The sequence below is a fragment of the Balearica regulorum genome, chromosome 2, assembly GCF_011004875.1.
Source record: "Balearica regulorum gibbericeps isolate bBalReg1 chromosome 2, bBalReg1.pri, whole genome shotgun sequence".
NCBI classification, from domain to species: Eukaryota; Metazoa; Chordata; class Aves; order Gruiformes; family Gruidae; genus Balearica; species Balearica regulorum.
The window spans coordinates 139,382,632-139,660,631 of record NC_046185.1 but is presented as its reverse complement, the minus strand read 5'-3'; the positions used below and the strand labels follow the sequence as shown (position 1 = coordinate 139,660,631).

At 39.3% G+C, this 278,000-nt stretch overlaps 1 protein-coding gene and 1 long non-coding RNA gene across 3 annotated transcripts; both read left to right on the top strand.

Annotated features, from left to right (window-relative positions):
• The first annotated feature begins 19,390 nt into the window (after positions 1-19,390).
• LOC142600575 (uncharacterized) lies at positions 19,391-21,749 on the top strand. The gene is made up of 4 exons (XR_012834134.1): positions 19,391-19,565; positions 19,691-19,824; positions 19,987-20,200; positions 20,512-21,749. It is a non-coding gene; the product is annotated as an uncharacterized LOC142600575 (long non-coding RNA).
• A 35,537-nt stretch (positions 21,750-57,286) lies between these two features.
• Positions 57,287-205,332, top strand: NXPH1 (neurexophilin 1). 2 transcript variants are annotated; one of them, XM_075746122.1, is made up of 3 exons: positions 57,287-57,546; positions 58,505-58,666; positions 203,381-205,332. In XM_075746122.1, the coding sequence occupies exons 2-3, from the start codon at positions 58,613-58,615 to the stop codon at positions 204,140-204,142; spliced, it is 816 nt and encodes a 271-aa protein (XP_075602237.1). In that variant the 5' UTR covers positions 57,287-57,546; positions 58,505-58,612; the 3' UTR covers positions 204,143-205,332. The 2 variants fall into 2 exon arrangements, with proteins under 2 accessions (XP_075602237.1, XP_075602236.1); XM_075746121.1 differs by having other exon boundaries at positions 57,316-57,799.
• Positions 205,333-278,000: the final 72,668 nt, after the last annotated feature.

Genomic DNA, 278,000 nt, shown 5'->3' with positions numbered 1-278,000 from the left:
AACATTTTTCTTTTGAACCAGGAAAAACAATGCAGAACCAAATATTTGAGTAACGTTGAAGACATTGAGCTATTTAGCCATACCAAACATGAACTACAAAATATTGCCAATAAAAAAAAAAATCAAAATCGTCATCCCTTTGTATGGGTTTTATACCTACCTTTATAAAGCTTTTTTGAGAGCTACAGAAGAATGTGTGCAATCATAAGTATATTTATTGGTATTTTTTGGGAAGATCTGTTTGCATGCCTCCCAAGTACCTGTGCCTTGTGACAGACTTGCGGGGAGGAAGGTGCTACCCACTGCAGAGAAAGGCTGGGTTGAGGACCACTTAGGCATGCTGAACATGCACCAGTTCATCGGACAGGATGGGATGCTGGCTGGTGTCATGGAGAGGGTGCTACCTGTCATCCTGGAGAGGCTGTGATGACAGGGAGGTTTCTGATGAGTGGAAAAAGGCAAATATCACCCCTGTGTTTAAGAAGGGCCGTAAAGGTGATCAGGGAGGTGCAGCCTGCTCGGCCTGGCCTCAGTGTCTATAAAGATTGTGGAGCAAATCCTTCTGGAGTCCATTTCCAGGCACTTGAAGGAAAGGAATGTAATTTGGAACAACGAGTATGGATTTGCCAGGGATAAATCACCCCTGAGCAACTTGATGGCTTTCTGTGATGAAATAACTGGCGCTGTTAGTAACTGAGAGAGAACAATGGATGTTGTATGCCTTTACTTTAGCAAATTTATGTCAAAGTCTGCCATAGCATCCTTACAGCCAAATTAGAGAGATGGACGGATTACAAGGTGGCTAAAAAACTGGCTTAATCACTAGGCTCAAAGAGTCAGTGGTTTAAAGTGCTTTAAGGTTCATGTAGCCACTAGTGTAGCTCTTCTGAGGTGGCTAACATTGTTTAATGTCTTCATTCATTAGTAGCCTGGATGATGGGGTGCAACACCATCAGCAAGTTAATGGCTGCGACCAATTTGGAGGAAATGGCTGATACCCTTGAGGGCAAAGCTGCCATATAGGGGCATCTTGACAGACTGGAGAAAGGGGCTGATGTGCTGCCTAACATGCGTGTGTCTCAGCTAGTAGATGTATATATGTAGACTTACCTCAGGACAGATATTATACAGGAAATGTGTATTATCTATTCTGCAGTATGATTAATTATGATGAAGTGCTTTAAGTGTATGAACATTATTCCTGTTTAATAAACCTATTAGTCAGTGACATGGTTCGAATCTCTGAACACTGCTATGCCTTGCCTGTTACTCAAGATATGAAGCAGAACACCTACCGCATAATGCATCCTAAAATGGCTGTGCTGCACCCAGGTATAGTCAGATTTGATAGACAAGTTTCCAAAGAACAGTAGTATAAATGTCTTTCCACCAACTTCAGTCATGCCAGGATTTTACTTCTAATGGTACAATCATGTCAACTGGGTACAGCGTTTGGAGAAAACAGCACAAATTTAGCTTATATCCTGTTGCTCAAAAGCACAGAACAAATTTTATCATAAGAAATACATATATTTCAGTGTTGTAGAAATGTGTAAGCACTGCTACTTGCTCCCTCTTTCATCACATCCAAGCCAAATTCTTCTATTACATCGCTATGTAAACATGTGAAATGAATGGATGTAAGCATTTCAGGTATATGTTTCTAACTGAAGCCAGAATTTGACCCATGAAGCTAGAATAATCTAACAACAAAATAGTCAAAAGACCTTCAGTGATCCTTAATGTGTCAAGCAAGTGTGGCTGTTTTATGGAGAATCGCAAGGAGGGCAGCAGGTCTTTCTTTTACAAAGCTTATACTCAGGTTCAGTAGGAATTGATTGAAAGAAGTCTTGGTATTTGGCATGGATGGGAGGCAAAATTAGGTGCTCTGTTGTGGCATTACAACCAGCATATCCTTGTAACATGAATTTTGTTTGTTCCAAATAAACTTCTGTGACTGAGGAAGGAAACTTCATAAGACCCTTGTTGCCAAGAAGAAACAATTCTGCTTTGTGCTGAGGAAACAATTGCTTTGTATGGCTAGTTCTCTCCACCTCTACTGAAAAAATGGCTTATTTAATTGCAACATATAAAAGTGTTCCTTTCCGTTTCATAGAATCATAGAATGGTTTGTGTTGGAAGAGACCTTAAAGATCATCTAGTTCCAACCCCCCCGCTGCCATGGGCAGGAACACCCTCCACTAGACCAGGTTGCCCAAAGCCCCATCCAACCTGGCCTTGAACACTTCCAGGGAAGGGGCATCCACAGCTTCTCTGGGCAACCTGTTCCAGTGCCTCATCACCCTCATCATGAAGAATTTCTTCCTAATATCTAACCTAAATCTACTCTCCTTCAGCTTAAGGCCATTACCCCTTGTCCTATCACTATGTGCCCTTGTAAACAGTCGCTCTCCAGCTTTCTTGGAGGCCCCTCTAGGTACTGGAAAGCTGCAATAAGGTGTCCCCAGAGCCTTCTCTTCTCCAGGCTGAGCAACCCCAATGCTCTTCGCCTGTCTTCACAGGAGAGGTGCTCCAGCCCTCTGATCATCTTTGTGGCCCTCCTTTGGACTCACTCCAACAGCTCCATGTCTTTCTTGTACTGGGCACCCCAGAGCTGGGCACAGTACTCCAAGTGGGGTCTCATGAGAGGAGAGTAGAGGGGGAGAATCACCTTCCTTGACCTGCTGGTCACGCTTCTTTTGATGCAGCCCAGGATACAATTGGCTTTCTGGGCTGTGAGTGCACATTGCTGCGTCATGTCGAGCTTCTCATCCACCAGCACTCCCAAGTTCTCCTCAGAGCTTCAGCATCAAATACAGACTACTATTCTGGCCTTGTTTAAACTTCTTATCTTGTGTACTTTTCCAGAAAGAGATCATTCTCTAACCCTATCACTAGAAAGCAATAGTGTATGTGTGAAACAATTATTCAATTTTCTGCATATTTGCTCTTTGAACAAAAGTAGACTGTATTTTGTATTAACACAGACTTACATTATAGTAAACCTTTATCTATAATGACAAATATCTCATCTTAGGTGTTTTCAACTAAGATTTAATCAATTACATCCATTTTTTCCTGTGGTTGGTATTCATTAATGGAGCTCATAATTTCTAAACTCAAGTCTGCTGAAAATAATGAAATTAGATCAATAGAGTTGTGTTTAATGGCTTGTGTTATGCAGCTCATCTGAAAGAGCTCTAAACGTACATTTTCATAAGGTCTGCATTACTCAACTCATTGACCAGAGTGTGGTGATGAGCTAATGCCGTTATTTTTAGTTCCTGCAGGTTTTATCCAAGGCATTTTGGAGATAAAGAGCTAGCAGGAATGACTGAACTGAACGGGGAAGCAGGATGCATTATGAATGACTTTAAAGTTCTGTTTTTCAGGAATGAAAGTTAGTCAGACTTGAGTAATGTTGTAACTGCAATTTCCTCAATGTAACGACTCCAGTTTCTAGCCTTAGGAATATGCCCATTTTTACATTTTCAGGGACTATGTCCATTGGCTAAAGGAGCAAAGAAATGGCACTATTGGATGAGACCTGAATGCGGTCCTGTGTCTAACCATGGCCAGCACTAGGGGAAGATGCAGACAGCTGTAGAGAAGCTAGTTACAGGTCACAGATCTCAGCCTGATCCCCGATGCCTCCGTTTAAGACCGTAGCCAGGAAGTTTTCTTACTTCTACCTGTTTGTTACTCATACTGACCATTATAAACCTGACCTCACTAGTATGTAGACGTGGTTATGATTACTAGGAGGTAGAATTGAAGTGCTTTTAGTGTAACTCTTTTGTTCATTTCCTTTCAAAGAAAAGCAGTATCAGTATTTTGAGTTTCCCTTTGTAAAACTCCTTCTCTCTTTTATTTCTTTCATTCTTCTCTGAATCTCCTGTAATTCTGCAGTGGTCTTGAGACACTGTGTATGATCAGATGCACACCCAATGCAGAGAGAGGGTTATTTCTGTGGCTTATCTAACAGCCTTCTGATATGTTTGGTGATTTTCTCTAGCCCTTTCCTCACACCACCTGCTGATTTGTCTGTTTTTGTGAAAAGAGGTGGACATTGAACTAAAGCTTACCTTTTTTCCCCTTACCATAAAAGTCACTTTTGCCTTTATTGGCTTTATTAACATTGTGCTGTAAGAGTACCCATTCATCTACTTGGGTCAGAATTCCTTAAACATCCCCATCACCTTCTCTGGACTTCATTAATTGTAACTGTGTTTCCAAAAGGTAAAACCCATATAATTTTCAGATTGACTGCAGAGTCATAGAGGAATACCAAGTTTTAGTACAGTGCTTTGGATTTTTATATGCAAGGTACCACACAGAGGAAATGGAAAATGATAAAGTTATAAAAATAATTAGCTGCGCTCCATTTCTGGTTGGAATTTTTTAATTCAGAGGAGATTGTGAATGGTCCAAAGGAAACCTGGTTTCCTAACATTGTCTTTGGTCTTGCTGGCCTTGTGTTTATAAAGGCGTTTGAAATTTCCATGAAGAACCTGGTTGAGTGCCTCTTAATGAACCTTGTTGGCTCAGATCCAAACTGTTTTAAATAATTAGAAAAGTAAATATGGGGCCCCACAGGATATTTTCAAAGACACAAAGGACAGTTAGGTAACCAGCTCCCAGGACAAATCTAAGGCTCTCTGCAATTTAAAAGCCCCATACCTACGTAACTTTACACAAACTGAAAAACGTGGTCCATAGGTACTGGCATATTTCTGCAAACTAAATCTTGAAAAACATCTAATTAAAAAAAAAAAAAAAGAGTGAAGAAAGAGAGCTGCAGCAGTAGATTGTGCCAAGATGTAAGATTCATAATTACAGCACAGGAAATGGCAGCAGATTATGAAAGTCTTTGGCCTGAAATGATGTAGCAAAAATCTCTAAGCAGCTGGTTAAAGAGGCCTGTTAGCAAGTGCCTGAATTTCTCCAGACCTCCTGTGTTATCTTATGATGTCAAGCATTTTCAGCTGATGAGAACAAGGGAGTGTAAGATGGCGACTTTGATTTCCTTTGATAAACAGGAGGAAGTGATAGTAATTGTCAGTTTGTGTTTGTTAAGCTGGTAGTCCATAGCATCAGCCCAGCAAAACCAGTTTCTTTGGATATGTCTAGAAAGCACAGTGGAGCTTACTAGAAATGCCCAGTACTGGCCTGTGCTTGTGTGCAAACTCTGTATAGTGGCACCAAGTTGAGAGATTTTTGGTGATGTCTGACTGTGCTGTCACCCTGAAGGCATGGCCGTGCTTCCAAGCTAATAAAAGTAGACAAGTTAACACAGAGGCAGCATTTTGACAGCATCTTGATGGTGCTCTGGTTCCCTTGCTACTTAGCTATGCTGCTGCCACTGTGTTCACAGTCTTCGGACAGCATGGTGTGAATATGCCCAAAGAGCAGTTAGAATTTATATATTTATCCTCTAATTCATCAGTATGATTGCCAACATGATAGACAAATATTTCATCTTCACCAGAATTGCCTATTTGATTTGATTCAACTTTCTTCTGTTCTGGTCTTATATCGAATCCAAATCAAATTACATGTGTTTGTAATAACCTGCATAATAAGAAACCCATGTATGTTTTAGTGTCATTGAAATCAATGTCTTTCACTTCTAAGGTCCATAAATTCCAATGTGGTGAAACTGCTAAAATATGACAATTAATTAACTCCATTATTGCAGTCAATATACAAACAGCAATTCCCTGCATGAAATCTCAATGTGACTAGATTTTGAAATTATTTCTTTGCAAATTAGACATATTTTTACCTGGTTCTTTCATTACATAAAGGGAACTGAAAAGGAAACGTGGACAAAAATTGTCTGATTTTAGGATATGTTTAATGTAACATTGTAAAAAAAATAATTGAAAGATCAACAAGGCACGAGATGGATGGTCTTGCTTACATGACCAAAATTGTAAAGCTGTTTTTAATGAGCTGACATTTGCCATGGTATCTATGATTTATTAATAATGTTGTTGTAATTGTTAGCAGAAGAACCTCCTTGCTTGAGCACTTAGACATCCTGACAATATATGGTCTCTTCTGTGTAAACATGGTGTAAATAAAATGAAAGGCAATCTCTGTCTCTAAATAATCTTAACAGGCACAACAGAAAAAGGACAGCAGAAAATAAATAGGATTATAGTGAGAGGAAGTGACTTATCTGTGGTCCCATCATACATAAGTGCGGAGGCTGAAAATAAAAGGCAAGTCTCTCAAGCCTCAGTTAGCTGAGTCTCAGTCCAGTGGCTTGTTCGTTAGTCTAATCTGTCTCTCACATACTTCTTGATCCCACCTAACTGCAATATCCACTGATCAAAATTTAACAGATCAATTTTAAAGGGTATTTTTAGTACTTGCGATTGCACAGGAAACCTTCCAAACTCACAAGACTTGCAGTAATAAGGAGGCACTAATACATAGGCTCAAAGAAAACCACGTTTTTCATAGGTCATATAGATATGTGGTGACACTGATTTACTCATGACAGTATCAACCTTCATGTTGAGTATATACTTACTATGAACATGTACTTTGACCACATCCTGTGTGACACAGGGTATTGCTCTGCATGATGGTCATGCTTTTGGCTGACCTCCAAAGTATTGTTAGGTGTGTATTACTACAATTATCTCTGCTTTATTCAAAATGAAGAAGCCATTGAATTTCCCTCTTTTTAATGATAAATAAAGCTGTGGAAACTAGTGTTAGGCTGGACATAGCCCAAGTAGATTTTTAGCTGGGCAGCCAAAGGGACTTGCCTCAAAATTGACCACAAATTCAAGGACTGATGCATCAGTTTGGTGCAGTTGTCTGCCTAAAGATAAATAGGAGTGGAAAATAAAAATAACTAGTGGACAAGGGAAACTGTGCATGTAGTCCTGAGTGGAAGTCCTATGAGAGAAAGGGAAGCTTATTTTGAGCAGACGATTAGGTGGAAATCCAGACTTGAAAATTTATAAGTGGGAAACCCTTCCAATATATATTCAAACCAGCTTCTGAGCAATTTCTGTATGTTCTTTGTATGCATTTGTTATTAAAAAATATGAGGCCATGGAAATAGAATCTAAGTCATGTATTACATTTCTTTTTCAAATGGGAACAAGATGGCTCGGGTATTGACTAACATGTGAAGGTTTTTGTGGTTGAAGCAGATGAAACGGTTTTTAAGTATGGGACCCAAAGGACGTTTTCATAGGAGGATAGGCCAAAAATGATTTGGGGATCTCAGAAGAAATTACTACAATTCCCTACGTCAAATTATGGCATGACTTAAAGCAGATAAGAAAATGAAGAGTCTGGAGGCTTCCATAGACACATTTTTGCTCTGTTCCTTACTGGTGCTTCCTGCGGGTTAGACTGTACGGGGGAGGTGGGGAGTGGGTTTAAAAGATCATAAGAAAAGAACATCAGAAATAAACAGGGTTGGGTGCTGCACCCATCAGAGTGACTGACAGCATCCCTGGGAATTCAGAGTGCTGTGGAAATTGCAGCAGAGGAGGAGATAAGGAGCCTTTCAGAAACTAAATTGCACAAGGACTGGGCTTTTTTCACTCTTAGCATACAGAGTGTGTTACAGCACTTTGTCTTTATAAAGCCGAAGTACCTTAAAAGTTATATTCCATGCATTTTTAATAAAGAAACCAATAAATTTTGCTTGGCTGTTGTGACACAGCAGAATTGTCACTGGCATTACAAAACACTACCTGTGTGATACAGATGTGGTGAAAGAAAGCCTACACATCATTTCACCAGTTAGAATTTGGTATGAGGAAAATAAATGTGTTTCTCAAGTGAATGCCTTGAAAACAAGCATACATATAAACATGAAGGAGGCGTATTACGGACACCATTTCCCTTTTGGAGAAAAACACCACATGTAAAATGTGACTGCCAACTCAGAGGAATTGCTATTTAGCTTCTGCCCACAAATACTGACATATTAATTGAATTTCTCATCAGGAAGTTGTTCCAGTCTCCTCATTCACCTAGTTATAATCCATCTGATGCCGCAGTTGCTATGGTAACAGCTGTTTCAACATTTTAACCTATATAAATATTGCTGGATATAGACTTCTTTGATAACACAGTTAACTTGTGTAACTGTTACTCCTCAGAAGAAAATTACTGTCAATATTAATAATCAGATCAAACAAATTTGCAAGAATTTACTTGCAAGCCAGGGAGAGGCTGGTTGTATAAAGCAAGGCTGACACCTGCCGGCTCTTTCACTCAGACACAAATGTATTTTCTGCATGCAGGACACGTCCGGCTTTATTTAAAATAGTCTTTTTAATTCTCTCTGCATCAGGAGAATTTTGGTTTTCAAGCATCATCCCCTATTTCTTATTTTATCCTTTTTTTCTGCAAGTTGTGAACAATTCGTCTGTAGGGCTTATAGCTCATATTTCAAAACCTAAGCATATCCTTAGTAAAAACACACTCAGAGTTGAGGTTTCCAATTCTAACATCCCAGATTGCTCATTTATAAAGTTTGACATTTAGGACAAATTCAGTGGTGCAAATTGGCTAGTTAGGCATGCTGATGGACTCTCTGATTCGAGGGTGAATAAGGGGGTTTATATTCCTTTTAAAATACCCTTTGTGATTTTTTTTTGAGGCAGAGAATGAATGAATATGTAACAAATAATCTCTTCCAGGCAGAGCCTATCTGAAGCTTATGTCTTATTAAGCATCATGCATATGGTCAGTCCTTAAAAATACCGTAAATAAATCCAGCAATAGGACACGCATAAATCCTGTATGATACCTATTCTCCAGGCACTAGCAAGGGCACAGCAAAATCATGGGGGAACTGCAGGTGCACTGCAGCGCTGGTAATTCCTGAAAGCGTTGTGCCCGTCGGCTCTCAAGGGCAGACGGAAAGTCTCAGTGTCACGGAAAGGATTTCTCCAGTGACAAGTAGTTTGTACGTCTCCTTTGTGGGGGGTATAGCATAAACTCCCTCTGTTTAGTTTGGTAGCTAATGTGAGAGAAAGAGAGCAGATCTTTAACAGCCCTCCCTTCTGCTCCACTTTCCTTTGAAAAGTGTTCTGCTGCTGGCATTATTAACGCTGAAACTCCCTGTACAGCTGTGGACTGCAAGGACCGGCTCTCCTATGGAACCGTGGAAGAGGCACAAAGGTTTCCTTGTGACCACTCGTTCTTTTTGTGTCCCTACAAAAGGCCAGTCACAACGTAGTATGCTGTTAATAGCTGAAGCACAAGATGTGGTAATGTAAATGAAGCCTGAGCAGCTGAAGCTAAGGTTTGGGGGAAACTGGGGCCTAAATGGCTGTGCTTTATCATCTTTCTTATTGAGTCACTGCCACATGACTCTTTTGGCTTAATCCCTTCATAGCATTTTATGCAGAGGCACTCTGTTCAGATGTTTAAACACAAGTTCATTATATGCCACGTATGCTCAGATGTCCTCACATATGAATATGGCTTTGTTATTACTCTGTCCTCGAGTATATATTTATTTCACCTGCCCATGTGAATACCGAGGTATTTTGGCAAAGTGCTTCATTGAGGGGCTGTACCTCTCACCCCTTGAGCTAACATTATGCTCTTCTCATTAGCGGGTATGAAACGGCACCTTTCGGTTTAATAAGGGGTTATTAAGAATCTGCGAAATACCAATGTGGAAGCAAAGAAACTGAGCATCACTGAAGCTGTGCATGCAGTAGAGATGCAAAGAGCTTGGGCTTTTCAAAGAGAGTCGAGTCAGGGGTGGGGGAGCGGAGAAGTGTGTGCATGCCATGAATGTCCCTTCTGTTTGTTAGCTCTGCAGCGGTGTCAGAGAAGCTCCTATCTGTGGCAGGCAGACCTGACAGACAGCATTGTTTTTGCTGGTTTTATTCCTGCCTCATCTTCCATTTGAGGTTCATAGATCCCAGTGTCAGGCTAAAATAGGACTAAGTGGTCTCATGGGCCCTGCTCTTCGAGGGCTCGGGAGTCCAGGATGTGGGTACTAGATGTAATTCACATTTTGCTGGCAGGGACTCTGAGATGAAAGTGAAAGGTGAGATTTTTTTGTTAGGAAGCCACTGTGAAGATTTGAACCTATTTCTAGATACAAAATATGAGGCCATCCATAGAGTTTCTAATTTGTGTACTTTTCTGTGATGGCTTGCCAAGTTGAGGGAACAGTAGTGACAGAGGCTGATGCTATAGAGGCTGTGAAAAAAGAAGGGAAGAAGAAAGTCAGTCTTGTTGGTGCTGTGCAAAAATCCTGATAAGTTCATAATCTGCCATTGCAGAACTGTACCATTTAGGACACCTCACACCATGTTGGTTATTTTCTGGCAAAGAATTTCTGTTCCTTACCTGATACATGCTGCTAGCCTGGATGTCTGTGACTCCCAAAGTGGAAAGCTACTGGACAGAAGCATCTGGGGTGACGAGAACCACAGTAGATTATTATTGTTATAGGAGCGTGAGTGTGTGAGGCATGGTCTTACATCACTTAAAATGTAGATCTCATTGCAAGGAGTCATACACAGTAAGGAATAAATATGGTGGGAGCATTTTCATCACCAGCCAAAGAAAAGGATGCCCCATTTCTCAATTTCTAGTGTAATTTTTTTTCCTAAATCCCTCAGGTGCCCTTGAAAACCCCACCCCTGTCTTCTTTACTCATCCTTATCAGGTACTTCTGCACCTTGATAGGATCCCACTAAGCCATCTCTTCTCCAGGCTGAGCAGCCCCAGCTCTTACAGTGTAAAGCAGGCAGACTGGGAACTCAGGACATCTGAAAGCAGTTCTGGAACTGACATCTTCAGGCAAATCAGAGTGAAATTCTGTGTCCTGTCTCTAGAGTAGAAGCACAGAAGTTTTGACCCAAAGGAAGATGGGTTAAACTACCTTCAAGATACTTTTGTGGTCCTTTAACCTTGGATTGCCCTGTGGTCTGGTGAAAGCTCTAGCGTAAACTGTTCAGCTCAAACTGTGGTTCCTCTGCAGTGCCCTATGGGGATGTGAAATAGGATTGCATGAAATAGAAATGTCATGCCTGAAATAGCTGTAATGCTGTTCTTCTTGTCCCCATTCCAAACTGTAGCATGCTACTTACATAGGACCTTGAGAAAAGATGTTTGGAACAAGGCTTATTGTGTCCTTTCATAGTGCCTCTCCTAAAGAAGTCTTACTCGGTGTGAGGGACTTTTAGGGCCCCTTTAGGCGTCCATATTGCTTTTGCATGGCTAAGAGTGAAGATGAGGGTTTTCAGTTTGATCCCTCTAAGTCTCAGGTATAGGATGCCTGAGACTTGTCCCTAAATTGTAAGCTTTTGAGATTGGGTTTGGATTTTGGGTTGGGTTTGGACTTTATTCCATACTTTGGACCTAGCAGAGAGGAGCCAAATTTTTTCTGGGGATTCCTACCACTCCTGGAAAAATAATTAGGAAACATAATTCAAAACCACAACACCCAACTTTGTATTAGGTCATTTTACTTTTTGGGAGTGGAAAGGGCAGGGGGCCAGCAAATGACTCATTTTCTCTACAGTAACTTCTGGTTGTAAGGACAACTTCCAGAAATGTCATTGCAGTGGCAATGTAAGTCCAGACTTCTGGAAACTTTGCTGTAAGAGCTCTCTGCTCAGAGGCTGCCAGGACAGGCTGGTAATGCTTTCCTCCCCACGCTCCTCATGCCAAGTTGGAGTTGCATCTCGTCATCCTGGTAATTTTGATGCAGGTCATCTTGGCAGCTGCTGAGTTAAAGGAGTGATAAGAGAGTTACATAGTCTTTTAGCTTCTCATTGGGATACTTTTTGGTCTTTTTACCAAATGACCATTCCTTAAGATGGTTTACTTTCAACAGAACAGCACAATACCAAAGGCCTTTAAAACTTTTGTAAAGTGGTACACTTCAGCACCTGGAGTTTGCTTGTATGAGAACTAATTAAAGATCAGTGTACAGGTGGTGAGAAAGTTAGGATTTGTCCTTGACCTGGTGACATGTCTGTTCCCCTTCACTTTTTAACAATAATAGAGCTACCATATTAAATGTTACACTTTCACACAGTTATTTAATATTTGTCAATATTCCCATTGTTATTCAAATCCTATGTCCTATTCATGTATTCATGCAGCGGTTAAAATTGTGATTGCTGGATTATAGCAGCCTTTATCATCATAACTGAATTTTTTACCTTGATTTAACTCAAAAACTTTAATACTCCATTAATGTATGGTATATTGGATATAAGACAGATGATGAGATTTGAATGAGCTCATATCTCTTGATCTTTTCATCTCTATGCATATGCATGGAATAGAAATATGGTCATGATAGCAACATAAGTTGGAAAGATAATGGAGAGTAAAAGAGTATTTGGAACTATTGATTTAAATATCTGGGAAGGAAAAAATATATAAATGAAAGTATCCTTGAAATCCAATGGTGTCTAAAGACAATAAACACTGACAGCAAAAGAGAAATAATTGGTAATACAACAATTTTGGAGTTGAGATTGTGATCTTGCAACAAATAATTTAATTCATTTCCAGTTTAATCAGAAGAAATAATTTTCTTAAGTGACACTGCGGATAGGTCTTGGCTCCCCATCTATGAAGGAATTCTCTGTCTTCTCTGAGGACAGAGGAAAAATTCAAGGGGTAAGTTAGTATCTATGTGAACTAAGACCACTTTGGATTATTGTTTTATTTTTTTTTAGCCTAACAAATCCTGGACAGAATGGGAGAATCGTTAAATACTGGTAAAAATACTCAGTTCTGTGAATCAGAGATGACAAATGCTGTCTCATCTCTCCATGATGATTATGAGCTACACTAAAAATGATCAAACTGTAATTATATTACCTGTCTGAAAAATTGTCAGAATTGTCATATGGAAAAATAAGATTATTTTACACCTTTCCTAGCTAAGATTTTTCACTAGCCTACAACAATTTGGAAGGCCAACTTTACCTGTGTTCTCTCTCCTTTCTCACATTTCATGTTTTAGCTTTTGTACCTTTAACTCTTGCGATGAAATCAAGTGACCTTCCTGCACTTTGACTAAGTCTTCATCTCCAGTGGACAGTGACTAGACTGAGTTTAGTGACTCGATTACTTCTAATCCAAAGCAGCAGTAAGAATACAGCAGTTAGAGAATAAGGTTTTAAAACAAGTCACTTAGTCTCTCCGAAATAATGTTTCGTTCTCCTAAAGGCAGGCAGACCTATCTTCTTCAACCTCACCAGTCAATATCTGATTAAACATACCTACATATTTCTACCTGCCTTTTCCTGGCAAAGAGATATTAACTTCTTATGTGTTCAGAATTGCTTTATCCCCTGCATTCATAGAGGACCATTTGTGGGCTCACTGGCAGGCTGGGACAGTCCTCCTAGGGCTAGAAAACCTCCTGTCACCCAGGTATTTGGCAAGAGGTGCCTTGTCTGCACACTGACTGTCCTGTCCACCTTCCTTGTTGTCCAAACACTGTATTGTTTCAACCCCCCATAATCACAGTGAAAGTGTCTTATGTTTAATGCCCTTATTAAATGCATACGAATCAGGGCAGCATGAAGAGTTTATTGCAGTGGATTGTCCGTTTGGTCAATAGAAGACATTCAGGTAAATCAAAATTTTCTAAAAGGTCAGACTTATCCACCCCTGAAGTTGACTGATTTTTTTTAAAGACATGCCCTGAGAGTTTGGTTTAAAATTCAAGAAGTGAAGATAACTCATTTAATTTGTCCTCTCCCGGTGAGCTGGTGTGTAGTACACTGCTGGTGGACCTACAAGCAATTGCTTCAGTGCGCTTGTTCTGATTTTTTCAGTTTTTTTCTTGGCGATATTAGGATAGTCTTGGTTTCCAGTTTATTCTTTTGTGGTTTTGTATTGAGCTCATGACCAAAGCACGAGAGTGACATGCAGCATGGAGCAGCACGAGGAACAGCTGGTGTATGTTTGTTCTCTCACCCTCTCCTTGGGGGACAAGTGTGCACAGCCGAATGTTTTCCTTTGGAATTATTTTTAATACTGTGCTAATAAGAGTGAAGGGAGGGTAAAAGCAGTGTTCAGAGTACCAGCAGTGAGACTGGTTATGTCCTTATTTTCTTGCTTACCCCAAGCATCGAACAAGCCTCCAGGAAATACCTGTCTACTTCACAGACAGACTTTACTCTTTATGGAGAATATGTTATGGATGTTATCTCTTGGCTACTCTAGGGAGAAAAAATCTGTTGTTCATTTGGGGTTTTTTTAGTAATCTGAAGGAAAGCTCAAGAAATTTGAATTTCTCTGTTTCCAGCTCCATAGATGGCTATTTTTCCAAGGAAAGTGGATGCTCCTAAATACAGAGAAATAGCGCTGCTATTTCAGTGAAGCCAGTGACAATTGGGCTTATCTATGGTACAATCTCTGTGTCTGGAAAAAGACGAAAATTGGACAGGAAGCAGCAGTGAGGATTGTTCTTTTGGAAATGAACTTTGGAGCCATTACGTATTGTCCATGGCATCCTGTTTGGAGCAGTAGAAATGAACCGGAATGAGATTACTGTCATTTTATTCTCAGATATTTCTTTCTGTCAAAGGATATTTTCTAAGCTCAACCTTGTCTTTAATCAGGCAAAATTTGATTCCATTGTCCTTATATTGTATCGCTATGGCAACACAACATGAAATGGCGTTTGGGGCTGGCTATTGCCAACTGCTTCCCTCTTCACATCCAGTGACCAGCCTCCGTTACGGACTCTGCGCTCCCCTGAGTGCAGGGTCCAGTGCCTCCTGTTGCCTCTAGCAATGCTAGCTGAGCTCTGTGAAGGAGTCTGTGATGAGTCAGAATAATACCATGGACATTTTGACATGTTTATACCTCCACAGGTACTGGGGCACATCAGGGCTGTTAGTCTACAGTAGCAGCGTGCAACACAGAGCAAATGATCTGCTGAGAGAAGCTGTGCCGCTGCTGTCATTGCCAGGGACGGGCAGGTTATGCCTACCTGAGCTATAGTCACTGTCTCTGTCTTGCCTTACCCCTCAAGAGTTCGGTTTTCCCAATGTCCCCTCTCGCCAGCGGAGACGTGTGCACTCAATGTGCAGCGCTGAGCCAACACAGCCTGGCCTGATTTTACTTACTCCTTACCGAATATGCTAGTAAATGGATGTTTTCTATTCTAGAAGGGTAATAATGATTCATTCTGGAGTGAAACTTTATCTGTAGCAGAATAATTACAGTGAATTAGCTGGGGGTGCCGTTCCAAGGCAGCAGTTCCCAGGCACTTGCTTTGAAGAATGTACCTCTGCAAATGTGAGAAGGACGATTTCTGACAATCCGCTATTGATTGCAGAAAATTGTTGAGTTCTAGTTTCACCCTCAAACATTTGTGTCTCTGCTGCCTCGTTGTGGAAGATGAAGCTTCACAGAAACCAAACAGTAGGTCTTATTGATACCAACTCTAATTTACCTAACAGCTCGTTTACCCCCTTCTTCTCTGCCTGCCTCCCTCCCTTTCCTTTCCTTGCTGCTGCTGGCAAGCTAATTAGGCTGCTCCCTCAAGAAAAATTCATCCAAGGCCGTAATAGCCGTATCGGATGGAAGCTAGGATAAAACTCTCCACAGCATAGCCTTATAAGTGCCTCTCAGCTTGTCATAATATTTCCCTGCCTGCTTTCTTTTTATTCCTCACTTTGCAGGGAGAATTCTCTCATCCTGTATTCTATGCAAGTATTAAGTAAATTAATTAAAAGAAATTATGATGTGTGTTTCCCAAAATATGCTCTTTTATTTCCTTTTATCCCTCTTATTTTTACATTTTAGGTGCTGAATCTCAAGCTTTGTCCAAAAAATCCACATTGTATATTTCTATATCTTTCCTTTTGTAAATCCTTAACCTTCTGGTAGACTAATATATTAAAATTCTTCAGACATAGAGTAGCAATGTTCATAATCTCCAGTTCATTATCTTAATTAGATCTGTCTTATATTATCCCACAGTTTATTCTCATTACTTTAAAGGTGATCAGCCTTAGAAGGGAATGTGAGCAGAATTTAGTGAATTCTATTGTGGCAACATTTCTCTGATCTGGCTTTGGATCTTTCAGGTGCAATAATGATAATGCTGCTGGTGCAGTTAATTAAAAATTGCATTTGAATGGTATGAATATTCATTTTGGGGAATGAACACAGGATTAACTCAGAGGGGTAAAATGTCTGCAATGGCCCAAGGATGTGAAGTGAACCTGGATCCCCATTAAAACACAAATGAATCATTAAAAATGATGGAAGTTCAAAATCCTCCCACCCTGCAAACTATTAGCAAAGTATTGCCCGGGTTGAGCCTGTCTCCTAAGGTGGCAACAGACGTTAATGTTCATCCCTCAGTAACAAATTATATGGCATATACTTGACGTACAGCTCTGCCCAGGAGTTAATACCCAATGCTAAATCTTCATTAAATAATTAAGAAGAGCTATGGCTTTTTAAAATTCTCAGGCTAAAGTGCTGTATCTGTAAGATCCAGGTTACTTTTAATAGCTTTCTGTGGAAGATTAAAATTGTTTTCCCAGAAAGTGATTGTGACATCCAGGATGCTGTTGGGGAGGATACAGACAAGAAGAACTGCTGACACCTTTGATAATGAAGCTCTCTATACCCAAATTGTCTCTCTGGCAAAACTCAGGACTTTAATATTCTGGGCAAGAATGTTAAAAATGTATCTTTTCTTTGTCTGGTGAATAGCACCACTGAAAATATCAAAGTGGTGTCTTTTTTTTTTCCCCAAAAAATTTAGTTGTTGTCATTTTTTTCTGAACAAAGGAAACATCAAATAATGAACAGCTTTTTTAAAAGCTTATCTGGTACTGCAGGATGCTTAAAAAAATGAGACTACAAACTAGAGATAAAGCCTCTTTGGTGTAGGAACATTATGTGAAGTTTAACAGGCATTTGCCAGAGAATATTTTGCTGGCTGTTAGCTAGTTGCCAAGGGGATTCGCAGGATGCATGTTCTAGAATAAAATGCTCTGTGAATGAACTGGGGTCAGTTAAGGTAATTTGCGTGGTGCTTTTGACTGGAGCATGGGGGTCTGGGCTTGCTGTGCAGTCAGAGATAAGTGCGCTGATGTGTGTCCTCTCCTTCCTCGCCCTGCATGTAAGTCCTTCTGCGAGCACGACAGAGACACTTCTCGTTTCAGGTCTGTACTAGACATCTGCCTGGGAAAGCCCAAATCCACTCATCACTTAGCCCATGCAACATAGAATTTGGCTTTCCTTGCATAAGAGAGAAACAGAAACGTTGTGTCTTAGTGGTCCAAGCTGTATCACTAAATAAAGGAAGGAGGGCTTTTCACAGTGAGAACCCCTTCCTCCTGTCCTCCTAAGTAAGGAGAGATAAAATTAGAAGGATTCTGCTGACTCCCATGTTTTCTTGCCTGTACTGAAAAGGAGATATGGTCAGCCTTTCTCTAAGGTGGACGTAGCAGGAACATGGATAGTCTTTGAGTCAGATTCTTTTTACAGAGGGGATCTCCCAACTGAGCTGCTCCTCTTTGACCCAGTGGGGTAGGAGAAGGGAGTTCTGTCCTTGGCCTTGCAGTTGTTTGCATTCAAGGGGGGAATCTTTTTGCTAGTCCCGTGTGCCTCCTTTGGAATTAAGCTGTAATTTGAAAATAGTATCATAAGAATAAATAAAGGAAAGATCAAACATAACAAAAAGCTATCATCAGTATTTAATCTGATTTTTATTAGTAGCATTATTTTTTGTATATTAGGCTGAAGAAATGTGATAAATAACTCAGGGTCATTGTGTCTGGATACAGCATACATAAAAGCCAAAAATCTCTTTGTTTGACTTATGAGGTGCATTTAATGTTCCTAACCATTGGTGTCTAGTGTCATTGAAGATGCTGTAGGCTATGTGTGCCTGGTAGGTCTGATATGGGGACCACAGTGGATCTACCCCCTCTAGAGCTGCAACTAGTTGATTCACTCTGGATTGTCTTTGACATCTTGGTCCTTAGAGAAACTATCTGGGTTTCAGGACACTCAGCCCTTTCTGAAATCAGATTCCTCAACATCTAAATACTAGCAGAGGGTCACTTAAGAAAATACCACAGCACATTAGTGCAAATGTATGCCACATGCAAACTTCACTGAATGGAGTAACATGAGGGCTTAATTTGGCCTGCTGATTTGACTTGAGAAGGAGATTGTGGCCAGACAGCAGCTGTGGGAGGAAAGAATGAACAAACTCAGACTTTTTGTTCATCTGGTCATGCTTTTCATCCTTGTTTAACTATCTGGCATTTATTGTGCATATGCTTGTGTTGTTCTTTAAAATTTATCCTGCAAGTGAATGCAGATAGTGAGGAACTGCTGTTTCTTTCCTCCCCCATGGTTTCACCCCACTGTGAAGGCCAGGCTTGAGGTGATAGGGTACCTGGCCTTGCATTAGTGCCAGCTGTTTTCCCTGGGCTTTCTTTGGAGGTGTAATCACATTAATTTATTCATGGAATGTCACGGTGCTCAGTTCTGAGGAGGAGCGTGCGCTTGCCTTTTGTACGCTGCTTCTGTTTTGTATATTTTTGTGGAGTCCATGTGTCTACTGTCTGATAGTTAATCCCACTGATAGTGTGATTTAATAAGAGGAAAGAATGATATGGCTGCATCCTGCCCATTATGCCCTTAGGAAGGAGATTTTTATTTGCTGTCAGATGTCACTGATGGAGCATTTGGCTTCCTTTCATCAAGTGACAATTGCAGTTTTAAGAGTACAGTACAGAGTGCCACTTTAAAGCCAAACGTCTCAATTCACAAGTGAGGGAAGGATAAAGTTGTGCAGCTGGAGGATGCTATTTCTTCTCGGCAGCTGTCATTGAAAAGGCATGTGAATGCTCTAGATGTCAGGTGTCATAAATGCTCCATCCAGGGTTTGTCATGTGCCTGGTAATGTCACGTGAAGTGTTGGAAAGAAGTTTCTGTACACATTAAAATTCTTCTGTAGACAAGCTTGCCTGGGAATTTGCTATGCTGGAGTTTCAGGAATTGAGAAATTAATATAAGTGAGATCTGCAGCAAACTCTCCACATTTTACCAGAGTCACAGGGCCTTTTTATGTCACTCAGATCAAAATGTGTGACGGTAGAAAAAATGTCCCTGACAAGTTCTCTGCCCTTGCCCCAACTCCCCAAATCCTTAGATGTACCTACAAGATGACACCTGTACCTTCTAAGGACAGATGCACGTATCCAGTGATGCCCATGAATTCAAATGGGGAAAAAACAGTATTCCAATGTAAGACAAGACTTTACACTAGGCAGATGTTATATTGCACACCCTCTGTATACTCTACTAGCAGTTCTCAAAGTTTTCCTTCTACATCTCTTTCCCTTTTCTCCCCCTTTGCTGGGAGCAGACTTCATCCCTGGGACAGAAGAAAAGAAGAACAGCTGAAACCATGAAGAGTATCCAGGTTTTTCCACTTGATTCCCACTCCTGCCTTCTCCTTGCTTGGAGGACTTCAATGGTTGAGAGAATTGATGTGTGGAGTGGCTGGGAGCCCTGGCTATATGAAGGATCCCTGGTCTCAGGTGTGTGATGGGTACCTTAGGTACCTCAGATTGCCTGTGGAGTGATTCCCAAGTTTGCATAGAGTTTGATGTCCAGAAAGTAGATGGATGCTGAGTTACATTCATTTTACCCTCTCTATTTCTAGATGTATTCAATGTGATCTGTGCTTGACAGCCACTGCACTATCCATGTATAGGAGCACTACAAGTCAGTGAAGAAAAGTATGAACTTAGCAGTTGTTTAGGTCTGATGCCTGGTGACAGCTGGGGCCAGGAGAGGGTGAGGTTTGAATCTTATTTAGTGGTCTGTTTGGCCTTGGACTCTGGTGTTAACGTACAGGTTCTCTGTAATGTCCTATTCCCTTTCAGTTGGCACTGGTTGGCTTTCTGTGCATATGAGTTCTGTCAACTGCTGAAATCAGAGTGTCTTTTCCTATTCCAGCTAGCAGTTGCCAAGGCTATGTGAAACAGAAGTGGATATGCAGAACAACACTTGCATTTGTTGTTATGTCAAGTGAAGATGTAACACAAGGAAGATAGGGATGTTTGCCGATGCAGGGGTCACCAGGCACTGACTGCTGGAATTCTGCTCAGAGGAAGAAGCCAGATGGGAAGAGAAAAGAAATCCCCAGCTGTCAAGTGCCATATCGTTATAGGTGAGTCTAAAGAATAAGAAGTAGCATCTTCTTCCTGTCCATTAGTGCCTCTGCACAAGGAATCCTTTGATGACATGTGCCTATGGTTCATTTAATCAGTTTTTAGACAAAGATTATGAAAAAGTTACATACAATGTGCCTCCCTACACTGAGTTATAGCAGATTTTATGAGGTGAGGAGTATTGGGCCCCACTACACCGGTCTCCTTTCTGTGCTCATGACCATAGGAGATTTAAAGAGTTTAGATCAAGGCCAACAAGGAGAGTGAGCTAGGGAAGTACCAGTAACATCTTACTCATTTTGCATTGCAGGTGGCAAGTCCGTGAATATTGTGGATGACTGGAGTAATTGTCTGCATGGAAGTCTCCTAAGGAAAACTCACTTAGTGCCTCAAGAGGATACAACAGGTTCATGGTGCTGGTATAGCTGCCTTGGTTTAGATCAGAGAGGGATTCAGGACTGTAGCTTTTTACGATAATGAACTTTGTACTCTAGTCAATACAGAAAGCCTAATTTGGATTATCATCAGAAAAGCTCAAGCTATTCAATTTACCTGAGGTGCTACTTGTTGTTGGTTCAGAATTAAATTGATGAAAACGGAGGCTGACTGGACAAAACCCCTTTTGAATTCTATGGCTTCAAAATCCAGTTTAACTGAACTTTACTGAAATTCATCAAAATAAATTGGAAAAAAATATTGGTAACCACAAAAAAGTTATGAAGCAATCACAATGATATGCTTTTAAAATTTTTTTCTTATTGCTTTGGGCATCTTAGATGTTACATTTGTTTATGTAACATTACCTCCATTGATTGCATTTCATTATTTTGAGGAACACTACATATAGTATTTAAAGTGTTTTGGAATCATACAGGCTGAAATTAATTAACATGACTTGATTTCTAGTGACAGCTGCCTTTAAATTGATGTGTTTCCATTAATAGTAGTTGGGTTTTGGGTTTTTTTTTTTTGTTTGAAGTTGATCATCATTTTTCAAGATGTTCAGCTTTGGAGGTAAAGATTTCAGAACTAGGCTTTGGTTGACATTCAATCAGCTTTGGAGTATCTGAGGAGAAAAATGCCTTCTCTATTTTTAAGTTAAGGTGTAGTGGAATAACTAAGAACAATTAATTTATTGTACATAAAGAATCTTAATGTTGTGCATGGTACCTTTAAGTGACAGCCATTGGAACAGGCAGATCTGCAATAGTTATAGCCTTATTCCCTGGGCAAACTGTTTTAAGTTTCTTTGTCAGTTCTTCTCAACTGAAATAATAAATTAGCCTGTAAAGTATTTTTCTAGCAGAATGTATTGGGTTTTGTAGATTTTGAGAAACAGTATCTGCTGACATAGAAGACAATTTTCTTAGTGGTCCAAGAAGAGGTTGCACATAGACACTTATTTTTGATATTTCCAAAGGCTATTCTATACCTTATAAATGTTAATATAGTTGTAATGAATGATAGATAGACCATTTAGATTTGAGCATAAGATTTGTTTCCCAATTTGTGTGAAAAGTAAATAAATACTGTGACTGCTTGACCACATATCTGGTCTTACAATTTTCTGTGATACATTTATATTGTATTTTGAGGAAAATGTGTCTTTTTAGGATGAAAGCATGGTTTGATTTTCATACAAGAGTAACAATGACAGGAAGAAAGTGATACAGAAATGTCAGTTTATAGTGTATAATGAGAACAGTCTACATTTGTATTATTTCCTGCGCTTAAGTTTCATTGCAGTAATTTTCCCAATGAATACATTGCATAGTATGCTATTTCCTCTTCTCATTATCATCTTTGTCATGGAGAGGAGGTTATAGAATCTTAATGATTCAGATATTTAAACCTTTTTGATAGTCTCTGTATTTTGAATGACCTCTCTGTTTCACCTCTTCCCTAAGATTACTGAACTTGGGAATAGGAGTTGCTTTCAAATCAAATTACTCAACAAGGAAAAGAGCAAGGTAGTTCAGATTGCTATTATCACAATTACAGAGATTATAGCAAGGATGAGGGGGAAAAAAAAAAAAAGAAAGAAAAAGCACAGTCAGAATCTTCGCTAGCTTTCCACTACAAAGCAGAGCAGACAATAGTAATTATTGTATGTGAGTCTGATGCAAAGCTCACTGGAAATCACAGATCCCCGCATACCAGTGCTACGAGATTGCTACAGGCTTCAGACAATATCAGATCAGGTAGTGCTGGATTTGGGGTCAAAAATCACAACCCAAAATACTGATAATCACTGGTGCTGTGATCTTTAAAAGTTTTGCAATCTTGAAAAATGTAGAAATGTGCTTGGTTGTGTGCATTTGAAATATTTCTCATAATTTTTGAGACTTCTTTGTATTCAAATGAGAGGAGAACAGATCCTTCTACAATAGGATTCAAGGTGCTGGCCTTGTGATATGGATTGAAATGGGCTGCAGACTGCTTGGGATCCATAGTCCCTAGGAGAAAATTGGTATGTGAAAAGTACTTATTAAAAAACAAACATTTGTGTCAAGATGCAAAGTATGTTGCCACACAGTGTGACCGAATGGACTCTGCCAGCCAAATAACTCTCACCATTTAAAGGCATGACCGAGTAGTCTGTGATGCTTCACAGACATCTGAGATAACCAAGAACATTAAATGATAAAAGCTGAGATTAAGGATTCAGTACTTTCTAGTATCATTAAGACCCTGAATGTGTTCACTGACCGTTCTAAATGGTAAATACACTTCACAGGCATATGCCCTGTACTTTCTATAAAGCTTGTTTTCCTACAGTGGGCAGGGATATTGCATGAAAGACTCATGGAAAGTGCACAAAGAACAAATATAGGCAAAGGATTTATCTGCAAAGAATTTTTAGAGTGTAGGGTTGCTGTATTTACTCACATTCTCCAATCTTCATCTGAATAAATAAAGTGGTGTCGCGGGACATGCTGCAATACTGATAATGAGTTTTATACTCATTCACCCTGAGAAGTTTCAACAGATACAGTTTGCCTATCAAATGGATTTAAAATTGTATTGTCACTGCCTTGCTTTCTGCACTGATTGCTTTTGTATTGCAGCTCCATGCCTCAATAGACATTTTGATTGTCTATATCTGCCACTGTGTTCACATGAGTCTCCCTATAATCTGTAATATGAAACCCTTCATTTTAATACTAAAACCCAACATGTGCTCCTACAATGATTATTAACTTAGGGATATGGCAGCCAAAATGATATTTTGCTTTCTATTCTCTGTTTTTTTCTGTGTATCTTGCATGGTAGGCAACAATCCACTTAGTTCAAGAGCTCAGCTTAGTGAAGGAAGCATTTCAGAAGGGCTGTTGTGGGTACAGCTGCAGACATGTCCATGGGTTTGATTACCGTGCCGCACACAGCTATAATAATAAACCTTGGCTACCCTTGGTTTAGCAATTATCTTAAATTCATAAGATCTGAATCCTAACTTTCAGCACAAAGTATGACTGCAATTTAACAAGTCTTTTAAGCATGTAGTCCATCTTAAACACATTACCTTAAGAATGAATGTTAAATGTTTTGCAGGACTGAGGTTTTAAGACTTGGTCTAATACACTGTAGTCTGATTTTTATCAGAAGTGAATTGACCTCCCTACAATTCTGAATGTTTATTCTTCTTTTTCTTATACTATTTGAAGTTATTTCAAACAGGTTCAGCTCAGTTTCCTAAAGAAAGGAGGCTAATGAAATCATTGCTGGATTAATATGTGTGTTTTACTGTTCCCTTCTCTTATCTCCTTATAACCACTGAATTTCTTGGCCTGTTCCAACCACTCTGAGAGAAAAACAGTAATCTCAAAGGTAAATTTCCAAACACTTCATGAAATACGTAGCTGGGTGGAGACAGAAAGAAATATCTTTCTCTTGCCGCAAGGAAGGGCGGCGGTGTAAGCATAGTCCTGATACCCAAAAAGATACCAGAGAACCCAGCTGTAGGACCCAAATCCATAGGAAATCTATACTGTTACTTTTTTCTGTTGTTTAATTGGGTTCTAGGAATGACCACAGTTTCTTCTGGAAGGTGTTGGGGTGGTGATGGCAGATGTTTTCCGTTTAGAGACTCTTAAGAAAAACAAGACTGTTTGAAGTTATTTCAGTCCAGTATGAAGAAATATATCGGTGGACTGTGCCTATGATATTCTGATTTCTGGAAATAAATACTTTGCCGTGGATGAGAAGTGATAGGGACATGGAATAAAAAGAGGCAAAGGTAAAATTGGTCTAGGAGAGTGAATTCACAGAATGAAGTTCAAGTTTTGTTTCTTGCTGTGTGTTACTTAGTTGTCCTGGTTTCAGCTGAGAGGATTGATTTTCTTCATAGTAGCTAGTGTGTGGGGATACGTTCTTCTCAGTTAAGAATTTCATAATGCTTTGTAAAGGTTAATTATACCTAATATCTTATGCCCCAATTCTGACTTCCAACCTGTCTTCCACTCTGTCAACAAGAAAACTGAAGTACAGGGAGATTAAGTAGATGACTGAAGGCTCTCCTGCAGGTCTCCGGTTATATCTCCAGAGCACAGTGCTCTGAGCAAGCCTGCTTGGATACCAGAAGCACCGTAGTCATTCTAATAAAATGGTCTTTCAAAGATTAAATTACCCTCAGCAAATGACTTGAAACTGTAGCATATATTATAGATATATTCTCAGTCAAGATGAGGACAACAATCGCTGATTCCAGTATTTATACCTTAGGTGGCACCTTGGAATTCTGCCATTTCTTTAAAAGAAGACCAAATTTCACTTTTAATCTGTTAGAATACACTGGTTTATTGTGTTAGCCCCTGGATATAGGCTTTTAAATATGTACAGTATAAGAAACCTAACACAACCCTAACTCTTTCTTTAAAGAATGTCGATATGTAAAAAAAAATACCATATACTGAAATGGAAACATAAACCAGAAACTATATATTTCACATTTTAATTCTTTTTTGGGTGTGCTAGACCACAATAACTTAATACAAATTTTAAAAATCATTAGAGCATATTGTTTATTTGTAGGCAGAAGAAAAAACATTCACATTTCTCTTTGAGGTCATTAGGTCTTCTGATTTCCATATGCTTATGAGCATCTACTGAAACAATAGAGAATGAAGTTTTAACATTGGGCAAACATATTCATGTCCAACAAAGCAAAATTATACACACTAGTCCTGCTTATGGCTTCCTTTAAAGTGGGAGCTTTAAAAATTCCTAACAAGATGAGAAAACAAGAAGGATATCAAAGAATCACTTAGGAGGAAGATTTGCTTTTCCAAATTCACGCAAGGAAATGGCATTTATAATTGTTAATCCTTTAGTTCCCCCCCCCCCCCAAATAAATTCAGTCATCTATTTAACTCGCACTTCAGGATTTGCATTTGAGCTTGATGGCAATAATAATCAAGTGAGATAAATTAAATTAATATCCTTGCAGATACAATTAGTTTAATAACTTTGCCATTTCCATTCCTTTTTTATCTGCATTATTACAAGTTGATAACATACCTCGGAAAACCAATGCCTCAATGAACTTCTCTCTGTGCCCAGCATGGAGAGATTAGGATTTCTAATTTTATTGCTCAGATTGTCATATCTTGCCTTATATAGCACCTTTTATTGCAAAAGGAAGCCAGATGCTTTGATATAAAGAGGAATGACATTTCTCAGAGTTGATATGTTTGTACTTCTGGGGTGGAACAGAGACCTTTTTCACAGCCACCAGCAATATCATACAACCATTAAAACAGAATGCCCAGAGAAACTGGATCGGGATGTAACAGTTTTGCTGGGATCTTTGGGCTTCCAGGACACACCGGACATATGCTCAAATATACTCACATATATTCAGGGGGTTTGATACTTGACACTTATACACCCTCACTGAAAGCGGCTCTGCTTTTATAGCCTGAGTATTTGCGCTTTAGGTGGATGGAATATGGATGGTCTGCAGAGGAGAAATCTGCTTTTTAACCACTGAGCAGGACCATGAAGCTCCTAGTGCAACCATTGCTAACAAACTGCAGCCTCTGTGCATTCTCTGTGCTGGAGTTACTGGATTCGAGTGAGGACAAGTCCCACACTCTTCAAGTTGATCTTCTTTACTAGGTGTCATGAAGAGCTTTTCTGTGATATTTTTTATATTTCTCAGTGCAAACCAAACACCAATTATATACATGTGTATATACAGAAGCACTGCCTTATTTTGGGTTTCTCTGTGGTTTTTTTCCCCTGCATGACTGATTTCTGTCTTTCTCACCCAGTTTCTGCAGGATGCGAGGACTCTGCTAGGATGTCCTTCTCAGCAGAAAGGACAGATCTGTGGGAGTTGTGCAGTAGTAATTGTGTTGGGTCAGCAATCTATTAACACTGCAGTTTAAGCCACCGTGTCCATAATTGTCCTCTGTATGTTTGCAGAAAAGATTAATATATACACATACAAACCTTTCAAGCGCATGTGTGGGCTGGTTAATAGTTTACCAAGTGTTATCAGCTAGCTTAGTCCTCCCACTTATCCTTGCTCCTGCTGCCCAGTGTGCCTGGAGCAATTTTTAGTGGAAGGGTTATTCATTATAAGAATAGCTAGTGCTTTGGTCCTCGGGGCCATTCCAGGTGCACTAGAAGGGAACAAGCCATTTGAGGGAAAGAATTTCAATCCCTCACTCCATCCCAGACTTATACATGACCTTGGTCAAACCTTTTATACCTAGCTTTTCATGTATAGTCAGGTTCAGATCTGAAACCAGGCTGGCTCTGGGAGTGGAGTTGACAAATTTGAGTTAGGTGCCTAATATATGGGAAATTTAAGCCCCTCAGACAGGGATTCCTTTTGTTTATGCCTCCGTGTCAACTCATTAAAACAGATAATTAAATCCTGTTCTTCTTTGAAGGTACGGAGAAAGGACAGGCAGAGCAATAGTGCCCATCTTTTATATAGCGGTTGAGAGGTGAAAGCCTTCCATCAGGGAGCAGAAGACCTGGGTAAACAGATTTTGTAGGTGTTTATAACTTTTGTCTTGATAAAGAATAGCAAAGACCCAAAATAAGTGTGAAAGTAATACTCGTATAGAAAGCTGGACACACTGTGGTTTTCTTGTCATTAATTTCAATAGTTCTTCCTATGAGTACAATGTCACAATTTATTACTTTTGGTGTAAATAGGCTTTTTTTTGTTCAGCAGTAAGGGAGAGGGGGCATACAAAACTTACATACAAAAGCATTACTTTTTATACTAATATGATTCCAGAAACATTTGCCTGTTGCTGTGCTCACGTACACTCTGCTAAAATAGTTTTGGTTTCATCAAAGCCCAGAAGAAGAGCTCTCCTGAGGTAGCTCTGACAGGCTATTTAACTCTGCAGAGCTCTGTGACAGCTGAAAACTAAACACATTCAGCCTTTGCAAAAGAGCTTAAGCATACCAATAATGAAAGAAATAGAAAACAAAGAAGATTCATAGATCTAAAAACAAGTGACACACATTCCACCCTTTAGGATTTTTTTAAAGGATCATTAATATCGTGGTTAAGGTTTCTCAGGACTTCTGGGTCTTTCTCTGCCAGATTCTCTTTCCTCTTTTAGGGTTGTTTTTGGTTTTGTTTTGTTTTTCTACTTTTATTAGAGTGTTGCTTGTAAAAATCCAGTTTTAAATATCTCCTTCTCCTGTCCTTCCTCTGTGTTGCTTTCATTCTCCATCCCTTCTTTAACTTGCTGCTTGAAAGTATGAAGAGTTAATGGCTCAAGCAGTGACTTCCCATTGTTTTGCTGGGGAGAAGCCGTTCAAGGCCCTGAGGGCTCATTTCTTTGTCTCAGGCAGGGTCTCTCTTTTGCATAAATTTATTCCACATTGAAAATAACATTATATAAACAGAGTTCATAAATTAATGAGAATTCATAAGTCTACTGAAAAATATTCTCCAGGCCATCACACAAGACCAAAAATTAGAATATGAAGAGTTTTCAAAACTCTCTGTAAATTGATGATTGACACTAGAATAAACCCCAGGATTCTCTGTTACCGACTCCTTTCAAGATCAAATACCACACCTATTTGCTAAAATAAGTTCTATGAATACATCTTGACTTTGCATGTGTTTCAAAACTTTAAGAAATAAAAATATTTGAGCTTGAGAGGAAAAATAATGTAATAGAATTACATTGGCCACTGAGTTTCTCTTGTCCTAACAGTGTGTGGCTTAGACAAGTTACACTGTTCCCAAAAGGTAATAATTTAATATATATCAGTTGCTTCACAATGTGTGATCATTCAAGGATGCAAGTTCACAAAATGAGGAATGGCTTGATCGGTAGCTCAGATTTTTCCTGGAGAGGTGTAAAGCCATATACTCCTCTCATTTGACCCCGTGTGAACCTATTGATCTATCTATAGCCTTCTGTGAGCCTCAGCGGCCTGAGAACATCAAGTGGGTCAACATGAAATTGATTTTGATTTGGATGACACTCTTTGGTGACTTGGCTACATGAATTTCCCATGTATTTGACATGGCCTAAGAGGAAGGGTGTTGAAACACTGTGGATCATCTAGTGCAAAGTAACTACTTATATGTTGTAACTTGATTGTAGACATGAGCTTTTTGATTTGGAAACAATCACAGACCTCACTGAAATTGCTGGGCATTGACAATCACTGTTTCCTAAGGTAAATGAGAACAGTTAAGCGATAGTAGGTATTAAGCGATAGTAGGTATTAAGCGACAACTGACACAATGGGATTGCTACCATGAACACTGACAGCAGATCCCAGCAGCCCCAAATTTCTGGAAAGCAGTCTCAGAGCCTAAGGATCTAATGAACAGAGCAGAGAATCAGCACCCGTAAGAAAAACAAGCAGAAAGGACCAGAAAAACAGGAGACAGAGAAATATGTGTGGCATGACTGAAGGAGAGCCAAAAGGAAAAAAAAGCAGCTTTTGAGGCAGAATGATTGTTAAAAAGACAGATTTAGGATACTGAAAGAAAGAAAAAAAAAAAAGGACATTCAATTGCTTGTTGCTGCTGTATCAGGGATTTATGCTTCTTCCTGGTAAAGAAAATGGGTTGTACTAGAGCAATCAGAGACTCTCTCATCAATTTATCCCCCTAACGAAACAATTGAGAAAACCCCAAATATCTGGTTAACTACTTGGATAAGATGAATAAGGATATAAAAGAGAGAACAATATTTCCAGCTGTGGAATTTGCTAGACAGGCAGTGAAGTGTGTTGTTCAGCTGAATTTTGCATAAGAAATACATTTATGTTGCATTTCTAATGCAAATTGCCCTTATTTTACATGGATAGAATGAATCCTTGCTGGCTTGATCTTCAGCTTTTCAAATCGATAGAAAGACTCTAATGTATTTTCAATAGACCTTGGAGCAGGCCCTTCCTCCCATGAACTCAAAATGACTTACAATCAATTTATGGCAAGAATCCACTTCAGAAAGCCTGAAAACTACGAATATGCAGTTTCATGGGGAAGCTAGTATCAGTGGCCTAAAAATAGACTCAATTTCAATATACTGATCCAGATGCCTGCCTGTGAAGAATTTACTCCCTGTGCATATGCTATCTAGCTTTTAGTGGTTTGAACAAAAGAGGCAGAAGACTATGTTTAAGGAAGAGATGACAAGTGCCTCTTTTTATCAAATGTTCTCTGCACCAAAATGGAAATACTCAAGGAGTTCATTTTGATGACATGTTATTTCTTCCCCCCCCAGTAACTTGTCAGGCGACTGATAGCAGAATGGTTATAGAGAAAGGATCAGCCACTTACATTCATACAGAAGGGTCTGTAAAGAACCTTTTAATATGGTCTGTTCTAATGGAGTGGATTTTTTTTTAATTTATTTATTTTTTCTGGCTATATCTGTACCTTAGGATTTGGGAGTATTTTGCAGCTCCTGGCTGCCGAGGCACACACCAGAAGTGACCCAGCTCCTTGTTGAACTAAAACTTAGGAGAAATATCTCCTTCCCTTTGTGCCTCAGTGTCCATGCACAAGATTCACATGCACTGGCTAGAAGGGGGAACGCAATTTATGCTGAAAGGTCTGCCAGTCTGAACAATCAGGGGAGGAGGAGAGAAGATGTTTTGCAGAGTTCACGTCCCCAGTAATACAGATATAAATTCATAACACTAAATTGGGGAATAGAGCATATATGCTAAACCCCACAGCATTCCTGGTATTTATAAAGAGGGGAGGACCTGAAAGAGTCAATAAGCAGCGTGACTAATAGAAAAAGATGGACTAGCAAATCCAAAAAGGCACAGAATATTTTGAAGTTCAAAAGTAGGATAAGAAAAGACAATTAGCAAAGGAGATGATATATTGCTCTGGGGAGGCAGATGGAGGAGTAGAGAAAGAACAATGGGCAGTTCAGAGTAGAAAACTACCTGGAGCAGTTTGTGAATAGAAGAGGAGAAAACGGGTGAAGATGAAGGATTAATATTCTGTCTTAGGAGCTGATAATTCACTGTTGTGCATCTGTCTCCTTGTTGCAATGTGAAATAAGGGAGTTTGGGGAGTCCTGATTGGGGTTGAGAGGGGGTCATGGGAGTCTTATGTTACAATGGTGCTTTTCTTTGCTGTATCAGTTAAAGCACGTCATCTCAAATCCATACTATGATGGGACAGCCTGATGGGACAGCAGGAAAATTAGTAGAGATACTGTTTAAAAGGTCCCTGACAGATTTAACTATTCCATATTTAGCATTGTAAGAAAATTGCGATCAATCTCATAACGCTTTGCAACGATCCCAGCTCAGGGATGAACAGGCAAAAGGACAAAAGTCTTGGTGTTAGTCAGACAATAAATCCTAAAGTAGTCATGAGACAGAGCCGTGCTGGGAATCCTAACCCTGCCAAAGCGAACAGCAAAGCTCTGGACAGAGTCACTCCCACCATGACTGTAAGAGAGAGTGATGAATTTCATTGTGAAAGGCCTGCCACAAAGACTTGGCACCACAGGTACTTGACCAGATTCCCTCGCATTAGTCCTCTAGGAGACAACTCAGCCCAGCAAGGGGGATGTCCAGAATGATGATGAGGGAACTGTGGTGGTGCCACACACTCCCTCAGGTACCTGACAGGGCAGCCAGCGAGGAAGCTGTACTCTGGAAGCTGATGCAGAGACCAGTTTATCCCTTGCAAACAATAGGAAAACATTTCTCCCCTATTTTTGTTTTGCTAATATCAACCCAATATTTCTTAAAAGTGTCACCCCAACAAAAATAAAGCCGAAATATACCCAGGCATTTGCATACCACTGCAAAAACTGCCAGCGTCCTGCTGCTATAGACAGGGATTTCATTGAGTCAGTGGAGAACAGACCCAGCACCTGGTGTGAATGCACCTGCTAGCAAGGGCTGCCGAGGATGACTTCCTTCCTTTTTTCTCCTTCTGTCTCTGTTTTTAAAACACTCCCCACCATCTCCACCAACTGTTGATGAAGAATTTTCCCTGTTTACATCCTCATCCCTCCAGAGTGCGGGAGATGCGCACGAGGAGATTGCTCCCAGCCCACAGACGGGGTGCTCCCTGGCATTTGCAAACTCCAGCTGTAGAATTGCAACCTGCAAAGGGTAGAAAATGTTGCACTGAGCTGGCATTTTAGTGGGATTACATCAAAGTGGCCGCTTGGTCTGCGAAAGGAATAAAGATAGCTAGATAAAAAAATAAAACGTTGAGGAAATAACTATGCATTTATACAGAGAGGCTTATTCTGAGTATCCTTTCTTTCATCAGAATACAAGAATTTTAACAGTCCTGTTTCTAAGTCAGCAAGAACATAACTTCTAGAAAATAAATACATTGGAAAAGGAGTTTTCTCTCTATTATTCTTATTTTTACATCCCATTTCATCCCTAAATCTGTTGCTTCTAGGCAGTGAATCCTGGTGTGCGCTGCCCCACAAATGCATGCTTTGATGCTGATAGTTCAGCTCTGGACTCCTCTTTTCTTCCAGACCAGATGTTCTACTTCTCCCTGGTAATGGTTAACATGGCACTACCTCATTACACACCTCTCTCCGGAAATTATGCCAGTGCTACTTCAGCATCAGCCAAGAGCCATGCTGAATCGATGAGACAGCTGGTGCCCTCCCTGGGGATGGAGTGCTTTACCTTTTGGATTCAGGCAGTCACTGTGAGCTGAGATCCAGGATGCCGTGAATGATTTTTTGTAGACAGGTGAGAACAAAAGAGCTTTGAAAACCTAATTCAATAGAATCTGGAGACATGGGGCTCTATTGATTAAAAAAAACCCCAAAAATACACATACACAGCCCAGTTGCATTTTCATCTTAATTGACTTTTGTATGAGACGGTGGAGTGAATTCTGTCAAACAAAAGAGTCCATAGAAATCTTTTCTTTACATACCATTAAGTAAGTAGATTTTTGCATGCACAACAGCTGTGTTGTGTTTGCAAAAATCAAATAATTCCTTTATAAAGCTCACAAACTGTAAATTGATCTCTTTGATCTTGTCCACAACATATGTTAATCCTCAAATATCCAGGGAAGAAAGGGATGAGATAATGCAAACAAAATAAACACCTGGTTAATATAAAACATTTGTAAATTAGAGTTTGAGGCCAACCCATAGTTAGTATATTTACTTTGGGGAAAAAGAAAAAAAAAAAAACTTTAAAAGGAGAGTTTAAACAGGAAGAATTTTTTCTGTTCTGTGAAGTCTCATTAAACTGCAAGTTGGAAAATTCTCCTGAAAATAAATGAGAATAGACTGCACTTGATTTTCTCCCTACAGTGTGTATACCTACTTTCACAGGAGGTACTTGACAAAACCCATCAAGAATAAAGCAGTCACTTTCTACAAACACTATATTACTAAAATAGACTGGAGGATTCTCAAGGTAATCCCTAACCTTACTTACGAGACTTCCTGGCGGATTACCATCATCTAGTTCAGATGATGCAAAGGAGCACTCTACACTGTACTACTTTCCCTTACCTCTGACACTCTATTTAATTTAGGACTGTAAGGTTAGGGACTGGTCTTTGTTACTAATTGAAAGTCTCTCAGACATGTTGGATGCCGCCAGAGACAAGGATTAATAATAGCCATTTACCTTCCAAGGCAGATGATCCTCCAATGTAATAACAAGAGATGTTTCTGATGTCTCCCCCTGCCAGGGCTGCATGGAATAACATCTAACCGTGCTCTGTCTTGGCTAAGTTTGTTGAAATCAATGTTAACACTCAATTTTAAGCACATTCCCTTGTTTCACCTCAAGGGGTTAATTTTTCTCACATGGCAAGTCTCCAGATCTGAAAAACTCAATGAAATAGGAATTAAAATTCAAGGTACCAATGAAAACTAGGCATCTGCCATCCTTTTTGTCAGGAATTGCAATGGCTGCGTGACTGCTGACAGAGATCTCTCTGTGTTTCCTTTTTTTTTTTTTCCCTTTGGTATTCAAACCAAGCACTAGTTTTGCTGAATAGAAGGAAATACAGCTGAGTCACATGTCTTCAAAGTGGCGGCAGGAAAAGACCTGAAAATGCATTAATATGACAGCCATCCTTCACAATAGTTTTTATGCATCTGTAGAGATCCTGCCTGGCAGAGCGCGCTATTTGCTTTGAAGAAAAGCTCCGTGCTCCTTTTTTTCTTCCTGTCTGGATTATCTTTCAACTGCTTTTATTTTGCTTAATCAAAACCAACTTCCTTCTCTCAAAAAATGACGAAGGAAACCAAAATCTCAAGAAATTATGATCTTTATTAATCGCATTCAAAATTTGTCAGTTCCTTGTAAATACACAGGTCATCTGTGTACCCATGGTGCTTTTTATCTCAATCCTCTTCAAAAAAAAAAAAAAAAAAAAAGGCTTAAACTTCACAAGATTCCTGTGAGGCGGGTAAATCTTTTCATAAAAGGATTATTTCACCCTTTACTGAGATACAGGCACCTCCAGGGTGAAACACTGTGGTTGTTTAACTGCCTGTAGCCACACAACAGAAGAAGTGAGGGGACAGGAAATGAAAACCATCCTATCCAATTTAATTTTAAGGAGAAAACAGACAGGCAGAATGTAAGGTTCACAGCTGGGATTTCACCAGAGTAGAGGAAATAATACACCTTAGAGAAAAGTGGCACAGTATCTTTGGTGACTGCAAGTAGCAGACTCTTGTTTTTACACCTTATCTGGAAGACAGAACCCTCTGCAGGTCATTGCTCCTCACATCGTCCCGCAACATCAACCTGAGAATTAGTGTTAGAGGGGAAAATTCAAGCTACCAAATTACAGTTTTCCCTTCCCGAGGAATCTAGATATTCCTTAGAGGTTTGCTGTGCAAATACCGCCTGGACATCGCTGATGAGTTATGACATTATCACAGTGCAAGGTGGCAGGATGCAGCAGATGTTAGAAAGTGCCACTGCAGAAAAACGCCAGAGGAAAGGTTATCTACTGAAAATGTTTATTCCTTTTCCCTAGAGTCCTACAACCTATAGCTGCCTGTTTATCCATAGTTTTCTAGTGACTAGAACTGTTTAGATTTCTTAGGATCATTTGGGTAATTCTTCTCACCTTGGAATGGGCTTTTGCACTCGAGGTACGAGCTGAGGATGGAGGAACGAGAAATTACACTTTACAACCCCGAAGGTGTAAGCAAAAGTAAAAATAGCAATGATGGGAACAAAAATATATAGTTTGGTCATGTTTGATTGAAGTGGAAGAAACTGGAAGGAAGGAAGGAAGGAAGGAAGGAAGGAAGGAAGGAAGGAAGGAAGGAAGGAAGATGAGGACAAAGACTGAAAATTTGCTGCATTCAGGTTGTACTAGTCTTTTTTGGGATTTACTGTAAAGTTGTGGATGCAGAGCAAATACTTGGTGCTTCTTAAGAGAGAAATAACCATGGCTGCGAGCAGAGCCTGCATGACGAGGACGGCTGACTGCTGGCTATGGGGTGGGATGGGGCAGGGGAGCAGAAACAACCAAAGAAATCCTGTCCCTATTACAGCCAGAGGTGTTTGGTTTCAAGAAAATCAGGATTTCACTCAAGATGTATTTTTGTGAGGAGACAGAATATTTTATTCTTATTTGTGTATGTGTATCCTTTTCTTCCTCTGGATGTGCAGGTGGCTTCTTTAGCTTTCAGTGGTGTAGTCCTTCAATAAGTCATTAAGGAAGTGTTTTGAACACATTAAAAGAAAAAAAAAGATGAAACCCATTTATGGAAACTCTGCTTTGTACCTTTTCTTTATGAATAAGTTTGAAAGGAAACCAAGTGTCTTTTTCTGTGAACAATTCAGCAGAAGCCACAACAGTTACGTTCAGAGCCTGAAGGACCTCTTTTTCTGCACACCTTTTCCATAAATTGTGCATTTATTTCTGACTTCCCTGGGTAAGCCCAGGCTATCTGCCCTGCTGTTTACGAGTGGCCTTCATGCTCCCACATCAAGTTACAGCTATTGCCAAGCCTCCCCAGGACGTGAGCTTCTTAGGTTAGGAAATCTGCGGGGCTGCAGGGAACTGTGGCGAAAAGGTGTGTGTTGTATCACCCATGCGGCTTCTACGCGTTCCCAGCGAGAGGAAATTATTTTAAACAGCATAGTCTGCCTTGCTTTGTATGGGCATAAAGCTGTAAAATGTTCTGCAGTTTAAAGAGAACAACAGCACTGAGAACTGTGGAGATTTCAAATAGATATTGATTTCTGAGTTACATAGAGAAGAGCCAGCGTTATTTATTTCCTGATCAAAAGAAGTGGGAACCGAAACACCCATTGAGTGATGAAAATAAAGACTCCTGAGGATGCAGGCTCAAAGACATTGACCAAGTCAGCCTCTGCTCTGAGGAGGAGCACCCAGCTGGCACCCACAGCAGCAGCACCCACTGCAGCACTGTCAGCTTCCCCAGCCCAGGGTCAGTCCTGCAGCAACAGAAAGAGGGGAGGGCTAGATCTGACACCACTTCAGCGAAGCAAGCAGAGCTGGGAGAAGCAATGGCCAACTTGAGTTCCAGTGGTCAGCAGTGAAGGCCTTCACCTTGCCTAAGAAGTGAGAAGCAGATGGAGTTATGCTAGGAGAAGGGGAAGAAAGGAAAAGGTTCTGCTGATCTCTGCACAGGAAGGAACAGAGACATGGCCTTGAAACAGAGATGATACGGTGTTTAAAATGGTGGAGTGTCCAAGATACACAGTTTTCACAGAACTGCCAAGAGATGAAAGCTAAAGATGTGGAAAATGATGTGTGTCATCTGTAATACAATTTCAGTATTATATACTGGAAATTAGTGATGATACAATAGCTATGGAAAGGTCTCCAGCAACTGGCAGTGTAAAAAAATCAACTTAGCTGTCTTTCCTTTTATTTGATAAATGCCAAGGTCTATCATACCATTCTCTAATAGATAGAATACTTGTTTTGAGTCCATGATCTAATGATCAGAGGGAATACTTGAAATCCAGCAGCTGAGACAGTGAGAAAGGAGTCAGTTTGCATGAGAAACCTAAAATGATTTCAATGGAGTTTTGCTGAATAGACCAAGCTGGTGTCTCTTACAGATTAGTCAAGTGATGCCTGGACCCAGTGTGAATCAAATCTTCTCACAATTTCTTTGATGTATAGTCCCATCTCTTTCTCTGCTTGCCTACTATGTGAGCTTCTTTATCCCTACTCTGGTACTTTGTTTGCCTTCTCTTTAGAGAGAGAGAGAGGAAAATGGTCTGAGGACTCATTACTTTATCCCCAAGGCAACATTGGAATGAAGACAAGGGACATCATTGTTGAAAGACAGTAAAATGATGGGATGTAATGAGAAATACACTCAGGGAATGCCAGCTAATGCTCACAGCCCTCTCAAGATAGTTGTAGCACAGAGCATCTTGCATTTGTCACAACCAATCATCCTGAAATCATTATGGTACTTAACAAACGCAGAGTTTATAGCAATGTGTATTTTATTATATGCTTAATGAAGAGTGCAGAAAGAAGTACTGCAAAGGCAAAAGAAATTTCTGATTAAGATCAATAAAAAATTTAGAAAGTTATAATAGAACTGTGGATAACCTGAGATGTCATTTCATATGAGTGTCACTTGAGGTTACTAGGACTCCCTTCCAAAGCAGGTCTTTTGAAGCATATTGACCAAATATTTTCTTATTTAGGAGTTTTATAGGTCACTTGTTGCTACTTAGTTGTTCCTAGGTAATCACACACCTACTCAGGGAAGGTAAACAGGTGCCATCATCAGAAGGTGTAGTATGGGAGGACGCTGTGATGTAGTAGCCTGAACCCAAAGGGAAAAGCCTCAGCAGAGGCACATTCAGTGTATTCAGGACAGAACATCTTACATCTATGTGTGCATATATATATATATACACACACCACGACGTATTTCAGATCTTTTCTGAATTGGAAACACCACGGGAAGCTAAAGGATGAAAAGAAAAGCACAGAGGTTTCGGTTCTGTGAAGGACAGAGAGGGTCTTACCACCCTTTCAGTACAGCACAGAAGTAGCTAGCTGACACAATTAATACATTTTCTATAAGGTGCAAATACTAGTGACATTTCTGTGTTTTCTTCCTATTATTATTCAGAGCCACACCACCCAGCAGCTGCAGCTTCCAGAGTCCAGCTGAGGCTCAGCACTATGAACTAATCTCACTGTACCTTCAGGCATCGTTTTAGCTAGCATCTGTCATTCTTTTAGCTTAGCTAAGACAAAAGACTGTCTTCAGAGTCTGGCTCCTCTGTTTTACGTGGGCAGGGACATGCAGGCAAACTTAGACTCACGAAGAGCTACATGACTAAGTGACAGGATCTGCATGCATTGAAACAGCTGCTGTTCTGGCAGCCCCTCCTGTGGGATGAAAAAGGGGAGGGGGTGGTTTGGGTCAGACTTTGCAGCTCTGTGGTATGAGTAGAGGGAGGCAAGAGAAGAGGGCAATCTGCAGGTCCTAGATGGTCTGGGTATCCTCTCCCCCAGTCAACATTTTGCCTGCTGCCAGTTTGTCTCCTGTGTCCCTTCCCCGCTCACCTGCTCACACAGCTGCTTGCTTGAGTTTACCTACCAGTGCCCCACATTTTTACCGCCGAGCTATCTAGGAGGCAATGCTGCCATTTGCAAAACTTTGCTTATTCCAAAGACATTTCCAGTGTTTTTCTCTTACTACTTGTTACTCTTTTTTACTCTCTTACTTTCTTACTCATACTCTCTTACTGCTTACTATCTTTGCTCTTCTCTTTGACTAGGTTTGAAATGAAGTTAAGGCAGACACCTCAGCAGCAGCCCCTGTAACAAGATTTTACATCTGAGCCCATGCAGTCACCTGCCAGCTCCCTGAGACTTTCTTCAGTACCCTGTCATGCACCTTCTTTCCATGGTTTCACAGAACGACTGACACCAAGCCACCATCTCTCCTCACTATCAGCATCGTTGGAGACACACTGCACACTCACTCGCATCTTTTGCTAAGCCACAAACACCCTCTCGCAGATTGGCTACCAGTAGTGGTGGGTTGAATAACTTGTTCTCCTGGGAATATTGAACAAACTCTCACTCCTTGGTTTCTTGCGTCTCTTTCTCAATGGCTGCTTTTGCAGTGTGCTCTGATGAACAGGTAGCATTTTTATACAGGCATACAGTGGCAGACACTTTCCTAGCACTCGCTAGTTCTTTAAGCAGTTTGGCAGCAACTCCATACACGTGCTAGTCTTTTCATTCACTTTTTGTCCTGTTTCTCCTTGAGTAATGTCACTTTTATACAGTCTTTCGCTAACAGCTCATCTAGCATCAGCTGATACATAGTGGTACAGTATTTCCATCTTCAAGAACCTGTTGCTGTACATAATAGGAATCCTTTCATCACACAGCATTCTCTTTCATCTTTCTCAGTCACTGATTCCAGTCCAGTGACCTTTTCACTTCCATTTACAATGAGCCTGTTTACAATCATAAACCGTTTCTTGCTTTCATCTCACTTGCCTCATCCATTTCCAATCTCTTCCTTTGCAAGGACAAAGTCATGTCACATCTCATCGCTGCATTGTTACCTCTTTATTTGGAACTGGTCCTGTATCTCTTTTTTCTTTTCCTTTCACCCCTACACAGTGGAACCTAGAGTAGGATCGCTGGGAAATTCAGAATTTTGGCACTTCTCCTCCCAGTGGAAGAAAGCACAAAGTTAGGACAAGTGAAGCTCAGCCAGCGTCGTGCTCTCGCTGCAGATTATTGTTGCAGTATTTGATCCAGTGAGATTCTTTCAAATTCTTTTGCAGTGCCCTCTTGAAAATGCAAGTTCAATTTTATATAAGTGCTAAATACAGCTGTGACTTCTTACTTTTCCTTTCAGTCATAAGCTGTATGTCACACATTCTTGTGTGGCAAAAAGGAGGTTTCTGATTGAAGAGTAGCTCAGCATGTTGTTCCTGTAATTAACACAGAAGAAAACTCAAATCTTGGTTCAGAAATGCTTGAATGCCTTCAAACACAGGGATGTTCTGACAGCTGGGTATCCAGTGGGAATTTTGGATAAGAAATAATACAAATGGAGTCATTTTTCTTCAGGCCTTTGCTAATGAGAACAACGGATGAGTGACGCGGGCAGCATATAACTCAGCCAAATGGAACACAGGTTTTTTATTTGTAAGTTTGCTTAGCAGCAGCGGTAAAACTTGGAGGTAACATTACCAGCAGAACCGCACAGTGAATATTAATCTATTAATCTATTATTCCTCTTCTAGAAGAGGCCAAATGCTACATAAATTTGAGTTGCTGCTCCACATCACTGATTTTTGCCGTATGCAGACTGTTTGTCTTGGTATCCATTTATTTTAGTGCCTACTAGGGCATCTCAGTCTATGAGAGTGATGAACGCCCCAAGACAGGAATCTAGAAGTTGGGGACTTCCAGGTACTGGTTTGCTGCACAATAAATGGTGGCGTCTAGACTAGGTGTATGACTACAGTCCTCATCCACTGAAATCTTTGTGTTAAACACTGAATGGGAAATTGGTTTGCCTGGAATTAGAATGGCAAAGGTATCCCTGAAATCTCTGTGCATTATATTGTTCATTTATTTTTAACTGAGTGGCTGAGGTGGGCTTCTCAGCGGAACAGACCGCTGTCCCAGGGAGCTTATAAAAAATCTGCTTGTTTACATCAAGCAGCACGTGAACAATTCCAGCGCTGAAAGCACCTTTGCTGTGTTTGAAAATAACTGCTTCTCCCGGACAGTAAATGTTCCTGGTTCATCTACTTTAAACATGTGGTGGCATTATCTAGATGCCTGTATCTGATCAAGAGCTCTACATTATCCCTTAGCTGGCGACTGTTTAATATTCTTATTGGAGATACAGCAAAAGGCTTTGAAGTTTGACCTTCAAGGTGATTTCACATTGGTATCATCTCACGCTATTTTTTTTTTTCTTTACAAAACAGCTTCTGATTTTGACCATTAAGGAATTTGGACTTTAAGGTTAGGGTTTTAGTGTCTGGATGATGTATCTGGAAGCAAAGTCAGGCAAGGGATTGCCTAGGTATCATCATTTAAGATTCACAATTAATGATTCCAGCAAGTTAGAGGACACAAGAAATAGGCTTCGTTGCCTCTAACTTTAGATGTCTGAAAAATATAATCTAATCTATGTTGGTCCCCCTTCTTCAGCCAATGGAGAAAGTTGACGTCTTCAAAATGAATATGCTCTGACTAAAGTAGGTGCCTAACTGGTGTCAAGAAGCTAAATCAAATGTCAAAGTGCTCTAAAGCTTCATGTCTGAGTTGGGCAAGATGAACTGCCTTCTGGAGTTTCCTGCCCTGGTCCTTTGACTGTGAAGCCTAGACAGCTTGCTAAGTCTACAGGCCAGCTTTTTGATGGTTACGCTTAAGTGTGATGAATCCCTATAGGAAATTACAGCTATGAAAATACTGCCCAAACTAGATCTGTTCTGAATATTTGGCTTTCACTATTTAAGACTGAGGGGTCCGCTGAACAGTCCCTCTGAGAGTAAATGCCCAAAGTGCACAAGGTGGTGGGAAGAATAGGAAGCTGTCATGATTTAACCCCAGCCGGCAACTAAGCCCCACGCAACCACTCATTCACTCCCCACGCAGTGGTATGAGGAGAGAATCAGAAGGGTAAAAGTGAGAAAATTCATGGGTTGAGATAAAGACAGTTTAATAGGTAAAGGAAAAGCCGCACACACAAGCAAAGAAAAGCAAGGAATTCATTCCCCACTTCCCATGGGCAGGCAGGTGTTCAGCCATCTCCAGGAAAGCAGGGCTCCATCACGTGCAATGGTTACTCGGGAAGACAAACCCATCACTCCAAACGTCCCCGTCTTCCTTCTTCTTCCCCCAGCTTTATATGCTGAGCATGACGTCATATGGTATGGGATATCCCTCTGGTCAGTTGGGGTCAGCTGTCCCAGCTGTGTCCCCTCCCAACTCCTTGTGCACCCCCAGCCCACTGGCTGGTGGGGTGGTGTGAGAAGCAGAAGAGGCCTTGGCTCTGTGTAAGCACTGCTCAGCAACAACTAAAACATCCCTGTGTTATCAGCGCTGTTTCAGCACAAATCCAAAACACAGCCCCATACCAGCTACTGTGAAGAAAATTAACTCTATCCCAGCCAAAACCAGCACAGAAGCATTTTGCTGTGTATCACAAGCCCAGAAAAAGCTTTGGAAATTAGATCCATCACAGCATCTGTCGGCATAATGATGTACCAGCTTAGCTGCTTTCAACAAGTACAAACCATGGTTTAACCTTGAGGCTGGAGCTAGTCATAACTTTATGTTGAATAAACTAGAGTTTGTTTTTCTATTGAGGTTAGAGTACGTTCAGGTCCATACATTTTCCAACTTGCAATCCCCTTGCATAATCAAACTTCTCTGCTTCACCTATCATTGTGAGAACGAGTTGTTTAATATTTGTAAATCTCTGTACCTGCTGAATATTAAAACATATGAACACCTCACATGGCTGAGAGTGAAGCACTGTGCATTATATAATTCTGTATTTAAGGTCTGTTAAAGTACTGTCATATCACAGACATAAGTATGCTGAAAAGTCTGTCAGCTGTGGCTGCAGCTACACCCTGAAGGTTACATTTTTCAACAGATTACTTCTGCAGAGGATTCCATGGTTTCCATAGATAGGTAAATAAATAAAACCCAGATGCTACTAATCCAGAGTGTAGATACAATTTTGTTCATAGCACGTTTGCCCAGTCAGCAGAGTTCTAAGAAGAATGCCCAGCCTTCCTTTGGTGAGAAGACACCAGAGACAATCTGGGATATGAAAGATTGCCTTTTGCGCTTACAGAGTGGTCTGTGCAGTGTTGTGAAGAGATGTAAGTATTCTCTACAGAAACTACAGCAGCTGGGTAGAGCAAATAGTGTGAAGACAATTTTGGGTGGGAATCTTTTGTTTTACACCACCTCAGGAAAAGATGATGCAGTTTGTCCACACATGGACTGTCTTGTAGTGAAGACTTCTGCAGAACATTTAAATGTGTGCCTAAAGTGTGCTAATAGTACCGTTGATGCATGGCACTGCTTAAGTGAGCAGAATTAAAGCAGGTGCTTAAAAGCCCTACATTAAACAGGGATCCAAGAACCTTATCGTTTCACAAATAGTTGTACTAAAGAATTACATGTTCTGAGTGAGTCTGCAGAAACAGCCCTGAACTGCCCACCAGCGTTGCCCGCAGGGCCACAACAAACCCCACAGGGACAGTGAGCAACTTTTAGCTAGAAATCTTCAAAACCAGAGTGCTACCATCAGCCTGCCTTCTCAGATAGATAATCACTACTTTTAAAATAAATTATATGATTTTCCCAGCTCTCCGTAAATAGACTGAATAAGTTTTGGTTCTGGGAATCTGAGCTGTGTGTTAGCTGTGTGCATTACTGAAGACTAATCACTGTACGCAAAATTATAACACAATTAAAATTTCAATACAGTAGTAAAATGGTTAGGTAGGTTTGGGGTTTTTTTGTGGGTTTTTTTTTTTTTTTTAAAAAGCTGTTATATTTTCATAGTGCTCTGCTCATGTATTTCTTCTTTTTTTCTTTGCAACAGTGGCTTTTGGGATGAGGCCTGAAGCCTGCTTTAGTGGATCTTCTCTTATACACTTTGCATTAGCAATTTCCTGCTTCACTGCTCCTCCACTATGAGACAAGCTTTAAGATTTAGTGATCGTATAGCAGACTTGAATAACAGCACTTCCATTTCCTTTTACAAAAATTGTCAGCTCTCTTGCCTTCAGAGAGCCTTAGTCACCCAGACGCACCTAAACAAAAATTGCAACAGAGAAGGGAAAAAGTGGCATCAGACTTTTTGACAGTGGCTCTTAGGCATCTGTATTTTTAGGAATATAAGAACAAAGAGGTTGATGCATTTGCATTCAAAGGGGATTTTTTCAGCCACAGTAGTTCAGCAAAAATCACTGGGTTTTTTTGCCCTCATCTCTTGGGTAAGTGTCATTTACTTTTTGCAATGGTATTTTACTAGGGAGGGATGCCGAAGAGTGGTGGTGCCCTTCATGTCTCCTGCTCTGTTTTGGTAATTCACTGAGTTGTGTCTTTTTTGCCTTTTACTTTCGGTTATAAGCATGGGGAAGCTTTTTACAACCCCTGGAGACTTCTAGTTCAACAGATCTCTTCTGAGCCAGGCAGCTGCTGTTGGAGGCCTGTCCTTCTGAGGACTGGACTTGGTGGTTCAAATGGTTTCTTCTAGTCTGTGTTTTGCACCTGTACTACTATAATATAAGGATGGCAGGACAGATGAAAGATCTGTTTAGCCAAAAATCTGCCTCTCACAGTAAATACGGAAGGAAAGTGTATAAGAACAAAGTTCCCCAGGTTCACATAACCAGCAATTTAGACACTGACTGAGCTAGAAGGGTGCAGCTGGGGTATTGTCACTATTTAATAGCACCTGATGGCTTTATCTTCCATAAAGTTGTCTCTTTTTCAGTCCTTTCAGATGTGCAGCCTCCATGTCCTTTGGTCATGAGCTCCAGAATTCACTTACATCTTGACCTTCACTTGCCTTGAAAAATACTACCTTCTCAGTTCACTGGGTGAGCATTTCTTCTTGTATAGAGAGAAGGAGTGCAAAATCATTGCCTGCTTACCTTCTCGACATCATTTTGTTCCTTTGCCATTGGTTTTACTAGCAGAGGAGTCTGGTTTGTTGAGCCTTTCCTTATGTGGAAGCTGTAACACGTTGGTGATTGCTCTTATCTTTCTCTGCAGCCTCCCTACTTCTGTTAAAGCCCTTTAACAGCACATAGAGTGAGCAGACCTGTGCGCAGTCATCGATGGGGACATAATAACCATTTGTGAGCGATGTACTCATGTTTTGTGACCTGTGTGTTCTTTATTTAAAAAAAAAAAAAAAGCTTAAGATCTATTTGTCTATATAATTTCCACTGACTGTTAAGCTGAGAGTTTCACAGAACTTCCCACACACGTCTTTCCTGAGAGGAAATAGCCAGTTTAGACCACATTTTTAAATAAGGGACTACCTTTTAATTTACTGACATTGAACATCACTTTACATTTTATTAGTATTTTACATGCAAGCCACTTTCTAAGTGAGATCCCTTTGCAACTCTTCACTACCATCTTAATTTTTTCCTATCCTGAATAATTCTGTATCATCATGGTGTACAAATCTTGGCACATCACTATGATGTTCCTTCCAGACCATTTGCAAATCTGTTAAGCACCGAATATGCCTGTACAGATCCCAATGAGCCCCATGGCTAAATCCCTCCATTGTGAAAATTTTGAATTCATAGCAGGACCTTCACCTTCCTCCGGGCGAGCTTAGTGTATGTGAAGCCCTTACAGAGAGAATTTGACAAAACTTTTTAAGAAATCCACATACTCCTGCTGCACTGCAGTATCCTTGTTTACATATTAATTGACTCTTCAAAGAAATGTAATAGATTTATGAAGCATGACTTCCCTCCACAAAAGTCATACTGGCCCCTCTGCAACATATGGTTTTTTTTCTGAGTCTATAGATTTTTTTCTTTAATATAGTTGCTGTCAATTTGCCCATGATGGAAAACAGATTTTCTAGGTTCATGTTGACAACTATTTAAAAAAATTGACATCACACTTAACATGTCTGGCCCTGAGGCCAGTGTGTGTTTTAAGTTACGAAATGGAGTTGGCTTTTCAGCAGTTTCATACATGAATTCCTTTAGGACCTCCGAGTGAATGTTATTTAGTCCTGGAACCCAGTTTTTTACAACTTACTTTACAATTTGTTCTTAAATCTTTTCTTCTAATATTTCAGTTTGAGACTGATCATCATACTCTTCCCCTATGTAAAGCACTCAGATGCCTGAGCCTCCCTCAGATCCTCCACCATGAACAGCAGTGGAAAAATTCATTAAACATTTTCAGTCTTATCTTCCATGAGCACTCCTTTTACATCTTGATCATATATCTGCCTGACTAACTAGCTGGCAGGATTCCCACTTCTGAGGTGTTTAAAAAGAGTTTTTATGAAACATTTTTATGCCTTCAGCAAATTGCTCCTAAAAAATATTTTGGGCTTCCTTGTGGTTTTCTTTAAACTTGCCGGCTTTTATGATCTTCTTTTCTTTTCGTCACTTGGATGAAACTTCTTTTTTTTTTCTTTTAATTTTAAGATCTTTCTTCACCCTGTTGTTTACTATAACTAACTGACTCATGATTTTGTTCCTCTTCAAGTTTTTTGATAGTTGTTACTGGCTTACTAAGACCCTCTAACATGACAGCATAAAATAGTTTCCACACCATACAAAATTTTTTACCCTTTTGCCTGTTACATTTATTTTCCTCTTCCTTAGCTTTCTCTTTTTTTTTTTTTTTTTAGGTAGTTCCCTTTTTGGAGTCAAACATCGTTCATGTTAATTCTTTCAACTCTTTTGCTCCTATGGGCACAGTCACTGTGAGTGTAATGTAAGGATAGATTATGTCCCTTTCGCAAGCTGCTTTGAAGCAGGCCACTGCTTGGAGCCGAGTCAATAATGGCTTTTTCTCGTGTGGGCTCTTCAAACCATTATGCTATGAAATCATAAGCGGGCAAAGTCTATTTTGTTTTCTGAGGCAGTTCTGAGGATAGGACACGACAGGCACCTCTGACACCCTTCTGCCCAACAGCAGTCCCAAGGGACCTTTGAGCACCTCTAGGAAGGTTCTTCTGACACTTTTCAACTCCCTGACCTGGCTTTATCACACACATTATACGATCCCATCCTGCCACCCCACTGCAAGGGTCTTGCTTGATTTATCCACCAGTATCTTGCAGCAGAAGGAGGGAATGTCTGAAGTGAATGCAAATTCAGGAGCAGAAATCTTTCCCCAGGTTATTTAGTCCAATGAGGAGAGAGTTGTCATCAAATGTCGCACATTTATTCCTTATGACTCCTTACTAACAAGGAATCTTTGCTTTTTATTCCCCTATCTATGGACCATGAACAAAGAACAGACCCTCTCAGTTATTCCCCAAGAGCACTCTGTTTTCAGGCCCTGTGTTTATCCAAAAAGTCCCAAAGCCTTGGATGCTCCGGCTCCCGGCCTGTTTCAGGATACTTCGAAACCAGGCACTTAGCAGTTTGCTCTGAGCTGTCAGTTCTGGACCTGGGCCTCATGTCATGGACATGAGGAGTACCTGCTGCCTGTGAAAGGACTGGGAAATTACACGTACTCTGGATGTTTGAATGACCTTGGCATGTCATCATGGAGGTGAGGCAGCTATGCCTCCAGGGGTTGCCATGCATATAGTCCTTTCTTAATGAGAATTTATGAGTCCTCTGAGGGACAGAGGGGAGACAGCATCCCTTCAAGCGGCATGGCAGCTAGATACCCCACACAGTGAGAGACTCAGGTGCCTTGCCAGAGCTGTGCAATTGGTGAAGAGGAATGCAATTTGTTTGGATGGAAAGAGAAGTATAACAATACAGAGCATTGGAAAGAGTGTGTGCTTTTTCACAAGTGTTGACTTTCCTTGAGTTTTATTTTAAAAGTTCCCCATAACTGTTTAGATGGATTGATGACTTGGATCTAGTTTGGTTTTGCTTTCCTTCTTATATAGAATTCAGCTATTCCAAAGATTCCAAAAAAATAACCTTTTTACCTTTGCTGTTTTCTCAATCATGCTTTTAATTGTACCTTTCCTCTGACTCTGAGCATGTTACTAGGGGTATTTCAGAGTACGTTTTAGAATCCTAACTGAAAGATTACGTTACATTTTGTCTCTTTTGCTTCTCCCTTTGACATTGACACTGTCATGGTCCACAACTACCATATCCTCTTTGACGTTGTGTAAGAAACTGTCTAGACGCCTTCAGAGGTCTAACACTTTTACATGTGGCTTACAAATCACTGGCCAGTTTTCCATGGCAATGGAAACTGCATTATCTGTGTGCCTGGCAATTGAATCTTTCCATAGTGTATCATCTTCTTTGCGATGTAAGCTAGATTCCTTGTCCGCTAATAACCTTAGTGCAAAAGAATATATAGACATCCTATGATTCAGGGAACCCATTTACTGGAGTCGTTCACTCTTCAGATGGATGCTGCTCTGCCGTAAGACTATTTAGTAGCACAGGTGCTGTTAGCCAGCAGCTGAGACTGCGCTGTGATGCCTCCATGAGTATTGGTAGTATTCTTCTGTCTCCCCAAGTTCCTTCCATTTGTCACATTTACCGGGGCCAGGAGCTCGGTTGCTGTGAGCGCACCCCATCTGCTCAGAGGGCAGATAATGATACAGATGATACCTGTGCATTAAGTGAATCAAGTAGCTTCCGCTCTCCTTCTGGTCTCATTAGATAGTTTGCTCCAAGCTTCTACAAAGGAGATAGTTAATTAAGGGTAATTAATCTACCATTGCAGTGCCCAGCACTCAAATGGAAAACAAACAGCTACCTATTTATCATTCTCTCAAACCGGCTTTGTACTGGATCCAGTTAAACATTGTTAAATCTGTGGGTTTAATTCAAACTAGGAGTTTAAACTACCATGCTCAAGGATTTACTAAATTTTAGTCATCAAGGGCTTAAACTCTGTGTCTGTTTTATCTAAGTACACTCTACCATGCTGGCAATGTTTTAAATTTAGCTGAACTTAAAACCTAATTGAACTATGCAATCCCCACCCTGCCTTAAATATAAATGTAATGCCCCTGTAAGACTAGCTGATCTCTAGGATCCAAATTTACTCAATGTATTTTACTGCAGCTTGAAACTAGTCAGCTCAGAAAAGCAGATTTTATTCTAAACAGTCTGTTGTTATTGCAGAATATATACTGTATATCTGAATGTGGAAATATCCAAAATTGAAAAAACAGTGCATCCAAGTTCTGATGTGTGCATAGATGCCTATTTAGTTAGCATGTGCTTGGCTAAGAAGAGTATCATCATTCATCTTGAGACTGTCCTCCAGATCTGTAAAGACAAAATGAGATCTGCAAGCCTCAATTTACCTGGGGAGCTGGAGTGATCATGGCCACCTTGCTAGATTTAAACACCATTGCTGTTTAAATCAGGCCTCTGTCAGTATCTGATAGTCTCCTTAAATCTATGTGTGGATATAAAACCATGGACACATCTTATGTCCTCAGGAGGAAGATGAATCTTCTGAAAATGTGCTTCTTACAATTATGTTTTATGATCCTATTACCTTATGAGTGGTACACTACATAAGCTCAGCACCTTTGAAAACGGCATAATATATACTATCGACAGATGACATGAAACAACAGATTTGTCAGCACAAGTCTGTAAGGAGTATAGACTGAAAAATAAAAGATGGATCTGTCAGTAGGGTAAGTGGTTGATTCTTCCAGACAAGAATCCCAATTTAAGTCCTGCTATATAACCCTTGACTGGCACTGCATGATTGTCTGAGACATAATTATCCAGGAATTATTTTGATCTTATTAGTCAATTCTGCTTTAGCAATCTGGATGTTATTTTCATACACTTGTCATTTGTGAGTTTCATGGATTTTCAGACTCATGGAAAACGAGCCATGTGATTCCCCTCGATGTGATTTTTTATGTCCTCCAAATGTCTTTGCCATCACTGCAAGTCTTGTATAGCTGAGACTGGCAGTTTCACAATAGGATGTGGGGTGAGCCAGCCTGGGGAACTGGACTGTCCCATCCCACAGTTCATAGTACCAGTCTGAGCGTGAGCTGGTCTGCAGCTATTGCCGGTGTCACTGCCATTGCCGCTGACATCCCCTTGCCTTGTACACTTTTCCTTCTCAAAGATGTGCTTTTCCTGTTCCAAAAGGTTATGCCCTCCAGGATATGTGTCAATGAAATGGATCTATTTTATTTCTGGATTATATATATCTCTTCACTTCCAGCTTTAAGAAGTCCACTCACCTGTTAGTGGAAAGTGCTTACCACCAAGGCACTGTGTATATGTGTGCAAGGTGTTCTTGTAGCAATGTGGAAGGGCTTTGCTCGGGAACCATGATAACATTGCTGTGAGTGTGATGTGATAACATAGCCTCAGACTGCAGCAAGGGAAATCCTAGTAGGCTTAGAAAAACAGTCGTCACAGTGAGAGTGGTCAAGTACTGGAATAGGTGCTGCATGTGGTGATGCCTGTGTCACATGATGCCTGTCAAAAAAAATCAGAGGTTTAAAGCAAAAAGTATATCTTTGGTGCTAAATTACATGGTGTAGACGTGGAGCAATGCTAAAGTACTTTGACACAGCCTGTTGCAAAGCCTCCCTGGGAGTTTGTCTTGATACCGCTTTGGGGCACATCCTTTCAGTAGCACCCAAATACTAGCATCAGGTGTGATGGGTGCAACTCTGTACCCACAAAAGCTCACATTTTGTTGTGGCAGGGGCACAGGGATGGAAAGTTGTTCAACATATAAGATGAAAAGCTCTCTTCCTGCTCTCAGTTTGTTATCTTAACTTTACGGACTACTGCATGGATAATTGGCTGCTTATGCTTGGCGAATGTGAAGTTCAATGTTGGATGTATATTGCAGTATTATGCTAAGCCACAAGGTGGCACTGGAAGATTGTAATAATCCAGTGTAATTAAGCCCCCCCCCCCCCCCCCCCCCATCTTTGACAGAGGCAGCATGATTTTTTACATTAAATGGTGTAAACCATGGGAATTGGTTATTTCTCTTTCTTCTGATTTTTGGCTTCACTTCCCAGCAATTTTTAGTAAAGTTTGCTCAAGAGTAAAATGGAAATGCATCTGCGTGCAGTATAGTTACCTCAACGGCACAACAAAGTACAACAAATCGACGTCCCTTTGTTTTTAAACATGTATTCATTAATACTGGTGATCCTGACAGCTGTCTCTCTTTTTGTGGCCAAGTATTCATACCTCAGCAGCAACTGCATGCAAAAGAAGGAATTTAATTTCCTCTGTAATTTCTTTGATATGTTGCCTGAAGCTTTCTCTTCCCTTGCAAAGTAAAGATGAAAACCTATTTCAGGTTTTCATCAAAGGTGAAAGTTCTTCCAAGGCTTGCCCATTTCTAACAAAGATTTCACAAAATTCTCTTCCAAAATATCACACTTTGTTTTAATATCAAATGTAAGCTTGGGTAAGCAAAAGCAGTTAATTATTTTACTGCTTTTACAGGTGACATTTGACACATTTTCACATTGTTTTACAAAGTATATAGCTCCTCCCCAAATTCTCAAATTTCTTTTTTATCCTCTAAATGCTGAATATATTGAGACTGGTTTGTAGTTGAGTAACGTAACAAGATGCTGCCCATTTGAGTGGGCTGATGTCTGGCTGAAGATTGTCCTTTACACCTATGAATGTCTGAAACACACAAAATAATAATGAAGAAGTCTGAGGGAATTCTGGTTTTACTTTCGCATACAACAACAACAACAAAACTTTAACTAGATGAGAGGCTTAGACAAAACCTGGCTTTAAAAATTCTTGTCATTACAAGAGGTATGCAAACAAAACTTCTCACAAAGGCTCAACTCCACCTCATTTGAAGGAGTCTCAAAACATCGATTTATCTGAAGAGGAACAGAATGGCTGCCCAAATTTAAGGGTCTAAAACACAAAAAGCAGAGCTGTTTCCAAGTTGTTTCCTGATAGCTCATTTTGCCTTGTAGGAAGAATGATATTAAGTTATGTCCTTATGAAAGGTAAAATATCCCCCTCAATCAGGTTCTGCTACTCACTGAGCTCCTAGCAAAATCTGTGCGGTAGGTAGTTTACAAACCCATCACGAAGTAAAAGCAATTTGAAAGGCTGCAGAGCTCCACATATCGCACTGAAGGTTCGCCCAGGAGCCCATTTCTTCTTAGCTACAGCCAGTGGCAACAGTATTTGGCATGAAGAGGCCAGTATCTGAACTCAGCTCTCAGGCTGTTCTAACCGAGATCATTTATCCCTTTATCAGCTGCCTCCTTAGTAGAGAATAAGCTTCCTTTTGGACACCAGCAATTCTAGTCATTCACCACCTGTACTTCCCTTTCTGATGTTAGCAGAGCTCCGAGGCTCTTCATGGCAGCGTGTAAAAGCTGTAGCCTCAGCCCAGCACCCGGGGAACGGGTCAGCATGTAGCAGAAGACCCAGCACCACTGCCTGTTGGCCTTGTTCTGATGTGCTCGGCACAAAACCCAAGGGGTAGGGGGGGTGTGAGGAAGGGGCTGCCTTCAGAGACTTTGGTGTAGCTGCTGAAGTGTGGGGGAGAGGCCGACCGGCGGTGCAGGCTGCCGTCCTGCCCTGCCTGGCTTCTGCTGCAGCCGCTCTGAGGAGAAACAAGTCAATTTTGTCTTCTAGACTGTTGGCCCAGCACTGCTGTCGAGCATACACAACTGATACAGCATGAACGAGAAAAAATGGCAGAGGGGAAGACACTGGGAGATATCCCTTCAGCGACCGTAATGCTGTGTCAGGGAGTTTATTCCTGCTTACAGTACGGTGACTGGAGAACTGTTGACTATGCTGCTTCAGGAGGTGCAGCTACACGGCGTCGTTTTGGCACATGTGATGTAGAGCCAGGATGTCCTACCCTGGCAGGCTTTCGGGGGGCAGTTCTGCCATTCTTCCTCATTCTCCATGGAGTGGCCTTGTGCCCTGAATGCTCAGGGTTTGCGCAGCTTTCAGACCCAAGCCTTGAAGAGCAATGCGCTCCCAAGAGCAGCTGCTTTGACTTGCCCTGGGCTGCGAGCATCCCTCCTTCCTCTGGCTCTGCAGGCAGCCCAAAAAGCCTTTGGGGACTTCCCTGCTTTCTTCCTCGCCATCACACAGAAACAAAAGACAACCGGCCTTGCAGACTCTCTCCCACATCGACTCCTACTTCAAGACAATTTAACTCTCATATTTTAGCATTCTTGTATAAAACTTTCCCAGCTGACATTATATGCATGGTGTTATTTTGCAATTAAAAATCTTACACATACACATAGAGATTTTAATAAAACTTTTGTTATCAAGTTTTATTATTTCAACAAGTGTTGCTGTCAGCTAATAATCCCTAGAGTGGCCATCATGAAGTATTCCAATAATTGGATTTTAATTAAGAAATTCACTTAGTCCTATACTATTTTTGAAATCTAATTATGTCTTCAGGAAACTTACCAAAGTTGTGGTATTTTCTGGACAATGTACAGACTCAGTACAGACTCCTTCCATTACTTACTTGTTTTTCCTTCTTTTCTTTTCTTATGGGCATTATTAAAACTCTTTTATTTCTTGTATTGCCACTGTAGAAAATTGTCAAGATCTAATGGATGAAATAAATGTGGACTGCAAATACAAATGTCTGTTATACACATTATGTTAGAAAAGAAGCTTCCTATGCGAAGACGGTTAGAAAGCTTTTTTTACTTATTATATTCGTGATGTTGAGATTCCCCCCGCCTTGTATTTAAAGGCACTATTAATGAGAAAATTCTGTAGATAAACTTGGCTGTAAATTTTATTCATATAGACAATAATGTATGTCTCACCTCATCTCAAGTATTTTGGGAAAAATCCCGAGTATATATGTGCACACTGAGTGTCACCTGGAATAAGTCTAGTGAAGCCTCTAGGCTTGCTCATGTTTGTATCACAGAAGCGCTGAGCGATCCAGACACTGCTGTTTCTACGTTACCTTTTAAGTCTTCTTTCATGCTGAACGTCACATCTCACTCCAACATTGTGTGAACCCTCATGACATAGCAACAGGAGAAATAATTAAGAACACCATAAATTCAAGGCATTTCTCCTGAAGTGGTGGGAGTATTCCTGTATTTTTCCATATGGAATACAGAGTAACACCACTTCGTGGTATGTCTTTGACTGTAAGTAGGCAGAAATCAATGTAATAAAAATAAAAGTCTCTCAGAGATATTTTTATATTTAGAAATATGAATGGTACATACAGTTGTATTCTGACCTTGAAAGAATGGAAATAAAATGTGACAAGGGACTCTGTTTGTAGTATTTATACTAACCATAAAAATACTCTGTTCAAACATGAAGATTTCCTTGAAACAAAAGAAATCTATTTAAAATGTGAAGAGGGGAAGGGATAAGAAGAGAAGGTCTGATGAATTAATGGTTGGTAATATGAAGAACATTTCAGTAAGATTATTTACATGAGTGATATGAGGCATCTGGCCTGTACACTGTATAGTACAAATATAGAAAAGCTGTGGAGGCCATAATCTGTCATTGTAGTGCATATGCAACTCCAGATGAGTTCAATAGTACTTCAACATGCATACAGATGAGATGATATTTGCTTATAGCACAGGCTGATTTTTGTTTCAAGACAGCCATTGTCAACATTTCAGTATATTCTTTAAAGAGATGGGGCAAAACTTCCACTGACTTCAGTAGAGTCAAAATTCCCAACTGAGGCATTGACTGTAACCCTGAAACACTGAGAAAAAGTTTGATTGAGAACAGACCGAAAAATGGTGGTTAAGCTGCATTGTTTTTTCACCTTCTTAGACTTGCTTCAGCCCTTACTACTCTGTCCCACCTTTGCTGCCTTTGCTTTACTTGCTTTCTTCCAAGCGGTATTTCCAAAATAAGACACATAATCTATATGAATAATAGAATTTACTATTTTTATTTCATATGTAACTGTCCATGTTTAGGCAGGTTAGCTACACTGCACAGTAATTTTAGCACAGTCATTTGATATTTATCATTACAGCATTGTTTTTTCTTCTAGTGCCTCAAGCAATTAAACCATGTGCCCATCTTCCGTTGGAACCTGTAGCAATTATTAATCACTTGTCATTGTCTTGGATTTTCTGCTTGTGACCCTTCCAGTTCTGCAAGCCAGGAAGCTATCTTTGCAGTAACAGGGAAGATGTCTAAATGTTAGAATGTATTTCAACACTGTAAAAATAGTCCAATTGCATTTTAAAGTCTAATTGGACTTTTTAAAATTCCATTAGTAAACCTGGAATTTGTGATTCTTTAAAACCTCACTAGCTGACACTACCTTACTGGAGACCTTCTTGCTAAGATTACAAACAGCATCAAAATGGTTGAAATTAAAATTCACTTAAAAAAAACCCAAAACTAATATTACACTTAAGCTGCTGTACCAATATTACAGAATCAGATAAAAGTCAAAAGACTGTGTCCAAAAATCCCAAATGTCAGATTTTCATAAGCATTGCATTACCTTTGAAAAATTGTCACATGTTCACAGCTGGAGATTTGGAGCCTGCTTTTTTTTTTTTTTTTTTTTTTTTTTTCCCCTCCCATATGTTCCTTGCTCCTTTCTTCTGGAGTGACAATGGAGGGAAGAAGCAGTCCAAACAGCATTTCTGAAGGAAAGCTCAGTTCCACTGTGGTTAAAGAGTCTGTCCTAGTGGCCTTTGGCTGCAGAGGTCAGCTGAAGAGCAAAGAAACCCTCAGTGAAGCCAATGGGACCTTGAATCAGTCCCAATCTGACAGAAAACAGCTTCATCTGTCCTTAAGAACTTTGACTCAAGAGCCTGCTGACAACTTGAGTAGATAGCATACAGATCGGGCTGTTCCTAGAAGACCTTGCTGAATTTACAAGGGGAGGAAATTTTAGTGGGTTGAAGTAAAGAGATTGTGATTGTGAAAATGCTTGTGATTCCAACGAAGCCAGGAGTTCTTCCACAGTGCTCACCTAAATGAGATATAAGGATTTGGATGAGAAAGACTGGGAGAACCTTCTTCTATTTGACCAGCTGAAGAAATAATTGTTCTCCAAGGAGTACTTCCTTGTCACCTCCAATATGAAGACATTAATGATCAGATCTTGGAGAAGCTGAATCAAGTTACACAGACCATCAAGTTGTATCATTCCTTCTTGGAGATGTGATTGTTCTGTCTTGAAGAAACTATGTTTTCCTCAGGAACATGACCCACTGAAATCTGCCAGACTTTGCGTTTGCTTTTCCTGCTCCGTATTAAGCTGGCAATCTCATATCTAAGGTAAGAGTAGCTATGCTGGGTCTAAATATGTAACAGCAGCTTATTGCAAAGATCAGCAGTATGGGCCGTGCAGTTTATGGCAAGTTTGTTCCATGCAAAGAGAGAAACATCCATCTATCTACCTATCTACCTACCCACCCCTAGCTTGATTACTAAGTGTGGACAAAGCCCCTCACTTACAGGGAAGTGCGAGTGGAATAGATAAGAAGGAAGGAGCTAAAAGGGAAAAGTCAGCTGTGATTTTTTTTTTTTATTTGTTACCCATTTGAAACAAGAAGTCCCTAGGCAGCTTTAGCCTGCACTGTAATGCAGAGGCTGTCTGGAGGGGTAGGATGACAGTATGATTCCTCACAGGCTGCACGCTTCTGCTCAAAGCTGTGACGTGTGCATCCCACATGTCTAGCAGAGCGATGGTGCTGGAGACATATGGAGGTGTCCATCTTCCAGGTGTTTGGAGCAGAAATGGACATGGGGGAGGCTCTGGTGCACTCTTTCAAAGAGGACTCATTACCTTCCCTCTCCTTTCCCTGCTCCCCTTTTATTACAGTGTTTCAAACTCAGACCCCCAGATTAAAACAGTATTTTACAGCTTGGTACTGAAACCTCAGATTGCAGATATTAATTACCAGGATGTGCTCTGAGGGAAGCGAGGATTTGGCAGGACAACTGAAGTCCTCTTTTTCTCTCTTATTTCCCGCTCTGTACAGCATGCTGGCTTGCTTCTTGGTTCCCCTTCGGGAGGTGATAAATCTGAGTTTTCATCTGAGGCTGGGCATCTGGTAAGGCTATCCTGTGCTGTTGGTATCCTGCCCTTTACCCTGCCCCAATGTCACGCTGGTAATGATAGGGTTTGGGGGATGGAAGAGGGCAGGAAAAACCCCATAGGACTCCTTGTAAAGAAGGAGGAAAACAAGGTCGATGAGACCTTTCCCTTTGCACGACAGCTAGCGACATTAGCCACAGCACCGGGCAGGGATGAGCTTTCCAGCTTCCCTGCGAGGGGCTGTCCAGCTACAGGTTCCTGCTTGCGGGGGAGAAGCAACAACCCTTCCATCCCAGAGCCTGGCTCCCGCAGCCGTCACCCAGCTCTGCTCCAGGATCCCGCCGCCTCGGTGCCTGGTTTGCGGGCGGCCGCTGCCTTCACAGGCTGGGCAGCGCTGTCGTTGCACGGGACACCCCTGAGGCAGGCGGAAAAACTGAAATGAAAGGAAAGAAAGAGGAAAGACGTGCTCTCCCAGGCTCCTTCCAGGCGCTGGGCAGACAGCCGGCTCCCGCGGGCTGGCGGAGAGGGAAAGGGGCTGTGCCCCAGGCGGCAGCGCCGGCAGCAGGGCGGGCAGCGCGGGCAGCGCGGGCAGCGCCGGCACCCCGGCAGAGGCAGGCAGCAGCGCGGGCAGGACGGGCAGGACAAGCTGCCTGGGCAGGGCAGGCAGCGCAGGCAGCACAGGCAGCCCGGGCAGGGAAGCAGCGCATACAGGGCAGGCAACGAGGCAGGCAGCGCGGGCAGGGCAGGCAGGGCGCGCAAGGCAGGCAGGGCGGGCAGCGCAAGGCAGCTCGCGCCGCCCGGGGAGGGCTCTGATTCATCACCCCGTTCAGAGGAGAGGATGGGACGCCGCTAAACTCCCCTTTCTCCCTCCTCCCTTCCCCCCTCGCCAGGCAAGCCCCCCCTCTCCTCCCCCCTCCGCCGCTCTTTCTCTCTCCCCAAGCAGTGAGGCTCGGACAGTGCTCGGCTCCAGCGCTTTATTTTAAGATGCTCGGCCAAGGTCTTTGCAGATAGATTTTATCTGAAGTTAAATAGCAGGCGCTCGCCGCTCCCTGGCCAATAAGTCATTTTTAATAGAGACAAATCGCCCTGGACGCCCCGGAGCGCCGGTGCCGCCGCTCCTGCCCGCGCCCCCCGCCGAAGGCGAGCGGGCAGCCCGGGCAGCTCCCTCCTCCCGTAAGTGTCCTGCTCGGCGGAGCCGGAGCGCGGCCGTGTGCGGAGAAGGGGAGGCGAGGGGGGGAGAGCCTGCCAGCCGGCCCGCCGCCCTGACAGTGCCTGCGCCGGATGCACAGCGGCCGCGGGACACCTCGGTGCGGAGCGCGGCGAGGAGATGCGCAGGGGCGGCGGGCTGCGCCGCGGCGCTCAGCCCCTCTAGGCTCGCCCATGGAGCACCCCGCGGAGCCCCGGCCGCCGTCGGACCCCCCACGCCGTACGTATCCCCGCCGCGGCCCCCCCGCGGCGGCGGGGCTGTCCGCGGGGCGCGGGGGCGGAGGAGGGCTGGGGCCGGGGATGGGGGTCCGCGCACGTCGGGGCGCCCCGGGGCGCGGTCCCTGTCCCGGGCGCGGCACGACGCGCCTTAGGAGCGGCGGAGGGAGGTGGGCGCTTGTGGGGGTAGGCAGAGCCTGCTCGGGGGTCCCGGAGGCGAAGCTCTTCGCCTCGGCTTTGAGCGCCCAGGAGCATCCGGAGCCCCGACACCAGCGTGTCCTGCCCCTTCTCCCCGCTCCGGCGCCGCTCCGCTCTCCAGCGCGCTGCCGGGGCTTCGCGGCCAACTGCCGGGCGGCTGCCGCCCGCTCCCCGCCGAGGGCGCGCAGGCAGGCAGGCAGGGCAGAGCTGGCGGTGGCACCCCCGGGCCGTCCCAGCCCACACCACGGGGCTCTCCCGCCCGGTAAAAGGACTGAGCGCCGGGGAGCGCTGCCTACAAGCGCTCTGCAGCCAGCCCGGACCGTGCGATCACTTTGCTCTGACGCTGGATTAACTCGATTTTAATCGTTTTTCGTTTCCCCCACCCCCATCCAACACACCCCATCTCCTCCTTCTCTCCCGCCCCCCCTTCCCTACACACCTCTCTGCCCCCCTTGTCTCGAGCCTAACCTTGTCTTGTGGTCATGGGGTTTATAATTTCATTTTTGTCTAGGCTGGTGAGAGCTCTGCTTGTTCTATAAAGTGGATGTCAGGTGGATCTATGTTCTGGAAGGAACAAAGAGGCAGCGAAGGCAGCGCGGGGGAAGTTTGAGCGGCGAGGATGCAGGCTGTGTACTGGTACGCGGTCCTTCTGCTGCAGCCCACCCTCTACCTGGTGAGTGCCCCCGGCCCCTCGCACGGGCCGGGGAGGGGGGGGGAGCTCGGCGGGGAGGAAGGCACCAGCCTGGCGGAGAACGAACAAACTCACGGCAACTACCGGCGCCCCGCAGCCAGCCCTGCCCCGTCCTCCCGGGGTCGGGCCGGGGGCCGGAGCGGTGAAGCGCGGGGCTCGGCCGGGAGCTCTCGGCGGGGCGCGGGGGAAGGCAGACCCGTAACTTCTCCTCCGCGGGGAAGGGGTGCGCTGCTTGGGCGAGAGTAGGGTCGGGGGCTCCCGGGCCGGGTGCCCCGGTGTCACCTCCCGGCCCGGGTACCGCTGTGCCTGCGGGGGCATCGGAGCGCCGCCGCGGGGGCGCCCGCCCAGGCTGTGGGCTGGAGGCAACTTCTGGCCCTCTGCTCCCTCCTGAGGGTGGGAGCCCCTCCGCAAGGGACCCCCCCCCCCAGCGTGCCACTACGGGCGGCGCGGCACAGGCGTGCAGGCACTCGGTGACGAGCACAGCTAGTATTTTCCGCGTGGAGTGTCATTGACTTTCGTAGCAAATCTCCTTTAAGATTACCGGGGGAACACGAGTAAACAGCGGCGTTATCTCTTTTAACAAACGCTTTATTCCCTCTACGATCGCAAGGAACAAAAACAAGGCAGGCTGCTCCATTGCAGCCCGTACGCTCGCTTCGCCTGCAGGCAAACGCTTGGTAGGAGCTCGTCCCCGTGGCGGCGGGGGAGGGAAAAGCCCCTTTTCCAGGAGGGCAGCCGAGAGAAGCACCCCGGCGGCCGTGCCGGGGGACGCGACCGCCTGGCTCCGGCTCCGGCTCCGGCTCCGGCTCCGGCTCCGGCTCCGGCTCCGCGGCCGCCGGGTGCTGCCTGCGCCGCCGCTCCCTGCGCTGGCGCGGACACGCCGCCTGGGGGCGCTGCGGGGCAGCGCGGCGCGGCCGAAGACGGGGCAGCCAATCCCGAGCGGGCCCGGGCGGGGGGGTGGGGGGGGGCAGGCCGGGCGGCGCGCTCCTCCCGCGGCCGCGTAGCGCCCAGCGCGGCCGCGCAGCGCCGGGGGTCGTGCCCGGCCCGGCCCGGCCCGGCCCGGCCCGCACCCGCCCGACGTGGTTCCCGCCTGGGACCCCCGGCCATCGCCGGGCAGTGCCACGTCTGCCGCGGGCGTCTCTCCTCCCCGCGAATTTTATAGCCGGGGGGGGGGGGGGGGCGGGGGGGGGAGGATGGAAGTGGGGAGAAAAGTGCGCGGCAAAAAAATCTATCAAAAAGCCGGAGCGAGATCGATACGTCGTGTTAAATTTTAAATGTGTTTGCTGGCAGTTAAACTGCTCTCGACTCATTACAACAACAGTGCTGGATTTATTCTAATGCGCTGCAGTCTGAACAACAAGCGCATTAATTCTCCTTTAATTGTAAACTGGGAGCATTTGAAAACCATTCAGTGTGCAAATTATGCTGATTCAATTACCGTTTAGTTACAGACTTCATTACCTGAATGCTTTTTTTTTTTTTTTTTTCCGAGGGCTTGGCATTGCAGAGTAAGGAGACGATTTTCCAGTTTCCCTCGAAACAATGCGAAATATAATACAAAAAACCCCAAACCGAACCAAAACAAACACCAACCCAAATGGGAATAAAAGACAAGCTAGGAGGAGGGGATGCGCTCTTCGGCTGGGCTGTCTTCTGCCAAAACACTCGGGGGGGGGATCCAGAGGATTCCCCTGTCTAACACGATTCTCCTTTCTGAGTCCATACTTCCACGTTTATGCCAATCTCTCCCTATTCTCTGTATTTAGGGAGTGACTCTGAAAGTTTGCATTAGGCCAACGCGTGCTAATAAACTGTTTATTAGCATTGAAGCGTGAAGTTTAGATTAAAGCTTTAATGCGGTGCCACAAACCAGCAAGGTGCAGCACTTTGTTGTGCCTATCCGTGTGTGCGCGTCGCGCTGGGTGGACTCGAGCAGTTTCAATTAGGAATTAAATTTTCAATACCCAACTTGTTAGGAAGGGTAAATGAAATGGCAGCACAACCAGTTTCCTACCGAGTTTGTTAAAAAACTCCTTTTTGAGAGGGGTTAATAATATAGGGGAGAGGGAAAATCGCCCGTTTGCCTTCCGCCGGAGCTAGGCGGTGGTCAGTGAGAGTGAACAGCCGCAGCAAGGCTCGGCTGCCTCGAAGTCACCCATTTACAGACATTCGCTGGCTTGTAATTTTTCTTCACCCAGCAAACCACTGCTGCTTTTTTTCTTTGCCTTCCCCCCCCCCCCCCCCCTTAAACCTCTTTCTAATGAAACCTGGGAAAAAAAGTGCTTCTGCTTTTCTCCCTCTTTTTAATAGAGCCATATGCCATCCAGCCTTATTGCCTGAAATTTATAGAGGTCACGGCCGACCAGAACGAGTAGGAATTTTGCTGGGGTAGAGATGGTTCGCCGTATTATGTTTATTGATAAGAACATTAGTTAGCCTCTGCGAGACATGCATTTTCTCCTTGTTTCGAGCTGTGCAGTGTATTGAAAATGTTATATTTGATTTGCAGTGGAAGTGCATTTCCTTTGGCCTAAACGGGTAACTTAGTACTTATTTGGTAGAATTAGGAGTTAACCTTTAAAGACTTGCAGTTACTTTGTTTCTTCAGATTTAGAGATCTGCAGGAAGTGGTCGAACAGCTACACTCGCTCTTATTTACGACAAGACTCCACCGCTGTTCTTTCAAAAGCATCTTAGTCCTATTCTAATGGATAATGTTTTCTTAACTAACAGTGCGGTGCCGAGCTCAAAATCGTCATTAAGGAGGCACGTTAATATTAAGAAACAAAAAACCACTAGGAGATCGTAGACTCTTAGGTTTGAGCCTTGTCTGTTTAGAAAGACATGGGAGTTTTACACCACTCCCTTAATGGAAACCTTCTCGTTTAATTCCTGCCTAGCTGCCGGTGAATTTCCAGTCCGACACCACAGGACAATGAAGCGCCAGGCTGTTTCTTTTCTTCTTATTTCTTTCTTTTTTTTTTTTTTTTTCTTTTTTTTTTCTTTTCCTGAGTGGAAGCAACGTGCTGTACAATCTACTACAAAACGCGCGGGCTGCTGGCAAAGACGGCAAGGATCCTAACTAGTTATTTCTCAGTGGGACCGGTCAAGCATGGCCCAAAAAAGAGGAGGCAGGTCATTTCCGTACCGGCTGCTAAGGAGTCCCTTCCTGCGGGCGGGGACCGGCGGGCTCCTGGCCGGCAGCTCCCGGCGGCGGCGGGCGATCGCCCCGTCCTGCCGCTTCCCCGGCCGCCGGGCAGATCCTGTGCACCCCTCCGGCAAACTCAGGGCGCCGGGCGGCAAAACGCCTTGCAGATTGCAGGATTGTACCCCCCCATAACGTGTTGCCAGGCTCTGCCTTCACATGCTCTAGGGGGAACTTCCCACACGGTACAAGCAAGGAATGGTAACATGAGCCTCTGTGGCTGGGATCACCCTGGCTTGAAGAGACTTCAGCTCAGTGCTTAGGTACTCCTTACCCGGAGCAGCGGGTACGGAACTAAAACCGGTCGGAGCTTTGCTGCTAGGGTAAGGATCTCTCCCCCTTCAGCCCCCTCCGGATCATCGTCTTTTCCCACCAAAGTGTTTCTTTCACCGGTGGGTTTGTAAATTAGGATATACGCCAGAGCTAAGTGGCTGAGCGTTTTAACTCCGTGCGGAATTTAAGGAGCACAAGACCAAACGGAGGGGGGATTTTTCACCCCCCGACGAGGGCTGCGAGCAGTTCGTTTCGCAGAGGGGGGGCGGGGAGCTTCTCTGCGCGGCGCTTTGTCAGAGAAGTACAACTGCGGGGCTGCCGGGGCACCTTGTTTTACAGGGCGATGGCACTGGCGGAGGGGCTTGGAAACAGCCTGCCAACCTCCTCCCCGGGCCGGGCTGGGATTTTAAGGTCTGTTCCACACTGTCACTGTAGTTTGGAGGCCTTCTGACAGCCGAGCGGAGCTTTCCTGCAAAAATGTCGTGAATAATAATTGTCCTCAGCGGTGGCACACTTGGTACGGTATTTGCTGAGGGGGTAAACAGGGGGTTAGTGGCTCCAGAGTTTGTGTACATTTAATTTTACTCCGTGTCGCACTGTTTGCGGTCATTTCACCCGGGTTAATGAAAGCTATGGAGAAAGTGAAGAGATATCACGTGCCGGTGAAGATAAGTTGATTTTTTTTTTCTCCTTTCTTTTTTTTTTTAGAGATAGTTGCTGATTGTGTCTTACTTTGTCATGGGAGGAAAAAAAAAAACCCCAAACCTCTGTAGGCAGCGAAGATAAAAGAAAACAAAAACCAGAAGAGAGACAAGGCGTTGTCCTATCATAGTCACATATTTACGCAGAGGCATTTGGTGCTGAAAGCATTGGGCTATTGCTTTTTCCCCCCCAAATAAGCGATTTCTTGCAATTTTCGATTTGATGTCGAAGGCGGGGGGGGGGGGGGGGGGGGGGGAGCATTTTGGCGCGGAGGGAGAGAAGTGCCTTTTTGTGCGAGAGAGTTTACGTAGCCTTGAGACGATCCCACTCTCTCTTGCTGAACGAGTTTGAGACTCTTTCGCGGTGGTGTAGGGGCAATAATATCCCTTTCGGAAGGTAGGGCACGGGAATAGCAACCGGACTCGGATCTCATGTAGGCGAAACAAACTTATCTGCGCTGCTGGATTGTTGGTGGTTTTTTTGTTGGTTTTTTTGGTGTTTTTTTTTTTTCCTTAAACGGAGGACGGTGCATTTTTTTCTGGGACTTCCTTCCTTCCTAATCACCACGGACCTGTGCTAGGAGTTTAAGAAGGGGTTTTCCTGCACTGAAATTTCTCTTTCCTGATGCTTAGTACACACTATTTTCATTTCTTAAATCGCTGCAGAAAGCAGTCTGGAACAGATTTCACCTTTTAGGGAGGTACCTGAATATAATCCAATATCCCCGCCTCTCTTTGACTAGCCAAATCTTCCAAGTCGGTACCTAGAGGTATCCATTTTAAGCTCTTTAATATTTCTCTGCATCTCTAACCCGCCATTTTAATTAACAAAAAGCCAATTTCCCAGTCGTCTTGGAAAGTGCGGTGAAGCAGGTTAAGAAACCAATTGCTCGGAATAGCCAGCACTTGGAGAAAATGAGTGTATGAGCCATCCTTCCCTCCCTAGGATTGGCTTCAGTTCTCCCGATTGGGCTTTGGTGAAGTTATGCTGTGATTTATCAGATAGTTTAACACCGAACTCGCTCTTCTTGTAAGTCAGCATTAAACCACCTCCTGGGTGCTTTGTAAATACAGCTTTAGCATTTTTTTCATGTAGCAGATTGACATGTTGACGATTCTGCTTTAAGGAATGTGACAATAAAGTGGAAAACCAAAGGCTGGCAAGCACTTCATCAAGGATAAAAAGGTTCTGCTGTAAGGATGTCACTCAATTTATTGTGAAAGTCGAATGAATTACGTTTAATGAAAGTGCTCCCCAGATGAATATTACCAGCAATTTCCTGAGTTGGCTCTGTCAGATTGATATGAGGAAATGCCAACCCATATCAAAAAAGATCTCCAATCTCAATTACTATGCAAGCTTTCGAAGAGCTCCTTTTTATTGATATGATATATATTGGCGGGTTCTCAATGCTGTGGAAACTGCCCTCTATTCAACAGGACAGCATATTTCCTAGTTTATTGTTTAACCCTACGTTTTTCTGATTGTTGTTTAAACTTCTGCGAGTGCCCTTCTGTTGGAGGGGAAACCGCCTCTCATCCTTTTTCCATTTCCATGACCTAGACAGACCAAAGTTGTGTGTCGGGCAGAGAGCAGTGGTGATGCTTATTGCAGGAAGTTTGTTCAGCCTGGATGGACAAAGCCGAAGGTCAAGAGAAATAACTCGGCTGGGACAATGGCGCTGGATCCCCTCATTTTTAGTGTATTTCTAGGCGACAATCCAGAGCAGGGTAATGTTAGTTACTACTAGCAATCCCAATATTCCCGCCCTTTCTTCCTCATTCCTCTAGGGCTTCTTTGGGCAAATTAGAAATTCACTAAGCCCACGAGAGATAAAAGCTCTTATGTCGCCTCATCTGCATAAGCATTGACTTTGTGAGAGGCTTTTCTGTTCTATTTTAACTACTGTGACACCGGTCGCTGCTTAGGAATACAGCTTCTTTTCCCAGAATCCATCTTGCTGGGCTTGTTTGTGATTAAAGGAGGGATTCAGTCAGCTTTCTTCTACTACTTCCCCCTTCTCTTTAAAATTTTAAGTCGAAGAGGAGAGAGAAAGAGACAGTACTGAAGGACAACCGGGAGGTGCTCGGAACTCTGCAGCAGGACGAGGACATGGGCACCTTCACACTTGGAGCTGCTCTCCCTGCATGCAGCATTAAAGAGGAAGCAGAAAGAGCTTGTCTTTATCACATATCTGGTTAGTTTGGGTTCCCACTTTCCTGTTCGTTACTGGATCCGCGTCTAAAACTTTCTTCAGTGCACAATTACTCCACGTGATTTTTAATTTTTTTTTTTTTTAAGTGTGTTTTTTCTCCCTTCTGTCGGAAATGCCGAATGTTTCGAGCCGCGGACAGCTAGTGCAAGCGCTGCGGGGAGAGCGGACAAGGGCTTGCAGACGGACTGGGACAAGGCTGACTTTGAGGTGCTCTGCTCCGCGACTGCCGCGCCGCGCCCCGCCGCCCGGCCCCGGGCGGGCACCGTCACCCCCCCCGCCCCCGCTTCGGCCGCCCACGGCAGCGCCAGCCCCGCGCCAACGCCGTGCGGCACCTTGGAGAGCTCCCGGGGGCGGGCGGGCAGCGGCGCCAGCACCGCGGACAGCGCCCGGCCCGGCCCCCGCCCCGCCCCGCTCCCCGCCCCGGCGTGGGCGCCGTTCGCCGTGCGCTGCCCGGGACCACGCCGGCCCCTGGAAACTCCTCTTGCGTAGACGCCCTGTCGCGGGCTAGGCAATGTTTCGGGCTCTGCTGCTCAGACCTCACCCGAAACCCGCTCTGGACTTGGGGTTTGATTGCCTGCGTTAGTTTTCCTGAAGGAAGAAGGGTAGACAAGCAGATCCACATATTTACTGTTGCTGATGACTGACTTTCTTTTAATGGCGAAGTAGCCCCTTTATTTTATGGGCAAAAACTGACCAGAGGGGCAATACTTGAGTGTGGAAGGGAACAGGGATGGGATCTTGGATTCAATTATCTAAGATCCCCAGCAGGATGAGTATGGGGATCAGGAAAGTTGTTCTGGGATGCTCAGGTTTGTCTCATTCCATCCCAGGACCACAGCATCCTCTCCTTTTGCAGTGAGACCAGAGACATTTGAGAGCGTCAGGGTCAAAATGGGCTGTGGGACACAGCTAACACGGAGGCATGAGAGCAGGGAGTGACTAATTAATAATGACACTTCGTATCTCCTGGGTCATGGAAGAAGTGGCTCTCAGACATAGTTGATGTCATTTTTGGTGTAGAGGCACCCTGAGACACCTTGTGAGGGGCAGCCAGATCTTGCTCCCTCCACTTGCTTGTGTCCCAACAGCCAGCGCTCAGGGTATCTCCCAGCTCCCTCCTTGCTCTCAAGAAGAGATAATCGCAGGCAAGTGCCTCCAACCCTGTAAATCCCCACTCACTATTGACAGAGCTGTCCTCTAGAGGACTTCTGCCTGAAAAGCACTTGTCAATGAAACACTGACTTTTGACAAGGCAGGTATAAGTGGATGATTGATGGAGAGTCCTTCAATAAAGGAATGTGATGGGAATTGACTGGGCTGAGAGGAAAAACAACCCACAATCCCCACCAACCCTCCAGAAAAAAACATAAGCCATTTATTCCTGATCCATATTATCCCATGAATATCAGTAGCAATTGTAATGCTTTTGCTAGATGTGAACATTTTCCAGTCCCTTTTGATTACAGCATGTCCCCATGCATGGTGCCTGGAAACTGTATTGTCTGCTTCAGAGATATTGCTTTTATCTTCCAAATGCCACTCTCATTAATGTCAGCGTCTCGCAGTCCAACTAGTGAAAAATGTCTCAGGGACGTTCATCTGCCTTGCACACTGCATCCATCTCTCCAGGTGCCCTATCTTTTCCTCTCCAAAGAGTGGTTTAGTAATATTTTCTTCCTTGTTCCCTGTGTCTACTGTGAAATGATTTCTCCACTAGTTGGTCTCTGTCCTGTCCATTGACGTGTTTGTTAGTTTTGTGAGTGCCCTCTGAGGTATTACCTCTTCTGTTAAACTGTTTTGTCACTTTGATGACCATTTGACCAATGCATGGAAAGATGATCTGCTCTTTCCACATCTGCAGATTGTTGAAGGGGGGGGGGGGGGAGAAATTAGGCTTTTTTTTTTTTTTGCTTTCTGGGACCCTACCAAATTATAATGATACTAGTGCCCTATTTTCCTCAAATTTCATTTTCTAATCCATACTTGATGCAAAAACTGAAGGACAAAGAGCCTGGTTGTTTCTTTGTGTGCGTAGCCTGGTTGTTTCTTATTGTGTGCGCTTGTGATTGTTCTGTTTTTCTGCTGAACTTTTGAAAAACCGATAAGTAAAATATGCCTATGTTATTTCTTTGTATATTTCCTTAAACTTTGGTCATAGCTGGTCAGGATCCCCAGGCTCAGCAGACTCCTTTTAGCTGGCAGTCAAAATAATAGCAGGAAAGAAGTGATCTAGTAGCCTCAGTTCTGGGAATCACCTGTAATTAAAATATGACACATATATATTTATATATATATATATAAATTAGATGTATTAAATTTATCTGATTTATTTAGGAAGAAAAGTAAAGAGTCACTTAAAATCTAACTAATACAACATCCTCAGTTGAAAAACAGAAGATGCTACTTACCGTCCTAATTAGACCAACTGATGCTTTGATTTAGAAATCCCTGTACTCAGTGGTGATTTCTGACAATTCCAGTAGTTTTGGATCTGGCCCTGTGAATATAGTGATTCTGCCTGACACTGCATACTGCCAGAAATAATGTAAGTAACATTACAGATGATTAGTGACTAGCACGTCTTATGCCCCTGCCCCTCCTGCCCCTCCCATGTCAGTCCTGCATTATATGGGAGTGAGTTTTCAGCTGGCACAGTATTTCGTGCATTTGTCTTAGAGGTGCATAGAAGCCATTGGGTAAAAGGAAAAAGAAAAAGAAGAAGACACATTCTAGCCATATACTGAGAGCACTACTTGGAACCAAAGGCTCCTATCCAGCAGATCCTATGGCCTGATCCTGCAGTGTTATACAAGGTAGGATTCCTATGTAAATCAACGGTTTGCTTGTGAGAGGAGGACAGATTCTGTCTCCTGTTGAATACTAAGTAGACCATTTCTGTCACTGAGGATTGCTTGTCATTATTCAGATGCCACTTCAAATTGAAAGTGTAATTGGCAGCTCTTAAAATTTTTTAACTAATGGAATTTCTGTTATGGATAGTTCAGGCCACCTGTACCACAATATTTATCTGCACACTCATTTTTATAAGCCATTCTTGATTGAGCTTTAGAAAAACAATTCTTCTGCTAAGCTATTTTGTCAAGAAATGTTTTCATAGGCCTTCAGGTATATAAAACTGTTTATATAAAATTAATGGACTGCTTTTTATATTTACAATCTCATCCATAGCATTTGAGTTCTTACAAAAGAAAGTATGGACTTAAAATAGGAATAATATTAAAGCTGTGTGCTCACGGTTCTTGCACAGTCAATAGCAATATTGTAAAATATTGGTCTGTCTAAAATCAGAATGTTAGTCTGTAATTTGACTCTAATTTAGAATAATTTCTGTTGTCACTTTCTGTAGCTACTCTGTATTGCATACAGATTTTTTTCTTAATGTTTATGTGGGGAACGCTTTGCACCTTAAGAAGATTTTGTAAGCAATATTGCTAGGTAAAACACAGTGATAATACTGTAGCTTTATGGAGGACAATTGCTGAGTGAACAGGTCTTTAAAGAGCAGGGAAATAAGGAGGAGTGCAAATACAGAGATGCGACATAAAAGATGTGCATAATAAATAGTACATCAAAACCTTCACCATAAAAAAGAGGGGATCCATCCCGCTGCCTTAATCTGTAATGGATATTACCTTAACAGGGCCCACAATTTTATATTCCTACTTACTTGTTCTCCCTGCTTTCACAAACAGTCCCATTTGCTTAATTGACTTGCTTGTAGTAGATGGTAGTGTAGCACACGTTGCAGAGGTGCAAGAGCATGACCCTTTAGTAACACTGCTTTCTAATATCTGAATTATAAAGTTTGAGCAGATACTTGCACAAAGGATATCCACAACTTCAGTGGAGCCACTTTTGTGAGTGGTCACTTGGAGTGAGTAAGGAACAATATCATCTGGCCCTCGGTAAGACAGTGCTCTGTGCGAACCATCTGTGGTATCTTCAGCTTCTTTCTACTGAATCGAATGGTGGTACCTCTTGCCATGTACCTCCTTACTCTGTGAGCAGCTCTGCTGGCTCGACTAGCACTAGTCTTTGGAATAAGATACTATCCCACAGAATTAGAAGTATATCAGAATGTAGCTTGCATTTGCATCCTGAATGCACAGAATATTTGCTAGCTAGAGCGGAGTGTGAGTCTTGGAAAAGGTATTGGGTGGATTAGCAGATTGTAATGATATGGTTCAGTCTTTCAGTTTAATGCAATCCAAATGAATATGGAAATGTGTGACTAAGTACATTAGAGGAGGTGTGAGTGCTGCTTTTATTCTTCAACATTTTATAGAATATTCTGAAATTGTGGGGTTGTAGCAGGCCCTTCAGAGTAGATGGTTTGCAACTACTTTTTAGAAGCAAAACACAAGCTTAACTAAAGTCAGGAGACTCACTCACGTATGCTTCAGTGCTTTACTGAACTAGGACCATAAGAAAGCAAACGCCATAAGGTTTTTGCATTTCAGTTTTTAGGATCTAAAATTTTATTCTTCCATGACAGAACAGATCACACATCTATATTTTTATAAATGTTACAAAGTAATATTTTTGCCAAGAACTTGCTGAATTTACCTCTGGGCTACTTAGGATCTATTACAGTATTATTCTTATAAGCAAGCATTACATTACCCACCATCCCTTATCCTAAACATATTTTATTTCTTATTATTGTGTAATAATTAATTGGATAATAAAAATTTATGCATTAATTATTGGATAATAATTATTTTTTTACTTAATTCTGGATCTTTGGAATCATGGTTTGTGACTTATTCTGAATAATGAATCAGTTTCTGAAGAAATAGTCTGCAAAATATCTTTGTCTTTGAAATGAAACCAAAGTTAAGCTTTTCAAATAATAGGTAATTTATTTGCCTTTTTTTTTTTTTTGTAAACATGTTTTTGAAGTATTCAGGCACCACCACTTACTGTTTTCTAGAATTATAAAGAGACGCGAATGGTGGCATATCTGAGAAAGCCATGTGTGGCCTGTACGCAGTATTATATCTGTGCTCTGGATCTGAAGCGTAACTGCTACTGATGTACATTTTTTGCAGACCACTGCAGATTTTTTTTCCTTTAAATAGAAATATGCACTTGAATGGTGACCATGTAAGGCAAAAAATGTACCCTTATTTATTCTTCCACAAGAAACAAGATTCACGACCATTCAGACTCATGAGAACTTTTCAATTGATTTCTCTGGTCATAAAATGGTGTCCTTAGCTTGATAAATATTTCCATTTTTATCAGGTGGTTGGGAATGATATTTCATTACATTTTAGCTTGAGTTGCTTTGTGTGAATTGGCTGTTCATAGCTAGCACAGGAAGGAAGAACTAGGCATTTCTAATAAATGTGAAAGAATACCTATGTATGGCTATGTGGTATTCACAGCCTTTAGTCTGAGCAATTTAGTCTCCTGTGAAGTTAGAAATAGCTGAGCGGGCTCTGTACACTTGCATTTCTAGCATTGTTTCTGTCATCATGGTATGCTTTGGTAAACTTACTGAGAAGAATGCCAGCCTGTCTTTGGTCTGCCATGAGACCCTTCCTTTAGATCCAAGTCCTTTTTTTTCTCTGGCAGAATCGCTCAATGACTACAGTACTCCTTCACCTAGAGTAATGACTACATGATTTCTCCCTAAACTTTTATGTTTTGTTTTATCCAAGTGGCACAGGGTTAGTGATCTATGTTCGGGGGGGGGAATTAAAAAAAAAAAATCTGTTCTACCAGCCTTTATAGGCGGATGATTTGCTTTAGCTCAACAGGTGGAGCTGTGACTTCGCTAGCCTGTTGATTCAGGCTAACATTCAGCCAGCTGGGCAGGTCCCTGACTCAATTTGGCTCATGTATTTTACATTCCCTAAATTTGCACCTACATTTCTGTTGCTCCTGACCTGTAAAACACTTCAAGTAATGAGAGGCATATGTGCTCACATCTTCATCAGGAAAAGCTGTTCATTGGTGGGAATGTGATGGTTCTAGAGGGCCACTATGGAAGTTTTTTTTCTACTCCAACTCTGCCTATTAATGGAGAAATTAGACTGAGTCTAAGACAGTATTTTCACTTAGCCCTCTTTAAGTATGGTGCACCTTGCATGATTGATTTAAGATTAATCCCTGAATTCTTGGAATTTTCTGTGCCGTGCCTTTTTGTTAGGACCTCAAAAACAGTAGAGTTGTTTGGAATAATTCTCTCTTAAGCATGTTTAGAAAAGACTACTTACAGTGGATCTATATTAATAACTTACATGAAAATAGCAAACTCATTGCTTGTACATCCCATAATTCTTATTTTGCAGACTACTTGCGCCTATGGTCCATGGTCCATGTTGCCCTTTTGTCCTTGTCTCAACTGCAGCTGATCATGTGGTGGTTAGAGTAATGGATGAAGGATCATTCTGTGTTGGGAAAACACATCACAGGAAAACAAGGGAGCGGCTTGAAATGAGTTGGGATAATAGCATGAGGATCCACCTATAAAAGTTCTCTCTCCTCAGAAGCCTTTAATTTTTCAACATACACCTGTGTAAACTTGTTTTGTCTGATGAATGTTTAGAGAAGGATTGTTTCCATAGGGATTTATGCATCCCTTGGTAAGTCAGTGATTCGAACGTAATACTAGATGTTCATTAACCACATCAGAAGTGTTCCTGATACTACACTTACAGTGGCAAAGTCAATTAGGGGAACAAAGAAAGACAATACTAACTGAAGATTTCAAGTCACACTATCTCCAGTAAAGAAATAATCATTGTGATTAGATGAAGCAAAGAGCTCCCAAACAAACTCCAGACTAAAATATGCTGAAAACATTCACTGAATGATCATGAATAAAAAAAAACCAGAAATCAGAATGGGAGAGGCTATTTCATGAAGAGAAATGTAGGGTAAATTAATCAAAGAAATTGTTTGCTATTAATAATGTGACCAGCTACAGTCAGATTCCAATAAATATGCCCGGTGGGGATGGAAAATCTACCCAACTGAAATTACATTGATAAATTTATCCTAGTTTCCAATGCCTTCTGAGTACGTATTTAGGAAACAAAAGCTGTCATAAAGATGGACTGATAGAAAATGGACTCAGCTTTTTTTTTTTTTTTTTTTTTTTTTTTAATTGAAGTAGTTCTCTTTGACAATGGAAGTAATTTTCAGGTTACTTAACAATGTTAAATGTATCACTGCTTAGGTAGAGAATTCTTAGCAGAAATGTCAGCATACATGTGAGCTCCAATGGTTATAAAAATAAACTTGAGGTTATGCTCTTTTATTTGCTTTCATGATAGGTAAATATGATATAGAAGCTACCTTTTTTAAAAATCGTATGGTTTGACCTGTTTAGTACCTAAGGAATGTTTGCTATGGTCATCTCTACTTTTGCTAGAGGACTTGTTGGGAATGGTAAGGAATGTGTGTTATTAGCTCTCATGCCTGAAGAAAGAGAAAAATTTCATCTTTAATGAAATCCTGTTGGTTCTAAAATATGAATGAGTCACTGAAGTTGCATAGAAATAAGTACAGTAATCAAAAGGCAATCCCAGTGCAAATTCCTTCTTAGAAATCAAAACAAAATCTCAAATAAAACAACAGAATCTGAATAAAGATTCATCCTGTCCCAATTGCTTAGCTTTCGCAGTCTTTTCTCTTTCGATGTCTATTTCTAAGACAGTCTGTCTCCTCTAAGCCTGGAGCTCCATTTCATTCTTGGCTACTTAAGAATTATTTACATGGCATCTGGTACTTAGTGACTGAGTTAGTGTTACCCACAAACCTAAGACTGACTTCAGTCACAGGCTTGGTTTGAGGCTGAACTCTTCACTTGGGGTTTTTTTGCTCATATAGTATTACTGCCATTGGGCACAGTACAGAAACATTGCAAATGTCCAATGAAATGACTGTGCAGAAAGTTTCTCTTGCATTCAATATTCTTTATTCTTCATCTTTGTTGTCTTTTATTACAGCTTCTAGCTTTAATTGGTTAACTACTTGATATTCAATTACTTCATAATTACTTCACATTAAGCATGCACTCAAGCTCTGGTTTTCCTTAGTGTGGTGATTTCAGTTCATGACACTCTGAATATAATCTTTGGACATTTTTCAGTGTGCATGTCCTCACTGTACAGTACTTTTCCCATGGCTGGTATAAGTCAGACCATAGCAATCTTGTTTTGATCATCCTGGGCTCAGCTGTCAGCTTCAGTCACACATTCAAGCATCCTATTAGTCAGTTGTAAGAAGCTAACAACATGCAGCTAAGCTCTGCTCCCAGATAAACGACTGCACCTCGCATTCAGCTATCACTTACAGCAGAATTAGTATCAGCTGTGAGACTTCTGGGTTATTTTTGAGCTTAAATGCCACCACTGCAGCCTAAAATACCATAACTTCTCTAGCAATCATGCTCTTGACTCACAGAGGCACATGAAAGCAAAAAATAGAGCAATGCTGGCTGTTGGGAAGTAGTTCCAGCTGGGTCTGTAACACCCTAGACTTACAAAAGATATGGTAGGGTCACACTGCTTTTCCTTTGCTCCCCATCCATGGGTTTTTTTCGTTAGCTCAGTGGCTGAAGCCCTTGCTATGGATTTAAGAGATTCATACTTCTTTCTCTGCTTCAGAAAGTGTGTACCCAAACCTCACAATTCTGAGGTAATTTCTTCTGCCCAGTGGAATGATCTGGGAGATTTTCTTGGTTTTTTTTCCTTATTCATTTTATTCTGCTTGGTTTAATACATTCAGGTTCTCCTTCACTCAAGAAACAGGATCTCCTTGTAGGTAAGTTATAAAATGTTTGTGGTATTAAGTCTTTCTCTCTTGCTCTTTGGCCCGATGTGTATGAATTCATTCATAGTAGAAGCCCTTCAGATTTTCAGAGCCCTGTATAAAAAAAAAAAAAAAAGCTTAATTCTGAGGTGAAGTGAATTCTTGAACCAGAAAGTTGAAATTATGTTGTCTTGCTAGCTCTATCCATTGGGCACATTAGCAACAGTAAAATAAGGTGCCTAATTCTAGGAACAGTTTATGCCTCAAAAATGTCAGAAAGTGTTTAAGTTCATACCTTGTTTTCCTTTGGTTGCTTAGTTTGGACTCTTTAGTGGCTTCTGTGAATTACACTTTCAGAAGACTTCTCCCAGCAGGGATCTGTGGGTATCTAATTCCAGGTTATCAACCCTGATAGGTCCCTTGGACTGAGAGAGCGAGCACTTCACTGTAGTGATTAGAGGCACCTTCTGGACCTAGCCTGGAAGATCTTCCAAAATAGCTAACGCTAAGCATAAGCAGTCTTGTGCTTTCCTGTTTTTATTCTGCTTGCTGGACCTCCTTTATCTTCACAACTATGTTCAAGGCCAATTCTTGTCCTTGCATTTTAAACTGCTCCCCCCCGTTGGTCTGTCATAGCACAGTTAATTAATTACTTCTAGAAAGCTGTTTATATGCCCAACATCCTGAAGACTTTTTTTTTTTTTTCCCCTAAGAGCAATTCTCATGGTTAGCCATGGATGTATATTGGTAACTTGAAACAAGTTAACAATTTACAGGCCATCACCCTTATTCCCCATCCATTAGTTTTGAGCTTATAATTGGTTTTGTTTAATGGTTTGTATCTATCACTCCCCATAAAAATCTATCAACAAACTACTACATGCTCTCTTTATGTCTAGCTGCCTCTTCATCCTCAGTGCACCAGCAGGAACTGTCAGGAAAAAGATAGGAGAACTTGGCTCCAGTATCTTATTTTATTAGTCTAGGACATCAGGAGCAAGGATTGCAGGGATGTTCTAGCTTGGTGCATCTAGCTTTATGGGCTGAATAAAGTGAATTCTGTTTTGCAGAGCTGAAGCATGAATAGGTTATTCCACACAAATAGCTCTGAGGGTTGAAGCATGTAAAGAATATTAGTGATTTTTAGCTGTAAAAGCTGAGGTGCTTCTGGGAAGAAGTAGTTAAAACTTGAGATTTAAAAACACTCAACAAACTAGACTGGCTTTGAATGGGCATTTCAGGAATTCTAAAAAATACATACCTGACAAAAAGACTGTGCCCTACCACATTTCAAAGGTTTTTCTTTCTCTGAGAAGGCAACATTAGGACTTCTCAAAGAGGAATTGTGGTGGTGTTTTTTTTTTTTTTCAATGCAAGGTATATTTTCCTGTAATCTTGTTCTCTAAACCATTTTGTGTTAAACTTTCCACAAAGACTGAACAAATATTGAGGCAGATACCTTGCAGGGAAAATTTTACTCCAAATGGTATGAGTTCAGCAAACTTATAAGCAACTGAAAAAAGGTCTTATTATGGGAAGTTTCAGGCAACCTTAATCATAGCTATTGCTACCAGAACCACCTATAATTTATAGACACATGTACTCTCCTAGGTGCTCTGTGTGACAATACTTTCCAAAATGATGTTATCCTATAAATACCTTTTGCTTTTTTAAAAATGTTGTACTTTGGAGAAGCTTGAAGTGTTAAACAGAATGGTTAGAAGGATGCAGTTATTGTTATTACTTATAATTTCTTTGTAACACTGCCTACTGTATAGTGGTTACAGACCAGACTTTTAGTAATAACTTTTTAATCATGAGGTGCTTAGAAAGGGCAGAGGAAATGCTAGAATGTAATGGATGGATTTTTTTTTTTAAATTAAGAGTGGCGGATAGCTACATTTGGTATGCATAGAATGAAAAATGCTGTTCTTCAAATACTTAAATGTGCAGATTGTATCAAATTATACATATCTCTAATTATTTTCTAAATATACTGATCTAGAAGTATAGACATTAGAGTGCTATTGGTCCTGAAGAGTGGGATATATTTCTTTTCAAATAAGACTTTTTCACCCTGCCATTTCTTTATGGGTAGATGTTTTTAATCTGTACAGCTGAAACATGTAGCTTGTTATAGCAGCTCAAACATAATTAGCAATCAGTTTGTGCAGAAACAGCTAAGGGACAAAAGCAACAGTCTCTTATTGTTTATTATTTTGCCATCTTAAAATAAGGAGATTTTTCAACTGGTAAATGAAAATAGATCACCAGTGCCACCAAATCTAGGTGAAATGTACTGGTATCACGATTAAGAAACTCTTGCTTCATTTCAGGCTGTGTGTGACCTTGGGAAAGCTCAGTTATGCCTTCGGACAAAAAAAAAAAAATGTTTCATTTTGTAGCGGTACCATCTTTCACCTTTATGTGGATTTAAAAATGTAAATAAAATTGCTTTATGTCAATGGTATATGTGAAGGTCACAGTCATATTCACCACGAGAATTCAAGCTGCCATTTGACCCATCATTGCTTCAGTAGATAACAATGTATTCTATTCCCTTCCAGTAATCTAATTTGTAAGCATTTTATAGCCCAATATTTTATGCCTAGTTGCTAAAAAGTAAGAAATAAACCTTTGAGGACTTCATTGCAGATTTATTTACGGAATAACTGTGTATCAAATAGACAAGTTTTTTAGGATGCCAGGACATCTTGCATTACAGTCTTACTTGCAATAATGGCAAGACTGAGTACTATAAAAGATAGGAGGAATGACTAGCAAAAGAGTTCAAGTGCTCTGTTTTTACTTTTAACTTCTATGTGCTTATCTCGCGCAATTCTCTCACAGATCATCTTTGTGGCAGCTTTGGCATAAGTTGTGTTCTTCTAAACCTGAAAACAAGCAAAAGCAACTGTGCCTGCTGTTTAGAGGTGGGGATGGATAAAACCAGTTTGAATTTAGATGATATGGTATAAACGGGATTTTTCTAGTTTTGGCAATGCGAGACCTGGAAATAAGGGTGAGGTTTGTTTGCCATAATGCGGACAACCCAGCTGCCTGCAGATTTCTGTCTGGATATCTGGAACATTTCTTGGCCAGAGCTTTAGCCGGTATTAAGTCCGGATGGTTCCCTTGATCTGGCCATATGTGACCATACATACCTTCTGCTGTAGCTTCCTCTCCTGGCTAGCAGACCAATTGTTCTGACAGTGTGTAAGCTGTCATGCTCTGAGACAGAAACAAACCCTTAAATGTGAAATGCTAGCACGAGACTTTTCTACATGCAACTGACTCTGCATTTGCTCTGTACAAAGAATAGATATTCCTTTCACTGGAACATGAACAATATCTTATTCTTAAATATTTCTGTGCTGCATTATTTAGAGCTTCCTTAGAAACACCTGATATTTACTATAGGTAGAATCAGGACACTAGATTAGATGAACTGATTTGGCCATTACTTTGTTTCTGTGGCAAGTGAAACGCACTGAATACATGTTACCATGAGATTATCTCCACCTATGTGAGTAACTGGTGAAAGCTAGCCACTGTTAGACTCCACAAACACATTCTGGCAACAGAATTGTGATGGAAACCACTTCCCAAACTCCCCTTGGATATTCATGGGTCTCTAACAAGATCAGACTTGTAGTATTCATTGAAGACACTGGGGACTAAATTTTTACAAAAATATTCTTAAGCTTTCTGTAGTGGGATTTCATATAGTTTCTTATATTAGGAACAGAAGGAGTTGTCACTATGGCTGATAGCGGGGAACTCAGCACCTCTCATAAAGTAGAAGAGATATCAGTGAAGAGTCATTGTAGAGAACGTACTTGTGGCTCTTAAAATACAACTGCATAGCCAGATGCAGACAACTACATGCTTGGTTAGCCTTTCTTTTGAGCTAGGGGAACAGGAAGCATCCCTAATCCTGAGCATATGTAGTTGAGTTAAGAATGACAGTATTTGGGCAAAGAAGTCCTGCCTCTTAGATGAACTATTGGTATGGATGCAGCTGTGCACAAATGTGAATGATTGTAGTTTGGAAATAGCTCACATACAGGCAAAGATATGCAATTTATTTGCCCACACAGAAACATTCTTGGTGTTTTCTGTCCTGAAGCTCGGCATAAATGAAGAAGATGAATATTGTATCTAAGACACAGGAGTAGAAGGTCCATCTTCCCAAAATTGTTTCATTGTTCCTCTCATCAACTACTGTTCTTGATCTTTGCTTACAAAGGTATTTCTAGGCTTAGTCAGGGATATGAGGGCAGTGTTTATTTGTAGTATTCACAGTAAGTGTCAGCTTGAAGGAAAATATGTGAAAGCAAGCCCATGAGTCTAAAGGAAATAGTTCTTGTATTTATTAGCTAAGAGGGAATATTTTTTCAGAATGGATGTGTTTAAAAGGAGTCTCCTGTGAAGCTCAATGAGATCTAAGAATATGTGCTGACTATAACCAAGATTACTACATGGTTTGGGGAAGTAAAGCTTGTTTTGATCTTTTTTTTTTTTTTTTGCCTTTTAATGTCAGCCCTTTGAGAAAAAGTAGGAGCAGAAAAGAGACCTAAGGGTTATAAACTGCACTCTCAACATATTATAAAAAGCAGTAAATATGGGAAGAAAAGTACAGTAGTTGCCTATGCTAGATGTAGTTTGATCTAAAGCCCATCAATGAAATTCAATGAAATAACTGGGCATTTTCCCCACTGCCTCCAGATGAGTTTAACAAAATCTTCCACTCAAAGATTTTGGAGTTTTGTAAAATCTCCAAAACCCCAAAATGACACCCCCCCCCCCCCCCCCAAAAAAAAAAAAACAACACCCAACCCCAAAAAATCCCAAAACCCAAACCACAAAACATTCCCCTCTTCCCTGCCCCTGACAAAACCCCCTTACAACAGACAAACAAATCAGAAGTGCAGGGGAGTAAAAGGTGCTATCCATTTTGATCACTTCCAGTTTTAGGTGTTTTGCTCCAAACACCTACATTACTTGTCTGACTAAACCTGGCTCTGGTGGTAACATTGGAGGTGGAAAGCAGTTCTCTGCAAGTCACACTCTGACATAAACAGTGATGCTGGATACTGAGTGGGACATGATACTACAGCTACAACATCTCTGTGTGAGGCAATTGTCCTATCTGCCATAAACAAGGACATTCCTATATAACTAGGATATTCCACCAATTCAGAACAATTAATAGTATGATATCTCAACACATTTAATCATTAATTGAAGTTGCAGACTTTAAGAAAAAAAATAAGTGAGGCAGAAATAACAGGAGAATATATTGATTTGTCGGTAATTGATTTTTTTTTTTAAATAACCCCACGAATCCTGCTCTCATTATGCCATCTCAGATTGATGTTTTGGGATATTATGTGTTTTTGCAACTAACTCATCTGTAATAAAAGCCCCAGAGCAGAGAAATATGAGTCAGAAAAGGATTTAAAAGCACCAAACAAAACTGAACTCCTCGTGATGCCTTAGAAAGCTATTCATAGCTCATCATCATTGATAGAGGCCCAGCAGAAGCACAGTGAACAATTCCCCCTTCTTGGTATTAGCGGAGCTGTGCCATAACCTTTAGATGCCAAAATGTTTTGCTGTGTCTGACCTAGCTTGAGTAGCTGGGCTGAGCTCTTGGCAAGTCTTTACACATTACTTATGCTGTTTATATGTTATTTTGAAGATAATAGCAGATAAACCAAAGACTCTTTGCCCATGTGTCCGTTGTATCACTGTAAATAAATCAAGGCTGAGGTTTAGTGTTAATTATTAAACTGTTCTCTTCTATGATGGAGAGAAATTGCTTCATGTCACTTTTTTCTGATATGGAAACCCTGTTAGTGCCAGTCAAGCAAAACACCAAAGCATGTCCTGAACTTTGAATATGCAATACAGGTTGCAGTGAGATACTTCACATGTTTAAGCGTTTGCTTCCATCTTCTGCTGGATTGAGGCATATGTCCTACAGGAGCATCTTTGAATACTGTAAAAATAAACTTAAGGTTAAATTCTTGTGCTACCAGTGAATTAATATTAAAATGAATTAAAATTGTAAATCTGAAAGACTACATTGTAATACATTTGTTAATATAATACTGCCTCATTTTTCTCTACTGTGAATTAAAAGCTAAATACCTGAGCAACGCCTAAGTTCACATGACAAACGACTACCTGAATTGTGTACAACTCTTGAGGCAATAGCCTGAGGATATAAATTAGAAAATAGAACTAACAAAGATAATTGTTTATTATTTTACATGGTGTCTTACACATCAGTAAGCTGGGTAACAAAGATGTATCTGATCAATGAGGGATAAAGATGATTTTGTATGGTACAAAAGCTGAGGATCTTTGTCCTTTAGCAAGGCCCACAGAAGATTTAGGTGCTATCCAAAGCAAGGTTTAAGTAGGATAAACGAATGGTTAGGGATTGGCTTTCTAGTTAGTCTTCTCTTATACTGGATACTGAGAAATAATTCAGCCCTCAGGTGCTTGGAAGAAAATCCTTGTCTGGTGTCAATAAAAGCAGCTGTAGTATAGTTTTAATGCTAAGCCTATTGTAAATTTTAAGCTAGTGAAATAGCAGAGAAAATGGTGGAAAAATCTTGTTACATATTGGTGAAAGTAAGAGGTCTATTTCACTAGCTTTTTGGTCAGAATTCTGTCTGGCTATTGTTTTTCTAATGTAAACTCGGGTGCATATTACAAAATAACCTGTTTCAGGGCTGGAAAAAGCTGATTGTCCATTACTTGGTAAGAGATTGAGGAGAGTCCTTGGTTGCGCCACCCAGAGTCTCATCAGAGACTCCATTTGCTGCAGCTATAGCCTACCCCATCCCCACAGTTGGACAAGATGGTTTAGACAGACAACATGTCTTTCTGCCTTACATGCTTTTGCTGATGATGCTGGCCAAGTGTTGAGAAAAATGTAGCCCAGATCTGTCTACCAGCTCTGTTGCAAACCCTTGACATCAGTCAGTTACGGTGGCTTTTGGTGGTCAGCACAACACACGTAACAACATACGTGGCATCACTTTGTCTTCTCACAGTTACCATACAGGTCTGTGGCTGCTTCTGTTTCGTTCTGCCTCTGCTTACCTCACATGTCAAACAGTGGAACCAGCCCTAGCTTTATTTATGCACGTACCAGTGTTGCCCATTGCCAGTCTGCACCCACACTTAGGCAAAAAAAAAGTAAATCAGGAGGTTGGCTGCTCCTCTCTGCTGTGAATCCTGCCAGCTTCCTCCACATGGCTCCTCTCCTCCCTTCCTAGGACTTTAAGGAATACATATACAGAGTGGTTTAGTTCGGTACAATAGAGGGCACTTGTATAGGGGCTGAATAGATTCCACATGTGCATATTTGTGTGAATTCCCGTGTCTGTTTGCTTTTGCATAAATACTCATGCAGAAGACAAAATGTGAGTGACACCTGGAAAGATATGTGACCTACTTAATAGATTAGTAATGATTTATCCTGTTACACAGAAAGTTCATTGTGATGATGACTGCCATCTCTCTGCTTCTGTGTTTATCTCGGTCTCAGTTACTCTTGCACATTCTCTGAATCAGCATCCTGGGCTATGGCTATGCATCCGGCAGCTGAAGGGACTAAAAAATCAAGAGTGTAATCTGTGAAATATTATTAGGCATGCACATATTTGGTTTGGCCTTGCTCTTCCCTTGTTCCAGGTTCTGCTCTCTCACCATCTTCCCTGCTTGCTCTTCTTGGGGAACCATCTATTGCTACTCTGTGTGGCCATCGTTCTTGCTTTGGGATGCCTTAGATTTATCCTCTTTTGTTGTTGCGTGGGGGAGGAAGAAACATGCCCACAACTGAAGCCATCCAAATGAATCCTACCAAGTCAGGCGATTGCTGTCCAGGCAACAGGCATGTGAAAAAAGGACTGCCTGTGAAGGCGGCTCAAGCAGAGGGGCAGACTTGAAATGGCTCAGGTATCAAGTGTTGGAAGGACATGGTGGGCAAATGCAGAGGCTAGTGATGAAGGCTGCATAGCTTAAAGAATGTGATTTCATGTGATGGTTTTTTTATTGGGGATTTTCCCATTAGAATGTGGGCTGCCTTGTATTTTTTTTTTATCCAGATTACTGTGCATGATTGCTTGGTCAGATGGTAAGTAGTATTGATTCAGAGATCTGCCAGGGAGGACAGAGTGTAGCTTTCTGTGGGTGAAGATCCGTCCTGCTTTGGATCAAAATTAAGTATAAAGAACACGTACAGGCACGCATATGAATATATACAAATATATGTATGTGTATAAGTGACAATTAACTTGGTCTTCTTTTGTGAAAGTCCATACCAGGAGAGGATTCTTAGCATTGCCTGTCTTTGACAGACCCTTCAGGTTAGGGCTCGGACAGCTGAGGTCTGGCTCTCCTTGAAACTCCATGTTTCAAAATATTACAGGGTGGGATAAGGACAGGGTCCTTTGCAACAAGTGCCATACTCATCTTCCACATGAACCAAGAACATCAAAATGCACTCAGGGTGCTGCTCCTTGAAGCAGGGCTGTCAGAATTCATTCTTTGTGAAGAGAGCAAAGTGTGGAGTGAGGTGAACGAAGGCCTTTTGTCTTGAATGACAATAAAGGTTTTTGGAGGAATGAAAATGGTGTGACTTGTTTACATGTGGCTCATCTCCTGCCTATATGACTTGGGAAAGGAACTTTGGCCTTGGTAGTATCTGTTCTCCTACTGCCTACCTACCTCTTTGGGTGGACCCAAGAAAGCTGTTGCACCCAATCTTTTCTTGTGTGCTCTGTCCTGTGTGCTGGTTGGCATGTGTTGTGGGGTTTTTTTAAAAAATCTTGGTGACTTCTGATGACTTGGGATCTTCTCATTGGGGAAGACTGCTCCAGTACATCCCACCATGAGTTATACCCAGGAAAATTATGTAAGCAGGTCATAGTGCCTGCTTGAGTGCTCTCGCCTGAGTTCTTGGGAAAACGGGTGCTTGTTTGCTACCCATCCTTCTTGGGCTGCCAGCTACAATGTGCATACAAGCCTGATGAAAAGTTGATAGCCAAGTCCGGTTGCTGGTCTCCTTTTCCTCTGGCTGTAAGTTAATCAAGTGGTGAGACTCAGTCAGGGCCAGTTAAGTTGTGTGGCTGGTCCCATGATGCAGTTGTCAAAGGCATAGAGAACTCCAGGCAGGGACTTGTGGGAGGACAGCTGAAGGCCTGACGACATGTCAGGACATGTGTAGTGTGAGGTCACACAGGGTGGACAGGAATGTCTCCACAGCTGCCTGCAGGGCTGTAGTATGGGTTGCCCTTGGTGGGAGAAGCATAAGCAAGTGATGTAAATGGTATTGTGATGTTCAGTTCCAAGGCTGTGGGTTACGGATTTTAATGGATTTTTTACTGCATGACTGCCAGGGTGTGACTATGGAATATAAGGGTAATTCATTTGCATGTGGTCCCATCGACTGGAGGAGTTTAATGGCCATTGGAAAGCACATCTCATTATACTCCTTTTAACAGGAACCACATCAATACACTAAACCTTGTCTGTGAAATGTTTGTGTTTTTTGCTCAGGATTTGGCCTTTGGTTCATGGAAGTCCAATTAGATAATAAATAACAACAAAAAAAGATCTATTTTTTTAAAATAATCATCATTTCACAATACCTATACTTTAAATAGAACTCGTATTTTTATATTTCTACATTTTGAAAGGCTGAAAGGCCCCATCTCACTCTTTTGAAAGTCAAAGGCAGATTGCCACTAGGCAGTAAGCATGATAGATGCATAATTTGCAGTTACATCCATTTTCTATCTGATCTATTTTTCTCTCTGCTATTTAAAAAGTGAATGAATGGGGAGATCAGAACTACAAAGGAGTTAACACAGCAGTCTAGGCTAAAGCTTTATCTGCCTACCAGGCTGCCATAGCTCACAATAAAGTGAAGCTTCTCTTCTTATGCAAACAGTTTTAACAATTTGGAAGCCTTTGTAGGCCGAGCTGTACAAGGATGCAAGTATTGCCAGGCAGAAATCTTAATTTCAATCATATGCGAGGCCTACAGTGTTAACATTCATAAAGAGTTTATGAATAGGAATCAAGAGGAAATTACCTACTTCTTATCAATAGTCACTATTTCCTCGTTTGTCGAGAGGGTTGGGGGAGAATATTTGGTATCTTTATTATTAAAATGTCAGGTTATTTCTTTTGCAGACTTTTGTAGTGCATGTGTTGTGTTACAGCACAAAGAGCTCACATCCGCTCTGCACAGGGAACACAGTCTATTATGTTTTTTAATACCACTGTTATGTGGTGCATGGAACAGAAATAACCAACATTCTTTTGCTTTCTGCATTTAGACGGATTGTTCACCCGTCCCTAGTCCTGTGGAGGAGCATCAGGGAGTGAAGTACGGGGTTTGCAAAAGAGAGATTTGTAGGAACCGTATGGCTACTCTATAATGGCAAAAGGAGAGGGTGGGCCTTGGACTCTCCCTGTCCCCTGCAGTGATCACTGAGACAGGTTGGTAGCCAGGCCTGATTTGCCTTCCGTAGTCATTTTAGAAAGATGCGACATGCACAGAGTAACTCATGACTTATACCAGTGGAAAGCAAAGGAGGTTTTGACCCCTTATACCTTCTTGAGATCACATGTGTTCAGGATTTTTGTACCACTTCTTGCCAAGGCTGGTGAATTTAGGACACACATAATTTTTATGAAATAGATGTAGCTGTTGGCTTTCCATACCTTAAATTGCGTGAGGTGAGACAATGGGCAGTGTTTTCCAAAAAGAGTATGTTCTGGTTCTAGGAGATCTCTGAATCACGTAGTGGTTAGAGATTGGAAGGGTATTGTGAGGAAATGTCATTACAGACTTGCCATGTTCTTACACTTTTCCCTAACCACCTTTTGTTTGCTGGTGTTGAAAGCAGACCTTTGGTCTCACCTATCTGCTTGTTCTTGTGTGCTTATGTGAGTGGTGGTGAGTTTGCGTCACATAATGTTAGTCTCCTCTGACTGGTAGAGGAAGGAAAATGATTTTCTGTGCCACATCCTGAGACGGAGTACAGCTACTGAGTCTGAGTCTTCTGATGTCTGCATCCATCCCTTGAAGCAGTAACAAGTATCTGAGCTGCTCCAAGCTAAGTATAATCAACTCTTTGCAGACAATTCTCTTTTCTGCAGCTAAAATGTGCTCATGCAGGTGGATAATCTAATGCAATTTGACTATATTTTCCAACTTAAAGGGACCAGGTGTCTTATCTAAGAGACATCTGCCTCTACTCCTGAGATTAAATATTCTGGTTCAGCTGACAGAAAATAAAATTGGCAAGCTGTAAAAAAATTAACATTTTTCTATGACAAATTTGAGCTTGAGATCGGCCACCTGAAATATGAGAAGCTCATTGGGACTTAATTTTCATTTACCTTGTTCTTTTGCTGTTCAGTCAGCTTCCTTTCCTTAAAAATATTTTAAAAATGCGTATTACTGAATATTCACTGACTCAAAAATTAAAATTATGTACTCTATTTTCATAGTGCTTCTAGTTCTGATACGATATGTTGTTCATCTACCAGATTGGCATGGTATTTACAACCTCTGTGGGTTTCTAAAATCACTGTGGGAATTCTGAAATACACAAAGTTCCATTTAAAAAAAATAAAAATCATAAGATAGCATCTGTATTTCAAAGCTTGAATTGAAGTTTCAGCTGACTTTCTCTATAAAGAAGTTTCAGTGTGTAACTGTATTAATGACTCCCTGTTTTCATGTTCAGAGGGTGACATCATAGAGCAAATTCAACAAAGTAGAAAATATACTTATTTAAAAAAAAATTTCTTTGAAATGTCTTTAATGACATTAAAATAGATGGATCTGATCTTCTGTTGTTTAACACCAATGCTGACTTATCCGTTTGTTGACCAGAACAATGATTAGAAAAACATCAGTGTTATTACACTTATTTTGTATGAGCATAAATGACTATCATCTGAAGCACAGAATGATAAATCAAGGTCAGTGCTTATCTTGCGGATAGAAGACTAAGGAACAGCTGGTCACCATGATTGAGCCTAAAATGATATTCCTCAGTCAGTGTTTAAACAGTTCAAGTTGTAAGAGGTGGTGGGAATCCAGCATCTCCCATTTTCTACAATAGATACTTCCGGGTGTTTAGTACTTTTGAAATGAAAATCATTTATCTAAGTACCTTTTAAAATCTAGGACTCTCTAGGGATGTCTAACTTTATACTCTGTTTTGGTATATTAATACTCCTTGCAAATAATATGGTCTTAGAGTCTACTTGTTGATTTTTAAAAAAGAAAAAAAGCTGCTTTTCATAGTATGGAATTCAAGTTGTTTTTCTATACTGTTATTTTTGAACACAAAGAATAAAAACTTTAGGTTTCAAGAATGAACCAATCTGCATGTGGATATGGCACTTCTACATGCAGGATATATTTGCATTTCTATGCATTTAAAGATCTGTACTAGGAAAGATGTTGAAAATAATAAGGAACAGAACCCTGTAAAAGTGAACTGAATAAAATCTTAGGACATTATTGTTTTTTGCATTATTCACAATTTATGAATATCAGTTGCAGCTATTTTGTTCAATTTTTGCTTCTTTCACTTCTGCGTATTAAAGAAAACTTTAAAAACATGAACAGCATGCCTCTAAAATGCTTAATACTTATAAGGACATTTGGAGTGATCCCAGTATTCGTGTGCCGAAGACTATATAAGAACTTCTGCATTTTCAGCGTTGAATCCCTCAATAAATGTTGCTCCTGTTTCATTGTCCCAGATGAAGAAACTGAAATGGAAAAGACTTTTCTCCTCTCTCTCACTCTATCTCTTTGTCTCTCTTTATGTAAGTGAAAAGGTATGAGAAGCAAAATATTGATTTTTACAATGTGTACAAATTATATTTTCACAAATTAAAGTAAAAACACTTCATGAAAATTATTGAAGATGTGACAAACCTATTTATGCTCTATTAGTTTAACTCAGGGTGAGTCACAAATCTTGAGTAATAAAACACAGAATTCACTAGGTTGTTCAATAATGTAATTACGTCTTTATCACCAGTGACAACAAATCACAGCCCTGGTATTTTCACAGGGTGTTGGAAACACAGCTGTGAATTTTGGGGCCAAATCTAGCCATTTCTTGTTGTTCACTATGAGAAGGAGACCAGTTCTTGTTGCAGCAGCAGGAAGGGACAGGGAGAGGGAAATGTAGTTTTGGGCCATCAATGGTTTGTGAATGGGATTGTTTAGAATGAGGAAGAGCTCTGGAAGAGAGGAGTGGTGATTTTTCTTGTTTTTTTTTTTTTTTTTTTTTTTACTTGAATGTGTGGCATCAAACTGTACATTCTAGACACCTACAGTGAATGTGGCAGACTGTTTTGAAGAGTGTATTACAGTGCATGTTGCATCAGAGACCTTCATATCTTTATGCTGATGTGATTGCTGAGTGAATTGATACCAGGATGGGTCAAGAATTATGGATGTGACCAAATTATTCACTGAACAAGGGCAAATGGTCTGAAATGTTCATGGAAATATGTCATGATTTCCTTCTCATATAGGCTGTATCAAATCTATGAAATCTGAGGATGATTCCCCAGCTTCTGGATTTGTGTGCATGACCTGGCCATTTCCTGATTTGTCTTGCACCAGTTTCATTCTTCCTCTCCATTCCTATGCCTTCATTTTCCTAGGAGAAAGTGTACATGAGCTTTGAGGAAACTTTAATCAACTTTGGGTAGGTCTCCAGCTGACTAATTGTGAACTCCAGCTGCATCCTGGAGCACACTCATTGTGGTCTATGTATAGTCTTTGGGTGGAAGCGGCTTTTCAGCTGTGTCACTGGGATGAACACCACAACTCAACAGGAAAAGGAAGTTGTTTTAAAGCACTTCTAACCTCCTGTAGTTTTGGAGGTTGCATGTTCCCTTGGCTTCCTTGTCCATCATCACAAGGTCCCCAAAAGCCATTGTTTAGTTTAGGGATGACCTTTTATCCTGGTCTTTATCCCATTCATTTCCTTTACTCAAGCTATGAGAACAGGCTAGATGCTTTTCTTTGTGTTTCTGGAAGTTCCCCATCTTGAGTGGCTGCCACAAGAGAAGACTGTGGTGTCTTTAGACGTGCTTTGCACCGATGGTGTGGCAAATGCTGTTCAAGTACAACTAGGGATCAGGACCATATGCTAACTGTCAGACATGATTATTTTTCAGAACTATACCCACAGAAGTGAGTCCTTTGATCATATCCCAAAGGCAAGAGCAAGAGGTTCTCTCTGGTCATATTAATGTCATGCTGGTTTTCATTTATTTTTCAACCAAGTTTTTTCATTACTATGGTGAAAATCCTCATAAATAAATCATAGAGCATTAAATGACTCAGTACGCACTTGGTATCAAAAGTATTTGCCTTTTAATTTTAGAATGCTTTAAAACTTATTTTACATGAGTCTGTGCTGGTATTATATCAAATGTTCAGTGTTCAACAGCTGTGGCATTTCTGCTGGTTCTTGTCTCTGCTGAGGAGATGCCTGAAACAACACTTTCCTGGAGAATTAATTTCCATAAAGAAGGCTGCTTACTCATGAATACCTTCTAGGTCATAGTGTAAATCATCAGTAGTTCAGAGGGGGAGAACTTGTACTTTAGCTACCTGCAGTGCTGTTGACACAAAGATAGATGGAGTCTAATTTTGGGTATTATACTATAAGCTGCCCATGACTGAGAAGTTTCCACTTCAGAACTTTCTCTTGTGATAGATACAGAAGGAAATTACTTCTATCAGGGAAAACATGGTACTGTACTTAACATTAACACATGTCCTGTGATTGCCTCAAAGTAAATATCACTAGCAATTTTGGATTAAAATTATGAAGTTATGAGTAATATATATCCAGTTAGTGTACTTTCTTTGTGTAAAATCTGGAAATACGGGAGAACTCTGTCCGCTAACATAGTCTTTTCTCTCCTTGGAAGAGAAAAGAGAAATACATAGTCTGAAGGTAGTCATGAGTAAATAATATACATATATGGCTACTGAGCAAAATAAACTCTTGGTGTCTGCATTTTGAAATGGCTGCCAGCAAGTTAGTTGGAGCAAGTTCAAAATCTACATGCAGCTGAAGTAGTGTGTTATGACTGTCTACCTAGCTTTGTTGGCTAAATACAGCTGGATGAAATGTGTTCCATTTAATTCAGATGGGTTCATCATGAAGGCGGCTTCCAGAAGATGATGAGACTGCGGTGGAGTGAGGGGTGTCACAGCAATGTAGGCTGGATCACAGATGTTGAGTTTTTTAGGTGTTTTTTGTACCGGGCAAGAAAGGATTAGACCAATCACATCAGCAGAAATGGTGCTTCCACATGAATATGGCCCATCAAATACAGAGGGAGATGAACTTTAGACTTTGATATCTGTATGTACCTGCATATGCGGAAGTGCTACCAAAATCAATGGCATAGCATGTAGAAGTGTAGCTCATGAATTTCTGTGAAATAAATGAGCCATGATGGGTAGTGTGAGCCTCTTACAGATTAGAAATCAGTAAGACAACAGTGTGTTACTGTTCTGGCTTTGCACGTCTTTCCCCCTCCCACCTCCCCCATTTTCGTTTGGAATCTGACTGTTTTTTCAAAGGACTTTTACCAGTTTTATATTCTGTTAGGATAATTTATCTTCTTTCTTTCTTATCCAATCTCATTTTCTTCCTCTAAAACTCTTTCCCAAGACTTTTTCTCTTAATTTTATTGCTTTTGCTACGATTTCTCTCTTTAAGGTTTATTTTTGCTCTCTTTTTCCTAGTGTTCCTGTTTCATATCTATGTATTTGTCTTGGTTTTCTGCTACTGTTTTCTGCTACTGTTTAACCATTTCCAGTCTATTTCTTTTACTCTCACTTTCTCAGTCTTATGCTATTCTATTGTCTATGGCTTTTGTCCCAGGTTTCATTACAGGTGTATAGGAAATTGCAGAAAAGCAACTTATAGCAATCACTGAACACAATCAAATACATTTTTTAATGAGAATCCATATATTTCAAGAGTACAAGTAACAGATTTCTAATATTGCAGTAATGAGAAAAGAAATACAGATAGATATGGTTTGGAATCTTTATTCTGTTTAACATATGACTTTTTCATAATTTATAGCTGTTATTCCATAGAAAGTGTAGTAATTATCTACTAAAACATCTAATAAATAGGATTAGCTTGATCCAATTGTTTAGGTTTACAAATTACATTAACATAGAGGAGAGTGAGACATTTTTCAAGCTTAACGAAGAATTGCTGAGGAAAGCCTTTTAATGAGGTTTGAAATATACATTCTTCTGATTTGCTTTATTCTTGTGCATTTTTTGCAAGGCTGGTTAGGTGTGAACTATATCATTAGTCTTTAAGAAATGGTCAATTACTGGGAACTGCAAATTAGCTCTACCTGTCAGTGTCTCCAAAGGGAAAGCTCTGCTCATCTGCAATAGGGGGAAACAAGAGGGGAACTGAATGTCATGGGAATCTCTAAATCAGCTGTGACAACAAGCAAATCTGTCTTCAAAGAAGATCAAGCCAATAGCCCTTCCTGCCAGAGTGAGGAATTTAAAAGGAAAAATGGGCAAGTTCAGAAGCAGCACTGTAGGATAAGACTTTAATATTATTAATAGGTCGAAGGAAACAAACTGGTAGGAAACAGATGAATTAGACAAACTAGGAGAACAGCCTACCTCATAAACTTAAGCTGAACCACAAGTTGTATTCCTAAACTTGTTTTGTCTGTGCTTTCACTAGCCACTCTCCCAAACATCCTTCAAGGGTCCATTGCCCTTGTCTTCTCCACATTGTTGCAGAGTGGCCCATGCAGTACCGTGGCTCTACCTCATGTTTGGTATCATCTGGAGGCAGAGACAGGAGGCACTAGGAAAATCCTAGGGTCTTCTCTCATTTTGGCAACCTAAAATATCCTATCAGAAATCTGACAGAACATATTTGCATGGGGTAGGGAATATCAGGTTTTTGTCTTCTAGAGTTTTGGCTAAAGCAACTAGATTAACCCAAATAATTGTGTCTTTCAGTTTGGGAAGGATTTCCTGAGACTCCACTAATCCTATAGGCTAAATCTCTGCCAGCCACAATGAAAGCTTGGACATGTGGCTCACATGCACAGACCTATGTATAGCCACCTAAATTCAGCTCGATATCATCCTCATAGTTCTTGTGAACATTTCTTAGAATAGAATCATAGAATTGTTTAAGTTGGAAAAGACCTTGACCGTTAACCTAACACTGCCAAGTCCACCACTAGACCATGTCCCCAAGCACTGTGTCTTTGCATGTTTTGAATACCTCTAGGGGTGGTGACTCCACCACTTCCCTGGGCAACCTGTTCCAATGCTTGACAACCCTTTTGGTGAAGAAACTTTTTATAATGTCTAATCTAAACCTTCCCTGGTGCAACTTGAGGTCATTTCGTCTCATCCTATTGCTTGTTACGTGGGAGAAGAGACTGACACCCACCTGGCTACAACCTCCTTTGAGGTAGTTGTAGAGAGCAACAAGATTTCCCTTCAGCCTCCTGTTCTCCAGGCTAAACAACCCCAGTTCCCTCAGCTGCTTCTCGTAAGACTTGTTCTCTAGACCCTTCACCAGCTTCATTGCCCTTCTCTGGACACGCTCCAGCACCTCCATGTCTGTGTTGTAGTGAGGGGCCCAAAACTGAACATAGTACTCAAGGTGTGGCCTCACCAGGGCCGAGTACAGGGGGATGATCACTTCCCTAGTCCTGCTGGCCACACTATTTCTGATACAAGCCAGTATCTTATGTCACTTAATTTGGCTTTTGCTGTTATGGGTATTGTTTTGTTACCTGCTGGTGATTTCCTCTAGGCTTTAGGGCAAGGTGAACAACTGTGGAGGTTTGTCTAGGGTGCAACCTCACACCAGAAGAACAAATGATGCAATATTTCATGTCCACCTTCCTATTGTGGCAGGTAAAATCAGATAAGGCCAGTTTTCCAGCTGAAGTATGCTGACTTAATTAGGTTGACTGAGCAATACCACTTCACACTTGCTGAGGAACTGCCGCAGGAGAATAGCAAGATTTTCAGCAAGTCTCATGATTATTATGGTTAAAAAAATTTTAAGAATTGGGACCTGGAGGATATTTAGCCCTTAGCCTGGAATAAATTTTCTCTTGGGAATCTTGAATTTCCTTGCTGGAAGGGTGCTGGAGTAATAGAAGTTTATTTTTTTTTTTCCCCCATTGAAACAAAGGCACTTTTTCATGACCGTGTCTAAGGAGATACTGTTACTTAGAAAATCTTGTGTTAGTCAAATATTCATGTTCCATACTTGGAAAATTACTGAGGAGTATAATGAAGAGTGTGTCTTATCTGACTGAAAACAAGACGTGGCTTTTGTAGGGCTGTGGAGAATGTCATAGAATCATCAAATCATAGAATGGTTTGGGCTGGAAAGAATCTTAAAGATCATCTAGTAGATCATGAGATTTGCATGGGCCCACCTCTCAAGCCTGTCAAGGTCCCTCTGGGTGGCATCCCTTCCCTCCAGCGTGTTGACTGCACCACATAGTTTGGTGTCATCAGCAAACTTGCTGAGGGTGCACTGGATCCCACTGTCCATGTCACTGACAAAGATGTTAGAGTGCTGACCCCTGGGGAATACCACTCAACACTGATATCCACTTGGATATCAAGCCATTGACCGCAACTCTTTGAGTGCGACCAATGTCATGGATGAGTTTTAAAAATAACAAAATCCTGCTATTTGACACAATATGCTATGCTAGAAGAACAACAGATTTGCACTCCCAAAAAACATCGGAGCATTTCATTTCTATACTGGATCTGGTTGTGATGGAGTTAATTTTCTTCAAAGCAGCCTGTGTGGTGCTGTGTTTCAGATTTATGATGAAAACGGTGTTGAAAACACACCAATGTTTTAGCTATTGCTGAACAGTGCTTGCACAGTGTCAAGGCCATCTATGTTTCTCACTCTGCACCTCAGCGAGTAGGCTGGAGGTGGGAAAAAGTTTGGGAGGAGACATAGCTGGGACGGTGGACCCCAATTGACCAAAGGGATATTCCATACCATGGAAGACATCCTCCATACCATATAAAATAATGCTCAGCAATAAAACTGGAGGCCAGTCATTGGTCAGAGACTAGCTGGACATTGGTCTACTGGTGGGAGGTAGTGAGTGATTGTCTTTGCATCTTTTGATTAATCTTTTTTTTTTTTTTCCTTCCTTCTTTTCTTCAGTTATCAAACTGTCTTTATTGTGACCCATGAGGTTTCTCTTGCTTTTGCCCTTCGGATTCTGTCCTCCATCCTTCTGGAGGGAGAGTGAATGACTGACTGGGTGGGGACTTAGCTACTGGATGGGGTCAATCCACCACAATTTCTCATCAGGTCATGAGTGCTGATTAATATTGAATGGGGTGTGAGCACTATTATCTTAATTTTTTTTTTGAAGTGCTGTTTTTTTTAGCTTGGGTGTGCTGCAGCAGATCACTTCTTCAAACACAAGTAATGCTGACGAGGACTAGGAGTCTCAAATGCTGGAAAAACAAGGTCCATCAGCTATAAGATTTTCATTTGCCTGAGAGAAGTGTCCAGCAGAGCCCCACTGTAGAATGGTCCAGGAAATGATCCACTGCATAAACCTAGCAGCACGTTGGAGAAAAACCGAAGTTGTACACAGCAAACTGTGGGTGAATATAGTGTGTAGTTAATGATATCTTTTATGAAAAGAACCCCATATTTCTGCCTTTCCTTTTATTATTTTGATCACTAGACTTTGCAGAGATCACTGTTGTTATGGTAATGGTAGTAGCCACTAATTTGCAGTTGTTTCTAGAAGCTGGTTTGGTACCTCAGAAGGATTGAAAAGAGAAAGTATATGAAGAGACGGTCTCTTTTTGCTGACAGCTTACAGACTGAGGCTAGGCTCAGATTCAACAGGCAAACATAAGTATCTGAAAAGACACAAGAGAAGACAAACTAGATTAATATACTCAATAGTAGTCCTTTTCCCTAGGACAGAGAGGCTGGAAAGTTCCTTGAACAGTTCCTCCATATGTGAAGGAATGTTTTTATACAGGGATTTTGGGAAGTTGCTTCTTTATAGTAGCTTGTCATTACACATTTCTGAAGTGTTGGGTGTCTTTAGCTCGTCATTTTATAGCACCATGCTTACAGGAATCCCATGGCTGCGAACTTGCTGTAGGAATGGAGGGGCTAGACATCATCTTAGGAACCTTTAATTTCCTAAAAGGGAAATTTGCACCACTTTTTTTGTTCTGTGACACCAATAATTTCTCTTGAATAGATATGGAAAATGAGGCTAGAAAGCTAAATGTCATGGCCAAGGTCAAACAGAAAAGAATGGTAGAGCTGGGATTTAAACCCACTTCTCTCCCAGGTGTCTTAACCACAGATCTAATCTGCCATTCTTTGTCTTAAAGGTAATTTATTTGGTAAGTCAAATTCTCGGTATATTACTCCTAAGATGTAGCAGGGTAATAAAAATAATTAAGCAGATGTTCAAATCACTAAATGTGTGTCATTTTTTGTTTGAAGGCTATCCCAACATGAACTCAGATTTTAGTCTCTAGTGAAAATGTCTGATATAATGTTGGGTTTTAACATGTTACCAGAGAGAAGAGTATTTATCTACCTTCAATGTATTCAGCTATTTGATTAATTGAAGGGCTCAGCAGTCAGCGGACATCTCATTAGCCTGTTCACGTAGGCATGCTGTGACTATTTTGGATCACGTATCCACAATTCAAATTGACAGTAAAAGTCCAATTAAAAAGTAAATGTATTTTCATACATTGTAGCAGTGGTGTTGTCATGTGGCTTGGGTTTTTCCTTTTATTTCGTTCCCAATTACTCATTTTAATGATGTGCTCCTGAATGTGAGAAACTAATGCTCTTATTTTGAGCTCTGCTTAGAGAAATTGTCAGGCAACCTTTCCCATACTGTTCTGCTCAGCTGCTGCAAAGTTGTGTACTTTGACTACATGTGCAGAGGTTATTGTGCCAGATGGTGTGGTTGTTTCCGGGATGTGAAGAACCACAGAGAGACCCCTGAAATATATCCCTTATGTCATAAAACATCACTTTAACTGGCTTTTCAGAGATGAGACTTATAGGTAAATTAAGGTGCAGAGAGCCAAATTATATTTAACACTGAATATCAAAAAGGTCAGTTGATACATTTCCAAAGGCATTCAATTTATCTCCTGTATTAGATTATTTTTAGTAAAATGTTCTTTACTGACAAAAATTTCTTGCTTTAGTCTATTGTTTAAAAGACAGAATGTTAATTTAACCATCAAAATAACAGTTTAAGTCTCTAAACAATGTATTTTGTTATTTATTATACATGAAGTAGAGATTATAAAATGTATTTGCTAGTACTTCAAACTAGATAGAATGATACAGTTCTACTGAAGTAGTGCAAAGCTACCACAAATATTGCATTAGTCTGAGTTACATCAGGGCCAAAGAAAAGAATTAGGGAGCTGTGGCTGGTTTCCTATCTACATCCCCCCCACCCCCTTCCCAAGAAAACAAATTAAAAAATAAACTTTTCTAATGGCTTAGTGCCCTAAATAGCTCTTGAGTTATATGAAGCAAATACCAGTGTTGGAACAAAGGAGTGGGCAGGAGAGGGAACTCCAAATGTAATCACCAGTTCTGTTAATGGAAATCTATTATGAACCTGACACCCCCCCCACCCCCAGTAAGAACCTGCAGAGGAGGGTACAACATATGCGCATGGCTAGCTGGTGTAAGTTGGGGAAATTTAGGATTCTGCAAGTCTCTGCTTAATCCAAGGGTGGCATCTGAGCTCTCTCACCTGCAGGTGAGTTCTTGGTCATCCTGAAAGGGCTTTGTGAGCCATGCATGAGATCTCTTTCCTCCATGGGTGCTTGTGTTCCACCAGGTAGTAGCTGAGCTTCAGGATACCAGAGAATTCAGTTTTGTGTAGGAACCCTTCTTGCTGCAGCTGACCATGAACAACGCCTGTGAATATGCATATGCTACTTTCTTTTTTTTCTTTTTTTTTTTTCATATATATAATTCCCTTTTCCCAAAGGCTCTTGGAACAGCACTTAGCCATGCCTGCTTATTGGGTCTCAAGAATATCCATAGCAGTTGAATGTCAGGAAGGTGGGCAATGACTCTGAGTGGGCTAAATCACAGCCCTACGTAGCATATACGTTCCTTAGATTTCAGTGAATAGCAGCTAACATCTGGTGTAAACTGCAGTTCCCAGAAACTACTGTAGATCTTTATTTAATTTACCTGCTCAGTGTGTGAACTTGAGCGTTCACTTCGGCCTCTGTATTATATGAGGGGAAAAAAAAAAAAAGGAACAGAAAAGATTTGCCAGTGACTGTAGACTTATGAGCACAGGCTTTTTCCAATCTGTTCTGGAAATTAAAGCTTTTTTTTCTCCTGTGGCAGTTTGTAAGTGTGTGTAATTCAAGATCCTCACATTTAGATATTGGCAACATGGTTGCTACTTCAATATTTTTGATATTTCATGGTCAGCTTCTTTAATCTTCAGCATACTTCAATTACTGACAAAAATGGCACATAAGTGCTTTGAGTAGTAAAGTTCCATTTGTAAATCCCCACACAATAAGGAGATGAACACGGGTACTGTGACCAGAGTTTAATGAGAAGCAGTAGACTGATCCATTCACATTGACACAGACTTTTGAAGTTCATCATTCAGTGTCTAAAACAAGCAGTTTACTAACTAACTTGCTATATAGATTAAACTAAAAGGTTATTTTGATTAACTTTTTGTCATTTGTCATTTTGTCAGGTGAACTAAGAAAATATCATTTAAATTCCTCAGATATTTATCTTTATTAACATCTCAAAACTTACCAGAGGGTTACTTTATTTTTCTATACCACATAATAATACCTTGCTGCTTTGAGGTGCACCGACTATTCAGTCTTTTGTGTCTACCCAGTATTCATTTAAGTATCATTTATTCATTGTGATTAGTAATCAGATCTGGGTAACAGAGCTAAAACAAATGTAAAAATATTCCTCTGTCTCTGAATTATTTCTTGCTTTTAAGGCAGAGGAAAAGTAAAACAGGTCATCAAGAAATTAAATACATAAAGATCAGAGGTGAGATAATGAGCTCATTTGCATTGCATTCAGGATTTGTTTTGAACTTCAAAACATGAGATCATAAACCAGTCAACATTTATATACTGTCAGCTATATGAAAGACTAAATCAAAATGGGATTTTCTTTTCTTTTTTTTTTTTATCCTCTAACAATTATTCTCTCAGTGGAGGTTTTCAGTCTTTCATTTGGTGGTCTCTGAATGTGAAATTCTGTTGTCTATTCCTTATTTCTTTTTAAAGAAAAAAACCCCCTAAAACCAAAAAACCCCAACCGACCAGGAATAACCCCAAAAGTCTACTGTAAATAGCAGTCAGTGGAGAGCAGAAGAATAGAAGATATATTGGGCAGGAAACAGAATAGCAGGTGTTGGGTTGTTCAAGAAGCTGCATTTAAAAAAGTTTTTCTGCTGATGCAGTTCAGGGCTTGACTTTGGGCAAATGGGACTTGTGCTACATCACAGAAAACCAGAGCTGAGATAACTGACCCCAAATACAGTTTTCCTGTCCATTAGGAGACATTTTAAACGCCTTTCACAGTAGTGTTTATATCTAGTCATTTTACAGACATAATATACTATTCAGACTTCTGTGAGGGCTGAAGGAAAAGAACTTTATTCTTTCTAGATTGTGGCCTTACAGTCTGCCACAGAATGGTGGAAAATACACAGGACAGCTGTACTTGCCCTTCTCCAAGAACAGACCAAAGGACAATCTGAATCTGGGGTTCAGATGGTGGGAGTGTATGTTGGCATGTATGTTGTAATGTTGCCAGTAAGATTTCCACTTCGTCCTTCCATTCCTTCCCCATTTAATTTCTTTGTAGAGGGTAAGATTCTTCACGATGTTTTACTGAGCAGGTTATTCCTCATATCCTTCTCGTAAGGCTGGATGGAGGTGGGTTGTACATCTCTCAGTTGCTCTTTCCCAATTACTTGGATGAAGCCTTCTTGCTCTTTTCACAACATAGGAATTCATATTTTGAGCAGAGCCAGGCAAGGACCTATGGCTGTGTCAGGACTTTCCTTTCCTCTGTTTCCCTGAACAGTTGGCCAAGGCTGTGACAATTTTTGCCTGCTGTGACAAATGATAGTTTACCCAGCTCATGACTGTAGTGAAGGAGGGAGCTTAAAGATATAACAGGGTAACATTTCAAGGATGCACAAATTTGCTCAAATAAATAAAATCACGAAAGGGCACCATATTTTTCCTTGGTTTTTTTGCAATGTCTGAAACTAGCCCATGAGCTAGCTACCACATTACTGGAAAGTCATTTGATTTTCCATTATCTAGGTCATCGGTTCAAATTCAGTCCAAGATGTCACTTGGCCCAATCTTCTGTAAATTAGACACGCCTGACTAGGGGTACTGTCAGATACTCAGCGACCAAAAGTGAAAATGCAAAATTATATCTATGCTTTGCCAGTGTAAAAGTGGAGACAGAGACAGAATACATAGTGATATGAGTAAAAAGCAGCTCAGGTGACTTTTTACAGAAGGCATAATGGAGTCTCCAGTCAGCCCCACTGATAAAGCTGCTATTTCTGCTTGCAATCTATTTTCCACTGAATATAATCAGCCAAACAAACACAAAATAATCTTGTTTGGTGCAGACTGCTGTGTTGGCACCTGAACAGCACCTAATGTGCCAGCTGCTGCTTTGTTTTGTTTGTTTGTTTGTTTCTTGCTGTATTAATGGATTTTACATCACTTTTATTATCCAGTGAAAATATAATAAAGACCATTCAGGATACGTGGATGCCAAAGTGGTTTTGTGGAGAAATTTGGATGCATAGCATCTATTTTTGGAATAGGTGATCTTTGTATGTTTTCACTTGGTTACACCTGTACAAAATGTGTGGCCTGTTTACTGCTTTGAGTGGACACTAGGGATCCACTATGGATTTGTAAGGGTGCCTGTATGCTATACCACGTTATTTTACAGCAGGCACTCTACGGAATTGCTGCCATCACCCTAAAGAGTAGAATCATATAATTATTTAGGTCAGAAAATACCTTTAAGATCATCAAGTCCAACCATAAACCTAGTGCTGTCAAGTCCACTACTAAGCTATCTCCCTAAGCACTGTGTCTACATGTCTTCTAAATACCTCCAGGGATGGTGACTCAACCACTTCCCTGGGCAGCCTGTTCCAATGCTTGACAACCCTTTTGGTGAAGAAACTTTTTCTAATGTCTAATCTAAACCTTCCCTGGTGCAACTTGAGGTCATTTCCTCTCATCCTATTGCTGGTTACGTGGGAGAAGAGACTGACACCCACCTGGCTACAACCTCCTTTCAGGTAGTTGTGGAGAGTGATAAGGTCACCCCTCAGCCTCCTTTTCTCCAGGCTAAACAACCCCAGTTCCCTCAGCCACTCCTCATAGGACTTGGTGAAGGATCTAGAGAACATCTTCTTTGGACACACTCTAGCAGCTCAATGTCTTTCTTGTAGTGAGGGGCCCAAAACTGAACACAGTACTTGAGGTGCGGCCAATCCAAAAGTCACAAGCTCTCCTTTTTTTCCTGAATTTCATCCAAAGGTCTCTGTTCAGCCAGGCTGGTCGTCTTCCCCACCATCTTGTCTTTTGGCACAGGGGGATGGCCTGCTCTTGCGCCTTTAAGATTTCCTTCTCAAAGAATGTCCAGCCTTTTTGGACTCCTTTGCCCTTCAGGACTGCCTCCCAAGGGACTCTGCCAAGCATTCTCCTAAACAGGTCAAAGTCTGCCCTCCAGAAGTCCAAGGTGGCAGTTCTGCTGACTCTCCCTCCTTACTTCTCTGAGAATCAAAAACTCTATCATTTCATGATGACTATGCCCAAGATGGCCCCCAACTGTCACATCACCAACAAGTCCTTCTCTTTTCCTGAACAGCAGGTCCAGCGGGACACCTTCCCCAGTTGACTCCCTCACCAGCTGTGTTAGGAAGTGATCTTCCCCACACTCCAGGAACCTCCAGGACTGTTTTCCCTCTGCTGTATTGTATTTCCAGAATCATTCTATGCCTCTCTTGATCCTCTGTTACTTTTTCCAAGAAAGCCTGATTTCAAAGATGCTAAAATTTTTAGTGATAAGGTGAAAGAAGGAGGGAAGTTTGAGTTTTTAATTGCATTAGCATTTCAGATAATTACTTTTTTTGTTTGCTTTCGTCTTCTCAATGGGCTACCTCAGGTATATCAGTACCTTCCATTCCTGGATAGTGAAAATAGTGTGAGAAAATCAAATATTATATTATTTTGACCCATAAGAGACTAATCAGAAAAAAATACACATAAATGTGAAAGCCAAGATGTTTAGGATTCTGTTAAATTTAGTTGGCCAGGCTTGGTTAACACATCATTTACGCTCCCTGGTGAAATTAATGCTAATTTCTGAAGCAGATAAGGGATGATTTTTAGGACTTGTAAAAATTTTTGAATAGTTATGGAGGGAAATATCAGAGAAAATCTCAGATAGCCAAGCACTAGTTTTGGCCTTTGTGCACAAAATGACTATTACTTATCAAATAATTATCAGAACTTCCACATATATAATAAGCATAGATCTTCACATACCTTTTAGCACTTACAATGTCTGTGGGGATTTTAAAAATCATACCATAATAATATAGATGGGAAAATTTGGTTTATCTTGATTTTGTGTATTGCCCAGAGACCTTCCCTCAACTAATAATTTCATATTTCTGATAAAAGCTTCGTGCAATATTTATGTGCTTTAAAGAGTTTTAGACTGGAAGTGTTTATAAAATACTTTGGAAAAATCCTTTTTTAAAAAAAGTTGGGATAACAACTGCCATAAAAACACTGATGGTGTTAAAACAACAACAACATAACATTCAGACTACTTTTATGTCTGGTAGCCTAAGCCATATAACTTAATCACAGCTACCCCAAACTCTCATTCTTTACATTTTTAAAGTAAAATACATTTCAGGAATAAAATAGATAAGTGGGTTATGGCATGTGATTAAACAAGAGCATATGAAGTGCATAAAATATATATAGCACAATAGTATATACAATGATGTGTCAACATAGGCAAATAGGCATTTGAGTGCATATGCATACGTGGCTTTTTGATATATCAGGATATGGAGCTTTAAAACTCATTACCACTGGTGTTTACCACTTGCTTGCTTTCCAGTCTGCATGGCTTATTGCATATTATAATTTGAAAAGATTATCTTACTAGGGTAATGAACAATAAAAAATTTGTAATTCATCCTAATAAGCTTGAATGGTAACCCACATGCCTTGGACATTTCTAGCCAGGCATAATTTATCCACATCTTTGGCTGTGAAACAGTGTGGATCTTCTTAACTGAGTCCCTGACAGATGGTTTAAGCTTTTTCAGGACTACATTTCCAATCATTTTGCCCGTATTGCAAAATTGGCCTTGAAAAAGGGTAAAGAGTTGTTATGCTGCATTAACATCTCTTTTGAATTGCTTGCTGTGAAGGGCATGAAAAAAGAAGGAAATCAGAAGAGGAATGTTTTAAAAATACACTTTTGAAAATTACAAATGTTAAATATGATGATGATATTTATTAAACTATATCCCTCACCTCAATTTGAATGTGAATGTGTTCACATTATGTGTGATAATGAAAACACAACTTCTGGTTACCTTGTTTTGTAAATGATTCGGATGGCATTCATGGTATAAGAAATGTTAAAAGGGCTGTAATTTGAAAGACTTCCTATAGTCTTAAACCCTGCTGATGGATAGCACAATTGACTGCTGTTAGATGAACGAGGATTTCTGTGGCACACTTCAAGATTTTTTTTTTTTCTACTCTGAATGGAAATGCTCAGATATCTGCATTCATTTCGGCATGAAACATGGATTGATCACACGTACTATGCCAAATTTTCATTTTCTTTTGCAGCTTCAGCTGACTGGCTTCTTCATATAAAGTGCTGTTCTTTTCTTCTTGCCACCTTTTAGTTTATGATAAAAATCAATGAAAGCTGAAGCCTTCCACAGTCATCTATAAAATGCAATTACTGTATACAACACACAGTAAAACTCCTGTGGTGTATATGTTGAGACATAATTTATGCCACTTACCTCCAGAGAGATATTGATCCTACTCTGTGAATATCTTACAAAGGGGCTGTTGAATGCAAGCGCAAGGAAATATGCGGTTATTGGGTCTGATCTATAATTTGATTAATAATGACCTATTTCTTGAACTCTGCTCCTTACTCCACTGTTTTCTGTGACTGAACCTTTTATCTTTGAATATTACCCGTGCTGATCTCCTTCAGAGACCCACCCCCCCTTGCTGTCCCTCAGGCTCATTGTGGTCTTGTGATCCCCACCAAAGGAGCCATAGGAGAAGGTTGAAATGACCTGGCAGAGTTGGTTATTATATTTTAAATGGCTGGAAATCTTTGCTAATCCTGAAATTAGTGGTTGCCCACCACAGCCTGCACTCGTTCTGCGATGGGATCCAGTTCTTATTTTCTTGCTGTGGATAGGAAGGAAAAGCAATTCTGAATAAATAGTCCAGCTAAGATTCTCCAAGACATGGGGTGAAAACTCCATCACTTAGTTTAGTTCATGGTTTTGAGAGCTGCAATCTAGCATATAAAATGCCAGGAAAACCCCTCTAAAACAATATAAAATAGAAAGTGGATGGATTTTATGTGAAACCTTGCAGTATTCTGGTGGTGGGGTAATACCTGCACAGCAAAATCACGAGAATAGACCCTTTTTGCAAGAATAAACCCCTGTTACTCAATGTCTCAGCACCTTGTCTCAGGTAAATTCCTCAAATAAAGAATTGTTGAGTGGTGTTTCTGACCTGACAGTTTCCATTTCAAAGTTCACATTCCTTGAGACACTGCAAGAATGTTAGCAATTTGCTGTACTATGTGAAAAAAACATTGTGTATTCATAGAATGAGAGTTCAGGAGAGTTTAATTCGCTTTGGGCAGAGACCTGGGTAGCCGAGTAAGCTTCTCTATTATGTGATTACAGGAAATAGTTCAACCTTGTTCTGACATAAATGCCCTGTTTTGGGATTTGACAGAAGTTAATTGCCTATTGTGATTGCACTGTAGTTGATGAATGCCATAGTGGGGCATGACAAAATAATATTTATTGAAAATGAGAAAAGTAGCCTGTTAAAGGAATAGTAGCAATATAATTTAGGCCCAAATTAGCCTAAACTAATTCAAAGTAGAAATATTCATATATTCTCCACCTATTCATTGGTAGGGTTTTCAAGCAAGCATAAGCTTATTTCGTTGATTCTGGAAATCTAAAAGTGATGCTTAAGTAGAAACTGAATAAAAATAAACTAAAACACAGTAGCCTCATTACACATACTGAAAAAAACAGGCTAAGAAAATAAAACCAGAACCTGAATTTGATTTTAAAACATATTTTGTTTTACTAATCATGTTGTTATTAAAACCTGTTCTCAGTGAAGTAAATGCTGGCCTATTGAATTCCTCAGAGCAAGGATTACAGCTGTAATTTCTGCAGCCACTACTGTTACCTGTTTAGACAAAGTCTCACCATGGCTTCCTGTCTCAGTTTTCCCATCTATGAGAAGCTTTATATCTTTGCTTGAAGATAAAAGACAAAATTGCTTGAAAAATTAGCTGTTGAAACTATGAAACTTGACTGTGCATTTAATAGGAGATGAAAGAGTCACTACATTTGAAAGCAAATCAACTAGTCTAATTTCTTTACTGGTTTAATATTTTTTTCTTGCAGTGTATTTTGTAAAGTTTTGTCTACTCAAGTAAGAAAAATGGCTTTTTAATATTGACATGATGTGAATAAAAGAACAGTAAAGTTCCTGGTACAGAGTAGTAGTCCACTCCAACTCTCAACTGGAAGTCCAACCCAGGCATGGCTTTCTGGAAAGCTCTTGCACCATGACTGAGCTTGATTTTTCATTTGGAAAGCAAAGAGGAAGGGTAGTGAAGTGACCAGTTTTAGAACTCAGCCACTGCATTTGGGAACTAATAACAAGAATTTATTTTATAAGCTGGAGAAATCATATTTTAGAAATTGCTGAGGGAAAGGAAGCTTAGTTGAATCAAATGATCACAGATTGACCAACATCTGCCAATACAATTTAGGCATGAAAAAGGTCAAATGTTCCTGAGGCAAGTCAGGTGAGGTACTTCCATTGAGATGTGAAATGATATTACTAGTACTTTATCTGGAAAATTATGTGGAATTCTAGTCATTCATATTTAAGGAAGAAAGAAAAAGCTCAGGTACACAATAAAGGCTACTAAAATAACTTTGGGAAAGGCCAGGGTCTTTTTGGAAAGAAGACTAAAAAATGGCTTTTTAAGCCTACTGGAAAGGGGTTATGTCTGCTCTGTATAAATATACCAGTGATAAACACAAAGGAAGATGATAGTTTCTTCAGCTAAGCAAAAATGCCATAGGAGTGTATGTCTAGTGACTGCCATGAGTAAATTCAGGCTAGAAGTCATCTAGTCATCAGAGAAGTGGAGTCTGGAGCATCTGGCCAGTTGGAAGAGTTGAATGAAGACCTTAATTAGTATTAAGGTGGATTTTCATCAATTTTTGAAAGACATAATGGGATGTGGTGCCTGTAATAGCTCATCAGGGTCCTTCTTTTTTAACTATGGCTTTTAACTCATATGAGCTAAATCCACCTATTTAAATTGATGTAATGCTGCTGACTTCAGTTTGACTGCATAGCCATATAAGTGTAGCAGCACTTTATCTAAAATGTAAATGATGCTTTGCAGAGACAGCAAGAGACTAAAAAAATCTTAATTACAACCAGGGCTAGTGGATTCATCTGAACTTACTTTGCTTAGTGAAGACCTAAGAGAGGGTCAGGGAGCTATCTGTGATCTTTCCGATGCCAGATACTCAACTAGAGCAGCCTGAAGCTAAAATCTCTCAAAGGGACATTAGATGAACCAGAGCTTGACAAAATACAGCCATGTTCCTTCAACAATCTTTTTACTTACTATGCACACTGCCCAGGGCATGCAGGAGAAAGCACTGTGGAGATTATGCAACACTATCCTGTTTGGAGATTTCCTATTAATGGAAGAATTGTCATAAAGCTGGTTACCTGTGCCACCTTTTCAGCTTCTGGAATGAGATCAAACTAACTGTACTTGCCCAAGTATATTCTAGTTTGGTAAGTAAAAAGAAAAGACTCTAGTATTACACAGTAAATGCTGACCACTGTTTATTTACCTGACAAGTTGGCTCTGTAAGTTTTCATTCATCTGGATCTGAGTTCTGTGGTTATCAGCTGAGGCCAATGTTTCCATGATACCAAAGCACAGCTGGGTATAGCTTGAGTGTCCCAGAAGGGATCAGACAACCCAAATGGTGTTTATCCTCAATTTGATGAACAGCTTATCAGACTGTGCCTCATCACTGGCACACTCTTGTCTGCTGCTGAGATTTGATGTGTTTGATCTACAGGATCATGACACTGAGAGAATGAACCTTCACATTATCTGACCGGTGTGTGGCCAGCAAGGGGTATTGAGCAGATAATTCCTGACTGGGAAATTAAATCTGATGGGAAGTAATGCTTTACCTACAGTATATTCAAACTTCAGAGGCAGGGGATAGATAAGTGGTTGCTTTGGTCTGCCATTGTCCCATTCCCTGCTTTCCTATTCCCTGTTTCTTGACTATTATGTTGCATTCTGGCAGAGGATTTGGATGGTGGAGCTGGGAACTGGCATAGGAGGCAGGGGAGCATCCTCTGCCAACCTCAATTCTGTCATGATTCCCTCTTGTGCAGAGAAAATCTGTAGGCAAAGGGGGATTCTTGGGGCGCTTTGCATGCACTTTGCAACTTGAACATACCTCAAAGCACATTAACCCTATATTTACATGCTAAATATAACATACAAATGAAATACACACATAGTCCATACTGCTTGTTGCACTAGTTGAAAGTTCTACCGCATTTCCCCATATATGTTTTGGGAGTTAGACTTTGGCTATGAAAGCATACTGAGGTTAATTCATTTGAAATCTTTTTCTCAGAGAGGACTTAGCTTTGTGACCATATTGGGTTTGCATGGCAAGGTTATGGTAGCTGGGGGGCTGCAGGGGTGGCTTCTGTGAGAGGCTGCTAGAAGCTTCCTCTGTTTCTGATAGAGCCAATGCCAGCCGGCTCCAAGACGGACCTGCTGCTAGCCAAGGCCGAGCCAATGAGCAATGATGGTAGCACCTCTGGGATAACAGAGTTAAGAAAGGGAAAAAACCCAAACCCAAGTGCAATTGCAGCTGGAGAGAGGAGTTGAGAATATGAGAGAGGAACAACTCTACAGACACCTAGGTCAGTGAAGTAGGAGGAGGGAGCAGGTGCTCCAGGCACCAGAGCAGAGATTCCCCTACAGCCTATGGAGAAGACCATGGTGAGACAGACTGCCCCCCTACAGCCCATGGAGGTTAACGGTGGAGCAGATACCCACTTGCAGCCTTGGAGAACCCTACACTGGAGCAGGTGGAGACACCTGAAGGAGGCTGTGACCCCGTGGGAAGTCCGCACTGGAGTAGGCTCCTGGCAGGACCTTTGGACCCATGGAGAGAGGAGCCCACACCAGGGCAGGTTTGCTGGCAGGACTTGTGACCCTGTGGGGGACCCACGCTGAAGCAGTCTGCTCCTGAAGGTCTGCACCCCATGGAAGAGACCCACGCTGGAGCAGTTCATGAAGAACTGCAGCCCATGGGAAGGACCACATTGGAGAAGTTCATGGAGGAATCTCTCCCGTGGGAGGGACCCCACGCTGGAGCAGGGGAAGAGTGTGAGGAGTCCTCCCCCTGAGGAGGAAGGAATGACAGAGACAATGTGTGATGAACTGACCACAATCCCCATTCCCCATCACCCTGCACTGCTGCAGGGGAGGAGATAGAGAAATCGGGAGTGAATTTGAGCCTGGGAAGAAGGGAGGGGTGGGGGAAGGTGTTTTAAGCTCTACTCTGGTTTGTTTGGTAATAAATTAAATTAATTTTCCCAAGTTGAGTCTGTTTTACCTGTTACAGTAATGGATGAGTGATTCCCCCTGTCCTTATCTCGACCCATGAGCCTTTTCTTATATTTTCTCTCCCTTGTCCAGCTGAGGAAGAGGAGTGATAGAGTGGCTTTAGTGGGCACCTGGCCTCCAGCCAGGGTCAACCTACCACAGTGACTTAGGAAGCACCTGGCACCTGCTTTGAGCATTTTTTTTTTTTTTTAAATTCCATAGGCTGTATATATATCATAGAATTTAGTTCTTTGCAGGATTTATTGGTCTTTCATGATCTTTGCCTACCAAGTTTTATTCATTTTCATTTATATCCTGTCAGTTTCCATCTCCCATTCCAAGAGCAAAATCTGATCTTAGAGAATTTTCTAGTGGTTTATAAGAATGACAGGTTGTGATTTTGGTCTGCATTCATGTACTGATGGTTTATGCTAGTACATTACTTTGATTCATCCAAGCTTAGGGTACTTACATAGTCTATTAGTTGCCATGGGTGATAACTTGCCAGAATCTTAATTTTATTACTTTCAATTGTGTGACTGTATACCAAAAGTCTTCTGTGAAAACTGGATCAGAGAACAAGGCAGGTATAAACAGTGTACCTTGTTTCTAAAGAAGAGGCTCAGCAGCACAAATACAAATGATTTGTACTTCTCCCAGCCACATTGTGGCAGACGACAGTTCCCAGGGGTGTTTAGAAGAGCATTAGGCCTGCGCTTGCCTTGAGTACAAGATGCAGCCCATTGGGTTTGTTTGCAAGTGTAGCAGCTACTATGAAGCATATTTTCTCCTATCAAGGTTGACTCAAAGGAGAGCAGCCACCAGGATGCGAAGGGAGTCCAGCAGCAGGCTGGCCCTGCACCAGCCTGAGGGCTCTTGCGCGGCTGGGAACAAAGCCAGGGCAGAGGCTAGAGAAAGGGCCGGTCACAGATGCAGATGCCAGTGCTCAAGAAAGTATGATCTGGAACTTGACAGCTGCCAAACTAGCCCTCAGAGTGGCAAAGCTAGCTGGCTTTTTTCAGAGGAGATGACAGAAAGTGGCCAAAGGGACCGGTAATGGCAATTCTCCAAATACAGGACTAAAACAAAGCCAAGAGAGTATTGTGATTTTACTGGTGTTTTTGGAAGAAGAGGCACTGTCAGGAGAATCTTAATTCAGATGTTCCCTGTAGTTGCATCTGCACATCCTGAAGGACTTCAGATCATAAGAAAAAAGTGGAAGCTTCCCCTTGCTTTTCCTAACTCCATCCCAGTCCAGGGCAATGGCAAAATAAAACATAGACACCCCTATTCCCCAAATCTCATAATCCATGAAACAAGATGGTCTTCAAATTAGCAAGCCAGCCTTGACTGTTGGGCAGCTGGGCACTGGCCAGATGGGTCACCCTTTTTAACAGAGTCCACTTGCTATTACACAGCATAAGGCAGGAGGTATTTAGAAGCAAACTGCGACAGCTCGGCACCTCTCTGGAGTTTGTATTAAACACTGCTAAATTCTCAGTAACCTCCCGTCGGTCTGCTGCTATGCCTGGTGCCCACAGCTGACCTGGCAGCCTTCCACCCTGTGGCTGCAGACCGACCTCTCTCACCTGCGCCGTGGGAGGTCGGGGGCAGAGGCCTCTGTCCTCAGCCTGAACACCTCTGGTAGCATGCTCAGCTAATAAACCTCCTCAGTTGTTGTGGTGCTTTCCCAAGAGGAAGATTGACTCTGCCACCCTTTCTGAGGTTTAGTTGGGTTTCTCTAAAACCCTTTGACACAGTTAAGGGTGAGACCTCATGCTAGGGCAAAAATGGATGTGGATGAGGACAAAATGACATAGAAAGAGTGACAGTTTGAAGTTAAAGAGATGATGTTTTGGAAAAAGAAAAAAATAATCTGGGGAGCAGACCAGGAGAAAGATTTTGTATTTGAGAAACAAATCTAGGGTGAAAGGAGATTGATTTCTGGGGGGAAAGGCAATATGAAAGCTGTTACTAGAATTGACTTTTATACAATATGCATCTAGTACATCTGAAGAGATTCTTTCCACTTTACACACGCAGGAAGGACTATGTGGTAAATTACAGAATCATGAGAGCCAAACACAAAATATTCCTATGACCATCTATCATATGTACTTTATCAGGCAGTCCATTGTCTTACACTTGACCTATCATCTTAACATATTAAAATTAGTGTAGAAGGGAAATGTTTACTGCTCTTCCTCCAAAGTATAAGGTTTACTTCTTAATAACCTCAACTATGTACCTAGGATGAACAAGATACAACCATACTTTTTTATATGCACAAATGTTACTCCAGAGTATTATATTTCAAATCTTGGGTTGCAAAATGAGCAGTCAGAAAGCTGAGATTCCTAATTGGTGGCTCATCCACTCCCAGCCCAAGAGACAATGAAATATAGCTTATGTTTTTATACCTCAGTAAGCCAAGTGATTCACTGCCTAAACGTATCTGCTTCTCTCCATTGACTACAAAGGGAGCCTGCTATGACAATTTCAGTTGTAGTTGTTTACTTTTGTAGACATCTATAGGTAGAGCAGGTGAGTCACACTCAATGGGATCCTTATGGCTTGATGGGAGTCTGGAGTTGAGACCCAAATTACTAGCACAATCCTTTTCTCAGGGCTTGCCTACAGCTCAGTAAGTGGGAGACTCAACTACTTAGAGACATTGTTCTCATTGCTTGAAAAAGTGCAGTGTATATTTTCCCTGTCCGCATGTTTTACTCAGAGGGGAGCTGCACCCTGGGGTTCTTTGTTATAAAGCACACAGAAGAAGCATAAAGTGTTATTATTACAACTGTTATCACAGAATCTGATAAAACATGTCTGGAACCTATTCTTAAAAAATCCCATGATATGGATTTTACAGTCTTTCCAGGCAATCTGTTCTGATGCTTGGCTCCCCTCATGTTAGAAAGTTTTTCTAATGCCTAATCTAAAGTTTCCACATTCCATTATTTCTTGTTCTAATCCCCATGGACACGGAGAGCAATTGATTCCAATTCCTCAGCAGGATACTGTTGAAGTCTGTTATGACATTTCCTCTTAAGTGTTTCATTCTCAAGACTGAACAACTCTGATTTTGTTCAATCTTTACTTGCAGATCACTTTTTCCAGCCCTCTAATCCACCTTGTTGCTCTCTCTAGACTGCTGCAAGAAGTTCACATCTCTCTTAAAGCACAGTGCCTAAAGGTGCGTACAGTACGTTAGCTGCTTGCTAATTCTGGAGTATCTCCAGACAAATCTTACGCAAGATGCTGCCTATACAACCTGTGCAATAGTTTTTGCGGGGAAGTGAGATTGTTTATTTCTGTTCAGCTTGTGATCCCCCATAGACCACAAACTGTGGAAAATGGACTCATTTTCCATCTTCTATTTGTACAGTTGATTACTTCTACATAAATGTAGCACTTTCACTTGTCCTTACTGAATTGCATCCTATTGATTTCAGACCACTTCTTCAAATTGTCAGGTTCATTTTTAATAGTGAAAAATGAGGTCTCCTACCTCAGAGCCTGTCTGTGCATAGTTCAGTACGGTAACACAGGAGTCAGGAAAGAATCACAGACTTTCCTCCGCTTGTATTCCTATGGGGTGGCAAGGCACAATGACTGCATCTCTACTGACACGAGTCCATGCTTTGGGATAGGAAGAAGTAATCATCTTTTGCTACAGCAGAGCCTAAAGGCAAGACAAGTCTATCCTACTGTTTGAAAGTGTTTTCTAATGCTTCACATAAAGTTCCTTGTTCCATTACTTCTTGTCTTGGAAAAGGAGAGGGAGAAAAATTTACTCCCATTCCTCAGCAGGAGGACCCTTGTTTTAGTCACTGCATTTTTATGAATCAGTGAATGATTCCTTCCCTGCTAAGTTTAAAACCTAAACAGAAGAAACCAGGAATGGAGGCAAGGGCCTTGACAGATAACGGGAAGGTGGCAAATGACATGTTCATTTTTTTTTGCTCTTTCTAGGGAAGGGCTTAGTGAGGCGTTGATGGGAGAAATGGAATGCAAAAATGTAGGAGGAACAACTGTATTTCTTCCCTGCTCCAGGGAAACTGCCTTCAGGAACACTTGCTTTGGTGGTGTTTCCATGCTGCCTTTAAAGCATGCTCCTTCCACGCACCTTTAAAACTCTCTAGCTCAGTGGCTAGAAAATTATGGTCTGTTTTCAGTTGCTGACTAGTTCACTGTGAATTAAAATGGGGTGGTCAGAAGGGTAAAATCGGACCCATTTGTAATCCAAGATCTCTTTATTTTTTCATTTCTTCTTCCTTCTACCTCTCCTCCTCGACATAATTGGGGCACATTAGCTTCACTGTCTCAGTTCATTAGGTCATTTCTGAAAATCGAAAATCACAGTTTTGTGTTTATTGGTGTCTTTTTACTTGTAGGAAATAATTTGCAATGAAACTACTTCTAAATTTCCCACTGTGCAGAAGACTCCAGAGCTACTTGCTTATACTTCATCAGAAGAACTGCTGGAAATAATAGCTCTGAGTTAGGGAATGATGTTGCCCAAGGACTCTAGCTTTGATAATTAAAAATGTCAGTCCCTCATGGTGTTGAAAACCTTCAGTTCTCATGGGCTGCAGAGGGTCTTCAGTTCTTTGCAACATCAGGACCTAACTGTGAAGTGTGGAGTAAGTTTTTCAGAACATGCACAAAGACAAGTTTATTTCTGCTGCAGTATCAAAAAACAGTACAAGAACAGATGAACGGCATCTATGGGGTATGCAGGGGTAGATCTTTTAGCTAGGCTGTACTGGTGATGCTCTCTGCAGCCTATGATATTTCTAACAGCTAAGATCTAGTCTGTTTCTATTTACATCTGACACAAAATAAAAAAGGATCAGAAACTGAAAATTTAAAAAGATGACCTGTAAAGAAAAGAACTTACAATTTGCCTGAGAGGTGCTTTTATTGAATTTTTATGTGGCCTTGACACAGGAAGAGAAAATTCAGGATTATCTCCACAGGAGAAACAGTCCAGTGATTTATATGTTAGAAGATTACTTGTAAAGGGGAAATCTCTTCTTTTTGCCTTTCACAGCCTTTTTACCCCAGCTCCACTCTTTTCTTTCTTCTTCAGTCCCCCTCATCCCTTTTCCTGTCAATAGTATCCTCATTTTTCCAAATTACAATTTAAAATGTCAGCCTAACCTGTGGGAGTAGTAAGCCAATTTAGCCTATTTTTAATGGTGTCTTTGAGTCCAGAACAACTTTTCTTGCCCATTTCACTGCTTGTTCAAAGATATTCCCAGTCACTGTGAATACGCATGAGAGGCTGTGAGATTCGATCTTGAGTAGTAAGCTTTTAGCTGGGGCTTGTAACTGGAGAAACTGAAGACTATTGTGAACTTTCAATGTGCAAATCACTTTTGCAGAGTATTTGCTTTATATTCTAAAGTCAGTCCTTGACTGACTTCTAAGACTGACTTCAGCCCGAGTAGGAACTCTGATTGCTAGATCTGACTTTGAAAGTAAACGCTTTCATTAGGACTTCTGTAATGGACTTGGAAATCTTTTAATCCAAAGTTTTGTTACTGGGACAAGTAGTTGCCTGTGCTCTAGCCTGAGGGAAACTGCCACGAGGGAAAATTATAGGAGAAATGGATGTAAATGCAGAACTGTACCACTAGCACTTAAAATTCAGTTCCTTGTCTGTGATGTTTTCAAAGAATACAAATCATTTAAATATGCAAGAAAAAATTAAAATGTGCAATCCATATCAGTCATAATAAATTGGGACTTCCTAAAAGAAAGAATTTTTAAAGATAATTCGCACATTTTGCTTGCTCATTCATTGTGGTGGGGTTTTTTTTTTTGGGTTTTTTTTTTTTGTGTGTGTGTGTGTGCGTGTGGACAATTTCAATGATCTCAGCAGTTCAACCTAGACCCTCTGTAAGTGGTGAAACTGTTACTCCTATAACACCAGGGGATGGATTTTGCAGTGGGAAATGAAGTTATTAGTCTGAATCAGTCATTTACTGGGTAGGTGATGATTGGGAAGGTATGTGTGGCAGGTATCAAGATGGGTTATTTCCTGAGATATCAGTAAAGTTCTGGCAAGACCTAGGAGACTCTTCTGGCCAGAGTTGGAACTTGTACCTATGGCTTTGAAAGTGGGAAGGGAAATGAGTGTTTCAGAAATTAAAATTAAATTACCAGGAAAACAGTGTACCTCTAAGCAACAGTTTCACAAGAGGTATCTCATTTTACCAATATATGCAGTACAGAGGAAGTATTCAAAATCTAAAAACGGTGTTGGGAGAACTGATGTAAAACAAGGGATTTAAATGTACTCAGAACTGTAGAAAAAGCCTCTACAGAAAGTGATGCTTCATCTTTGTCTAACAGAACTAAAGTACTACCACTTCAGTGAGAACTAAGAATGCTTGGGGAGATTATATAAAGCAGGAGCAGGAGAAGGCTGACAGGTGCTAAAGAGTATTCAGGTCGGACAAAGACATCTGCCAAAGACATCAGTCATACGAGATAAGGAAAATTACAATTGAACTAAGGGAGGAACAGGTGCTGCTCACAAAGGAATATCCTGGAAAGTTAATGGTATGTCAGAACACAAAGTTAAATAAAAGAGCCAAAAAATTAAATAAAACCTATATATCTTTGTGCACAGCTGAGAAGGCTAAGTAGGTGAACTTGATTGCTTGGCCATGTGGTAAGGAGACTCCTGAAACATGGAGGAATGAAAGGTAAAAATAAATTTTTTAAAAATCTAGCTTTGACTATTCGAATGAATAAGTCATCAAATGGTCGAGTAGTGCTACACCTGAATTATTCTATATTCTTCAGGGAGGTACACTTTCTTAATACATATAAATGCCTACAGAAATACTGGCTTTATCTCACAGATTGTTACATTTATTACATTACCAGCATCCTGACCAAGCTATTTTAGATGAAAAAACCAAAGGAGATCGATAAGATATCAACTGGTTAAAGGCAACAAAAGGGGTGACTTTGGGTATCTGGCTCTAAACTCCAAAGAATAAAACATACCCTTTTTGTAACATATGAGACTTTGTCCAACTGGAAACAGCTGAGATGCCAGATGTGACATTGATATAATTAAGCCCGATTTATTAAGTGACTGTGGAGTTGGAAGCACAGTATTGGAGGCTGCTTTGGACAGCTCACTATAAATCTCCACAGTAATCAGCAAAGAGAAATAATATAGCATGGAAGACATAGAAAGATATAATACCATCACTTTATTAACTCTATACTCTAGCCGAAGCCATATACGTATAAACGAGAAGAGGCCAATAGGTACACTGCAAAAATGGATATAAGCATGAAGCAAGTTTAATTCCAGGAAAGAGGTGAAATAATGAATTTTAGAAAAGAAAGAAAGACACAATGAAAGTATACAAGATAGTGAATATTAATAAGAAGCTAAATCGGAAGCTTCTATTTACTTTCTAAAGATTTCATCAAAAAGGGACTTTGGTTTGAAATTGAAAGCCTCTGCAATTAAAACTGATAAAAGGAAATACATTTAAAGATAATACTTAATTAACCTGTGGCATTTATGTAGACAATGCAAACATCCACAGTACATTAAATAGGAAACAACAAACAAAAAAATAATCAGAGACTTAAGCCCTCAGATGTCAGCATGTTTGCCAACCTGGGAAAAAAATCTCCTCTATGAGTAGGTTATTTTAAAAATTGCCACTTATGAATTGTTTTTTTTTACTCTCTCTCATGCACTGGATGCTGTCTAGGTTACTGGATTAGCTGTGGGTCATTGGGTTTAGAAAAGAGATGAAAATGTAGATGCAAAAATACCTCCTGCAAAAGTTGCAGTAAGTGCTTTGACTTGCCAGATGCTCTCTGAAATCTCAGATTCTAAATCTTATAGATCAAATATTTTAAAAACCTGTGTAAACTCATATGGGAAAGATATCATATACTTATGTAGGATTTTCTTTACTTAAAAACAGAAAATAATTTGCTGTCCCAGAGTAAGAGACAGTAACAATAGGTACTAGTTGGTTCGTATCTGTTTTCATTAGTGTATGTGGATGAGGGATAGAATGAAAAGAGAAAATTCTATATGTATTTTGTGATTTCTGTGGGAAATCTGCCAACGTGAAAAAGAAAGGAAGTGATGGCCCTGAACCGTTTTCACTGAATCTGAGCATTGTTTCAGATTTTGAGGTTGTGGCTCCTGTTAAGGATGGCTTGCTGGGCTGGTGTGGTCGAAGCATACCAATAAGAGGCAGGAAGGTGATGTGATTAGTATCTTATCTCTCTGTCCTTGAATTCCCCACTCCTGTGACCTTGTCTACATTCACATAGACTGGCTGGGGAAGTGTGGCAGGGGGAAAGGCAGGAGAGATTACAGCAGAAGTCCATAAGGAAGTAGACTCATTTCAAGCACACCATCAAGATGCTCTAACTACTCTGTTTTTGTGCCCTGTGATGAATTCCCTGGTCATGTCTTTTCAGATTACCTGCTGGCTGTGGCTGATTTGCATATCTCTTAATGACATTTATGGTTAAGAATGCATTTTTAATGAGTTTTTTTTAGTACCATGTTAATTTTCCACATCCAAAAACCAGATTGCCATTTTCATAGATAAAAACATATATTGCAACAACTATTCTTTCAGATTTGGTTCACACCCTGCAAACTTATTTCAGAGATCACGCATAATACACTTTAAAATCACATCAGCGTAGGTCATCATTTGGCTCCACAAGGATACTCAGAGGACCAGGGAAGTACAGGAGCCCATGCCCACTTCAGGTATAGTGGAATGGCAAGCACTGGGGGCTGCTACCTGGGTGTGAACAGTCTGGAGGTGGAGAAGCCTTGGTTCTTCCTCAGAGAGAATCAGTTTACCAAATGTAACTGACAGGAGATGTGTGTGGGGAGGGAGGAGAGGGGAGGCAGTAATCTGCATCCTCTGGGAGCTGTCATCTCTGAGACGGAAGAAGGATTAGAAAGGGAGCTGTGACTCTTAGGAAACACTATAGTGAAGATATAGCAGCTAAGATTTTCCCATGTACTGAGCATGAGAGGAAATTCTCAGTTTAGTTCTTAGCAGAGTTTTTTTCTTATGAATGCATTTTTTTTCAGTGCATTTTCTGAATGTTTTCAGTACCAATAATTACATGTCCCTGCTCTAAGAAGCTAATCATTTACTTTCACACAGGGTATTCTGAGTGGGACAACAAAACAGTGGGATGGGGAAGATCAGAGCACTAAGGCTAGGGAGATTATTCAGAGACGGCATGGACACAGCATGGAGGAAGACTTTTTTGCATTTACATCCATTTTATGACTACTGTACACTGCTAAGGTAGCATGAAGAGGCCTCATGTCCAACCTACACGAGTAGATGATTAAATGGGTTAAATAGGTTTTAACTGACACATGTTCTTGTAGCAATCATGGCAGAATCATTTTAAAGAGTGGCTGAAATCAGTCATGATATTGGTATTGACAGCTGGGTTTGATACTGGCGTGGACAGCCTGGTTGTCAGAAGGATTTCCTCTGAACGTGTTTGAGATTACCACAGCAATTCACAGACAACTGTCCTCCAAGATGGCTGATGGCTGCTCCAAAACCATTAGTCTCGAGAGGCTTCTGTTACTTTCGATGTTTTGTGGGAGAAAGTAGCAGAAGCCTGCTGAGTGTGGAAATGGGACATATTTCCAAAACATCTGTTGACATTATATATGCTGTCTAATTGCATTTCAAAATTGTCATGTTTTTCAACATAGGACATCTGTGCTGGAAGGCAGTATCTGTGAAGTGCAAACAAAAATGGAATTAAATGTACAATAAATATGCTTAGACAAATAACACTTTTCAGTAGAGAAGCAAACATGCAGAATAACTTCTTTATCATCTATTGCCTTTTCTCAGGGAATGCACTTTCTCCGTTCAACAGTCTAGCAACAGACCAGTATGGAGGTTACATGTCCCAAGCGATTCTGGGAATATAAAAGCTTTCTAGCCATGTAAACCAAGTTTGTTATCCAAGCCCTAGCTTCTGCACTCCTTGGTATTTGATCTTTGCTGAGCTAGTTGAATTCATAATGCCAAAGTTTTCTACCCACAGAGTGAGGCAGGTTTGGTATTTAGTCTGGGAGTCAGAAAAGCTCATCTGCTAGTTAAATTACCCAGTAGGTTATGCCAAAAAAGGAGGGTGTCACAAGCTACACTCCTCTATCAAGCCAGGAAACAGGGCCTGGAATTGCTGTGTGCACTTAGGTAGCTCTGTGACACAAGATGTTGACCTCTCATTTGCAGAATGGTACCTCATAAACAGCATAGTATTCCTATGCTTTTATGGAGTCATGAGTGCTCTCACTTGCATTATCTCTGTGGATTTTGCATACTAGGCAGTGCCCTCAACACTGTCTTTTTGGATGAAAGTATTCTGTGCCCTTCCTGTTGAAGCTGGGTTCCTGCTTTTGAGGCAAAAATTTCAAACATTCAGCCACTATGTAAGAAGTGAGTGCCATCCACCACCATGGTTTTTCACACAACTGAAAGCAATTTGAATGAGTTAAGTTTGGTCAGAGTACAGCTAGAACTCTAGGCTCCTCTGTGGTCTCAGATATTAGTGCGTCTTTCTAAATTGTTAATGAGAGGTGACTTATCTAGGCAGCCAACTCAGTAAAGAGAAAGATGCCTCTGAATTTCTTCAGTAATACAGCTATAATTACCAGAGAGGCTTTTCCCTAAAACCCAAGTCAGTTAGGTAGGGTTTTCCTCAATTGCTTTCCTGATTTTAGTAACTTAAAATTTATCTATGTCGTATTTTGGGTTTGAAGGAAGTCTGCCCGTGTTCCATTAAAGGCCCATGTTCCAGCGATTACATAGTGCCTCAGCAGAAACATGACAACTGAAAGTGAACAGAGAGTTCTCAGAGGCCTCGGCAAAGCTGAGGGTTTTTTGGTTTTTTTTTTCATCAATACTGATGCAATTGCTGAGGTGGTGGAACCTCTTCCCCCAACGATGAGTACTGCCCAATGTATTCCCACTTGTCCTTCTGCAGCAGCAGTATGTAGCGTGGGTTTCCAGGGCTCTGCCATCAGCAAAGTAGATAGAGAGGTAATGGCTGGTTCTGTTGTTTCTGTCAGTCTGTTGATCTAAAGAAATGCCTACTTGACTTTTACCTAAAACAAGCCTGCCTTTGACATAGTAACACATTTACTGAAATGAAAATAAAAACATGTCCAAAATGTGATTGTTTTGGAGAGTAATGCAGTCTTTGCAAGTAAACCTTGGAATTAGGACCAGTTTGAATAAAATGCTGAAGCACTTGCTTTATGACAGCGGCATTCGAACAGATCCTTTCTTTTACCTCATATTCGTAATTCTGAAAAAATCTTATATGTAAAAAAATAGATTAAAAACCTCAGAAGTACTGTTCTGACACACCCAAAACACAGGATTTCAACTTTTCACTTTAAAACAATAATTTTAGCTTAAAAATTTATTTTATATAAAATAAATGTATTTTAAGTCCCATTGGTCTCTGTATTTAAACATTGATTCATAAAGACAAATGGAAAAAAAAAAGTTCTACTTGGAAAAAGAAAAAATTCAAAATTTTCCTTCCTTGTATAAATTCAGGACAACAGGAAGTTTGAAATCTTGCGATATTTCCCAGGCTGGCACATATAGCTTACTCTTCTTTATAGACTTAATAGTGCAAAATTAAGAAAAAGCATTGTTTTTGTCTGACAATTGAAGTATTTAATCCATTTGAAGTGAAACCACAATCTAGTAAAATGTGCAGGCTGCTGTGCTGGAAGAAATGGTTTGAAAAATATAAACCAAATATTTGTCACCCTCTTTCTCGGTCAGCATTGGAGATCTAAGCCTGATCAAAGGATGAACCAAGCAAAAAGAGCAAGAAATCAGTCTTTAAGCCTGCTCTTAACAACTTGATTGATGCCTCATAGAGAATAAATCACATTAAGTACTGAAAGTAAAGTTGATATTTTGGAACTGATTCTATCGTCTAGCATTATAAAGAGCAGGAAACATCTTGTAAACTGCTTGTGCTTTAGTGGTGATTTTTTTGTAATTTATTTTCTGTCCTTTAAAGGGGTTACATTTGAGTGGACAAGCTTTTAGCTAAGTTGGATAGATTTTTCCTCCTGTTTCTTGGTGGAGTTCTGTGGTTTTCACCTGCAGGTGAGTATCAAGTGACTTGGGACTATCCCTTTTCTATGCCTTTTGTGTCTCATCAGTTTTGGGTGTCATTTGCCCATTTTTGTTACAATTCAACAAGACTTAGCAGCAACAGTGATAGCCAGGTTAGTAACTTTTGTCTTATTTCAGTGCATGTGTTATTTTTTTCTGTTTCACCTGCTCTGACTTTATTGTAATAACTAACAGATACTGTTTACATATGTTTTTTTTTTCTCTTCAGGGGTTTACAATATCACTATAATATTGAGAATAACTGGTGAGAACTTACTGGTAGTTGAACAAGACAGACGCTCATAGTCCATTATCTTTGTAATCTTGTGCTTTTACAACTTAATTGTGTATCATAGAGATTGTCCATTTCCAATGCAAATTTCAATGAATTTCATCAAACTCTTTATTTGGTCACTGACAGTAATTATGAGAATTGATACCCCTGTGTATTGAGAGATAGAGTTTGCAAGACCACTTGGGCAGTTTTCTCGTCTAATGCCATTGAAATCCACTATTCTCCTTCCTTCCCTTCCCTCAGCTTTTTCCTAAATCCGGGAGATGACACCTCGGTCTCAAAGGCAATAAAAGCTGCTTTTGGACCTGCACGTTTGAGCCCTGATCCAAATGAACACTAAGCACAAACCTTGCACCTACAGCTGAGGCCAATGGAAAAGGCATTAATTTGTTTGTCTGACCTGAAAGACTGTCTGTTAGACAAGCTGTGAAGACTGAACTTCACATATATGTCTTCTTTCCTTCAAAACAGGGCCTTCTTATCGATTCATTTACCATTTATGGAACTCACCCAGACCATGGGAACCCGGGGTTCAGACCCTTGCTTACTGTCCTTCCTCAAACATGCATCCTTCGGCTCTTCAGAAAGGGTCTGCTGCTGAAGTTCTGTCTTCAGTGTCCTCTCTGCTGTTGATTGGGAGGCTGTTTTTATACACCGTATTCCGAGGTGCCCGGATTGCCTTTGCGTTGTGTGGGGAGTCTGTGTTCCTTTGCACTGTGCTAGGACAGCCAAAAAAGTAGGCAGATGCTTAGACTCATGGTGGCTATTTCCTCCTGTAGACCTGAAACATTAGCAGAATATTAGCAGAACTACATGAAACAGAAGTTCTCAACTTGTGGCTTGGTGTGGATATGGAGACTTCCTTTCCTCCATGAAACAGCTTTGGTTTTCTTTGTTTTCCAGTTTGTTTTTGTTTTTAAACTGTTGTCACTAGCTTATTGCTCTGTTGTAAATATAATTGCCCTCTGGAAGCAGTGGGAAACAGCTGAAAAAATTTAGCAGGAGCTTATAACAGGCAGTGTTTTACTACTTCTTAAGAGAGGCAGGCATGGTGATTTAGATACGGTATGAATAGCTGAGATAAGTGATGTTTCTCATCTGAAGTACCTGCACAGCTACAAGCGCTTTGTTAACTTGTGCAATAAAGAAGCCTTGCCACCAGTAGTCAGGGAAAGTTTGGGAAAAGTTATATTTACCTTGGATAAAGAGAATAAATGTCACAGAGTGTGCTTTAAGTTTGCTCTTGCCACTGCATAAAAACATTTACATTCCAGATCTGTTCTATTACCTGCAGTTAGGATCATCCTTGAAAATATATTTGTTAGCATAACTCTGGTGTGCTGCACGTCAGGTTTATTGATGATGAAGAAAATGCCCTTGATACAGCATTTCTTCCAATTTGTTTAGGTATCAAATCAGTTTGGAACCTTATGTTCCAGATTTGACATAAATATATCTGCAGATATTATAGAAATGATCCTGAACTTATAGTTCCCAGGAGTTGTTTGTGATGCAGCCTATTCTACAAACAGTACTTGGCTATGAAGCATAATTTATTTGGTATAACAAAGACTTCCATGCATCTTTCACTGTGTTATGCTATTCATTGATAGTGTGAAACATTATTATTGATTGCTACAAGGTATTCTGGTAGAGCACTGTGCAAGGACTGAAGTTTACAGATTTATTACAGTATCATGCAGTACATTTATTCTTGGCATAATGTCTACTAATCGTATATTATTTAGAAGACAAACATTATTTTATGAGTGTGAAACAAGATATTGCTTTAGAAGAATGCATATAAATCTTTCTATGGAAGATACTAGCTATTGGTATAAAAGGGATTTCTTTTCATGCATTCTGGAGAAATTATGTTTATCAAGGATTATTAAGGTTGAAAAATCAGCCCTTCAGACTGGTCGGAAATACCAGATTGTGCACATACTTCTGAAGACATTCAGTCTTTGTAATATGTTTTAATAAACCGTGGTAGAATATACTGATATGTTGTAGATGGTCTTCAGTTTGGGATTCCTTTGAATTTTATTGAGATGGCAAATAAGTCATGTTCAAAGAAAAATAATAATTCAAATGTTGGACTCACCACATATTAAAATGCTGTTCAGATTGTACATATTCTGGAGTGACCTTCAGCATCATCTCAGTGCTTACAAGAGCTGTCCATGGGTCTAGAGACCATTTCAAAATTAATGATATTAAATTTTAAAACTTTCATCGCTAACCATTTTTTCACACTTTCCCCGTATTCTTCAATAGAGGAAGTGAACTGTTTAGTGTAGGAAGAGGAAAATTGCTTCCTTAGATCTACGGGAAGGAACTAGCCAGTTTTGAAGACTGCTGATGAGGAACTAAATTTGCGAGCACTCTAGTCCAAAACCGTATTACACAGATACTTGGCAAATTGAGTATTTTTGCATGTGTGTTTTTTCACCTGTAATGTCACACTGAGACTTACTAATTTCTTTTCCAGTAATGGATTAATTAAATTTAATCAGAGTAAAAGAAAAAAAAAAAAACCAAACACAAAAAATATTAATGAGAAAGAATTTTCAGACATATAAGTAACTGAAAAAGAGAATGGAGACCAGAACACCTTCTGTGCATGAGAATATGTGTATCTACCTATCTTTACTGCCCACCAGAATAATGAAGCAAATTATCTCCAAGTGCTGGAGATCTTAGAATATGCTCTCTAGAAATAGTGATTTATGGATAAAACAGTAAACAAATTTCTTATATACAGTAATGAAGCTTTTTCCTATTGTGACATTTCATGATAAGTTTGAAACTGACTTTTGCAGTGATATGCTTATGAAGACCACAACACTCTCATGCAAATATATACCCTGTATGTAACTAAAATAGTAAAACTTGCCATCTAGTATTTTAAGGATTCAACATAAAGTGTTTTGAAGTTTCAGCATATTATTATTGGAAACTATTTTTGGCTTCACAAGTTTTTCTTTAAAGCTTGTTAAAATGAAATCCTCTTTTCCTTCACATCTAAAAATAAGTATAGGTAAACTCTGATTTTCTGAAGGTCGTGACAGGTGACTGAAATCCTCATAAAACCAAGGTTAGTTATAAGAAATTTCAGACTTGACACAATTTTTGGCTACAAGGGTTGCCATGAATTTTGAATACCAAAGACTTTCAGGGTTTAGCTGCATTTTCTTCCTCTTCATGGATAGTAGTATTTATTGTTTATAAGGTGAAATTATTGTGCTTTGTCCAGTGGGCTTTGCTCTGACAATAACTATTATAAAGAAGACCCAGGCATTTCCATCCCCTCAGCAGGCATACGGTGCCTGAATAACAGCCAAATGTATGTGGCTTTGCTGCATGTAGTGGTTAGGGAATAGTCAACAGAAAGCTCATGCAGAGATGGAAGTGAGGGTTGCGTGTACTTAGAGCGATGCTCTTAAGGTCTCTGTTTATCATTGCAGAGGGAACGAGGGCTTTAGGGACTGGGAGAAAATGTGGTGAATGCAGATCTACCAGTTAACCTCCTGACAGTGAGTGAGTATATAGGGAGCAGTTGTTATACAGGATTTAATCATAAGCTTCCAAAGGGGTGTAGCAGGCATGTTGAAAGCAGGGTGAAATTTTTGGAAGAATTCACAGTCTAACAGAGGTGGTTGGAAATGATTATAAAAGAACAACATCTGACAATGTTTGCCTGGCTTCCTCAGCGAATTACTGAATCAATAGATAAAGATGTGGCCATACATGCTGTTTAACTGCATTTCTGATAAGCATATGGTGGTGTATCAGAAACAGGCTGATCTGTAATATCACAATGTATAGCTTGCACGCTTGAGTCGAAATGAAACATCTTACGTTGGAGAAATCAGGATGAGAAAGTGTAAGAGGCCAGAAATTTTGGCAAATCTGATTCAGGTTGTGGTAGAGTCTACATTATTATAAAGGTCATAAAGTGTACACATATAAACACACTTCGAGAAAAATCTGATTTTAAAAAAAAAGTTTAAATATCTGGATAATCAATTTGATAGAATGAGTGTATGCAGGGTCCCAGTTATAAATGGAGTATACATATAATGGTGGTCAGGAAAAACTGGATAATCTGAAATGAATACATTTTGGCACATATATCTATGGTTAATCAATGTGTTTTATTAAGCATTAAATACTGGGTTGTGGGAAAAATTTGTGATCTTAATGAAAGAGAGTGGCTCCTCAGACACAAACCCACCTGCCTGCACTGGCAAACTGTGACTGGGAAAGAATGTTTACAAATTTCCTAAGGTTCTAAAAAACTGCCATATGGGTAAAAACTCTCCTTGATCACTCAGGAGCAAGGCTAACTGGTGCCCAGAGTGCAGAAGAGATTTCTAGGAACTCTCTGTGTTTGAACAGAATAAGCAAAAATTAAAAATGACTGGGAGGTAACAAAACACAGGTCAGAAATATTTAGGACATGCAGGGAAGCTTATAAAAAAAAAAAAGATACAAGGAGCTTAAGCAATGGTAGGAAGGAAGGAATCAGCAATTGATGAAGAATGTTTTGAAGTCAGATATGAAAATCATCTGGTAGGGAATAAGAACTAGACTGGAATACTAGATATGAACCATGTACTGACCTGGAATATTGTTCCCAATGTTGATAGTGTTTTTCAGCACAGATCAAAGAGGGAAGGAAAAATGGCATTAATACAGAAGAGACCTAGAAGTTTCTTGAACATTCAGCATTTTCTGGTTAAGTAAAGCAACTGGGAAAAAAAAGAGGATTGGGTAAGACACCATTTGGAAAACTTTTTCACAATATTTTATATCAAGAGATTCAGCTACTGCTGCTTGAGAAATTCTGAAAGTTATAGGAATCCTATAAATCACATTTCAGTATCACATGTTGAATGACTTTTTTTTGGGAGTTGATCAATCAGGAGGAATTACAAGCTTATGCTCAGTAGTGACACTTATGCTGCTGCAGAATATAGTGCCAGAAAAAAAGAGTGCATTGCCTAGCCTTGTTTTTGATACCTATACCTGTTGTGTGGTGCCAGCTATCTGAGTCATCTAGGGATCCTTGAAGTCTTGGAGAAGGAAGAGCAAAGGATTACGTATATGTCCCATCAGAGAATCTAAAGCGGTTGGTGTATTTAGCAAAGCTAGAAACAAACACATATCCCCAGAGAAAACAGATAATTAATATTTATACCTAACTAAGTATGTGTTTTTAAAATTAACATCTGTGCATAGAAGATGAAGAAACATTTTCATGGTGAAATTTTTTTGAGAATTAGATTCTCTCAATGCAGTGGAAAGAATACCTGTTCTTTATGTCCAAGATGTATCATGAGCCCTGTAGCTATAAATATGTCTAGTGTTTATGATGAGAGAAAGGGATACTAAAGCGATGTATGAAATGCCTGAGCTACTTGGAAATAAATTAAATTTAGTTCCCAGAACCAATAACCTGTGCAGTAATGCAAAAAGTAAAAGAAATCCATTTCACTAAATATTGATACTGTGAAGATTGCTTGTGAAGTGCTTTTTATAAATGTAGTGCAAAATAGGAAGGCACATCAACAGCTCCTTCTGAAAGGTTCATTCCTGCTAAGGAATAAGTAGAAGCAGAATAAGTGGAAGAAGCAGAACAGAAACATTTCATTGCAGGTACTTGGTTTGGTGTATGTGGACTGTGCAGATAATGCCCTAAATGGCAGAGCAAGATACTGTGCGGGAAGGAGGCGGAGTAGTGGAAGTACCTCTTTGATGTTCAAGTCTTCATCTGGAATTGGGTTTGATTTGATGCTTGAAGTGGCAAAACTAAGCCTATCATTTGCAGAATTGTAAAATCTATACTATTACTGGACTGTAAGAGAAAAAGAAGCCAAACAGGTGGTTCTCCTCTCAGCTGTATATCAAAATAGTTTAATTTACATTTTGTGCTCCTTCTTATTTAAACTAGTGAGAGTTACAGGAAAATGGGGCCCTAGAAGAGAAATTTGCCATTGGACACCATTTTTGTGTTTAGTTCCAGATCAGATACCTAAAAGTAAGTGTCTGCATGTCAGCTGGGAGTCTAAGTTCTCAGTAAAATCAGCAGGGCTTGATTCAGTTGATTAAACTTAGTTATCTAGCGCCATTTGAAACCCAGACTTCCCTGCTGCAAGCTGTTGGTCCAGAAGGGCTTGGATTTCCCATGTGTCTTATGTCACATTTACCATATTTGTGCGTCTGGATAGCCAAAAGCACCAATTTTAGCTAACTGAACTGAGCCTGCAGGAAGTGCGGTTACTAGATCCTAAAGATGCATCGAGCCTGTTGGCTAGAGGACACCTGGTCTCCACTCTATTTCACTAGTTCTCCGTTGATGACAACAGGAGCCTGGACACCTAGTTTGCATGTAGACACCTAAACCCGTGTGTTTTAATCCCATGCTGAATCCCACCCTATGTGACTGGAACTTAGGGGCTCAGATCAGTCGCCCACGCCAAGATGCCTAGTGCCACTGGAGACACTGGAGGCATCTGTGATATCAACGTGGCTTTGGCAGAGATGGCCCAGGACTTACAGCACACCCATGCTCTTCTGGAGTGGTAGCTGGATGCAAGGCAGGAAATCCTAGGCTATCCCAATGGCAGTAAATACCTGTTTCTAGGCAAATGAATCTTGTTTTATCTGTCAAGATCAGAGCTTAGCAAGTACCCTAAACATGTTCTGTGTTAGGGAGCTATACAATTTCCTCCTCTTTCACCTGTTCCAGAACAGAGCCAGGTTATTAGGATCCTCCAATTCTCCTTTTTAAAAGGATCAGCTTTGTTGAAAGTTTTAACTGACTTTCAGATCTATTTTTAAAGGAAGAATATTAATGCAGTAGTAAGAGTACGTTCTAAAGACACAGTGTTTAAGTCCATATGAAAAAGGACTCTGAAGACAATCACCGTAACAGGATTCAGATCCACAAGAGGTCTGTATCCAGAACAGTGCAGGTTCACTCAGTGTCAGGGTTAGAGCTGGGTTTGGATCAGCAGCACCCACCTGCTGAAAGGGATTCAGAATCAGTATTTTTTAAATGGTGGAAGCACTGAGAAAGCAGCTGTTCTTATTGGATTTTCTATTCCCCTTTGCTTAAATCTTGGCAAAACATGGTTTTACTTTAATGAGGTCCTAATTCACCCCAAGTTGGCACCTGGCTTAGGACCCTAGAGCAGGTTCAGCTCTAGGCATTCAGAGCTAGTCACCCTGCAATGCACCAGGATGTGGATGCATTTAAAATTCTGGAGTTGGCCAATTCCTAACTCTACGTCATTTTATAACTGATTAGCATTTGTAAGTGTATTTTATAACAATAAAGGATAATGCTGAATTTTTAAATTGATGTTGCTGATGCTGAGGTTGTAGCTCATAATTATGACATCATTATATTCAGCTGTCAAACTTTGCTGTGTATGTGATATAAGTACAGGAGAAGTTTGAAACTCTGTCTTAGTCAATGCCTTAAACTATGGTCTCATGACTATTTTGTACATGTGGTGAAATTTCCTGCTTTGCCCAGATCATCAAAGCTCCAGGACATATGCTGAAATAAGCATTCATACTGTGTTATCTAGAATAATAATAAAAAATCAAATTGGATAGTTATAACCTTGCATGTATTAAACCCTACAGTGCTACATTTGTAATGAAGTTTCTACTGATGCCAAGATACAGTGTTTTAATGCTATCAAGCTTAAGGAATGTGCAAAGTATATCCTCTTATCTCTCATTGCTAGGAGAAATGGCACTGCTCTAAGATCTCAGAAGGTGATTGCAGGATATCAAATACGCAAATTAAAAGGTGGGAGACAGGCCAAGTTGAAAAGTCTTCAGAGGTCCCTGCTGTCAGTATGCAACTTCCAGATAAAGTTGAGAGAAATGAAATCCAGTGTTTTCTGTGGATATAAATCCAAATTTCATCTGATGGCAGTTTCTTTTATCAGGTGGCTTTAGCAGCTTGCAGACCTTGGTTCAAGGAGAACTGAAATAATCTGTAAATTATGCTGTAGCTATTATGGCTATTTATTCATATGGTAAAAAGGCAACATTATTCTGTCAGTAGATCACAGCATTCTAGAAGGGATAGAGAAGACCTTGAAAAAGCGAATATATTTTCAGGAAGAATATTTCTCTCACTGTCCGCAATAATCAATAGGTTAATTAATGGCCTATTTAAAAAAGTACAAAGATTCTATAATATTGATTGTTTTCATAATTAAAACAAAGCAAATTCTAAATATTAACAATTTTTGTGCAAATGGCTTCATTAACATGCGGCAGAGAACATACGCCTACATTGTTGATACCATTTTTCTTATTTAATCCGTGGCAGCTACGCAAACTGGCAGCACTTAACATGATTATGTCAAGATCTCACACAAGTTAGCTCACAGCCAAGGGCTGACATGTAGCGTCAATACGCCAGGGCTAATTATGTTGATGTCAAAAAGTTACCTTTCTTTGTGCATGATAAATGTTTCACGTAGATTAAAGCATGTTTGTGTACTGTGAATTTTACCTGAAAGATTGCACCAAAAGGTCAGCAATCTTTGATGCAATTAATTACAATATTGTTGATTATGCATGCCTTGTAATCTGATACTCTGATCAAAGTCAAGTGTGGGATTCGGAAAAAAAATATGTATTATGACTTTTAATCATCATTGCTACTGAATGATTATGCCTAGGAGGACTAGTACAGTCTGCATGTTAACCTTTGAAATGAACACTTCGACTACATCCATTATAGTTTGGTTTTAGTAGTTCACAAATTGAAGACGTTATCTTATTCTTTTCTGTGCGATTTTGTTCAGTCCATGGCATGCACTTGTAATGAGGGACAGAGCTCCCAGACATCCTCTTACAGACTCCAGGTTCAAACTTTTTACATTTTGTTGCAGTAAAAAAAAAGTCCAGGGTTTCCTAATGTTCCCTTACTGCTATTGGAACGCATATTGCTTATTTTGCAGTACTTAAGCTCCTCTTTTTCTTCTCCTGTGCTACCTAATAATTTTAAAATGACCACAGTTACTTGGTACTGCAAGCGTATGGCTTAGCTCCTGGGAAAAGCACGGGTACAGGGGCACCAGAGGATGAACTCCTGCCTTCATTTGTCTGCTTTGCTTCAGTCTTCAAAACTGTACAACTTTTTGGCTTACCTTCCTGGAGGGCCCATCTCTGGGCAAGATAATCCATAACCTTTCCGTCCTCCTCTATTTTCAGGATGGTTGCTGCTTTATGCAAATTATAATAGTAAGAGGAATTGATACAAAAATACATCGAACGTCTCACAAGTACTTTTCAACTTTTTCTTAATCATATTTTCGTTGTGAGGTGGCAGTGCAGTTTCTGCATGTTCACATAGTGCAAAGTTGCTGATCTATCCCCTTTTTCTTGCTGTCTGCTCCTAGTGCAGGCACAGTACTAATTTCTTCTAGGAGAACATCTGTCAGAGGTTGGCAATATGCACGCTGTCCACATCTTGTGCTTGTATTTTTTGTACACATGGTGGAAAGGGATGTGCATACCTGTCAACTGACGTGCACACTTTGAATGTAAAGATAACTGGTACTCTGGAAATAGGAACTGCTCTGTATCTAGTGTAAGATTATCAAAACAGAATCCTGAACTATTTTTTCTTTCCATGACTGAGAAACCAACTTTTTATCCTGTTTTGATGATAAATGTGTTGTGGCATAGCCGAATTCTTTAATCCCTCTTTCCTTTCCTCTCCCTCCAAGTACGTTTCTTCAGTAATGACAGTTCACAGAAAAAGTCTCCAGAGGGATATAAAATCTTGGCATCTGTATTTCTTTTTGGAAGCAAGTATTCTGAAGAGCTATCCTTGTTGCCTAATGAACCGAAACCCCAAACCTTGGATTTCATTATGGTTATGATTCCTTAACCCACTAGAGTCTCTCATCAGAATGTGGTCTCATTAAGTGAAAGAGCCACTGTGCACCACTCCATTAAAATGTGCTAAGCTAACTTGTTGTCTGACGTGAGATGAAATGAGATATAATTATTTCAGATCTGTTCCTAGTGGACTGTAGCATACATCATAAGCTGGAAAAATATGTAAGACAGTTCTGTATTCTTAATTCTGGAGGCCCAAATCTGAATGCATATGTAAAATAATGAACCCAGGGAGGTGTGGTCTGCTTTTGGGTGAGGAAAGTAGAAAGCCTGTGTCACGGACCAGATTCAGGCAGTGACTTCTCCCGTTGCTTTGAAAAAAAATCACTGCAGCTTGCATTTTGCCTGGTGATTTCACACGTATCCAGGAGGTGAGGGAGCAAGGAAATTTTCTTCACATACATATCCCACTTTACAGCCTCTGGGCCTGAGTCAGGCTCTAATTTCTTCCACATGGAGGGGCTGTTCCTTGCTAGTGACAATTTGGAGATCTGCAGAATGATTCTTGTGCTTTTGCAAATAGAAAGATCAGGTGAGCTGCAACATACTTTGAGATAGTAAACAATGTACTTGCCCCAAGGAAGCTGTGATAAAATTTAAAGATTGGCAAGGGGAAGAAAATACTTTCAGTAGAGTGGCTGAGGTGCTTTGGGAATCTGTTATCGAGGGAAAAATCCAATAAAGATCAGATTTACAAACAGAAAGTCATGGCTTTGAATATGCAATTAAGTACCTAATTTCCATGCAGAATTTCTGTAACTGGGGCATGTAAACTTCACTCATAAGTGGGTGTTCAGCTAGCTAGGTGTATATATAAGCTATATTAATATATATTTGTAATACCTGCATATGCAAATAAAGACTATTGTTCTAGACTCCATCTTCATGCAAAGCAAATACGGCTTTGGATTTCTGTAATGTGCTAAAACTTAAAGTATTCCTCCATGATTTATTTGAAAAATTCTCTGAAAAGAAATCTTGTAAATTACTTGGTGGATTTCTAGATATGTACTAATGATAATGATCGAAAAGGCATAATAGGATGAAGTCGTCATATACATCTGCTTTCCTACCTCATCTGGGATCTGAGCATCATACACAATAATTAAATTTTCAGTCGAAGTCCTCTGTAGTTGTGAATCAGTAAGTTGGTTCTATTGTTCTGTGTTATGTTGTCCATGCTATTGGCAAGGTGGGGATGATCATGTGAGCATATGAGAAAAAGTGAGGATTAGTGTGGTGTGTGATAGTAACCACCTCCTTTGGACTGCTCCTTGTCAGAAGTCAGGAAAACACGCTGCACTTCTCTGTCAAGCATGTTCCTGTTGACCCAGGCATCTTATGGATCACTGAATAATTGAATAATTTTTGAATATTTCAGCACATTTAATTCCTCAAATGCCTCTTTAAACATAGTGCACAAGGTTGATACAGCTGCATAGTGAGTTCGCTCTCTTTGCTCACTCCAAGAATTAATTTGACTCTTCCTGTGACTGAGAACAGTACTCCTGCTTGGCTTAAACTCAAAAATTTGCAGGAAAAAGAGCAAACTAGAGAAAAAGTAATGATTTGAAGAAAGCTATAGGAGGTCTGAGTCCCAAATCCAAATGTGACACTGCTTACAATTACATAAATAGTGTTCCCATGCATTTATCCCAGCTATAACCAATAGCTAATAACAAATTATAGAGGCCCAATGTGATTTACACACAGAGGTTTCTATACAGGACTTTGTGTGAATAAAAACGCCTATTATTTCTTTTTCTACCCAAAGAAAAGAATCAATCGAATTCTTGTGGAGAAAATAATTTTCTTCCATTTAGTTTTAAATAGCATTAGCACAGCAATCAGATTTTGAGGTGAAAGATAAATACTTCTGGACCTGGGTCTGAAAATGTACAAAACATTAGACAATAAAGAGAACAACTCCCTTGACTTTGTATTTCAAAGGGCATTAGCATTTTGCTGTACAGGCGGATAGCTTCTCAAACTGTTTTGCCTCTAAGAAGTGACCTATTCCATTATTTTTAAACTGTGTTAAATGACCTCTGAATGTTTACCAAAAAAAGGAAAATATTTAAACTTTAAGATTGTATCATTATTTTAAAGACACTTTGATATCACAGGTTAATAACACTACTAATTGACGACTGCTTCTGTTGATGCTGTGCCTTCCACAGTTGAAATTTCAGACATTATTGTAAATGTCTTAACAGTATGGAGAAAACAGTCTAGATCTGTCAGAAAAAAAAGGATATGTAATAGCATTAATCCTTAAACTACGTTTGAAAATACACAGGGAGACCAGTGTCCTGTAATTATAAAAGGCAGCAGTAATGATGTGACAAAGACAACCCCAGGCAGTCATCTCTGGCGCTTAGAAAAAAGGGAACTAAATAAATAAGGGCAACAATCCCATTCTCAGCGGTGGAGGAAACGCCTGCCCGTGTGTAGGTAGGCAGGGGAGGGGGCGGCCAGGGCAGGTGGGGAGAGCACCGAGGGGCACCCGTGGGTGCCCGGGTGGGGAGGATGGGTGACAAAGGGAGAGGACTGGAAGGTCTGGGCACGGGGACTGGCTGCAGTGGCCTCATGCTGCAACTTTTGGGCTCTGAATGCTGTGATTGAGACTTCATTCGTCTCGTTTTGTAGATGGAAGAAAGATTTCCTTTTTAATCAGGGCATGCTGCAGAAGCCAAGATGAGATCATGGCTTCTGGTTCACGATTTTTATTTTCTAACAGAGAAGGTTAACTTGTTTCCTTCTCATACTAGGTCAGAGCTCGTATACAGCACCTCACATGTCAAGTGGCTTTAATTATCCTTCTAAAAGAGAGTGATTAGAAAGATAAAGCAAGTAGGGTTAAATCTTTGGGCTGCTACTCAGGTTTCCCTGGTCTTTCATTGGGCAGATTCCTCTGATGGCAGTGAGAATGTGCCCAAGTAAAAAATGAAAAAGAGCCTTTGGTTATAGCTTTAATTACAGAACAGAGCTACAGGAGAAATCAATGTCACATTCATTTAAATGTGCCATATTGGAGCATGCTATTGCCCTCGCTAAACCAGTGCCCTGCCTTTGTTAGCCACGCAGATCTGAGGCAATCTGGCTGTTTTTTTGCACTATTTCCTTACAGGTGGATGCTACAGTTCCAAGTAACTGCAAGATGCGGCAGCAGCTGCTGCTGTTATTGATAAATGGTGCAGCCGGTTCGACTCGGACACACTGAGGTGCCTTTGAGGTAGTGAAATAAGAGGATTTAAAGGCGAAGCCCTAGATAGAGTGATGTACGAAGTACTCAGCCTGTCTGGCTGTGAATGGTTATGTTAGGTTGATAGCTGTCCTATAATGTGTTCGCAGTAATGTGTTACTGAAGGCAGCACTGCATGCTTTGAAATGTCTGGGTAAACAGAGTATAGCTGCACCGCTCCTCACACAGACCTTTGGGCAATATCTCAGCTGCTTCCCTCCCATTTTGGGGAAGAGAGGAGCTTTTTTCTGTTTCTCAGGGGATAGCTTGCTCCCAGTGATGTGCTTCCTTTGGTTTGGTCTCCTCTCCTTCCCTCTGGCTCTTTGCTTACTGGGCAGACCTGGGTTTGCCGCCCATGCTCTGCCTTCTGCAAGTGGGGTTAAACACCAGGAAGGCTCTTTCTGCTCTTTATCGCCCCACGCACCCAGAGCTGTGTCGTATTGCCTTACTGGGATCCTTCCTCCAACTTTTAGACTTTGTTATGAGCTCTTGCTGCCCTTTTCCTTTTCTGTCACTTGCAAGTAGATGTTTGTTTTCCTCTGTTTTTGTGGTTTGGGATCTGAGGGGAAAAAAATCAATGAAACATTCAAATAAAAACACAGTGAAAAGGAAAGAAGGAACCACACACAGAGCCCAAGGATGTGCTGCACTCTTTTTGTTGTAATATACTTGAAAGTCCTTTGTATTTCTGTGCAAGAGGGAATGATTGCTTTTGAAGGTATATTCAAGGATATTCACCAAAAATGCTTTGTGAATATCAGTGAACACTTACATTTATAGTAGTCAATGACAGAAAAAACTTGACACAGAAACAACTTTTCAGCTTACATGAGTTACGAAAATGCAGTGCAGCATAAAAACATACTGTCACTGTCTGATTCAGAAGATAAGTAAGGAGGAAGCAACTAACCACATTGAAAAGGCAAACATTAGGATTAACGATTAGAAAAGAAGACTGTGCCATTTTGCTAGAATACCCAACAGGCTAGTTTGTTTGCATTCGGTAAAGCAAAACCTTTTGCTGATATTGTCACATTGTTTTTAGCTGACATTTTGAAGTATGCATCTATGATAAACATGTAGGGGAAATAACCTGTATTGAGATGACAGGAGATATGATTAGATCATGAGAAATCCAGATCCCTCAGCAGAGAGATGATATTCAGAACAGACTAAGATGCAACTAGACAGGTTGTGAAGAGATTAAGGTTTGCATGACACAAAGCTCTGAGCTGGTTGCACAGCGTGATACGGGCTTATAAAGCAGACTTTCCTCCCTCCTTCCAGGAACCTTCAAATCACTCACCCTGAAAGCAGATGATTGCTAAGAATTTAGGCAGGGTGCCTCACATGCCTACCAGGTCATGGCTGACAAGTGGTGGAGCAGAGCACTGATGTTACAGCACACGGTGGTAGAGTGAGACCCAGTGGGCTGGAGAAAAGGAAGTTACAGTGGGCTACCTAAACACTATGAACACTCAGAATATTCTGTTCTGCTGGTAGAAATCGATCTGGCTTGTACACTGTTTTACAGAGAGTTTGCCTTGGAGGCATGGCAGTATGTGCTCAATCCTCCCCTTCTGCAAACAGAACATAGATGTTCTGCTGAGTTGCTGGGACTGTTAGCCTTCACCATGACCCATGACACAAGGTACCAAAATGTTTGTTGTCACTATTTCTCTATCATCCTGAATTTAAACGTCATGTAGTATGTCACTTTGTTTCTTTCAATGATAAACAATGGACTGTTTATATAAGAGATTAAAAATAATCATCAATATTCTTCATTGTGGGAAAAAGAGAGTTCTCCAATCTGTAAATCTATGTTTTTTACCCCATCTTTACTTGACTGAAATTTCAAATTGATGTAAAATTTGTGCAGAAACAGTTTTATAGAGACCTGGGATTTCTATTTACTTGTTTCTCAAGTGGTAGAGGTGTTTTCAACAAAAAAAGCCCTGAGTTTCCATCACTATTTAAATCTTATTACTCAAATCCAAAATGTCTGGAAGAGAAAAAATATTGTATTCAGTTGAATTAAACATACTTCAGATGAGAACCAGTAGATCATCAGATGATATATTTATAATCATAGCAATCTCTTATCTCTGAAATTATTAGGTCAAATTGCATTTTAAATGTAAGGTCCTTTGTTATATTTTGGTTGTCATGACTCTTCACTGCCATCTCCAGATGTCTCAATAATTGGAAATAGAGTAGGGATTTCACATTATTCCTACAGGGGACACAGATGAAAGGATCAAGGCTGAAGGGATAACACATGAAAAGAAGCAGAAGGAATTATTATTGCCAAGTCCAACAAGCGTTCAGAGCGGGGTGTCAGAATGGATTGACTTCAATAAAAAAAATTGCCCTAGTAACATCTGAGTTAAATGTATGAGTAAGGACCTCAGGAATTGGACTATTGTTTGATATTTCCACAATCACTTTGCATGTCAGTCAGCATTAGTGACTGTCTGGGAAGCTGACACTGTTTGAAATAGTTTGGTTGTTAAGTATTGGCAATGGTCTGATTAGCCTTGTTTTGAAGGAGCATTTGGGGTGTAGATTACTGTCTTTATCCTTAGCTTCTTCCCTACTGTTCTACTGTTTCGGACACTCGTTGCAATCCATTTTGAAGTCTGCTTTGAATATGAATACTTTGTGGTAGTGTCACCTTCCCTAACAGCTCTTCAGCGTACTCCATCCTCATTCATAACTTATTTAGTGGTGAATGCAAAACATTCATAACTTATTTAGTGATGAATGGAAAACATCAGTAGTACTGGAGGTAGCCTGTGAATATATTTTTGTAGGTCTAACAGTGTGTTTGCGCTTCTACTGTAACTGATAGAGTCTGAAATTATTGAAAACTCACTCCTGAATATTATGAGTTTCTTAACCCAAGTTAATTCTTTATGAGCTGCACACCAGGAGCAGGCAAGTCAGTAGGTGGCATGGAAAATTTTGCTTTTTATTAGTGTGAATACATAACTATAGGGTCTCTATTCTAGTGCAGTTGTGTTCTGATAAGTGACAGTGCAAAAATATTACTTTCGTAAACATGCTCCCACTCTGCAGGAGCTACAGATTTATTTATAATAATGACATTGAAAGAAGGAAATCTTTCATAATGGCAAAAAGGAGGGCTTGAAATAAGACAAGTGATATACAATTCCCTGGTGCTGGGGTTTCCTAACCTTGAATCAGGTTTGACAAAGTGTTAGCAGCTTGCTAAGTTTCTGAACACTGGCTGCATATGATTTCAATCCCTTTCTCCCCCCAGCACCGCAGCAACCTTTCCTTACACCAGAGGCCACATAGGACCTTGGCTTCCCAACCTACTCTGAGTCAAGAGGTGGACCCAGAGTGCCAAGAGGTAACCATGTCCCCCCACTACCAGTCTTTGCAGCAGCATTTGTTGACCTCTTCTGACTTACGCATGGCTGTTCTGTGGAGACAGCATCCACCCTTGCCTTTATCACTAGACTTAAATAATTAAATAATCTCTCTGCCTTGTAGAAGCTCTTATGCCATCCCTCTAGCAAGGAGCTGCATCTGGAGAGAAGGGATGTGACCAAAGCTAGCGGCTGGGTGCTACAACCAGCGCTTCAGTCTGGGAGTGGTGAGGAGTGCTACAGCAGGACCAGATCTTTCACTTCAGGCCCCCACATGAAAGAACTGCAAAGGGAATTTAGCTGCACTTCTGTTGTCATATCACAATTTTTCATGGAGCTCACCATGATGGAGCACTTAAGATGCTGCTATGAAACAGAGTAATGTGAGTAACCCCCTAATCAGTGCATTAGCTCTGGAAACAAGAGAGCTCTGCTGCCAAAGATCATTGCTGTTGAACTTTGAAGAAGCAACAGGCAATATAGTGCCCAGCCATGTAGTAATTTAACTCTGAATCATAGTACCTCTGATTCCTATTACTGACAGGAATCAGGAAAAAAATATCCAACACTGCCCACCATAAAAACACACTGTTCAGTAGACCTTCTTGTGAATCTGGCCATAAGCACCATTCCTTCCCTCGTAGCAGACCTAATTACATGGGACAAAAGGTACAGTTGGATAATTAGGCAGACTGTAAAATAAAGTGTTGTATGTGCTGCCTTGCTCTTGTTTTCATGCCGGTTGGGTCAGTTCACAGATGTGAAATGTCTTTTCAGAAGTTACTTATAATCTGTTTCCTTTCCTTTTCTGGATGTCATTAATCACATTCTTGTTTTAACTGATGATTTTTGAACTACAGGTAGAGGTTAATTAGGCAATGATACAAAACCTAAAGGAATTAGGTGCCCAAATAAAAACCTGCATCATAGAGAATGTCTCTCTTCTAGGTGGGCTTAATATATCACAGCTCATGTTTCACCATTGCATTGAAGAATATTTTCGGGGTAATTGATAGAGGCAGAAAGAAGAGAAGGACAGCTGGAGTGTTGGATAATATGCCCAAGGAGACATTTTTCTGGGCAAAGGTTTAGGGAAAGAAGCATAAATTGTGCTTGCTATGATTTAGATTATATAGGCACTCAGACATGCAAGTGGACAGCTTTGACATGTAACAGTGAGGCACACATATGTAAACTGTTGTGTATTTTACATAGGAACTTTATTTCAAAAATAAGTCTGATTTACTTTTTTAAGAATCAAGCACTTTGACAGGCTCCCCCACATCCTTTATTTTACAGTAGTGCCATATTTTTCTGCTGATATTGCAACACTAGCACTGAATTTCTCAGCTCTTCAACACAGTTTGAAAAAGAGCTTGCAAAAAATACCGGAAGAAACAGAGTAGCATGGACTCCCCTGTTTTTCCCCTTTCTCTGTCTGTATTTTTATATCTATCTCTTCCATTAACACCTTGTAATCTTTTTTTTTCTGGAGGAGGTAGTGGGACTTGAATGTTCTACACAAGTGTTGGCACAACTAAAAGGACTGCAGTGAAATAGGGACACCTATTGGGAGCCTCATGTCCTAGTCACGTTCTATATGGTGCATCATACAGGTCAGAGCAGAAAAGCTATTACCTTTTCGAAATGTGCTTTAAATGTTCCCGTACTATTTCAGACATTGTCAGATACCACTTTGGTTTAGCTCACATAGAAGGTAGACTCTCAGTAAGGCATCAAATTTGGATGTAATTGGTAGAGACAAAATTTCAACAGATTTCAATAGCTTCTTGGTAGTTTATGTCTAGACCAGTTTTTTCTGCTTGTCTAACATGTTGACAAAACCAGTCTGGAGTCTGGCATGAGAAAAACATCCTTTCTTTGTATCTGAAAGCTCAGACAAAATCTGAGTTGGGTGTCCTTGAGTAAAGCAGTATGAGAACTAAGAGGCAGCTTAGTGAGCTTCCTTGGTAGGAATATGCTTTTCTAATTTTCTTGGCATTTCACAATACCCCAGAATGGGTGAGGATGGACCTAGGTCTTAGGCTCACTTTATGGAGATGTTTTAGCAAAGAAAGGACACTAAAGCACCCAGCTTTCCGTATATTATCTCCCTCCTTTCCCTAATAAATCTGCCACAGTTATGAAAGTCACACACCTACATTTAAGATGTTACTCCGGTGTTACCTATTTTCTCGCAGCAGATGAACTCATCTTTCATGCTTGCAACCTGGTGAATATAGCTTAGAGATTTTAAAATGGAATCAAAAGTGACTGTGTTTTCATTGATATCTATTGTGCAGGTTTGGGGGGCAGCAAAGGTAGAAAAACATAGTGAAAAATAAGTATGTCTTTAATAGTCATTTTTTTATAGTATGGGATGTGTTTAGTGAATAGTATATGTGAAGATGTGACTTGCATTTTTTAAAATCTAAAACTTGGATAATTTGCTACAGTGAGTGAGGCAAATGCTGTCTGGAGCAGCACAAGTGAACTGGCATATTTACAGAATAGAGTTGTTCTGAGGACACTGCTGCAAGGCGAGATTTACATATACATATCGCAAAAAATCACAATTCAGAACCTGTGATTGCAGGTTAAGTATGATGGGTTAGTAAAACAGACACCACAAAAAAAAAAAAAAAAAAAAAGAAACAAAAAGAAAGAGAATGTGATTGCCTGAAAGCACCATTCCTGAGTAACGGCTTGCAGTCACTGAGGAAAGGGGAGCACAAGAGCTTCCTACTCCAAGCCAGGGTTGGAGGGAAAGGCAGGGCAGAGCCCAGGTACCATGGAAGCCCTGGAGACGGGGTAAACATTCTCCAGAGAGCATCACAGCATGCTGGGAGGCTGGCCTCTTCAGTGCGTCCCCTGGGCTGGGCCACCCTCTGTGAGAAACTTGGCTGAAATGGCTGAAATGAGGTCAATCTTTCATTTTCCACATGCTCCAGTTCTACCTGGGAATTTACTTGGTTATTTTAGCTGCATCTCCAACAGAGAGGGAGGATGCACTCTCAGTGCTTGAACACGGGAGGTAAGGAAGGGGCTGAACACCTCTCCCCTCCATAACTCTGGGCAGTTTTCTCAACCCCACGCTGCCTGCTTTATTTCACCAACCCATTTGCTACAAACCTATTTGTTAGTGGGGAGAGACAGCTCTCTCTTGATCTGCAAAAACATTCACTGCTGCTCTGATAAACATTGCATTTCAAATGAACTTGAAACATGAGAAGATGACAGTTTGGGAAATGTAAAATTGAAATATGAATGGGTTATACGCTACTGTATGTGTGGGGGAGGGAAACGTGATAACTGAGCAGTTTAAATAGCAGGGTTCCCCTCCGTTTCTTTTCTTCCTAGTGCTTGTGGTAAATTACGGGCTTAGTACTCAGACTCCAGTGCATATTTTACCACCTTGTTTCATATGTCTGAATACAGCATTTAGTGGGAGGACAGCCTGTAATTATGTTGTAAGTTATCAAACAAACTGCAGATGTATAAATGTGAGGGTAGGCTTAACTACTTTGTTTTGAAAGGGAACTTTAATATTAAACAAATGTGTACTTATTGGAAATGGCAGTGTTGAAAGCCTGCATTGTGAGCCTGACTTAATAAACCTAATCTTTCCCTAAAGCTCTGTATATTATGGAGAAGTAATAAGATATCTTGACTAACTTAAATATTTCCTTTCATCTTAGAAAAAGGACCCCACTCCTAAAAGTAATTAATTGTCTGATTTAAAGTGTTCTGTGTACATGACCAGATTTTTAATATTACCTGTACAGATATGATTAGTTGCAATAACAAGGCATGTGCATGCACAGCAGCTAGTTAGAACATGTAAATTAAGTGTTTGTGTGCATTTAGAGAAAGGAAAAGTAATATTTTCTTGTATCTATTTTCAGAAATCACCCCTGTAAGAATCAAGCTTTGACAAACAGAGCTAGATATGAATAAGTCCACCAAAAATTGCAACTGAACCTAGGGCAAATATTTAATATTTCTCATGAGCTGTGCTTTGTATTTCTTTGCTTTTTACTGCCTTCTCTTTTCCTTTTCTTCACCTAGGAACAGAGCAGAAATGGGCAAATACAACACGAAATGCACATTTAAAAAAATTATTCTAATCCACCTTAAAGGATGATGTTTCCTGAACCTCATTGTCCTCTTTTGTAGACACAGTAGGTTTGAGCCATTTGTACAGACACCAGTTGAACATGTGGATAATGAGCACTTCTGCGAGCCAATATGAACTACTCTCAAACCTTTTCAAAGTTTTCCTGCTTTTTACTGCTAAATATGAATGGGGTGCTGGTATAGATACTGTGCAGGAAATGTGCTAGGAGGATAAAGGTTGTGTCAATTGTCTCACAAAGTAGTTTAAGTGGATGAGAATGAACAATTAGACAAAGTTGACCTCTTCTGATTACCCAAATAATTATAATAAAAAGTCCAGACATTTAAAACTTATTTGGTATGGAGAAATATGCAGTTATTGTCAGCAGGGACAAAGAAGAATCAGCATGAATTATCCTGAGTTGGTGATTTGGCTTTGAAATCCATTTCATTACTGTTCCAGCGGATTTGTTTGTTGTTGGCTATGCATATTTAAGGAGCAAGGAAGCAGAAGATAGTTGTGAAGATAAGTTGTCAAGAAGCAGCGTACTGTTCACAGTCCTGAGGAACAGGATAAAGGAATGAGAGAGGAGAGAAGGGGAGCAGGGAAATGGGAGTCTTGTAAATCACAGGGCACTCAGTGGGGAGACTGTCTAGAGACTAGGGGTGGTGGCAGATGGACACAGGGAGTCCATTCACAACTTGTACTTGAGGTATGTGCTTTCTGCTGCAGTTTGACCTTTCATCTGAATATGTCATATCACCTGCTGTGGAACCAGCATCCAGAGCTTGCATGGTCCATAAGGCTATAGATATTTTTTGCTGGATCAGACACTTTGTACATTGTATGATACATAAGTCATGCAAATTGTCATTACAGCCATCTGCAATTTTTTGCAAAGGTTAATGTCTTTAAAGGAATTTTCTTTTTTTGATTAATACATCCTACAGCAAATAATGTGACTACAATTTCTTGATGCAGCATTTCCAATGCTGTTGAAGGGCTGCAATAAACTGGGATAAAGTGGTCTCGTATTTTCTTCTTTTTCTATTAGATAATAGAGATTTACAAAAAACCCGGTTAAGTAGAGCACTAGTGTTTTCATTTTACAAAAGCAGAGTGAAGAACTTGCCACAACAGCACCAAGTTATAGGGAGGAACAGTTGCATTGCTCAACACTTAGATGGAAAAGTAGTTCTGTAAACTGGCCCTTTCTCAACAGATCAAACAACTGCTCTCAGGAGATCAGGTGACTATTCATGCTGAATTCAGCAAAAATGTATTTTAATAGACATATGTGATTGCTTTACTGAACAGACCAAGTTTCACCTTCAGTGTCTGCAGCCGTGGGAGAACACATTAGATTTGCCAACAACACCAGGACAACTTTTCTATGAAGCTCTCAAACCTTCTCAAAGGCCTTCAAAAATTCCCTTTTCCAGTGTGTGAGTGATATATCAGAGAACATACTTGAAGGCATGGTAAAATCGAGAGGAAAGAGCACCTGGCCCTGTGCTGTGTAAGTGGCAGAGCGTACAGCAAGGCAAGATGTAGCAGAAATCTCAGCATGTAAGATCTGATTCTGGTGTAATTTGTGAGTCAGATGCACACTACGAATCTTTTAGGTCTCAGGCTGAATTTGAGGGGCTGAAAGGTTGGGAGAGAAAAACCATTACACTTGTGTTAATAAACCCAGCTGGTGGGCTTTTGATATGGCAAAAGAAAAAGACAGCAGAAATATTTTCATTTGAAAAACTATGTCATGTTAATTTTGTACTTAATTATGTTTATTCAGTTAGGTCCTATGTAAGTTAATAGTAAAACTCCAACAGTTATCTACAGGCTTTGAATTGAGTCCTGGGGACCTGGTCCTGACCCTACGTGCTTTAGCAATCAAAAGTCATAAAAGTCATCTGATCAACAGGCACAGCTGGCCTGTATGTTCTTTACCCCAGTTGCAAGATAATGAGGTTTACATACTCAAAGGAAAGTCTAAGCTAAGTGTCATTACGTTGGATTTGAGGTAGTCTTAGAGTGTGCACGTTGAGTGTCATGATGATTCAGGTGATAGTTGTTAACTTTATAAAGCTTTTGTAGCTTTTAGGTCTTGGGTCTGAGCCCTCTGCTTCAGTAAGTTTTTGTAATTGACTCAAAAGCAGATATCACACTTGTCTGGAGTCCTGTGTAAGAGTAGGTAGGTAAAGTCCGCTGCTTGTGAAAATGTGCTTGAAAACTGAAACATATGTCTAAACGTGTTACTGCTAAAAAGACCTACTATGCGTTAATATTTGTATTTTGACAGAAAATAAAGGCCTTGGCCCTAGAAACCTTTCTGTTAAGTGCTGCTCATGAACACGGCATGAGACAAATTTTGCTCTGAGTTACCTTGTGATCAAAACACCTGGTTTAGTAGGAAAACTCTTCATTACTTTTAGAGAGGGCATAAAATCAGATATACTACACATTTTCATGATAGAGAACCTTTTAATAACTCCTGTTTTTAGCACATGGAACATGAAAATGTCCCTTGAAATAGCTTTCCTCTTATTTTAGTGGCAGCTGTGCAATAATTTGGAAGAAGTTAAAAGTACTACCGTATCCTTTGTTTCATGCATTTATTGTGCTTTTATGTTTTTTATTTATGAAGATTTGGTGAAATAAGGAGCAAGAATACAGAAAGTAGGAATTAGTTTTTTGTCCAGAGTACAAATTGAGGACCAAAATGTATTGCAAACGTGAATCCCTCAGTGACAATCTAATTGGATCAGGATGTCTCTGAATGCATGAGACTGGCGACAGCTGCTCTGTTAACATGTATTTCTAGCTACGTAGATGCTGAGACACAAAAAAAGTCATTTACAATCCATGAATCCCTCAATGGCGACAACAAAATTGCATTGATATCTTTAACATCTTTCACAGTAATCATGGAGATATTTCCCATATGACTAACTTCCAGTATGAAACTTGTAGTAGTAAAAGTCACCCACATATGCAAACAATCTCTATAAGTAATAGGCCAATAACATGCAGATGCAATCACAGCCACCAAGAGAGACAAGCTCCACTACTGCTAGTCTAATGAAGAAGAAAACTTGATGGATATATCAAATATGTTCCTCAGAAGAACACATATTCCTTCCTGAGAGGAAGGGGAAAAGAGAGAAAGCTAACTGAATGAAGAGTTTTGGAGAGCTATTTGTACTACAGCTTTAAGAGGCATTATTTGTTATTACTTTATGCCACAACATCTGCAAGTAGCAGGGAAGAGAGCTGTAAGTATGAAAATTCAATGGGGTCTATGCTTTGTAGCATCCACCCACTATTGTTCTCGAAGAGGTAGGGAGAGCCGATATTGCAGAAATAATAAATGGAGAATCTGCCTCTATGGGCCAGGAGAGTCTAATTCTACTCAGAGGTCTGCAGGGCACAGTAACCAGTGTATTGAAAACTGCTAGTGATGCACCAAATAAGCATTTTTTAAAGTCAAAAGTGTATGGGGAAAGGAAAAAGATGTCAGTCACTGTGATGACTCGGCAGCTGCCCAACAACCAGTAACTAGAAATGTGTGGATCAGCATTTGAGAGAAGTTTGTGAAATGAAGTTTTATTGGCTCTTCAGAAAGATTCATCTTGCCAAAATAGTTTTCTTATTTACTTCTCTTGAGAAACTCAGTACTTCGTCTGTATCAGATCAAAAAAAAATTGAACCCACAATCTTCCACAGCTGAATGGCCGTAGCTTTGAAAATCATAATGTCCCTCAGATTCAGTCCTGCTCCTGTTATAACTGGTTGCTAGAAACAGCTTTCTAGTAAGAATGCTTTTCCTTCTTCTCAAACACACAATATCCTTTCATAGAGACAGATTGTGTAGTCTACAGATCTCATTTTGTATTAATTCCATCTAAAATTTAATTGGAATTGATAGGAAATTTGGTCTTGGTTCTACCTCTCTGAAATCACTGAAAGCTTTGCTATGCCTTTAGTTCCTTCAGGTGCCAGAGATCTTCAGATTTTAGTCTGAAGCAATTACACCACTGTATGTACAAAATCTGAGAGGAGCTTCTGGCAGCCTTATGAAAATCCACTACCTAAAATTCCCCTGAGTTTTTGCAGTTATGCAATACAAATTTGTAAATTACAAAGTTCTTCTGGTTCAAAGGAACTTAGGTAAAGATCTGGGCAAGAAAGTGGCAGAGGTGGTGACTATGGGAAGATTGCCCAAGCTATTGCTTTCTGTGTACAGTCTGTTTCTTTCTTCTCTAAGACTCAGTTAAGCTCTAAAGTTTGTAAACAGTTCACAATTGGTAATCATTTGAACTCAGAATGAACATCTTTTTTTATTTATAAAATGTTCAACAGAATGCTGTCCCATGCTGACCTTTCCTTTATATCCTAGAATAATAAATTAAAAATGTAATCGTTATATTCTGAAAAATCGTCTTTAGGAGTTTGATATTGGTTGTGAGCCTGTTACATCTGACCAATTGGGCAATTGTGATTGATTTGGAAATTGGCATTATGCACACATTTTTGCCTGTACAACTTTGTTCATGATGACTTACAGAAGGAAAGCACAAAAAACTACAAGCAAAATTTTTTAAAAAATTGAAAGAAAATGGATAATTTTGTGTATGTCTGTCTGCATCCATCCAAATGGTTCTGCGAGACATGGGACAACCCCAATTTCAATTTTTCAAAAGTTTGAAGAGGGTCTTTGCAAAACCAAGGAGAATTAGGTACCATGTACTATATTACTCGGATTGTAGGTCTCTTGAGTTTTACATTTTCTGTGGGTATAGCAAAGCCACAGCACTTAATCAAAAACTTAACCAAATACTAATCTCTTATCTGTTTTTAGTTTTCTCCATCAACTTCTAGATGATTTTCACTGAGATTTGCTTTTCTGACTCCTTTGGCTCTTATTAAAATTCCACCTTGTACATAACATTTGGCATATCAACATGTGCTGTGGGTCCAGTTCTGCAGAGTGCTTTCAAACCATACATACCCCATATGATTCCCAGCACCATTCCTGAAGTCATCAGCACCTTGTCATATTAGGTGCTTGTGGTCTGACAGGCAAGTTGCGTTTTAAAAGGAAAGTGCCTCATAAAAACAAACACATTTGATCTTTTCAACTATTTTTAGTTTGTGTCAATCTTCTATGGCCCTGGGCAACATAGGCAAAATGCCAACCTTGGCAATCTTTTCAGACACTCTAATATGCCAAGTTCTGGCAGCAGCACATTTTTATCAGAATTGTTTTCCAGCCTCAGTAAAAACTGCTTCAAATGCTGGTGTGCCTGTTATGGATATGACATCCGTGGAGACCACAATGATTGCAATCAAAAAGTAGTGGGGAAAATAGAAAGAGTTAGTGTCAGTTCTGATTCTCACTATCCCCTTCATCATGACAATAAATTAATACGGCTCAGCTTCTGCTCTGGTAAGCCTTTTCCATAAGAACAAGGTATTAGAATCCCAGTGCTTAACATTCACAGTGAAATATTCCGGTGTTACGAATGTAGTGGAAGTGTAGTATGAAATGCAAAAAAGTATGTCTGTGCAATGTCATGATAAGAATGTACATGCACAGAGGAGTCAAGGAATTCAAAGTGGTGATTCTCACAAGAATTTTAACTTAGTCCCCTTTTACCTCACAGAGAATTTTCTAACACTTCCTTTGGCAGCTATTTTCAGGCCTACGTACAGTGTGGATGTTGCGTTTGCCACAGGAATCATAACTTTGAATTGCTTGATGTTTTGGTGAGTGTGAATTGCTTAACCTAATGTCACAAAAATATTATTTTAAAGGATGCTTAATTTTTTTTAGAGAGTGCTTTACTTTCTTTAAAAATGTAAACATGTAAAATGCAAAAATAGTAAATTGTGATGTGTATTATGATATTTTAAAGAAAATGGCATGGTGTTTTTTAATAACTAGTTGACTGTGTAATCAGTAACCTAACTACATCTGTGTTTGCATAATGGTAAGGTTTGATCAGAAGTGCTAAAAAGACAAGGAAATTGTTTTGATTATGTTACATACATTTCAGCACTTCCTGGGATGCCAGGATGCATTTTCTGTGTGTTTAGTACCTAATGTAATACCCAGAGATTTCTTGTTGAATTCACAGAACTGGATCGGTACACGAAGCCTCAACTTTCTAGTACCTTAAGCATACTTGTAGTCCTTTTGCATTGGAGCATTAAATCAGGTTTGTTATAAACATCATGTTCCACATAGATGTGGCCATGCCTTATGTTCTAGAATATGTTGTCTTTATGTGTTAATGCATTTGTTTCTTATCTGCTACTTCCAAACTCAGTCAAGTATGAAACCTTCCCCTTTGACTATATACATACAGCATTTGAAGCTTGCCAAATAACTCTTTTTGGACTAAGCACTACACAAAAAATGACAAGGACGTTTTCTTTAAAGTACAAAAGGCAGTTTTTTCATGAAAAATAGCCACATTTTACTTTATTCATCATGAAAGGTGGTAAACCGTGGACTGAGCACAAAACCGAAAAAAATCAGCTTAGATGATATTTTTGCTTCAGAAAAACAAAAAAGAAGCACCGAAAATAGGATTTGGCACAAAATTGCCTCTATGCTTTTATTTGCTCTTCAGTTTGCTATAAAAATATGACCTTTTCAATGTTTTCTCCTTGGGAGGAGGCTCTTATCTCCTGTTTCCTTTTCAAAGGAGATTAGTGCATTAGTACTAATGCATCCTTCCCCTTAAGAAGCCAGGAGCAGGATCAAACATGACTTCTCCCTTCACTAATCAATATGGTGGTACCATGCTATCAGCTGGACTCAGGGAGACATAAGTCTATTCTTTGCTCCCCAGGACAGTAATCCAGGAAACTGAAAGGCAGAAGTGGACTACAGAGCCCACACTAATACACAGCAAGGCACAAATGTCTAATTTCTCAAGTGAGGTTTGGCCACTAAATTTTTGGGAACTGTTTCTCTGGGACTCAGTAGGCAAGAAATAACAGTCTCTGCTCTTAGTTCCAAGTATCAGTTGTTATCGGACATTCTTATTTGTCAGGAGACATCAACAGTGCAAGATGAATGCGTCATCCAGTGATATTCTGCTTTAATGAGGTGGCTTCTCCTTCCCTGAAGGAGGATGTCTTGATCCTATACAATCATGCAAAGTGAAGGAACAGTACATCTGGAGCAATAGAATACAGGGCAAACCCATGCAAGTTTCCAACCCCCGCTCCCCCGAATGAAATAAAAAAGAGATAGTGAAATATTAATGCACTGTGATATACCTCTACTAAAGCTGTTGAATGTCACAAGTAGGTGAGGCAGGTGGTTGTTCCGATATGCTGTGCTGAGGGAGGGATAGAAAAATGTCTTTGTTTTTCTTTGCTGGTAAGCTTTTGTACATTCTCAGATGTTGCTGACTGGTATGTGCCCTGATTTATGGCAACACAACACTTCTGGCAATGTAGTTGAAACTGTTATACTAACTGTATACTCACTGTCTACCCTGGAAAATTAATATTTGAGTAAATTATTGAAAAAACCTGAAACATTCTGCGCAAAGGTGTTTTCTCCTGGCTTTGTGGTTAGAACTGGAATCATTTGGCATTTCACAAATCTTTTAAGATGCAGATATGACTCTTGTAGTCATAATCCTTTGTCAGATATATCAACTTCAAAAATTCTGTTTGACCTTAAAGACAGAATTAGGGCTTGATTAATATTCTGTGTATGCTTTTCTTTTCACATTTACAAAATTAAGAATGTAAGAAAGTCTTGAAATAGAGTTGTCATAAGAAAATCTTGGAGCAAATAAAAACAGATCATAAAGGAAATAGATGTTCTGAGTGTCAGAAACTTCTCTCATTTATAAAATACCTTTGAAGTCAACTAATGGTGAACAGAAATAAAGATAAGTTTCAGTTATCCCAATATAAAGCCTAAGAAAGCAGACCGTAGAAATTGTCCGTAGTAGTTCAGATTGGGGACACGGGAGAGTCTTCCCCGTACAGACCAGTAAATTTTAACACTGCTTCTGCCATTTTATCTCTGAACATGCTGTTCCTGCAGTACTTCTCCATGGTTATTTAGAGCAGATTATCTTTACTGCTTAGTCTGGCCATAGCTGACTTAACAGAGTCTACGCAGACCTTCCTCAAGCATATTTAGAAACACAAAGCAATCAGTTCATGGAAAAAAACCCCACCAAAACAACAACAACAACAACAAAAGCGCACAATTATTTTATATTTAACCATTAACTGAATGAGTAAATTCAGTAAAAGCAACACTCCAAAATTAATTGTTTATGTTTCTTTCCATTGGTTGTTTCTTTAACATCAAGCTGACTCCCCTTTTGTATTCCATGTTGATGCTAGCACTACAGTTAGACTACCACTCTGCCAACACAACACACAGTTAGGAGAAGTCTGGAATATGGAAATATCAGCTACTGGCCTGGCTAGAAAAAACCCTCCTCTCTGGTAAGTCCCAACTGTTGCAGACTGCTATGTAGACTAAAATCAACACCTTCACTGTGTAATACTCCATTTAAATATTAATTAAGGCCTATCTTTACCAAAATTCTCATCTGAGGTGATATTGCCAAGTGTTATAATGCATGCCTATAGAGTTTCTGGGAAATGAGATTTCGAAAACCTTGGCACTTAAAAGGGTCTTTGCTGATGAGTACCTTTGAAGACTTAGCTTACATGCCCATGAGAAAGGAGTTGAACAAACAAGAAGCAAGGAAATATTTGGGAATAGAGAAAGTACAAAATGTTCTCCAGTAAATTTCAATATTCTACCTTTTAATTGCTAGGATAATTAAAGGAAGGGAAACATTTTCCTGTTCTTTTGCAAGGAGAAGGAGAGTTTGTTTTGGAAGATGCCGATATTTTGCATAAATGAGAAAATCCCAGTGCTGATACACTGAAAACTTTCTTGACACTGGCTTGGGGTGTTCAAGTGAGGATGTACAGGCATTCACTGATGTCCTGGTTTCAGCTGGTTTTTTGCCCTAGTAGCTGTTATACTGCTGTGCTTTGGATTTAGGATGAGAATAATGTTGATAACACACTGATGTTTTTAGTTATTGCTAAGCAGTCAAGAACTCAGCTTCTCATACTTGCCTGACAACGGGGATGTGGGATTTGCACAAGAAGCTGGGAGGGGACACGGCAGAACAGCTGACCCAAACTGGCCAAAGGTATATTCCATACCATATGATGTCATGCTCAGTATATAAACTGGGGATAGTTGGCCAGGGGGCACCATGGCTTGGGAACTAGCTGGGCATCGGTCAGTGAGTGGTGAGCAATTGTGCTGTGCATTGTTTGTTTTGTATATTCTTTTCTTCTTCTTCTTCTTCTTCTTCTTCTTCTTCTTCTTCTTCTTCTTCTTCTTCTTCTTCTTAGTCTTTGTCTTTGTCTTCGTCTTCATTATTGTTATCAGCATCATCATCAACTTCATCATCATCATCATCATCATCTTCCTCTTCTGTCCTATGAAATGGGTTTTGTCTCAACCCATGAGTTTTACTTTTTTCCGATTCTCTCCCCCATCCCACTGGGGGTGAAGGGGAGTGACCGAACAGCTGTGTGGTTGTTTTAGTGGCCTACCGGGTTAAACTACAACTGATTATGGATATTTTGTTTGACTCACTCCCTGACTTAGTTCCAGCAATCTTTTCCATAGCCAAGACTTGGGATTTTGCCATCTTCAGTGAAACATGTAACGTTCTTATTGCTTGCCACACCTATGATCTTCATTTTCTTTCAAGTCATGTAATTTTACCTGGAAAACCTGAGTCCACAGCTGTGCAAAGAGGTTGAATGGCTTACACTGAGGTATGGCCACGGTAGCTGTCCTCTCATTGCAGAGATGATGTATGGCCCACAGGGATGCAATAGTTTCCCCTGCCAAAGAGAACAACAGTCTCTAGCTTACAGAATACTCGATTGCTCCGAATGTTGTTACTGCAGATCATCTAAGTTTTTCTATGAGGTGGTATTGACTGCTGAAACATCAACAAATATTTACATGCAAACTGTTTGCATCTTTTGCCAGAACTATTGAGAGATGGAAAATCGCTTATGTTCCACAGCCTGCAGGAGCACTCAACTTCTGACTCTTCCTGGGTCCTCATCCCAGGAAAGAAGAGCTGTTCTTGTCTGATGGAAGAACTCTCATTTGAAGCTTTTGGAAATTGTGAGACCCTTTTGGACTCCCCTATGTGATCTGGGCATTTGGCAGCATCTCAGTTCCTCAAGGTTGGGGAATGACAATCAATTCTAATTATTGGCTGATGTTGTAAATATGCACTTGGTCCTGGAGGATCTGAGCTTCTGCCAGAAATTACAAGCATTTAGTAGTCCCCTGGCTAGTGTAAACACTTGCAGTTACTAATTAACAGTAGCTTTTCACTTCCCTATTCTGGAGAGAACTGAACTGCTGCTAAATAACAGTGCTTCGTCTAGTGCAGTAGTGCTATGATAAGCTTATACTAGTCTTTGACCAGCATGAAGAAAAGGGTATTGCTGCCCTTCCCTCCAGCCTTGCCTGCTTGTTGTGCTGGCACTAGTGATTGTGTGATGGCTTACACTGAAACTAACTCTCAAAAAAATAGAAGTTTTCCTTTGGGTCAGTAAACTGATGTGACTCGTTGCACGGCTCCATTTAGTGTTAGAGCTGATGAAAAGGAGGAAATCGCAGTCTGAGGTCTTGGGAAGGGGGATCATTCTTTCTGACAGCAGGGCAATCTTGGATTGGCTTAAATCATCATGACATGACCCCTTCAGACCTTGTGATCCCCTCTGAATCATTTCTTGGCTCTCAAGGGACGCGCAACTCACAGTTTTAGAGCACAGTCAGGGAAGAGAAAGGAACAGATGTGATATGATGAAAAGAAACAATCATAGTGTCCCTTGAGTTGGAAGGGACCTCAAAGATCATCTAGTTCCAACCCCCCTGCCATGGGCAGGGACACCCTCCACTAGACCACGCTGCCCAAAGCCCCATCCAACCTGGCCTTCAACACTTCCAGGGATGGGGCATCCACAACCTGTTCCAATGCCTCACCACCCTCACAGAGAAGAATTTCTTCCTAATATCTAGTCTAAATCTACCCTCTTTCATTTTAAGCCCGTTACCCCTTGTCCTGTCACTACATGCCCTTGTAAACAGTCCCTCTCCAGCTTTCTTGGAGGCCCTGTTTAGGTACTGGAAAGCTGCAATAAGATCTTCCCAGAGCCTTCTCTTCTCCAGGCTGAACAGTGTAAGCAAGAGTGGTTCAGCAGGCATCGATGGTTTAACGTCTCTTTGAGAATCACTCGTAGAATTAGTGTGAACCTGACACTACTTTAACTTCTGCAAACTTACCTCCAGCAACCTTTTAAATTAAGCTAGTGGCTAAGTGATGCATGTTCCTCACTCTTTCCAGCCACCTCCAGTCCCATGGCTCTTCTGCTTGAATACATTCATTTTTAACCAAAAAGTGAGTTGCAGTAAGTAATTACTGCAAGGTTTGTTGCTGGTAAAAAGTAACTTTGTTTATAGTCTATTTGTAGCAAAGTTGTGTGCTGAGGGCAGGTTGGCAGAGCAGACTGGCCCATTCTAACAGCAGAAGATATTTTTTTCTGGAGGGATAATATTTCTGTAATCAGGGAATTTTGGCTTGATATTTTTTCAGTCATTACTGGAAAGAGTTAAAGTGTTTTATCTCTTGCATTCCTCTGCAATGGCTGACTTTGTATAGAACATCTGTCATTTGCTTAGTCTTTATTGCCATTCGTATTGAAGGGAATGATGAATTGCTGTTTCAATGTCTTCATCAGATTGTGCAGATATTTTCTTTGAGCATCTCCCCATTTATTGTCAAAGAACTATCTGGATGCTTTAGTTGATCTAATATAGCACAATGACATGCGTCAATCTACTAGCCAGCTCTCTTAATATCTCACTCCTGTTCTCTTAATTTGACTGTAGAGAATGCTACGTCATAATGAGTGGGTATTAACTGCCATATCTCCTCATTGTATAGATGTATTGATTGATTCACTGTGTCTATTAGGGCCTCCAGATCTTTCACAGAGTTAAGAAAACAACATTCTTCTCTATTTTTTAAATAACTCTGCATTTACTAAGTAATTCAGGATAATTTTTGCGACTGTTGCTGCAGGCATGTTTGGTTTCATGGTTTCATGTCATCTCTCATGGCCATTGAATTAGTGCTAATATGGTTTTCAGACTTTTACCTGTCACATAGTCCTACTGTACGGCATATTTGTTGGATGAAGCTTATTTTATAGGCTTTTGCCTACCTTTTAGCAGATGGGGATCACTGTAATTCTTTTGTCAGAAGTTTTGATTCTGTTTCAAGAAGTAATAGTGAAGTTAGTATTTCATCTTTTTTATGTTTGCAAAACTGATTTTGGTGTGAAATGAAGAAACATGTATTTCGGTATCAGATCAGAATGAGGGTCTGGATGTCAATCAGATTCAGTTAAGAGGAGTTATTTTGTGGTCTTCAGAAAGTCTGTATCACCAACAGGGGATTAATCTTACAGCTAGGAGCCAGCTGAGAGAGTTGAAACAATCACTAAGCTGAATTTTGCATGTATGTTTATGCAGTATTCCTGAAAACACAGAGTATGCACCTCTTCAGACCAGTAATATAAGTAGCTTTTTTTTCCTCATATATTCCCCACACAGACTTCCCTCTAGTTGGCTTCTGTTATCTTCTGTGTAGCTTCTATCACATTTCCCCTTCACCTAACATGCTCTCTGTACTTAGAGCTGAGGATGATATAGCCTAGTGTCCTACCATGTGAGATAAAGGCTTTTGTCTCCAGGTTATTCCCAGATGGATGGGGGAAATAGTGAACCGTAAATCAGTTTCAAAGTCTAATGAAACTATTAGACTTTTTGTCTAATCCAGTACTTTGCATTTTGACTCCACAGATGGCTAAATAGTCTGGATTTATAATTTTCTCTAATTTGGTCCAATTTCGTATCCTTAGAAATCACAGCAGATTGCCCATTGCACATTTATGTGGCCATTTCTCCAATCTTTGTACTCCCATGCTCTAGTGGAGATCTCAGCGAAGGTTCTCAATCCAGCTGTGCTTCTATCAGTGAAGATGGCCTGTAGCATTATTTTGCTTGGCAGCATTTTGAATTGTCCACGGCTTTGCATTTGAATATGAAGAAGTTTTGTGCAGAATGTTAGAATTTATTTTTACCCTATCCTATGAAAGCAACCACAAAACACCTGAGCAAGAAAACCTTGACAAACGTTACACTAAAGTGCTCTTAGTTTAACAGAATGACCTCTAATTCTTCATCCTCAATTTTGATTCAAGAAATAACTGTAGCTAGAAGTTTTCATCTGCAAATAATTGCAGCTACATTTTACAGCACTTAGCCTGATTACAGTTCCCACAGAGCTATGGTGAAGTGTGAGTTGCATGTAGCTCTGCTTCCATTATGGGGTCTGAGTTTATCCTGCATTTTTTCTGATCCAGCTGATTCTGCTCAGGCATATTTTGATGAAATGGTATGTCTTAAAAAAAATACCAATTTATTGAAACCAAAATTTTTCACAGTAATGTAAACATTTCAGTAAGCCTAATTGAGAAGATTTCTTTCTACAAGGGTTGAACTTCTGATTAACAACAGTGAGATAGATGGAGAGAGAACTGAAACCCAAGAGAGCTACTATCTCATAGTGCATTAATATAGGGAGAGTATGAAAAGGAACTGAACAGCCATATTGGTGTCTGATCACTTTACTCCTCAAGTTATGAGCTCTTCTGGATGCTTTATACTCACTTGTTTTCTTTTATAACCTCCCCAACAGAGGAATCACCTCCCATATTTTGGAAAATCATAGTTCCAAAAATGGTGGGGCTGAAAGAAGCAAGCAACTCTCTCTCATCTTCTATACTTTTCATCTATTTTAAAAAATGAAAAACTTGGGTAATGATAATAGGGAAAATATCAATGAAATATGCAGACATATTGGCAAGCTGAGAAGGAGCTTGGAGGAAAATCAAAAGAAAATCCTGGCCATGGTTCCACACATGTTTTAATGCATCTTTCCTCTGCTACTTAGTTTATGTAATTTAAGAACCCAAGGTTATAAAGATGACATGAGAGTCATCTAGAGTCTTGAATTAAGCAAACTGAATTAGATTTACAGAAGCTGATTTCTGTTGCTCTAAACCTCTTTTCTCTCTGAGCAGACAATATGCTGCTAGATCAGCGGTCTCCAAAAACAGGGATAGCAGTTAAGTACCTCCATTCTTCAGCTGAAAACTGTAGCACTAATAGTAAGCTTTGGTTTCTTTCCGAAAGAACAATACTAAGTGTTTAATGGTTAGAGTGTTTGCTGGAGTACCACATTCTTTTGCTTTTTTTTTTTTTTTGGAAGTTCAAGTAATGTTACGTTCTTGATAAGGTTGTGAATTCAAAGCTACTACAGTTTTATTTTAATATAACACTAACAATTTTGATTAGTTGAGTATGGAACTGGAGGCAGTTTGTCAGGAAACATCAGGCTGCATTTTGTGTCCTGTGGTCTGCCTGGAGGTTGTGGAACTGTGTTTGTTTTTCTCAGTATTGTTTGCGCTTGTAGGTGGTACTTCTTTTGCTGTACATGTTCATGGTTCACATGACTTTTCAGACGTGGAAAGAAGAGCATTTGCTATTAAAAATTTTGTAAGAAGCTCCTTCACACTTGGCTGTGATCACTTTTTAGTCAAATTCGCTACTGTGACAGGCTTACTTAAGATGGCTTCCTTGGCTGGACGATAGATTGGGACATTATCCTCCATTCAGATTGTTTTTACGGATTGGAGAATGAAACCATAGTGTGACAACTTTTCCAAAATAATAACCTCTGAATATAATGTAATGCTGGTGATACATTCCAAGCATAAAATTGTGCAGAAAATCATTAGTATGAATGTTCCCAAAGATCTTTTCATACTCATATAACAATCTTTATCTCTTGCCTTTCCTTCCTAGTCAATCCAATGAATACTCACAAGGTCTTTGGTGGTTAGTTTGCTATTTCTGATAGAGTTCTTTTCCACTGACTGGATTTCCTGTTGAAATTATTCAGTGCAGTGCTTTTTCTTGACTATTTTTTTCAAACTGATGGTCACATATTGTCTTTGAAGTAGTCACCATTAAAACCTAGCATTTGCCAGAAAGTACCATGTGCATTTTACAAAATCATCTTAATCATCTGTGATGTAGTAAGTGATAATGCAGAAGTGAGGATTTTGTTTAGAACGATCTGTGGCATGGCAGGTGCAGTGGGAACCTATATATTGCTATGGATGATACAGCCTGCTCCATCAATCTTGTGACTGATGAGCTCTCTAAGCTCAGGGAATTTCTTATATCAGAATGTTTTGATCCCTTTTTATCTTCAAAGGGACTTGAGTCTTCAGAAAACAAGAGAAATTTTTATGGTCTGATGTCTGGGCAGTCATTTCTGGCATTCAGATGCTGGGACACTTCTGATGCTTTCAGGTATATGAGGGCAAATATAGATATTTTATAAGGATAGCTCTATGACTACACTGTTTAATTGTCCTACGGGGTACTATGCTAGTACCCTACGTTACCTTGCACCCAAGATTCTTTACAGATGTTGATTGCAAAGTAAAAAAACCTGTTAGGGTCTGGGTTTGAGACTACCAGATCTTAACATACGCTTAACACAGTCTCATTAGCTTTTCATGCGTGCATATCTTGCAGTGGTGAATATGGACTGCAGTCCCCAGCTCTACACTCCATGGTGTTTGGATGTCAGTGCTTGAACTACATTTGTTCTGTCTGACCTGTTTTCTTGGTGATTACTGGCTCTGTTAACACTGTTTTCAGGAATTCCTTGGGATATGTGGAAACAAAAGAGCTATACAAATGTATACAAGTGGTGTATGGTGACACTGCTTATGTGTCGACTTTGGCACAACAGCGTGCCAGTTGGGGGAAGGCAAAGGCTAATATTCAACAGATGGCAAAGTCCTAAACCCCATAATAATAGCTGCAGTTATTTTCATTACTGTCATTTGATGACACATACAATAGTTGGAAAAGACTTGAACTGGGTAATCACAGCAAATATACTCCAAAGGACCAGATGCACTTCAAACTATCAAAATGGTGATGGATGTTCAGGCTGAGTGCCACTTCTGTCCATATTCCAGGTATATTTACTGCTGAGAACGGGACGCCACATTGCTTGCTGTCATACACAGGGCTGGCATTTGCCCTTCTGTAGTAACCAGGAACAAAACATAAAAATTTGCATCTATTGTATGTAGGGAAATTATTATATATTGCTGATATGTTTGTGTACTGTTATCACATATAGAGTGACATAAATTAGTTTGCAAATTTTTCAACGTGAAGATCAAAACATTAAAAACCAGAAAAGGTTTGTTGTGGAAGCCTAAAGAATTTTAAAAATAGATCATAAGCTTCTTTGAACGTTCCTGATAAAAATCATACCAGTTTATGGAAAAAACCCATCAGATGATTATACCTCAACGTTTTACAAGGTTGAAGGTATTTTTGTCCCTCTAGCTTAAGAAGCCTGTGAACTGTTTATTATTATCCTTATAGGAGACTTCCATTTCACAATTTTAAGGGGTTTTTAATGATGTAGATTTTTATGATTTTTCTTTCTCAAATTTGAAGGATAAAATTATGATAATCTGTGTTCTGGCAGAAGACAGACATTGGCTTTTAGAAAATTAATTAGATCATATTTGAATATTCATACTACTACTTTGCATCTGTGTAAAAATAGTTCTGTTGATTGCCTGGAGATTTAGGAGTGACCTACTATGACCCAATTAAAAAAGAAGTCCAACAAAGCAGACCTTTTTCTGAGCTATTCATTACAGCATCTACCATTATGATAGATTCACAGGTTTTGAATCAGTTCGTGTTAACAGGGGCATGCAGTGATCTCTTCATGTGTATTTTATTTTTCTAAAAAAAAGAAAAAGAAAGTAAAATCATGTTGCTTTATTTAACATTTCTGTATGAGCCTTCAAACACTACGACAAAGCTGGAATATTTCACGTCTGCCATCAGTGATCTAACACTTAATATTAAGACAGCTCCTACTGTGACATGTTTTAAACTGTTTCTTCCCTCTGCTGGGCTAACGACATAATAGGGATCAGGAAAACAGTTCTGAACATGGCAGTGCTAAAACCTCTGCAAAAAATTCTAGGTTAAGCTTTCATTCTGACCCTACCTTCTGTAATTGGTGCAAAGCAGATTGAGAGAACCTGCAGAAAAAATCTTGTTAAATTAGATTGCTGTTTTGTCAGCTGATGTTGAGCTACTTATATCAGGTCCTTGGTGCAAATCCTGATGTATTCATGGCTTCTATAAAGTGGAGCATTAAAAAAGCCATAAACAAGGGGGGAAATCCATAAATCAACCTGAACAGGAAATTGAAATTATAACAAGACTTTTACAAGTCTCCTAATAAAACAAAAGGTTGGGTTTTTGGTGGGGTTTTTTTTGGTGTGTTTTTTTTTTTTTTTTTTTTTAAAAAAAAAACCCAACCAACAACCCACAACCCAAAACTCTACAGCCTTGAAAGGTATATGGAGCACATGCATCTGGAAAGGATTTTCTTATTTTTGCAAGCGGGCTGTGTGTGCACACTTGTTCTGCAATATCAAGGCCACTGATATCTGTAGAAAATCACTCCCCAGTGGTTTCAGTGTATCTTAGATCCAGCTCCTTTAATTTTAAGCCCTCTGCAAAATTAAGCTGGACATCATCTGAAACCAGCCTTTTGAACTGATTTAGAGCCAATCAGGAAAAATGGTATCACAGAAAAGGTATAGGATCAGGATTTAGGAATTTAGGATTTGTTTCTGTGATGTCAGATGTATGCTGGAGAAAGTAATTTTTCTCTGGATTATAATTCTAAGTACCTGCATCCATCTAGGAATAGCTCTGAGATGATGTGTGTTGGAAGCAGAGACCAGCTTCTCACAGTCCCTGCCTGCTCTAGGGGTAGAAAGGAAAATTTTTCGCTGGTGGAAAAATGAGGATATCTGTTGCAAAACAGAGACACAAAGACCCAGCTTGCCCAGGTCTGAAAGGGTATTAGTGAGTGGGCTTTACCCGCTTATTTGAAGCAGTTTACAGTTTATGAGGAAGGTTCTTTCTTACTTTAAAACACTGCAGAACTCTACATTCAAATTTCAGTCTTAATAAACCTGGATGCAGTTCTGCTACCTTTACTCAGCCTGGGTGGTCCCACTGATGATGCTCTGTGATTCTACAGTCAATAACAGAAACTACATTATAAGTCTGTACTGAACACAAGTCAGAGTCATGTATGTCTCCATCCTCCAGCTGTGTAATGGGATAAATGATGTTCCCTTAATTACAAAATATTCTGAAGACAAACAAATGATTGCAAACTGCTTGACTACTAAGGCACTGTGGCCCGTGTTAAATAAACTGCCAGCCAGCCAGCCAACCTGACACAGAGTAGCACAATCACAGAAACACCGGTCGACCATTCAGACAAGCTTTCCTCCCAACTTATCCGAATAGGTCTGAACCTCAGACTCAGAAGTGTTGTGGGCAAAGGTTATGTACAGATTTCATCTCAACTCTTTTTTTTTCCTGGACTTAATGAGTACCTTTGCACATTGCAGTCAAGAAAACATTCCATCTGGTGACAGCTTTTGTACAAAGGAGAAAAAAGGACATTTTTAGTAAACTTCATGCTCAAATGGTGGGGTTTTTTTGTGGGTTTTTTTTTGTTTTGTTTTTGTTGGGGTCGTTTGTTTGTTTGTTTCATACTCAGCTGGTTTTGCATAACTTTAGAAACATGGTTTTATATTGTACAGGTCCAACACAAATTAAAAATGGTCATTAGGCCATTAAGAATATATCTACTATATCTACTACTGTCGGGTATTTTCTTTGTTAAACTGAATATTTTTGTACTACTTGGAAAGATCCATAAGAACTCTGAATGTATAAAAACTTGAATAATATTTAATAATATTGTCATGGAAAATTTGCTGACCTTTGGTCTTAGATTTTAATAGATTGACATAATTGCAAGATTCACTTACTGTAGCAGGCACAAAATTAAAAACACAAGTAATTGTCGTGGAAACCCATGACTGAACATGCAAGCCTGTCTCTATCCTTTTAATTTGTATTGTTGAATAGGATAAAAATCAGATTTATGAGCAGAGGGAGTGTGTGGAAACTGTGCTAAACTGATCCAGAGGAATCAGCTTCGATTCTCAAAGGTAATTAGAAGCTCCAAGTCCTGTTTTGATACTTGCAGACTCACTGCAATCAACAGGAGTTCAGGAGATTGGAGCGCTGTTGTGGAACTGGTTAATTTGATGCAATTTGATTCTGAGCTTACTTCAAAAACTGATCAGCTGAAAACAAACTAATACTGAGGCTGTGCATAAGAACGTAATCTCCCTGAGGCAAAATTAAAGTGTAGAAGTCTGGGCCATCAGACATCTTATGAAGCCAGAGAAAGTGTTGCATGAGGAGTACTATGGCCCTGCTATTTTGTAGTGGAGTTACTTGAACTTGTTTACCAAGAACAATCCTGTCCCACTCTGCCAGTGCCCATAGCCCTGGACACTGAAAGAACTCCACTGATCTGTCTCTCCATTCTCCATGTCCATTTTCTTTCTTTTCCTATTTCCTTTTTTCTCCCTTTATTCTTCTTCACGTGGACATCAGCGGTGACAAAAAGTTGTGACTGAACCAGATGCTTCTTCCAGTGACTGGATGGCCTTTCAGCACATTTATGGGGTTTCATCTCCATATGAACTTAGGAAGTGAATGAGGTCCCCAGGTCTGTCTGTATGTAACCTGCCTCTGGAGGTATCATGAGTTGCTTTGATGGAGCTACTGATTCTGTATGCTTTTAGTTTTAGAAGCACTCAGGGGCTTCAAATGAGACTGAGAGCCACATTGTACTAGGAGCTGTGTACATGAAGACTAAGAGACAGTACCTGCCACACAGAGCTTGAAGTCTAGACAGCGTAAGACCAAAAGTACAATGTACAATGAAATGATGAAGGTTATATACCTCAGAGTAAACAAGTTGAAGTTAGTTTCCGAATCCCTGAAATTCAGTCCACTGTTACACACTGCCTTGCACACCAGCAATATTCTTATATGGGATGAATGGATGTAGTTTTAGGGACTACCAATTGCTCCATAGTCCAGGGACTGAAACAATCAGTGAAGCCTCATATTTTATCACCTGACCTGTGGTTATTGCCTGTGTGCTCACTCTCACCACAGTATATGCCAAGTAATGTGGGTTTTTCAGTCCTCTGTCATTAGATTAGTATCCAGTTATCATCCCTGAGACTAATGATACCTGTGGAATAGGGTAAATGAAGAATTACTTCAATTATTTTGTCAATAGCTTTCTCTTTTTAGCATCCTCTGTAGGATGATCTGGTTTACCATCTAGGACTATTATAAAGCTGTCTATAAAAGATTGACAACATTTTAAAATTCCAACTAGAATTGCCATCAGCCTTTGTTATATTAAGGCCTTTTCCTTAAACCTTTACCCTAAATGAATTTTTAATTATAAAAATCAGCCAAAATTTTCGTTCCAATTACAGCACGTATACCAGCAGCTTAATATCAGAAAAATATCTATTTCAAATTGCTGCATATAGATAGAATGGGATTTCAAACCTCCACAATATAAATCAATAATGAAAGAATTTATTTATAGCATTTCATTTTTAGTTGCATTGCATGGCATTATACTTGTAGAGCTGAAACTTAAGATCGGTTTCTGGGTTTCTGTATTGATGCATTTCGTGTTTGACATATGTAGACAAAAGTTAAAACTTTCTCCTTGTTCACTTAGGCTATTGTTCTACTCAAAGGGAGAATTTCTACTTTTTAGCCATTTCTGAGTAATAAGTAGCGCTGAAATTCATGGGAACTTTCCCACTTATAACTGGAGCAAGCCCTTCCTAACTAGCTGAAGTAAACAGTCCCTAGGTAGGCAAACCTCTCATGTAGGGTGCCAAACTTCTGAAATTTCTGACTCTTTCTTGAGAGTGGACTGTGAGGTCTCATTTAAATCTGGAAATTAGTCCTTGAATATGTGAATTTGGGCACTCAAATGGATCCATTTGAAATATGTGACTACTCTTCAAAATGTGCATTTGCCTACCAAAAGTGTAGTTAAGATATATAGTACACTACTAAAAGACAGATTAGGTAGAAATGGATTACTTAGAATTACTGGAGTGTAATCACAAAGTTAAGAAATAGAAAAATGTTATTGTTAATATATCATTGTCAAATTAGGTGCTTAGATAGTCATAGCCTGCATAGTTCAGCTCTTTTATTAATGACTTACAAGTGGAATGTAGACTCTGTATATACATAATGTCTTAAAAAAATAGAAAATATCTCTCTGCATCTCTATATTGTACAGAATCTGAACCTGCTCAATGCTTGTTTAATTCACACTATTTAGAGAGTTCAGAGTTGTCCCACAAGGAAGCAAACAATTTGCATAAAGTGATAGGAAATAAATAAGAACAAATTATTTCTCTGAATAGATAGATTTAAAATCCATTGTTTGAAAAGCTCTTTCATCATCAGCAGAGTGATGGATTATTTCTTTAAGAGAAAATGGCAGTAATTAGTTATAATACCTGAGAGAACTCAATAAATATTTGCTAAATTAAGATTATTTATTATTTTTATTCCAGAAGTGTCTAGAAGACTCCTGTGAGATCAGAGCCCCATTGTTCTAGGAACTGTATAAGAACAGCTGCTATCCTAAACAGCATACAGTCCAAAATAGATGACAGGCAAGACAGGAAGGGAAACAGAACTGCAAACAAACAAAATTAATTGCCTGAGGGCACAAAATTAGCAGCAGAGCTAGGACTGTGATCAGGTAGGTCTCTTCAAAGCCACCCTGGATCTTTACCTATTGAAGCAGGTACCTCCCCTTCTTATCTGGTCCTCTTTGACTTCCAGCCCATCCCTCAGTGCAACAGCCAACCTCTGATACCCGCCATGAAGATCTTACTCAGCTCCTCATCTTGTGGATACCTCGAGCCAAGTCTTTTATAGAACATTTCTGTTTTCTGAGTATGATGTGAGGATAATCTTAATTTCCTTTGAGATGGTTCCTCTATCCACACTCACAGCTCATCCATTATACTTAGATAGGACAGAAAGTTTGCTTTAAATTTCTCGATATTTCTCACTTCTTTTGATCACTGTTTATATGTTCCCTCTTCTGTCCAGTTTGCCACTATATCTTGCTGGCACTGTGTTCTTCTGAAGACTCTTATAATTGGCCATCTACCCTGCTGTTCTTGATCCTGTATAAGTGCATGGTGAATAGCGAGTCAGATGAGTTTGTTCTTTGCTGATGTTTTCCAGACAATACACTGCAGATCTTCCATTAGAAGAGTAAACTGTATTGTCTGTCCTTTTTCATTGCTGGTCTTCTTCACTTTCTGAGCAGAAAAACACAGTGAATAGCCAGCAAGTTAATGTACCCAAGAAGGAGGCAAATCCATGTGGATAGCCATGTCCTGGATAGTGTCCTCTGCATTCTGTTTCTTATATATGTGTCGTGGTTTTACCCCAGCCAGCAGCTGAGCACCACACAGCTGCTCACTCACTCCCTGCCATTGGGATGGGGGAGAGAACTGGAAAAGTTAAAGTGAGAAAACTCATGGGTTGAGATTAAGACAGTTTAATAGGTAAAGCAAAAGCCGCACACACAAGCAAAGAAAAGCAAGGAATTCATTCCCCACTTCCCATGGGCAGGCAGGTGTTCAGCCATCTCCAGGAAAGCAGGGCTCCATCACACTTAATGGTTACTTGGGAAGACAAAGGCCATCACTCCAAACACTGCCACCCCCACCCCCCCTTCCTCTTCCCCCAAGTTCCTTATAAACTGAGCATGACGTCATATGGTATGGAATATCCCTTTGGTCAGTTTGGGTCACCTGTCCTGTCTGTGTCTCCTCCCAACTTCTTGTGCACTCCCAGCCATCCCGCTGGCAGGGCAGTGCAAGAAGCAGAAAAGGCCTTGGCCCCGTGTAAACACTGCTCAGCAATAGGTCCATAGAACAAAAACATCTCTATATTATCAATGCTGTCTCCAGCACAAACCCAAAACATATCCCCATACTAGCTACTATGAAGGAAATTAACCCTCTCAGCTGAAAACCAGGAAAATATGTCCATAATTTAAAAGGAATTTCACAAATTACTGCTCCAGGCAGCTGAACTAATGAAGCAGTTTGGGGCAAAACCAAGTGGGTGCAGAAAGCCTGCGTGGGGAGTTAAGTAAGCCTACCCAGGTAAGAGCAGTGCTCTGCGTGGAGTTACTTCATCTTGTGTAAATGTCACTTAGGGGGCAGTAAAACAGGGTGAGTTCTGGGGACAGTGGTCCTGTCATAACATGAATCTTCTGCATTTCCTCCACTATTTCCTCTTAATTTATACATCTATGTGAAATTTGTCTTCAGTTATTACTATGACAATTGGCCTTCCCTTCTGCATATGCTGCAACTCTAAATCCTGAGACTCTCTAGTTCAGGTACCACCTTTGTTCAGCAAAGGTCTCCAGAGAGCCAAGGTAGGCTGCGCTAGTGAGGGATTCTTTCTGGGAGCACCTGTTGACCAAGATCTTCTCTAATCTAGACAGCAATTGAAACACCTTCTTGCCCTGTTTCATAAAAGAGTATCCTTTCCCTTCATCTTGCCTTTAAGAATAGGTCTATGGGGGTTGGTTGGTTACTTAAAGCTATACACTGACTGAGTTATACAGCTGATACCTTCAAGTCAGCCTTTTCTGTGCTGCTTCTTCAGGGTGAGTAAAAAAGCTAAGTGATGGTACCATTAACTCCAAGCTTTAAGGGTTTTGTTTATGTTATGGTGGTGCACTGTCGCTGTACAAAACCAAATAGTAGTACAGATATTCTTAGAGACTGAAATAATTAAAAATGGTTTCTGTGATGAATTTTTCTCACAGCTGGCCTGTTGGGGAGTCTGGCTAGGAGAGGCATTCAGCATAAATTTCTAGAGTTTGTTTCAGTTTTATCTTAGTACTGTCATTCACCTTTAGCTGTAATAGGTTCCACGCTGGGGTTTGATCTTGGTATCATCTAGAGAAAAGCTTTTGTGAGTTCATAAGACAGATGCATTGGCAGATATATGTTTAGACTTTTACTAACAGGTCAGCCTACTGGGTTTTTTTGCAGTCTTAAGTGTGTGAGATACTCTTTCTACCAAGTAAACTATGTAGTTGCAAGCTGAAGTGTACAGTGCTGTCTGGTGCCACAAACTGATAGGAATCTATTTACAATTGATTTACAATTGAGGCAGCATCCAGGAGATTACAGAATGAGTTTCTCCAGCTGAACTAATGACATAAGGTGGCACTGAATGGATTTCCAAGATAAATTTCTCCTTGTTAGAGATCAAATTCTCAAGAAGAATCATAGTTTCTGTTTTCGCAAAAAACCCCAGCAAGTTTAGAACTGTTGATTTGTTATGTATTAAATCTAAAGACTCATAAGTGTCATCTGTTTCTGACCTGAAAGAACTTGCAACTAGTACTGAGAGAACCAGGTCTGTGACTGAATCCCTAGACCAGTGCAGAGCTGCTACAATTCTCCATAGGAACGGAAATACAGTCTGTCATAGTTAATTGCAAGATCAAGACCCAAATTATGATAAAAAGCATTTGAACAGACAAGAAAGAAATAGGATGGGAAGTCTTACAAGCTCATAGTTATTTGTGATGATTTTCAAAATGTTTATGTTTCAGCTGAAACTCACAGCCCAGGTAGCTTTAGTTAGATGAAGTGCATCAGCAGGACAGTGTGGGATAAATGGAGCTTGTTGTCCAGGTAGTCACCCTAAGACAGATTCATGCAGCTACATTGAGTTGCATAGAGTCATTTTTGTTGCCTTAGGCTATCTGATATCTTGAATAACTTGGAGTAGCTAAAATGACACTAGATGGCTATGTTTAAACATGTAATGTATTTGTTTGACATTTTTGCAGTATTTTCAATACATTTGGCAACCTTCAGTTAACTCCACATTCCTGGTTATGTAGTTCCAGAGCGAGCATGCCCTTGCATACGTGAACTGTGCACTTGCAAATTCTATGATAGAAAGCTATCTCAAGCAAAGGACCACAATCAGACATACAAGATATCCCATCTTCTATCTTTTGTTTAGTGAGCATTTCCTTCTATGAAGTCTTGAAGAAATGATTTTGAACTAAAAAGACAAAAGACTTTTTTATGTGCTTAAAGCTATGGTTAAGGACAGTGGGATCATCAGATGTGTAGATGCTCATTTTCTTTTGCTTTCTGAATACACATCTTCTTCACACCTTAGTGCACAGATACTTTTGAAAATTTAAAAAATTCTGGGAAGCTAGAATCTGCTTCTTTAGATGCCTCAATAACTTGACAAACTTGGCCCTTCATTCCCAGCTGTAAAAAACAGGTAAGAACACTTTGTATGTCTCAGAGGTGTTATAAAATTAAATCCACTAAAGGTTTGGGTTTCTTTACAATGTGCAGCAGGGACATCCATGTTAGAATGGTAGGATATAGTTGCAATCAGTACTATATAAGTCTCTGTGTGACCTTATCACAGTTATATTTGACATGCAATTTAACCTCTATATCAGATTTAGAAGTAGAAAAGAGCTGTGCCCTGATAGACTACTGCATAGTGAAGTGCTAAATTTTATATAGTTAACTTGAATGTGTTCCATTCCAGGATTTGATAAAGCATTATAAATGATTAAGAATCAAGCCTTCAGCATTTTGTAGTTTCTCTTTCTTGGGATTCGTGCAAGCATTTCCCTCATGTAATAGCTTTGAAATCCCAAGCTGAATCTCACTGTCCAAACCCCAACTTCAGAGTGAAAAGAGCTGAAATCTGTAAGAGTTATGGAACCCAATAATATGTGAGTTTTCCATAATTTTAGTGAAATCCTAATAGGACCAGAGTGTAAACTGTGCTTACTGAGGAACTGGGGAATATGGAAACAACCTTTTTTTTTTTTTTTCCTCTCTCTCCAATGTCCTCCATGGCAGCCGTAGCCATAAGTTACATCCTGTGCTCAATGGCTTCCAGGCACTGCTGCCCTTGACATGCTAAACCAGACCAAGAAGTCCAGGATATGTAAACACTGTAATGGTCTGCAAAGCTGGCTGAGCTCATAGAGAACAGTGCGCTGTGTCATTCTTTTGTCAGTCAGAGGAGCCTAGGGAAAAGTTTGGAACTGGGAAGGAAGTTTAATCTGAAGTTTAGCTGATACTTTGATGACAAGCTAAATCAAACTTAAGTTTGGAGCCTTTCCAAAGCAGGTGAGCTTTTTTTAATTTCTCAGTCTCACTAAATGCAGAGCCTGTTATGTGTAGTTACCAAACCAATGATGTTATTTCTTCTTGGGCATATTTGTTTGACAGAAACAATATTGTTTGTGCATTATACTTATTTCATTTGGTTTGCCTATGTGTAGGTGGGTCTACACTGTTATGCAAGTATAAATAAGATATCTTCTGTTTCTGTCTCTCTGGGGAAGTCATAGCTCCAGGTGATATGATCTTATGATGCGGAGATATGAGTACAAAATAGGTATAAAGAAAGAATAAAAAAGTCAACTAAGAGGCAGGCAGAGTCCAAATGTGAAGCATAGAGGAGGATCTCAAAAATCAAACTGTGACAAATAAGTGGTTACTCGTCATAATTCAGCTACAGTTGTCCTTAGACATAACTAGAGTTACTACCCAAGCACAAATATTTGACAATATAGTCAAATCACATAGTGATGATGTAGAAACAATAGAAGGTGGTGTCATAAAGGTACATGTAAGAATTATATATATATTGTAGTGGTCGGTTTGTTGATTTTTTTTTTTTTTTTTAAATTCAAGTGCTCAGTGCTGCCAGATGCTGTGAAAACTAGGTAGTCTTTCCTAAAATTCAGATTAGACTAATAGTGGAGTAGTGGTGTTATTTTTTAGGTGATCTAACAATAGATACGCATAATTTAACCCTATGTTTGTTTATAGATTTGAATTATACCTTTGAATTTCTTGGCTTTGAGTAGAGGGAAACTTTTACTCCTTAAATCAAATCAAAACAAAAACCTTGGATGGACATAGAAATTTTGTTTAAAGGATCAAATTCCTTCTGTCTTACCATCATCATTATACTCTGGCACTTTGAACAAGTACCCTGTAAGTCACATGCCTTTTTTTTTTTTTTCCTTGTTTGGGAACAGTGCATTTAAACAAAGTTTCTTATTTAACTGAGTTGATTCTCTCAAGAGATGCATTTCATCTTTTTTTCATAAATGGCACTGTTCATTTTCAAGTGCAGTTGATTTTTGTCTATAATACAATTTATGTTTTTAGATGTACATTTAAAACAATATTTCAGAAAATGTGTAATTTTAAAGGAAGAGATTTAATTGAGCAATTCCTGATTTGAATGCTGAACGATTAGCAAAATCTTACTGGTACACAATTGGATTCTGATCTTTTGTTTTTTCTCTTAGCCCAACAAAGACTAGATGTGTTGCACTTTATGGCATTCTGTAAGTTGGTCTATACATTCAGTATTTGTTTCAAGAAAGGACTAGAAGGCGCTGAGTTTTATTCTGTTATTTCAAAAGTCTCAGTTCTTTCCTCAGCTGTAATATTCAGTTGTAATTTTCATAGTACAGTAGCCAGACATTAAGGTAGACAGAAATAGCAAATAAATACAAGAACTGGCACAGAGACCTTTCAGTTGTGACACTGTATTCAGGAAACATTTGTAAAGATCATTATATAGCCCTAGATAAATGACACTATCTTCAGCTAATTTTTCTTGATTAAAAAGCTATTGATGATCTGTGAAAGGAGAGCAGGGGCAAACTTTGCCTTTTGAAGAAAATCTCATAATAATGAAATGCTACATGATAGCTCTGATTTCTACATGTGATTCTTTTTCAAGGTCAATGACCTATTTACCCTTCTCTTGGCTCAGAGATGCCAATTTGCAGCTTTCTTCCTATTAGAAGTTGTTTATTAAAAAGCAACAAGAATAAGAAATTGTCCGTAACAAGATATGCTAATCTCCAATAAGAGTATCAGGTGCCTCTTCTGCTGATTTTGAAATAACAATATGACTTGTCAAATCAAAACTACTAACAAAAGAACTCAATCTAACTGGATCTAACAACTGCCTAGAGCGATAATTAGTGGATAAAGAAGAGGGGCATGAAATGGTCATTGAAAGCAAAAGGGAAGACAAAAATGATTCAGGTAGGTAACTTTAATTAAATCAAAACAGAATAAAGACAAATTACAGTTGCATCATGCATATGAATATTAAAATCAGCCATCAGCAAAATTTTAATGTAATGAAGTACGGTATCAAGTCAAGTCTGACAATAATTCAGAAACATACCTCAGACAAGGTAGAACTCCAAGGGCAGGCCATAAATAACAACCATAACAAAGGAAGCTCTAGCTCAATGAATAAACACAACTCACTACTGAGTTTGTACTCAGCCTGACTCACTACTGAAATTATACTCATGAAACTATCAATTTCAGTGAAGGCCAACTGTTATAAAACTCGAATATCACTGTGATGAATCAAGCTCATTTTCTCATTTCTCCTCTTTCATCACCTTGACATTGAAGATTCTTAGCAGTGTTTGCCAGATTTTTCTGCCTCCTCCTTAGTCAGCATTTTATGTGGTTATACAATAGTAGTATAAGAATGGTTTTCCAAGAAAATGGAGACTGGAATGTCTTCCCAGAATTCTGACTGTATGCTTTGCTACTGAATGTGCTTGAGACCTAATTTTTTCTTTCTATGCTACGTTCTTCATAAACTTCTTACAGGTTCCTAGCAGACCTTTTCCACACATAGTTTTGCCTTTCATAATCCCATATTGCTGGCAAATTGCATAGGAATTTCCCATGTCATAGTCTACTTTTCAGTCATATAACACACAATTGTACCACCCTAATAATTTTTTTATGCAGCTTTTTCACTGCAGTACAAAGACTATGTTGGAAAATGCTATCACACAGTTCTTAAAATCTATTTAAAATATGTATGCTGATCATACTATGATTTTTCTTTTTCACTGAAGCACTGAAAATGTCTGATACATACAGATGAGATTTATGAAATGTTATATATGCCTGGAAACACTTGCATTCTCCTATTGTTCGTTGCCTGTAAGGGCAAAATCTATATAAAAGTCTTAAAGCTAGGATTCCATGAATCATAATAAGTAGAGAAAGCAGACTGTCTCTTTGTATTTTGTCTTCCTTTTTGAAATTAGAAATATGCCTGATTTCCTCAGTTCCTTTAACATTTTTGCAGACCTCCATATCAAACAAATTATTAGATGAGGTCTCTACGATTATAGCTTCTTAGTTTTAACATTTCAGCAGCAACATTGTCGACACCTGGTGCTTGTTATTCCTAAGAGTTCTGATTGCCTCTTGAATCTCTTCAAAATTTGGCTCAGCTGCCTGGAAAGTGGCCATTTGTTGTTAGTGTTTTCATTCTCTTTATGGAGCTTGTCTAAGTACTCCTACCATATTTCTGTAGTTGCATTCCTTGTAATGAAATGATTTCCATTTTTATCTTTTATCAGACTTTCTCATTATTGGTATTCTTTCCTTCATGCATTGATACGCTTGTAAAATTCTTGCACAGTCTCAGCCTCTCTAAACTCAATCATCAGAAGCAAATTCTCTACATACTGTAATCCTCAAAATGGGCCCAGTCTTGCCTGAGGAACAAATGTAAAATTTGCCAATGCTCTCCATCACACCATAGTAAGTATCTCCTCCAAAGGAAGCATTGAAAACCCTGAATCTTGTATTTGAATTTCCCAGAATATATTTCACCTAGCACACCTATGGAAACTGGGGAGGGGTGCTGGTAAAACTGAACAACAAATCTACATTTGAAGTCCTACAGAAGTCCTACAGAAAATCAATAATGGATATAAACACCCACTTTCCAGTGGAGGATTAGTTTTCACAAAATAATCATTCCCTCTCTGACCTTTCAGGCCTGATGCTCAAAGGAAAGGTGTGAAATAGGTTCAAAAGCAAATTTTGGGAAGGAAAATTTCTAATGCCATTGCATACTTAAGAGCAAGCCCTTATAGCTACAGATTTCATGGAATGGTAATGGTTGCCCTTTTTCCACCAACTTCCTCACTTTTCTCACATAATAATCAGATAATACTTACCTCTGCCTCTTAGTTTATCACCTGAAGTCTTACTAAAATTCTCCTATTTCTTAGAATCAATTAACTTTTCTTTCTCAGATTTTGTAACTGATTTATAATATATCTAATTGTTTTCAATCTGTATTTAACTTTGCAATTTTTTTTACTCCTATTTCTTATCTGAAGGATAGTTTGCATAACCACAATTTGGTCTTTTGTTTTTGACTTCTGGAGGTCATTTACCCCAACTTCTGCTCAAAACAGGGCTAACTTTTGAAGTTACTCAGGTTGACCACGGCTGTGTTCAGTCCAGTGTTGTAAATGAAGATGTTACAGTCTCTCAAGCACCTGTGCTCATGCTTGACTACTCTTATGGGGAGGAATTTTTTTCTCATGTTCAACTGAAATTTCTCTGTGATTGTTGCTCCTTGTCTTTACACAAAATTTCCTAGAAAAGCCTGTCCCCATCCTCTCTGTAGCTCTCTTTTAGGCATTAGAAATCTGGCAATTAGGTCCTTCCTTAGACTTTTCTTCAGACTGAACCCAGTTTCTTTAGCCTCCTATGTCATATGCTTTAGTACCTTAGCCATCTTCATGGCACTCCACTGGATTGCCTCCAGTTTGTTTACATCTCTCCTGTACCAAGGGGTCCAAGAGTGGACATAGTATTCTATGGACAGTTAACTATGTCCTGAAGTCACAAAGGCTACTCATGTTTTTAGTAAGTTTATTCTGATTCATTTTCTCCCTGAAGTTTTGTATTGTCTTTGTAGATGTTCAGCTTCTCCTTCAGCCTTTTCATATTCCTCTGTATGACACTGATTACACTGGCACACTGTCCACATTGCGTATTAGTTCAAAGTTACTCATTTAGAGTCTTCAGTAGGTGGGTATATTTCTGGAAGCTGTGCTTTTGTACTGCCCTTTATTTTTCTGATGTCTTTCCTCCTGGTATCAACACAGCTCCAATTTAATATAGCAGATTCCAGATTTTTTTCTGAATTAATACTTCATATTTCTGTGCACAATTTGAATTTTCTAAAGACCATGTCTTACATATGTTCTAATATATTCTTTATTTTCTCCACTACGTAAATTTTTTCTTATGTTTCTCTTACAAGACAGTCATACGAGGTACGGTTTGCTCCCTCTAGATTTTTGACACCAAGAGACAGATTTCTGTCTTGATTTAGTAAGTGCATGATCAGTCTAGCTGATAGTAACCCCATCTATGCTATCATGGATGTTTGTAAGTAGTTGTAGGAGAAAACACAGTACTCTGTAAAGGCACTTTACAAAGTCTGTTCACATTAATCTAGTTTCACCATCATGAAACACTTATATTCGTTTCTATTTTACTTCTTCATTTCCTGTGCTAAAACTGTAGAAATTGTAAGACATCATACAGCTGTTGAAGATATTTAGAGCATTCATCATCTAATAATCTATATTTTTCTTCAGTAAAAGTAGATATATTGGTGAAGTCACTACTGAGCTATCTCCTTTTAATCTTAATTGCATGTTTGTCCACTAATGGCTTTAAAGGTATTTCTGTTGATAACATATTTAACTGCACCCATTTCATGTATTGTAGTCTTTCTTCCATTGTGAAAGTAGATTCTTCTGTATTTCTCTGTATCTTCTCTCTGAGAAGGCTGTGATGTATGCACAACTCTGCTTTGGTTGTGCTATAACAGTTTGGGGAACTTTTGGCCTATGTAACACCAGATGTTCCACATTTTTAATTCCTAGTCTTTTCCAAAGTTGATGGCTTTTATTCATATCAATATCTGTGTTTTTTCTGAAGTTTTTTTGGATGACTCCTTAAAATTGTGCTCGGCTTTAGATCAAAGAAGCCATTATTAAATTTCTGTTTTCCATATATGTTCTTTTAAGCTGTAGATCAAATAATTCCTAATCTTCTGTAAAAGTATTGAGCTCTTGGAGTATTTAGCTATGAACAGATCTTCTGATCTGCTAAGCATGCTCAGGGCTCTTCTGTGAACTGAGTACAGTTTATCAACACTTCTTTTGAAATGTAGACAGCAGACTGGGACAGTAAGTTCTGGCAGTGTTTAGGCCATTGCCAATAGACAAGATAATATTACTACACTTTTCCTTGAAATTTGCTTTTCCTTGAAAATCCCTAAAGATGCCATGGTGATGGGATCCATTCAGTCTCCTCTCTACCCAGTGGTTCCAGGCACTGTAGTACATGGTATGATGTAAGATTCTGACAATTTTTTGTTCATAAAATTTATATTTTTACTTGGTCTTTAGAAAATCTCTTCAGTTGCTTTTGCCCAATTTATTAAATTCCAGTGGATTTGTATTGTCCAGTTATCTATAGGTTTGCTACCTATCACTTCCTTCAAAATCTGAATAATCAAAAGCCTTTATTGGTGATGATTTATGTTACCTTGCAGGTCAGTGACAGATGTTTGTAAACAATGTGGGACCACAAGCCCTGCAGACTGTATGTCTCAGGTTTAGCACAAATATCTTGTCTTGGGCAATTTCTCTAAGTGGTTACATTTCTTTCTTCTCGTCTTCATCCTTTATTTCTATTGCAGCAAAGCTCCGAAGGTAATGATCATTTATTTTAAGTTAAGGCTACATCAAGCAGTTTGACATTTTATACCAATTTTACTTTTCCCCAACTAAATGAGCACTGGTAATGCATATATTTTGTGTACTGGAACAGGTCATGTCCCTTTCTGTCACAGTCCACCTTGTTTTGTGATTGTGCACCCTTGGATGCATAATGGAGACATGGCCACTTGTGCATAAAGAAACATAGCTTAAATGAACTGTAAAGCTTTGTGCTTTATTGGACAGCACGTTTTGAACTTTTTTCCCCTGAGTGAATTATTCAAAAGATCTTCGTAAATGGTGCATAACTTTAAATTGGATCCATAGACTGTAGATCAGGTAATTGATTCTCCTCCTTAACTTCATTTGTTACATGATCACATTATTGCTTTTCCTTTTTTGATGAATTTGTTTTTGCATTCATACTATTACACAAATAATCTAAAACAAGGTCTAATATCTTAATCTGTTGTTACTTTACATTTCTTCAGCTCACTTAAATTACCCTTCATGCTGTCTTGCAAGGTCATTTCTTGCTAAATCAGAACACAATTTCAGGTGAAGATGTCTGCTTGAATTTGGAGAGAGATTGAAATTGATATTGATATGAGACACATTGAAAGTGATATTAGGAAAGTGATCAAAACCCACTGAAGAAAATCAGAAAAAGTTAAAGAGGAAATTCTGGAAGATTATGGTTTCTTGTTGCAGGTTTTTTCTTTTTTATTTATTTATTTTCCTTTCTTTTCCCCAAGAGCATTTGAGTTTCCTCTTAAAGTGGCTGTTGTGGTTTAACCCCAGCATGATTTAACCTGTGGTTTAATTAAGCACCAAACAGCTGCTTGCTCACTCCCCCCATGGCAGGATGGGGGAGAGAATTGGAAGAGTAAAAGTGAGAAAAACTTGTGGATTGAGATAAAGACAGTTTAATAGGGAAAGCAAAAGCTGCACTTGCAAGCAAAGCAAAACAAGGAATTCATTCACCACTTCCCATCAGCAGGCAGGTATTCAGTGGTTACTTGGGAAGACAAACGCTGTCTCTCCGAACATCCCCCCCTTCCTCCTTCTTCCCCCAGCTTTATATGCTGAGCATGATGTTACATGGTATGGGATATCCCTTTGGTCAGTTGGGGTCAGCTGTCCCAGCTGTGTCCCCTCCCAACTCTTTGTGCACCCCCAGCCCACTGGCTGGTGGGGTGGTGTGAGAAGCAGAAGAGGCCTTGGCTCTGTGTAAGCACTGCTCAGCAGTAACTGAAGCATCCCTGTGTTACCAACACTGTTTCCAGCACAAATCCAAAACACAGCCCCATACCAGCTACTGTGAAGAAAATTAACTCTATCCCAGCCAGAACCACACAGTGGCTCAACATTTTAAGACGAAAATGTTCGCTTTGGGTAGCTTTGTGAAACCATATGGACTAAATCAAAGAAAGTCCTCACACTGTGAGTTGTCAAAGCTGAGCTTCTCCTGTGTTTATTACACACGAACATTTTTGTATAGATTGCATGGAGTGAAAGTCCATTCTTTTAAAACATGTATCCATCAGATTTGCATAGCTGCTAATAAGGCACTAACAGGTGCTGAGTATTGGGAACAGAGCTTCCTGATAGGCTGCATTATTCATTATTATTTTTCCAATAGGTTTCTGATGTGAAAGTTGTAAAGTGTTGAATTTCTCTTGAGATAATAATTTGCAATTAAATGGAGACTGGTTGATCAGGCTTGACACAATGTTGTCAACATGAAATCAAAGGGGGGACGGTACATTTGCATTTGCTGTCTTTGTAGAGTGAGATTATGCTAACAGCATGGAGCTGTCTCACTCCCCTATGAGCACAAAGTAAAAGTTGCAATTCTGAAATGCTTCTTGAAGAGGTGAAGATTACACCTGCTCCATGTTGTCTCCTAACTGCTTCTGTGCTAGAATAGCCTCTGGCTCTGCCTGGTGCTCGAGCTGCAGTTCCAGGCTTACCTCCCGTGGATGTGCTATGGGACTAATGAACTACTAAATCTCCGTGACTGCTTAAATTCTCATAATTAAACCATTTTCCCATAACTCAGATTGATTAAAGGGATAGATGCAGAGTTTAGTCTTTCATGAATATAACTGATATGATTTTTCAGCTCTGTTCTTTGTTTACAAAATGTAGACACAAAGGAGAAATTTAGTATCGAGTTTTCCCAAAGTCCTGTCTCATTTGAGCAACGCAAAGCCCGTGACTTCATGTGTTTTTGTCTATATAGAACATATAGATATCAAACCTGACTGCTTACATGCAAAAAATGAGTAATTGCTGTATGATTTATTGATGTCCGTGCACAAGTTGATAGGTGTATACATTTATACATCTTTCTTACGGTTGTATCTCTTCTTAGAAAGGTGCTAGAGTTCTTCTCCAGGTGATAGACAGTTATCAGTTGAGTAAGTTTATGAATTGTACTTCAGTCTAAAGTAATTTCTACATCTCTGTGTAGTATCCACAGTGATAATGTTCAGACGAGAGAAATAACTACCCTCCTTGTGAACAGGGGTTGTTCCTTGAACAATGCATGAGTGTTAGATTAATCTGGTAAAAAGGACGGAAGGAGACAGAGTGTAAAAGGAAAAACACAGTGGCTAAGGACATATTATATATGTAGAGAACTTAAAAGCCAAATGGGAACATCAACCCTCACTGGCACTCTGAGATCCGTGTAGAGGAAGTTCATTCATAGAAAGGCCTCCTTTCAGTACAGGTAGAGAGCTACTTCGGATGTATGTATTACGGAGGATTACAAATAATTTTAAGACCTGAGCATGGAAATAATGCTGAGTTGAGAGGCTGTGAAATGTGTGATGTGTGATTTGCTTTTCATTCTGTTCTCCATCATCAGTGGGGAAAAAAATTCTTTCCCTTCCCAGAAGAAAACACTTCCCTTTCCATGGCAAGTGCCAGAGCAGGAGCATGTGCCTTCAAAAGCAGAAAGACTTGGACTGTATCCAGCAAGCAGTAGCAGTCAGGGAAGGAAGAAAGGAAACCGCTAATCCACAGGAAAGACCTCATCCTTTCCTTGAAGAGAATCCTATTTGTTCTGTCCTAAGGGGCAGGAACAGGATAGCAGGAAAATGGGATTGAACTTCTTGGTCCTCTATGGAAAAAAATATGCTGAAACATAAGCTTTCCCCTCTTACCCATAGTTCTCCTTTTCAATTTTTTTTTTTTTTTTTTTTTTTTTGAATAGAGGATGAATTGGTCCTTCACTTGTGTGTTCCCTTCTCAAAAGGGAGAAAGGACTTTGAGATTATATTATAGTGCTTTTTATAATTACTTGCTAGACACTAACACAAAAGGGAAGTGTGAACATGTTTGCAGGAGCTAGCAAAGTATAATGAGAAGGAAAAGCCTTTTCTTCTGATTATTATTTATATTATCAGCACCAAAGAGCTCTAAGTCATAAAACACAGCCACATGGGGAGGCTATGATTCAAATATAAGATAAGAGACAACACATGGATCCAGACAGCTAAAGGAGCACAGGGAAACAATGAGGCAATGTTGGTCAGTACGAGAGAAAGCGTCTCAGTGCATTATTAGCTTAAACATTTTCTCATGTTTTTTGTAGGCATCACAGCAAGAGAGTTTTAATGAGGGATTTGAAAGAAGATAATGAGGTTGTGTGGCAGATGCTCGGAAAAAAAATCACAGAGGAGCTTGTCTAAAAATATCTGACAAATGGGTGATGGAAGCCAACATTATGGTCTAACTGGAGACAGAGCTCACTGGAGATGATAGGTAGGATAAAAATGAGAAGGAATTTTGAGATGCAGGCAAATAGCTTATATCTGATTCTTTATAAAATCATAAACGTGTGTTGGTCAAAGAAGCTGGTACTTTTGTTCCATTGGATGTGAGGGGATCAGAGTTCACCAAAGGAACAGATGTTATGATGGTGAAGATTTGAGGTGGATTATGACAGACCAGACAAGACCTTTGGCTTTGTGGATGAATATGAATGGGCATTCATTAAAGATGCTATGCAGAAACATCTAAAAAATCTAGACTGAAGTGTATCACATAGGACTATGACTTGTTTGCAAAGGAGATTATGTGATCTCAATTTCTAGAGACATGTGAGACAAGTTTTTATATGCAAAAGGGAAGCACTGGCTGGTGTCGAAACAAAGTTGTGTCAGTGGTGCAGTCTGTCCCTCTTTTCTAATGTGGGAAACTAAGAATCTTTGGTCTGAATGAGGGCAACAAAGGAAGTTAAATAATGATACACATGCATAGAAATACATGTGCTTGCATACAAAAACCAGTGTGAGCAGTTGTAGTGACGGAAACTCACTTCTGTCAATTTTTGTTGGACAGATACTTATTCCATCCCATTAAATTTTTTCAAGAGCTTTAGCTGGTTACTTTGACTTTTAAATAATCCTCACCATTAAAAGTTCTGTTGCAAGACTGGCTATATCAAAATGCTTGCAAAAAAAAGGTTAGGTTCCCTGAAAATCAGGGGTTTAATACAGATGATCAAGGCAATTACCACATGCTACAGTTGAGACCAGGTAGTTAATGGGAGATTTGGGTAAAACTAGTGCACACAATAGATTTTTTTTTTTAACTTTTATAGAAGAAGAAGAAGGTGGCAAATATGTGTTCTTAGTGGGAAGCCTAAGCCTACAGAAAGAGTCAACATGGCAGAAGACACGCGGAGCTGTTTTCTGAAGTAATTTTAAAGTACTTTGCATGAGAGGTCCATAAAGGTAGCAGGAGTAAGAAAGTAACATAATTAATGGACAGAACCTTTAGACATTAAATTAATGATTTGCCTTAACATTCACAAGAGAGTGGGTGACAGATGCTGGAAATGGATGCAAATTTCCTAGGAGAGGAAGAAGAAATACTGAGGGAAATCAGGACCATACCTGAACAGATGATCAGGATATTAGAATGTCTAAAGACTACCAAGGCTCCAGGGACAGATGAAGTCTGTCCCGGAGATAGGAAACACAAGAACCTGCGCATGTATAGGCAAAATCATATTATAATAGAGGGAGGATGTTGGTTGACTTAAAAGCGGTGACTAGAAACTGGGAGACAGGGAATTACTGATATTTAAGCATCACTTCTGCTCTTGGGGATAGTGACAGCTAAACATTCACTTTCTGAAAGGTATTATTTGGTTACAGGCAGAACTCACTCAGGAAAGGAATACATTTAATTATTTTAAGTAGTGGTCTACCTCAATGAGATTAAAAGTCAACTAGGGAGAGGTAGACAGGGATATAAGTGCTGATGATTTTAAGAAGCTTTATCTATAGCAGAGTCTAAAACACAGACCAAACATTTAAAAGCTTTTCTAGCCAGCCAACATCTCTTTGCATATATATGCCCCTGGGATTTCCTTTTCAGAGCTGGTGACTCCTTGCAATGTGTTCTTGGGGTTCAGTGGTGCCAAGAGGGCTCTGCACCCATCAGACCCACAGTGCAGTTGGTGCCAGTTTGGGACAGATATTTGTCAGTGTCAACTGCAGCAATCACTGAAAAGTTCAGCTTCTTTGTGTAAGGGAAGATGATTAACTTCAGGAGATGAAAGAGTCCTGGAGTTAGCAGGTAAGGGCAAACACAAATGAAGGCAAGTGCCTTCAGCCATTTTGCAAGGATCAACATAATGATAATTTTCATTTACTAGAGTAACACAAATAAGGAGAAGCATAGGTGAGTAAAATGATGAGAAGTAATGATTTGGAGTTGTGAAGAAACTGGCATTATAATACAAGTAAGCAAAGTAATTCACATTTGCCTAGGATAGCTCAGGAAGATGGTTCAAGGAACTGGTTTGTACATACCAGGTAGAAAAATGTAAGAGAACTGTAGGAGGAACAAAAGAAAAAAATACAAAAATGACTATTCCCCCATAGTCACATGCAAATCAACATTAACCAGGAGGATGATCTAGATGAAAGGATAGTAGGCATATACCAAATTTTTCTACATAATGTGTAATAGCAGCAAACAAAGCAAGCAACATCAAGGATACATACACACAGCTATTGAATAAAAATTATTTTAGCTTGCTATATAAAAATCATGAAATCTGTGATGTAAAAATATCCATTGTCTTTGTCATTTTAAATTAATATCATAGAGAATGCCTGGATAAAAATATATGGGCTAATAATTATGCAAAGGAAAACACATGGATCTGTGTTTATTGTAGCAACAGTGTTTATTTCTAAAATGAAAATAAAAATACTTGTTTGCCATCACTCAGGACAACAATCAGTCAAAAATCTTAGTGACAAACAAAACGTCATTAGTTGCATACTTAATTCGTCATCAACCTGCTCTATGTAAATATAAACCTCTTTATTATAATCTAGCAACTGTGGTGTGGCTGTGAGTACATCCCCTGAGTTTTTCTTGTCTAGTGAAATTATCAAGATTGTATTTTTCATCTCTGTTTTTCTAGTACAAAACCTCTCTACAAGACCCACAGTTCTTAACGGTGCTGATTAATGACTTAAGACCAAAGTCTATCAAAGTTAATGGAAAGACTTTGTTGTCTTTTTGATTAATCCATCTGTCCTCTGGCATTTTGGACTTGAGGCTTTTCCATTCAGTAAGAAATTATTTCAGTTGTTTCCTCTTTACAGAACAAGGGAGATTTACTTTTAATCCGACTTCACGAGCAAAGGATTTGTTTCTCAGAAGACACAAACCCAGTTTTCAGAGTCAAAGAAGATTTTAAGGAGTCTGGGGGAGGAGGAAAGACCTTGCTAGATGCCTCAGAGAATTTGAGAGAGAGCAAGCTGAATGGCCTTGCTTTATTTTCTGTTTCATGGATCTGGAATTCGAAGGAATAAACTGGGACGCTATAGGCTTTCCCATGGAGGACTGATCATATATCACAAAACATGAAAGCTATAGAGTCAGTGGGAACCATTGGAGACATTATTTCATACTGTTTCTTACTGATGAATAACAGGCTGGAAATGCTGTGGTGGGTGGCTGATGAGAGTGCAAAAAGTTTCCTAATTCATGAAGAAGCACATTCTTCCCAGAGAAAAAGTTGGTAAAAGTGTGCTGCCCTGCCATTCTTTAAAGTTTCTGCCATAAACATTTCTGCTTCTAAATACTTGCAGTAGGTTCCTAGACTAAGCAGATACTTTTTGCCATCCCATGGTCATTGCAAACATCAACTGATCACTGATGTCAGATTCGCACCCTTTAAATCTTCCAAGTCAGGCCTGCTTAGACTGGTGACAAGAAGAAATTTCCCCATTCAGTACTGTGGAGTCAATAAAAATGTATCTGTGGCAGAGCAAGGTGCATTCTCTTCTCCCTGATGTACCATAATCATCAAATTGTAAGCTACGATACAATTCCAGAAATAATGTTGCACATAATAGTTGATGTATGAAGCAGAAAGAACATAGTTAATTTGCAGATGTGAATTTGAGCTTTCATCTCCATCAGACAGGAAAATCTGGTTTTGACTGAAGATTGAGAACATTTTAAATTGAAGCCACTGATGGAAGTACATACGGAATGCGAAAAAGTGTTTGTATGGTCAATTTTTTATCCAGGTGAACCTTCTTATTTCTTCCTGTCAGCTTTACTTGGACTTTGCATTTATTTCCTTGCTGATTTCCTTGTACATTCCTCTTACTGTAAATTTTCTCATAGTTTCTTGTTTTTACAGACACATTCTATTTCTTGCTGTGCAAGAAACAGCACCTCTTTAATGGGGTTACCGTCCAGAAGATAAAAGTGTGTAACACTTTCTTCATGATAGTACATTTGTAATTCTTTCTCTAGTCAGTGTTACTGTGTAGGTCTCTCCTCATAGAAACAGCTATTTAGGACAACACTTAAACCCTAAATTTAGTCTTTAATTTTAAGATATCTTCAGGAACCGTACCTTAAGCTGCATCCCTGCTGGCCAGTTAGTGTTATTTTAGGATGTATGAAGCTTATTGCAGTGGGAGTTAAGGTATGATCTTGGATATTCTGTAATAAAAATCTATGCTCTTGCTTTTTCCCTGTGATAACTTTTTGTTGTTGTTTATGCACAAGTGGCCTTGAATTTACCACATGCTAAAGACAGGGGTATGGGCTTTTGCTGTGGAGCAGCTCACATACAGTACCTGAATCCTTTATGACTACTTATTTAAGTATCAGTGTGATCACACGAGAAACACAGCTGGGGCACACCTTGCATATGGCCATGCTTCATTGCAACTTAGATACTCATAGCAAGACATGCCACAGTATCTTCATCTGGTACTTTGCTCTTGGCAGATGGCAGGACTGAGCCCTGACTAACTGGCTTTGCTACCCTGATACCAGCTTCCTTCACATTCTTCAGCAAAGGCTGTTCTTGGAGGTTAAACAGGACATGTTTAAAGGTGGTTAAAGCCTGTTGTCGAGCAGCAGCAGATTTCAGAATTCACAGAAATTGGCTTGGTCAGTTTGAGTTTAAAATTTTCTTAAACACATTTGTTTGGTTCAGAAGGAGCTGCTTTATTGCAGACAAATGGAAGAGGAAAACTTCTGGGTGCAGGGGCAGGTGATGGTAGCATACCCATCTCCATTTACATAGTTGTGATTTTTTGTTCTTCCAGTACAAATCCACTTAAATGTTGGCCATAAACCTTGGCTGCATTTTAATATTGGCTGTGTACTTGTGATCTTTCTCTACTGATGCTTAAAAAGGGCATTGACTCTTCCTTTTATTTGATTTCTGTCTGCAGTTATAAAATTAATCTCCCAGACTCATGCTGCAATGAGCTGTGTCAGTGGAAGAGAGATAAGTTTCATCTTTTTTGCCTTAAAACTTCTTCCAAAGTTACAAGGATTTTAGCACATCTACTTTCTCTTTTCAATTTTAACAAAGCCCTTGTCTTTTTTTCTGCATTTCTATTTTATCCATGTCATTTTGGTTCTTTTGTTTTATACTTCACATTTTTTCCACACTCTTTTTTTCTTCCCTTCAAGCCTAGTTTATAGTCTCTGACAGGATTCTTTCTATGCTATCTGCCAAAACATCTGTTCCTTTTCTGAATAAAAAGCTTGCTTCTCCAGAAAGTGTCACACGGGTCCACACCAACTATAAACCTTCATTTCTCTCTGTGACTTTGCCAATGATGGACCAGCACTGGGAAGCTTTGTATTCTTGTCTCTCTTGTCTCATTTTTCATTATGCCCAGTTCAGGTAGTTTATTGGGGGGGGTGGGGGGGGGGAAGCATCATTTGGATTTCAATGTACACATTTCTTTTCAAAATATGCTATTAGTTATTTGTACTTTCTATTTTTAATCTTGCAATTATTTCCTGAATTTCTGATCAAAGCAAGTATTTATTAGGTTAAAATTGATTCCACTTAAACAGATTCTATTGCCTGTTCTTTTCTGCTAGGACCACATTTACGTTAATACCCTCACCAAAGATGCAACGTAACTGTCCTTGATTATTCTTGGATTGATTTTGGTGATGCTACAATTTTGCAGTCAAAGTGGCATTCAGAGCAATTTTGGGTTCCCTTGAGGAAGTTGTGTAACTTTCAGTACTTTGGTTTTGCCATTTATAATTTTTAATGATTATAATAATTCTTATGTAGTAGACAGACTTGATTCTATTGCAAAGTTCTTTGACATCTTTAAGGAAAAGTGGTGTATTTTTATATTGTGTTCCCACAGTATAACAAAATTCATGTCAATAAATATTTTTCATGCCACATTTTATAAATGGTCAGTACTAGCAGTGAATCATTTAAATATAAATACAGAAAAAAATATTTATTGCTTTCTGTGTTGCAAAGTAAGGGAAAAAAAGTGGTTTTCATATGTATTTTTCTGTGGCATAATTTGCTGTTGATATGTTGGTGAGATCAATGTCTTTGACCGTATTAATAACTAAGAAGGAGAAGCTTTGCTGGTGAATGGTTTTAAGTTTCTGCAAACATCTGAGCCTTACTCTGGTAAATAATATGAGAGAATAATGGATAAAAATTTCCCCCTGGAGTAACTGTAGCTGTTTCACTATTTCATTTTCCTGAAGTTTTCATTAATTTTCACAGAGATGACTAAGGATTTTTTATTTTATTTTATTATTTTTTTATGTGCCAGAAGCTTCTTCCTCTTCTTCCTAGGAACACTGTGTATTTCCATTATAAGATTTGTAGTAGTTTCTTAGGGTTTTCCAGTGTCAGTCTGGTATGGGGATGAGGAAACACATTCTGCTCCATTGTTCCCTCTCTCTGCTAGACACAAAGAGAGTTTCTCCAGGTGGCAGAGATTTGATAAATGCTGGGAAGCCGTGTAAAAAGAATTGCTAAGGAAATTGAATTCAGCCCCTCTCCATGGCTCAATCCCCCCTAGAACAGGTGGCCTGGCATGTTGGCCGCAAGTTCCTGTTGACTGAGTCCATCCAATACCTCAGTCCCCTCATGCCAGGGATTTGTTTGTGGAAGCTGGCAAGCTGCCTTCCTGGAGGAGCTGCAGCAGCAGGAGGGCTGGGAACGGTTCAGAAGTCCTGAGTCTTTTCATGGCTCTTGCCGTGTTTTGCTGGTTCTTTGAAGTGCTTAAGAGAGATCGGTGTGTGATCTGTTATAAGAAAGTTTGAAAATTCCTAGTCAAGGAAATATTTCCAGCACAACACAAAACACACTCTCAGTCAGCTTTCTGTTGGGACTCTTGTGTGTCTCTTACTCAGATCTTAGGGCAAGACTTATGAGAGAGTTTTTTTCATTTCTTGGCTTAAATTCCCCAAAATATTAATTTAAAAATAATTTTTGTTACTTCTGTAGGCCTGTCCCAGTATGACAAAGACAGCAGGAAAGAGAAGATGTTCTCAGTCCTGACAAACATTAATTACCCATTTCAGTGAGTTGATGTTGACTGGGCTATTCAGTAACTGTGTGCACCAGATTAGAACGTAAGTCATGCCAGTGTAGTTCTGCAGTAACTCCACTAAAGTGTGGTCAGCTTGTACTGTAAGTTGTTTTCATTTGTACACTAGAAAACCTGAGCTCTCTTTTTGTTGCTTGAGGTGAACCTGAGGAGGTGGTAGCCCATCAAAATGGGAACTACCTTTCAATGTGTCCCTCTGTGTGAACTACCTAGCGCTACTATGATTTGTATTTTTTGGCAAGATTTACATTTTTCAGTAGACAAAAATGAAGGAAATGAGAGTTCTGCCAATACTGTACAAAAATACAGTGCAGACCTCTGAGCTAGAATGGTACAAGCTATCCCCTGAACCAGAAAGCACAGAGCTGCATCAGCTCAGCACAATGCCCAGGTTAATAACCTCTGCTACTAGGTGGGTCTAATTAGCTTCTGTGCAGCATCATGTCCACACAGTTTGTCTGGTTTGAGGTACTGTGCTAGAATTTCTGTCTGAGATATTAATCAGTACAATCTCGGGTTCGTAGGCTCTGCATTCCAGTTTGCAGTGATGATGATGAATGAATATTACAGAAAAGAAAATGTAACCCATATGGAGGAGTCTTCAACAGACAGGTTTAAAGCAGAAATGTGGTTCTAGGCTTAGTTATAAATATGATCTTAAATCTTTAAAAAAAACAGTATATATTGAGATACACATGTAAGAAGCAAGACCCTATGTGAAAAACTGCAACAGTACTAGGCACTGGCATTTACAGGAAAATTAATATCAGTTTAATGCCATTTTAATCTGGCAGACAATGTGCAGGTAGAACCCCATGTTCTTCCAGTTTTAAGCTTTGCAATAGGACCTGAGTGCATGGTAGACAATATTGCCTCTATGTTTCTTTCTTTCAGTTGGTAAATGTGAGTCTCAAATATAACTGAATGTAAATTTGAAAATAACCAAGGAAAAAGATTAGATCTGGAGATAAGGAACTTAGAATAAGCTAATCATATTCACAAAAAAACCTCAAAGAAAATGCTCTTCATGCTGTAGCTTGAAATTTGAGGAAAGGAAAACCTTTTGTTCCTCTCTCTGCTGTATGATCCTTTTTTACAATGAGATTCACACAAAGTGAATCTCAGCTGGTTTGGGATTATATTACCATCTGGGGAAGATTTTAAAACAAGCCAAAACTAACAGATTTTCACCCAGCCCCTTAAGAATTCTAATTGCCAGGAGTTGGGCATTTCTTAGGAGCAAACTGACAGTGCAGTAGCATGAGTCTGCAAGATCTTCTTGACTGCAAGATCTTCTTGGCTGGCGATACTTTTTGATTCATGTAGAATCACCTAGAGCTCAGCAGATATTTTCGATGTTTCTAGTTAGACAGTTTCATCTATCCTTCATCTGGAAACTATGGCAAATCTGTAATTAACATTGTCAAGTCTGAGCATATTCTTGATGATGTTGTTGGTTAAAACCAATGTTGAACAGAGGGGGTCAAGCTTCATGCCTCAGGGGCTCTGTAGTGTACTTCAGAGTCCCTCAGTAGGGATTAGCAATTAAGTTCTAGTTCAAATCCAGGAAAGGTCAAGAGTGATTAACACTCTTTTGTTCCATTGGTTAGTGGGAAACAGATGTAAAATGAAGTGATGATCAAAATCCAATTCCTAGTAGACATTTTACATCATAAACACCAAACTCCTAATGATCCCTTGCTGGCAATCTGATTAGAATGGGCAGTAATTGAACAGGCACAGAGACTGCCATGAAGCCCTTACTGCCATTCCCCATAACAAAAAGTACTGTCATTTTCACACTGAAGGACAAGCTGGAAAATTGCAGTCTCTCTGCCTGAGCTTTTAGTGTTCTCTTGATATATTTGGAAATCTTTCATCCTGAGTGATATCAAATCATATTTTGGACTACAAATATAGCTGAAGATTATTTTAAGAGCTCTGAATGCAGAAGAACCTGCAATTTAAAACTGACAGTTTTTGATAATTTTAAATATATGTGGTCGATCCTCAGCTGGATTAGTCTGACATGGATCTGGTGAAAAATTAGTTAAGTGGTAGTCAATGAAACTGGCAAAGGATCTGATTCTGCATTACTCAAAGTACATCATCATACTTGAAAATACATGGGTAGCCTCAAAGAAAATATATCATAGCTATATTATGTGCATTATACATGCAACCCCCACCCTTCTTCTACTTCCTGGGCACCAAAGAGGTTAGAGTTAGGGTTCATAGAATCATAGAATGGTTTGGGTTGGAAGGGACCTTAAAGATCATCTAGTTCCAACCCCCCTGCCATGGGCAGGGACACCCTCCACTAGACCACGTTGCCCAAAGCCTCATCCAGCCTGGTCTTAAACACTTCCAGGGAGGGGGCATCCACAACCTCTCTGGGAAACCTGTTCCAGTGCCTCACCACTCTAAAGAATTTCTTTCTAACATCTAATCTAAATCAACCCTCCTTCAGCTTAAACCCATTACCCCTTGTCCTGTCACTACACTCCCTGATAAACAGTCCCTCACCAGCTTTCCTGTAGGCCCCCTTCAGATACTGGTAAGCTGCGATCAGATCTTCCCGGAGCTGCCTTTTCTTCAGGCTGAACAATCCCAACTCTCTTAGCCTGTCCTCATAGGAGAGGTGCTCCAGCCCTCTGATCAGCTTCGTGGCCCTCCTCTGGACTCGCTCCAACAGCTTCATGTCTCTCCTGTACTGGGGCCCCCAGAGCTGGACGCAGTACTCCAGGTGGGGTCTCAGGAGAGTGGAGTAGAAGGGCAGGATCACCTCCCTCAACCTGCTGGTCACGCTTCTTTTGGTGCAGCCCAGGACATGGTTGGCTTTCTGGACTGCAAGGGCACACTGCTGGCTCATGTTGAGCTTCTCATCAATCAATATTCCCAAGTCCTTCTCCTCAGGGCTGCTTTCAATCCATTCCTCACCCAGCCTATAGCTGTGCTTGGGATTGCGCTGACCCACATGCAGGACCTTGGACTCGGCCTTGTTGAACTTCATGCGGTTCGCACAGGCCCAGCTCTCCAGCCTGTCAAGGTCCCTCTGGATGGCATCCCTTCCCTCCAGCGTGTCGACCCCACCACACAGTTTGGTGTCATTGGCAAACTTGCTGAGGGTTGTCGTGGTTTAGGCCCAGCCGGCAGCTGAGCGCCACGCGGCCGCTCACTCACTCCTTCCCCAGCATGATGGGGAGGAGAGGTTAACAAAAGGCTCGGGTCGAGATAAGGACAGGGAGAGCTAATTATCATCACGAGCAAAACAAACTGAACTTAGAAAGAGGGATTCATCTAATTTATTACTAAACAGAATAGAGCAATGAAAAAAAAACAAGTAACATCAAGCCTTAAAACACCTCCCCCACCCCTCCCCCCTTCCCGGGCTCAACTTCACTCCCGGCTTCAACCTCCTCCCCCCCTCAGTGGCGGGGGGGGGGGGGGAATGGGGGGAGGGGGATGGGGGTTGCGGTCAGTGCAGCGCACGTTGTTTCTGCCGCTTCGTTGTCCTCGGGGGGGAGGACTCCTCTCATCCTTCCCCTGCTCCAAAATGGAGTCTCTCCCACGGGCTACAGTCCTTCCCGAACTGCTCCGGCGTGGTCTCTTCCATGGGGTGCAGACCTTTAGGAGAAAACTGTTCCAGCGTGGGTCTCCCACAGGGTCACAAGTCCTGCCACCAAAACCTGCCCTGGTGTGGGCTCCCCTCTTCACGGGTCTACCGGTCCGGCCAGGGACTTGCTTCAGCCCGGGCTTCCCACAGGCCACAGCCTCCCTCGGGTACCTCCACCTGCTCCAGCGTAGGGTCCTCCACGGGCTGCAGGTGGAATCTCTACACCCCCTCATCCTTCCTCCATGGGCTGCAGGGGAACAGCCTGCTTCACCATGGTTTTCACCACGGGCTGCAGGGGGATCTCTGCTCCGGTGTCTGGAGCGCCTCCTCCTCCCCCCTCCTCCTGCACTGACCTTGATGTTACATCTCCGCACTTCCCCCTCCGGATGTAAAAAAAACTTCCCACCTTCTTAAATATGTTATCACAGAGGCGCTGATTGGCTTGGCCTTGGCCAGGGGCGGGCCCATCTTGGGGCTGGCTGGCATTGGCTCTACCAGACACTGTGGAAGCTTCTAGAAGCTCCTCACAGGAGCCACTCCTATAACCCATGCCCCCACCCGCTACCAAAACCTTGCCACACAAACCCAACACAGGGTGCACTCGATCCCATTGTCCATGTCGCCGACAAAGATGTTAAACTGTGCTGGTCCCAGTACCGATCCCTGAGGAACACCACTTGTGACTGGTCTCCACTTGGACATTGAGCCGTTGACCACAACTCTTTGAGTGTGACCATCCAGCCAGGTTAGGTGAGAGGTTGAATGTTAGGGGCTTAGAATGAAGAGTTAGTGTTTTGGGTTGGGGCTTAGGCTTCAGGCATTTGGTTAGGGTTACTACCATGATATACAAAACTGTAAATTCCAAAGCTTGATGTTCTTACTATCCTGCAACTGGTGAGTGATAGAATGTCTTGTAAACATGATGTCTTTTAGACCAAATCTGTGTATATGCTGTTCTCCATGGGAAAGCTGTTCTGAAATTACCAGAAAATTTATTCTATTAATTCATCCAGGATATTACTGGATTCCACTAGATGAAAATGCTTTCATATTTTAGTAACAAAATCTGTAAGATAAATGCACAAAAAAATTTCAGTGGGTGCATAAAATGCTGAAAGGATCTTGTAACAAGTACCAACTGAACTTTTCTTGTTGCCCTACAGTCTCTTGTCTTAGTTATCTATACAGCAAACTAAGAAAGAAAACACTCGAAACAGCTTATAGCTTGAATAAGGTAAGATGTTGCTTGTTTCCAGTAAATTTATAAAAATTATATCATTAGAATTTTATTAAGTAAATTTAAAACAATGGAAAATATTCTTGTTATTCACTAGGTAGCTAATGGACTACCCAGAGCTGCTGTTGACTGACAGCTAAAGGGGGAACTGAGGGATTCACATTTTGGAAGACAGAGCGTATTTGTATGATTACATGCACTGTCCTTTTGATAAGAGGAGCAAGTCAAACATTTCTGACTATTGGAGAATGGTTGGACTTGATGATCTTAAAGGTCTTTTCCAACCTAACTGAATCTATGATGCTATGATTCTACTGAGGGCAGATGTCCCTGCTCCTGGAGAAAACTGGGGCCTCTTAATGCTCTACAAGTGGGTTTTAGGCTTTGTGATGACAGGGACTTAGTTCAATAACACAACTCACTTCTGAGCTGACTTTTTCCCTTGATCCTGCATCCTTTTTAAAACAGCTAGTGGCATTTTGTATCTCAAACAGGTACTGGAATCAACCTGTTTTGGGACATCCTGGAGATGACATTGGAAAGAAAAGTCCAGAGATTTGTACTATCTCTTAGCTCTGCAATTAAGTTTGAACATCACCAATATTTCTTCTTTTGGCTTTGCCTTTGCCAAGTATGTTTCAGTGAGAAACCTCTCTAGGGCAGTGACTATATATATTCAGTTTCTAGTACACCCTAACCCTGACCACAGGGTGGTCCATGAGCATTGCAGTAACAGTAATCATATATAACACTAACTGTGGGTTTTCAAAGGATGTCTGTTTTGAAAATGCATTTCAAAGAAATACAAGCAAAAGTGTCATTTACTCCCTGAAAACTGGAACTGCTAAGCATTTATATTTAAATTAAATGCTTTTATGAGTTCATTGAATGTTATTTAGCAAGTATATTATAGTGAAGGCATGTTACCTATTACCTTAGAATGAGGATTTTATTGCTCTTTCACAGTTATCTTTTGTATCAGCATTTGGCAGGTAACAAATGAAATTTTCTTGCTAAGGTTAAATTGTTTTGTGCTGCTGCTTAGCCACACAGATATAGAGGATGAGACAATGGAAAAAAGTTATTTGCTTTTTTGGGCAGACATAGGAATATATTAATATACAGTGATCTTGACCTGTCTTTGAAGAAATGTTTATTCTCTGAAAGGCAAAGAACTTAATTCCTGTCTGAATCACTCCATTGAAATCCTGTTCATGCAGGAGGCTGTATGAATGGAACTGCAGATAGAATTGCCCCCAAAATTTCAGTGTGATCAGGGTGGTGATGCTTGAAATCACCAAGGTCAAAGGTCTGAGGTCAAAGCAGAATGAACTCCAAGTATCAGTCAAAAAAGATGAAGGCTCTCTGGAACTTGGTATGAAAAATTCCTGTTTCCCTGTCCATTTTCAGTACCACTGCATTTCCTGATTCATGCAGATTTGGGACCAATAATTCCTGATTCTCCTTGAACCCTGAATTTTTTATACTTTAAGAATATGAAAATATGCTGTTGAGTAAATACTAAAGCCCAAACTTGCAAGGATTCCAGTCCAATTTTTTTGACTGCAGTGTTTTCTTTAAATTTGAAAAAACTTCTGGAAACCACACTTTGCAGGTTTCCCTTTATTCTAAGTTCATTTTGATAGGCCACTTGAATTTTTTTTTACATACCTGAGAAGTCCTTGTAATACAAGGTCAGAATAATAAATTTTATGTTTTTTATTCTTTATGTAGGAAAAGTAATATAATGCAATCACTACTTTATTACTCTGCAGTCATTCTGTTACTATGCAACTTAGAATATTTCAGCCATCAGCATTTGGAGAAAGTTCATAGGTGTAGGGCACTACATTATAATTTACCTTCAAAGACTCCCTTTCTTCTAGTCTTTCTGCCTAGAAATGCAGTTATGGATCAAGACACTGGAGCTAGTTCTGAAGTGAGCTGAACAGATGGTAAACTGAGAATGCACCAGTATAATCAGAGCTTTAGGGCTCCAGTATTGCTGTTTATAAGATGAGTTAATATTTCTTGATAATTGGAAATGTTTTGACCCTTCCTCAAGACTGGAAAAGTTCTGAAGGGTTTATGAAACTGATACTCAAGTTTCAGCTAAAAAACGAAAAGTCTCTCTGTAGTTTGAAGGTGTTCCACAGAAGGCAGCAGGCATAAAATAATCCCGAAGATATCAGTTTACTAGACCTTGAACTATCTTGGATTTAACTTGCTTCAGTACATCTTAATATGAATTTGGAGCAATGTATCAAAACTACTGTATGTTACAGGAGAGGACTCATGGTGCTCCACAGACAAGCTCACAGCACTGCTCATTATCCTAGAAATTGGTGTGCTGAAGCAATGTCCACGTATTTTCTTCCTAAATTTTTCATTTCAGTGTGAAAAACTTAGCAATGAATAACCTCCTTCAACTTATGTGTTGATTCCCAAAGGACTCTTAACTCATCTCAGTTTAAATTAATGACCTTAGTGATAGTACTAGCAATTGGACTATGGCTCTCATGAGCCAGATATTTGCATATGGAATTTGATTAATCCTGCTGGCTATTAATTTTCACTTTTAATTAGGTGTGATACTATTGCAGGAAGAAAATATAAGGCTACTATCAGGCACAGACAATCTTGATTTTCTGTTGCATATTCTATTCTGTTTGGCTGTCCTGGATTCCCTCACAATGTCTGTTTGGATCAATTCAGAAAGGTACCATAGACTTAAAACCCGATCTGTACAAGTTCAGGGATAATCACCGCAGAGAAGTACCACATTGACTGAATATTTCTAGTTTACAAGAGGCAGAGAAATTGGTGTACATTATCCCCTTCTAGTACTCTGGAACTGTATTCCTCTTAATGACATAATATGTCTCTTGTGACACCTGTGTCCAGAGTCACTGAAAGACCAGCTAAGCAAGCTGGGTGTAGTAGTTTTTCTGAGGCTACTTGGTCTCCCTGCACACAGACTGCGCAAACGTACACTGACGGTAGGGTCTTGTTCAGGTTTGAATGAAAAATAAATTTTGCCTGGATCTTGTAAACGTATAACATGTGGTTTCTCTTAGTTTCCGACAGGATGATCTGTATTTCTTTGACATCTCTGCACTTTGGGAGTGTTGCAACGTGTTTGCGTACATCGTAGCCAGGAAAGCAACGTGCGGCGCTTGGCTTGTCCAGCAGAGCCAGTGCCCACATGCAGCTTACTGCTGAGCACACCCCTGTAAGAATTAGCAGACCTTGGCAAAACTGCCAGGAAAATATCAATAAAAATTAATTGAGTACTTTTGCAAAAGAATAGCTGTTTGATCTTCCCCTTCCTCACCAGAACAACATTAAAGAAACACACCTCTTTCCTCAGAGATGGATTTTAATAGATTTTGATATCTATTGACTGACTGACTGAATGATCAATGCCTATTAAACAAACACAGTTAGAAAGGGAATATATTGCTGCTTCTCATTGAAATTCAAAGAGAAGAAAACCTTGCTGTCTTTGTGATCACAGAAGACTTCTCAGAAGTCAGTATGCATATCTGGCAAGGGCATAAGGTGAAGATGAAGGCATAAAAGTTAGGGATACGCCAAACTCCTATTGAACTGTGGAATGGCTGCCTCTGTGCTTTTAATATACCTTTTCTGAAGTATTCATCTATTTGTAGTAAATGAATAACTCATAGTGAACAACAGGCAATTTTTATGAAAGGAAGCTGTCCTTTTGCAATAGAATTTCATATACTTGTGCAAGACCTTTTTTGTATTTCATGAGCATCTCATACAGATATACAATTTCTTTGTGTGGAAATGTACACTCTACCAATATCAGTGGGAGTTAAATCTCCTCAAAAGATATCTTTGTTCAAATTCAGGTTTCTAGAACGCACCATGAATATCTATGGGGAAAGTGACTCAGCTGTATCAACATTCTAATGCGTTTTCTTTGTAAAAATATGGTATTGGACACAGTAGCAACAAAATATTTGGGTAAAATGTGGGAGTATTTTCTTAAACTTTTACACTAACAGTTGATGATTCGAAACTGTATCTAGAAAATGAATAATAGTAATAGAGCATGTTAATAGCGCACAGTGGCTTTGTCCATTATATAGTACCAGGATATCCTCTGTTTAACCAGTGTGAAACACATTATAGTCTTTTTCACCTTCTTCAGAAGATATGTCTAGCTGTATGAAAATGGACATTTTCTTCAGTGTGTTATATGTAAAGCAAACTACAGTTCAAGTTTTGATTAAAATGTTGCTCTGTGGCCTTTCATATAAAATCTAATTTTATTTAATATTACTTTCTACATGTATGCAGAAAATGGCAAGCCAATATTAATAAAAGAAGGCTTATAGGAATGTGGAACGAGAACAATAGATCCTTGACAAAATTTATTTACCTAGTTAGACTTTCATTTCAAAGTTAGCAGCACTCTGTGATACTGGTATAATACAGGGGTCTTAAAACTCTGTTAGACGTTTTTAACCCACTTTAATTTATTCCATGGAAGTTTAATCCCCTGCTGAACGGAGATGGGGTGAATTTTCAAAAGTCATAATCCACTGAAGGAAAAAATCTTTAATGACAACATAGGCAGCAGGCTTCAAGAGTTTAGTTTAAATTCTTTCTAAAAATGTAAAACGTAGGGCAAGAGTTAATAGGATATTTCATACAGTTATATTTCAATCCTTTCCCAAATCTTTATAAATTCACTTGCGTCTCCACCATTAGAAATATTTGGGCTGAATTCCTGCACTTCTAAGGCAAAAAGCAGAAAGCTGTAAAATTGTAATGTGAAGATTTTCACAGTGTATTGTAACTCATTTGGTCCTTCAGTTCACAGACTATTATATGGTTCTAAATTGAAAGAGAAACAGTGTTTTACAAACCAAATACCTTCCATTCTGCCTTAACTAGGCAAGAAAATGAAAACAAACTACATAATACCACACTGTGTTCATCCTTCTGCCTCCTCTGGGATTTTTATAATTGACTTGAGTGGGGGGTCAGGATTTGGCCCATAAATTGGACCAAGAGAGTCCATACATTTCCTACATATTCCAGAAACACAGGTTTACACTGCCCCTTGACTACGACCATTTGAGCTGTATAGTTCTGGAAGTACCTGTAACTCAGACACCATCATCTCTTTTTTTTTTTTTTTTTTTTTTTTTTTTTTTTTTTTTTTTTTTTTGTCCTGGAAGCTCCTCTAGTGCCAGCCATAAACTCTTACAGCTCTGCTCAGCCTGAGCACCCAGGTACCAGGCTTCTGCCTGGACCCCACAGGAAAAATGCTGCTGCTATGCTAGATTTTGTTGTGACGGGCTGGACAAGAATTTAGGTGGCATCAAATGCAGCTAGGAAGTGGCTTGCTCAAACAAACAGGAGGGGAGAGTTCCTCAGAAAGTCTGATGTTAAGAGAACTACTGGTCGCAGGGTGTTTCAAGTGCTGGCAGTTTCAGAGACAGGCACATTCTTCCAATTGATATTTGCTGAAGGTTATTAAATTCATAGCAGCAAATCTAGCTTAAGAAGTCCTTGATCTGCAAAAGTTTGAAGATGGGAAAGGCATTTCTGTAGAAGTTATATATTCTTTCCCTGATTTTGGATTCTTTGAAAAAATAAACTTACAGTCATTGTTGGATACATTGTGCAGAACTAGATGGACTTTTGGTTTGACTTGCTAACGTTTTCACAATCTTAGATTAAATTGTCACTTGTAATCACCTCCTTTTTCTCTGGGAGCTACCTTTTGGAAGGAAAAACAATGAGATTCCTTCTTTGAAAGATAAGAGTGTCAGCAGTGCCTGTCTTCACCCCTGATTTCCTGGAAAAGGGTGGAACATTTCTTATGGATGGCTTTTCATGGCTTCCTGCCATGGACGTGTGGTTTTGGTTACTGGTTCAAAGTTACCAGCTTTCTCCAGGCACTTAGAGGAGCCTGGATGTTTAATTCTAAGTCTGATTCCCACTCTGGAAGTTTGTGAAAGGAAAAAGAAAGCCATAGGTTCTTACAAAGAGCTGTACTGCCACAGCTGAGAGGGCAGCGCTGGCAGAGTGAAGCAGAGAAAAAGAAAGAGAAAAATATCAGGTATAGCACTGCTTCCTGAAGAAATGTCTCCATAATTGCAGTCTAAGTCTGATAGATTTCAAGCGCCTATCTGTATCTTTAGAAGACTAAACAATTTTATAAAGCGTGCTTACTAACCAGGTGTTTTTTAGTCACTAGTGGACAAATCAGGCTCAAGAAAACTTGTTTTTCAGATCCTGAATACTTGTGAAAATTATTTATATGATTAAATCAAACCCAAAAGATAACAGAACAGTACAAATCCACACTGTTTCTGAAAAGAAACCTCCATATGGGAAATATCTTACATCTAAAAGAAAGGAGGAGCAACACTAGCAAGTCTGCACATCTTGCTGTATGAGTAACACTGCACAAGCTTGAGTGTGCTTGTAGATGTATAGGGAGCAGTGAACTTGAACATGACTAGATCATTTCAGAAAGTGTTTTGATAGACCAATCATTGTCCTGCTTCCAGCTTGCAGCCTTTGTGTTCTCTCCATGGTGTTGTCTCCAGGGCAAACTTTGCACCATAGGTCAGATTTTTCTTGCTTACCTTTAGGCATCTAGATGAAGAGCATTCATTCAGTCCTTGAAGATTCATCAATAGCTATGGGAGATAGAGGACGTTGTTCATTCTGTTTCTCTCCCTCTATTGATTATGGAATAAGCCTAGACTAATAGTTTAGACCGCAAAGCTGCATTCCAGTTGAGTGAGGTGATCAGTGAGGTGATTCCTACCCTACATCATGCACTGGGCTGGCACAGAACATGTTCTCTTTCCTAATATGTGGTGGCAAGCCGCAACTTTCACCATTCTGTTACTATTCACAGGGCTTGTGGCAGTGTCACAGCTTAGCCCACAGTCAACATGAATGCAAGGGAGAGGAGACTCTAAAGCTAAATTTCATGTGGTAGTTGTTAAGTATTCTCATTGGAAACTAACCACTGAAAGTGTTTATCACCTTTGCATTTCCTGAAAGTTATTCGAGACTTGATAGTTTTCAGACTTATTTATAACAGGCAACTTACATTGTATAGAAGAGCACTGTAAAACTGTAACTGGTGCTAGTTATTTTTCTTTTGCAAAACAGCCCACTGCAATATCTTAGTGTTTTATGATCAACAACCGCTAAGAATTATAATGTCTCTAAACAAAGCAGTGTCTCTACTGTTTTATTAGTGCCCTCATCTTTCTGTGGATACACATGTTCTAATTAGTCTTTAATTCTTAGTCAGATCTCAAACAGATATCAACTTATATAAGCACTCTAATTTCAGTGATGTTAAATTTCACTGAATTTATATCAGCTGTTGTCAGCTGAATTTATATCAGCTTCTGGTCTTGCATAACCTCTGTTGAGTGAATAATGAGAAAAGCTCAGGTAGCTACATTTTTTTTTTCCTAACAAGGGCCATTTGAAACAAGCACAATAGCTTATGGATTAAAACAAGAAAAATACAGAATTTAAAGCTGAGCTGAGCACAGCTGATAGTATTAAGCTGATTTTTATGAATCCTAAGGAGATCTACACAAAAATTAAGTTCAATATCCTAACTTAAAGACAGTGTCTTTTGTCTGTGTGTCAAAAAAAAAATTATTTTTTTTTTTTTGCTTAAGTGAATGATCCCAAGTGATTACTTTACAAAATATTGTTAAAAACTTCAGATGCTTCTTTCTCTATGGTCAGTAATGGAAAGAGGTCACCATATGAATTCTGCAGGGCTCTGTACAAGGACCTATGCTGTTCAATATATTTGTAAATGACCTGGGAAAGGTGAGTGAGAAAGTTTGTTGATGAAACAAAATATTTCAGAGTAGAAAGTATAAAAGCAATGGTGAGGAATGGAAAAAAGATCTCATCAGAATTAGCAAAGAGGCAGTAAATTAAGGAATGAAATTCTGTAGTAATAAATGTAATAACGTAACACATAAGGGAAAAAATAAATCCCAGCTTCATATTTAAATAGGAATGAGATTTTGGGTATATGACAGTTCCACGCAAGCATCAGTTCAGTGCTCATTAGTGATCAAAATAAAATAAAATGTTATAAATTAGCAGAGAAAAAAAAGAGTGAACAAATAATAGAAGGCCATTCTCCACCATAAAAGACCGTGGTTCTGCCACATCTTGAATGTTGTATGCCATTCTGTGCTCCTCATCTTAAAGACAGAACTGAGAGTAGAACTGAGGATGCTTAGAGAAAGAAACAAAAGAAATTCAAAGGTATGGAATGGCTTCAGTGCAAGGAATTATTTGTGTGACCCAGGAAGCTTATACTTAAGGCAGGAGAAGTGATCAATATTTGTTTATCACTATGAATAGGTATAGCTGAAGCTTGTACTGGTGATCTAGAAGTAGCCTTCTTTACGTAGCTAGAAATCATCAAATTTTCCACTCATTGATATTTGTAGAATAAATATGTATAGTGTAGCAGCAAAGTGTAGCATGGGAAATGTAGATAGAGACTAAATTTTCCATCCGGAGAACGAAGGGTTCTCCAAAGAAGGCATTAGAAGCCAGGTTGAAAACAAACAGTAGGAGGGAATAGAGCTGGGGAACTCATTGCTAAAGGATGTTATGGAGGTTAAAAGTTTACAAAGGGTCAGGGGAGAGTGGACAAATGCACAGAGGAGCAGACTACTGAAAGTTACTGAAACGGAAAACATATACAGAAACTATATCTAGCAGAGGAAATTAGAAATATGACACCTGGGAAGAAATTAGGGGACTATCATATGCTTGCTATATTCTTGCTCTTCTCCAGGCATCTCTTAGAGCTGATATTGGAGTCAACACATTTTTCTAAATGAATATTTGGTTTGATCCTGGATAGCCCTTTGTGTTCACATTTGACATAGTAGGTCAGGATTTACTATTCCATTTTTTAGATTCATCTGAGTTTGCATTTTTTGATTGACCAATCCACATGCTTATTCTTTCCATGTCATGTAGTCTATGTGAAATACTAATGTGTATGGTTTTCCATGTTTGTCCTCTCTTTCTGAAGTATTGGTTTGTAACAGGTGCAATTGTTTTCTCTGTTTTACACACACATATACACCACCCCCACCACCCATTATAATCCTGTCTCCATTAACTTTCATTCTTAGTTTCTTTGCTTATGGTCAAATTTCTGTGGAACATTGGCTTTGACTTGTCTGGAAATTATTTACTGAATAAAATATTTCCATGCTACCAGTAACTTTGTACACTGTGTAGACAGGTATAGGAAGAAAAATTGATCGAAGTAGCACAGTAAGCTAGGTCCAGGTTTTTGGCCACCCATTACACAAACAGGATTAATGTGGGGAAACTGGATCCAGCTAAAATTTTCTGAGTGCTGTCCTGCCTTAATAATAGTCCAGTTTACAGTTATGTCCACCAGTATTTTCCTACTCATGCTGCATCTGAGATATCTGACCGAGGAAAGAAAATTCTGAATCCTTGTATACAGAGCATATGCAAACACAGTGCTGCCAAATTCTTATAGCGCTATGCCAACAAAAACGATCTTGGTTTTGATTAGTTATTTACCTGAAGAGAGAGATTTTCTACCTTGAGTATTAGATTGTTTGTTTACATTTTCATTTCCCCTCAAGTAGTCACACATTTGGAGGAATAAATACATAACTTCTAAACCAATACTGTAATTATAGGTAATGAACTGTAATGGAGCTAGAATAAAAGGAAAAGAGTGAGAAATCAAGAAGCATTCTGTACCTCTTTGAATGACTATTTTTTTTTAATCTCAAATTGTTCAGTCTTAAATTAATGTTAATATACCTGTGGTTGATTTTATGCTGAACAGAGGGCCTAAACCACCACTTGAGGCCCTCATGCCTTCCCAAGATCCCTTTCCAACTTTGTTTTCTCAGCTCCAGATGTTCAGGTTTGACTTGACAAAGCATTCTGGGCTCAGTGTCCTGAAAGAAAGCTCCAAAATTTCTGAGACAAACTGCCTATCTTTTAGGAAGTCCTAACTGAAACTACACATATTCATTAAAATACACTTAATGATGTTAAACATCATCATAAAAAATTCTTCGCCCTCAAAAAAGAGGATACAGAATGAATGGAGTGTTCTATTTTAATGAAGTAAAAACTGAATTACAGATCAATTCCTGTGTCTTTTTTAATGACGCTTTAGGATACTGTGCCTAGTGAAACCACTGTCTTTGCTCCTTCCTGGAAGCAGAAGAAGAAATGGAATAACAATTCGTTATTATTTATTGGAAAAGAGTTACCAGGCAGTCATCTCCTTGTACCTTTCTGATATCAGTAAACTTTACTAGCGGAAATTTGTAGCGGAAATTTGTACTTTCCATTAAAAGTACAAGACCAGAATCAAAGGTCGGTCTGCCGTGCTTACTGAGTGCTTTTCCACTGACATTTGGAGCATTGGATAAGTATTTCTAAATCTTTTTTGCTTCTTACTATTGTTCTATGTGGACACTGCTGACATCATAATAACTCAAAATCACTTCTAGGTATGCAGCCACAGAGGAAATCCCCCCTCCTCAGCCCTTTTGCAACATTGATATATTGCACTGTAGGGGCGGTGTGGATTAACCCCAGTGGCCAGCTAAGCACCATGCAGCTGCTCGCTTACTTCCCCCCCTTCCCCAGTGGTACAGAGGAAGAGGAAAGGAAGGAAAAAAGCAAGAAAACTTGGGGGTCAAGATTAAAAAAAAAATAAAATAAGTGAAGGATAAGTGGAAGAAGAGAGGAGAAAACAAAACAAAACAACTGATGCAAAAGCAGCACTCACCACCTACCCTGGGCAGAGTGACACCCAGCCATTTCTTGAGCAAAAGATGGTTAACCCTCCCTAAACCTCCCTCTTTTCCTTTCAACTGCTGAGCATGATGTTATATGGTATGGAATACCTCTTTGGTCAGTTCAGGTCATCTACTCAGTTGTGTCCCTTCCCAATCTATTGTGTATCCCCACCCCTCAGTATATTCACTTGGGGGGGGCGAGAAAGAAACAGAAAAGGCCTTGATGCTGTGCAAACACTGTTCAGCAAGAGCTAGAACATTAGTATGTTATCAGTGTTTTGGTCAAAAATCTAAACCACAGTACCGTATGAGCTGCTGTGAAGAAAATTAACTCTATCGCAGCCAGGACCAGTACAAGTGGGCCAAACTTTTCAATATTTTGTCTAGGAGTGGCACTTGGCTGTGGAAAAGAAGACAACTCTGTTTATAGTGAACGAATTGGTAAGGTAGAGTATGCAAGTTTCTGAATTATGTGTAATTATACTCAGGGAAGAAGACAAAAAAACCACCACAGAATGCTCAGTGTTTTAGCTCTCCATTAGCGATTTTAAATTGGCTCTTTTTTCATGCACCACTAAAATAGGTCTATGTTTCAGTAAGCTAGTTTTCCCACTACTGAGTGCAAAATCTCATGTATTTGCATGATCTTTCTTGTATTATTACAGCCTTGTCATTGGAAGGAAGAGAGACGGAAGAAAATTGTGGATTAGTTCATGTGAAAATAACTGCTGCATTTGCAGAAATTCTATTACACAGCAATGCTCTGTATTATTGGGTGTGCGAGTCTCTGAGGATACATATAGCTACTTTCTATAGCACATAGTATACTAACAGTATATGAAAAAGCAGTTGGCTGGAAAATGTTAGTGAAGAACTATGAATTCTAGAGCTTTTTTATTAACCCTTGTGGGCTGTTTTTTCTAGTGCTTACACGGACACTTGACTAGGGAGGGCAGGTTCAGGCGTTTAATCATGAATGCAGCCAGTTACCTGCACTGAAAATCACAAACAGAGGTCTCGGGGCTAACTGCATGACCAGAGGTCTTTCAGGTATTACAAAATCGATGACAGTAACAATCAATTGTATTTGTTAGATCAGGTATGAAGCAGTATAACATGCATCAATCTGAATCATCCAATTCCATAAAATATACTGGCTTTCAAAAACCACATGTAATGGATCAGTCAGCAACTATTTCAGAAAATACCTGCTTCCTTTCCTGAGTGTTCAATTTTATACCTCTGAAAAAAAGAAACCTTCTCTTTGAAAGGTTTTTGTACTGTTACGTCTTGTTACATGGAACTTGTAGTGTAATCCTATGAAATGTAAATCATCGGATGCAGAAGGGAAAACAAAGGAAAAACAAGCTGTGAGTAAAGAAAAATATAGTGGTAAGCAATCTGTATCCTACCTACAGATTGCAGGTATTCTAGTTCCGCTAGCTAACTGCTTAGATTCATAGCAGGTTGACAGATTCATGCTAGACAGGCACATTTTTCCTTTTAACCACATTTCTTTTCTTATTTTGCACTCCTTCCCCATATGCCACAGCAAAATTATATTCTGAGTCTCTTTCTCTCTCCCTGTGACATCTTCATTGCTGCTTCATTAACCAGTGCACCATCAGTGCATTTCATTACAGCTTCTCTCCTGGCTCACTGTGTTGATGCTAAGATGCAGCTACAAACTGGGTATCAAAATGCTGTTTTGTGTTTTAATCCTTCCTTCCATTCAAAGGAGGAGGAAGTCATCTCCTTTGCACAATCCTAAATAAAACCCATCTTTTATCTATTACCCTTACAGGCCCACCAACCTGAAATGCACTGGGGAGGTATAGTGTGGGATGTGACAGATTTATTTACCTATTTGTTTACTGTAAAAGGCTGGGGGCATACCTCCTATGTGATCAGTGTATTAAGACAATTTAGACTGATTTTATGTATGTGTCTTCAACTGACCTTGAAAAAGTATTGAAGTTAATGAAAGCGTGCTTCAATTCCATGATTGTTAGGAAATGAAAAGGCCATGCTGTGATAGATATCCTCTGTGACATATACCTCCAGTTGTACCAGCAGGGAGGGGCCATGATTTAAATACTAGCTGGTTTCCAATGGGTTTCCTGGGTTGGGAATACACTCAATTCATTTTTAAGTGAAGAGAAAGATATAACTGCACGTATGATAGGAGCACATAAATCAGTGCCAGAACACAGAGGAATAAACCAGGCATATTCAGAATCTCCTACATAGCCATGAAAAGGAAATTATAAGGTTGATGGCCTCTTCAGAGGAGTCCAAATGTTACAAAATGTGACAGTGTGTCTGGTGCAAATTTTTAGGGGGAATGGGACTAAGGGTGCTGTTCTTCACATCCACCCGCTGCCCCCTGCCAATTCCAGCCCTCCCTGCTACGCTCTGTCAGAGCTCTCTACCAGTGCTGCATGTTAGACAGCTGCGAGGCTGCATCTGTTCTCTGTTTTCCACACAATTAAGGCAAAGAGAAAAAATATAAATAAGATAAATTGCTCTGACACTGAATTCTTGAAAAACTATGTCTGAAGTTTATGATTTTGTAGGAACTCAGTGCAAGATCTTTTTTTAAATGTGATTTTGCTGGATTTTTTTATTACTACTTCTTTATTACCAATCATAGGTGGCCCTATTTTTCTTGTAAATACACAAATGGCTTTCTGTCTTGCACAGATCACTTTTGGATTTGGGGAGAAAGATGTGAAAAAAGAAGTGAAGTAAAGATGGAGAAAATGTGTGTCATACTAGATACAGAAAAGGCAAATCAGTAGCTAATCTGTAAGGGACTGTAAGAAAAACCTGTGACTCCTCTTGCATTAATTGAGGTACAGCACAAAGTGTGTACAGCTGTCCACGCAAAACTCATTAAAATTTTCATTATTCTATTATTTATATTGTAGTTGTGACTGAAGGTCCCAGTCAAGAACACAGACCAATGTGTACTCATAAACGGAGTAGGGAAATTATATTACTATTATTAGATCTATAATGACATGGACTCTGTGCATGGTCAGGCTGGCACCACCAAGACAGCACCCTGACAGTGGACTCCAGAGGCAGCAAAAATAAATGAATGTGACTGTGATGGTGGAAGACACAGTCTTTGCAGGGAGAACATTCAAGCAAGAATACTTCACTCTGAGATGAGAAATGGCCAGTGAAAGCCACATACAGACTGAAGGATGACATGGCTTTGTACCTTAGTTTTTGCAGTACTTCATTACATAATTAACACTTATAGGCGTCATAACAGAAGCAGCTTTCAGGCTGAAGAATAAGGTGAATAGCTGGGATTAAATCTGAAGGCCAGTGTAAAAGACTGGCAAATGAGAATTAAGTAACAGCTACTTGGAAAGAAGAGGAAAATAGACATTTCTGTTTTGTTTTACTGAGTACAGAGATATAATTTCTCAAAAAAAAAATCCCTGTGATTTTGAAGTCTGATCATTTTGGTGCAAATGATGGAGTTTTCATTACATATCTCAATATATCCTTTCTTTCTTCTTCCCTTCTTTCTTTTTCAGGTTACCTGTGCAAATTTGACAAATGGAGGAAAAACAGAACTTCTAAAATCAGGAAGCTCCAAATCCACACTAAAGCACATATGGACAGAAAGTAGCAAAGACTTGTCCATCAGCCGACTGCTGTCACAGACTTTTCGTGGAAAGGAAAATGATACAGATTTGGACCTGCGGTACGATGCCCCAGAAACTTATTCTGAGCAAGATCTCTGGGACTGGCTGAGGAACTCCACAGACCTGCAAGAGCCTCGGCCCAGGGCAAAGAGACGGCCCATCGTCAAGACTGGGAAATTTAAGAAAATGTTTGGCTGGGGCGATTTTCATTCCAACATCAAGACTGTGAAGCTAAATCTGTTAATAACAGGGAAAATCGTTGACCATGGCAATGGGACGTTTAGTGTTTACTTCAGGCATAACTCCACTGGTCAAGGGAATGTATCTGTGAGCCTAGTGCCCCCTACAAAAATAGTGGAATTTGACTTGGCACAACAGACGGTGATTGATGCCAAAGATTCCAAGTCCTTTAACTGTCGAATCGAGTACGAAAAGGTTGACAAGGCTACCAAGAACACACTCTGCAACTATGACCCTTCAAAAACCTGTTATCAGGAGCAGACCCAGAGCCACGTGTCATGGCTCTGCTCCAAGCCCTTTAAAGTAATCTGTATTTACATTTCCTTTTATAGTACAGATTATAAACTAGTACAGAAGGTGTGTCCTGATTACAACTACCACAGTGACACACCCTACTTCCCATCAGGGTGAGGACCAACATGTGTCTGAGACTGAAGCCTGGGGAATAAAAGAGGTCGTATGACAGGGCTGTAACCTCAAGGAGGAAGGCCACATCTGTTGCCTGGAATGTGTCTACCTGCTGCTGCTGATGTCAAATGGCTGCAAATATGTTAGTGGAAAACAATCTAATGTAATTTTTGCCCAGTCAGCTCCATGTATCAATCTAGTTGTAAATCACTATGGATTTGAAATAAAACCATACACACACACAGAGACACACAGTCTTTTCAGCTCACATCTATTGAGATTCCTGTTAAGAGAGCTTTCATTGTCTGATATCCAAGGTTTCAGGATAACCTACCATCAAGCAAAATGGATTAACTAGACAGAGAATGGTTTCTAACGCAGACTGTTATGGAAATCTCTTTGAAAGTCCTTTGAGTACACGCCAATCAATAATCCCCACTCATGCATTCTACTGCTTGGAGTAGCTGTACTGGTAAATAATACTGTAGGAGTAAATACTTGTTAAAATGGGAAAAATGTGTGTCTAAAGTTCAGTATTCCTTATTATATGAACACAGCAAAGCATCGTGACTTTTTTCCAGCATACAGTAGGCACATTCGAGGTAGTGTTACGTGGCTCTTTTTCCACGGAGTGAGCCTGTTACTAGTAAAGATGGGCAAACATTTGGAATTTACATGTGGGCAGACATTCTGGTTTCATGTTTCTCTGACTCTTTAAGCTCTGATTCTTTAAACCTGGTTGAGTTTAGGCCAGCTAAGCTACTTAAAAACTCTCCAACTGATCTCTAAGAAGGAAAATGCCTGGCGGAGGACATGTAAGTTATAAGTGGCTGTCTTATCTTTATTACAAAATATTGTAACAAATTCAATATCCTAGTCTTCATTTGTATGAATGGTTTGTATTGTATATAATTTAACCGGTGTTATTTGAGCTGCTTATTAATATTAACTTGTAATTGTCTCTCTGCTTGTTATTGGTTAAAAACAATCAAGGAAATGAGGAATCCATTTTATCAATGTAGCTGTAAACTCCATTAAAAGACAGAACTATGTACAAAGCATTTATTCAGCTAAAGTATTGTTGAAAGCTATACATATACAACATTACAGTCTGTCTGTATTTAGATATTTTATTTCCAGAGGAAGAAAATGAACTGTACATAAAAATAAAAAGTCTTAAAGTTGAGTTTCAACATGTACTGTGTAGATAGTAGTTTAAATGGTTCTGACAAGTGGATAACACTCCAAGTCTGACATGGTTTTCAATCTTGTCTCTTTGCATATGTAAATATATACATATATTTATAAATCTCTGCGTGTGCATGCTTGTGTGTGTGTATATATGTATGTGTGTGTGTATGTGCAAATACATATAGACATATATATAGAATATATAAACATTTCTTGGGCCCTATTCCTAGCAAGCAAATCTCATTACTGAAAGGTCTTGCTAACTTGAGTGGAAGCCCCCACTCAGATAAGAAACTACAGGAGCAGGGCTTTATTTAAGATAATTCATTATTGTTTAGAAGTGGGGAAACATGGAGCCACTCTCTGTGTACACAGGCCTGCCTTTGCCTTAATTCTAGCCTTCTATGAGGCACTGATCTCTCTTTATGGAATGAAGAGATCCCTTTTTACGGTGTGAGGGAATTTTCTTCCTATAAACAAAAAGCTCATAACTTTTATATATTTTTTTGTGTATAGTGGCATAATTTACCCCCAGCATCCAGAGAACCAGCAACTATAAGAAGTTCATGCCTAAAAGAAGGCTGCCCAAAGAAAAACTCAGTATTCCATCTCATACCTTTCAAAATTATCATTCCTGGCAATGCTGCCTTCCCCTTTCCACCCTCCCCGCAAGGTTCTGTGCTCTTGTGTCAAAGCTGTGAATGAAGATATGGGTCAGCTTCCAAACATGCCCAGCATCCTGAACAGCTTCTCCAAAGTCCCAATAAACACTCCACTAATGTTTCAAGAAGTGAGAAGTTTGAAACAACTTCCAGTTGTGGACCTCTCTTGCTTAAATGTGCAGAACCTAAATGAGAATGAAACAAAGCAAATGGATAACATTATTGACAAGTAAATATTTTCCCATTGATGTACAAGTAGGAGAGGAAACTTCCGTATTATTATTGCTTTGAGTCCTTCGAACAGATATGCTTGTGGGAATTTCTTCACTATATATGACATTTCCCAGGACAACCTTGTGACCCTGGACCCGGTGTATATTTGGAGAAAGAAATGGTCCAAGCCATACAGTCCAGATTCTGATCACATTCAGGAATATGCTGAGATACAATTTTTTTTTTTCTTTGACAGGAATTGTGATTATACTGGTAGTGTTTCCTCATTTGTGTTCTATGGAAAGTAACTGTGCTGATTATAAATCATAAAGTGATTTGTGCTATGACCAAGAGTAAAATCTTGACTCTGTTAAAGTCAATGGGAATTTTGCTATTGAGTTCAATACAAATTTCCATTTAGTAGTATGTAGAACTCCGATGTTAAATATGATTAGCAATCTTAACGATCTGTATTATGATTGAGCATTACACGCTTTGTGTTCTCATTTATAGTTCTGAAAAATGGATGTGAAATACTATTACTGGTACAGTTTCATTATTTCCTTTCTTTTTCAAAACTTCCCATAAATGTATCAAGTATATACATTCTGGTCACATATATATATATATATTTATCAGCTTTTCAAGTAACATCAATACAAAAAGGAATTATTCATCATGCAATGGTTTTGATCCTTTTAATTGTGGTAGTTGGTACTTTATCTGCCTCTGTCACAGTCAGTCATATTATTTTTTAGTCTTAGACCTTTGAAGAACTTGTTATTCTTCATAAACATTCTTGATTTTGAACTTGGAGGAGTTCTTTCAGTGATCTGATTGTGAAAAAGTGATCTAATATAAAAAAAAAGTGTTACTTAGGTGCTAGTTAATTGCATTTCATTCAATCTCTTTGGGAAATATTTCGTGTTTGTTTGCTAACTTTGTTAAAGAACGTTTTTGGTTTTGCAATTTGAAAAAGGAATTTAATGAATGTGAATGTGTTAATTCACTTAAACAATATATTTATGGGTATCTGGGTCTTGCACATGAACAATGCCTTAATGGAGTGCTAGGCCAGGCAAATGTTGCCTCACTATAACTTACTAATTCTAGACATAATAAAGATGTATATCTCTAAAGGTATATTTTTAGGATTAAAGAAGATTGAGTTATTTATTTTTCAGAAATGTAGAGACTGGTTTTGTTCACTTTTTTTAACATTTAACGCATGTTTTGTATCTTATTTTCACTACATAAAAAAGTCACAAATAGGTATATTTTAATGAAACCACTTATTCCTGAACCAATTATGGATCATGCACTTGAGCAAAGATCAATATACTAAACTTGCCTTGGATGTGTCAGTGATAGAACTATGTATCAGCTTCTGTGCTTTTGAGAAAAGAAATCCAGAATGTGGGAAGCAGGTGGGTTTATGGTCCAAAAATCACTGATCAAATTTCTAAACTGTGATGGAAAGCCGGACACTTTCACTTGTTAGTTTTATCAAAACATTTAACACGGGACAGAAAATATACTTTCTTCCCTCCTTATGAAGTCACTTGTAAAGCTTTATACCTTTCTTCCCTTTTCCCAAGTTTGCATGGATAGTAAGCAAACGAACACATTCATTACTTATTCATTATGAAAGCCCTTGTTTTTCAAAGTTTCCCTTAAAAATCATGGTGCCAGAAACTGTTGAACTTTACTGTATTAATTTACAATGAACTAAGAAATGTTCAAACTCCATTTATAAGACAGCAGAATGGAAAACTTGTAATGTTCTGGTGCATGTTAGCCTAGAGATTTAAGTACTACTACTCAAGGGGTTTGTTTAGTCAGAGGGCAGTTTTACTGTGATTAAATCACTACATCCTCATGCATTCTGAGTCCTATGCTGTAACTTGGAGTCCTGTAGGAATATCATAAACTACTATGAAAATGATGTGTTAGAGAATTATGGAGGAAAATGGATTACAAAAATATCTGCTATTTTTACAGCAAAACCAACCTAAAGCTTAGGTATCTGATCTGAAGGATTATTCTTCACCAGAAGATACTGAACTGCAGTCTTAGAATCCTGAGTCCTCCAGGTCCTTCTGTCACAGAAGTGGTCAAATTTTATCCGACTACATCTAGAAATGGAAGAGAATCTTGTCTCTAGTGATCTGTACTTAACTGTGTGACTAACATTGCCAGAGACCTCAAATGGTTGCATCAAGGATCTGTTGTGCTAGGAGCTGCATAATACAGAAATGTGTATACAATAGCTATTCAGAAACAGTTTTAATGCCAAGAACTCCCAATGATGTTCAAAGCAGTGTAGTGCAGAGTTCTTGTAAATCATGTGTATAGAAATTGCTTATGATTTTTTTTTTTTTTAATATGCACAGTTCTCAAAAAAGTACTATTACTGAAATACAAGCATTCCTGACCCTTTGCAAAAACTTTTGATTCCACTGTATCAGTCTGGAATGCATGAGAAGTGATTCATTTTGTGCAGGCATTAAAAAATTGAAACCTTGATTATCATTTATACTAAAGTCCGTTGATGAGTTATTTTGTTACCACTTCATTGGATGAATATGAATACTGTTTCCAAAAACATTTTGACAGTGGAAGTACAGATTATTACCTTATAAAAATTATTTTTGTTTTCTTCTTCTTCTTCTTTTTTTTTTTTTAAAGAATGAGCAATATCTTACTGAAATTATGCTAAAATCCACAGATGAATGAATCTTCTAGAAAAATTTGAGAATATCTATGGATAAGGTTAACACTTTTTGCTGTTTTTGAAAGGAGAACTCATTAAAATTAAACTGTCATTTGTAAAGATTCAGAACTGTGTGAATATCATGTTTCCATGGGTAGTACACACTTGACAATATGATCTAATACACGTAGCATGATCCCTCCAAAAGGGTTGATGCATCCTATAGGTAAAAGTAAAATCTTTTCATTGTTTTCTGTATTCTCTGCTAATTAGTTAAAGTACTATCATTACTGAAACTAACAAGGAGATTACTTTAGTTTGTACAGCAGTTTATTTTTTCATTGGAATATGTCTATACATTTTTTTTTTTCTGTTTGAAGGGCAGAGCTGGTGGATCTCTGCTTCAGCTTGGGCTGATGTCCTGTGCATGGTGTACATGATTTTAAATCCTTTATCCTAGTTCGCCTTTGGGATAAAGAAACAAATGTAGCTTTTTGTAGGTGCTTTAGATCAGGAGCAAACCAATGATTCACTTGAATTTTAATTCTAAGAGAGCTTTAGTCCCTTGTCAAAGATAGGATTTGAGAAGATGGAGCATGTGTGAGATTTATTCCTAGTTCAACGTGTACCTCAGCTATGTAGCAAGTAGAGATATTGCTATGAGGGAAGGCTTTAGTGGTCTGCGAAATGAACTTCTGCTGGTTGTTAATAAGAAATTAGAGGGACCAAAAAAATTTTATAAAGTTGAAACAGTTCAAACACATCAATGAAGATGTGGAAATCAGCCATTTCAAAGAGCAAATCAGATACTTTGTCCAGTCTTTTATGGAAGCACTACTGAGTTCCTGGGAAAAGCCCAATATACTTACAGATCTGTCCATCACAGAAAATAAGTAAAACTGGAGTTGGCAGAGGCATAAATAACATGAGACCTTCAGTTTGTCATCTAGGTCACAGCAAATCTAAAATGAGATGCAAAGCCTACTTAGAAACAGGTAAGCTGAGGAAAAATTAGGTCACTTATGGAGTGTGAATAAAAGTTTATGTTAATTCTTACTTATAGTATCCAATAGCTATAGTTGTGGTGAAATTTTTTATGCTGTATTTATGAAGCATCTTTGAATTTCTTGGGTGGAAGTAGAGTATTTTGATTAGTCACAGAGCAGGGAGAATAAAGCTAGATCTTTTTTTCAAGGAAAATTGCAAGGAATTGCAACATACTCCCTCCAGTGGCAAATACTCTAGACTCCATTCTACTGGTTACATTTAGAATCCAGAACTGTTATTGCTGATGCTGAACAAAACAGAAATAATAGAGCAGGGACTGTGGTGATTTTGCATTCATGACAGATTTATTTGGTTAGGTTTTCTTTTGGTTTTGTTTCTGTTTTCATTTTTGATTTTTTTTTTATTTAAATCTAGAGGTATAGGAAAGGCATTCACCTAGCAATCATTCATTTTAACCCTCCAAGTGTGGAGTTTGCTCATGAAAGTGTATGAAATGTGTATTCAAGTGTATGAAATGGACTGATATATAGGCGTGTGACATTAAGTGTACTAGTCTTTGCTAATGACCTGTAGGCTGTGCCCAGTTAATAATGTGGGCAGTCATTAGCAAACACAGCTTGTGCCAATGAGACTTTAACAAGGAAATTTCCAAATGAATCTTCCATGACTTAAGAACAATTAATGAAAACTTTTAGCCAATGAGCTTCAGAAAATTAGCTGCAGCCCTTCAGAAAACAGGAGTAATAATCTCTATTGGATATCTGATGCAAATTTTGGACTGTGCTTTTCTCAAGATCTCACCAGTATTCCCCAGTACCATCCCGTATTTTGGGATGATAATATCTCTACTGTGTATCAGAGACTTATTTATTGGCCACCATGTATTTAATCAAAACTATTACAGTAAGAAACATTTTATTAAGTAATCTCTTCCTTTTCCAAGGAAGTATTATTTTCTCAATATTTTTCTACCATTGTTCTGCAAGTGTTGAGCAAGTTTCTATTTATTTTTTTTTTTCCTGCAGACTATATTGTTAATGGATTTAGATCCCTGAAAGAAGGTTTCCCCCCCTATTCAGGTAAAAGCATCCCTTTCATTTATTCACGGGAATCTTACAAATTTCCTCCATTTAGATAATTTTGCTAATTGCACAAGTATTACCTGTAAAGTTGCCTTTCATTAACCACTCCAGAAGAACTGTGTTGGTCTTTTCAGAACAACTCCCATTTCCTCTGTCTCTATTAAAGTTAAACACTACAAATGCATGCGATATTTTCAATAGAATCCCAATGATAAAGGGTCTCATCACTTTTCTCTAACGAAGTTGCTCCACATTCATAGTTACAATGGTCTCTCTCAGGTCTCAAACTGCAAAAGATTTACTTCTAATGAGGTCTCCACTATTACTTCTAATAGAAATGGCAAGCCTTAATTATACTGCTTTCCAGTGTTCTTTCTCATTTACCATTTGAGTTTTGAAGTAGCAGTCTTCAGATATCTTAGTAGATGCTTTCCTACACCTTTATGTTCTGCAGCTCTACTTTAGTCCCATTTTTAATACACTTCTAACCGCACAGATCTATGAATCACCTGTGAACTTAAGTAGCAAATTACTAAGACCTACTTCTAGAATGGTGCTGTGATGTCATATATAAGAAATAGTTTATTGTTCTTTTCTGACTGATTTCTGGTGTGCCTTCTTCCCTGTGTGATGTGTTTCTTCTTCCTCTACTTTTTGTTTGAAGTCGTTTTGCCTGTTTCAGATCACACCCAAGTAGTGCTCCACACTAATGTGTTTTACACATAGGAGTGGATGAGATATGTAATTATATATTTTACTAAAATTGAGCTAATGAAATGGTTACATTAACTCATTTAGAAATATTAAGTAACAAGTGGTAGTCGTACTTATAATTAATCCTCAGGTAAAGATTTAAGTATGCCATAAAAAAGTAAGTAAGTAGATACTTTATTTATAGGGCTGGGAACTGAGGTAAAGAAAGTTGTTGCCTCTAAGTGTCTAAATATCACTAAAAGGCAAAAAGTGATTTGCCTGGAGTTAGAACAAATCTATAATAGAATTTCACACCATTGCTAGTAAATACACACTATTTCCATTTAGTTTCCTGCTATTTCTTGTGTGTTTCTAGGTAGCAGGCTAATATACGGTTGTAATTGCCACACTGTAGGCTTATTCTATTCCTTCCACTTCCTTTCATTCTCCCCCAGATATTATTAACACTATTTTTAAAAAGGCTTTACATTGTGTTCCCTTTGCTTCTCTTATATGACTTAGAATATCTGACAGCTAATTGCCAAGAGAAGGCAGTTAACTTTCTGAATTTGCAAATTTCCAGAACGTTTAGTTTATCCAGTTGGCACACTTTAAATTTACTCTCCACCCTTTCCCTGATTTTTCATCTCCCAGTTTTAGATCTTTTCCATCTGTTGTCTTTGTGAAAGAGAAATGTTGTCAACCTAAAGACTTCTATTTTTAGATTAGCTGGGTCCTAATAAAAGATGTGTTGAACCCATTATGACATGCAAACTGTAAATTAAGTATAGAACCTGTTCAATGATGCAACTTATGTATAGATAACCAGGGGGCACATAGAATGCCAGTTAAATAATCAAATGCAAATGAATAATAAACCAACACATATAAATATAAGCAAAATTTTACATATAATTGTAAACATCTTGTTTATTTATTACTCTTTTCAATGATAAGTATGATATTATAATCTCTTTTTACATTTAGAGAAGACGAGGAAGATAAGTTAGATGACACTGAAAACTGGGTGGTAAATGATCAGATATAAAATTAGAGTCCCAGTAACTTGCTTGCAGGCTTCAATCAATAGACGTCTCTGCCCTGCAGCTAATCGTAAAGAATATATTTGAGCCAAGTACAGGCCACCAGAAAGAAGGTCTACATTTTAGTGTGACTACCATAGATTTAAAGAGATAAACAAAAGGGAGTTGCAAAGCTGTCTAATTCTGAGCTCCTGCCCAGAAAAAGGTTCAAGAACGCTTAGACCACAGTTAAAGATGTTTGTCTAAAACATGAATTGTTTTTAGGACTATCCAGTGTGCTTGAGTCCGTGTTCTCTCAAGGTTATCTGGCCCAAAACTCAGCCAGTATTTCTCAAGACAATTATTCTTGTGCCCTTTTCCCAAGGAACACTACTCTTGAAGTCTCTCCCTCTTTCTCATTCTCACTTTTGGTCTTGCTCCTATAACTGGCATGTCTTGATGTTAGAAATGAAAATAATAAACCCATTCGTCCTTGATCCCATTGTTGACCTGCTCTTGTACTCCTCAGGATAGTAGGATGGTACACCTCAACGCTTCCAAACTGCTAGTATTGAAAATCACCATTGAAATGAAGGAATTGTTTCCTTTCAAATCCCTTTGGACTGAAAAAAAAAAAACCCAACCGAAAAACAGGAGGTTCTTTTATAGCATTCTTTTGCATCTTTGAAGGTTGTTACCAGTCTCAGCCATCTGCCAGTTTTTCTAGATTAAGCATTCTCAGTTCTTATAGCATGTTTGATTGCATTTCTATGACTGCTCTAAAACTTGCCTACCCTTTCAAATGTGGAATCCCAAAGAAAACAGACTATTCTGGCTGACGTCTTACCAACAGTGGGCAAAGCAGAATATGAATAATTCTCTTCTGTTTCTATACACAAGTAACAGTGTTGTATGTAATACCACTATCATAGTTATTTTTCATCATTTATCACTGACTATGCTGGTTATGCTGACTACAACTTGCTTATGCTGTAATGCTGTCTAACTTGTAATTCCATATTTTCTATTATTTGTGCATTTGATTTTTTTCTGCCTAAGGGAGTATTTAAACTGGTAAATTGCAGTAAGATAGGGTTTAAATTTAGAGCACACTAGCTTCTCTACGCCAGCTTCCCCTGTGGATAGTTGTAGCCTGCACTAATGCCAGCTCTGTGCAACATGTGGAGTAGACGACATCACACACTTACTGCTTAGCAAGAGTGTCAGCATGAAAAGTTAGCATGCAGCAGCAAGTGCACTGTAAATTCATGCTTGAGTTTGCTGTACTAACCTGCTTGTGTAGACAAGCCCCAAGTGTAATACTCTGCACGTGTCTCTATTGAATTTCCTGTTATTGATTTCAGACCATTCCCCCCATTTATCAAGATGATTTTGGTATTCAATTATGTATCCCTCGCCTCCCCTTTTCCCTTTCAAAGTTACAAGATCAGCTTTTCATAGTCTTTAATGATATTGTAAATCATTGCAAGATGGCACAGGTGGGGTCTTAACATTGCCAGAATAACCAAGATGGCACTTTTACAGTTACAGTTTTTAGACTACAATCACACAAGTTTAAAGAAATGAATATTTGGGGACTAAACAGAAGCCTCACCAGATTATTCACCAGACGAGATAACTTTCATGTGTTGAGGGGATGAGATGCTTTTATCATTTATCTGCTTTTGGGAGGAAGGAAGGTTATAAACTTTAAACCTTAAGTAGATTTTTGTGTGTAAAGTCAAGGCAGAAAAGCGTTTCTCTTGGAACTAGCAACAGTTAATAAAGACCTAATTCCTTCTCATATTAATGAGTGAAATAAATCTCCAGAGGAGGATATCTGTAGTCTCTTTGGGATTTATGCTGACAGTTCCTGATGTATTAGAAGTAGCCGTTACCTCTGGCCTGTTAGTATGTATGCATTACAAATACAATCCTTGCCTGGATCAAGAGGTTCTAGTTTGGGGAAAAGGCTTTTCTATAACTCTAAGACGAGCTCCTACATTTTAATGGGTACCACATGCATAAGAGCAGCTATGCAAGTTTGCATTGTATGTTAATACTACCTTCTCATCAAAATAAGGACTTTAACCTTTATAAATATTATTTCATTTTGATCATCATTAAATTTTGGTCATTTAGTTTTAATCTGAATTTGACCCTTCTTTATAAAATTTTAACCACAAATATTTGGAAGACAAAGCTCACCTATGGCTACTTTTTACTGTTTTACTATTAGCTGTCAGCTCTCTGTTTACCTCTGGTACTAATGTGACTATCATAACACACGGAGTAGCTTCAGGTGAAAACAAAGGTGCAGGTCTATTTGGTTACTTGCAGGCAGAGACAGACTTTGCCAGTGCTCTGATCTGAATGGATATGAGGAGGAAGCCATATAGCTGTATTAACACATTCTCCTGTACTAATAAACCTCTGTGACAGGTTTAAATGGGAGAACATCACTGAGGTGATACAGTTGCACAATTTCGGGCTGGAGGGAGGTGATTTCACAGGATAAGTGAAGTCAGTTCAAGCCTGGCTGTAAAAAAATACATGAACAAATTTGTGGACCCAGCTGAAGTTGAAGAAGTGATTTCATTTAACACCAGTCTCATTTCTACAGATTGCTGGTAGAAGTTTTCTGTTTCTTCTTCTCCTGCCCTGTTGTCTCTAACACTCAGTCTTATCTTTTTCTCTGAATCCGATCTCATGACAGTTGTAGTATGAGTTGAATCAGCCCTCAGACCTTTCTTTCCTTCAAAGAATGGAATAAAGATTTCCCTTTTAAAATATAAAGGGATCACCCTCACCTTTCCTATGAGAACCATCTGGTTACAACACTTGCCTGCAAAGTGGAAGACATGAATTCAGTTCTCTGAATTCTCTGCTTTTTCTAAGGCTATGATTCCTCTTTTCTGTTCTATGTATGTGCTCTGTAAAAGCCTACGAGATTGAATGCCTCCAAGGATTCAAGAAGAGAAATGTCTCAGGCTTAGGTATATGTCAGGTATTAAAATGTTTATTGTGGTCAGTACTTAAGCTGAGTAGGAGCTTTCAAGTGTCCTGGAGTTTTATTATTAAAGATGGTGAGAAGTGTAGATTTTATCTCCTCTCCTGACAGACACCAGCTGAAAAAGGGCAATTTTGGCCTCAAGTCTTCTGGGAGGGGGATCTGGCTATTCGAGGTGACTGTGGCCAGTCATCAGGTAAGCAAGAATTTAGTGAAATTTTGAGTTCAGTGTCACAAGGACAAGCTTGATGGGTTTCAAGGTGCATTGGTGCTTCTGTGAACCTAACTTCTACAGTTTAATTCAACAGAGGAAAGACCATTTACACTGCAATGGAGGGCAGTGTCTCTCTATTTACTTGTTTGCTGATTAGTCAATATAATCAGTTTATTTGCAGTGTTGTTCGCTATTAGAACTAAAATACCAATTATTCTCAGTTGCCTCACAGCCTGACCAGCAGAAATTGGCTCATTTCCTGCAGAAATTCTGTCAGAAGTAGGTCCTTCTACTCTTCAATTATTTATTGTTCTGTTACTAGTCCTGTTAACCATCAATCTAAGTAGGGGACAGTGTGGAACCTCGCTTTTCCAAGGAATATGCCGCTGGGAGGAGACAACGACTGCTGAGCAACTCTTATGTGTGGCACCACATCACCTCTTGCATCCATACTGTCTCTTCTTACTCATACTGCTTCCTGCTGTTCATCTGCCTCCTTTTCCTACCCGTGGCCATTTCTGCATGCCCTGTGCGAAGATCTTCACTCTTCCCTCTGTCCCTTTCACCACTACTCTAGACAATTATGTGAGGGTCTTTATTGCACATATTCCACCTGAAGAAAAACCATTCTGCTGAAAGATGACAACATTTCTTCATCTACAATTACAGGTCATTGTTTTGAAATTTCTGAAAAGAGCTATAGAAGAGCATCATTATTGCCAATCTTTTCGTTGTAAGTTTGAACTATCAAATGCTCTTAGTGTATTGAAAATGTCATGTACGGACAATCTGAATCCTGAAGAGTAGTTTGGAAGGTCTGTGGACTGAAAATAAATTGCTGGTTAGAAGAGATTTGACTGTAAACTCTGTCAATCATTTGAAGTAACCTAACTGGACATCATCTGCAAATGGGTACAGTGTGTTTGATTTAGGAGTTGATATTTTCTTTTGTGTGTATTTTCAACGATGGAATGAGATATCATACTCTAGCATTTCACTGTTTAGGCAAGTCACATGGCATCACTTTCACAGAGATCATAGTTCAAGGTCAAATTTACACTCTGATGGATTCAAGTCTTCTAAGTATTCACATTGAGTCAATTTTTGGTCTGTATTTCCTGTCATTCTTTGCTTAAATAAAAACACTGACATGATTTGAAGTTCTCAGCTTTGGAGCAGTCTCAAATGCATATTTGACTTTTCATGTGATACCTAACTCCGAGTCCACTGAAATCTGTGTCAAGATTCACACTGGAGTCACTGGATTTTCTGTCAGGGTTTCAGTGAATACTACCACAACCCAAAGATGTCATGCGCTACATAAAGGTGCAACTGTTTCATAAACTAACTTACTGAATCTTCTCAATGAGATGGACAAAATAGCTGACTTGGTCTTTCCTTTCTCTGTTTTTGAGGGGCAAGACCTAGTCAGTGGATATATTACTTTGTGGCTTGTCTTCCCATCTTCAAAACTAAGCACCTCTGCATTCCACTCCCAGGGAACATAAAGAGTGTGGTCTTGATACTGTAACAGGAACAGTCCTACAAAAGGTTCTGTCTCCCTTCAGACCATTGCAAAAAGAAGAATGAAACTATTGATTTTGACATCTGTCATACGGTTATTTATTTGTTTCTTACTATTTATTACTTATTATTTGCACAATGGGATCTGTGATGTCAGCCATTGTGCATCCACAAACACAGACACTCCCTTTCCCAAAAACTAGCTAAATGGAGATGGGAGCTTGAAAGTGCATATTATGGATGATAAAAAAGAGGGTTAGGGAGGAAGAGGAGAAAAAGGAGATATGCAGATACTGCCTAGTATCTCAAAACTACCTAAGTGCTGCCGCACCTGATTGCTAGGACAAAATGTGTACCTCATCAGTATGCTCTGAACTGGTATCATCAAACACATGATACTTTGTAGGCTTGTAAAATAAATGCCTCAAGGACAAGCATAGGGGTATACAGTAAAGCAACACTCAAGAGAAGAGCCATAGAATAATTGTGGGGAAAAAAAAATCCATCATGAGAGCAAGATAGAAAAATAGATAATAAAACCTGCCATCCTATTCCAGTAACTACAGGGGGGATTTCTTTTAGTGCTCCATTATATAGATTATGTAGTGTAGATAGACCCTTGGTTTTAAGCCTCTCTTGGTTTCCACATCTATTTTCTGTACCACTTCACCTGACAGGTCTTCCTGGCCCAAGACGAAGACACATCTGTGTGTTTAATATTTTTTTTCTATTTTTTTTTTCCTGTGAAACTTAATTACTAAACGTCCTGATCTCATCATGACTGGAAGCTGAGCTTGGTTTTGTTGCAGTAAGGAACCCTGCAGAACACTTCTGCCCATATTCCAAATTCAGCCTGATTCTCGCTCCTACAGTGTATGGCTGTCTTCTGAAATCCTTTTCTGAGATGCCTAACCATATCTTTGCACCTAGCTAACATGGGGCTTCTTGCCACCAAAGACCCCTAAAGGCTGGCTCAAGGTCATATGTTTGCTCTGTTGAGCACAAAAGCGACTCAGGTATTGTCTATATGGGCAGAGGCTGCCACTTGTATGTTACTGTTCCCAGTGCTCTGAGCTGGTCATACTGGCTCATACCAATAAATCCATTTGAGAAGCAAGGATTGTTAGCAGCGACATGGTCACATACAGACCTGTCTAAATGGCTCTAGAGTCTCAGCTAGCTTTGATGACTCAAGTTTGAAGTTGCCGCCTGCTCATGGAGACTGGCCATAAATCCTAAAAAGTTGGCCCTAAAGAATTATGCAGCTGAAGAACAGAATTTGCAACATTATCTTCCCAAGCACCTACTGTCATCTTCCAGCAATGTGTCATCACCCAGGTGAGATATTAAATGGTCTCATTGCCTTAAATTCCACAGAGTTGCATTTAGCCTATAGGTAGTAAAAAGTGCTCTACTACATGAAAGGACTTATGGAATTATCTTTTCAGATTACATGTTTGCTACCTGCTCTCTTTATTTTATTGACAGATAGAAACTGCATGAATTGATAAGCGACTTTTGTATCTATTAACTGCTGGATATTGTGGTTCACTGACTACTGGAGTTATACTTGGGCAATTTGGCACATATCATGTAGAAAACACAGTAAACTGCTCACTCATGGTTTTGCTAGGATTTTTTTTTTTTTTCAGAGCAGTGCAATTTTCTTTTTCTGAATTCATTCTACTTACTTACACTAAACTTGCTGTCTATTATCCTTTGCAGTCCTTGTGATTATCTGAATTTTTAGTACATTTTGTGGCAGAAACCATTACAAAGCCTGAAAACATTTCCATCATTTATGTATATCCAGACAATTTCAAGTGATTTTCTTCTAATGTAAGTTTTCTCTTTCATAGCCTTAAAGAATGTTTGATATGCTTTTGACAACATACTAATTTTAATGTGTAGTAGAAGAGCTGCTGTGAGTGAGCACACAATCAGTTTGTTAAAAACATTCAGCACAGCCAACATTTGGATCTGTTTTTTTTTACTCTATTCCATTGAAAATCATCTTTAGAAAACATATTTCAGTTCATTTCACACTGTGTTAATTGTGTAACACACTGTAACCATTACCTTTTACCAGCCACAGTTGCTCATCTAATGGGAAATGATGACTTTAACAAGGAATTATTAGATCTGTTTGATCAGAAAATGCACATGTGGACAATGGGGGCTGCTGGCTGGAACATGCACCATTTTCTCCCCCTATGACTGCATAATTGAATTACAAGTCTTATTTTAGGAAGAAAAAAAGTGTCAGTAAGCCTTATGTTTTGTAGCTAGCCCTGCTGAGTGGCAAATTTTATTTAACATTACTAAACAAATATGGGGCATTTAGTGTTACCTCAAGGCTAGTTTAAAATATGTCAGATTTTATAAATGGAAAGCAGGTAGGCAAAGGTGTTTTTATTGTAGGTTAGAAAAATTTGGACTACTTTTTCATTAAATACTGCTACTATTTTAAAATTTGATACAGGGTATCAGCATCTCAGAGTTTTACTACAAACAGGAGGAACATGTACAAGAATCAGAAGGTAATGTTCAACACTGTAATGAGAAAACTGTTTTTTCAACAGTGTTGCTTTAAATAAAGTGTTTCTGGTTTTGTTGCTTGGGGAAGTCAGAGACTTACAGTCTTGCTGTGAGACGGATGCCTCATGGGAACATAAGCCCTGAATATACCATATTTAACTCTGCCATTGTCATCTATTCTTTACTGATGGAACAGTCATTACTTTTTCTAGAAATTGAGAAAGAGAAGTGAAATGCCACTCTAAAATGACTTGGGAACCTGAAGTTCAGTTTTCATAAGTCACTGAGAGACATTGGAGTTTTGGGATATTTACCTTACACAGCTGTGAGCAGAAAAGATAGCTCGCTTTCCTAACTGAAGTTTCTCCCATTCAGCAGTTACACCAGTCTCAGCAGGGTGCTTAGTCCAAGAAACTATCCCATTCTGAGAGAGTAAATACATTTATTGGAGTGGACCTGAGCTGATGTGACTACTTCACCTCAGCACCTGAGGTAGTACCTCTGTGAAACTTTCCATCACAAGCTATAGCGGTAGCCCTAAGTCTCATTGACAGTCATTTGCTAGGGCTTTCAAAATAATTCAGACTCCCAAAACCACAGATTGGTGCTTAGATTCATCGTATTGGCACTGCTGCTGTTTTCACAGCTATAACTACAGCCTAACCTCCCAGGTGTCCAATTCAGTTATGTGTACAGTCTCTTGCAACTGGCGTCTTCAAAGCAACCAAAGCATGCTGCAACTTTCCTTCCTGATTAGCTGTTCAGAGCACTAGCTCCAGCCTTGAGGCCTTGAAGATGGACTATTACAGAAGCTGGGAACATCTAGTTTGTGAATGATATATAATTCACATAAAATGCCTAATGCTTTCTATCCTGTAAAGTCTGTAGCAGAAGGGCCAGATTAAAGTCCCTAACAGCTGGAACATCTGCATAAACAACAGACAAGTGGCACCAGCTGTGTCTGAAAGAAATACTGTAAATGGGGAGAGAGAGCGAGAAGCCTAATTTCATGTGACATCCACAGTGGGACAAGTTACCTATCTTGGTGCTATCAAATCCAGCTCCTTAGTCCTTCCACTCTGTGCTCCCACTCTTCCCATGACCTCTGTGTAGTGGATCCTGGATGCCTACATAGCAGCTGAGTAAAATCTGAGCATTTCACAGAATCACAGAATGGTAGGGGTTGGAAGGGACCTCTGGAGACCACTGCTAAAGCAGGATCACCTACAGCAGATTACACAGGATCGTGTCCAGGCAGGTTTTGAATATCTCCAGAGAAGGAGACTCCACAATCTCTCTGGGTGGCCTGTTCTAGTGCTCTGTCACAGAATTTTTTTCTCATGTTCAGATAGAACTTCCTGTGTTTGTGCCTCTTGCCCCTTGTCCTGTCTCTAGGCACCACTGAAAAGAGTCTGGCCCCATCCTCTTGACACCTGCCCTTTAGATATTTATAAGTATTGATGAGATCCCTGCTCAGTCTTCTCTTCTCCAGGCTAAACAGACCCAGCTCTCTCAGCCTTTCCTCGTATGAGAGATGTTCCAGTCCCCTAATAATCTTTGTAGCCCTCCAACGGACTCTCTCCAGTAGTTCTTAGTCTTTCTTGAACTGGAGAGCCCAGAACTGGACACAGTACTATGGTGGATTGACCCTGGCTGGAGGTCAGGTGCCCACAAAAGCTGGTCTGTCACTCCCCCTCCTCAACTGGACAGGGGAGAGAAAATATAACAAAAGGCTCATGGATCGAGATAAGGACAGGGAGAGAACACTTACCAATTATTTTCATGGGCAATACAGACTCAACTTAGAAAAAAATCATTTAATTTGTTACCAAGCAAAACAGAGTAGAGTAATGAGAAATAAAACCAAACCTTAAAACACCTCTCCTCACCCCTCCCTTCTTCCCAGGCTCAACTTTACTCCTGATTTCTCTACCTCCTCCCCAACTGTGGCACAGGGGGACGGGGAATGGGGGTTACGGTCAGTCCATCACATGTTGTCTCTACCGCTCCTTCCTCCTCAGGGGGAGGACTCCTCACACTCTTCCCTTGCTCCAGCGTGGGGTCCCTCTCATGTGAGACTGTCATCCATGAACTTCTCCAACGTGAGTCCTTCTCACGGGCTGCAGTTCTTCACAAACTGCTCCAGTGTGGGTCCCTTCCATGGAGTACAGACCTCATCTAACCCACACTTCCTAAGCTTGCCTATGAGGATGTTATGGGAGACAGTGTCAAAAGCCTTGCTGAAGTCAAGCTAGACAGCATCCACTGCTCTCCGCTCATACACCAGTCATAGAAGACTATCAGATTGGTCAGACATGATTTCCCCTTGGTGAATCCATGTTGGTCACTCTTGATAACCTTCTTTTCCTCCACATGCTTAGAGATCACCCACAGAATGATCTGTTCACCCTTCCAAGGATGGAGGTGAGGCTGACTGGCCTGTAGTTTCCTGGGTCCTCCTTTTTGCCCTCTTCGAAGACTGGAGTGACGCTGGCTTTCCTCCAGTCCTCAGGCAGCTCTCCTCTTCTCCATGATCTTTCAAAGATGATGGAGAGTGGCATAGCAATAACATCTGCCAGATCCCTGAGTACTCATGGGTGCATGCCATCAGGGCTCATGGATTTGTAGATGTTGAGTTTGGCTAAATGTTCTCTAACCCTATCCTCCTCAACCAAGGGAAGGTCTTCCTTTCTCCAGACTTTCTCTTCTACCTCCAGGGTCTTGGATTCCTGAGGGCCGGCCTTAGCAGTATATGGAAGCAAAAAAGGCATTCACAAGGCACCATACTGCCTAGGACCACCAGAAGTGTGTTTGATCAGCTAAAAGACCCCTAAATCCTAAAAATGGGGCCCAAAGACTTATATAAAAGATTGTGCTGCCACAGTTGAACATGCCCTTATGTGGCCCTGTGGATGTCTTTTGGAATAAGTGTAGCCTGCAGCACATACTAGGCTTTCAGGTCAGTGCAGCTCATAGAAGTGGTGCTCAGTGCATGCAAACCTTGTAACATCATAAAGTCTCAAGAGGCCGTTACACCTATGAGGTGGGATGTAGCTGAACTTGAGTGTTACAGGTACTGCTGAACTGTGAGCCCAGTTCCTTGTTATTCCCGTTTTGTCGTTCCTCCCACTCTACTGGTTTCATGATCCCGTATTTGCCAAAGCTGGTCTTGAAAGTCTTGTATACTTTAGATACTTTCCAAAATGAATATAAGATATCTGAGTCACAGAATCAGAATCATCAAATGATTGAGGTTGAAGGAACCTCCAGAAATCATCTTGTCCAACCCTGCTTAACCTAAAGCAGAGTGTCCAGGACCAGCTCCAGATGGCTTTTGAATGTCTCCAAGGATCTAGAGTACACAACCTCTCTGGAGAACCTGTACTCCATCACCCTTACTGTAAAAGTGTTTACTTATGTTCAGACAGAACTTTCTGTGTTTTAGTTTGTGCCCATTGCCTCTTGACCTGTCACTGGGCACCACTGAAAAAAGCGTTGCTCTGTCTTCTCTACAATCTCCATTAAGATATTGATGCACTTTGATGAGATTGCCCCAGAGCCTTCTTTTCTTCAGGCTCAATAGTCCTAGCTCTCCTCATATGAGGGATGCTTCAATCCCTTAATCATCTCTGTGGCCATTTCTTGGACTCTCTCTGGTATGTCCTTGTCTGTCTTGTACTGGAGAACCCAGAAATGGACCCAGCATTCCAGATGTGGCCTCACCAGTGCTGAGTAGAAGAGAAGGATCACATCCCTCGACCTGCTGGCAACACTCCGCTTAATGCAGCCCATGACACTTAGACTTCTTTGCTGCAACATCAGTGTCACTTACATTCTTACAAACCAAAGACAGACAAAATGCTATGTTTTTTCACTCCTTACTCAATCTTCCAAACCCAAATAATTAAATATTGTTGTACATAATTTTATTTTTTAATGTCGAACCAGCTGAACTAGGTCTTGCATTCAATGAAGAACAAGCAGAAATCAAAAGTGGTGTTGAACCTCAGACAGTACTACACTCTGGTGCACCTTTACATGTCAGAGTGGTTCTGTTTACTTCAGTTGGACCAGCCTTGTACGAATAAGGCCTCCAAAGTACAAGAAATGACTCTATCCTCTCTTAGTCATCTTTAGACCAAGACCTGTGTGGAAATGATGACTAGCAATCCATTTGGAAAGTCGCTAAATGATTATCTAGATCTCATTTAAACCCCAATATGTTAGTGTTTGCAGCAGAATTTGACTCATTTCAGCAGACCTAAAATGCCTACATCTGTTCAATAGCAAAAATTTCGGATTTTCAGTGTCCCAAGACATGTATGCAAAATGAAATCTTGATAGAAATATAATCCATGATCTCAACAGTTTATTTACAAAAGTCTCAAGTCAGATGTTTAGAATTATACATTCTGATACGAGACCTGGTTTTCAGTAAGACAAGGGTCTCATACCGACTTCATGACAAGTGTTGGAAGTTACTGATATTGACCATTCCGAAAGTACAGTACAAAAAGAAAAGTACCTGACATTTCCATATTCAGTGAAAGCTGCAGTTAGTGGAGTCAAGCTACCTCATTGTTCTTCTCTTTCAAGGCTACTATGCTATCTTTTGAATATAAAGACAATATAAAATCAATCTGAATCCAGTAAGAGACTGTATTTTCTTCTGAAATTTGCATTATTTTGATTTCTCTCTCACTCTCTGCATTGGCTTTGAGATTCACTGCCCCTTAGAATATGCTATCAGAAATGTCATTGCATTTCTGGGCAGCTTAATGGAAATCTTTTTTGTAGCTTTGACTTTTCTTCATTACACTGTTATTTATTTAGCTTATATGATGGAACACCGATAAATTGGACTTTGCTCATATTCCATATCACATTGGTTTGAATTACAATGCTCAAACCTCCCAGTAAGTGAAAGCAAAACTGAAGAGATTACATCTTTGATAAGATTACAATCCCCTCCTGTAAGTAATATTAAAATTGACTCTCTGAATATAATCAAGAATTTGTCCAGTTATCTTTAATTGATCTCCCTAGAAAGATAGTACAAACTGTAAATGAAATTTCAGTACATTACAAATCAAAGCAATAATATAAAATCAGAGAGTAAAACAAAATGGCAATTTATGCCTATCTTGGACCTTATATCTTATACCTTGGACAAGTTATAACTTGTCTCTAATTGACAGGAGAGGTCATCTCCGGTTTATGGAAACATTAAGTAAAGCGAGATATCTAGGACAAAACAAAATTACATATTCAAATTTAAAGATGTTGAAAAATGTTTTCCTTTTTTGTGGGTGTGGTTAGGCTTAATAAACTGATGAAGAAAATCTGGAACAAAAGTTACCTTTCTATAAATGTTTTCTTAGGCATTAGCAATCACAATGGATTCAATATATTTAAATTTCTTTTCCACCTTTATTTGAGATCATTCAAGTACTCTAATTTTAGCCTCCTGCAGCATTTTCTACAAGGCAGTAGGCTGGAACCCCATGCTCGAGTTACATAAAAAGTTTAAAATCTGTTACACCAGCAGCTTATAAGTAGGTGTTTGGAAAGTCCCTCAAGGTCCCTTCTTTTATGAGGTATGGGCACAGTCCTGTGGTCTTTGCAGTCATCACCTTCCTGGATGATGTCCAAGATACACAGTACGTTGTTGATCCAAGTGTGTGTTGGTGGCTTTGCACAGATTTGGCCAACTCTTGGTCTCCTCAGTTCGTCATTTTTTATAGATTCAACAGGACCTCTGGTCACTGGAGCATACCAGCTCTTGGGAGACTGTCACATGCTGCCTTTCAGGATGTCTCTTTAATCTCTTCAGCCTGCTGTTTTCTAGCTACTATTTCTTCATCTGTACCTGTAGATACCCATAGCAAATATTCACACACTCTCACACAGAAGGAGTGATACTTTTTTCTTCACTAAAACTTGGCTACTTGGATAAGTGCATGTAAGGAAGATCGTGAAGAGGTTTTCCTCTGCAGCCTGCCAAGAAGTGATAACCAGGTTTAAGAAATAACTTTCAACAGTACTGACACTTTCTGCAGGTGCTCTTTATGCTAAATCTCTCCAGTGAAGTCAATGACAGGTTGAAATATATATTTACAAGTAGCTCTAGCTGTATGTTTATGTTGATGTTCCTGTGACTGCATCTTGGTAAGTCACTATTTTGTAGGTTATGAAATGATTGCTTCAATTATTTTCTGTCTTTGTCATATGCTGTGTGTTGCTCTACATGTAAGTATATAAGAGCATAAGGAAATATATGTAAATACATCATGAAATTCTCTTTGATTAGTAGTACATTTACAATGATTAAATGTCCCGTCTTATTGTAAATAAGTCAAAATGCTTAAATACTTGGTGTAGTATGCTTAATATCATTATTCATGATCTGTGCTACTTGAGTATTTAAATTCCCCAGCCCTGGTCCCCTACTGTATTAGGCATTGTGCAAACCTTTAAATCAGCAGAATAAGAACTTTCTTCTTTTGCCCAAATACTGTCAGTGATGTTTCTCCATGGATGAAAAGATGAATATGCATTCAATGTATCTGCATACAATTACAAGTGCACCACAACCACACAAATAGCTCAATACCGTATTCCATATTTCTGTTAGATAAAGAATTAAAGGATCATTGGAAAATTCAAGATGGAAAGAGCCTTCTGCTCGTGTTTAACTATGAGCTCAGCCCAGGATACTCAGGGCTTTATCCTTTGGTTCTTGAAAATTTCCAAAGACAGAGACTGCCCAGCCTCTCTGGGCAAAATGTTCCATTGCTTAGCTGCCCTCATGGTGAAAAGTTTTTTCCTTACATCTGGGCTGAACCTCTGTTATTTCAACTTAGGTCTATCTCATCCTTCCACCATACACTTCTGTGAAGAGCCCTTCTTGATGTCCTCCTTGTAGGTGCTGGCATTCAGGTTCCCTCCGAAGCCATCTCTTCTCCAGGCTAAACAAGCCCAGTTCCTTCTGTGACAGTAAGCTTAATTTTCATGAATAGTCATGACATTCTTGTACAGAAACCTGTTGAAAATATATTTTTTATATTATTTGGCCAAAAAGTCTGTTTTTGTTGAGCCTGTGTATGCCTGATTGCTATAATATTCATAGTCACATTGAATGCAATGTGCTGAAAGGTCAAATAATTTCAAAATAAATATTTGTCTTTTTTTTTTTGCAGTAAAAAGAGAGTTGAGGGAGAAGTTTAGAATTGTGAGAATGAAGAATTCTGTGTTTTATTGCTTCTTATGGTTATGAAAACCATGAAATTAGAGAGTAGCATAGCTGACAGCTATGATTACCATACAGAAACAACAAAGGGATTGTTATAATACTATTCCGAGTCATAGAAAAGAGGTGAAATCCATACCTGAATGGCTGACAGCCATTACAGGTCTGTAAAGTCCTACAGTCTCTATGAGGGAAAAATTCTTCTTAGATGCAAGAGACAGCATTTACCACAGTTCCTCTATAAGACTGCTTTGGGAGAAATTTGAGACAAATTGCAAACTTTTGAGCTGGACAGATTCCTTTCTAAATCTTTTCAGATTCTAATCTAAAATGATTATTCAGCAAATGTAGTTATTCCTTTCTGATACACTAACAGACAAGCTAACAGTGATTATCCAAATCAATTCATAGTTCTTTCAAATATTGTTTGAAACAAATTACTTGATGTCCAAAACAATTTTCACCCTGTACAAAATACACAGAGAAAACAATCCCTGCCTTGAGGAGGTCAGGATCAAATCTAAGATGGGTCACAATGAATGTAATAAACAACAAGGCAGGGAGAAGCAAAAATTGAAAGGATACAGGTGAAAAAGTTTAATAGTTTCATGGCTTGCCACACACACACAGAGCTTGGTAGTTACAAATCATGTAGAAGTTTTGCCGTGTTTCATGTGCCTGGCTAGAAGGTTCGTTTCATGTCAGTATGTAAACAAGCTGACACAGGTAAAAGTGCTACATGTCAATACAGAAGTTCTGGATTTTAGCTGTGAGAAAGGTGTTTCCGCACATGCACTGTGCAGCACAGTTCTTTTTCCATTTACTAGGCCGATAAAGCATCTGACTAAATGAAGCCCTGCAAAGGTTCTGTGTGTTAACATCTGGTACAAATTATAGAATTTACTTAATGCTGTAAAAGTGCTTGCATTTTTCTCTCTTTCTATCTATCCGTTACATTGGTCAACTTTGTTTTTAACATTGTCAATATCACACTGTACAAACCACAGCTCAATGCAATTCTTGTGTTCTCATTTAAAATTTGCTAGGGTTTATTCTTTAAGATCTATACAATGAATGAGGCTTTTCCATTCCAAGTGTATTAAATTAGTTTTGTATCTTTGGTCTGTCAATACATTTAGAAAGAATATTCCACTTTTTCTTGAAAATCTAAAATTTCAATTAGCTGTTTGTAGAATGACTGCTTGCGCTCAAAGGAACTTTCAAAGCAAGTGATGACATTTTGGTTTTCCATGTTAACCTCACCTTTTATCACAAAGCTGAAAGTGTACGTTCAATTAGTGAAGATGAAAGACCCTACAATGGACACTCCAAACTCCTAATGGCAGTTGTTATGTCCACAGTTCAACCTAAAAAAGTAACATAAAAGTCCTATTAAAACACGCGTGCCAAAATCACTAGAGGACAAGCACTACAAAGGAGGGGAAACAATAACATTCAAGGTTTCTGACAAATGGCTGGGGTCATATTAGGCTGAAAGTAGAGCCTTCAATGGGAAGATTTAACTTCCCAGTTGCAAATTGGAGAATAAGTACTGCTAAAGACAGTAGGACCCATATATTTTTGCATGTGATCGTAACAGATTTCAGTTAGTTGAGTAATCATAAAAACAACAAAAGGCCATGCTATTTCCTTTTTGTAAGTAATCAAGATCTTTTAGGAGAGTCAGTCAAAGGAGATGACTCAATAATAATGGAAAGATAAATGGTTTATAATTTTAAAGGAGAACATTGAAGTCTGGAAGAAATCTGGAAAGAAAAATCTCAGAGGACCCTTAGCTTCTGCAGGTCAAAGATACAAAAACTATCTTGTATCGATAGCTTGAATAAGGAAAAAAAAAAAAAAAAAAAAGGAAAGACTGAATTCAGGTCTATATGACTGAATACCATCTCCAAAATGGAGTAAATGCATATTATACAACAGAAAAAATTCAGTTGCAAGTATAAAATAAATCCATAAAATTCAGCTGGAGAATTACAAACATTTTACTACATGTAGCACTACAGTTATGAAAAAAAATATTGACTTTTTGATACGTTCTCAGTAGTATGATGTAGAAAAGATTTTGGGAATATTTTAAATAAAAAGAAAAATTAAAGAGATGAAGGACAGCAGAAAAAGGGATAATATATTAAAATGAACTTTGAAGATGACTAAGTTTGTGAGTGCAGAGGAAGACTGGATAAACTTGAGAAGTCTTGACTTCTATAGGTTCAACTTTGAGCAGTTAAGAATACTAGTTAGTGAAGTCACTGAAAACCTCATGAAAGAATCAGAATCTCTAAATCAAAGAATATCATTTAAGTGTTCATGAAAGGTAAAATTGTACTGGAAAACGTATGGAAAAGGTATAGAAAAGGCTATTAGGATGAGCAAATGAACTAGAAGTCTACTTTACTGCACATTATCAGAGGTTAGCCTGTTTGGTATAGAAGATGAAGCCTGAGAAGCACATAAATATCTTCTGTATTTATTTTGAGGGACTAAAAACCAGAGAGGGATTAAAATGCTTCAAACAAAAATAAAATTTTGGCACACCCCCCCTCCCCCCCAATAAGCCCTTCCTGGAAGGGGTCCTTATAACAGGCAACACTAACAGAGCTGTATGGTTTCTATACCAGCGTTAGCCTGTTGAGTATGCAGTGTAGATAGATCACAGAAGAGATCAGGGCAGGGATTATATTGCACTGCATCTGTAAAGCATTTGAATGGTAATCAGCTATGCAAGAGAAACAGGAGCCACAAAGGATTAGTGCAACATTTAGGACTGATTTCAGGTTTGACTTGAATACGTGACTATACCTAAGGATACAAAGGTACTCCAGATGGAGCTTTTACTGTGTCTGCCCTGAAAGATCTGCCAGGCATTGGAGCATCCTTCTGAGTCTTTGGGGTACATTTGGATGGGTAAGGAGGCTCTCCTGTTTAATTGCATTGGTTCACTTGATTTTAGTTAATGTCCTTGCAGAGCCAGGCTAACACATCTGAAGTCCTGTTAATTGACCATGTTGTCATGTCCCTACCCCTGATGTTTTCTCCTGAGGCTAACTGAGCCTGAAATGCAGTAGCCTATTTTGTCAAGGGCTTTTTAATTGGGTTAAAGTCTCCTGAGCAAGCACCACTGAGAGTTTCACTTATAGCCTGAACAGAGGCCTTAAATAATGAGTGCAAAACTTTTGCAAACCTTTTGGTAGTGGATGAATTTCCCCTTACAAAATCCCGTTCTCAGCTAAAAAATTAAACATAAAAAAGGGTCTTCTGCTGATTAATTGTATTTTAGAATAGCTAGCAAGTTGTACATTGGTCTCAAAAATTAGTCTTCTGGGGGGAAACTTTGATTAAATCCCTAGAAACAATAAATCGGCTATAAAAATAAGCAAAGTAAGACAGATTTTTTTTTTCCTTATGGATGATGTCTTATGTGGAAAGTAACACAGAAGTAATATTGGTGTAAGACAGAGAAATAGCATTTACAAAATTACAAAATTATAGCATTACAAAATTACTTTATGAATGCATATTAAAATAAATCAGTTATTCATTGCACTCTGAAAATGACAACACAAAGCAAAACTGTTCCTTTAATTTCAAGCAGCATTATCATTAGCAACAATAGCTCAATGATTTTGTTCTTATTTTTAAACAGCCAAAACACATGGTAAATGATTGATAATGCAGATAATGGAAAGATATCGTAAAGTGATCTCTTCATTTTCTGTGATAGAGCAGCTCAGAGGAAATGCGTTTTTGGAAGGTATCTAATAGTTAGCAGCCGTTTTCTGTTATATCTAAATTAAATCATGTGTCTTCACTAATTTCCCTGTTAACCATTCTAAATTAAACCTGCATTTTCTGCAAGAACACCAAAATCTGGAATCACCTGTGAGTTATTATAACGCCATTCACAGATATTTTATTAAAATCAGAATAGCCTTCTGCTCTAATGACAAAGATGACAACTATGGATAAAGTGACTTACAAAAAGCATTAGAAATGTATATTGTATTTTGGGTTCTTGAAAATTACTTTTTATTCACAGTGTTTATTACGATGTTAAATGTTCTTTATCTGCATTGGAAATATATAGAGAATGTTGGGTGAAATGAAGAAAATAGTTTATTTCAGGTGTCAGATTTTCTTTTTCTGTGCTGGAACAAGAGGAGTACAACATAGTTTAGGTCATGAACAGAAATCTCAGGTACTCCTTTTAGCACTGATTTTAGATAATAACAGTGATTATTTATAAAATAATTGATAGGGTCTGGGAAAAGTCCTGGCAAATCCATAATGATAATTTCTAGATGGGGAATTATTTAAGACATATATAGCACACTAAACTTTTTATTACATGATGCAATCAAGATAAATCTAAATAGTCATATTTAAGTAGGTATATTTTTTTGTGCTTCTTGGTATTTGAGACTAGTTTTTTTGGTTTTACAAACAAGGTGGTTTTTTTTGGTTTTTTTTTTTTTTTTTCTTTCTTCCTGGAATCTTGCCTATACTTGCCTAAAGTGCTATTAATCTAGTCAAACAAATTTGTATCTAAGTAATTCAGAATTTTCTGGAAAAAAGCTTCCTGTCATTTCTATGCCAAAGACACTTGTATTACCTATAGCTAGGTCTGTCACATCAGCTGAAAATAGTAAGGGTACTGTAAAAAGTGATCTCACCAAACCTGACAGGCTCAGTGAAATTCATTTACATAAGTGGAATTGAGGGAAAATTTTCTTCTACTAAGAAATGGAGAACAAAGATCTAGAGTGGACTGGAAACAAGGACAGAGTAGAGATAAAAGAATGAGATCATTAGGTCAAGTCCTTCAATCAGCTAGTCTATTTTTCAGATCCAGGCTAACTCACTGACAAAAGTACATTATTACTCTTCAATCACACCTCAAGTCTGCAAGCCTCTTGATGTCTAGAAACTTTGAATTGTTTTGCATGATTTATGCAGTCACATTTCAACTTAAGAACTTTAGTCTGCTCAGGAGCCATTAGCTTACGAAGAAGTCAATGCTAGGGTTAAAGCAAGACCAACATCATGCTATTTTTCACATAGATTTTTACTTTAATTTCTGAAGTCTAATCTCTTTGTAAAAGAGGTAATATTAAAAATGCTATGTGAAAAAATTATGTAGACAGAACCAAATCTGCATAACCAAATTGAATTAATTAGAAAAAGCCTTTATACCCTACACTAGGATTTAACATGACTTTGAGGATATGTAATCTCTGTGAGATAACAGTTTTGAAAATAGGAGGATTATTTTCCAGTTTGAATGTTTAAAAATGTTATAAATAACTCTTGCCACCCCCACAAAATGACAGTCAACTAAATGGTGATATATCTGCATATGCAGTGCAGTAGAATAAAACAAAAAGGTCCATCTGCAGATCCATTGTCCACTCCCATTAGTCATCTCATTTGGCAAACTGAACGTGAATCATTTGTGTCTGGCAGCTCTTATGCAGAAAAGATCACAGCAGTAATAGAAGATGTTGAAATGCTAAAAAGTCATCCTCCCAGGAGGGTTTTGCCAATTAGGAGAGGACTGAGAAGGCTGTGTTACAAGAGGTAACTCAGTACGGTTCAGGATCAGAAATGGGAAAGAAAGGTGGGAGGAGGAACAAGAAAAGAAGCAAAAATATATAAGAGGAATTTGAGACCAAAAAATTCTAAAAAGCTTTTAACACTGGTCTAACTGGTTGTATGAACTGAAGTGTGGAAGCTGGTTCTAAAGATCTTGATCTTTGGGTGGCTGCGCTTTGTGCAGCTGTGCAGTGTGGGGATTGGGCTGATGTAAATGAAAAGCTACGAGTAAAGGCATTGAGGAGAGGAGCCCGTAACAGGAGTATGGGATTGAGCCCCCACCAAATGCTCTTTCATAGACTACTACCAGTAGTCTTGTATCCAGACGCTTCAGAGTGTCAAATATTGTGAGACAGGGAAATAACATTATTAACCCTTCAGGGAAGACCAACACAGAAAAAAGGAAAAGATAATTGGTATGTCTAAGGACATAAAGACAGTCAGTGGCAGAGCAAGGAATTGACTCCTAAGTGTCCTGCTTGTTTCTCCAGACACAGATCATTCTCTTTTTCTGGATTTTCTGTCTTATATCTTGTATCTTGTGACAATGAGGTAAATCTTTCAGAAATCTTCATTTATGTCTGCTTTGGAGTGGAAAATGATAACCTGCTTCAGACAATAAAATTATTGCTATTGAATTTTAGACAGATTTTTAATAAATACTTTTTATTGTGCGGAGACATTTCAGTACCATAACAAAAAATTCTCATGGATGAAACTGAATAAGGATTCAGATTAGATGCATGTAATTAGATCTCTGAGTATGTAGTCAATGTACTTTAAGCTTTAGACACTCAGCAAAAGCATAGCAATTTGGAATCCATCTCTGCATTTATATGTAATTAGAAAAATTTCCCTGAAGCTGTTAGAATCTGGACAGACCATGGCAACACAGACAACAAGCGAGTTGCATCATGTTATGTACCAGAATAACAGGAAGATCAGGGTAAATCTCAGATGCCTCTGAAGACTCTAAGCACATAGATGATGATGCTTTCTTATTCAGTCTTGAGAGTGAATACAATAGCTACGCAGAGCTTTACTGTCTTCAAAATAAGATTAAAATTAATGTCTGAACAGTGGCTGAGTCCTCAACCTAGAGTAAACCAGCTCCTGGCAGTTCTAGTCACCCAGTATGAGTTTATCATAGCACTGATATCTATGTGGATTTGGACAGTAAATTTATTTAACTATGGAATTCTTAACCCGTTGCAAATTTGATTAATCTCTTAAAGGTTTGCTTTCAAACACTGGAGCAGTAAGGGCATGCCTCCTTCTAACACCCAGTGTTTCTTTCGTATTGTTACAGAAAGAGAAAACTATTTCTTCAAGGACTCAGTTGTGCTTAAGTACACAGTATACAGGTTGCTTACAGCTGCTGGAAATACCCTGGGTTCCCTCTTTTAATAAAGCATACTATTCTCTAAGTGATAAAAGAAAGCTGTGAAATAGAGCAGTCCTTTTGTATGAAGAAACTGTTTGAAATATTGTTGTGAATGATTGTGGTCTGTTTCCCCTTATTGTGTTCATTATGTATTAGCATTTAAAAAGTCATTGTTTTCCCCATGAAAATATTGCTAAATCTAAAAGCTAGGGACAAATTTCAACAGGAACATTCCATTTTACATCTGAGGAGCATTAGTCTTTTCTGGTTTTCATTTGTAAGTCCCTTGCTTAAACTCCTCTGTTGTCCATTCAAGGAGCAGAAACTATATATACCAGGAATCCTGAATGAAAAATAATCGTGTAGCAGAAAAGATGATCTAGATCAGACATTACAGAGAGTGACAGTGCAACGTGTAAAAGCATGTTTTTTAAATGGTTTTGAATATCAAGAACACTCTGTGAGGTCAGGATAGGTTTACATGCAGTTCACAAAACTCTGTCTAGGCTACAGCCACGGCTTTGGATTACGTTACCTAAGCCTATTGCCATTCTTGCTGTAAGCTGCCCTCCTTATCTAGTAGTAAAAGCTGCAGTCCTTGTGTGGTGCTTAGACAGTGTGGTAAGCAGGCAGGGAATTATTTGGGAATGTCAGATGCCAGCTTTTACTTCACTGCTGTAACACTGAGAGCTTACATGTGGCCAGTACAGAACTAGAGTTTCCTTCTTCCTGTACATACAAGCACAACGCGCACGGCTTCTTGTGTAATACAAGCTCACCCTGTTATGTGATATGACACTAAAAGTTGTATGTCTGCCAGGTAATGTGACAAAAACATATTTTCCCCTTGTTTGACCCAATTAGAAATACAGTTACATCCAAAGCATGTGGAAAGGAAGGTGTTAGCCCTCGCACTGACTCTGTGTCTCTGTGCTTCAGTTGGTCATAGAGATCTGAACCCTGTGATCCTGCCCTACCTTCCTTAAGCAAAGCTGGGACAGCTTTGTACATTACCCATGTAGTCCAGAGGCTTCTTTGAATAGCTCTCGTACAGACAGGAAGCCTGATGAAGACAGAGCAGATGAAGCTCTGAGCTTGGCATGCCCAATTCTTGTTTTCTTAGTTCGAAAAAATCTGCCTCATAATTTTTTTAATATTAAAAAAAAGAAAATAATTTAGCGTTTAAATTACATATTCAATCAAGCTAGTCATCTGTGAACTAAAACCTCTCCTAGCAGTATTGTTCTGATGAATTCCAGTGACTCCCAGGGGTCTACCAGTGGATCAGCTCATAATGCTGCAGATTTCCAGTTCTCCAAATATGCCTTGCAACAACTCATTGCTGTAGTCTCTGAAGAAACTCGGAAGTTATTCTTTCTCATATCACAGATAAACAGAGGTGCATTGTCAAGCATGATCAATATTACATTTATTTGTATTGCATAACTTAATTAATTGATATAACATGATACAAATTGTATATATTTACTCCTGGTTCTGGTGTTTGAAAATGAGAGCTGTTGAAATCATGCAGAATTGCATTTTAGGGAAAAACTCCTTGCATTTTTATCTCAAAGGAAGTGAAACAGAATATTTATAGAAAAATACTCAAATGAGCTACATTTCAAGCAAAAAATAAAAAAAAAATTGCACAGTGTTTAGATGTCTAAAAGCTGGATGTTAAGTCAGAGTTAAACACTTGAGAGTCCCTTTCTAGCACATACAAACACAAATACCTACTCGCAATTAATCATCTGATCCATCTATGCCCATTTTAGGGAGATAAATGATTGTCTAGAGGTGTCATCTTTATCTCCACTGGCTATAGCAGGATCTTGGGGTGACTAGCTCAGCCTCAGAAACAAAGGTTTGGGTTTCTTAGTAGGGGGAGATAAATCCTCCACATTGATGAGTCCTCTGGCTGATACCCTGAATGAGGAACAGCTTCTCCAGGCTCACTTGATTCTGCTAAATAGCAGAACTGAACTCAAGTGAAGCTGATTTGGCTCTATTCCATAATGTTGAAGCATTATATTTAATCTTATTCACATTATATTTAATCTTAGTTACTGGAAAGGAAGAAAAAATTCATTTGTTGTGAGTTTGTTTTGCTTTTCTTTTTTTGGCAACACTAAAATATTAATTTGAAAATAAAGTTATAGCAGGATAAATTTTTCATGTAGAACTGATCTAATTAACTTCAAATGGCAGGGGCTTATTCTTTTGGAGTAGAAAAGCTCATGTCCAATCCCTATTTTACCAGAAAATAATGAATACCCTAATTGTGCAGCATGGTGGCAGCTATGAAGATCTACTTTGTTTTTTAAAAATCCAAATTTCAATCTTTTTGAGGAGATAAATGCAGAAGGAGAGTAATCTCTGGTCTCTCTCAGGAGTGTCACTGAAACTAGAGAAATATATTTGGCATGTGTCTTTTCTTTATCTATTACTGCTACTCAAAATTACCAAGAAACACCTCTCTGCTTTAAATTAGGCAGCAAAAAAGAATAAAAAATGTGTAACCGTCTTTAACAGTCATAATTCTGTCATAAATTATCTTGCTTTTGCAATATAATATAGTTATTTCTAATTAAATGTTTGCTGACTATTGAATCTATAGCTGCACTTTGCTTTTCAAGCAAAACTTAAAATGCAACAATCCCTGCCATATTCAGGGAACTTACGAGCTAGTTGGCCAGATCCTGCCATTTCATCTTTGCTTTATTGTTCTTTAGGTGCCAGTTATGGTCAATCCATTGTGTTTAAATTGTTGGCCATCACTGTCTCCCTCTTTTTCAATTGACAGCACACAGCAGGAGAGAATTTCAAAATGTCTAGCAAACTCATTACTCCTCATAACTACTGCTGTGCTCAGCTAACTGGAGTTGTGGCAGCATAAGCCTTAAATGGCTGACAGCATACTAAACATCATATTCATTAAGTTTCTTTTTCTTCTTTTTTTCATATTTTTTTTTTATTTTTCTATTAAAAACTGCTCTCAGAAGAAACTTTCAGGCACTTAAATGAACAGCAAATCAAAGGAAAATTAAGGTCACAGCATTTTCTTACATAAAAATTTCTCTACATAACATGTTACATACTTTAGAAATATATTCTTACACTGCCAGTTTATTTCTTCCCAAATGCTACACAGCACAAGATTAACAAAACTGCCTATGCATCACATTTTGGGATAATAGTAAAGAAGAGACATAGCCTCTCCCTGTTGTGACTGTTTTATGAAGTGACGTACAGCTGATACACCTTCTACAGATAAATCCCAAGATCCAGGATGTATCAGGATTCCTGTCCTGCTGATACACCAAAACTCATTGCATTAGTTAGATGCTCATTCTGTTTATTTTTCTCGGAGAGGGCTGACCAAGAAGACATCATGAGTGCATTGTATGTGTTTTCTATGGAGTGTTTTCTATGGAGTCCAAATGCAGAGACTTTTTGATCACCGGAGGCTGTGCCATGACTCCCTGCCCCAACTGTGAAGATGGGACGCAGACAATCTTGATCATCATTAGAAACTGCCAATGTGATCATGGAAATTGAAGGTGGATTTATGGGACTGCGGAATTTTCTCTCACAACCAGCTGTTGAAGACAGTTGTCGGGGAGTCCTCTGAAAACAGGTCCTTCAGTTAGCAGCAGAATCTGGATGGACTAATGTTGATGACCATGCCTTTATCACAGTGTCCTTCCTAATAGAGATTTACTATGGCCTGCATCATGCCTCAGACATTTCATACTTGGTGGCTTTATGTGCAATTCTGTATGTTTGAATTTTCTTTTCTCCTCTCCAAAGTACATTGCTTTTCCCACTGCAGAAGAAATGCTGAGGGAACTGGATATCTCTAGTTTCTCTCCCACTGAGAGACCAGGATTTAGTAGTACAAGTGATAGCACCATGTTAGGGTAAAGACAGCAAAACACCACCTCTTGTTAAAGTTCCTTTTGCTGGCTTTGCTGACTTGGTAGATTAGTTTAGCTTGAAGGATGCTCTCAGCAAGGAGGTTAAGGAAACACATTTGAAGTAATGTTGGTTTTCCTTTTTCTGCATATTTCAGCAGCCTTGCTATGAGTTTGTACAGTGATGCCTAGGTGATTCTTTGGTATTTGGGAAATGGTTCGATATTAAAATTTTAAAATTTTCATGTTAAAAAATGCTGATGGAGAAATTCCATGATGTTAATTACAAGTGAATATACCTACAAGCACATATAGATATAATTTAGGGAATTGGAGATTGATATGATGCGAGTGATTAAAATACTGACAAAACAGGACAGTTCTGGGCTTTGAACCAAAGCATTACCAAATTCATTCATCCAAACCCCCACATTTTATGCCAATGGTTAGTTCTTACAAATTATTAGTTATTACCACTGTGTCTATGCAACAGCTAGTCTTTAACAATTGTTTTGTAAATTAGCTGTGAGTATCCCTCTTGTGTATTTGGCATCATATCCTGCCTATTTACAGTCCCTTCTGCTTATTTTGTTCTTTACTTACAATTTCTTCTTACCTGGATTACTCCTACATTCAACTGCACACATCTTTGCCCCTTTGGTGTCACGTTGCTCACATACTTATGTAAAATGCACATACAGAGTCTCTGCTTATGACATTGCAGTTTTACAGCTATTGTTTTGGCTGCAAATTGAATGAAGGGGCCTTCTTCATTTACCAACAAGTTGAAAATGAATCAGATTTCTTCTGACACTTCTGTTTATGGTTGATATGACCCTTTGTCACCTCATCTATCCAACATCATTGCCTCAATTTTCATTAACAGCAGGAAGCTGCTGCTTGCTATTGCATGTTTGTGCAAAACCATTATAGGAACTAAATCTTAACAGAGATGCAAAAATACTTATCAATAAAATAATTAATTTTTTTGCAGGGGGGAATTTGTGTTATTAAACTCTTGCTTGTGTACTTACTGACTTGAAAAGATAGTCTTACATACTGTACTTAAAGAACAGGAATATCATGGTATATAAGTATGATTGGGCAGTCTTTGACTGCCAATTTATTGAGATCTGCAGCCTAAATAAGGGAATATTAAAAGACTCATACTTCCTATCATCTATGAAAAAAAGAAAATGCTAGGGAAGATAGTACTTTATTATTCAAGAAAGTTTTACTAAACGTTCATATATTTCTACAGATTTTAAACACATGTCTTAGAAATCCTTTCCTGATTTACTTTTCTAAATAACTTAGCTCCATTTTAGGAAAATGTATATGAACTTGGATTATTATTTGCATAAAAAACTTATCAGAAGTATCTCATGGTGGGTGGTGTGATTGCAGGGGTGGCCTCTGTGAGAGGAGGCCAGGGATTGCCCCATGCTGGACACAGCCAGTTCCAGCCAGTTCCTCCGTTGATCTACCACAGGACAGAGTTGAGCCCTTCAGCAAAGCTAGTGGAGCCTCTCAAAACATGTTTAAAGGAAGGGCAAAAATGCCAGGCAAATAGGAGTGAGGAAGAACAGTGAGAAGCAGCAGTATGAACATGAGGGTCAGAGAAGGAGAGGAAGCAGTTGCTCCAGGACCAGAGCAGAGATTTCTTCTGCAGCCTATGGAAGACACCATGGTTGAGCAGGTATTTTCCTGCAGCCCATGAAAGGACCATGCTGAAACAGATATCCACACTGCATGGAGGGTTCCACACTGGAGCATGTGGATATTTCCTGAAGGAAGTGTGAAAAGTGTGAGGATGAAGGAGCATCAGAGAGGAACTGTTATGGACTGACTGTAACCTCACCATTCCTTATCTCCTTGCACTCCTTGTGGCAGGGATGAAGTAGAGAAGTCAGAAATGAAGGAGTAAAGTTGAGCCTGGAAAAAAGGAGGGAAGGAAGGAAGGAAGGTGTTATTTTAATTTTGTCTTTATTTCCCACCATCCAAATCTATTTCAATTGTCAATAAATTTATTTCCCCAAAGTCAAGTTGGTTTTGCCCATGATGGTAATTGGTAAGTGATGTCACTTTACCACTTTTTTCATCTATTTTTCTCCCCCCAGGAGAGGGCATGTGAAAGGAGGGGGAATGAGAGAGCAGCTGGGTGCGTGTCTGGCATCTGGCCAAGGTCAAACCGCCATAGTTGGAAATGACAGGTCATAATCTATTCACCACATTGGTCAAAAGACAAGCAAATCATAAGTTCATACGAAAGAAAATAATTAATCTTTTAAGATACGAGTTGATCTCACAGATAAGTATAATCTTACACACCCAATAAAATGAAAGTGACTCAACAGACCAAACAAGAAAAATTCCATTACTTACAATAATTCAAGGGGAATGTTCAGAATAAGTATTATTACTGGGTACTAAATCCAAATAAGTTACCAGGCTTTTTCTTTCTTACTTTTGTCTGCCTTTGATGATAAAACCTCATTTTATAACATAATAAAATTCTTAGTTTAAGCAATTTTTATAAGAATGCCAAAGGATTTAAATTTTAGACAACACTGATTGTTGGGATATGTTTTACAGAAACTCATTACTTTTAACTTATTCATGTTCTTTCTCTGATGGAAACTTTAATTGTTTCTCAACTATTTAAGATAAGGGTCTTTTGAAATTTGTAGTTAAAAATACCATATGTCTAAATGTAAACCATTGTATAATACTGTCCTGATTCCCTTGCTGTGTGAATAGTAAAAAACATTACCTACAATATAACAAGCCCATCTGATGCTATAACTGGAAAACAAAATAAAGAGCAATTTAAATCTAAAAAACCTGACCCCAACCCCCAAAAAACATCCCCAAAACACCACTATTATTTTGGGAATTAATTAGGAATCTGGCAATGCTCAAGCAACTTCCTTACCAAACTAAAGACAAAATCTATCTTTCAAAGATGAAAGGTAAACAAGAAAAAAAAAAAAAAAAAGCCTTCTCAATTGTCCATTTAAATGTAAAAAGGCCCTTTAGGAATAATTAAATTAGAAAAAAAAAAAAAAAAAAAGAAGAAACAAAAACCCAACTATTTGGAGACCAGAGAAATAAGGGTGTTTGGATTTGTTTGAAACAGAAATTCAACTCCTAATGGACCCTGGGGAAAATAAAGACAAATATCAGAAAATAGACTAAATAAAAGGGCAAGACCTCTAACTTTAAAAAGATTGTCAGAACTTCCTGCCAGATAAGCAAAGGCAAAATAACCGTGATGGTCAAACAAAACTATAACCCTACTACATAGATCACCTGATCATGAACTTAAATTGCTAACAAGGCAACCTTAAAAAGTGTTAAATGAATGAAAGTATGACAGCATTTAATTCTGAATCTGGGGATCAGACTGAAAGAGGCTTTCTTTCCTTCTTCCTTGCAGTTATGGAAAGGGATATAAAGCTCCCTGATCTGAATACAGAACACAGTCTGTTTCCATCTTTAGCTTCACAATGCTCATCACAACTACTTATTGCTGCTAAGCCTGACTCACAAACAACCAAAAATGAGTTTATAACGAAGTGCTGTTAAATACCATGAAAAGCTGGGATAACAATATGACTGTACTTATATGGTTTTGATGACATGTACTTTGTCTGGAAATACAGTTCAGACTTCAGCATGAATTGGTAAAATTAATTTGAAAGACAAGTTCAGGGTATTAGGTTGAAATGCACTTAAAATATTTTTCATTTAAAATTGTTCACGCTAAATACTGTAAGTGAAGTAATTTTTGTTTATTGTCATTCTAACTAGACTTTGTTTTCATTTTCTACCCTTTCTTAAGCATAGACTTGTCAAACTGAAAATATGCTACTATTCGTCCTCCAGCTGGTGTAGATGAAACTGTTTGTATAGCTATTTTGATGCTCTGAGAAATGCTGCTGTGACACACTATGTCAGCAAGTACATTTCGGTCATTGGCCATAGCCCAGATTTGAATGTGGTCATTGGTCATAATCAAGACTGGTCATTGTCTTTAATGTGGTGCCCTCAACACCCCGTAAGCGACCTCTTTGTGACTGAAAAAACAGTGGGTTTTAAAAGGACATCAGAAAATTGAAATATAATTTCTTATTTCTTTAGACTTCAATTTATTTTTACAGAAAAGAACTTGGCACTCAGCAAACTGCAAACCTGCTGATCACATGGAGTGTCCTTGTCTGATTCTACTGTATCTGCTCTAGGTACTCATCAGAAACTATTGGGGTTTCAAAAGGATGGGTGCTCTTTTTGAAGTGTCTTTCAAGGTAACTACATTAGATTATTATCTACTGAGTGAAAATGCATTGTATTCTTTAAACTCAGAGTTTAAAATCCAGAATCCTGTATCAGGAGCTTAGATTATATGAGAACTTGGTCAGATACCTCCAGATGAGATCTAGGGTAGTTAGTTTTCTTAGCTGCCAAGAACTGGTTGGGAGGAATATGGAATTCAGGGGATCTCTCTAACTCTTCAGGGAGGATATGGATCAGGGCTGCTCAGAACTAGAGTCTCTACTGATTTGATAAACATACCCTGGAGCCCTCTCCTAAAGATAGGTGCTTATATCTTACCCTTTTTTCACACTTCTGTTTTAAGTCCTTTATCCCCTTCCTCCTTCTCTCCCCCAACCATTTTAGGGAGCTCTAGTTTTGGATATGCAGATGCACATGGAGACTGGAGTTGGATATGTAAATTGCCATATGTCCTGCTTAGGTGTTAACATCTCCTTTTGAACCTGGAATCTGCCAGAGTTCCTTAATAAGTAACAGTTGAAATCCAGAAACTACAGATGCCAGTGAAAACCTGTCCTAAATTTGTGTGAAACCCAGATTTTACCTAGGTGTATTGCTGCCTGAGTCCTGTGGTTCTGGAGTCTGTTGATAGAACCTACAATGCTTTAGAGCTGAAGCAAACGCATTTTTTTTAAAATTTCAGGTAAAACATCACCAGTAACTTTAATTTTCTCTTCAGATTTCTTTGCAGAAGAAATGTCTGTCTGATGCTTTTGTCTGTCTGTACAAACTACAGATTTTACTACTCCTGTTTAAAAACAGGAGCCTGATATTCCTGCCTCATACTTTTTTTCCCCCCCCCAGAGTAATTTCATCACTGTTAGATGGTTCACATTCACTAGAGTAATGCGTTGGTGACCGAACCCTCAAAAGTTAAAATGAAGCTATACAGATTATTATATTTTGAAGGACTATAAGATAGTGTTAGTACTGCAAACATGTTCTTTGGAATTATATTACAGATTAAGATCATACCACATCTTCTGACGATCAAATGCAATGTCATGTCCTTAACTGATATAAATCTTTATATCTTCAAGATGTATCAGTAGTACTATTCTGCTCCACACCAGCTGAGAATCCAGCTGCTGTTTCCTCATGATCACATAAGATTTTCTTATCTGACCAAAACACTTGTCTAATTCCTATTCTAAACCAAATATGCAATACATTAGAGATGAACTGAGGCTGGATTACACTTCAGGCACCTGGAGCTGCCTTTTCTTGCTACTAAAAATTCTCTTTACTTATTGACACTACAAACAGTGTGGATCTGTCATGCTTTTTTACCTTGCTGCCACAAAGTTTTCATTGTAAAAAGTGATATTGCAGCAGCACAGATGTCACAGAGTACGCTAAGCAGTAAAGAGCCACTTTGTGATTTCTTTTCCATAAATCTGTTTTATAGGACAACACTTAGGAATTATGTAATTCAAGATGCTAGCAACTACTGGTTCTGGGATTGATTTGATGCTTAAATGACAATTTCGTTTCCTCAAAATTTTGACGTACTCTGTCACAGTGTACCACAGCTTAAGCAAACCAAGACCTCAGTCCTCTTTACATTAGTGTTTTGTCACTGCTTTCTGTGGGAACAGGATTGGGCTTTTGATTCAGTCATTCTTTTTCAAAGGAAATCTGACTCCTATGTTTGATAGAGACACACAGAGTCCTGGAATTCGGCAGCCACAGAAATTAAGATCTGTTGTATTCTCACTTGATAATTTTGAGCCTCAAGTTCCAGATTTTGTACAGCAGAATAGAAGCAGAAGTGTTAGAAACTTTGTAGAAACTTTGACTTCTGTGCTATACATGCCAACTATATCCCAACTTTATGTTTACATCTGTATTACTTTGAAAAAGTATTAGTTTCTGTTCCTCCAAGACCCATTTGTAGGTGTGTGCTATAGGGTATACCTGATATTAGCAATTATTTCCTTGGCTAATCCTCAAAAAGGGCAGAAAATTACTTAAAAATTAGTGACCTTAAATTTGCCCCTCCAATTGCATTCTCTATGACATTTTAGTCTAGTACTATATTTATATCCTCTTTTTGATTTTAAGTTTTTTTGCTATATAGTATTTTAAGTTTAATCAAAAGTCAACTTAGAAAGGCCATTCTGCCTAAGGGATATTTTTCCATTAAGTATTTGACATATTGGTGGCCTTGAGGGATTATTGGTTTTTGAAGAAATATTAACAGCTGGAAATTTGCATTTTAATACAGTTCTCCTCAACTACTCAAGCAATTTTATTTTTAAGACCTGTGACAGGCTTCAAAGCCTCAGTTCTAAAGCAATCTCACCAAGTAGTAGCTAACATAATTTTACTACAAATGATTAAGTTTCCTAATAGGTTTTCCTTTTCAAAATCTTGTTTGAGGTGTCTGTGAAATCAATACCAAAACTTTGTGATTTGTACTAGAACTAGCATTGCTAATTTGGCTGAACTAGAAGGAACTGGAAAAAGAACTCCCCTCAAAATTCTCAAACTCAAAGAAAAAAGAAAGTGAAAACTAAACCCAAACATCACAGTTGTACCATAATTATGCTCTCTAAATCTAAGGAGAATGAGAACATCTGCAAATTGGTACACTTGATGAGTTTGTTAAAATTATGACTATTCAAATAGGCTATCATAAACATTTGTGGTGTTTACTGATATCTGAGGCTTTTAGGTGAATCTGATGCAGGGAGAAGCATTTATAGTAAATTTGGAAGAGACTGCACACTATGGAACTGCTGATACCATCACTATGCATGTGGTGTCTGCTCTCACTGCCATTCAAGTGAAAATGTCCATTGACTTCATGCACTTTGTGTCAACCCAACAAAGAACTTCTGAGTCAGTGACAGTTTTGAAAATGGGTTGGACTGAGTTAATCTTTCCTGACATGTTAACATTGCTGGCTGAAATTAAACAGACCCAGTTTGATCAAATATTCATACATTAGAGTATGATAGATTTGTTCTGAGAATGAAATTACAGGGCAAAATTTGGATGATACAGGAGTTTAGCTAAATCTTTAAATTTAAATGGCTCCAGTTGCAGAAAGTAGAAAAAGGCACTAGCTGGGAAAAAACATTGCTAAAATTTTCAGTACTTCATCAAGTCTAGTGATACTATTATCTTCAATGAACTCATTTCAGAGGAAAATATGATTTAAGTTCTCTTTCAGGAAAAAAAATGCTTATAAACATGATCAAAAGTCCATCCTAACTGTTGGGAGCTTTTCCATTGACCTTAGCAGATCTTAGATGAGGTCTGAAATTTATTATTAGAACCCAAAGTATTTAAGCAGAGAAAGTAAGTTTTCTGTTTGCTTTACTGGTTTCCATAGTAAGAAAGGCTTTTATTCATAACAGTGCAAATAACACAGTCATGGTCTCATTGCAACTGAGAGTCTCATTGCAGCCAAGAGTCTATCAACTGATTGCTCTGTTACGTCCAGTAGTTCACATATGAACATGGAAGATCTTCACTGAATATCACCATGGAAATTCTATTGGATATTTTGGGGAAAAAAACTCCAAACCAGACTATATTTTCAAATGAGAGATTCATGCATCAGTTATCTTTTGAGTTTAGTTCCAAAATAATGAGAGTATTTGTTTTTAATGAATGCAATTTTTGTGTTTGCCTTTTGGTTTCTGAATTTTAACTTTCCATTCCTAGTATAAGATACTTCACATTGTTTACTCTCCACAAGTCATTTAAGTGATTTCTCTTTCACCGACCATCCGCTTTCCACATTCTTTCCTAAAACTGCCAAATCAATTCTGGACCCACAGGAACTCCAGTCCCTTTTTCTGCCCCAAACTTCCACGTTGAGTTGTCCATCGTCTCTTCCACACTAAAAGGCCTGTGTGACCTTCCATAAGGGAGTGCAAGCCTACAGATTAATATTGCATTGAATGTCTCCAGTGAGGTGAAAAAACAAATAAGGAAGTAATCTTTGGAATGGTTAAGATGCTTCTAATCTTATTGGTCCCATATAACGATATTCCCCAGCAGAAGCAAAGGGATATTTACTTTACAGCGTGTGTCAGATCATGGATGGAATTGGACGCCTCAGAGGGATGAGTGAGGAATACTGTAGAAATAATTTGGATTAACCTGCTCATCAAGTCTTTTCTTTCAGATGTCCTCAAAAATTGTTTTATGTCTAAACAAAAAAGTTTCCGTTTCTTTTCTACATATGTTTCTATATCAATATAATTTTTTTTTCAAACTGTAGCAGCTCAAACTGTGATGAAACTGGTTTATTCTTAGGTTTCAATAATGCCTTTTGGATTCCATAGGCTAATTCAGAACTGTTAAATGATAGGAATTACAAGAAGTGTTTCTTTGCCTCAGTTTTACGTGAATTTTCTCCTCTCGCTTGCATTTTAATTTCAAATCCAATCACACTATCGTTACTCAGAGCAAGGTCAGAAAAAAACACCTCTTAATTATACAGTCAAAAATTGTTCTGAAAACTGTGTGGAGATGAGAAATTTTAGGATATTTGGCAAACTCTCACCAATTTATAGAAAAAGAAAATCTAATTTAAATAAGTAGAGGTGAATCCATTTGATATAATGACCTATAAAGGACTGTTTAAAAGGAAATATGATTGTCTACACTATCCTGGGCTCAGTAAAAAGTCCTCATTGATATAGTGTGAGTTTTTATGTGGAGACTGCAGTTGTAATTTGAAAGTTAGGTACGTATCCCTTTGGTATATTTCCTAAAAATGAATACGTTTCAAGGTACTGGTAACTGAATACATCCCAAACCCCCAAAACTTCCTTTAAAAGTGGTAATTATGTAACAAAATATGTATTTTGTCAGACTTGATAAGACCAGTGTGTTGATTCGAACACCTCAGGCAAATAAGACACACACATAGGAATATGATTACAGCTAGAGGCTCTAACTTTATTAGCTTAATTAACATAATGATAACTGGGGAGATGCAAAACAGCTATTTCACCCAATATCACTAGCTAACAGGAGTACTCCAGAGTGCTTTTACCCAGAATATATCAATCAAGTTAATAATAAAACAGCAAAGTTCTACATTGCTCAGCAGCTGACAGCCAAACCCTTTCCCATTTTCCTCTCATGTCAGAGATCAAGGTGAAGGGTGTCTCAGCCTATGTTTAAAACTTTCCCATATACTAGGGCAGGTTGGACACTAATTTGGAAAACATGTGAGACTGCCTTAAAATTTTTCCCTTGAATCACATTAGACCTTGTACCTAAGGTCCTATATTTCAAATCAGCAAAAACTGCAAGAAAAACTTATTCTAAACCAGTTGCCACTATAAGCTCTTCTGAGCCGACTTTCTTGGGTGTGTGGAACATGAGAAAATTTGCATTGCAGAGAATTAATTTCTAGATACAATAAGGGACAAACTAACACAACACTATCACAAAACTCGGGAATCAAGAAAGACTGGCTGTAACCTAGAAATGCACAAAGAACTAGAGACCGTCAGATTTGCTTAGTAAAAGCTCCAAGTTAATGGCAACATTGAGCCCATGTAATGGTTTAGTTTGCAGATGTAGAAAAAAATAGAGTCATGACTGATTTTACTTTTATGTAATAAGTGATGTTTTATCACTAACTCTAGGCTTTTTTTTTTTGTGTGTGTGTGTGTGTTAAGGATATTCTTATTAAGGAAGACCTTTGTAATGTACTATGACAAATTTTATTGGTCCAAAACCCCCCGCAACTAAGTAACAGAGCTTATAAAGATTATACTGCAAAATAAGAGGGTTTTGGTAGAAAATGCTGAGGCATTGGAAAGGAACTTTCTACATGATGTACCTGTTGTTTTTTTTAATCAGGAAAGATTTCTTTTATTCAGCGTTTAATTTCTGTCAAAACTAGAAAAAAGCAATCTGGTCATTGACAACAGATAGCCGTGTTCTGGCAGTATGAAAAAACAGACCTCATATCTTTGCTCTGATTCATTTGGAAAGAAGAACTTGAGCTTGCTCCCAGGGGAGCGGCACTTAGCTGCTGCCTCTTCTGAGGAGAAGTTCTCTATTTTTTCAATAAAACCCCTTCAGAAGTCTCCGTTTTGGCTTGGTGCGGAGTCACCACAGGCTAAGATAATAATTACCAGTTCTTCAGTGCTCATGCCTTTGCGTGATATTTACCAGCACTTTTCCTTAAAAACTAGCTAATATCTACAAACTTCTTTCATAGCAAGTCTAAACTCCCAGAGTCAATTGAAGTAGTCTTGGATTTAAGACCCAATACCACAGGCCTAAGAGGTTAAGCAAGTCCTGAAAACGCAGATGAGGATTTGTTTTTCCATACACAGGCAGATGAAGTGGCTTTCTCCAGGTTTAAGCCATTCTGTTGTAATGCTCCATATTTCTATCCTCTTTGCCCAGGGCCACTGTAGCCATATTCTCATCTGCCTTGTTTGTGTTGGGACTGATGCTCATATGATCTTGCTGAAGAATCTAAACAAGGTCAGTTAAGAAAATTAAGCCTGCAGTGGAAAAAAAAAAATGAACTGTTTAAATGTAACTGTTTGTCTCTTTCCTTTAACTAAAAAGATTTAAGAGGAAATCCTACACTGGAATCATCTAGCCAACCTACACAGTATGGTTATGGATTTTCCCCAAGTTTAAGACCATTTTGCCTTCTAAAATAGGAGTCAGTTTCCTAAGTCATCTCCTTTGTCTTCTGCTGTCTTGTTCTGCATTTAGTATAATTTACTGGACTTGCTCTATGACTGAAAAGAATCATTTGATTCAGATAAGTTTTTGGATTTGTGCAGCCTTTTATGCCTTGCCACGAATTTGAGGACAACATAGGCTTGTGAGTATGAGGTCAAAAGTGCATTTTTCCATAAATGTTAAATTCTTTGATCACTTAAATAAGTAATGCATTTTCTTACCCTAAGTTTTTATCACAATTTTCAGAGTGTCAGTCTGGACATTTGTCGCCTTAGACATCACAGTCTACATCCATCAAACATGCCACTGTCTTCAGTCTCCTCGTTGTCTCAGTGTATAAAATGCAGTTACATTTTCATTGGATGCAAGTACCTGTATGTCTACAATTAATACCATGGAAGTAAACTATAATTACAAATATTGAAATTAATTCTGCTAAAGAACTTGACTATTCTTAACTCCTGGGCACTGAACAAATGATACTCTAGCGAGGTCAAACTTTCATTTCTTTATCTGTGAGTTTGTCTTTACAATACTGTCTTAGTTTGAGAACACCAGACTTACTGGAAGCCATATCTATGATTCATGCAAGACTTTTATTTTAAATTCTGATAATTTACAGTTCCTTTGGAACCTGCTTAAATTGATTCCATGTGTACATGATAACACTATTCTGTAAATAATTTTGCATTCTGTAAACGAAAGGATGTGAAGTTTCCCAGAAATTTTAGTAGAGGTCTATGACATCAGTAAGTCAGTTCTGACAACCGCAAGTGAGAGTGATTGAGCAAGTGACAGTCTCTATGACCAAGATGAGCAACATAAAATTAGTTAGAGTTCTCTTTCTAGGGAGTTTACCAGAATTACTCTCTGTGAAAGGAATGTAATTAAAACAAATGAAAATTGACTCCAGTTTGATTTTCAACATCACACAGTGCAGATTTTAGAAATACCCAAGGAAGTTAGCAGTACAAATTCTGAAAACAGCACTCATTCTCCTAAATAGTTCAGTTGCTTACAAAATGTCCCTAATGCCTTTGGTGAGAAGGAAGAAGCAGTGGACATTCTACCACTTCTACCATGCCCGTAAGCAATGATTGGACATTAGCAATCGTTCAATGTGATTAGAAACTGGCTACTTTACAGAGTATGCTTATAAGGAAAACATACATATTGCAAATGTTAGCTTATGGAGAAAAAGTGAAGTATGTTTTTTCTTGTGAACACACTACTACTCCGTATTAAAATATGAAACATTACAGGAAAAAACACAGGTGGAAAAAGAGGTATCTTCAGTAGATATTTGTAAGACATTCTGTGAATAAAAGAAGATGCATAATTTACTGCAACCTCAGGGTAGCTATAAATTGTATTCAGACAAATCACTATTTGTTCTGTTATTGTAGTGAAAAATTCTCCTAGCAAATACCGTGCCTTACTGTATCTGTTAGTTAATACACAGAACACGCTTTCTTAAAAGAATGTATACAAATGGATGACAAAGATCTTCACCTTTTCTGGAAAAGCCCACAAGGTTAAATGGTTAACTTTCTTTTGAAAGAAAAAAGAAATCTTTTAGTTGCTCTAGATTATTTGGATGAAACCATAGAAAAGTAAGATGTAATATGTGTCAAGAAAAGAAAGGGCAAGAAAAGTGCTAAAACAGCAATAGAGGAGAAAACATAACCCAACATATTACTAGGTGAGAATTAAAATATTAAAGAATGGAATGAAAAAAGTGAAAATAAAGCCTGAAATAAACTATTTGAATCATTATACAGAAATGTAAGGAAAAACCCTAGTACCAGTTAGTGGTACTGTATGCTGTGGAAAAATAAACAGCTACGATGAAGAAATGATTGTGTACATTTGTTACAGGTCATCTGACTTAGAATGGAAAATTCCTACATCAGTTTTCGAAGTGTTAAAAACCAGAAGCTACTATATTCATGAGGGACTTAACAATAACCATTTTGAAACCCATTAGGTAATGAAGACAGTAAAACATGAAAGTAGTTCCTAGAATACAGAGAAGACAGTTTTATGATCCAGAAATTATAAAATCCATCCAGAGGAGAAACTGTCCTGGATCTACTTCTTCAATAGGGAGGAACTAATTGAGAACGTGAGTATAATACAGAGCTACTTGCATTACTCACCATATGTATCTGATTGTAAGAAAATAAATCCTGTTGAATGAAGAAACTGAAGAAATATGGCCCAGCAGAGAAAGAATATGATACAGACTAGAATATGTCTGTGCCAAACTAGTAACCTCGCCTTGCAGTCCTGGGGAAAACAAAGTGTACAAGCTCCAGGAACATGCAAAAAGTTGTGCTGCGCAGCAATGATGCTTGACTGATAACTGAGGAACCAATACTAGTGGTCACCATTTATCTACTGAGTTGTTTCTCTTCTGCAGTTTGCAGCATTGTGTCGATATGGTAAAGTTAGCTGGCAATGAGTTAAGTGGAAGAAGACTAGTCACACCAGAATGTAGCACGATGCAAGCTAATTTATCTGATTTTGTAATTTAAACTAACTTGCTTTAAAATAATACAAGATATATAAATATATACTACATAGAGTGCAACATAGAAATGTTTTCTGCTGTTGCTTGACCCTCAGGAGAATGAAGGTGGGAACAGAATAACATAGAAGTGCAGAGACTCAAGCACTCAAACTCCTTTGGAGTAGAACCTTCTCCAGGAAGGTTCCTAGCACTGTTTCCAGTCTTCATCGGCTATTTGACTGGGTAGTCTCTATCCTACCCTGTCTATTTTCATCTGCACAAAATTCAGCAGAGTAAGACAGGACAATGAAGTAGTAGGAACAGTTTATAACCTTGCAGTACCAGTAACTAACATAATAATCATGACCTTTGACAGAGTGAAAATTCTCCAAATTAAGATATAAACAAGCCTGTATAATATAGTTGTAGGGGGATATTCAAAGCATCGAGAAGTAGTTTGGTAGTCTCTTCATTCATCCAGTGTAACTGTTGTACTCTCAGCAATAGCACAGACGGTTCTCATCTGTTGCTGATCTATGGAAGAAATCAGTCCAGGCAGGATAGGGACAGTGAATTCTGTGAATAGGACTCAAGAAGAAGCGAAGATCTAGTTGTGGACTCAAAAGACAGATTAATTTCTCAATTTAATTTTTTAACTGATTCCTCATAGGAAAATTCAGTTTGGAAGAAACCTCAGGACATCTCTAGTCCAACCTGCAGCTCAAAGTGGAGCAGATCAGACCTGGTTGCTCAGGGTCAGATCAGGTCTTGAAAACCTCCCAGGATGGTGCCTGAACAACCTGATCCACTGCTGGACTGACCTTATGGTGAGAAAGTTTATTAATGCATCCTTATTGAACTTTACCTGTTTCAAATCATGTCTGTTTTTCTTTCAGTCACCATGCACTGCTGTGAGAAGCATGTCTCTGCCGCCTTGGTTTTTGCTTCAGAAGCCCTGACAGCCTGCCTTTAGGTCCCTCACAAGCTGCCTCGTCTCCAAAATGAACACATTCAGCTTCTGCAGTTTCTCCTCACAGGGCAAGTACTCCAGCCTTTGACCACCTTGGTGGCTATTCTGTGAACTGGCTATTCTCCAGTTTATTTTCAATGTTTCGTACTGGGGGCGCAGAACTGGACACAGCATCCAGATACGGTGTAACGAATGCTGAGTAGAGGGGAATAATCATTCCCCTTGAGCTACCAGCGGTGCTCCTGTCCATGCAGTGCAGGATACTGCTGGCCTGCTTTGCTGCAAGGGCTCACTGCAGGCTCATGCTCAGCTCACTGTCTGCCAGCTCCTCCAGGCCCTTTGGTGGAGCTGCTCCCCAGCCTGTATCATTACAAGGTGGTCTCCCTTTCCATGTGTGGGACTCATCATCTGCCCTCGTCAGGCCCCTGTGGCCCCATTCCTCCAGCCTGTTCAGGTCCCTTTGGATAGCAGCCCTGCCCTCGAGCCTGTCGTCCCCTCCACTTTGATGTCATCTGCAAACTCAGCAACACTTTTTCTCTTCCTCCAATCTTCTTTCTTTTGAGCAAATTCATACAGTAAAGGGCTGTCTCTTGCATGGCACTGCATGAGGTGACTGGCTGAGGCATCTTAGAGGGCCATCTTCTCCGAAACTTCAGGCTTTCCTGCTATATCGAGAATGACTGTATTGGTTGGAGCACCTATCACCCACTTGTATGCTGAAAACTCTGTGGAGAGATCATGAGGGAGTTGTGCTGCGTTTCAGTCCTTAGCCTAAGCAGTGACACTAGACACTGTGAGACTGGACTGAGGAAAGAATATATTCTGAGGACCTAGATACAGTGAAATATTAAGAACAGATATTATTTACTACAACTTTGCAACGGACAACTTCTGTAGACTCTATCACAGTTTCTTATTTGAAAAAAATCTTAAATAATCCACCGAGCATTAAGACCATGCTGCCTTCTTATTTAAATAATTTAATTTTTATTACCCCTAACCCATGGTGTTTTAACCCTGTCAAAAATTTGACCTCATTATTCAGCTGGTTTGACTAGCTAATTTGGAAGAGCAAATCTAGCAGAAAAAAGTGAAAAAAAATCAGCCATTTTTCACTTTTTGCCTCAAGCATGTAACTATGAATGATTCATAGCTCTTCTTGCTCTGTGACAGATTCATTATTAAAAGTTTATTTAATTATCAATACTGTGCTCTGCTCTATTAAGAAAATCATATTTTATATTGACTATTACTTGTGAATGAAGTTATCAGTGTCATTCAATCCACTTGGAATCCTGAACATCTGTTTCATTAAGCTGATAGCGTTTGTTATCGACATGTTTAATGCAATATATTTTCCAAGGGCATATTGGCAGTTTCTCATGTGTTAAGAGAACTCTCTGGTGTAAGCTAGTATACACGATACTGTGTGTCCTGTTTGTTGCTGTCTGGATGGTTGGGGTATTTTTTAGGCTCAAAACTACTGAGAGATTGTACTACAGTGCCCACTTCAGTAGTGCCAGATTAATTTATTTCATTGCTCTTTTCATTGCAAATGTGTGACAAGGAACACAATGATCTCAGCATGTAAATTATATCTGGACATTCAAAATAAAGGGATTTACTATCTGCTGTTAATATGTCAGTTGTTTCCAGTTTGCCTAAATACATTAAAAACATATTATGATATTATGGATATTATGCAAACACTGACATTAACATATTTTAATGCATGCTTCTATTTTTTGTTCATTCTGTTTCAGATTAATATCAATTAGCATTATCAATGTTTTAAATCTTTTGTGCTGGAAATTAAATTCTGCATTAGAGAAGATGGATAATGTTTAAGAGGAAAATTAGAAATATTCCAAAATAGAAAAGGTTTGGGTTTTTTTTAATTTAAGATTGTTTTCATGCTCAAATGATATTTTCTGCTTGTTTTCTTTATTCTCAGTAGTTTTTATGTTGGAAAATACTGGGATGAATAATTGGCTTTTTCTATACAGAGTTGTCAAATGTAATCCAGAAGCTTTCTTTAAAAGCATGTGGTACAATTACAAAAGAATCTATGTATTTATCTATTTTAAATACACATAGCACAGGGTAATCAATGATTTTTTTTTACTCATTCCAGTGGACTAGGTCTTGCACTGATTTCAGTTCCTAAAATATGTTACATTATGAGGAATAAATATTCCATCTATATTTAATGTTACTTTCCACACCAAGCCAAATTTTGTATCTTGCTATTAAGCATTTTTCTCTCTCCAAGTTTAAACATCTAACTGTGGCTTAGCAAGTGCTGTCATAAAGTTGATGCCATCTTAGAGACAGGAAAATACAGAAAAGGAACTATTTATGGTATTTTGAAATGTTTATATGTTTCAAATATTCTGAGGTTTTGTGTGGTCTTTTTTTTTTTTAATAAGTTTATTTTTATTGTACCAGCTTTGGGAAAAAAACCCACCCTACTGCAATACAGTCCAAATTAAAGACAGGAAAATTCAAGTCTTTATATTTTTTTCTTTTTTTTTCTTTTTTTTTAATAGTCTGCAAAGGATTACTCTATTAACAGACAGAAATATAAGGCGTTATTTCCATACCTGAGTAAGTCTTATGATGAATGAAGTGACTGTCTTTAAAGTATAAAGCAGTGTTTACAAATAGTTATAAATTAATATGCAGTGAGAAACACATACAACTTTCTGTCTTGATCAGCACAGCCTTACTCCATAAAAATCAAGCAACAGTATTTATAAGACTTGACTGTTCCCTGAACTTTCATCTTCCTCTCTCTGGGTCTACTGAAGAAGGCAAATATCACTAGAAAATACATTTTTTTCATTAGAATCTTATAAGTCTCCCTTTTAAGATACCCACCCAACCTCAGTGGATGAGACAACTCTTCCCCTTGATGACTGCTTACTATTCTGTTGACCAGAGGTGATAAGAAAAATTTCCATTAGAAATTTACTTTGTGGTACTGTACCTGTATGGGAGATATTTTCAGAAACGTGCAGATTCTTTGGATCTAAACATGATATTCAATCAAAATTAAAGAGAATCAAGCCACAGTAATGAATAGCATGGAAAAATGGAAGAATAAGACTTGGGAACTTGATTCCAGGTCTTCTGTAAGCTAAAAGAATATTATAATTCATATCTATACAGACAATCGCTGTTCTGGCATTGGAACAGTGACTGTTTATAGGCAACTCTAGCATCTCCCAAGTAAAACTTCCAATGAAGTCTGGTTTTAGCTATTATTCCAAACAAAAGTTTTCAGTTTGGTATGTCCTTCCAGACAGATTTCTGTGAATACATATGCTTGTACGCATGTGGCGAAAAAAGACTCCAAATTACCATATATAGTCAAAGTAGTATGAGATCGAGCAATTAAGGACTTCATCGTAAAACACAAAGCATCACACTAGCTAGCAACTTTAATGCATGTATTTTCCAATTTCTCAATGCCTTAATATCATGTACAAATTTAAAACAGAAAATAGAACCAAATAAGTTCCAAACACTACAAATTTTATAGTTGTATTCTTCACATGGTATAACATAAACTAATTGATATGATAATCATCAAATGATAGCAATTGATACTAGAATGCAGTTTCTTAAAATATTTCCCTCCACTTCTCCCTCCTCAAAAGAAAATTCTACTAATTTTCACACCACCTTGAACTTGCCAAACTCATCACAAGAGCCAAACATCCAGCAAGCTAATATCATATGGAACCAGACCTTATCTGAGCAACAATTGGCAAACCTGTCCATTGAAGCCAGCACAGTCCCTTTCCCCTCTATCCCAAAGGGAACATCAAAACTAATGAATCCAACTTATGCCTCTTTCCAGTGGTACTTCTGTGCCCAATGCCACATTGAAACTATGCAGGTGAAGCAAAGCAATCACCGTGTGTCAAAATGGATTTGCTTGGTCAACTAACTTTCAGTGTAAGAACATTTTTTTAAAAATAGCTGGTTTCTGATCTATTAGTTCTGATACTCAAGAGAGAACTACAAAAAAAAGCTGCAAAGATAAGTATTTAAATTAAAATTATAAATCTGAAATATGCTGCAATTTATGGACTTAATTATGACGCTGGTTTTCAGACACATTCCATTCTCTTGTCTTTACTGATTCATACTTCATTATTTTCTACCTGTTAACTATCTTGTACTTGCAGACTATTCAGTATAATGGTTTAACTTAAATCTGTTGTTTCAAACAGGTTTATTTTGAGTTTCCTGCTATTTTGCTAAACATTGGGAAATAATTGAATTTTAAAGTCTGTCTGCTATTTCCAGCTACTTCATCTGGTGCACTAGATGATACTACTTTCTCCTAAAATCTTACCTGCCGTGTACTTATTATGTAGAGGTTTTACAGTACTGGAAGTTATTTTGTACCACTAACAATTCAAAACTGAGAAAGAGATATCAAGAAACATCACTCAGAGACCAGTCAGTAGGCAACTTGTCAGAGTACTGTTTTGTACCATGAAGAAAGATACCCAAGTTCCTGGTCTGAATCCAGGAATGGCTTGAACTCAGGTCTCCCAGCACTCAAATGTTTCTTCCAATATGTAAACTTTTGAGTTGATTCACATCATTTGTCTTTGAAACATTTTGAAGATTTTAATATAAACCAGTGTGGAAGAGGAAGGGAGAAGAGAAAGAAACAAATTCTTTCCTTGTACTATTAGTACCTAAGTCGATGTATCTTTTCTTTTTTCCCTACACCGTTGCTGCCACTGGGAGAGGCAAAGTCCCTTTTCCAGCAGTTCAAAGTGCATGAGTAGATATGTGTGTATTGCCTGTGCCAGAAGTTTCATTTTGCAGCAGCACCAGTCTCCACAATGATACCCTGCAACTGGTGGGATGGATGGATAGTTGTAAGTGGGAGGTGATGGGGGATTCAGCTGAGGATTAGCTATTCTCACCTCACCTCACTGCAATACATTGGTTTGGGATGGTGCATACTTAAAAGTTCTTCTAGTTGCTAGTTCCAAAGTCTAGAAGGTGGAGAAACTACATCCCTTTCCTCTGCAGCACGCAGTCTCTGCACAGCTCCTTGGTTCCTCAGTGATCCCTGCTCAGAATAGTAACACTCGAGACCCAACTTCCAGCCTCAGTAGGTTGTTTTACTTATTATCCATATTTCTGTGTCCTTCCAGATACTTTCATAATCTTAACCTTTTTATTTATTCAACCATAGTATTTTTAAGAAAACTTTCACAGGTTTCAAGGCCTGGGTTTGCTGCATGTAATGGATCCTGCCTGGTTCATAGTGCATACAGACTGGACTGCATGTAGACTTTATCAATTTTATCTTAATGTCCTGAAGGAGTTAAGGTTTAATTTATATTATCCATTTCTGTCACAAGAGGAAAAAAAAATCAACATTTTTTTCCATCATATTGTATTTTTTCTTGATTATTTATATTGAAATTTAGTTTATATGTAATCAAAAGGGAGGGGAAAAAAATAATGAAGTATATCTTGAAGTAAAATACACTCCAAACTGACTTATTTTATAGAGGGTTTTTTTTTTCTTCCTCGTGTGAACTTTTTGTCCTTTTGGTTAGACTTTGAAAAGTGGAACTCAGATACAGCCTACCGAGAGCATTAACTGTGTTTCAAAATAACTAGACTGTTTAGAAATGTTCTTTAGAATTCTTCTGGGGAAAAAAAGCAATTATAAGTCTGCATCAGTATAAAACAAACACATGAAAATACGGAAGAAAAAAATTGTTAAATGTTTTTCACCCTTTTTGGCAACATTTACCTAGAACCTGCTTTTTAGGCAGATCTTAAGAAAAAAATATAAGATTTTCCTGAAACAATCTGATTTTTTCCCTCAGGTAATATTATTATCCATTGGAACTAGTGTAAACAAAACATTTATTTTTATCTGCTGCAAACGAACTGTAAATCAGTTTCTCTTTCTCCCTCTTCTTCAATACTAAAATTTTCTTTACAATGGAAATAAATAAATTGTTGACACCACTGGAACTGATAGCTTCAATTACTTTATGATACAGATATGCTTTACTAGAACAACCTATGGTATAGTCTGCTGATTCAGCAGAACATGTAGGGTTAACTAAATGTTTTGCTTCAGTACATTTATACTTATTAAACCTTCACTTATTGCAGTGAGCCATTTTTGATTAATGTTGCTATTTCTGTTTGATGGCTTTGCCGCAAGGTTCTCACTATTTTATGAAATATATTGCTGCTTAAGTTTTTTTGATCGATCAACTCCCAAATCAGATAGTTATGACAATTTACAATTAACTTTTATTTTGGACTTTTAAATATAGTTGTGTTCGTTACAATGGGTTCTTAATCTGTGAATTTACTGTCACTTATTTTCTAAATATTGACTTGCTCATGTTATTTTGGTAGAAACTAGGAATACAGTATGGTACTAGGAAAATGATACAGTGGGCAGTCAGTTTAATTTTGGGAAACTCAATTAAAGTTTGTGCTGTACTTTGTATGGAGAAGTACCGCATATTGCACTTGCAAATTATTATGATGAATTAATAATTAATCTTTGTGATGAACTGGTGATATGCAAATTCTAATACATATTTCTGGGGAAAGTAAATAACAGATGTAATCCAGCAAACAACAGAGAAATGATTTACTAATCTTACATATAATGGAAACTTTGTTCAAAAATTGAAAATAACTGCAAGGCAGGAGGTCAGGAGCTAATGACTGCAGTGAGCTCTGCTAGCCAACTCCCGGAGTAAAGTTAGCCTAATAACACAGTATGCCTAACATACTTGTGAATATAGTAATTTTAAAAGAGCTCATCAATATATTAGCAGAAGTAACTGAATCACTTTCACTCTTTTCAGATTCTCTAAGAGTATCATAAACAACAGAAACCTTATGAAACCTTCTTGCTGAGATGCTCAAAGCCTAGTTCAGCAGCATCCAAACTACAAATTGACAACCCGCAGAGTTAAAAATTCATTAATTCCCAGAAAGAAAATTTCATCTCATTTTTAACTTTAAAAAATGGGGGAACCATTATTAGTCCTTATGGAATTAAATAATGATTTCTTGAGAGTAATTAGAAATGGTTTAAAAGTGTTTGACAAAAAAACCCAACAAACCCAACAAAAAAACCCCCCATTAAGACACAAGTAAATCTGCCATTTTACTTCAGCAAGTCCCAGAGGAAACAGAAGATTAGTTGTACACAAGTATAGCTGCTAGCTATAACTATCACAAATATCTTAGAAATAATGTGGAAATCGACTGATAATGATAATCAGTATCATTAAGTCAAAATCAAAGTTGACATGAATAATTTCTTTCCCCTTTTCCTTCCTTGCAAAACTAAAATCTTAGCCATCTTTTTTTTTTTGTTTCTTTGAAAGGTATATACATTAACCCGATGAACTGATAAGAAATTGAAATGCTAATAATGGAGAACATAAAGGATTTGGTCAGGATCTCAGGAATCTGAAATAGTAAAAAATAAACCAACCCCTAATATATTTCCCCAGATGGTTTTCATTTTTGCATTGAATCCATGAATCTTAGGGGCCTTTCATAGCCTTCGCCTCAGCCTACATGATTTATACCATAGAATCGTTTAGGTTGGAAAAGACCTTTAGAATCATCACGTCCAACTGGTAACATAGTCCTAACTTGGTTCTCAACTCTCTTAATGGTTGCTTTAATGGTTTCCTGTTTGCATTTAGTCAAGCAAATTTCAACTAAGGTATCAGCTGAGCAATGCTTATGTCCAGCATAGCCAGTGGTTTTTTGTTGGTTGGTGTGTGGGGTTTTTTGTTTGTTTGTTTGTTTTTCCAAGTTGGTGAATGTTTGCTAATACTGGTCAAAGGAAATATATCCAACATTGACAGTTCTCTTAATTTAAGATGATATGAGTCAGAGACACTCTTACGTTCTGTGGTGTTCGTGCTCCTAAAGGGAAAAATGCTTTTGGCTGGTAAGTTTATTAGCAGACTAATGAGCACATTTATGTTAATAGCATGTATTGCCAAGGGCTGAATAATCTATTGATTTCCCTTAGTAGAACTACTTATTTTTCCACTTATATCTCTTACCAACTCTGTGCCTTAGTTTGTTATGCTGTTGTCCATGCTGAATCACACCTAGTTCAGAGAGTTGTTCCTTGGAATGACAATGAGGTTACCAGTAAGGGGAAGGATTACTCAGAGTAGTAGCTGGGTTGCAGTGTAGCCCCAGGTGAATTTTCAGTCCCAATTCTGGCTTATCAAATCTCTTTAAGCACCATATGTCTTATTTCTAGGTGATTTCTGTAGTGTAGGAAGTGTTTCAGGGGTTACATAGTCACCTCCTACCGCATAGGGAAGGGAAGTAAAATAGCGTGAGGAATTACCTTAGAGTTGCTCCTGGCCTCTTAGTTGTGGGAAATGCTCCTTGGTCTGTGCTGCAGGACACAGGTCCTCTGAGATAGATCCTGAATTTCTGATGCCATGAAGAGACACACTGAATTCCTCAGTCTCTCTGATTTGCTTTTTAAGAAAAGTCAGATGCATGTGCAGAGAGGAAAGAAGGATGCTTTATGTAAAGCCCCATGGAGGGACTGAGCAGAGTGTCCAAGGAAAGCAATTGCCTTGTAAAAAAGCCAAAATCACAGTGAGTGCCACTGCTTGCCAGAGGGGTTATTCTTCCTAGAGATTTTTGTGACACCAGAATTTGTCATGAAAGCACATACATATTGAGTAATGTACAACTGGTGCTGCATTGGTTTATCTACAATTATGACCCCCAAAGCCAACAATGTAGTAGATTTTAAAATAATATCCTGAATTAGACATACGACTCTTGCTTATGACTAGAGTACCTGTAGCCATTTAATTGGGTAATTAAGTAGCATTCCAATTAAACAACCTTCATGAAGGATTTCAGAGATAACATGAGCAAATGGAGGCTACTGCCAAGTTGGGATAAGATGTTAACATAGCAGACACACAGTTTAGAAAACAAAGATTCTGTTCTTGATGCTCTTATTTCTCGGGATGGTTGACAGAATAACACATGTGACAATTGGTTTGAGTGATTTTCTGAGAGGGCAGGCTATTATTTTTCTTATGGCATCATGGAGGGTAAGTGATTTCTCTTGTAACTGCAGGGCAGGTTTTGTGGAGATACATGACCCAAACCATAATAAGACTCAGTGAAGGGCATCAGTGTAGGGAGTAGGGGCCTTTATTTTCCAAGTTGCACTGGATTACAGATGGCTGGATTAAAAACTTTTTTTCTGATGCAGTACTTACAGATGATGTGTTTTATTTGCTGTGCAATGCATGGAGTGAAAAGATAGATTTGGTTTTTAGTGTGGGACGCTAAAAGTGATTTCATCAATCTCAACAGTTGTGAATTGCTTCAAACTCCTAGAGCAGAAGTCAATGCACAGCTTACTTTACTTTTCCTGTACTTTCTGCAAAAAAGAATGACAGAATCAAGATCGAAGAACTGTGGCAGATGATAGTAAAGTGCCTTTACTATTAACATGCTTCATTAATTTCTTTCTCTACACAATTATAATACTGTTAAATACACTTTCCTAAAATAGTATTTTAAGGCCTAGAAATTTGTCATTGTTTTTAGAGTGTTTTTAAATCCTCAGGTTAAATTCTAAATACCCAAGATACTATTATTATTTATTACTCCTATTTTTCAAAACATCATTGTTTAACCTTGATAATTTTATTTTCAGTCTGGTCAAGCAATGTAATACTATTAGTGTATTAAAACCATAGCATTGAAGCTGTAAATAAGTCATCCTCCCCCCCCCCCCCAAAAAAAAGAACACAGATGAAAACAATATGATAAAGCTTGTAATCAAAATAAATTATGCCTTGGGAAAAAATGTAATTTGCACAATTAGGTGATACAATAGAATGTTCCATAATTATGTGCAATACAAGTGTAACCATCCTTAATATCAGTAGTATGCAAGCCTTTCAGACTTCATTAAAGAGTTCCATTGGAACATGTGAATAATAGGATTAATATAGCCATGGGCACTGCTGGGTCAGCTGGCAATAGATCAATCCAAAACGTAGAGCATATTAAAAGGATTATAGATTAGCAATTAGATGGTTTTTTCACGAGCAAGGAATAGTTCCTCAAGCTTTGCCAAAGGTTAACAGAGATAGGATGTCGATTTTTCCAGTTTATAATCCAGTAAGAGCCTTAAGGTGAGGGAAGTTATGGCATTTTCAGGATGATAAGAATGATATGAACAAAACATAACAAACCTGTCAGGATCAGTGGCTTGGCTTCACAGGGAAACTGTTCTTACACAAAATGTAGGGTATAAATATGTACTGTTAATAACTACGTCTCTAAGAAAGATTTCAAGTGAACTATCAGAGAGGTCGGAGACAGTTTTCAGCCCTTATCTATAGCATGCAGTTTGAAAACATTTGTTGCATTTCAGAGAATACATAAATAAGTTCTCTAATTCAAATTCTACAAATCAATGTTGAGTATTACTAACACTATACACCACTGGAATTATAGTTTGACACTTACTTTTAGTTTGTCAATAACACAGATATCTAAGAATTTTTTTATAGCTTCCTGATGAAATACTGGATGGCAATATTGGTATGTTTTCAACTGCATAAAGAGAATGTAGTATGTGGAATCAATATATATTGATCACACTGGGAGCTGAGTCTCAACATCTCTAAAAATCAGGTCACTTATTCGGATGCCTCAGTATGCTTTTGCTTCAGGTGTCTAGCTGTGAAAATATGAGCTTTTGTATAAAAGGAGATAGTAAATTTATTAAAAAAGATGAAATGGATATTCAAATGGGAAACAAATCAAGCATACCTGGAAATAAAAGAATGATTAACAGTGAATAATTTATTCAACAAACTTAAACATTTATGCCTGCTCATGAATAAGTTTAACTCCCTTCTTATTCCACTGCCCTGTTATCTTTCTGCAGAAATTTTGAGACAGAGGTCTGACTGTTAATATTTTGCTGTATCTATTTGTTACTCTCTAAGAAATATGTTGGTGAGTTTCTTGGGGTTAGAGATAAGAAAAGTGCAGTAAGAAATTGTCTGAATAATGTCTCTGCTAAAGAATAACATTTAAATTTTAAGAAGATTTTTTTAAGAAACAAATATTTGCAAAATTTATGCAAAATTTTTTTTCTAGGAATTTCTTGAAAAATATATTCTTTTGAGAATGATTAAGTCTCCTGGTTCTCTATGTTATGTGACATTTAGACTAATTAAAAATACCTCTTAATAAATGAATGAAGCCAGCCGCAGCTACAATCTTTTTCAGAAATTGTGTAATATTGCTCTAACAACAGCCCCTGTAGAGATGTATGGGTTAGATGAAAGGTTTAAAACTAATTCTCCTTCCTTATTCTGCCTCAAACCAGTAGCTTTGTGTGGCCTGTAGCTGTATCAGGTAGCTCTGGATCATTCATTGTGTTTTAATAACAAGAACTTTCTGGTGGAATCTGTCTCTCTGAGAACCTGAAAAGCTATGATGCAAACTCAGTCTGTGATTCTTAATGCCTCTTTAACCTGCCCACTACATTTTATTGGTTCTATGGTAAATGCCTCAACTTTATACATAGAAAAGACTTAAGGGATAGAGGATTATATGTAATAAATACATGATTTTAAAAGAAATAATACACAGTATTACATTCTAATACTGGGGATATACAGTAATATTTTAATCTCAGCTTTTTACACTTCCATTTTACATAATCACACCTGGAATTCAGAAAAGTGGAAAAGGCAATATTTTCTATTAAAAAAGTTTGAAGACTGCATTTCTGACTGAAATCTGTATAATTATTACTTTGACTTTAGCTAAAGTATACTGGAAATTTTATAAAGTAGGGATTTCTAATTACAGTTCTTTTCAATTTAGTTGAATTGTGACAGAGGTTCTGATTTTGACAGACAAGAAACGAAGTGTTTGCGATGCAATGACAGTAATGTCCACGACACTAATTGCAACTTTTGTTGGAAAATGTCATGAATTACATTCCAAATAGGATCCAAACATAAGGATGGCTCTTCACTCATTTTACTTTGCAACAGAACTCTGGGACATTAACAGTATTTTTGGCTTCGTTAGACTAATAACTCATTGCAGTGACTATAGACACTGATACGGGTAGCAGCCATCAATAAACACCGAAACAGTTCAGTTAACTTGCTGGCTTTATCAAATGTTGTTTGGCAGCCACTTTTCCTGTGTGACCAGAAGAATGGTGTCATATGTCTAATTATTTTTTTTTTAATACAGCAAAATAAGTGGAATCAAGCAAAAATGTCTGTATGATCTTTTAAGATGACTTAAAACATGAGATGAGGTTGCAATTATGTCTAGAACTGCAGCATTTATATTTTTTGTCAAAATCAAAAAATGACTTTCTAAAGGTGGAATTTTCTGAAGCTCATAAATGACAGAAGGCCCACTGATTTTTCCATGCAGTGGGTGTGTGCTTCTAAATTCACTTCAGTTCAGAGTTTTTAGAGTGTTTAAATACCTTGAGAGATTTATTTTAACATTTTATGCTTTTCAGCTTAGGTTTTATTATTTTAATCCACCATTAAATTGGATGCTTTTATAAACCTCGCTATGAACCTTACTCTTCCTTAGGTGCCACATACCCCATATAAATATGGCCCTCATAGGAAATCCTACCTGGAATATGCTGAGGTTGTGCCCAATTAAAAATGGCAAGGATACACACCTTCCCAAGCCCAATACTACTGCTTTGGGGATAACTGATAATTCCCTTAGGAGTCTGATGAAATTATATTGTCCCAACTTTATAACATTTGTTGACAGGTATATACTGTGCACTTGCAAGAGAACAAGGTTGGAAGAAAAACCTTCAGGAAATGGAAAACTGGGATTTTAGCTGTTCAGAAACTGTACTTGAATTAGAATTGAATTACCAGAGCATTTTCATCTTGGGAAAGATGAAGGTGGGGAAGGGGAGACAAGCTTAAGACTGATACAGAGATGCCGAGCCTTCACCTAGACTTAATAATCAGTGCATTCATGGCAGGACTTATTCTGTACACCCCAGTACTTGAGAGAATTTGTCAAAGCTGCCTCCATGTCCAATAGCATCCAAGTACTCTTCATGGTGAGCCCAATGTTTTCTACCTTGCAACAGTTCTGACTTTATGACAGGTCACAGTATTACCATTTTTCCTGTGCTACATGGCATCTCTACGTCCTGACTGAATCAAGTCTTTCTGATTTATGTCTTCTGTAATGAACTGAGATTGCAATAGCTGCTTATTGCTTAGCTGTCAATGCATTATATCTCAAGACTTCTGTCTGTTTTCATCGTTTTCTTCCTTGCCAGCTCACACAAAAGTCTTTTTAATCTGTCACCTTCTCACATTGTATAAAGAGTTTAGACCCATGGGGGTCAGCATGGGAAACTCATCCCTCTCATCCCTTTCTGTATCCTATCATCTGACATGAAACTGCCTTTTCCCTCTCCCTTTTCAAAGTACACCTTCTGTCCTGTTGAAACACAATGAACTAACATCGAATAGAGCCTAGAACCTTCCACTCCAGTATCTTAATCCATGCCACAGCAGCTGGGTAACAAAACTGTAAGATAAAGTGTACAATTATTAATTTCTAGGCATGCAGAAGCAAAAGTAAATACTCTCCCAGTAATGCGCACATTTTATTGTGTGGGTAAAGGTATCTCATTGAGGCTGACAATACTATATTCATCCTTCACTTGTGAACTTTACCTAATGGAGGTACAGTGAATAGCTAGGCTGCCCTTCTCCAAGTCCTTTTCCACCAGCATTTCTCTGAGGGAAGGCTCCCCTTTGCATCACAGTGTCCTGCAAATCCCTGGCCTCTATCGAGAGCTCTTCATCTCCACACAGCATTGTAAAGTCACTACTGCTGGTACCATAATCGTCAAGAAGATAGCTGTGCTCAGGTTGCAAAAATCCATAATCATGTTAATAAATAAAGAGCAGTGATCTCTGAAAACTTGCTCTGTAAGCAGGAATAATCAAGTTGGACTTCGTTTGGGTTTGGGTTTTGCAGTTGGATTCTGTGATGTTTAATAAGGTTAAAATGGCAACTGTAGCCTTCCTACACCTGTGAAGCTTGTAATGGCTCTCAGCTGGGCAAAATTCCAGTGACCAGCAACAGCAGAGCACCAAAGCGGCCCGTATCCTTCTGTCACTATTCACCAATGCTGTCTTTCTCTTCTGTCAGATATCTTGGAGACTCTTACCTTCTGTCCAATGTGGGTGAGATTAACAAATAAATTTGCAAATCATTACTGAGGGCTCCCAAATATCTGTAGATGTAAACACATGTGTATAGAGTTAATTTTCTTTCTTGTAGCTGGTAAAGTGCAGTGTTTTGGATTTAGTATGAGAATAATGTTGATAACACATTGATGATTTTAGTTGCTGCTAGGTAGTTGTAGTGTCTAAACTAAGTCAAGGACTTTTCAGCTTGTCATGCCTTGCCAGGTGCAGAAGAAGCCAGCTGATCCAGACTGACCAAAGGGGTATTTCCTATCATATAATGTCATCCTCTGTATGTAACAGGGAACTGGTTATATACAGTAGCCGGGAGGTGGAATCACTACTCAGAAACAGACTGGGCATCAGGTTGTGGTATTTCTGCATGTGGTGAGCAATTGCATTTGTGCATCACTTATTTTATTATTATTACTATTATTATTTTTGTTATCCTCTTCCTTCGTTATCCTATTAAACTGTCTTTATCTCAACCCACGAGTTTGTTTTTTTTCCATTCTCTTCCCCATCCCTTGAGTGAGCAGCTGCATGGTGCTCAGTTACCCACTGGGGCTAAACCATGACAGACTTATGGGTCACAAACCTCTTGATAGATCCTGTTGTAGAATACTGATATAGTTGATTGTACCTGTTCACCTTCCTTTCATAATATATTTCCTTTGGGAATCATTTCAATTTACTCATAAGTTGAAAAAAAACCCTTACCCCCCCCTCCAAAAAACCCCAAAGAAACAAATACAAATCAGAAGATAAAACTATCAGGTTATCGCTGGAGGAAGTCTAATAGTGGCTGTCCTTCTTTTCTCTAAAGACTCTGACTAAATATTTCCAATCTTCTCTGCATTTCTAGGCTGATTGCAATGTGCTGTCTGTATGGTGGCCTTCTCTATTTCCTTGGCAAGTTGAATCTATTTGCTCATGTGTTACAACAAAAGAAAGCTCCAAGCATAGAAATAACAAGGAAAAGTAAAGATCTGGACAGGGAACAGACCAAAGAAATAGCAGAGCACTGTATAGTGAAAGGATCTGAAAGAGCAGCGTGGTCATTATTGCTAGAAGTACAGAATGTATATGGTGGTGACAGGTAATCATAGTTCCTACTTATGACTCTAATATAGGATTGTATAGGAAGAGGATTGTATCAGTGTTGAGGATATGTCTGGAAGAAGAGAGAAGTTGTGTAAGAGAATTCTCCTTAGAGGTTAGAGACATGGACAGAAGGATGGAGTATTACTCTGGGAGATTTACAGCCTGCCTGAGCAGCTCTGCAGCTCCTCCAGCGCATGAGAGGCTGGAAGTGCCCTGAGCAGAGCAGGGCTGCAGGTGTGTGTTCAGCGTTTTCTGTTGTCATTACAAAGAACCGTGCTTTTCATCCTTCAGTCTTAACTGCCTTTGCTTCTCACCTGCTTGCTGGCCTTGTTAATAATCAATCACATTTTATTCACTTAACCTTTGTTTGCCTGCCCCCTGCCTCATGCTTCTTCATGTCACAGTAGATGGCACAACTTCAGCTGTTTGTTGATTAACAAATGCACACTGTATGTGCTGCAGCCATTTTAACTTCTTCACTGAGCGTTGTGCTGTAGCCACTTTAGCTGCTTCTTTGCATATTGATTGAACACTGCTCGCATTGAGTATTGACTGCCACAGACAATGTTCCTCACTTACCATTATCGCCCTTGTTTCTTTCTCCCTCATCACCATTCCCGTAAACATTGATGTTTATCCAGTTTCTCCTGCCCTTATATTTCTTCACCATCTGCATCTTTGTTTCATTCTCATACTTGTAAATTAACTACATACAATCATTTCTTTTCTCTTTTTGCTATTGCCTCTGAGGAACGTCTCTCCTAATCATCAGTATGGCCAATCTCAGGACTTCAGCATTCAGAAATCGTGAGTCAGCCTCCCTTTTCTCTCAGATCAGGATACTGATCTAATGCTGAAAAAACCCTTTTTTTATTTTTCATTTGTTTCCTAAGAAAATACATACAGGCATCTAGGTGGAGGAAACCTAGATAGTAACACGAAAGTATTGTTTACAACTATCAGGAAAATAATTTTGTCTTAATAATAACAAAAATAAAAGCAGCAGTTATCACTAAATAGCAAAAGTCTAGGATCTGAAGATAAACATCAGCTAAACACAGGATGCAGCAGAGAGAAATACAGACACTGCCTGATGTGGCAGCAGATGATACTGAAGATCCCAGCTCTATAAACCAATGGTCATTTAGTGGAATGTAACCTTGGGAGCAAGGGAAAAAACAGTTTCAGGGAGAGAAAGAGAACACAGAACAAATATCCAGCATATCTCTGGCGTTCTGGATATTTTAGTTTGGATGTTATATGGCGTTGAAGGTCAGTGGGGAAATTCCTGACAATTAGGCTCAAGCAAGAAGACTTAATGCCAGCCAATACATTCTTTAAATGGTCATACTGTACAAAGTGGAGTGATATAGGAGACATAGCAGAAAACCAAGAGAGTACCTGGTGTTTTGATTCACTGTATTGTGGATGTCTATAAACTCAAAGGGGATGAGTATCAGACATATGAGTGAAAGTTTCTTGGTTCTTGGCCTTTGGCAATAATACTGTAGGAATACACTTAAGTAACTTCAATTATAATTATGTAATGACTTGTTCCGTGTGGTATGCGCTAAACTACTTAACGTATACTGGCACTTTTATATGCTCTTTCCCATGCACTGTTTTTGGGAATGTACCACAGTGGCACTGAATTTTCTTACTTAATTTCATTTTGCTCAGACCTAACTGCTTTTCAGAGACTAACTGCAGTTTTGATAAATGTTCTTTCTAGACTAGTTAATTTCTTAGGCTGATAAAAGCTATTTTAATAAAAAAAAATATATAGCTTCCGGCTAGAGCCCAGATTTCAAAGATAAGAACCTCTGGTTTTCCTTCTTTTTTCCCCTGAATTAGTTACTTAAGTTTAAAGACATTTTTTTCTAGACTGATTAAGAAGAAAGACTGATAAATTGAACTTCAGATTTACTCTTTCACCAGACTGATACAAGAAGCAGGTAATGAGATCAACTCATTGTTAGTCACAAAGAGGTTTCTTTGAAATGAAACTTGTCAGACATACTTATCTCTTTAACAGTCACCGAGATTGACACAAACAAAAGCAAGACACTTAGGCCTACAGTTTCTTCCATAGCTGTTAAAGCAACTAATGTGCATCCTTACACATTCTTAGAGCTGCTGCTAATTTGGATACCTATTTGTATTCTTAAAATTGCATTTCTTAATAGTCATTTGCCAACAGTATACTGTATTTTTTTTGTAAAGCTACTGTTTGGTGGTGTGGACCTTTCATCTCTCTCCTCCCAAATAAATTAAACCTCAGCTCTCATTGTTGCTGAAGACTGATTGTTTCCTATGTATTAAATGTAGGAATAGCAAAGAAAAAAAATAGTGGAGTTCAGTACTCCTAAGTATTCTAACTGATGAGCCAATTGACTTTTCCTGTAAGCAAAGTTTAACCATGTTGATGGAATGTGTTTATTTACTAAATAAATTTGCCCCTTCAGTACTGGCCTGACAGATTATAGCATTATATCCCAACATGAGGAGTTGTGTCACGTTGTATGATTTTCCCAAATTCAATAAGAACCACCAACCTTGGTATGGGAGGAAACCGAAGTAAGAAGTAAGAATGCTATACATAGACCAGAAAGCAAATCAGGAGATAAAAGGATGGAGTGGGAAGAACTATTTGGTTGATGATAGTCACTATTTATATTGATGTTTAAGAAATTTTAAGAGAGGGTCCTTCGCTGAGCTTTCTTCTGCTACATACCATCTGATTCAGTGCTATAGGAAGGATAAAGAAGGCAGCCAGTAGCTAATGAAGAGAAAGAGGAGAGGTTATACTAATTTCTCCACTATGAATCATCATGGATAGAATCAGTACTACTCTTCCACCTCCTCCTCACACTCTCTCCTCCACACATGAAAGATGATCACAGTTTGAAAGAAAATTCCAAGAAAAGCACAAAAAAGCTTCTGTCTACCTACCAAGGACAATAATTTTAAATTTTGCATGCAAAATATCTAATTTTACTAACTTTTCCTGGTTTTGCTCTACCAAAGAATCTATTTTCTTCATCCACCAAGAATTCCTTTCTCACCTAAAGGAATTTCCTCCTCTTTTGTTGTTGTTTCACTGATTTCTGCCTCTCTCCTACTGAGAAACCTTGGTTACTTTCATTCCCCATAGTACCCACAGCTCTCATACTTCTGCTTTTCAGCAGAGGAAACTACATCTCTCTTTGGGGTTATGTCAAACTCCCACCAAAAGACAGTCAAAGTTGCTCCTTTTTTCCAAAAGGAGTACGAATAAGAGAATCAAATCCAGCATGTCTGAGGAGACCTCAGAAAAGCAGGACATCTTTACTATGTGCATATTTTAAATACCCTCTGAAAAATGAATTTGTTTTGGTGGTTCACAAAAATGTGCTAACCATGAAGAATTTGGGGAGCAAAGTTCTGATGATGTTGTCAGTTGTGGTTTTTTGGGGTGTCCTTTTGCAGGTGTTATTCAGCAAGTCATCTTTATAATCATGAATGAATGAGTCCATCTCCATCCAGTACTAATGCTGCTTTCTTGATACATGATCAGTCCTGCTATGGGAATGAGTGACACTTCCCATTATGTTGATATTCACATCTCCTTGCTCCTACTGGGACTGTCATGCAAAGACAATTCCCAGTGGCAGATATACAGTTCCTTATTGTCCTCCCTTCCAATCTGAAACCTTAAAAAGCCAGAGCACAAGAGAAAATCTGACTTGACATCACTAAAAACACCCTTCCCCCTCCCCTCATTTTTGTAAAGCAAGTAGAATGTGCTTTTATTTCCATTTTAGTATGAAGCAGTCTCTGTTTCCCCCCAGGGATCAGCTGATTTCTCCTTCCTGCAGTCTCTGTAACTTATCTCAAACAAACCAAAACAAACCAAAACAAGAAATACCGATGTGGAGTGAAAATCCACCAGCTGCTCCTATGTAGATAGGCAGCCTGACTATTTCCAGCCCTTCCCTGCAAATTTTGTGCTCTAGATTTGCTGGCAGTTGGCTCAGTGTGCTGTTCCTCCAGAAAAGTACACCTAAAATAATGCAGCACCCAAAGCACTTGTATGATGTTTAGAATTGCTATGAGCAGCATAATCTGATAGTGTCATTTAACCATGTTGTATTATGACGTGTTTATCAAGACATTCCCTTCCCTTCCCTTCCCTTCCCTTCCCTTCCCTTCCCTTCCCTTCCCTTCCCTTCCCTTCCCTTCCCTTCCCTTCCCTTCCCTTCCCTTCCCTTCCCTTCCCTTCCCTTCCCTTCCCTTCCCTTCCCTTCCCTTCCCTTCCCTTCCCTTCCCTTCCCTTCCCTTCCCTTCCCTTCCCTTCCCTTCCCTTCCCTTCCCTTCCCTTCCCTTCCCTTCCCTTCCCTTCTTTGGTGTTTTTTTTTGGTTTGGTTTTTTTTTTTTTTTTTTTTTAGAGCACTAGATTTTATTTAGTGCTGTATTGGAGATGGAGGATGTGAGAAGTTTTTCCTCCATTTCAGAATCATAGGTAGAATCATAGGTATAATCATAGAATCATATCATATCATATCATATCATATAATCAGCCTTTCCACTGGCAGCAAACTCAGATTCCCACTGATATGCCACAGTGCATATGGCATTTGCAGGCAGCGTTGCAACTTCCCTCATGGTAAATAGCTGCTTGTAGATACTAGCTTTGGCGAGGGAAGGAAGGAGTAGTCCTAATTTACATGTGGGAACTGATGAACAGGGGAAACCAAGTGGTTTACCCAAAGAAGAAGGGTCAGTTGATATGTCTCCAAGGTCCTAATCAAGTCACCTAACCAATAAATTAACTTTCTAACCCTTCCTGCTAGCCAGAAGAACAAGGTTGGCAAGTGAAAAGGGCACGTTGCTCCCCACAGAAGACAGCAGCAGAGCCACCGGGCTCCTCTTGCCACAGCTGCTGAGGTGGTTGTAGGTTGAAGGCAGCTGAGAACTGGGAACACCAAAGTACTGTGTGCCTTTGCTATAAGCTTTATCGATGTTTCAGCCCTGGAAAGCCTTATCAGTTTCTGCAGTACCATCAGTAAGGGATTTGGGTATGTGAGGAAAGGTAGGACCTGCCTCTCAGAATCATAGACTCATAGAATGGTTTGGGTTGGAAGGGACCTCAAAGATCATCTAGTTCCAATCCCCCTGCTACGGGCAGGGACATCCTCCACTAGACCACGTTGCCCAAAGCCCCATCCAACCTGGCCTTGAACACTTCCAGGGATGGGGCGTCCACAACCTCTCTGGGCAACCTGTTCCAGTGCCTCACCACCCTCACAGTAGAGACTTTTTTCCTAATACCTGATCTAAATCTACCCTCTTTTAGATGTCTAGCCTGAATTCTTACTTTGCCTGTTCCCTGCCATTACAAGGAATGCCAAACCTGGCTCTTTGGGTGCTTTCCTTCCAGTGTACACAGATTCTCATCTTCTCTATCCCCTCAGATATCTGCTAAGGCCCCAGCAGCTAGAACAAGGAGCAGTCTGGCCCCAGTAGACCCTTTGGTCTTGCAGGAACAAAATTGAGTTTGTCTACACTGCTGAGAGAACACTTCAGGGGCTTCTGCCCTAATGTACTATAATTCTTTACAGATTGAAAATATTATTACTACCCTCTCAGAAATATATACATGCCACCTGTATATAAATAGAGTTTCAGTGAGTTGGAACAATTTTTTACAATTAAAAATATTTTCACTTCATTTTTTAATAGAAAAAGCAATTCAAATCTGAAATAAAGAGGTCTTTCAGAAGAACCACACAAAAAAGAACATTTTGTTACATAGGTTTTGGAACAGAAAAGCAGTTTAAACAGAACCTTTCTAAATTTATTTTCTGATGAGTCAGTATTTTCACACAAAATAACATTTCCCAGACAATTTCCTAAAGGGTTGTAGTCTTGGCTAGACTGTGGATTCAATGAAATACCTGTTCCTCAGTATTTCACTGCCTTTTATTTTCAACCCACACATTAGCCCTCAGTGTTATCCAGGTTTAGCAGTAGAATTAGTGACTTACTTAGAAGATATTTGAATGGGAGTTTCCTTGCAGGTTTTGAATATATCCCATTTTCAGCACTCTGATTGTAGGGACCTTGTTTCCCTAAAATTAAAACTGTTACTCCCCAGGTCTGTACAGATGCAAGTCAGTCAGGGGAATTCAGAATGACAGGAGATGATAACAGCCAATGTAGCAGATAGTGGTCTCCACACTGCAGCAGTTTAATGGTTGTCCAACTTTTCCAGTCGTTTCAGTACAGGAGTGAACAGAGGCCAGTACCCTAAGCATTAGGCACAGGTTGCCCAGGAAGGCTGTGGAGTCTCCATCCTTGGAGATATTCAAAAGCTTGACTCTAGGTGGCCCTGCTTGAGCAAGGGGATTGGACAAGATGACCTCCAGGGGTCCCTTCCAACCTCAGCCATTCTGTGATTCTGTGACTCTGTGATACTAGGAAGGTAATGAAGGGTGGGCTAATCAGGAGGCTGGGGTCGAATCTGCAGTCTGTTTTGTAAGGAAACAAAAGAAATAATTTACTTTAAATATTGTTGAGAAGGGGGAATCAGTGGTGGGATCGAAAAAGAGAAGCGGTAGAGATAAAGCGATGGCCTGAATAAGTCATCTTAATGTAGCAGAGTGGATAGGGAACAGATTGCAGGGAGAACTGCATTGCCATGATTACAGAAAAAGCTATGGCGCTATAGCCTTTCACTGTACTTCAGGACATTCATGGAGAAAATATTTAAGGTTCACATTAACAAAAGAATTTTCTGTAGACATATTACAATGGCATTTACAAATTAGTAACAACCCCATTGCCTGCTTTTAATATGTCAGTACAGTAACACTGTATAGTTGAAGTTCTCTTTTATCTAATTTATATATACTGTATTTTGAAGTTTTACTCTGAATCTGGATATATGGTAATATATCTACAGATGTTACTCTGTGACAGAGATACACCTTTTTGTTCAACTCAGCAACCATAACTGACTAGGTGTTTAAAACAATAATAAAAGAATTTAAGTCATAACAAAAAATCAACTTACTCATTTTCAACACCGGAATGTTAGTAATGACACAAAACTGGCTTGCTGTGTCGCCCCTTTGTGCTGGAGGCCTGATAGGATGCCATGATGAGCTTGCTCTTTTAAGCCTAAGGGCTTAACATTAGCAGCATGTGACAATTTTCTTATCAGAGTCTGCTTTGCAAAGCACACACAGAGGAGGAAGTGGGCTGGATGCTGTCATGTATGGGATGGTGTGGTAATTAAGCAACACTGTTCAAGCATGGAGATAGCAAAAACCAAGGGTTTCACTGTTAGGCTTCTTACATGATCGCAAAATATGCCAGTGCAAAGCTTTTTTTGCCTTGCAATAAGGGACTTCTTATTTTTGAAAAAAGAAAAAAAAAAAGAGCAGTTATTAAACTCAGCATGGAGACAATCTGAAACAGGATCTTCATCAATCAGATTAACTACTTTCCAAGATGAAAGTAGACGAGGCACAGTGTGAGCCTGAGAAGATATTTATCAAAACCCATATTAATAACCACTTTCAGCCTTCTCCTGACAGTTTCATCTTAGCTTCCATGTTTAACATTTGAGTATCATATGTTTTTGTCAGGATGAGGCTGCTAAGAGCATCAATTAATTAATTCCTCTGAAGTATGGTTTGGAAAGGTAATAAAGTAACATTCCCTAAGGCCAGGACCAGTAATGGTAAGCAGCATTCTGGTGCTGTGCAATTTGTTACTTCAGAAAGAAATTAAAAGCACACAATCATTTCCACTTTTAAAAGCAGAATATATTCAACTTTATTTTAATAAAATTGCTGATAAGGATCCATTTTTGAAAATAATATTTTCAAAGCAGATAAAGAATGTTGCTGCTTTTTATTTGTTTTATTTTAATAGGAAAAAGTAGAATGCCTCTGGTAAAATAAAAGGCAAAAAAGATGACTAAAATATGTCTCAATATTGTTATTTATTTGTTATCATTATTATGATTTGCCTTGTTATTTGGGTCTTGCTGTTCTGTTCTGGAATTTTCGCTGTGGGGTGAAGGAAGCCTGCTGACAGCACAGAGAAATTAACCCTCTCCTTGTTTCTACTGCTGCCACCTTTACACAGGGAATTTTTAAACAATCATAACTTCGTCATCCTCTCGCATGTTTAAAAACAGTGCAATTCTTGTTTCTTTTACTCTGTAAGAAAGTGTGTTGGTTTTGTGTGGCAAGGTTTTGGTAGCGGGAGGGCTACAGGGGTGGCTTCTGTGAGAAGCTGCTAGAAGCTTCCCCTGTGTCTGATAGAGCCAATGCCAGCCGGCTCCAAGACGGACCCGCCGCTGGCCAAGGCCAAGCCAATCAGCGCCTCTGTGATAACATATTTAAGAAAGAGAAAAACAGTTAGAGAGCGCTTTTGCAGCCAGAGAGAGGAGGGAGAAGATGTAAGAACATCTGCAGACACCAAGGTCAGTGCAGAAGGAGGGGGAGGAGGTGCTCCAGGCGCCGGAGCAAGATCCCCCTGCAGCCCGTGGTGAAGACCATGGTGAAGCAGGCTGTCCCCCTGCAGCCCATGGAGGGAGGATGAGGGGGTGTAGAGATTCCACCTGCAGCCCGTGGAGGACCCCACGCCGGAGCAGGTGGAGACACCTGAAGGAGGCTGTGGCCCCGTGGGAAGCCCACACTGGAGCAAGCTCCTGGCAGGACCTGTGGATCCGTGGAGAGAGGAGCCCACGCCAGGGCAGGTTTGCTGGCAGGACTTGTGACCCCGTGGGGGACCCACGCTGGAGCAGTTTGCTCCTGAAGGTCTGCACCCCGTGGAGGAGACTCACGTTGGAGAAGGCCATGAAGGACTGTCTCCCGTGAGAGGGACCCCACGCTGGAGCAGGGGAACGATGAGAGGAGTCCTCCCCCTGAGGAGGAAGAAGCGGCAGAAACACCGCGTGATGAACTGACCGTAACCCCCACTCCCCGTCCCCCTGTGCCGCTGGGGGTGGCGGAGGTTGAAGCCGGGAGTGAAGTTGAGCCCGGGAAGATGGGAGGGGTGGGGGGAGGTGTTTTAAGATTTGGTTTTATTTCTCATTCCTCTACTCTGTTTTGCTTAGTAATAAATAAGATGAATTCCCTCTCTAAGTTCGGTCTGTTTTGCTCGTGATGATAATTAGAGAATGATCTCTCCCTGTCCTTATCTCGACCCATAAGTTTTTTTTCATTGTACCTTTTCTCCCCTGTCTAATGAAAGAGGGGAGTGATAGAGCGGCTCTGGTGGGCACCTGGCCCTCAGCCAGGGTCAACCCACCACAGAAAGGAATTTTTTTGCTTTGTAAGTAGTGGAAGAAAAGCAAGGATAAAGAGCTGTTTGGTGACATAGGAAAGCATCAAGATAGTCTTTTTTTTTTTGGTATTTTTAAAATCATAAGCAAATAGCAGTTGAATCTGAATACGTTGCTTTAATCTTGAAAATATATCCACCCTTTTACTTCCACATCCTTTTAGTCCTGCCACAAACAAAGTAATACCTCTATGCAAAAAGACATCTTACATATATGTAAACTGTTGATGGCAGCTCTTGTTGCCTATGGGGAATGTCAGCCTATATAATTAGTGTGTCGTAATGACTGCATGAGTCAGATCAAAATAATCTGCTCACCAGTCACTAAATAAATGTCTCCATACATTTTCTGTGAACGTATTTCAGTCTGGTCTTGTGAGAGAATGAGATCTAGGTGGCTGTACTTTACATCTGCATATGAAGCATGTAAATGTGTGCCTGTGATACCTTTGCCTATCAGTATATAACTTCTGAGTACTTCAGCTACTCTCAGAGAGTTTGGGATAGTTCTGAAGACATCGAGGTTCATGGGAACTAACTACTCTGCCCCCCAAGAGAGCTAGAGAGAC

Coding starts and splice junctions, on each gene's coding strand:
- NXPH1 (XM_075746122.1), top strand. CDS start 58,613: ATGCAGGCTGTGTACTGGTACGCGGTCCTTCTGCTGCAGCCCACCCTC. Junction 58,667..203,380: donor TGCAGCCCACCCTCTACCTG/GTGAGTGCCCCC, acceptor TTTCTTTTTCAG/GTTACCTGTGCAAATTTGAC.